The 262394-nt window shown below is 39.4% G+C and overlaps 2 protein-coding genes and 1 long non-coding RNA gene across 7 annotated transcripts; 2 read left to right on the top strand and 1 right to left on the bottom strand.

Moving 5' to 3' along the window:
- The first annotated feature begins 20915 nt into the window (after positions 1–20915).
- sfrp1a (secreted frizzled-related protein 1a) lies at positions 20916–35119 on the top strand. 2 transcript variants are annotated; one of them, XM_044195698.1, is made up of 3 exons: positions 20916–21743; positions 25256–25369; positions 33409–35119. In XM_044195698.1, exons 1-3 carry the CDS (start codon positions 21221–21223, stop codon positions 33732–33734), a joined length of 963 nt encoding a protein of 320 aa, XP_044051633.1. In that variant the 5' UTR covers positions 20916–21220; the 3' UTR covers positions 33735–35119. The 2 variants fall into 2 exon arrangements, with proteins under 2 accessions (XP_044051633.1, XP_044051634.1); XM_044195699.1 differs by having other exon boundaries at positions 20940–21743; positions 25289–25369.
- A 36320-nt stretch (positions 35120–71439) lies between these two features.
- Positions 71440–206311, top strand: zmat4a (zinc finger, matrin-type 4a). Of its 4 annotated transcripts, XM_044197087.1 has the most exons (8): positions 71527–71659; positions 94492–94559; positions 94665–94766; positions 124828–124917; positions 147634–147790; positions 164568–164789; positions 179782–179878; positions 203105–206311. In XM_044197087.1, the coding sequence occupies exons 3-8, from the start codon at positions 94665–94667 to the stop codon at positions 203130–203132; spliced, it is 696 nt and encodes a 231-aa protein (XP_044053022.1). In that variant the 5' UTR covers positions 71527–71659; positions 94492–94559; the 3' UTR covers positions 203133–206311. The 4 variants fall into 4 exon arrangements, with proteins under 4 accessions (XP_044053021.1, XP_044053023.1, XP_044053020.1 ...); XM_044197085.1 differs by lacking the exon at positions 94492–94559 and having other exon boundaries at positions 71448–71659; XM_044197086.1 differs by lacking the exons at positions 94492–94559; positions 179782–179878; positions 203105–206311 and adding an exon at positions 166421–166762 and having other exon boundaries at positions 71440–71659.
- Positions 116273–131957, bottom strand: LOC122876577. The gene is made up of 3 exons (XR_006378094.1): positions 131873–131957; positions 124372–124412; positions 116273–116370 (listed from the first exon to the last, which is right to left on the bottom strand). It is a non-coding gene; the product is annotated as an uncharacterized LOC122876577 (long non-coding RNA).
- Positions 206312–262394: the final 56083 nt, after the last annotated feature.

Below are 262394 nucleotides of genomic sequence, written 5' to 3' on the forward strand. Positions count from 1 at the left end.
TATTTCTTCAAAACTAAATATAAATTAAAGAATGGAGAAATCTGCAGTATTTCATGCACGAATGGCTCAGTCACACATGGTTTATGTGTACCACTCAGGAGTCCTTCATGCCACCCCAAATTACCAGTGTAATGACATGACGTTATTACCTCACCTCCATATGACTCACTTGCATCAGATGTGGTCGACAGCATGCATTCAACAGCCCGTGGAAATTCAAACAATCACTTTCCTCAAAATGCCTGGGAAGGATTTAAAGGGAAACATACATGCCTCTAAATGTTTATTAGCTGTTTAATATCCTGTTTAGGGTGTCTTTTATCAGTTTGGTGTTGTTAAGTCCCTTGGTTAAGTCACTGTTTCCTGTAGGTGCCAGTGTTCCCCTCCTCCTTAGCCACTCTGTTCCACTGGGCACTGAAGAAATACAAATGATCTAAGACAGAATCCACACAGTCACATGGCATATTATGTGCTGATACACAATCTTTGCACTTAAAATGAGTATTATACTCTTTGCTTCTGGTGTCAAAAAATGCAAATCTTATTTTGTGGTGCAAAATATGACACAAAAGCTCCCTATTCGTTGTAACAGGATGTGGGTTACCCTCATGTTGGGCATGTTTTGACTGGGATTGGGGAGTCATATTACCTCATATTTCATTCAACAGTCTGAGAGGCATTAATCATCCCGTTAAATCAAGACAGTTTTATAGTGTTGTGTGTGAGAGTGCTTATAACCCACATAACTCTACTGCTCACTTAAGACATATGTACCCAAATGTCCAACTTAACAAGCAGAAATCTATACAGCTGGGCATTCCTTCACAGTTCCAATGACCAAAACGTTCCTTCACAAAAGCAGCGGCCAAAAGTTTCACACTAAAGTCTTTTCAATTCTGGAGTTGTTGTTTTTTTTGCCTGCCTGACTGGTTTTATTGAATATAAAGACAAAACTGAGGTGAACCAAAAAATAAATATTCCAGCGCACACCAGGATACTAGGATAGACACTATTTTATTAACATTCACCTTCCTCAATTCAAGTGCACTTCAGAAAGTCAATGATAGACAACAACAACTATAGTTCCACCACATAACATCAGATATAAATACAACATATCAATCTCCATAAGATAATCAGATACAACAATTTCAATGTACAAAAACTGGCTACTCCACCTCCAACACCACAGAGGATGAGCAGATCCAGAATGCAAACATCTCCACAAGACACCATAAATATCATAGAGTCCAGAATACATGAATATCCTCACAATAAGATCAACTTTTGTAATGTATTATTATGTATTTGTATTTTGTATAGTACCTGCGTTTTTCTTATATATATTTTTCTACTAGTTTTTGATATGTATCTTAAATATGTATATTTAAAAAAAGAAGTATGCTTTCCTCAAGACAAATTTCATTTTTTTTTTGCATGCTCAGCTGACCTGCTGTGCACTGACTAAGTTATGCTGGTAATTAATTGGAATGAATTGACTGGCAATGTACCAATTAAAACTGTCTCTATTCTGCTTGCAATTAGTACCAAATTACAGTTATTTTGAGAAAACCTATTAGGAAACTATCAGGAAGGTTTCGGAAATTACGGAAATGTGAAAATAACGTTTTTCCGCAATAATGAATAAATAATTATTTGGGTTTAAATAAAGTAATTATTTCACTGATATTTGCATTTGCCCTATAATTACTGCTAAATTACATGGAAACTTCTGACGAAATTATTAGGAAATTATAAGGAAATTACACACCCATAAAATAGAGCTTTACCGGAATTCAGAAAAGACTGAATACTCACTTGGGTTCAAATGGAGCTTTTCTTTCAAGAACAATCCTATTTTCTTTGTAATTAGTTTCAAATGGCATAGTTATTTCTGGGAAACTTCCGAGGAAATTATAAGGAAATTACAGACCCGTAAAATAAAGCGTTACCAAAAAGTGAAAATTTAAAGTAAATTTATACTTTGATTTGATCTCGGAAGTGAGTTTGGAATATTTTTTATAGTTTGCATACATGTTACCCAATCGGACACAATAGAAAAACAATAAATAAACAAAAATAAGATTTAAAAATGAACTTTAAAATCATGTCAATGTGCCTGATGGAAATCCAAGTGAATTATTGACCTTGAAAAAAGTAATTTTGCCACTTAAGGTCCACTTACTAGCTTTTTTCAGATCCGCATCCCATGGTCCTCCCCAACAGATGGATTTTGCACAGTTGCAGTGGATGGAGAATTACTGAGTTTCTCAGTTATTAAGCAAATGCCATCTGCTGAGGAAGATCACTAGATGTGGTTGAAAGCTCCATTAAAAGCTAGTAAGTGGACCTTGAGTAAATATGTTTTTATTTATTAATTTGTCAAACAATATGCTTTATGTTAAGTGTTTCAGTAGCTTAAAATGCTTTTATTTTTCCACCTGCAGGCTTCTAGCTATGGAAGTTTCCAATTAATTGGAAATAAACTATACAGCCATATTGCTTAACTGACTTTTAATTTAAATACATTTGGAAAGAGACTTTTTGATCTGATCATATGCTTACAATTTCAAAATTGCATTTGAAGTTTACAGTGTACACAAATGTGCTGCAGGACAGAACTCATCTTATAGCTGGAGTACTGTTGCAATTAGTTTAAAAAAGAGGGCAGAAATGAGAAGCTTGGCAGTGTATCTCAAGGAAGAGACCAAACAATCATGTGGTGCTGATTGGTTAGATACACACAGATGTTGTACATAAATGTTGTAGCCTATGGCAACATGCTTACTCTCCCTTTAAACAAAGCAGACTTTGTGCTAAAACTGATTATACTATGAAAAACATATCCTTAATCAAAAGCTGTATTTTCCCATTAAATGTTTGATTAGCAACACAGATTTCTTGTTTGTACTGTCTCTTTCGCTTTCATTTACAATGTCCAGCCGTTCCCTGCAGCAGGTAACATGAGTGTAGATTTTGCAGACTGTCAGTAATAGAAGCGTGGGAGTTTCTTTGCATGTTTAGTAAACTAGAGGAATAGACAGCGCGGTCTAGAAATGAGCCTTAATTTGGCAGTAATTATACCCCTGTTTTGGCAACACAACCTTCCACATCTTTGCTTGTTTCAGTCCAGTATTACTATCCTCTCTTTTTTACCAGGCCATTTACCTCTACACACCTGCCACCACTGTCACAAGATGTGCACAAGGTTTACTGTCCTGTGTACAAAGACACATTGGAGTTGTGGGTATCACTACTTTTCTTAGAGTGGCAGCTCTGCTCGTTTTGTAGACTAGAAAAATGTAAGCATAGCAACCCAGATGTCCTCTCTGACATGCAATAAGAAACTTTGATTAAGATATAAATAAAAAAGTATGAATGCATAATTGTTTGAATGGAGAGTTGCTTAGACTGACTTATAAACTTGTATGGCTTGGTTGCATTTTTTCAATAATTGCACAAACATTAGACTTCATAAGCTTCCTCCTCGCTCTCCTGTTGGTTTTCACTAGGCCTCAGTCTAATGTTATTTATTCCGAAAAACTACTGATAAGAACTAAAGCTTGTTCACTTTCTGTGAGCAAACAAAAGATCAGCTTTTCTTATGGTTGCTTTATCTGTGCTCTAATAAGTAACTTATATACATACAGACCAAAATCTGCCCACACTTACATGTTTTTCACCTCTGAAAATGTCATCAAACGTCAGTGCTAGCAATAAGGTCTTGTTAGTTTTTTGTGACTTTCATCTAGTTAATTATGTTTCAGGGCCCCGACACAGCAAGCTGGCACTTGGGCCTTCGAACATAGTTGGACTGTCGTTGAGTGACTGTGGTGACTGTCGCTTGTAGTTTTTCCAGCATGTCCAGCATCGTCTGCTTTGAACAGCCTTTAACAAACATTCGAATTGGCATCAGAGGCAGTCAGTAAGTGAGAACCAGAGAACCTTGACTGTTCAGTCAAGTAAATCTGTGATTTTACCTCATTGGTGAAGTTTCTCCTTATATTTTGTCTCTACCTTTTCTTTTTCCACAAGAACAAGACTGCAGGTTAACAGCGCCAGCGAAAAACAAAGTCAAACTTTACAGTGCCGTTTATCATACATCTCAGTTTGTATTCGAGCATATGTTTAATTAGATTCACAGTGGCATGAAAACAGTTTTGTTTGTTTGCTTTTCCACAATATTTTTTGGGTCATGAATGACGAATTATTTTCTCTCATGCAGCCGCAGAATGTAGGCTACATGCACGTTGTCCACAAGCTGCCTGTCAATGTAGTCTTTGTGGTGTGTTCAAGTAAACACAGGATGTGAGGCAAGGGAAAGCGTTTGATCAGTCAGTCTTTGTCTGCACTAGTTCTTTATGGTCAAGTTGCTGTAACAGGGTCTTTACTGATCATGGAAATGTTTGACCGTGATGAAAGAGACAAGACTAAAGTTCTCAGCATGGTTCATGCGGAGACCCGTGTGGCATCTCCTCTGACGGGTGTGTGCTCACTGTCTGCAACGATTAACGTGCACACATTTGCGTAAGCCACGCTCTCGTCCCTTACCATTGCTCTCCGACACTGCAGTGGGCGCTGTGGACAGATCTACAGCAATACACAGGAAGGCTATTGTAGAAGAAGATTGCAGGCAAAACTGTATGAGGGGCCTTTTTGTTAAACTTCTGTTAAACATCGACTGTCACTATTGTATAGCATGTGTGTTGTTTTCTACTTTCCTCCTTATTCGTCTCATCATTATAAATACATTGTTTTTTTCTGATTATCTGTGTGTTTTCAAAGGAGACAGAAGAGGAAGTGATTGGGTTGGGCGTCCCATGGGCCAATGAACCAATCATCAACGAGCAGCAGTTGCGGTCCACCGCAATGTTTCACATTTTAAGAGGCACGCACCAGGTCCTCACACCAGCCGCAATTACGTAAATGCAGAGGTTTGTGGGTTCCCGCACGTGTATGTGGAGGCCGGCGCAAGAACCATGCAATGACCCCAAGAGTCTACAGCTAAGGTAACAGCTCTGTGAAGCTGTGAAGTTGTGCAAAATGCTGATATCAGCATGCTAACATGCAGATGTTTAGCAGGTATAACCAGTAGGTGATTTGAGGAGGGGCGAGGGGGGATGCCATCATAAGAGTCTGTCCATTCTCAATTAAAAGCTCTGTTTCCACTGTCTGCTTTTCTCTTTTTAGAGCACGCCATGTGAAATTATTTCTCCGACTCGTCTCTGCTCTCCCTGTGTGTGTGTGTCTCACTCACTGGCTCGACTCAGAATCAGAATCAGAATCAGAAATACTTTATTGATCCCCGAGGGGAAACTCTTTTCTTACAGCAGATCACGTCAGTGCACACAGGAACAGAAGTACTAAGCAGAAAAATATAATACACTATAATACAGGTCAGATAAATTAAGTACCAAGTGGGTATAAGTATAAAATTAAAATAAGTGTAAAGTACAAAGTGGGTTTACCGGTTGATGATGATAATACGGTATAAAGTAATAGTGCATGAACTGTCAAGTTAAGCGTAGCTTATTGAGACGGAGGATATTGCACAGCAGTAATAGAAGTATGAATAAAATGGGCAGTAAAGGCTAGAAAAGCTGCACCACTTAAAATAGAAACGCTCCCTCAAAATGTAATAATTTTCACCAATTTATCAATATTCTCTACTGCAGACGGGGGAAAGAGAAAGTGCGGCAGCAGCATGACAGAGGCCAGGTCAGAAATGAACAGAGCTTGGACCAAAAGTGCCCTTGAATGCTTTTTTTTTTTGCTGTTCTCACTTCAACAACAAATCCAACAAATCTTTGTGCCACAAATTGAGTGTTTATTTGACAATATAACATAATAATTATATTCCAGCCTGTAGTGCAGGACTGACTGACTCACATTGCCATACTTATACCACTAGTATGGCTAAAAATAAATTATTAGAGCACAGAAAAGCATTTACAGAGAATCTTGTTTTTGTCATGCTCACAGCAGAGCATGACAAAAACAAGAGGCTGAAGGCATGAAGAGGCTTTTGTGCCGCAATCCCCTAAAATACTTGTCACACCATTTTTTTCTATAGTTGTCTTTTTCTGCCATTGTGGTTTAAATCATTTTATGGGATTATTTCGGCCACCACAGCAGCTCTGTTTGTGGAAGTACAACTTCAATCTGCTCTAGTTTACCCTAAATACCCCAGTGCTTTAACCACTCATATTTTATTCCTGTCCCTCATCAGATGTGAAGGACTGAGAACATTCAGCCAGCACAGTAAATGTCTACCTGTTGCACAATTTGAAATACTGCTGGGAATTAATTGCATTGTGTCGTTAGGACTTCTCACTGCTGTGTTTCTACTCGTACCAACTGCAACCACTCACACAAATTCTCACCCCTCTCAGAGAGAGCTAATTAGACTGATCAAAGCAAACCGCAGTCTTTGTACAGATCTCCCTCCCAACACTGTCATAATTATGAGCTTCGTAAGAAACATGATAGACAATCAGAATGAGTGACTTGCGCAAACCAAGCTGTCTGAAAGACAGATCGTGTTTATCCCTCAAAAACCGCTTGACATCACACGGCCCAAGATTGAATCGTCTTCTCGCTCCTCTGGCTTTCATTACCTCGCCTTGGAACTCTGAGTCTTCTGTGGGGAAATGGTACGTTCCATGTAATTTCATGCAGTGATTGCCAAACAATAAGGTGCTGGAAAAGCCTGTTGTCAGAGTAGGCTCACATAGGAACTAATGTTATAAATGACCACCCTTCAAGAAGCTCCTCTGTATCTTGAAATAATTGGGGTTTTTTTCTTATTCATCAGTAATGTTAAGAGTTCTCTGAAGAGGTACACAAATAGAATCTTTTTCTCAAGTGCTCCATTGGATCTAATAAACTGTAACTGGTAATTTTGAGGTGCAGTCATATTTCCAATATATTTACTGCTCCAAGATGAAACCAAAAGTGCTAAAATTTTATGACAAAATCTTAAATAAAAACAAATGGTGCAGTAATAATTTCATCATGAGAAACTGTAGAAAACACACTGGAGGAATTGATTCAATTTATTTTTCCTAGAAGGGTTGAGTCAAAGGGTTTAAAGGTTTGTTTCAGATGTTTTGTTTTTTTCTGTCTTGAAACAATACTGACATGCACATATGTTGATTAAGAGTTATTGGTTGCTGTAATTATTCCTCCTGTCCATACTGGCCATGAAGGGATCCCATAGTGCGACTACACTGTAAGAAATGAGAGACAAAATCCATAGTCCTTGTTCCGAGCAAAAAGGCATCTCTGAGTTAACTAAATCAAGTGGGTCATTTCCAAAGTTCCAGTCTTTCATGTATGGAATTCCCTTTTTGTATTTCCCCAGACAATGTTTCCTTGCTGAGCTGCAGCAAAAGGATGGCAACACAAAGAGGGAATCTCATGCTAAAAGATTGTAACTTTGGAAGATATCCCCTTGATTTGGCTATCTCAGACTGTTGAAGCCTCATATTAACTTTGGCTAAATTTCATTTCATCATTTCTGCACGTAGTGAGGACTGTGGATTTTGTCACAGGCGCAAAGAAGCAGGCAGTTTCTTGTCTCTATGCTGCATTCACATAATGTTGGCAGAATAGGAAGAACAGGAAAGCTAGACAGGAAAGATAGACTCGAAAAGTTTATAATTCTTCAGATCAGCCTTTATATTAAAAGAGACAAATAAGTCCAAGAAAAGGGAAATGTCTTCAGTCTTCAGACATACTGGAGGCTGGAGGTCAAGGTCAGCTAAAGAACAGCTGCGTCTTGCTCAAAGGAACTGCAGCAGGGTGGGTGCCTGCACACCTGCAGATACAAGGGTTCAAACAATGAACCCCTCAGGTGATTGACGGTCTCTTTGTTCTCTACTCCAATTCAACTTTTAAAATAAAGCATTACGTATTCTTGAGCATGAAAGTGAATTACTGATCCTGGAAATAGTAGTGTGACAAAATAATCCCAGTTGAGGTCATCAGTTGTCAAGGAGATGGCTCAGTTGTCATCATTTGACATAAGTATGTCAAGTCCACAAGTCCACATCCATGACTAATGGGAAAAACTCCATCCGCTGATAAAGACTGTAAGATGCAGTTGAAAGACTGCAAAAGCTAGTAAGTACATCTTGAGTCAAGATTATTTTGACAAAATGCAGTATTCTCTTTAGATGACTCTGTAGTGAATTATACAAAGTGACTTGTGTGGGACCAAACACACTGACAGCACTTCTCTCCAGCTGATCAGAGCCAGAGCACAGAGAAGTAGGTCATACCTGAGTCCAAGCACCACACTGTGTCCATGAGACAAACATGCATTCTGTTGTCTGAGGTTTCTGCAAACAGATGTTTTGCATTAATTTATCATTTTAAACGTATTATGTAACAAAATCAGGAAATCAAAGATCTGATCCAGCACTTTGAAGAGTCTGGCCAACTTGCTGTTTGTTTGCAGGTAAAGTTGGAGACAAAGTTGAGCATACAGTAGGCAGTATGTACCTTATAGGGAGCAGTTAAAAAGCACCTCAGTGGTCCACAGGAAGGAGAAAAGTCTCATTGATTGGTCAATGGTTATGGAAATGCCATGTACAATGACCCTGAGATCAGCCACCCTCGAGCCCCCAAACAAATCCATGGGATCTGACTATGGGGAGCTGGATAGAATGCAGGGGCAGCAGAGGAGGAGGAGGGGGGGTTATATCCATGTGAAACCAGCCCAAACAAAGGCTCCCTGTTTCTGGGGCCAGACAACCCCCACCTCTCTAAGCAAGATAAATAAATAAATACAAATGGAAAAAGAAACTATATACGCCCACTGAAAAGGCCTGTAAGAGAGTGACAGACAATTGAAAAGACAAATTGTTACATTGTCTTTGGGTGGGGGTGGCAAAAGTAATTATGAGGAGACGTGAACCAGGGGGTCAGGGGTCGGAGTATGTGTCTGACCCCAAGTTTTAGGCCATCACTGGGGAAGAAAGAGGCTCTGAATTGGGCCAATGTCTCTCTTAACCCTTTCGCTAACTCCTGCATTGGTCACCCGGTGACACAAAATGTCTTAGCTCTCTTTTGGAGGGTTTTCTTTTTTACTTTTCACTCAATACTCTTTCTTTCAATACCCCTTCTCGAGAAAAAAAAAAACAGCAGCTTTTCTCTGGCTGAGCTGAAATACGCTGACGAGGCATTTGTCCCGCAGCTACTCACCCATGTTTGATTTAATTGCTTTTCCACCCCTCTGTGCCACAGCTCTCAGCAGCCCGGCTCTGACGGACAGTGCTGGAAGGTACTGTTATTTTGACAGTCAGGCGAGGAGACAAGGTTGACCTGACCCACGCTCACTTGGCTGGCTTTCCCATGGTGCTGAAGGGGCTGGAAACTGGATGGCTGGGAATAGCTCCAGTCATCCCCATGTCTCTGCCTCTGGTACTTGGATTTAAAGGACCTCCTCAGGTTAAAGGAAAGCTTGAGTTTAGTCAAGAGAACATCAACATTAAGCTGTCTTCATTTGCATCTTCTTCTCTCTGTTGCAGCACTCTGTCCTCACTAAGCCGACGTTTTTCTCAACCAAAAATTTTGTAGCAAACAGTTGCTTATTTACAAAATCAGCAACATTAGCATGTGACACAGAGCAGCATTAGCATTCATTTGGAGTCATGTTTGTAGTCAATTGGGCAATGTAAGTCAACATTCACTCTTCTTTTAGCTCTGTCTTGGTCTCCACTAACTTTTAAGGGAAATGCCTAGCTTATAAGCTCCACCAGCTAGTTGCTAACTTTGTCTGCTACTTGGTGCTGGGCAGGTAGTGTAGTGCATTTATCAGACCTTTTTCACTGAAAACAGCTGCCTGCTGCAGCTGAAAACAATGTTACTGAGAGTGGTGAGACTGAACCAAAACAATAAAGTTGTGGGTTGGACAACCAAAACAATGAGCTGAAAGACGCTTAAATGTTCCATAGAGCTGAGAGGAACTGCAGAGCTCTGTGGGTTCATCACTACGAGTGAAACCTTTCATATGATACATACACACATAATTTCATCTATTGTTAAAATAAAAATATTGATTAGAGCAGCTTTAATGCAGCTAATGCAAATAAACTAAATGGGCAGCGCATGATGAAAGGGGAAAAAGTTGTACTATTAATTGGCATGCACAAGCACTGCTAACTGATGTTTGATTGATCAATCACTGAAACACACTGCTAGCAGAGCCATGGACCTTGCAACTTCTTTAAACATTCTAAGTGAATTGTTACCCAGAAATGAAAAAACATATGCAGCCCAGTACAAATTCATGTTGTATGAAATGTTAATAAAATTAGAGGAGTTTGGAGTTGGGGGGTAAGGAGGGAAAGGGGGTGTTTAATTAAGTTATGAATTTGACACATTCCCAACAACAGTGTCATAAGGACAAAGGGTGCAGCAGTGCAGAGAATCTCCAGTTGTGGAGGATAGCTGAACTCAGGGCAACATGTTTTCCTGATTAACTGCAGTGAGTTCCTGTTGAACCCACACTGGGCTCGGTTTGGGGGGAAAACAAAAGGAAAACAACTGGAAGGATTCCCATTTGGTTGTTGTAAGACAAGAAAGATGCATTTGGCCTGCATCACCCCAGCTATGGGCAACAGCTCATGATAAAATGCAGTTAAACCCGCTGGCAAACAGGCACTTTCTCTGGACAAGTTTAATGCCCACCACTGCAGTGGTGTTCTTACCTCTGCTGACTCCTGTTTTGTAATGCTGCAACAACCGGACGGATCATTTAAGTTGAATTTAATCTAATCTAATGTGCAGCTCATAATTGCAATTTGTGGTTTTACTAACATATGATTGTTTTACATGAATCATCTGCTGCCAGCATGTGAGCTGGAGCTCCAGTAGTAATGATTTGAAAAGCTATTGGCTATTCTGAGTGACCACAGTATGGGCAGTTTCCATTTCTTCAGTAGGAGTGAGAAGAAGAAAAGGCCCCACACAGTCTCTATTTGGGTAGGAAGCAGGGCCATGGTAGCTGAGGACTGTGTGTGAGGGAGGAGGGGGAGTGCAGCTGGGTTTGTTTATCGTCGCGCATTGCAGTTGCAGCATTACCCTACATAATCGATCGCGTGAAAAATGGCCCTATATTTGTTATGGAGAGGGCAGGGTGGGAGGCATTTAGCTTGTGCTGTCACAAAGGCTCATTAATTGTAATGTTTATGCATGTTAATGTTAGCAAGAGCACCTTGTGAGCCCTGCTTCGTGTCAAACGGACAGCATGCATCATGGGAGAGCCTGGAGGGCCGGTGTGTGGGTGCATGGGAGCGCTGAGTGCCACAGAGCCCATCTCTGTGTCCACAGCACAGTGTGCCCAGTACATTCAAGAGGTCCTCGACTGCTTTCACTCAAGTGGTTTACCCACCCTGAGAGAGAGCTGCAAAGATGGAAAGTTGCTAAAAGGTCCCCGTAAAGCACCTCCAGACTGCTATCCATCTCACCTGTAAATACTTTTCTTGAGTCACAATATTTATACGTGAAGTCAAAGTGGAACACATTGTTACAGCATAAAATGGAAAACAGAGTGTTAAAGCTTTATTTAACATGTAAAAATAAACCCATTCTATAAGCCTACATCACAACCATAAAAATCATGTCACATATCACAACATTGAGCGATTGCAAGAACATTCCAATGTAAGTAATCGACTGTAGCGGTGCCAGCACGCTTCAAACAAAGTGCTTGTTTGGTTGTCGAACAGCGCCTGAAACCCCCTCCCCCAACACTTTTCCAATATTTGAATTGAGTAGGCTGCTTTCGACAATTTTTGTAACTTTCCAAAATCGAAAATCAGCCATATACACCCACTTCACATTGTGAACTTCTTTCCCAAGCTCTTTTTTTTCCATTCACAACTACTGTCATGTGTACCTCTAACTGTGTGTTTAGACAAAACGCTAAGCAAATTTTAGAGGCAGTGCATTTGCATACAAAGTCAATAAAAGCAGATGCAAATTCATGCCTGTGGTAGTTGAAAATGTTTCAACATGAGTGGAAAATATGCACGTATCCCAGGGCTTCATTAATCTGCTTCATAAACGTAAAGAGACAAGAGGAATACAGAGACAGACTGGAGAGAATGAACAAAAAAGAACTGGACTTTCTGGTGAGTTCTGAGTTCAGTCAGAGGCTGAGCTGAACAGAAATGGCCGGTACGTCCGTTGCTAACTAGCTTACAGCAACAGTTGGTACATTGGTACATTTAATTCTGTTGTTGGACTATTTCACTACCAACAGTAAGTGACTAATCCCAGCACAAATCTATCTAAATAAAGGATTGTTCTGGTTTAATATAATTTGGGTCTTATTTTTGTAGTTCTGGTCATCGTTTCTATCAGTTTTGATAACTTTTTACTCATCACAGTAATTACTGTGATCTTGGAACATGGCAACATGCAAGGCAACAGACAGGTTGTAAACAAGCTTACAGTTTAGCCAGATTATCTGAACCACTTTATTTAAAATTATTATAAATTGAAAACAAGTGCACATGAAATGTCAGTAATGAGGCCACGCATGAAAACTATGCGCGCACAACTACGGTAAATACAGTAGGTCAGAATTGAACCAGTCGGTCTGCAACGTGTCATGGATGAATAATTTTACTGTTCGCCTTTGTTTTCTCTACCAGATATATTTGACCAGGTTGACTGCTCGTGTTTCTTGCCCCATCAGACTTCTTTTAGTGATGAAGTCTGATCACCCACGCCACCAAAGTAGACAACACACAAGCTCAGAAAGGCTCGGGACCGGGAATCCAACCCTCACCTTCCAGCTATGAGAAGCTATACTCACTACGTTGAGCTATACTCATTGCTTTGCCGTGTGTTCACATCTCAGCAAAGTAATGAGTATAAAGTAGTTACTGTTAGAAATGATGGGCAAAACTACAAAAATAAGGGCTAGGGTTAGAATCATCCTTTAACATGTAAAAATATACCCATTCTATTAGACTAAATCATAAAAATAGAAATCTTATCATATATCACAACATGTGACTGCAAGAACCTTCCACCATGACTAATGAATAACCTTTAAATCCACCCTTTCTGGCAAAAGGAAATTTTGCCATCAGCATATTTGTCCACCAACAGGAGCACAAACCTTAAATGCATGACCGCACCAGAATATGGCACAACAAAATTCATTCATGCATCCTCGCGAAATACATGGTGCTGGAAGCTTGATGACGTACTTGTGTCATACAAAAGTTACAAGTTAGTTTGGGCTAGTTTCAATGGTGCGACGCAGTTAACACGATAACTTCCTCTATTTTCAAATATTCCCTCAAAGGCCAGCACCGTCACTCTGATTTGAAATTGATTAACAGTGAAAAACTGCAGGTCAGAGTTCCCTGACAGATTGGACTGGGATGTGAAAAGACATCTGATGTCACCTTGCCACATTTCTGGATACTGAAGATCACTTTTTCCAAGCAGTTTCCTCTCAGTGCCATTTGGATCCACCAAGTGCAGCTTTAAACTTTTGAATGATGATGGGCTGATTCGGACTCATGCTGAGTGAGTGGAAGATAATTACCCAATTTTAAATTAATACCATAAATTATGATGATGAATGGAGCGTTGCTGGAGCTGAAATCAAGTCCATGTAATTATGCACAGATGGATGACTTTTAGCTAAAGTCCTCCCCTAACCACATATACACAATCACAGCACTTCTTTCACTGTGATGTCTCAGTTTTTAGTACTCAATGTCTTTCAAGATGATTTTTCATGATGGTTTTCTCATGGACTTTTGGCTAGCAGGTTGGAGAGCAGACATTTAATCATGATGAAACCATCTTATCAATACAGCTACATCACTGATGTGGACATGGCCAGCATCTGAAGAGGAAGGTTGGCTCAAGATATCTGCAAACTGAAGAAGGGATGCACATATTTAAAGTGGGTTGGCCTGGTCTGCTTTCTGAGTAGTGTGGTTTTGCAGAATTGCAGATAAGCGATTCTTGCACAGCGCACCAGTACATGTATGGCTGGACTTGTGTGAGAGAAATGCAAAGATGTGCTTGTTTGGCTTTTTCATTCTTCTTCACGCAAATCAATCATTTCTGGCTTGCAGACAGAAAACATGTGGGTGAATATGTGATAAGCGCTAAAGAAGCAGCACATGCATTACCATGCAGCACACTGAGGTTTGGTCTGTGCTTTATCAAATCTGTGGTCGCGCTCATCCACTGTGAATCAGGGGCGTTGCCACAAAACAGATCCAATTTTCCATTCCAAATTTGCAGCGGTTACTTGCACTATTTATGTACAGACGGACTGAGTGAAAGTACATCCAGAATTAAGTATGAAAGAATTTGCTGCTTACTTTCAACAAACAAAAATATATCAGTGTGCGATGCAGCTTCATGACATTTTGAAACCTACAATGACCTGTCTCAGAGTAGGACTCTTGACTCTCTGTGGGCCAGATAAGCGTTCACTCTCCCCCCTGCTGAGCAGTAATGCTGCCGCCGCCCCAGCACGAGGTATGAGTTATGTGAGCGGTATTTTGGCCTCAGTCTTTAAGCACACAGAAGCATCATTAAGCTAAAGTAACAGCAGCGTGTTTTCTTCTCGCTTTTCTTCTCCTCCTCGTCTATATCCAAATGTCACAAATTGCCTGCATTAGTCATGGCGAGAGCAGTGCACCCAGGCAAGTCATCACAGGCAGCCAAGCACTGTGGCTCACCGTCCTGTGACACTCCCTTGCAGGGTACTGCTCACTTTGATTTTAGAGATCAGAACTGGTAGCTGTACAGAAATACATGGCGCACTGGTGATTGTGGCAGGACGCCTTCTTCTGTAACATAAACTGTTAACAGAACAGCAACAGATGAAGCAGTCTGGTACGGAGGTCATCGCTGCACAAACCTCTAAAATGGAATAACATGAGGGTTGATTTAACATGTATCAGTCTGCCTCTCAGGGCAATCCGTGAGACCAGCTTGGTTGATGCATCTACTCCTGAAAGTCATGTGTTTTCTCTGTTCTGAGGAGAGGAGAGTTCCACAAATCTCACATTATAGAGTTCATTTAACTCTGTTTGATTTCACTCTCTGTCAACAGATAGTTGCTGTTAAAAGACAGAGTCACAGTTGTTTCCTGTTCATTTTTATCAACTCCTAACACCAGGTCACCACGGTGACACCAGGTGTGCTGATTGGTTAACCCCGTCCCTCACCTGGCACAAAACTGCATTAGATTCAACCACAGGCAGTCCTCTTTGGACCTCTGTTTCTTTGGCTTTGATTCAGTAAGTAAAAAAGGTGCTTTCAGAGTATTCTTGTTACTATTTGATGCAGATATTCATTGTTACCTTGTTTAGTGTGCTTAACACCATTATTTTTGCTCGCCTACTGCTTAGAGCTTAATCTGCATTTATGTAATTTTCAGATTGTATTGTCAAGAAAAGCCAAATATTTTGTACTGTAGATTCAGTATGTTGACCTCTTTTAAATGAATTAGCATGAAGAACCAGGGCTTTCTTAACTCCATTGACCGTATACAGTAGACATAACAGAACTTGTATTTTAGGTTTCTTCAAAACTACAGCAGAAGCAAAAATGTTTTGTTTTTCACCGTGCAAATCCTGTGTTAAGTAATTTCTAATGAGAAATATATTGCCTCGTGTTTTAGTTTTAAGTTAATTATGCGGCTAACCATGTTACTCTAATGCACACAGGGTTGCTGGCTGAAGTTTGGAGGACAGCAGGAAGATGTTGAAGTTCACAGAGTGATTAATTCAACTGACAAATTCCAGGATTTTTTTTTTTTCATTTTAAATGTTAATGAACTGAACTCATGAACATGTACTAGACTTAAGACAAAAAGAATTTGAACATCTGCATGCCATGACAAATATTGCTAAAATATTGCAATATTTTGAAAATATGAATGTGGTGCATGTTTTAATAAAATGTGTTCAATTCTCTTTCTTTTAGCATAGTTTACTGTATGTTGACTGTATATTGTATTAGATAGGTATTTTTGAGATATTTGTACATAACCATATTTATGCTTTACAGTGTTAATATGGAGGCTACACCTGTGTAGTTAACAATGAGAAAGTTCATGTCTAACATGGGACACTAGTGTTGAGAACAGCTAACACTGGTTAGTGTTGCGTGTTGAATTTTAACTACACAGAGTCGATAATTACTCTATTACAGTATTAGAATTCCATCTATACTTCATATTATTAAGGTTAATTATACAGTATAGGACAATTATTAGTTTTCAGTGAGTACTCCAGCAATGCACTTCATGTCTGTGGGGTCCGGCCATTATTGGGCTGTCATATAGTGCGATCTCGCTATTAGTCACTAATATGGGTCAAACTCCAAAAACACTACATTTCCCATAATTCAACCAATAGCCTCTTTTCGTTAAACCTCCATACTTGGTGAATACCCATTTTTTTCAAACTCCACAACCCCAATTTGAAACTCTGATGACATCATCAGGGTTCTTTTTTCAGATGTAAGAAAGGTCCTCCAGAAGTCATTATATAACTGTTTTCACAGGCTGAGTACTATAATAATAATACATTACAAGTAAACTGATCTTGATGTGTAAAATTGGTGGAGAGGCCCTTTAATACAAAATAAACTCTAACAACTCAAGAAAATAACTTCAATAATGGATACAACTGCCCTCTAAGTGTTATCTTTTAGACATACCGTTGAGCTGTCTTTCAGATAAAAGTTGTAGAGATCTGGTAACTAAATCAAGAGAACAACAAAAAGCAAAACATCTAATTGGCTGACAGCCAGTCGCCAATGTTTTCAGTCAACAAGCTTGTTGACCACCCACACATCAGCCAAGCTTCCTCAAGTGCTCCATTGTGTAACAAAAGTAAAAAAAAACTTGCACATTTCAGTCATGTGGCATGTATTTGTATCTTTGTTTGCCACATGATATATATATTTCTGAATAAAGTTCCAGGTTACTAGGAGAAATCAGGATACACAAGAAATCGGACAACATGTCTACATGCACTAAACCCATGTTTACATGCAGCAGGTCAGTAATCTGATTTCTCCCCTGCATCTGACCTTACTGTATTTTGGAACCATGGCTTAGTTAATTTCAGTGTTTAGTGATACAAGAAATCAGCCTCCTACAGGAGAAATCTAGGTGGAAAATATTGTGTTTGCTTACCCCAACCCCATTACAGAAACAGGGTTTCTTGTTTAAATGGCTGCAGAGCACTGCAGAAAGCTGACTGTAACCGGGTTACTTAAAACTACTATAATGGATATTTTTATAATAACAATGTATCACATTTGAATGTGAAAACAATGTGACAATGTGAGAAGGGTCACTTGTTGTGCTGAACCTACAGAGAATTATCACCTGAATCTGCAGCTCCCCTCGGCTTTATGGAGCTTTATAGTGAGTTTCATTGTTTAGCTGCCCGGCCCACAACAAGTTTTGGTTTACTCTCACCGCTCTCATGGCATCGTTTTCAGACACAGCAGGCAGCTGTTTTCAACCCCTGCACACAGCACCTGCTCAGCACCAAACGGCAGACAGACATACTGTAGTTAGCTGGTGAACACAGTGGAGCATTTACCAGCTAAAGAGCTGGATATTTCCCTCAGGAGTTGGCAGAGACCAAAAACAGAGCCAAAGAAAATGTTCAACTTGTTTTGAGTGGGCACAAAGGCTGGGCACAAAGGCTGGTCAAAAAGCCTGGCGTCGTAGCCCCTCCTGGCTGTATCCCTCTTTTCCCCAATCCATCTCCAAGAAGTGTCTTTTGTGTGTCTTTGTAGTGTCAACACAATGAAACACACAAATGCATATGAGGGAACATGCTTTCTCCTCTCAAAGGTAGCTAAAATTTCTTAGCCAGGTAGCTAATGATTGTCTTTAAATGTCAAGAATCAGTATCACCCACGATGTGGCAATTATGTTTTCTCCATGACAACCCCTCTTACAACCTGCTCATGGAAAGCCAAGTCAGGTACACATCCTTCATCATGTCTCAAGTGAGTTCCGAGAAAACAAAATGAAACCAGTCCACAATATGTCACTAAATAAAATGATGCCAAACAGTACAAGAATAAAACTCACATAGTTCTCTGCGCTCTCCCGGTGTTAACTGACAAAAAGCAGGTGTGCTTGTTATTTCTATATTTTAACATATGGTTACAGCTTTTTCGCCCACAGCCTCGTCAGTCTATGGCTGACGTCGTGCTCTGGAGCAGATCCAGTGTTTAGCCAGCGCTCACTGATGATAAATGCTTAATGACATACATGTTCATTCAGCCGGGGCCAAAATGCCCTTTCATGGCAATACATGCGCATGTACGCGAGATTGTGACTTTAAACACCGGTGAATATAGATGGATGGCCCGTCTTTGGGAAACTCCATCCTCCCAGAGGCCTGAGAGTCCAAATATTTAATCTCTCTATTGTTAGTCACTCACTGTTAAAGCACAAAGTTTGGAAAGTGAACGTGGTAGTGATAACAGTGACATCCACGCCTGGTTTTGTCTGCAGAGGCTTTTTTTCTCCATTTCTCTGCTTTACACTCATATGGAAAGTAAATGCAAACCTCTCCACTCGCTGCATTTCTTTGTCTCGCTGAGGTTTTGGCTTCTTTCTATACCTCTGGTGGTTTTTAGAGGGCCTATCACTGCTGACAGGAGGCTTCCTCATGCATTTGAGCAAAGCCAGGTCTAGTCTGGAGAAAAAAAAAAACGTCCTGTCTCCGGAATTTGAAGTTTGCTTTAGCAACCATCTATGCACAAACTGTTGTTGGATGCCATCAGCCCATAAACCAGTCTGTGTAGCATCGCCACAAACACAGCCACCCTTATTAAACCATCACTGTTTATTTGAAAGGTTAACAGAAGTGTCATCTTTAAAGTACTTTGGAGAATCAGCTGGCCTTCTTTTCAACACACATCACCACTTTGGCATGCAGATTGCTTAGCAGAGGTCCGTGTTAATGGATAATTTAACTGATGAGCAATCTAAGGTTGTATTATTTTTTCACATTTCATGTTGCCTTGATTCTGATTTGATTATAGCTCCAAAATGATTTACGGCAATTTTTTGACACCTTCATTTTTCATTTCAACTTTTGCACCCAGCACACACTCAATTTTTGTTTATGGTGCCATCTGTCACCATCCATCTCTACTGCATAATGCATTTAACATTCTGCATGCTGTTGCAGAATGTTTTCTCCTGGCCTCAGTTCAAGAAGCGAAAGAGGAAGAAAATGTCTAGGTGAGTAGTGTCCTCTGCGGTGGAGACAGCTGATAAATAAGTTCAACAAAGCTATTGCTCTAAAAGGTCTGTGTTTGCTGCATCCACACTTAAAATCAAATTAAGTGCTTTGTTTTTTCTGTTGCTCTGCGAGAACTGTTACCAACACAATGGAATGCAAATTGGACTACATTTAAATAGAGGGATTTCACACCTTCAGTCTTATCACGGAACGGGGCAAAGCTGGGAGGAGATGGACACTCGAGGCTCAGCAAATTGACTTTAGCCTGTAGTGTGTAATTAGGTTGGATAAAAGGGCACTTCCCCAGCGTTTGCATGTCCAGCAAGCACAAACAGAGCTGTATTAGATCACCAATCCCTATCTGATAAGATAATGTCCACAAGAGCTCCTCGAGACAACTGTTGTTTTGTCAGATATGACTTGGCTCGGCACTTCAGAACTTAAGTTTCAACTTTGATCAAAGCAACTTGATCTTCTACATTCTCTTGCAGGGAGAGTTAATTAAATATTAGTGAAAATACTGTTTCCTCATTTTATTTGGGGGGCTTCTTTCAGTATCCTCTGGGACTCAGTGTGTCCCCTGCAACACATTCTGGGAACCACTGGAATGAAAGCAAGTCCTAGACCCAGTTTGTGCCTCTCATGTATTATCATAACATTTAAGTTACAGAGCTAAGCATCGGATTCTCTAAAATAAAGGCATGCAATCTTTAAAAAACTCAGAAGGTAGTTTAACAAAACTTACTGCAGTTCTGGAGGTATTTCCAGAATCCTCAAAGGCTCTTCAAACCATCTGGATGAAAAAACATTTGTCTTGCCAGTTAAAAAAGATTTTCCCAAGTTTCCCCTCTTGGAAATGACATATTTCCCTGCTCAATTTGTACAATGTGAACCGCTCTTTTAAAAGATTACTGTCATTTCTATTTGTCTATATTGATGTTATTTTACATTTTGTTCTATTTTCAAACAGAAATTATGCCCAAAAAGAGCAAGGCGATGTATTATTTCCAGCTATACAATCGCAACTTGAGAGAGGGTTTAAAAATCTTTTTTATGGTGCAGAAGATTTGCAAAAACGTTGTCTCATCCAGATGGTTAGAAAAGTCTTTGAGGATTCTGGAAATAGCTTCAGAACAGCAGTAAGTTGTTAAACAATCTTCTGGGTTTTTCAAACACTGCCGGGTATTTATTTTCAGTGAAATGGATGCTTCGCTCTGTGACTCGAATAGTAACACATGAGAGGCACAAACTGGGGCTATCCGTCTTATACATTCTTTTGTCGAGATATTTCTAGTTAATTTAATGTTAATTAAGGATTTCCTCACTTTACTGAGTGGGGGGGGCTTCCTTAATCATCCACACATCATCCACAGGGACTCATGTGTTTCCCTGCACCACACTTTGGGTACTGGAATGAAAGCAAGTCCAAGAAGAGCTCCATAATACAATTTTATTCCGCACAATTTGCATAAGAAGTCATGTATTAACCACAATCCCAAGGTTATAGTATATGCGTGCCTCAATTTGCCTTTTTTTATTATTATTCGGTATTTTGTTTGGACAAAGGAAGTGCAAGCAGGGGAGTAAAATGAGGGGCAGGGAGGCTCCTGGAGAGTTTTTACATTCTGGGTAATTAAGCTTTTTGACTGACAGCGGAGTGCCAAAAGGCGCAGACTCACTCCGATTGGCCGGAGCGCACTTTACAACCTCCTCTTGTTTCCGAGCTCCGCACAGCCAGAGCGCTTTACCTCCCCGAACTCTAGCAGGAGCCAGACGCACCAGAGGAGCGCGACGGATCTGCAGCCAGAGGAGACTGCTCCTGGACTTTACTCAAGCCAGAAACTCAACACGTTTTACGCACGTCGATCATCAGAGCTTTATTTCTATATTTGTTTCTTGTTATTACTCTTTTACTAATTTTATTGTTGCAAAAAGAAAACATGAGGTCTGCTTCTGAATCGTTCTGGGGGTCGATCCGGCTGGCTGTGACAGTGGCGCTCATGTCAGCGTGCAGAGCTACAGAATACGAGTACCTCAGCTGGAGGCCGGACACATACAGCGGCGGCCCCAACTACGGCAAGCCTCCCCAGTGCGTGGACATCCCGGAAGACCTGCGGCTCTGTCACAGCGTGGGCTACAGCCAGATGTTGCTGCCCAACCTGCTGGAACACGAGACCATAGCCGAGGTGAAGCAGCAGGCCAGCAGCTGGGTGCCCCTGGTGCACAAGAACTGCCACCCGGGCACGCAGGTCTTCCTCTGCTCGCTCTTTGCGCCCGTGTGCCTGGATCAGCGCATCTACCCGTGCCGCTGGCTGTGCGAGGCCGTGCGGGACGGCTGCTACCCCATCATGGAGGCGTTCGGCTTCCCCTGGCCGGAGATGCTCACCTGTGACAAGTTTCCCCAAGACGATGTGTGCATTGCCATGACGCCGCCCAATGCGACCGAGGCCACCAATCCGACAGGTAATTCACACTTGACGGGTGTGTTTCACTGATGGGTTCCTAAATTTAGAAGTGTTTATTGTTACTTTTTTGAAACTATCAAGAGAAGTCAACTCAGTCTGCATGCTATTTTACAGCAACGTATCATTTAAATGTAGTTGCGCAGTAAAAGCAGTGTTTTGGTGTCCACTGAGCAGCTCCACAGGGAAATGATCTGTGCGTTTAATGCCTGACTCAAGAGTATATTGATGGTGGCCAAGTTGATGAGGGGAGAGATCCTTTCTGGTCAGAAAGTGGTGGTAGCCTAACTAATGCAGGCAATATATTATTTTATTTTCAACAATGATTAATCTTTTGGTTTATAAAATGCCAGAAAATAGTGAGAAATAACCACCAAAGCAGCCAAAGGCCAAAGCAGTAGAATTTTAGAAATACTGAGGTCATGAGCCCAAGGCCCCTCTGAAACATCCCCCCTCCGCAGAACATTTTGACCAGACAATGGGATTTGTTTTCAGTTATATATTTAGTAAATTGTACTTCCATCGAGGTCTAAAGGTGGCTTCAAAGTGGCCTAAAAGTAGTCAGATTTGAATATATATCAAGTCTAAAAATACTGTATACTATTGAATAACCACCATGTGTAACTTTCATTTTGGAACATACCCCCCCCCCCAAAAAAAAACCCTACATTTCCAGAAAAATACAGAGGACATGAGTCAGTGTCCCCCTTTTGATGTCTTGAAATTGCTTGTTTTGTCTGACTAACGGACAAAACATTGAAGCTGCAAATATTTGGCATTTTTTGCTTGATAAATGAATCAAAATCTGTTTTTAAAATGAAATGGTTAGCAATTTATTTTCTGTCAGTCGGCTACAATGCAGCCATTTGGGATTTCTTAATAAAACCAAGCATTAACTACCTAACTCAGAGCAACTACCTGACTGAGAAAACAAACAGCCACCACTTTTGCCACTGTGTAGAAGTCGACACCCGTGTAGTTAAATGGGCTTGAGAATGTTGTTTCAGGGGTGAAGGTGTGTTTGCAGATGCAAATCCCAACACAAACAAACCAAATACAACCTTTTGGGCGGAATCAGCCGTGAAACCCTGGATTTGATCCCTTTTTAACAATGTCAACCCACCTCCTCCTCGCATGCTCCTTAAAGAAAGTCTTATGTGGTTACATTTTCTTTTTAGTCTATAATCTGCTGTATAAACTCTTCTGGCTTCGATGTGAACGTGAAGTTGCTCATTGTTGACTTGGAGTAATGTTGTAATATTGAAAAAGCTTTAACAGATGGTATTCATTTATTTCAAGGTGTTTGTTGAACTGGAGGACAATGCTGGGAGGAAGTCCAGCACTGAAAAGTGAATACCTGCATCTATTAATTCCCATTTTCTACCGTGCCGTCACTGACAAATGCATTAAATCGGACAAAAGATGGAAAAACGAAGACATAATTTGAAAAACACACTGTCCAAATAACGCATATTAAAATCCAGTCTGGAAGTGAGCGGGGCCAGCCGTTTCTAAACAAAGCTCCCAAGGACATGGCAACCCCCACCCCCCCTCCCTGCTCCCAGTTATCATCTATCACTAATGGCTCATTGGCTGCAGATTCCCCAAACCTGTTGGGACTGTGTGTGTGTGTGTGTGTGTGTGTTGGTATGAAGCAGAGTCAGACACCTCATGCAGCATCAGTGAAGGGGGGATGTAGTAACATAGTCCAGAATAAAGTTCTTCCAGCACTAACCTGATGGGCCAAGCTGACAAATACCAGAGAAACCCTGAAAAATGCACAAAAGCAACAAGTCTCGGAAGAGGTTTGGTTTGAAGCTTCGGTTCAGTGTCCCTGCTGGTCGCCTAGGTGAGGTGTATGCCAGGGAAGGGAAAGTACAACCACCTCATTTACTTTAACCATCAAATCGAGGGGAATTTCCATCATCACATCATCAACTTACTTATATTTCAATCTTAAGCTGTAAATGCACCACTTGAAGACATTTTTGCTGAACGTGTTGGCTATAAATGGAGGGACTGTGGATCTTCCAGCAATTACACAGTGCTCACTGTATCTGTAGAGTGAACATGTCCCGTGTGTGTGTGTGTGTGTGTGTGTGTGTGTGTGTAGAAGGAGTGTGTGTTACTGACTGACATGGTGGTATGAACGGAGGCCCGTTTTTCTGAAAAAGACACCCTTTCAGGGCTAGGGGGACCACACAGAGCTCCACGCTCTCCAGACGTCACCTGTTGTCATTTGTTGTCAGCGCTGCTGATGGTGGTTTAGTCGGCGTTCTCCCGCAGGACACAAAGTCAGGCCTGTTAGAGCCGAGCACGGCGTGCCACGGAATATCGTTTTTTGATATCAATACTCTACGGGAAAGTGGTAATATCTGATCTTGAGGTTGAAAAAGGCAAACAAAAGCAGCCTAATCTTCTCAGCCGCTCTCCTTAATGATTGTTAATAGAGGTCAGCTAACAGGACTTACCACGCCACTGCTGAACACAGGCTGGTGATAATTGATTTAAAGGAGAACCAGGCTCAAATAGGCAAAGGGACCCTGTGACTCTGTAAATAGTGTCTGTTTTCACAAGCTCTTTACACCTGGGTGTTACTTTCACAAGCTTTCGTTAAACACATGTAATGGACAACTGGCAACGGAGAGAAAACTTTTTGTTTTCCCTTTTCTTACCCCTGTGCTCAATCGATCCACAGCCACGCTGTGACATTGAAATGCAGTCGGTTTGAATTAAATGCTGCAGGACGCTGCGATCGCATTGCAGGTCCAAGTTTGTTTGGAAAGTAAACTCAGCTGTTTGGCATGAAGCGATCATTTGTGGTATTAGAAAAAATTGAAAAATCGTGTTGGTAAAATATTCGCAGATATGCCTCTAGACTGAATTACTTTTTGGCAAAAACACATTTTGGCTCTTTGTCTTCAGTCGGGTTTTTGTCTTCGAGTTGGCTATTACCTTTTTTTTTTTTTGAATGTCAGAGCATTTCTTTGAGCTTGGATTGAATATCATTACCATTTATTCCTTCCACATATCTAATAATTTGTTTTTGCATTTAAGGATGTATATATCACTGTTGAGAATTATGGAAAGATCCTTTTTGAAAAATGTCTAAGTGTAGCAGAGAGTGAGGAAGACTGTTTACTGCAGCTCTTAGTTACAGCTGGCTATAAAAGCTGAAGACATTCCTCACTGAGGTCAGGTCATCAGAGCGTACGAAGCCTTAGAGACCAGGCGATTGACACCAGACACTAGATAGGATTACTGCATGCAGAGAGAGGTTAGGTGTGTGTAGAGATTTGCAGGATAAATCATTTAAAATTGGAATTTAAGTGAATTGTTTATGAATTTAACTCTTCATTTTAAAAGAGAAATGACTTTTGTTTCCCTCTTAATTCTTTCTTAGTTCTTTTGACCACATCCCAAATGGGTAGCGATGTGAATAATTCCATAAAGCCATGTGACTGATTCATTGCTGGTATTATTGCAATATGATATTTTGCCTCTTTTCCACAGATTTCCAAACCATACCCCTTCTTTTATCCACAGGTTACTCCGACATCTGCCCTCCATGTGACAATGAAATGAAAACAGACGCCATGCTGGAGCACATGTGTGCCAGCGAGTTCGGTAAGTGTCTTCTCAAAATCCACTGCGCCAACACAACATGCGAAATACTGTCCACACACCCCACTCTGATACGCCTTGACATGTATCACAGCACGCCATGAAATCAGAAGAGCAGCATGAGATTGCATCAATTGTATCTTCCATCTTCAAGCTTTAAAACTGTCCATAAATTCTTAAAGTATGTAAAGTGCACCTTGACATCTGGCCGTACTTGGCCATTTCCACCCCAGTGAACTCCATAGACTTGTTTCATGCCAGCAGCTTTCTTGGTTAAATCAATGAGCATCTCTGTTTTACGTAAAAGTTACATGTGAGGTTTTGTCTCTTGGTCAGATGGACCAGGCCTGTCTGGTTTGGCAGAGGAAGATGTTCTGTCACTAATGAATTGGGGTCATTAAAGTCTTTATGTGGCAGGTCCTCGCAGTAGTAAAGTGGGATGTTTGTTCTGCTGTCTGGGTGGACTGTTGTTGCAGAATACCTTCTGCACATGGGGGTAATCCGCATTAAATGTCTTCCTAAATGAGGTAGTTAATGAGGAACCTTGTATTTGTTTTTCTTTAATAACACCTGTTTCAAATATATATAAATATATATTTTTAAATACTTTAGTTGTCCCTTAACCTGTGTTGGTTAATGATGCCAGTGGATGACAAACCCTACATATGTATACATACATATAAATAATATATATTTTTGTTCACAAAGTGTGTTTTATATCTGCACGTGTAAATAATCATCTGGAACAATGCGTAATATATTGGCCAATGTAGGCTAATAAAGACTAACCCGTAGTAGGGCTGTCACTTTTTATTAGATATTTAAATCACAGCTCAAAGGTGGAAAAAAATAAAAAATTGGATCTGTAATGATCTGTTCAAATTCAAAATTCACAATGTGTAAGCTCAACAGGCCATGTCTTGTACTCAAGGGATGGGTGTTCCTAAGAGCCGTCTGACCCACTGCATGCCCTGTTGCCCTCTCAATAGGTTGGGCTGCATTTGAATTGATTAAAACATATTGTGTGTTGTATAGTAAGTAGATGAATTCTCAGGCAGATACAGCCTTTCTTTTAACCCTGTCAAATGTTTTTAAAACGTTTTAAGGTTGTAAACAAAACTGTATTATTTTCTTCCGCATTAGTGGCAAAAACAGTTTGCCGAGTGAAATACATGTTTGCCCCAAATTGTGAAACTATCTTGTATCTTAAAGCAGTTACATCTTTCAATTAAAGATGTATCAAATTAGAATGTGTAACAGTGGGACAGTGGGAAAGAGGTCGCTCGTAGTGATGAACCTACAGACAATCATCGCCTGAATCTGCAGCTCCCCTCGGCTTTACGGAGCAGCGAATAGCAGACAGACACAGTTAGAAACTAGCTGGCGAACATAGTGGAGCATTTAGCGGCTAAAGAGCCAAATATTTCCCTCAGGAGTTGGTGGAGACCGAAGACAGAGCTAAAGGAGAGTGAATATTGGACTCCAAATGAATGATAATGTTGCTCCATAACTGCTGGATATGTAAATAAGCGACTGTTTGCTTGCAAGTTCATCATACCAACTTAAAAGGTGATGAGATGGCAAAGTTGTGTTCACAGTTTGTTTCTGCTGCCCTGTTATTGCAGGTTTAAAAAGTCTATATTTCAACAGCTCCATTTTCAAATCAGCAACCACACAGTCACAATTTGAAGGAGTTTCATGGGCTCTAGAGTCATGTTCTTAGGTTGCCAGTGGTTATGGAATTTTTTTATAATATGGGCAAATCTAGAGAGGCATATTGCCAAAAGAGAATGTTAGGGAATTAGGGAACATTTCTGTACATGTCAGGGAATATTTGGACATTTTAGAGATGGATCACCTTTCGTGAAAATAAGACAATGCACGTTACAGCTGGTTTCACACATTCATTTCATTAGAGCGTCTTCAGTCCAGTTGGATTGGAAACAAGACTGAAAACAACATTAACAAACCAGGAAAAAAGGAACATCTTTAGCTGATGGGGCACTTGATTGAAATTTGGAAATTTTGCACGAGGAGCCCAGTACGAGCCTTGCACTTTAAAAAGAAATTGGAAGCTTTCAGTTCAATTTAAAAAACAAACATCAACTGATTTGCAGTTATGAGGACTTCCAGGAATAATATGTGCATGATGCACACAAGATGCAAGATGTTACGCTTTCATGTTTTATTCGCTGGCTGGACCAAAACTTGTGGCAGCTTGAATTCCAGGTGCCATGCCGAGCAAACATAGACTGGATGCACATTGGAAACAGACTTTCTTCCAGTTCTCAGAAAAAGTTTAAAGTTACATTTGTTTAACGAATTGCCTTGTTGTTTATGCTGCGGTGATGGGACTCGCCTTTTTCAGTCTGCGTCCTGGTTTGCCAAGAGGAGAGTGGCACATTATTGGCTTGTTTCATCTCGGATGAAGACAGATGTTGTTTTGCTTGCTTGTCATAAGCCCCCTAACCAGCTGACATGTGAGGGTACACAGACAGATTTAGTATCAGGCTGAGGATGAGACACTGAGCTGCTTATGTTGCAGGTTCGAACCCACAAGGGGCCAACCTCCTCTGGAATGCAACAAACGTCGCTGTGAGTCAGTGTGGCATCTGGGTTGATTACAGCGGGTAAACAACTAATGCACAGCCTGACAAGAGATAGCATCAGTGGTTATATCACCAGCTAGGCTAAAGATTTGTTTGTTACTTTTTCCAGTAGGCCGATGGAATTCAGCTTTGGTCTGAGGAAAAAACTCCAACTATAAACATATCGGACAGCAGCTGAAGCCAAACATGAGTTAATGTCTTGTCTTGGGGAAGAAGAAAATATGCAGATGGATAAAAAATCCCACGCTTTAATCATGATGTGTTTTATTCTAGCAACAAAAGATAAGACCATCATCCTGATTGCAGGCTGCTGGTTTTGACTTGACTGGAAGTACATGGACATGATAGGTAGTAGGAGTTTTAGGAGCAGACAAACCCACAGATATGAATATATATATGATGCATTGATTTCTTACTCTTCTCAATGGAACACGGGGGATGGAAAACCACAGAGAGGCTTGAGGAATGAATCAGTGACTTGCACTGAAGTCTTTATTAATCTGTGCGGACCAATCATGTGTAAAATATCCCCACCCTGGCAATGAATTAGCATTTTTGTCCACTGAAAGCCTCACTTACTGGAAGTTTTGAAAGGTCTGTTCTCAGTTAAGGTAAAAGTTAAGTGTGAAGTTGTTTTTTGTAATAATAGTGTTTCTATCGTTTGACGCCCTGAATAATTGCTTCCCATCAGTTGCACAAGCGCATTTGACTTTCCCATGTGGTTCGATCCTGACAAAAGCAGAGAATACCGCGACAAGACAGCTTTTGACTTAAGGTGGTTGGATGTGAAGTTCTGGCAGAGGAGGAAAGAATTCTGAGTTAGATGTGTGTATTCAAGCTAATACATCAGAGTTATTATAACAAGCAACAGGTCCAGCACTTTTTTGTTTTAGTCTTAGTTTTAGTTTTTAGGACTGACATTCCCAGATTTCACCAAAATCCTGATGAATCTCCTTCTAACAAACACACACACACATGCGTACACACACACACACACACACACACACACAGACACACACATCTTATTTGCGGCCCTCAGCTGGTAACAGATTTACAGCCCATCCCACTCAACACTGTTCCCACCGCAATTTATCTCCGTGTTTAAGTTTTTACGGTACCTCATTGTCCCAAAAAAACTCCAGCACCCTTCAATTAAAACTGTCCTCTGCCTCGGACAGCTCACTTTGTTGTCATTGCCAAATTGCTCCTTCCCTTTGCTGATGCAGCAAACAACAGGGCAGCCCTGCGCTGGAGGACTGATCAGTTCAGCTTATCGGATCAGTTGTGTTTCCATTATTGCAAATGGGGAGCAGTACACACCCTCCTGCTGGGTTTATGACACCCTGGGAGCTGGAGGTCCTGTCTGTGACTCTGAACCGGCAGAGGAAATCAGGTCAGGGGTCATGGACCAGAATAGAATAGAGGAGTCACCAAAATGACAATTTCAACACTATTATTTGGGATTATTAAAAGAACAATCAATTTACAGTCAAGTTAACGTAACATAAATACCTAAATCTAGTTTTTAGAATTTGGGAATAGCAATTCTACCGCTGAAATTCTACTGGTTGCATATGTCTACTGGTTGTGATTAGTTTAATGAAAAAGTAATTTCCCCCTCCCACCCTTATTTTTTTTTTAGAGGCCTGAAGAGATTATTCAATAATTCACTAGAAATAAGCTAAAGATTAGAGGAAACTGTGACAAAATAAACACCATTTTGTGGAACAGAAATATGCTTTATTTGTGGTTCCAGTTTTACAAGTAAATACAAGTAAAAGTCCTGCATTCAAAATGTTACTGTAGTGCAGAAGTATTATCAGCAAAATGTACTTCAAGTTTCAAAACTAAAAGTTCTCATTATGCAGAATGGCTCTTTTCAGAATGTTATATACGTGTAAGCAGCATTTCAATGTTGTTAGTTGATCAATGTGGAGCTAATTTTAACAACTTTATACCGTTTATTACTACCTGAGGGGTGACAAGATGATTAAGCGGATAAGAAAGACAGAATTGTGAAAGAAATTTAGTGTAGTATCAGTATTTTTTCTAACTTCTCTCAAATGTGTTCTTTTTCTTCTTGTGAAATGTAATAAATTAAACAATCAGATTGTTGCGGAGTGGAATTAAAAGTAGCAAAAGGTGGAAATACTCAAGTAAACTGAAGTGTTTATATGTGATCTTGTATACCTTTGTTATATGAGGATATTTAAGGATACCAGAGAATTATTTTTATTTTTAATATCCTTAAAGTGATTTCAGAAGTATCGCGCAGCTCTTGCTAGAATGTTTGAGTTCTGGGCTGGTTCAATCAAATACCTTTATTCTCTCAGCACAGTAGCTTTGTTTTAATCACACCGCTTCAGACACGATGCCAGCCTACTGTGCGAGTGAGCGTTACAGTTGTCTGATACATCCTGTACAGGGAGAATAGGAGCATACAGATGTAGCAGCACCACCGGTGAAAACTGTCGTTTAAACATCTCCCTGCGCTATTGCACATTATAATTATATGTGGATACAGGGACAGTTTCACCAGCCATAAGCAAAGGACAGCATTGTTAACAACCAAACAATTCAATTATTTGATGTTAACTTCTTACTGTACGCTGTTGCTGAAGAGATTGAGCCCTCAAACAACACGAGGTGCAAAGAAAGTTCATAGCGTCAAGGGATTATCGAGGATTGAGGATTTCTCAAGATGAAGTCCTTTCGGGGGTGGGCCAGGACTTCTCTTTTATGACTCACTAATTATGAATGTTGCCCATTTTGATTTCACTGAACACTAAGCCTCCTCTTCGAGACTGTTTGAGAGACTAGAGGACAGAGGATAAAAGTCTTAATCCCTACCATGTGCACTCTTAATACTGGGAAAAACAGAGCGGCTCTTTTTCAACATCTTTAATTAGCAATGGGAGATACGGGCGCAAAGGAAGAGATGAAACGTTTGGAAGTTTCTTAAAGTGCCAATTCTGGTTTTTATGTCAAGCCCAATTCTGTGAAAAGTGAGTCAAGAGGGATTTGGAGTCTAAAACTGTGGAGAAAATTAGACAGAAGTTAGTTTTATCAATCCAGATCTTTGCTGGAGTGTGAAAATGATTCATGCTCAATCAGGCTGTTCCCTGCACTGTAGGTCACAAGACTTTATCTCCGACATGACTCAGTGATTTATCCCGACGCCAGCTCTGTCAGTTAGATTGGACATAGCATGCTGCGTTTTGTTTTTTATTCTCGCGCGTTGCCGTGTCACAAGGTCGTCTGTGCCGCACACACATCACTATATGTCAGTGGAAAATGAGAGGACGCACTGCGTGGAGGCATATGGAGATTTGGACCACCAAAGTCTGACTCGTGCTCTGATTCAGAAGGGGAACTTGAGGAAACAGAGAGATTAGAAGGTTAAGAGTTTAGTGAAAGATCAGGAGTATTATGGTCAATCTGAAAAACAGCCTTAGATTCAGAGGGAGGTAAAAGCCAAAAATGAAGGTGTGCACCAATTCACTGTAGCAAGATAATTCTGATCATTGTCAAGCAACTGCTAATCCTGACCACACAGATACATCACTTTCATTAAGTAAAACATGATTTAGAAAGTAAATTTAAGGTCATTGGACAAAATAACTGACACGTTATCTTCCTTCTTTAGACAGATCTAATGTTTTTTCTGTGTCTAGGAAAAACAAATTTAAGTGGCTTTATTTTCATTTGGTCTTTGATGCCAAGCATGGCTCTTGGTATCTGGATTTAGTATCAGACAATCTTTGAACCAAATATTTCATTATGTGCTGGTATTAGCCTAAAACCCAGAGTTACAAAGATCAAACAAAGTTTTTTCTGCATCAGCAAGATTTGCAACAAAAGTACTACATATACACCTATACAGAGCATAAGCAAAACTCAGTTAACAGTCTTTAACCAGATTGCATGGTGTTATTTTAAAATCATACTGACTAAACAAGAGAAAATTCCTCCACATAAGGTGCAATGTACGTAAAGCTAGACCAATAAATAGTCCAGGCCGGTATATCGGCTGATACTAGCTTATTGCTCATGTATCACAGTACATGTCGACCAATAAGTGACAAGAAATTGCAGTACAGAAATGCCAAAGATTCTGTACGTTTGAGGTTTATTTCTCAACTGTAAAATATCCCGCTCAGTGCATATCTTGGTGACAATTCTTTAAAAAACAAACTTATGTGATCCTTATCAAAAATGTTTATGTAAAAAAAAAAAAAATCAGCCGATTTCATCATCGGATTTTTAAACTCTCAATTATTGATATCTGTATTGGCCTCATCAGCATCAGTTAGACCATAGTGTGACATGTTACATTTTGAACAAAAACACACAAATACTGTATATTGTCCATTATTGTCCTTTAGTTCACAGTGGCCTCAGTGCCTAAAATAAATTAGGTGTATGGTATTTAATTTTCTAAATTTTGAAGTCTACAGGCCATATAATAAAAAAACTATTTTATATAACAGGTGATATACTGTATATTGTCAGATGATATTCATTTGTCTACTGTGAGAGATTTTGCTATCCCGTTTATACCCTTTAATTTCTCTGGGTTTATTAGGCCAATGTTGACAAATCAATGATCAGGACTGTCTTTTAATATTTTTTTCTGTATGATTTTTGCATCAGTGTGGTGAAATACTTTGATTTTTCAGGTATTTACTTTGCTGGATTTGCCAGAAACAGACATTCATTTCTGGTTATTTTATCCATCAACAATTTTCCACAAAATGTATTATATCACATCATATATGGGTATAAAATTACATATACTAGGATATAGAATTTGATCCATAGCTCACCCCTATAACAATGAAAGGGCTACTCTTGCTTTGAATAATGCTATTCACCTAAAACTATTCAACACAGTGAAGGAATATGCCAGAAAGTTAGTATAAAGCACTGGGGCAAGTAATCTACCACAATCTAGCTAATGCATGATTTTAGTATGTATTTGTTTATCTACCGTATTTATGTATTTTGTGTATGTTTGGTGGCCATCATCTGTTGTGGTGTGAATGTGTGCAACTCAATACCAGTGAGAATGAATGGTGCTCAATCAGAAAGAATTGGCTGTGAGTCTAGAAGAAGAGTGCAGACTCACACCATTTGATGTAAAGAGTGGGAAAAGTATGTGCGCATTGTTTTACCAAACCAGTATACCTTTACTGAATCACATTAGCATACTTTCTTGTCCCAGAAGAGATGGTGCTGACTTGCCACTGATACCCATTATCATGTTTCATTTTGTGGTGACACACTGTGCATGTCTGCCATTTTTGTATCCATAAAATATTAAATAGCAGTCTTGAGAGGCAACAGTGTGATTAGACCAAACATTTTGTACAAGAACTCATCTGCCTTTAAGCACGTGGTAACTGTTTTTTCTTCTTTTCTCCACCGCTCCAGCTTTCAAGACCAAGATCAAGGAGGTGAGGCGAGAAAACATGGACCGAAAGGTGATCCTGCAGAAGAGGAAGAAGATGTTGAAAGCGGGGAACCTGAAGAAGAAGGACTTGAAGACGTTGGTGTTGTACTTGAAGAACGGCGCCGACTGCCCATGCCAGCAGCTGGACAACCTGGGAAACCAGTATCTAATCATGGGCCGCAAGGTGGATAAGCAGTACCTCCTCACAGGCATCCACAAGTGGGATAAGTCCAGCAAAGAGTTCAAAAAGGCCATCAAGAAACTCAAGACCTACAAATGTCCCACCTTCGAGAACGTCTTCAAATAATATGACCTCCCCCCCCACACACACACACCTCCTTTGGTCGCATCTCATCCTACATATGAACTTGCACAAGCATTAAAATCCCAAACTTTGCTTTCTATTGTCCTGTTTATATATCTATATATCTTTGTATATTTACAGATATACTTTGAAATGTCCATTAAGTTTTAGTTGAATGTGGTGAGTGATGACACCACAAAAAAAGGGTTGAGTTTCCTTTTTTCCCCCTCTGCTTAAGAAAAGGACATTGTAGTAAAAGCCCTTCCTCACTGAAATCATTTGTGTATGTAGATACTTTGTTACACACTTTCATTCAACAGGTCAGTGGATTTTGATCAAAGGAATAGTTAGACATTTTGGGAAATACACTTTTGCTTTATTACTAAGAGCTGGATGAGATGATTGATACCAGTTTTATGTCTGTACATAATATGAAGCTAGAGCCAGCAGACAGTTAGCTTAGCCTAGCATAAAGGGGAAACAACTAGCCTGGCTCTGTCCAAAGTTAAAAACCCATAAATTGTTGTTTGTACATTTTGGTTTTGGTACAGATTAAATACATTAAATATAATCTGTTAATTAGTGAGCTTCAGAGGTGCTGGTAGGTGTATTTTTCTGGACAGCTAGTGGTTTCTTCCTGCTTCCCGTCTTTATGCTAATGTAGGTTAACCATCTGCTGGCCCCAGCTTATTTAGCGTAGGGACATGAGAGTGGTATTGATCTTCCCATCTAAGCAAGAAAAATGTTCAACTATTCTGTTAAATCTCTCATTCTGATCATATCATAATAAATCATATAATCAATGATTAGACTACAGAATTGGCAGTTGTAGGTAAAGTTATTTCGAGCTTTAAAAGCCACACTGTACAGAGCAGCTCCACACAGAGTTCCTGTTGAATAAGTTATTGACAGAAGTATGAGAGAGTGCTGCCGTCAGCTGATTGTTCTGTCAAACTAAAGACTGCACTACCAATATTTTGATAATTTCCTTTTATTTTCTTCATTTCACTCTTACATTTCTTTTTTGTTACTTGAAAATAATTTAGAGAATCATAACCACCAATCTACATCATGAGATAGCATGTAGGCCTGTGTGGCAGATTTCTTGTCGTGCATTGTCAGCTGACATTTGGCTAAATATTTGTAACACTTTTCTGTCTCTCTACATCCAGTCTAACTGCAGTAATCAGTATTCATTGGTAATGAAAAACACCTTGTAGTCATACATGTTTAAAAGTGCAGAAGTTTGCCAACACTGTGTTCTGGCTTGTTTTGCTTAAGTGTTGCTGGCCCATTTTAGCACTATTTTGTTTCAGATTTGATTGACAGCGGTGCATTGCTGCCTATTACATGTACATACAAGTTTTACATAAATATGGAAAACTGAATGTGTCTCTTATATTATTTAGTTTTCTTTCATGGATTTACATAGACATGGCAATGTTGGTTGGTTGGTCCACTTTGGCCCTGTGAAATATCTCACCAACTACAGGTTGGATTGCCATGAAATGTGGTACAGACATTTATGGCTCCTAGACAGTGTATCTTAATGACTTTTCCTCTAGCTAATTATCTTTAATCATCAAGGCCAAAATTTGTTCTATTTGGGTTTATGACAAAATAGGCCTACTAGAAAAACTAGTGGCATTCGCATCAGCCTCAGCTGTACTTTATCTTTCGTGCTACTTAGCAAGTACAACAAAGATTATGAACATGGTTGTAGGACTTTATAAACAACATGCAAATATGCAGGGGAATTCAAAAGACTCAAAGTGGAAAGGGCTTGTCATACCTGCCAACATCAGCATTAACATTGTCACTGGGAACATGTTAGCAAGCTGACGTTAGCCACTAGCGCAAGGCTGGATTACAAATCAGGCGGGAAACTGCCCCAGGACCTCAGGGTTCCAAAGGGTCATGGTTGTGGAGCAATTACTTTGCAGTGATTTGATTAATAACAAATGTGTTAGCTAAATTACCCCATTAAAGCACATTAAAGCCCAGTGTCAAGATCTAGTTTTAAAACATTTCCGTAGATATCAGGCTTACATACCACATGACATGTCCTGAAACAAATGTATATTTAATCAAATTATCACAAACTAACTGACATATAGCAAACCTAGTGTGGCATCATTCCCACTACAGCTGCTTCAGTCACCTAGACAACTTCCTGCATCGCAGAATACTTTTATATCACATCTAATCATAATATAATATCAATCATATCAATTAAGTGAAATGTATATGGAATATCACCAGGGTCTAAATGAATGAATGAATCATCCACTAGGATGAGAGAAAATACAGCCTACATCTAAAAGTTCATTAGTTGCATAAGGTAAATTGAGTTTTAGAATCCCTATTTTATGTGTGCATAAGAGCTATATCTAACTATGTTAGTTACTTGTAAACATATGGCATCTTAAAACTGTCTTACAAAGACTGTGGAACCTCTTTCTGTAAACTATCATTTAGGTCTCTGCACATGATGTGTGATGCTGTTAAAACAAAGTAGAGTATGAACTGCCAAAACAACCAATCATGTCAAACAGAGAGCACTTTTTGTTAGCTATGCCAAACTAACATTTTCACGCTTTTTGGAAAGATAAAGCATCACGTTGCCAGATCGCATGTTTTTATCCCCCCCCCCCATCTCTCTGATTCTTGTCTGGGTGTCTTCTGATTCAGGTTCATTGTGGTTTCACAAGCTGTTGGTGCCTTGGTATGTGGTGTGTAAATGCTAATCCTGAGATATACATCATTAACAGCTCATGCTGATAGTGAATTTAAATGCTTTCATAACCAAAAGGCAGCACTGTCTAATGAACTGTAAAACTTGTAAAAAGGGATTTGTTTTCACAAAGTCTGTGCTGATGGATATGGTTTCCACGCTGAACAGGCATGACTTTCCCGTGCTATTTCATTTGATTCATGAACAGTAACATGCAAATATGCACAGAATCTAAAACACTGACAGAGGCAGCTTGTATTTTCCCTGCACAAGGAACAAAGATTTGACTAACTCGATGATGAATGTTTTAATGTAAATACTTTTATGAGCTGAAATCTATCATGTCAGTACAACATGCGTAAACAACAAAACATGAAACCATTCTGTCAATAAAAAGGCTTGTTAAAAACCAGGAAGTATCAAACAGACCAATGTCTTAGCCATCTGGTTCTAGTAATGACTTTGGTATTGGAAAATATATCTCAGATGTGGACTTTGCTTTCTAATCATTACTTCAGTTGCCTTCAAAAGAGCCCCAGAAAACCTGGGGCCAAGATCCAGCTTTGTCCTATTAAGAGATGATCTGCAAAAAACATCCTGTTGGAATCGTCGTCTCACTGAAAACCTCAAATTGACAAAGCTGATGAAGTACTATTTTGATTGGTTCCACGTCAGAGGCTAGGAAAGTATTAAATTATCCCTCCAATATTAATACCACGCACTTGATTTCAGTCTGTGTGATAACATGCTACTAAGTTGACAACTGGAAAAGCTGATTTAATAGAGAGCTCTCAGTTAAATGTGAACCAGAACCTGTATAAATGTCCTTCTGTTTAAGCATATACCTTTGGCCTGATGAAGACCAACATTTCCTTGAGTGCATGTTGACTGCTCAACAGCTGGTAAATAATATAGTCAGAAATGTAGCTCACAATATTTAGTGATCAGTGCAAATGTGTGTAGTGTGAAAGGTGTCGCTTGTAGTAATGAACTCACACAGAATCATGACCCAACTCTGTAGTTCTACTCTGCTCTGTGAAGCAATTTCATTGTCTTTTATCTCATTATTTTGGTTTTACAGCCCGCAGCTTTGCTGTTTTGATTCACTCTCACTGCTCTTATCAGCTTTGTTTCCAGCCAAAAAGCTCTAAAAAGAAGAAATGATGCATGCATGTACCGGACCAGTGCAAAAGACAAAATCAGATGCATTAGCTCAATCAAGGTAAAGCAGAAGACAGTCTGCTTTATTGAAACAAACGTGATATGCTTTTTTTTTTTGCTGCACTGGAGCTATACAAGCTGATTGTCTTCTGTTGACTTCAGAGTAGGCATGTTTGCTGCCCCTAGTGGTCGATACACATGTTATTTCAAACTAAATTCTGGGACTTGTACCAGCAAAATGCACTTTCCATTACCACCGGTGTCCCCAGACATTAAATCTTAAAAACTGCAGATATTACAATATTTTTTTTATTCTCAACAACCCCATGAAATACCAAAACCAGCAATGAATAGAGCCTACTAACTAGTATTGTTTGTGTGTCCAAAGCCTGATATATCTTATTCCTCTGTGCCACAGAGCTCCATTGAGCCACACTGTTGCACTGGGTGACATGTTCCGTCATTACAATGAACACACACATACTGTATTTTGTATTTTGACTCAGTCCCACATTCACCGTCCTGCTGCCCGAAAATACTCAATAGACCACCAAAATAGTCCTGAACAAATGCACTATTTACTCCTGTTTGAGCAACATTCGCTAAAGCTACAGTGCCCAGCTATTTTGGAATTTACTGAGCCTCTTTTAAACTAGAACTACATTTGTGAACCTTTTTTAAAATATTACATCTTCAGTAGGAACCAATTGGCTTTGAGCTGAATGCCACAGACAGTGTAGGGAAGTTGGAAAGTACTGATAAAAGGACTAATGCATTTTTGGTCTTTTCATGTGATTTTTTGACAGTAAGAAAAAAATAGAATAATGCTGGTCTTATCATTTAAATGGTACAGATGTTGGTGTTATTTTGCCCACACTATTCTAGTACTATTTCCGTTTAAACTTTAGCACCCTAACATTTCAGAAAACTGTTTCACAAGGACGTCTGAGACGTCTGACACAGTGAATGTTGTCTCTGACTAATAACTCTATACCAGAGGAGTCTCTACTTTTCTCTTTCTCCGCTCTGCGTTTCAAAGACACATCTGGGGAACTTTTGGACACCACTGTCTATTTAAGATGCAACACCACATCCTCACATTAACAGGAGGAAACAATAAAGTGTTATTAAGACTTATAGTGCAAATATTTGGCAGCAAATATGCCATCGTAACATGACTTTCTTTTTTTTTTCTCTTCACCAGGTCCAAATGTTTCGTTTTATGGATCTCTGAACCATGGCTGAGCCTTAAGGTTTTAAAAAGTGAGGCACTTCTCTGTTCTTAATCCATGCATGTGCCTTCAAAGCTGCTGCCATTTTCCCAACTGCTATAAAACTACCCATGTATTTAATGGTATAGCTGTGTTCTCTGTTTTATGGTGCCCCATCAGTAGCCAGCAACTTAAAAGAGTCATTTTAGAAGATTTTGTGTAGGCAGCTCAGTTAGCCATAATATGAACCATCATAAAGCAGGGACATGTACATTTAGAATGTAACATTAAAATGATTTCCTGTAGTAACAAATATGAAATACATCCTCTTTAACACAGTTTGGACTGGATTTGGAAATTCTAAAATACAACATAAGCATAACTAGAGCTTCTCCAGAATGTGTGACTGCAAATTAATGCAAAGTAATTTAAATACAGAAGTGTTTTTGGCTCTTTTGCTGACCCTGAGCTACAGAGCAGACCATAATGTCTCTGGCTTGTCTGCAGGATTCAGGAAGAGGGATGAGTCGGCACACTGCGTTAGAGACCAGGTTCCTCTGGAATTCTGGATCACTGTCAAATTGGCAGATAAATCATATCAATCTTCTGGCTGTTAACCACCCAGAACCTCAGGCTGTTTGCCTCTTGCTAGTGCCGCTCGCAGCGTGCGATTACGACTATAACAGCCATTGAAATCCTGGGGGAGAAGGGTATAACCTGACAGGAAAATAAAACAGAGAAACAATTGTTTTCTTTTTCACACAAGTCCACAAAGGGGCAGGAGGAGGAGGGGGTGTGGGATGGACTACACATGTGGCCGGTGGCCATATGTTTTTGAATAATAGCCATTAGTTTTAAGAGGATGATGTCATTGTAGGTTTGCTGTTCCAGTAACTATATTACTGCAGTCCTGGACCGGATCCCTGAAAGGACTCCTGCAATGCATGATTCTTATTCTTCACTGAGGAAGGTGAGGAAATATTTGCAGTAAACATGGATTGATCTGTGAGTGTATTTCCTCAGCCTGATCACATAAAGTTGTAATCAAATAAGGCTTGTGTTGCACAAGGGATTAGTCTTAAGGAGGGGGAAAAAATCACGTCTCTTTCCAGCAGTGGCAGATTTTTGATTCACTCTGATTTTAATTCATAGCTTTCAGCAGGCAGTTAAACCTCTTCCTCTTTAGAAACCTCTCACTGAGTCTTATCCCCTTTGCCTGTGGACTTGGGCGAGGATGTGAGCAAATACGAGCCTCTTGTTTAGTGCCAGTGTCAACATGGCTGTGCTGTTTTGGGAGCACTTCACTGACTATCAATCACCAGTGACCAGCCACAAGTTGTAAAAACATTTGGTGAAAAAAATGAGGATTTATGATTGGTCATTAAAAACCATGAAGAGCTTTCAGAAATAACCACAGAGGGTGTTTCGAAGTTGTGCTGCAATGGAAGCAGCTGGGTCAACTTTGGGGACCCGTTTTTAAAAAATGCTTTGGGATGATTGATTCTTGAGGGGAATTAACTATTGGTAGATGCTTTCAACAGGAATCTGAAAAATTTAGAAAAAGTTATATTTATATATATTTATAGTTATATTTAAGTTATTCACTGGTTTCCACTGCATTCTTAGTTAGTTATGCAGCTCATCAAAAACAAAAGAAATCCATTCTACATTCCCACATAGCATTAATTTGTGTAATCTTTTTTCACAAACCAAATTTACATGACATCAATCAGTTTGCTACTTCTTACCATGAAGATTTGAAACATAGCAAACTATTCCGCATATAAAACTGCAGGCAAACTGAGTTGGGCGGGTTTCCCTGTTTGCAACACTTATAAGGCACATTTACAACAAATTCTTCGCAGTACAGCACTTTAGCTGATGCATGAAGAGAGAGCTTCATGGCTACGAATCAGCCAAATACATCACAACAGCCTGTTAAAAGTTCAGTTGTTGCTCAAAAAGCCTCTCCTGCTTCCAAAGCCAACAATTTAAAATGAATTTCATAAATTGCTCCCCCAATAAACCACAAGCAGCTGTTACTTAGCAAAGTTATGACCAGGATGTAGGGGCGGGTAAACCCACCTAAACTCACTTTCACTAGAATTTAACTTCACACACACTGGAGTTTACTCATTCCTCTGAAGTGCATCTTCATTACCTAAGCAATGTTTACAGTAATGCACACTTTCTTTAAACTGTCATGCGATTTCAAACATCTCACATGAAAATGAGCAGTTTTGTCCCAAATCCACCCTATATACTATAGAGTATACATAATGTTGGCAATGTACTATTTTTGCAGTGAACTAGTACTAAGGGGATGTAAAAAAAAAAAAAGAAATTAAAAGAAAAGGTAGGGAGAGGGAACAGAAAAGGGGGAGGGTTGTGTATTTGTGTATTTGTATTTGTGTATCACAAGTCCTCCACATTAAACGGCAAAATACGTTTGTCCATGCCCTCTAGAACGACACATTGAGTCATTTTCTGATCTGATACCCCTATCAGCTGGACAGCATCATTTGTCAGTGCCTTCCAAAACCATTATAAATTATCATTGGAAAAATAAGTAGGACAGTCTGGAAGGGAAGGTAGTCTGACTTTTTGTGAGAGAGGACCGATTTCAGCCTGCATGTACGAGTTTTATTGTAAAACTAGCCTGACTAGTGACCCTGTGAGGCTGCACTTGAACTAAATGCTCATTCAGCATGCTAACATGCTCACAATGATAATGCTAGCATGTTGATGTTTAAGAGGTATAATGTTTACCATGATCACCGTGCTGATTTAGCGTATTGCCTTGCAAACATTTGCTAATGAGCACTTAACACATAGTACGGCTGAGGCAGATGGGGATGTCATTACTTTTGAAGGTATTTGGTCAGAAACCAAAGTATGACATACTGTATTTGACAGGATAAGTTAAAACTTTGACCTGCTGATGGTGCTAGAGGAAAAGTCACACGATCACCAAAACTGTTAGAATGTATCCCCAGGCAGTGTTGTGCATGAACATGCTCAAAGAGCGCAGTTCATTGAACACACTCATGTTTTTGGTGAACGCTGTATTGAATGTATCCGTTTGCAACTAATGAACGTAAACATGAGCATCATGTTTTATGGCACCCAGCATGCCGGTGTTTTGGGTCACAAAATCTGATGCGTCACACTTTTTTGAAACGACACATCGATCTGAAGCATCCGACCAGTCTTGGGAAATATCTACGAGTTAAAGATGAGCACAAGAAATCATTAAAGGGTAAGACCACAAGCCAACAGCCGCAAAGTTCCTCCACCCAAGTCAAACTCACAGCATTTTGTAAAGGAAAAAAACAGAAGAAATGTACGTGAACTAGTTCATTTTAATCTGTGTGAGCTGAAATTGTGAGGTGTGAATTTGCACAACACTGCCTCTAGGGACCTTGAATATCTTATGTAAATTTCATGGTAATCCATCTGATCTCGACATAACACAGAATTGGTTCTACATTTAATGTAAGCTTTGCTGTTAACGTGTCAGATAGATCTTGTTGGTCGGAAACAGCCTCTGCTGCACAGGAAGTGATATATTTTGACCCCTCAAACCCCACTGACCTGCCACTGGGCCAGTCATTATAAACTCATGCTGTGCAGCCAAACTGTTCAAATCCACAGAACTTTATTTTTAATTCCAGTGGAGATCCACAGTTTCCAAAGATACCAAATATTCCAGGGTGAATTTCAGGGAAATGTGTGTAAAATGATGCACAACGCATCTACAATGTTTTCATCTGATAGAATGGTGCAGCTATAAAAACATGGAGTCATTGGTTTATATATTAATATTTCCCTCAGCTTCAATGAGGAGTTGGAACAAGCTGACGCCGAATGCATAATCCTGTCACAGTGGAATAAGATCATTTTAGCTACCTTAAAGCTTAACACTGCTGCCAATCGCAAATTAAGTACACAAGTTTCCTGTAACTTTTGTATTTTCTGATCGATTCTCCATTCCTGGAGACATCACACCACAGTCTACACCAACAGGGTTAGAGTTCTTTGGACAAAAAGGTATTGGACAAATTGAAATTTTGACCTGATGGCGGTGCTAGATGAAATGTCAGGGGATCACTAAAGTGATTACAGTTTAAGTGTGAAGCAAATTTCATGACAATCCATCCAACAATTGTTGAGGCATTTCACTCAAAACCACAAATTTCAGCCTCATGGTGGCACTAGAGGAAAGGTCAGAGGATCACCAAAGTCTTTAGGATTCCTGATCCCTTGACTACACGTCTTTGATTATTTCAAACAGTCTACTGGAAAATTAACAGTGGATCCATCAAGCCAGCAGTCATTGAAGGTTGGTTACTCATTTATAATAGCAGCTTTTACTGACTACTGTCATTCTCCCTGGTTTGTTCCATCATGCCCTTTGTAACTCCAGTACATTAGTGATTATTCTCTGGGTCGACATTTTAACTCACTCCAGGGGGCGGCTTTGAACTGTGGCCGCCTACTTATTATGTTATCATGATATATTTATGCAAAAAAGACAGCTTTATGGGGTTTTTCCGCCTGAAATGAACGCACTTTGGGTATTTTGTTTTCCTGGCACGGGTCCCTTTGGAAAATGTTGAAGGTACAGGTGGTCTTTGAAAATATTGCACATATTTAGGAGCTGTAATTATGAATTTACTCTTTCCTCAGGTGACTATTTACGGAAGAGTCACTCAGAAAAGGTGACATAACAAAATGCACAAAGTTAGCTATGTGTCATTTGCAACAACTAGTATATCTAATTAGCATTCAGATACTGTATGCCTTGTGTGTTTAACCAAAGAAGACATGTGAAAGGGCATAGATATCATGATTGTTAGATTATAGACGCTCAGATAATTTTGTAAATTATGGTTGATAATGGCTGCAGGTGGTGGTAGAAAGACAGTCTAGTGTCTGTTTGCTTAATGGCCTACAATTTAGATTTTTGAGGCCTATAATTCTGATTGTTGCAGCAAATTAAAGCTAACTTGAATATTCTGATTCTGTACGTGGGTTGGATCAGTCCCATGAGTCAGGATGTGGATTGTACTACTAAACTGGCACTCTAAATGTAACTCTCACAAAGCTATGGAAGCCCATTTCTGCCAGGAAAAGAAAAAAAGAATAGATTACTCATGATAAGTCACAAAGATTTGACTTGAAGAAAGGTCATAGTTGTGAAACAGTCAAAAGTAAAAAATTATCCAATAGTGAGTCAAAATTAAGAGATTGTAAGTCAAAATGTTCACTTACTAACTTACTTACTTACTCATATGTTTGACTTTGCAGCATTTAGGAGCAGTAGTTATGAATGTACTTAGTAAGTAAAAATTTTGATCTAGTATCTCATAAGTTTTACTAAGAAGAAGAAGAAGAAGTATCTCATAATTTGACTTACCATGAGTCTTTCTATTTCAGTCATTCCTATGTTTAATTAGTTTTTTTTTCCTCTAAAGGAAATGGGCTTCCATAACCTGTCCCAAGGTATAATATGACTTTTACCCTCACCAAAAAAACCACCTTCATCCTACAAAACCAGCTGGAACAAGGAGGCAAAAGATTACAGCCATAAACATAACGTAGCCTAATGGAGTGTTTACTGTCTGTGACAGGAAATGAAAATGGTTGCTTAACAGGCATGATGTAATTGGTTGTTTTAGCTGGCTGTACTGTACGAGCAGTTCAACCCCAAAACACTGCACATCTCTTTTAGAACAAGGAGGGGAAAAAATACTGTTCATTATTTAAATTCTAATATAGAGTCAAAGTCCTGACATCACAGCTAGCACGCTTTTGACTTGAAATGTGTCCCCAGGGTTTACTCTCCATATTCGAACATAATCTACTGCAGTTTTGCTATTAGAGTTTGAAACCACCATGGCCAGGGTTGCCAACTCTCACGCACTGACTGTGGGACTCACACAACTGACACTTTTCACACGCTCTCACGCCACACGTCCATTTTCTCATAGCTGATACAACACCAGCGTATGTAAGGATAGTAATGAAGTGGACCCACTCTGGCGTTGTGAGTCGCAGACAGTTTGTGACTAGAGTCGTAACGTTACTGGTAGAGTTTTACAATAGAAAATCTTTTAAATTAAGCGTCGCCAACAACAGCAAGTTTGATGAAGTGATCTCTGTCTGTCATTGATTAACTGATGTCTTTTGCCATCTTAAAATGTAAAAGTTAAGTATGGATACATGAAGGTAAGCAAGGTTAGCCAATTCTATACTAGCCGCGGCTACTCGGCTCGCTAATAGTCACGCCTCATTCTGTCAAGCTGGTGACTTTTAACAAACAATGGCTTATGGCTCGTAGAAATTGCGTTTATTAAAGTAGATATAAACCGAAAAATGTCACAAAACAATATTACAGCATTGTTATTAAAATTAGCATCCCTGTCTAAATCCCTGTCTAAACAAATAAAATAAACTGCACAGCATACTGTTGAGTAAGGATACATTCCAAGGCTGGATTTAGTCATTTGAATTATTACAAATGTCAATGTGATTTTGAAATAGGTTTTCTTACAACAGAGACCAAAGTGTCAAATTTATTGTGACTGATTTTAACAGCCATCATGTTAAGGGTCTTTGAACAATCGTGAACCTAAAATGACACTCTTTCTGAATTATTCTTATGAAAACATTATTTCACACAGGATAGGTGTCATCTTTTCCATTCACAAAATCATGTATTCTTTTCATTTTGTCAGTTTGCTCACCACCGCAGTTAACACTGCGAGTTGCTGCCAAGTCAAAGCTCGTGAAAAAGAACCTGAGGCTGGTTGGCACCTTGTGATGAGCATATCAAGTCTGGGCATGGCTTTTGACAGTGGTTTCTTCATGTCTGATGATTTGGGCCTTTGTGTTCACTCTGATTAAATAAACTTGAAATCACATGCTGCTAAGAAAACACTCATAAATTTGATGTCAGAACGATATTCCAGTGGGAGGATTTTTCCAGCTCTATCTGTTTATATAGTACACTTAAGGGGAAAAAAAGATTACCCGGGGGCCTGTGTTTCATCTGTGTGGGTGCGCACCCACCCCCACACACACAAACACTTAGTGAATCGGAAGCCATGCTTCATCGTGTTTTTCTACACTCACCTCTCAGTATACAGTGTGGTCTAACGGTCACCGTCCAGTCCAGGGTTTCTCAACTTTTTCAGACTCATCATCCCATTTTGAAGTCCACAAAGCGATCAAGAGCATAGATAAATATCGGTGATGGAAATTTGTGCATGTGCATATTCTGACACAATCAAGCAAAACCACATAAGGTTTTGACCCCAAGCTCGAGATACTCTAGTGTCCCATATCACGACTTTAGGGGTTCGTGTCCTGTCAACAGCCCTTTTCGACTAAAAAAGACCAACCTGGAAGTTTCCATATTTAAACCCTCTGAGTGTGGTTCTTGTTTCCATTTCAGTTGAAGTATTTTTCAAGAACTGTTAAGGTCAGGAAATGAGTCATAAGCTTGATGTGACATTTATGCTTTCACTCTTGAATATTGTATTCTCCTCAAAACTTGATTCGTTTGTCCAACTTGCTGTTTCTGTCACTTTCCTATAGCACTAGATACAAGTATTGTAGCCTGCTGATGGGAGTTGCTCCTATCAAAGATGTGATGACACGCTTTCTTGACGAGAAAGATCCACAGCAATATGTTCCTGGAACTCAAAATTAGTATAACTTCTTGGGCCAAAAGGTTTCGGGAAGTAATGGTGCCTTCAAGTTGGGTCGTGTTTACTGTGTCCTTGAGAGGAGTCCGTTTGAATGACCCACTGATGTGGTATTCAACACTTTGTTGTGGGAAGTGGGAATTTTCGAATAACTTTGAGTTTACAAGTTGTTACGTTTTCGTTTTAGTTGCTAAGGTTTTGAAATATTCATGTCTGAGATTTTTTCCTCTACCCACATAGAAGGGAGGTAAATCATCTCCTCCTCTTTCTTGAATCACTGTCACTGTTACTCTGAATAATCCACAGACTGTGAACAGTTTTCTTTGGGACTATTTCTTCGGTGAAAAGTAGTTCCAATGTGAACTGTTGAGAGCATCTTAAGGATGGATATCTAAAAACCTGCGCAAATAAAACCAAAGCTATGTGTGCAGCTAGAGGAAACTAAAAGTAAGTGAGAGAATATCAGAATAAGTCATTTCTCATTTTTGTTGTAATTTTAGTGAACTGAATTTTAAATATTTTTAAACTTTTAATATTTTACACTTTTTCATTGTCTGTTCATTTTTCATTCTTTAACATGGCATTGAAATTCCCCAAAAAACTGAAATTAAACTTTTTTTTTAAAGAAAAACAATGCACTATCAGTTAACTGGTCTAGCAACAATGTTCTCACTTGTTCTTAACTTGAACTTGAAACATTGTATATTCAACTTCAAAAATATGACTTCAAGTTCAGCTTGAAGTTAGCACAAATGCAATGCACCATGCTGTCACAAATGGAAACACGTGTTTTAGGCACATGATCACACGTAAAAAGCAGATTAGAAACCTGGTTACCTGCCACATGGCCAAGAAATTGACTTTCTCTAGGATAAATCTATTTGGGGAAATCAGGTTTCACTAATCCCCTGCTCTGAGTATGGAAACCAGGTTTCTTAAATATATGATGTTTAAAAAATCTGGTTACTACAGAAAGCCAACAGTAACCCAGTTCTTTAAGCGTATGTAAATACGCTGTTTGAGAACCCAGGAACTCATTTATGGGTAAATTATGGCAATGGAAATAGCCCAAAAGTGTAATTGAGCAAAACTCTAAACCCATACCTGCTTAATTATCATACATCAATGTTTCTGACACAATAGAGTAATGACAGGGTCTGAATGTCGTAGATCCACAAACCCTTAAAGAATTCAGGCTGTGGTCCATGCCTTAAAAACACATTCCCCTACCACCAAAGGAATAAATGAAAGAGATGTTGAGAAATAAGCAGTTTCGCATTGAAATGAAAGCAAAGTTGAGGAGGTTAGATGGATGGATGCATTTACTCTAAACTCTGATGATAAGCTTTTAATTCTAACCTTATGCCAGGATGTTTTCTTCTGTGAGTGAAGTTTACAATTTTGGTGGGGGATTTTTCAGTCATGACCAGAAGTTTACACAGCTGACTTTGAATAAATTAGAGCTGTCAAAACATAAACCATAATCCTAAACCTAATCCTAATGCTAATTTCAACTAAAGTTATTCCAATCAAGATCATTTTAGTTAGTTTTTAGCCACACTGTTGCTCTGTCAGTCAGCTCATCCAGACTGAAATATCTCAACAACTGTTGGATGGATTGCCATGAAGTTTTGTTTTCCAGAGGATGAATCCTGACTTTCCATCTATCGCCATCATCAAGTCAAAATTTGATGTTGCCCAATACTTTGGTTTATGACCTAATGCCTGTTAAACTAATGACATTCCCATTATATATACTTTGTGTTTAGTGCAAATTATCATTGTAAGCATGTTAGCATGCTGACATTAGCATTACTGAACTTACATTAAGTACAGACTCTTCTTGTTTCATATGACATACAAGAGAAAATGGTGTGTGTCCATCTCCTGCTATTGTCACAGGATTGCATAATGATGTGAACACCTCATTTGTATGAACGCTGCACTTCTTAGTTCATTCATTTTGCAAAATCTTATGAGAATGTGCCCTAGAGCAGGAATACCAGTGTGGGGCTGAAATTGAAATTCAAATAACAAAGATGAGGTCCTTCACTGAGGCCTAGACTTTCAATTTATTTTAATTGACTGAACTGCATCACAGACATAAGGATTGGAAACTCTACAGAAGATAATAAATGAATGAATAAATGACGCCATGTACATCTGCATTGGTTATGCTTTTTTCTTTGGGAAAAAGATACAACACAGAAAGCTTTTCAACATTCAACATCCCGTCCGCTCCTTAGAGAAATGAATAGCAACAGCTAAAAACTAGAGCTGGTTCTCTGCCTGGTAATATAATGCATACCTTGTGCTGCAATGGCCATTATTAGCTGGGTTACAGTAGAAATAGAGGAATGCCTGTGCTAACCGTGGGCAGCAGGATAATCTGAAGAATGAGTCTGGAGAAAAGGCCAGCTCGTATTTCACTGGCCCTGAATGGGCGATTGAACTGCTATTTGTCCAAGCCTGCAGGGCTCATAATGAATGACATGGTGTTTCTGTTAGGACAACAGTATCAGGTCATAGATCAGCAGTGTCAGCGAAAACATTACTGACTGGGCTTCAACTAAGATGGGATTTTGAAAGCTGAAACCCATAGCAGTATTTTTATACTGAAGCTGCTGATAGTAAATGTTAACATTTGGAAATGTACAAGAAAATGACAGACATGTCTGTGTGGAAAAACCCATGAAACTGCTTTTGAAAAGCACTGAAGGAAACATCCATCAAATTAACAGTTGATGGCACTAACTGGCTGATGTCTGGCATTTGCTAAAGGGTCAATATCAACATGCTGATATCAGGCTAAATCCAGAGAGAGGAAAAAAATAGCAGGAGGTGGGTCTGGACAGGGCTGCTGTGATACAGATGTATCCCTGGATGGATTTTGTGCCAACAGCAGCTGGTGACAGAGCTGAGCAGATTATGGAAGGGGAATACAATGTGGCTAAATAATCATAAAATATGGTTCACCTTCCTGGGTGTCCCTATAAGCATCACACCCTTCATATATCTCTCATTTAAATGTTTTTTAAATGTTTTGTCTTTCCTTTTTTCTTTCCTTTCCAAAGGTCATTTCACCAAAGTGAACATTTTCCATCGTTCTCTGATGTAGACTGACGTAGGAGAGGGAAACCCCGCTTAAAATCACTTTCCTACCTTAAAGGCTGACATAAATCTTAATTATGGGAAGGCATAGCACACATCACAGTAAGAAGAGTCAAAGGGATGTAAGCTATACAAGGACAGCGTTTTTTAATGTGGAAAAAAAAACATCAATCATGTTTTTCTAAGAAGACAACAGATTTTTGCCTTGTGATGATCAGGCATTTATTTATCAGAAGTTGTGCCACTGAGAATCAAAAGTTTAAAACCTTCTAACAGAAAACAAGTGGTGGAAAGTACATTTACTCAAGTACTGTAACTACAGTTTTGAGGTAATCTGAGGTATTGCTACTTTATACTTCTACTTCACTAAACACAGAGGGTAATGTTGTACTTTTTTATTCCATTTACGTGCGGCTATAGTCACTAGATAAACTATCTAGTTAAACTATCGACAGCATATAAAGTAGCTCAATGAATGGTTTGACATTTTGGGAAATACGTGGGGGAGGGGGGCACAGCTTGCCTGGCTCTATCTGAAGTTAACAAAATATGCCCACCAGCACCTCTGAAGCTGACTAATAAACAAGTTATATCTTACATGTTTAATCCCAAATGTAAAAACTTGGTTCTGTGCCGGACAAGTTAGCCAGAAGCGGGTGATCATAGCAGAACATTTAGCAGCTAAAGAGACAGACATTTCCCTCTGAAGTTGATTGAGACCAAAACAGAGCCTAAAAGAATAGTGAATATTGGACTTAACTATTATTTTATACTTTGGTATAACTACTTTTACTTAAGGTCTAAATACTTGCTGTCTGTAAACATATAATAATGCAATACAATAATGCAATTCCTTATCTATCTTTAATGTTTTCATGCTCATGTTCTCTAGGCCTTTCGTGTTCTTGTAAGCCAAAATTAATGTGTCGTACTCTGTGTTAGCCACATTATAATGGTAGGCTACTATAGCTGTCCTGGAAAGAGTTGTTCCCTGAAATGTCATTCACTGGTAATAAGTTAGTGTTTTATTGTGTCCATTAGTGACTACTCTGGTGGGATTTCATTCAAGGAAGCCTGTGCAGGCTGGTCTGAGGGGCTGGCATGGGGCTCCCTCTAGTGCTACATGAGAGCCAGTGTCACAGTAAAACACAGCGTGGATCATGAAGTTTAATACAATAGTGGGGTCCTGAGAAAAAGGGGCTTGATTAATTTTCCACTCACTTATAATACCAGTGTATACTCTTCTTTGTTATCCTTCCCAGTGATCATCTAAACAATTATGCAGTTTTCATGCTCAATTATGCAGTCGTTTTCATAGCTGTTGCCAAATAACCTCTCAGACAAGATTTTCTAAAAATGAATCCCATCATATGGGGGCTTAATACACATCTGTTTCATGTCCTCAGCATGAAAAAGTAATATAATTATCACCGTGATATGAATATGATTATTGAAGAAAGAAAGATTTAAATGCCTTTGTTTTAACACAGATCTGAAGAAGACGAAAATGGCATTCAAGGGTTTCAAAGTATATATTTGCATATATTTACATGTTTGTGTTATGCTCTCTTTTTTCTACATTGCTGTTATATCAATCAGTGCTTTTTTATGGAAATGACACAGATAATTTCCTTAAATTACTTGTATTTATCAGATTAAGGATTTTGCCAGAGGTAAAATACAGAAATTATAGAAAGTTGACACTATTTTAATTTAAGACACTTTTCTGGCTGACAACTGATCTCCAATGTGGTAAATCCCACCAAATGATAAAATGCTTCTCACATACTGCCTGACCTCAGGTCTGGGCTCTGGATACCAGCCTCCCCTTCAACCGGGCCAGGAGAGAATGAGGTGAGATGCTGGTGGACATCTACACTGATACTCAATCCTCCACTTGGCAGTACAGGAGGTTCCTAATTCTCAATTCTCTCCACGCCGGGTTGCCAAGACAAACATGTAGCTCCCTGGCAGCCCTCCATCTCTGCGGGCTGCGGACTGGCGTATGACCGGCAACCCCCCACCAACTCTCCCAGCCTTCCCTGAGAGGTGACGGCCATGTGTGTTCACTGTGTGCTTCATTTTCTTTCCCTACAAAGGTTAGGCTTTTTTTCTGCCTTTTTTCCCCCTCCTGGAATTTTAAATGGAAACAGTCCCGATTGCCTGCCTGTGGTCATTGGAAAGGGATGGCAGTGGTTTAGGTTGAAATGCTATCAAATGAGGTGTGGAGGGGTGAACCCTGATATATTTCCCCTCCTTTACTCTTTTCTTCCTCTACTTGTATCCGTTCATCTGAGGAGAAGTGAAATTAAATACATTGAAATACCTTCATATTAGGTAATATATAAAATAAAAGTCTAAATAATGAGATACATCCAAGTATGCTCTTTTAATAGCTATAAATAAAAAGATGATTTTTTTTTTTTACAAGTTTACTTTATTTTGGAATTAGTTTAGTTTTGGAAGTGCCTATATTTCCAGGTACAAACAAATTAACTTTTAGGTACTATCTGTGTTCCAAGTGTAAATTGAATAAGATTGCACAGATTTAGTCCACTTAAATAAAAGATGCAAGATCTGCATCACCTGCATGTCTTGTGGCCAAACTACCTTAAGATGGTGCTGTTCTCCAACATTACTAAGGACACTGTCAGCTCTTTATCAATCACCCAGCACTAAAGGCACAAACACTGTGTTACACACTCCTCATATTCATTACTGTACCTCATTGTCCATGCAAAAACTACATAAGAAAGAAGATAAGTAAAAAAGAGCACCACCATTAAAGACAGAATCCTTTGAGGTTTGGATGTAGAGTCATAGATTATTCATCATCATGGATGAGGGTTGTTGGAGGCACTAGGCCTCGGGTCCCATGTGTCTGATTGATTGATGGTATGTTTTGCTGTGGACTATTGATCTGTTGCTACACGTATATGTGGCGATTTCCCTTCCTCTGTAGACTGTATCCTCCCCAGAGAACCACCGATCCTCTACCAATAAGCAATTCTGCTGGGTGAACTGTTAATCAGCAGCTGCCGATCCATGCTCACCACAAGTGGAGAGAATCTAGGGATGGATGCTTCAGTAGATGATGGAAAAATCATGGACACAAAGCTAGATGATTTAGGTTACTGCATTTGTGGTTCAGTGAGTCCTGGAGAATTGTTATTGTTGGTTTGTAGGGGTTAATTACAGACCAATAAAAATTAGAGATACTGTTTCACTTATAACTAGTTAATATCTTCTTTAAAGCTGCAACAATTAATATCTTTATATTAATAAAGGATCGCATGACTATGCAACCCGTTCTCATTCCCAGGTCGTCAAATACCGACGTTTGGTCACATACAGGCGTCTCATACAGGCGCACATGGTACCCCTTATGGTCTGCACCACCGCTTTCAATTTTAACCGGGAGGAAAATACTTCCGGGGACGGGCCCTCGGTTCTCAAATGGGACTGATGCTCACAGCATCTTATAGCGGCGCGCTCAGGTTAATCTTGGAGTGAATGGACGGCCGGAGCAGTTCCTCTGAGCGTCTAATATTGCTGCGGATGGTTTTACATTGGAGTTCATTGAAAGCCCGGTGTGTCTCGTGCAGACGCTGAAGGGTACCTCATTGTTTTAGTTTAGTCAAGCTAGAAAAGAAGCTTCGAGGTGACACAGCTGAAGAAAAGCTTAAGATAAAAGAGCTAAAAGATAAAGATAAAAGCAGGAAAGAAAGAAAGAAAGAAAGAAAGAAAGAAAGAAAGAAAGAAAGAAAGAAAGAAAGAAAGAAAGAAAGAAAGAAAGAAAGAAAGAAAGAAAGAAAGGAAAAAACCCCACAGTGCATCACTTGCTCAGACAGACAAAGTTAACGACTAGCTGGTGAACAATTAGAAGCTAAAGAGACAGATATTTTTAGGATTTGGTGGAATATTCTGCTCAGTGTGGAAGTTTATTTTGGACCTTGGACACAGTAGCTTGAAAAAAAAACAACTCAACGTCCACTTACTAGCTTTCTATGGAGCTTTCAACCACATCTCATGAACATCACAGAGTTTTCTCATTAGTTTTAATTTCACTTTTATTTTTTTAAACTCTAATGAAGATCATGCGATGTGGCTGAAAGTAAGTAGTATGTAAGTTTTTTTGTGTGTCAAAATTAATATTAATTAATATTAATATAGTGTTTTCACCAAAATTTGCTACCTCCTCTTACTACTTCCATACTACTACCACTAATAATAATACAAATAGTGAAGCTTATTACATGTGTGGAATTGTCATTGATTGAATAACTCTAGGTGACCTGTTTCCTATTGACAACCAGTGAACTATTGATAAATTCTGCAATCGCTATATATATAGCTGCATCATATGCTGCATCATATTAATCATGTCAGAGCTGGACAACACTGACAGGCCGATATCAGCTCTTCACAAAAAATGCCAATATCAGCTTGGCATGTGGGTGTATAACCCTTGTAATGAACCCAGGTGATTCATTTTAGCCGGACTAGAAGCAGTGAGAATCTGCTGTCTGTTTTTGCTCATGGCAGCTTGTCCTCTGCTAAAACCTTAATCAAGAGAATTGAAGGTCCATGTTGCTGATAAGGAATGATCAGCCCTCTGTCACAGCTGAGAGCTGGGGGATTTTCCCTTTCTGTCTCAGTTATCTCCCTTTGAGGTTGTAATGAGGTTAGCGAAGGATTTGCTGAGTGGTTTTTGCCTGGCATTGTTTTCTTCCCTCTCCTGTCACCCTGGCAGGGGTACATAGCTTTAATCCTTTTCTGGTTTTTGTCTGTCTGGCAAGGTGAGGATAGGTAACAGCCCAGGGATGATTTCAAGTAAATGTGATCCACTATCTCCTCTAGCAGCAACAGCGACGCCGCCACCGCGAGAGCCAACAACAAGGAAACATGTTGTCACCTGCGCATGACAAAGTCCCCCTTTGGGCCAATCAGGTAGAAATGTTTCTCATTGTTTGACCTGAAACTCATAGGAACAGTTCTGAAAATTCTGAAAGGAAGCTATGAAATGCATCATTTCATCGAGTATCATCAAAATCACATTGGAAGTGTCTCATACGTTGCATGTGATAGACAACTGGAAAACTGAATAAATGAACATAAACGAACAGATGGATGGAGACCAGTCTTTACAATAAATCAAATAACACCACAGAATGGTGATAATTTGTCTCTTACACATTTATTTATTTGTTTATACTACTGAGATCTTCTTATTCATCCCAAGCAATGTAAGATTTTGTACGAATCACAAAAATAAATAGAATAAAATACAAATAAACAAACCACGCAAGCCATAAAAGGAGACAACCAGCCCAACCTGTATGGGATCTATCTTGCAAGTAAGTTTCTGCCTAGGAGGAGCTACTGTGTGCGCGCTTTTAAGCAGTTTCTCTGCTGTGAGCTCCTTTGTGGCGTTTGTGGATCCTGGTTGTAAGGACTGGCCTGGTGTATGGTTTATTTGCTCTTTTTTTTTTACCAGTTCAGGCTGGTTGTTGGTGTGACTTGTGAACAAACCTTACACAAAAATGGAAAAACAAAAAACAATGATAAAACTTGAGAACATGAGGAAGGTCAGTAATCAACCAAAGAATAACTTAGGATAGGCCCATGGCTGCTGGGCAGCTAGCATATGCTGCCTCTAGCTGAACTGCAACAATGAACTCAATTGAGGAGCTTCTATCCCTGGCTTTTATAAAGGAAGCTCCTACAGGACAAACCATAACTGGAGTTAATCATTTAAGCAATACAGCATTCTTCTAATTGTACTAACATCGAGGCATTTGCAATATCAATTGTTTAGGGTACTTTAAAAGACTATTCTCTCAAAATAACCCAAAAAACCTTTATACTCTACTCAACATGATACAGTCCAAGTCCCCCTGCTATAAAGCACCTTGGATGCTCTGGCTTCCTGTTTGAACATCAAATGTATGCAAGATAATGGAAAGGATGATAATAGAAAGGTTATCATACGAGCTTGATAAGAGAGAAATGCTGGCAAGTTATCAGAGTGGTTTTAGGAAAGGAAAGAATGTCATGGACTCAGTGATAAGGCTAAAAACTGAAATAAGAAAGGCCCAGGCAAATAAAGAGTCAGCAATTGTTTTTTGACATAGAAAAAGTCTATGACATGATTTGGAAGGAAGGATTGTTAGTTAAGCTGCACAAGATGGGTGTTGGTGGGAGAGTTTTTAACTGGATAAAGGATTTTCTGCTTGGAAGAAAAATACAGATAGGGTCAGACTTGTCAAAGCAGTACACGGTTGGAAATGGCTCACCTCAAGGCTGCTACTTTTCATCATTATGATCAATGACGTCTTTTCAAAGGTAGCACTAGATCACTGTTTGAGGATGATGGGACCTTGTGGAAAAGAGGAATGGAACATGGAGCATGCAATCAGGAAAGTGCAAGGAGCGACTGATGAGGTGGTGGAGTTGGGTTATGGTTGGGGGTGTAGGTTCACAGTCTTTTTCACCAGGAAAATAATTGAGGAAGGGATGAAGCTAAGGATGTATGGGAAAGAATTAGAAATTGGGAAATTTACATTTTTGGGAGTTCTTCTTTTTGATTCACGGTTAACATGAGCAGATCACATCAGGAGAATAGAAGGAAAAAAGTAATAAATGCGATGAGATGTTTGACTGGTAGGGAGTGCTTAATAAGCTCTGTGCTGGATTACAGCAGTGTAGCGTATGGATCAGCTGCCAGGTCTCTTTTAAGGAAATTGGATGTGATTCAGGCACAGGCATTGAGAGTGTGCAGTGGGGCTTTTAAAACATTGCCAGTACCTGCCCTGCAGGTAGAATTGGGAGAAATGTGATTGGAATTGAGATGCATGCAACTGATGGCAAACTGTTGGGCTAATTTGCAGGGACACAACGATTCTCACCCCACAAAAGAAGTGTTGCTGGAGTGCTGGGAGAATGGGAGGAATCAGAGGAATAACTTTGGTCGGGTAGGGAATGACATTGTGTTTGATCTGAGGATAAGCCCTTTAGTAGTGTATCTGGTGGTGGCTCCATGGATGCTTATTTGGCCTGAAATAGACTGGTGTTTGTTAGAGGTAAAAAGAAAAGAAAAGGATAAAGTGGTAGGTGCTTTCAACTACCATGTAATGAAAGAGTATAGTGATTTCACACAGATTTATACGAATGGTACTAAGAAACCTGAGACAGGAGTGACAGGATTTGGGGCAGCAATACCAGCAAAAGGAATTGGAATCAACAGAAGAACATCCAATATGTTAGGGGTTTACACAGTGGAGATGTTAGCAGTGTTGGTTGCACTACAGTGGGTGGGAAAAAAATAGACAAGGTGTTGATATTCTCAGATTCATCCTCGGCTTATTCAAACAGCCGTCCAGGGCAGGGAAAACAGACAGGGAACAGGACTCCTCAGTGGTGGCAGAGCAAACTTCCCTCATTGTTGAGTTTTGGAGATATCGGCCGTAGAGATGTCTGCATTTTTTTTTTATATAATTGGACTATATGGCACTCGGCTTGTGGTGCTCAAAGCGCCCAAAAAAATACATTTGACAAACTCAACAGCAATGTCTCTTTCCAGAAACCATGACCCAGTTCTAAAATAATCCACAGACCTTGTTGTGAGCAGTTTCATGTAGGAACTATCGGTAGAAAGAAAATAGTTCCTACGTAAAACTGCTCACAACAAATCTAGATGGATAAATAGCACTCCAGGTAAGAGGAAAAATATGTATTTTTGATTTTGGGGTGAACTGTCCCTTTAAAAGTTTGTTTTCATCTATCACTTTGCGATAAAACCAGTCCGCCTTGTGCGTTAAATGAGAGCTTAACAGTGGCGCAGCATGAGAGTGTGTGCCATACACAGTTCCCTCTCTACTGCACATCAGTAGGTAGTGACTTTAACCATGTACTGACAGCGATGGCGTGTGTTATGGCAAAGGGACACGATTTCTATATTAATATTGCCTCTTGAAATAACTGTGCCTTATTTAATGTTTCCAACATGCCTGGTTATGTGATTCAGGCATCATTGTCTTTCATTTATGACATTTAGACATCTGATTTCATACATATTTTATGAGGCTACACTGTCATCTGATCTAACTCATCTCCGGGTGGGGCAATAAAAATTGACTGTGCCTATTTCGCTGTTCACCGTGCATAAAAGCCAACTCAGTTGTGTGTAACAGAGCTTACTGGTCAATAGAGTAAGAGCGCATGCTGCACAATTTTCTACAGCAGCACTGAACTTTAATTTACCGACGGTAATTAATGTGCGTTTTGATATTTAACAGCCTATGGAGAAAACGTCTCCAACACGACAGGCCATTCGACTATGCAACATATTATTGATTTGATTATGACGGACAATCAGACATCTGATCTCATAACCATCAGGCTCCAACATAATCTGATCTAATTCATATTTATTTTAGGCCATTATTTGTAAAAGTGCTCAAGCCCTGCAGCATCCAAAGAGCAAATTTGGTGGCTGTAAAACCATTTATTTCACGATTAGAAAGTGGCTGTGTTTTCACTTCTTTATTATGTTTGAGATATTGGGAGGAGGAGATTGTAGTTTTTTGTCTAAGTCAAGGGGAGGGTCCAAAGAAAATATAGGGTCTTGCTTTTTTATAAAATGAAATACAAGATTCAGCCCTGCTCCCCACCCAAAGCATTTTCATAAAGTCCCTTACCACTTTCTTTCTCAGTCACTGAGGTCATAATCTAGGATGCATGCAAAAAACAGTGGGCCATTTGCTGATTTGACCTGTGACTGGCCAGTCCCATTAGTGATGTACAACATAGAGTACTATAACCCGGCAGGGTCCACAGTATATCCTCCCAGAGCTGACAGACTGGCTGATCAGCACTAGAGTCCCTGCTCCCAATTTCACAGGGCCTTGACCACTTGCACCAGCATACCCATTGATCACAGCACTTCTGCACTTCTGCATGGACTTTAACTCCCAAAAGTTCCATCCAAGCTAACTGCTCTCACTGCGATCGTTTTGGGACTTTTGAATCGTTTGAATCAAGAGGGAATGAACTGAAACGTGCAGCTCTGTCAGAAGGCTATAATTCAGTGCAGTGGACCGAGGTGACCTGTACAGCCTTTGCATGATAAGGCATTACAGAGCCATTAACAACCAATAGGAATCAGGCAAACTCATGTTGGCTCTTCTACACATCGCATGTTTCCAATAACGGGGCTGGCATGAAACATGTCTGTGAATGCTAAACTCTGTAGCGTAAAGCATAAAGCTGTGCCCCCACTGCACTAAATAACTAGCATGCAATGGATCTGTTAGCACCCAAGCACACATGTTACATGGTGAGGGTGTGGGTGAATTTGAGCATATGTGCATGTATGTTTCAGCAAAATTTTTAGACATTTAAAGTATGTTCCAGACCAATATGGGATTACAGTAGATATAGGTTCAATGCCTTGCTAAAGGGCATTCCACCAGACTCTTGATGAATATTGGCTGTCGATGCCATCAGGAAATGCTGCTACGGGATGAGTGTCAGAAGATTGCTTAGATTTTCACTCTTAGCTCATAATTTTGGGCCAATTTTAATTTCCCTCTCTCTGTTTGAGTGGGGGGGCATGATGAATGAGATTCGCAAACAGAGCCCACAGCCAGCTGTACAGGTCCATGTAGTGCGGCTGGGAGCTGATCTTGCATGTATTTCCTAATAAATCACCCTGTTGGCCCTCTGTGAGCTCCCACAGACACTGCACAGATGCCATCAATACAATACAAACCAGACACAATGCAGGGAATGGATACAAGAGGCCATAATTTGATTCCTAAATCAATCCATATCATTGATTAACCCATCAAGCAAAGAGAGGGGAAAATGTAATTTGAAATTCAAGTTACTGTAAGCTGGTTGTGGGCATTGTTATGTTTGAGGTATAAGTATTTAAAGGATGAACCATTTTCAAGCACTTAATTGTGTAGTTTTGGACAACACACAGATTTGTGTTACAGATGGTTGCTACATACTGAATGTTCTACTTAATGTATGCGCTGGTGAAAAGTTGCCCTTGTGCACTAATCAATATTTCAATATGAACAAATGACTATGTGTAATGTGAAAGGGGTTGCTCATAGTTTTAAAAACTTGCCGATAATTATCACACGCATCAGTTCCCCTCAGTTCTATGGAGCGTTTTAGTGTCTTTCAGCCCAATATTTTGGTTTCATGGCCCAAAGCTTTACAGTTTGGTTCACTCTCACAGATCTCATCAACACTGTTTCCAGCAGCAGGCAAAAAAAGCTCTGATAAAACCACTGTACACTACCTGCTTTGCACCGAATGGCAGACAGACCAAGTTAATGCCTTGCTAGTGAACATAAGCGAGAATATAGCAGCTAAAAAGCAAGCCAAACATTTTTCTGAAGAGTTTGTGGAGAACAGAGGTGAGCAAAAGGACAGTGTACTGGATGTAGGTTCGTCAGGAGACACAACTCCTAATGAATGTTAACCTTTCTCTGTGTCTGATAGATGTGTAAATAAGCAAATGTTTGCTAACACATTAGCCATTACACATTTGTGAGGCCATATGTCAAATGTGTGAGATGTTCAGCTTGTTGTGGTGTTCTCCCCCCAAGTGGCCAAAAAAGCTGATTAGTACTGCTTTTTAGCCACTATGTGCAAGTTTCAAAATTGTTGATTTTGACACCCTCAATGGTAGTACGAAGAAAGGCACTTTTTTTTATTCTGATCAATTCAAATACTATGCATTAGGTGTGTGCTTTCTAAATAGTTATGCTTACTGTTATTTGCAGTAGTAGCAGTAGAACTAGCAGTAGTCGTTTTAAAGCAGCAGCAGTAGTGATAATGGTGGAAGTGCTAAGGAAAAGTAGTTGCAATAGTAGTAGTAGAAATAATTCTGAAATAGTAGAACTGGTAGTAGTGATAGTAGTACCAATAGTAGTCGTAGTACTTACAATAGTATTAGTAGTATAAATTCTAGTAGATTATCTATAGTAATGGTGGTAGGAGCCTCAGAAATAGTAGTAGTACTAGTAATAAGTAGTAGTGGGGTAGAGTGATGGTAGTCTACTAGTAATACAAGCAATAGTGGTATCCACATGTGTAGTAGTAATTGTAGAGCAATAACATTCACAACAGTTGTAGTAGTAGGGGCAACAGTAGTAGTAGCAGCAGCAGTAGAAGAACTAGTAGCAGCACTGGTGGTATAACTGGAGGCAGTAGTTGTAGAGGAAGTAGTAGAGACACTGCAGTATCAGTAGTACCAGTAGTGGTAGTAGCAGTGTTCTGTGTAATGTTCTCTGTAGTAGAGCCCAGTACTGTAGTGAAGCACTGACCGTGCAGTCCTCATTTTTTGCACTTCACAGAATTTAATTCCCTAAGATGTTCCAGGTAGTGGACGTTCTGACACACACATTTATCACAGCAGCAAAAAATGTCTGTAATATTGATTTATGCAGCAAAATTAAAAGCAAGCAATCTCGTTCTTACTATCTGTCTTAGTATTAAAGACTATGTGAGTGTGTGTGTGTGTGTGTGTGTGTGTGTGTGTGTGTGTGTGTGTGTCTGTGCTTGTTCGTTTGTGCACCTAAGTGGAATGTGTTTGCGTGTATGTTGTCATGCAAACAGCTGCACCATGTTAAGCATACTAAAGCAGTGTAATGGCTGGAAACATGCCAGGTGTGTTTATACACATAGACACACGCCTGTGAACTTGTATGCAAATACTGTTTCTAGACTCACGCATTTAAATAAGGCACTGAGATTTTCTCTATAAGCAGAGACAGAAATTTACCCCAAAACTCCTTGAAGGAAGATGAATGTGCATAAAGTAAAAACATTTACAAACTCCATTACCTGATGCCAAGTCTGGGGATGATAAATCCCTCTGTGCAGCTCAGAAACTCATTCTTTTGTCTTTTAACATCCCTCATAAAACAAACTCTGGTGAATAAGAAAGAGAAATGAAATAGGACAAAAGATTGCAGTCATCCTGAACACAGGACAAGGCTGTTCACTGTCATACACCCTCATAGCAGGATGGAGTCATAGCTCCCTCAGTAGTGGCGCATAGAGTGATGCCTGTAATGACCCGGAGTCTCTCACCCTTAGGGGGCAAAGATGGGAAGACAGTGCACTGCCAAGGGATCCTTGAGTCAGAGCTGCGTGTTTGGGCTGGCAGTCTTATTTTGGGCTCAGAGTGCATGTCTTCCAGATAGCAAAGAGTTTGACTCAGAGTGTATAGTCTGTATGACAGCACAAGGATTACCAGATCCATCTATAGCCCTGCTCCATCCTTCTCTGTTATTGTTAAATATGTCTTAAAGGCTTTGATGTTGTGTCACTGATCTCTTGGCTAATAAGATAGTTACAAACATTGGTTAGTGTCCTGTCTTTATACTCTAATCCAAGAGTTACAGCTTAAAGCGCCACTAATCAATGTTTTGATATCAACAATGGATGTGTAATTTGAAAAGAGTCACTCATAGTGACAAACCCACAGTGAATTATCACCCCACTTTACAGTCCCCTCATCTCTACAGAGAGTTCTAGCATCTTTCAGCTCATTGTTTTGGGTTTTACAGCCTGCAACTTTACCAGAAGAAAAATCCAGAGTTCAAAGCTATTGTTACCCACATTGCCATAAAATGAGTGGTTAATTGTCAGTGACAAAAGCCACCACTCTATCAACAGCTGCAGTCCACTATGGTCACCTGAAAGCGCTTCATTCATCTGTGAACATGTACCTCTCAGCAAAGTGTGTTTTGTGCTTGTTTTCTACTCAACCCCCAGTGCTGTTGTCTACAAACCCATATTGTCTCATAATTGCAATGTGTGTGAGTAATTGCCTGGTGTGCTACTGTGATGCACCAAGCAATTTCAATCAAGCACTCAACAGTGGAGCACTAGAGTGTGTCCAGCCATCTATGTCCGCTTACCATATCTGCCCATTTACCACCAGGGTCTGTGCAGAATATAAATCAGAAGCCGTGCATTATTTAGAGAGTGAAAGAGGGGAGAGACAGAGAGAGAGAATATACAATCAAACTTACTAGTCAACTGTGACCCTGTGTGCTCAGCCAGGCAGTGGTCTGTGTTATATTCAGGGATCTTAAAGGAGGAGAAACTGCTATCCTGCTATGATGACACTATAGTTGACCTGTGTGGCCCTTGTACACTGAAAACATGAACTGCTAATAGCTAATTTGGCATAATTTTAATGGTGCCATTTTGCCATAATAGAAAAAAATATAGGTTAAAAAAACCAGGGCTCAAAAAAGAATATCAGTACCTACCTGTCACTGACAAGACAATGGCACATTTAATGATCTTTTATTGGCTCTCGCTCTCTTGATGGCTTACATTTTTTCTGTCGTCATATTAGTTTCCAAATAGGCCTATGTTGGTATTGATGTTTCCATCTGTCAGATTAGCAGAAACATTGTTGAATCGCACCATTTTCACACAAGTCAAATTTCACACGGAGCTGATAAAGAAACAAACCGTTGAAGGAAAAGCAGCTCTTTCGGAGGAAAAACAAAGGAGGACGTCGCTCCGGACAGGATTTAAATTTAAGGAGGACCTGTGAGATCACGGAAAAACAGTAGGTAATTGTAGCTATAATTATTACTGGGGTGGGGGTGAAAAATGACATATGCGCTCCAGATGGGATTAATGTCCCTGGCCAGTGCAGGTAATGTTAAAATCACCCCCACCTCCTCTAAAGAAATAAATCCAGTCCGAATGGGGCTTAAGGCACATTTGATAAATATAAAAGAATCCAAATGGCAAACATCCACTGAATCAACCTGGTCTGAGGTGGTGACTGATGGCACCACTGTATTTTCCTCCCGCACTTTTTTGACAGAAGGTGAGTGTAGGAAGAATGACTCAAATCTCTTCTTTGTGCACCTCAGATGCCTCACTTTCATATGTGAGTCTCTGCAGCGATGTATGAGAACTCTGAGTGAAAGACGAGGATGAATTTGTAGGGGAAAGGTACAATGAGCTATAAATGCATGTTTGTGTGCACCCTGCATCAGTGGAACTCATATTTCACCTGTCAGGATCTGTCATCTCCACCACTGTCATGCCAATTCCCAGAGCCCATTGTCTCTGTCTGGCCTCTCTTTGGCAGATGCATATGTGTGTGTGTGTGTGTGTGTGTGTGTGTGTGTGTGTGTGTGTGTGTGTGTGTGTGTGTGTGTGTGTGTGTGTGTTGTACCAATGTACCAGGCTGATTTTGGCTTTTTATTAAAAACAATAATATCACCCAGTCAAATACAATTCACATACAACGGAGTTACTCTCTGATCTAAGATCTATATTAAAATTACTTTTTTATTTAGATATTTGACTAGAAAGATCATTCTAGTGTATTCTGGGAAAACTCTGCGCAACAGGGTACACAACCTGCAGTGAAACCTCACCACCATGTCCCCACTGCACAACCTGTTTAATAATTACTTTTTCATTAAAGAAGGGTCATTGCTCTGTGTTAGAGGCCTGTCAGTTTACATGAGAAGTCACTGTTGTGTTGCCACACAGCTACAGCAGTGTGCTCACACCTACTGTGCAAACAGACACACCAGGTTTACCCCCACACTGTGTGAAGTGATCCAAATTCGTATAAAATTCGAGTATAAAATTATGGAGATGTTTAATTCTAAGCAGATCATTTTGAGCTGTTGAAGCCAGTGGGGAATTTGGCAACAATATCAGTAGTCAGAATTGTGACACAAGGCATGGTGTCATTTTTTCCAGCTACATGGATACAGTAGGTTGCAGTCCAGCAGAAACACATTTGAACAGCAGCATCTTTTGAAGCTGAGTCACATAACAGGCTCTCCCTCTTCTCACACACACTGACAGTATATAGAGGTATAAACAGATCAGTTTAAGTACTTATGAAAGTGGAAAGTTGAAAATGTTTTGCATATTAGATTTGTCTATTCATTACTTCACAGTGATGCAGGTCAAATGTAGGATAATTCAATTCAATTTGATTTATATAGCGCCAAGTCATAAGTTGAAGTTACCTTATTGCACTTTTCATGTAGAGCAGACCTGTACTCTTTATAATATTATTTACAGAGACCCAACAGTTCCCACCATGAACAAGCACTTGGCGACGGAGGCAAGGAAAAACTACCTTTTAACAGACAGAAACCTTGAGCAGAACCTAAGCTCTGGGTGGGGGGCCATCTGCCTCAATCGGGCGGAAAGTTCTGCAATGAAACTAACAGAGCTTGATACCTTGTTTTCTGTAGTGATCTTAACAATCAACACATCGTAACTTCGCAACAAAGATTTTCTACAGATGATTTGGCCCTGACCTTCCCCATTGTGAATATATTTTTTAATACTCCAGGTACACACAAAGTGGGCAAGTGTGTGAACAATACCGCTACATACATTTTGGTAAAAAGCAAGTATACTGTACCTAACACTAGTCTAGTACTGACTTGGTGACTTAGTGGTCCAAATTTCCTAAGCGCAACCTGTTGTATTTTATTTTGCCCAAAGTTAAAGATATGGATTCTAAAATTGCCACAATCAACCTTCAGAACCCATCATTTGTAATTTGTGTGTAAGTGCAGAATTTTCCTAAAATGACCATGACCATCATGTTACCAAGCTCGTCCAGACCTGTTTTCTTCAGCTAAAAAATATGTATCAGATGTATCTTGTCTTCTACGGATCTGGAACTATTCATTCACACTTTAATTTTCTCCCTTCTACATTATTGTAATTCCCTGTATGCGTGCCTCAGTCAAGCTGCTCTAAATCGTTTACAGTTGGTCTAAAAATGCAGCTGCCAGGCTGCTAACTAGAACTAGCCGTGGGTCCCATATTACCCTTCTTGCATCTCTACATTGGTTTCCTGTAAAATTCAGAATAAACTACAAGATTTTGTGGATTACATATAAGGCTCTGCATGGCCTTGCCCCCAGTTACATTTCTGATCTCCTCGTTCCTCATTCCACTTTTCGACCAAATCACGGCCTTTTATCCATCCCCGCACCAACCTCAAAACAAAAGGGGATCGTGCCTTCTGTGTTTTAGCCCCAACCCTCTGGAATCATCTTCCTCAAACAGATTTGCTGAATCTCTGGACTGCTTTAAGCAGCTCCTAAAAACCCATCTCTATAGGCAAGCCTTTTTATAGCTCTCCAGCCTTTTTATAGCTCTTATGTTTTGTTTTGTTTCAGTTTGGTTTTGTGATGTGTTTTTGTATTGTAATATATCTTTATTTATCTATTCATTTATATTTTCTGTGTGTGTGTATGTGTGAAGCACTTTGTAACTGTGTGTTTAAAAAAGTGCTATACAAATAAAGCTTTTCTTGCTTCTCCCACTAAAATAGCGCAGCTATCCAACGGAGGCTGGTAGCGAGTTGAGTAATTTTTGTGAATGAGCTTATACTAATATTTGCATGAGTGTTGAAACTTGTTCAGATTAATTTTGATCACCCTTAAGCCATTAATAGACTTCATTTTATCATTAAAATATAACAATAACAATTAATAAGACGGTGTAGTCCCTCATTCGTCCAGGAGTGTTCTATCGTAGAAAAGGTTTCAGTCGTAGTCATCTGGACACTGTTTTCAGAATCAAGACGTTTCGGCTCCCATCCGAAGTCATTCTCAATTGAGAATGACTTCCGGATGGGAGCCGAAACGTCTTGATTCTGAAAACAGTGTCCAGATGACTACGACTGAAACCTTTTCTACGAAATAACAATTAATATAACAAATTGTTCGCATTTTAAAAAATCAGTCAGACAGCATTTTGTGGAAAAGTCAAACATTCAGTGTACAGTTTAAATAAACTCAGTACTGTCAATACACTGACGCCTAATTGTTGATTGTGTCCTGTTTTGTCTTCATACAATGTAATTAACACTTATTGTTACTGCACCATTGGTTTTGGCCTTGGTGCCCTACATTTTGGCTTCGATGCCCCAATAAATTTGTATTTATCAAAGGCCAAAGTGGCCTTGCCCTAAAAATGACTTAATTCCAGGCCTGGAAGTGTGTTACATACATTCATGGTCCCCGAAGGATGAATTGTAAAAACTTTGACCCCCCGACTTTTCATTTAGTGCCATCATCAGGTCACATTTTCTGTTTGTCCAATACTTTGGTTTATGACCAAATACCTGCAAAACTAATGACATTCCCGTCAGCTCGTTAGTGCTAATTAGCTAATGTTAGCATGCTAATACGCTGAACTAAAATGGTAAACATGGTAAACATTGTACCTGCTAAACATCAAGAAACTAGTGTTGCCATTGTTGTTTGGTGTAGTTTGGCCACTACACCAAAATCCCCACAATCCCCAGTAGAGATGATGAAGCTCCACTTTTATTTTATTTTGGTTGATAAGCTGGTTGAAGTGTGAATTAGAAAATATTGTCTCAAGTTTAAAAATATTCTTTTCCATTCATGAGTGTTTTGGTATTTTCACTGAGCTTATTTTTGCATGTCAATACAGTAAAATAGTATCAGATTCAGTCAGTGCCATTTTCACCTTACACTCATACTGTGTAAGGTGTCCATTAACACAGTTGCTTCTTTTAAAGAGAAAATATGATGAGTAAGACTGGCTGGCTTTTGTTCTGCTTTCACGGTCGCAGTCTGTTTGATGCCCGTGGTGTTGGCTGGTTGCTACGGGCTACGAGACAGAGATTGACTGATGGTGGCATTCGCACTCTTTGTGTGGCAGCTCAAACTGGAAAAAAAAAAAGAGGAGAGCGAGAGCCAAAACAGCATGCCAGCCACAGACAGGGCTGACACAGAGGCTCCCCACAACAAACTGGGCCAAGCTTGAAATGTTTAATTGCAGCTGTCTGCTGTGTTTAGAATAATATAACCTCATTCAAGCGCACTTTTGGTAAGGATCCACTCTCTATGGAGAAATGATTCTTGCTGCTTTCCTCAGGGAGCCTGGTGAAACAGTATTCTATTACCAAAGGCAGGGATTTCACCCATAAATCCACAACCTTTAGGAATGGCCTATATTTTGCTGCTCATGCTTCATAAGATATCTAAGAGTTAGTGCTTATTTCAGTGGGAGTCTTTGTATTTATGTCCTTTGTTGTAACAGTGCAGCACTTTTTGACAATCCAATTTAATTGTACAGTAAATACATTTAACTTGCTGCAAATATGCAGCCTGTAAAGGAGGTGAGAATCCGTTTTTGGAAACAATGTAATAGAGGGACGAATTAATATTCAGTGCTCAGCCACAACCACTCCTCCATAATGTATATCATGAATATATTCCACTACTGAGTATTGAGTAATGAGATCTACAAATGAATAAAAATAGATCATCTGTCCCTGACACATTTTCTCTTCTCACAGCTCCATTCGGAGGCCAACATGCAGCTGTGATCTCAGAGCACTTCTTCAGAGGGAGCAGGGTGGCCTGGTGGCGAGGCCGACTCTGTTCGTAACTGGAAGGTCACAGGTTTGATTCCCACAGCAGCCGATGTGTCAGTTATCGGTCAGGTAACCCGCTCGCAAACTGCAAGACTCTCTGGATAAATGCAGAAAATAGAAATGTTGCGCACAGAAGTCCCTGAGGATGTGACATGTTTGCTGTTGCAAACATAGCTTGTCGTGACAGTCCAACCATCTGGACCATGGGCACTGTGCTCAAGGGCAGATGAAAGACATTTGCCTGCTCTTTTTGTTTTATCTCCTCCACCGAATGCAATTCTGTACTGACCTGATATTCTGACCCAGTTGAAATAATCAGCAGTGGAGATATTTTGCAAATTGCATCTCCGACCCTATTTGCACATAAATGTTGCCCTGCAGCTATGCACCGCCTTTAAAACTCAACCTACATTCTAAAGCAGACCTCGCAGGAGGAGGTGCTGGAGCCATCTCTAGGAGCTTATCTTATCAGTGTCTATTTCATACTCTTTTGACTTTTACTGTTTATGAAGCATGACAGCTGCTGCACTACCTGCACACCACAAACATCAGCAGTCTACTACGCTCCTATGAGCAACACGGTGCCTTACTTTTACCACTGGTAAAGATTGCAGCAGCAATAACCTTACATTTACCCAACCAAAAACATTGTTACTTTGGTCATCCCTCCATCTAAACATCAGACTGACTTTGGAATCAGGTCAGGAGGGCCAGGCCCCTCCAGTTTGCTTCCCTTCATGGACTGTAAAAAATATATATTTTGTATATGCATATTTTAATGCACATAATACCTGAACAAAATACAGATGAATACAACAAATCTTTGAGAAAAATATTACACAGTATGGCATTGCACTGCCATTTTGAAGATGTGATGATGCCATTTCTGTGCTATTGTGCTGTGAACCTCTTATAGCTAAAACTAAAGTCCCCCTCCACTCAGAAATGCGTTTTGCTTATGATTACTTGACGATGTTTGAGCTTCACTGTGCAGAATGATGCATGTGCACAGTTTGACACTAGAAGGCTGCTTTCATCTGCTGAAGTTTCTCTGTGCTCACCTAAAACCTCAGTTTAGCATGTGTACATATGAGCAAGCTTTTATGACATCACAACAAGCGTGGAAGCCTGAAACCTCCAAAACACTGTGAATGGACTTTTCAGTGAAGTAGGAGACATCTTGTGTCCAGTAGTTGTTATAGTTTCTAGATTTTTCAATGAGGGGAAAGGAATAGATGTAATTTTAAGAATTTTTAACATGGTAATTGAACTTTTTTGTGGAAAAAAACATATCAGACACAAATTATTATTCAAAGTGTATTTCTATATATGTGTCTGTAAGGGATCTTTAACAATTGCTTTGGTGGTTTCTTATTTTTGCAAAAAGTCCTCCAAATGAAATGACTAAATACAACATAAACAATTTTACAATCTAACGTTTTCCCATGCCCTTGAGAATGACACATAGACGTGTTTTCTGATCTGACGCCGCTAACAGCAGGTCAACATCACATGTCAGTGCGTTCCAAAAGTGTTGGGAAATAAAATCTGTTTTATGATTTGACAATGGTGTGGTTACGGTTTGATTAGGTTTAGGCACTTAAACTACTTGGTTAAGGTTAGGTTAACAATGCTGAAGATGTTTTATGAGTCTGTGGTGGCCAGTGCTATCATGTATGCTGTTGCATGCTGGGGCAGCAGGTTGAGGGTAGCAGATGCTAACAGACTCAACAAACTAATCCGTAAGGCCAGTGACATTGTGGGGGTGGAGCTGGACTCTCTGGCGGTGGTGTCAGAGAGGAGGAGAGGTGTTAATACTCCTGTGCAACATACTCTTTTCAGTTTAAAATTCCCTATTTATTGATATTGATATTTATTCATACCTCTATTACTGCTGTGCAATATTCTCCGTCTCATTATAAATAAGCTACACTTAACTTGGCAGTTCATGCACTATTACTTTATACCATATTATTATCATCAACCGGTAAACCCACTTTGTACTTCACACTTATTTTATTTTGTACTTATACCCACTTGGTACTTAATTTATTTTCTGACCTGTATTATATATAGATTTTTTTTGCTTAGTACTTCTATTCCTGTGTGCACTGACGTGATAGTGAGCTGCTGTAGCAAAAAAGTTTCCCCTCGGGGATCAATAAAGTATTTCTGATTCTGATTCTGATAACCCCATAATTTATCATCAGGCTATTTATCTCTTCTCACCTTTTTGGTAATACTGTAGTACATTTAGTATTTGTACATGATTTTTTTTTTTACATCTTTTGGATACAGCATACATGTTTCTTTTTCTTTTAGAGCAAAAATATCTATATCAACAGAATGCTAAAGTATGCAGTGCAAGTAACTGAAATGTAATTTGTGAACTGAATAAACATTTATTATACTGTGGCTTTAATTTGGGAGCCACCTGGAGTGAGTTTACATTCTACAATTTAAAAAAATAGATTTTATTGTTATTTATTTTATTTGATTGACTCATTCCAGTGTTGTCATTTAAACCATTTGAATTTAATATGTTTCTTGGCCACTGGGTGGCAGCACAACAAGCTGTAAACACAACATTGACATATTATCCCCCCTGTAGTTTTTCTGCTGAGCATGTCAGTAAACAGGCCTATTTACACCTCCAGCAGACATGGAACAACATTCTCAATCATTTGGAGTTGTGTTTCTGACCACCTGGTGAATGTAACTCCTTTTGGTTCTGTTTTGGTCTCTACCAACGCCTATGGGAAATGTCGGCTGCTTGTTAAAACACAATGTCTCTTTTCTGCCCGTGTTAAATACTAAAGATGTGCGTGGGGAGGAGGTGGAGTTGTTTTAAAGGCATCTTCGACAGAGCTGGGCTGAGTAATGGAAGAAAAGTAACTACTGCTGAGTATTTAGTAAAGTAATGTAATTACTTTTTCAATTAGTAATTGATTACAGTGTTCAAGTAACAAGCCCCACACTGGTGAAAACAAATGATGAGCAGCTAAACCTGGGTACTTTTAAAGGCAACAAAATAAAAAAAGAGAAGGCTCTATAAAAAGCATTTGTTGTACAAAAAGTAACTGGATGAATAAATGAAATATATAAAAAACAACACAAAACTACAATTAATCTATTTGCTTTTACTAATATTACCACTACTAGCCTACTACTAATAATAAGAATAATAATAGGGCGAGGGGCCAGTAATGGTAGGCAGCTAATAATCTCATCAGTCTCTGGATATGAATGGTTTGGGTGCAGACCAGATGCTGTTTGCTGATGTGAGCTGCCACTTCCTGCCCTGCCTCAAGTGAATTGACGCGGCTGATGAGCGCCGTGCGGCCAATGGGAGCGCAGCAGGGCGGAGAGCCGCGGCACATTGTACTACAGTGTAGTTCTGCCGCCAACAGTAGACGCGTCTCCCGCTCGGTCTGTCGCTATTCAGCATCTAATGGTTAATGGATTATACAGTTTCCATCCAAGTGCAACATCAGCTGGCGGTGTTCCCGACACACTTCTATCAGGGCTACAGTGTGGAGTTACAGGTACATTTATTTTGCATTCCACTTGTCTTCTCTTCTCCTGTACTATCCACGATAAGAGGCGTGCAGATGAGTGAGTGTGACTTTATGGAGATGCTTTACTGCGGGGGAAAGGCACGGTTGTCGTGTTGCATGCTGATGTTTTTTTTTTTTTTTTTTTTTTTTCTCCCCCTCACCGAGATTGTTGTTGCGTGCCGGCGGAGCGGAGCGGTGGCTGCTTGCGGTTCACATGGAGGTTTAAAAGTAAGCGGAGCAGCCTGGTGGAGGCTGACCTCACGACTCATAAACAGGTCCTGCATGCTGGAGCGGGGGGGGGGGGGGACACCCAAGGGGTCCCTATGGGAGTCCCCCCGTCCCCCACCACCACCACCACCAGTAGCCTGTGACTTAGACAGAAATTTACCATCACTATTTAACTTTCAGAAATACAGCATAGCATTACTCCTCCTGCATCCCAGAGGCTAAATCATCTACACGGATGCCATGACAATCTGTGTTAGAGTTCCAAAATAAGGTTGATTCTGCAGTCTTTATTTCTGCTGTGGACAAACAGTGATGCATATTGAGCAACCCCCCCCCAATGCCATCCCAGGTTGCTCTGCATGCAGGAGAACGGCTTGTCGATTCTCTCAAGGTGACATTTTACGGTGGGTTAGAAGCAGAGGTGTAGAGGAGGGAGCTGAACAAGCCTTCCTCACCTCTGTGGAAGAGATGTGACTCCTCATCACATGAACTGACATAGCGGGTCATACTTTCAAGCTGAGGAGGACAGGAGATTTAAAAAATAATAACTGTCCTTAATTGATTTTTCCCTTTTATTTGTGGCTGATGGAGCAGATTGGAGGTCAAAGCTTACCACCTTTTTGTGTGTCAGTACATGTGTGGAATTAATGGTCTATCTGTAGCACACAGATAGATAGACACAGATAGATAAGTTGCTATGCTCTGGAAATGTATTGGCAAACATATTAGAGCTGCAGCTAAGGATTATTTTTATTATTGGATAATCTGTCTTTTACTTTTCTTTAATTTCAATTGAGGAATGACTTTGTCGATAAAATGTTCAAAAGTAGTGACAGTATAATTTCCCAGAGACCAAGATGACTTTTTCTGCCCAACAGTCAAAAACCCAAAGATGTTCAGTCATCTATCATATATGGAAAAAGAAAGCTTCACATGCACATTCTTGTAATTTTTGCTTTAAAAAATGACTGAAACGATTAATTGATTATCAAAACAGTTGCTGATTGACTCATCGATTAATCAACTAATCGTTTCAGCTTTAAAACATATTAGTAAGTCATAAAATAGATCGAAATCAGTTATTTCTTATTTCCATTGTTTCTTTCTACTTTCTGTTTGGTTTATTTGCCCTCCAGGATGTCGGTGCCCATTTCCCTCTTGCACAGAAACGCAAACAAAACAGAAAATATGGAACGCGTTTGTTACGGTCTTTGCTTTGATGTCTCTCAGGTGGGTTTTTTTTTTATTAGATGCAGCATTAAAATAGTTGCTTTGTTCAGTTTTTCTCATGTACAGCCCCATTATATTTGTTTCAGCTAATTGTTTGGTCTATAAAATGTCAGAAAATGGTGAAGAATGTCAGGACATTTTCCCGGTGCCCCAGGTGCCGTCTTCAAATGTCTTGATTTGTCCGACCAACAGTCCAAAACCCAAAGATATTCAGTTTACTATCATAAAAGGCAAAGAAAACCTGTAAATACTCACATGTGAGGGGCTGGAGCCAGTGAATTTATTAAACATTTTTGCTTAAAAAATGATTAATTGAATATCAAAATTGTTGCTGATTAATTTTCTGTTGATTGACTTATGACGAAGTTTGTTGTATTTCATTGTTTCCTAAGGATACCAGGAGATGAGATTTCCTTTAGGAACGGATCACCACATTAACTAGAAAACAAACCCCAAAATATGTGTAATCTTAAGCAGATACATAGAATAGTATCCTTTGTAAAGCAACATTTGTTTCTACTTGACAATTTGCTTTATGAGGACAGCAGGTGTCACTTTGTTCAAACAGTAGATATTTCATTTTGAAAGAGGAACCTTCCTTTTCTCCTGCAGCACCAGTTCAGCACATACTTAAGATCCAGATATGGTTGATGTGTTTTATCCTGCAGCCTCCAGCAGGATGAGAAAAAGAATAATGCAGCATTTCACCACCGAGGCGCTCCAAGCTCCATCTCAATCTGCCTCATTTAAAGTTGACTCTTTCCTCCGAGAAGCAGCATGATATCTTTACCATCTCCTCCTGTAAACCACAAGATGGCTCCATCTTGGCACCACGGAAGCTTTCTTGAAAATGTTGTCATGATACAAACCTGTCTCCATCACTTCTGCTCTCTTCTTAGACACCACATGAAAGCTGTGCACTAAACAGCAACACGTTACAGACAGCCCCAGATAGTAAAGCTCTTTCCACAACCCCTTCTTTAATATCCCAGTGATTTTCCTGCGTCTCTTCAGGCCCTCTAGACATCCTTTCTATTTTAGAAAAACTTCAAGTAAGGAAAAAAAATTCCATTACTCCCCCGTCTGCTGTCTGTAATTTGTGATGCCTATAAATAAGACTTTGAAGCTCAGTGCTTCGATGTCATCAATAATTGTTTGCTTTTGTGAAGTTAAAATTGCCCTGCTTCTTTCTTGCTTTCCATTGTCTTCTTGCAGCAGCATTTTGCAGTGCTATCTCCATTATTTCTTTCATACAAGGTCAACTGAGATGGGTCTCAGGATTTTTATAAATAGCACACTAAGTAACAGAAAGCTCCAATAAACTGAGCTGAACACTTTTATTTTCACAGAGTGTAGAAATTGTTTTGACGCAAAACTAAGCAAAGTCAGCCGCATCATGTATGGAAATGTGTGCCTTATCAAAGGTGATGAATCTTTTCCTCCAGTTTCCTCCAGTAGAATGGCAAACAAACCTAAAAGGGTCCAAACTGGATCTGCAGAACAACTTGTATCTTTTTTAAAACCAATATGAAAATACTTGTAATTTCTAAAAGAGATATCCAAAAGACGCCTCCAAAAAGTGACACCTGTTATTACAAAGTGATTGACAGCACAAGAATGAAGCAAATTATCTTCAAAGCTAGTAGTGAAGTGAAGCGATTGCTTGACAAGACAATAACAATTATCGCAGCTGATTTATCTATATTTAATAGATAATAGACAAAGATGAGCTTCAAGGCACATTTTTATCACCAAATGACAAAGAAAACCTCATGCTTAAGTCAATAAGGCAAATGACCAGGTCATTTAAGATTTCCAGTGACTTAGTATTGCACTTCCATAACTTTGGGGGACTTGAGAGAGATAGATAAAAAAAACAGTGGTCAAATATGATGCAGCAGATGCAGAGGTATCAGCTGAATCCATATGTCCACCCTCTGGACTGTGATCAAACATACTCTAATGTGCCTGAAGTGCTCACCGGGACACGTCAAGTCTTTGAGGCCGCCAGGACTGGATAAAATGCAGTACATGAGAAGAGACTTGTTTCCATGGATATGAAAGCAAGTTCTTAACCCATTTTCTTAGCTGGATATAAACCAACCTTGCTGGTCCAACTTTGTAGATTCTAACAAAACAATCAGATGTCTTCAGGAATAAATATGGTGAATGTAAACTATAGCCTGCAGTTTGGTTGTTCAGCAATTATTGGTATTATTGTTACTTTCTTTTACATCGTCACAATTATATTGGACATCCATGGTCTGCACCCGAACTGAAAACAAGTCCACAGAAAGTCTGCTTGACACCCCCTGCAAACTTGATGAGTTGTGGATTTGAACAGCCGCAGACACTCAAGGACTTGCTGGGAATGTGCCTGTTAAGTCTGTGAGTCTGCAAGTGTGGGGAAGTCCAGATATTTGGATTCAGCCACTGGAATCAGACTTTTAGCTCCTATAGGAATGTACTGTTCTGACACACGGGTTTGGTATCTGTGCCGATACTGACCTTATTAAGTGGATCAGGGATTGGCCAGATGTCACGATCCATGTTAAATACAGTTTCTTTGTAAATGTCATTATAACATTCAGTCCTTCCGCTATTGGTCACATGCATCCAGTTGTGGCAGACTGCCGACTCATGTTACCTCACATAAAAATGATCCCAATGATTTTGAAATAAAAAGATTTTAAATTTGGGATAAAGAGAGCACTGGCGTTGGATTGGTACTTCAAGGTACACTTCAAGGTAATTCAAGGTACATTTTACCAAAAAGGATAAAAAAAATTCATCCTTAAGTCACTTGCAGGAGACAGATTACATTAAATGAAGAAGCAGAGGTTCAGCTATCTTGACTTTTAGTCCTTTTTTTCCACTTCCCAAAATGTAGGTATGCGCTGATCCGATCCGCCAAATCGGTACTGGTCCCCGATCCTGACCTTAATGTGGATCGGCCCAACATGACTCTGCATTAAATACAGTTTCTTTGTCAGTGTCATTATAAAATTCAGTGTTTCTGCTATCAGTCACATTCATCCAGTCCCAGCACTCCCTGGCCTCATGTTACATTAAATGATTCCAGTGAGTTCCAAGCACTGAGTTATACATACAAGTTGAGGAATCTGAGTTGGTATTGTGAGAGGAAAAAAGTCAATTTAGTGCATCCCTAAGTTCAAGATATATTTTGCCACAAAGGTAAAAAAAAAAAACCCTTCCCTAAGTCAATAAGGCAAATAACCAGGCTGTTTCAATCGAGTACTCCAGGGTTTTAGTTTTGCACTTTCATTAAGTTGGGGGACTAAAGAAGATTAAAGAAAAATTGCCCAAGTCATAGTCACAGAGACTGAGATAGCCTGACTTTTAGTCCCTGGAATGGGTCAAGCTCAGAAAACGCAGGATCTTACACTTCTTAGGGTCAGTTATGCTCGGTAAGAAGTAGTTTTCATAGCTGTCATAGGGGGACATGCAATTTTGTTTAAACATGGGGATAACGGTGCACATTTTCAGACAGTCTCTCCTGGAAGACATTCATAGTGTTGCACTCGGATGTTCACGTGTTACTGTTGCTGCGATAACGACTCAGCCTTAGTGCATGGTGCGGCTTGTCTCTTTTCTGACTCTTTTTTTCCCCATTGCGTCACTCCATGGCAGTAACAAAGCTTTTCAAAGCTGGCATACCTGTAAACCCAACTCCAGCCCAAATCCTTTTCAAAGCTTTGGCCTAAACTGACAAAACAGATTTGACTTGAAAGAATCAGATTTTGGTACAGTCCTATATACTTCCCATAATGCAACTCGATAGTGTCTTTCATTAGACCCTCCTGGTAAATGTACCATTGTCTTTCAAACTCCATGCCACTAATTTGCAATGCAGGTTTTCTGTTAAATATTTGTAATGTCCACGGTCAAGCTGCAATAAACCTGATGACATCATCAGGGGTTCTTTTTTCAGACTTGACAAAGCTCCTCAGGACCCACACATTTTACAGCAACTGTTTTAACAGGCTTAGTACTAACCATGACATGGAAACTGCCTTACATCGTACTAGTGTGAGATCGTTGCTTAAGTTAATTACAGCCCATCATACTGTAGTTTAAGGGGAAAAGAGGGTTGATGTGTGTGTGAGAGAGTTGTTTCAGAAGGAAAAAGGTTGCCTGTTGCTGTGTTTACTGGTCACTGATAGTGGTCGATAAAAGTCACAGATCACCTAATGACCTTTAAATAATGATTCCACACATTGAGCTAATGCTACGCAGAATGAACTAGACTAGAGTTTAGTGGTTGTATTTTAAGCTACAGGAGAAAATATATTATTTTGTATTCCCTGATTGGCTGTTGCTGAGTCTTTTACATCTTTGACGGACTCAATAAATGGATCTACACACTTCACCTTACAGTTAAGTGCTTTGTGAATAAGATCTACTGGGCTTTGTATCACAGAAAGAATTTAACATTAGCCATCTCTACTGGGTATAATCTAAGAGCTACTGAATCTATGGTCTCTTGCAACAGGTGTGTGCTGTAATATTCAGCCTGTAATATTTCCTTGACAGCAGATGATTCGAGTTTGAAGTTGTGCCCGCACTGGAAAGAATTCATCTTATTAGGCTGACCAGTGTCACATTTTTATTGTTGCACCGACTCAACATTTGCTCTAAATGTCTGCTCTGGCTGAACACCAAGCTGATTATATTGCTGAAGTGCAGGCAGTCTGCCCAGTGCGCGTGCTAATGTTTTCACTCAGCAGATCTGTGGACAGCGCTTAGGTCACACTGCATGGGAATAGGCCACTTAGCAACAAACACAAAGTAACTGCTCATTGTTTTGACCTTGAGGCGTGGCATTACACTTTGGCTAGCCAGTGCCTCCCCAAAGCAGCAGAATGTTAGAGACAGAATGGAAGGCAGATCGGTGCACAGGACTCTGGGATAGGAAGTACAGTCTCTCTGCAGCCTCACTCACCCCTCACCCTGCTAATTTGAACTACTTTATATACTGTTGGGTAGTTCAATCTACAGCAATGCATCATATTCTACAAGATCATCATATGTTTGCAGCGTCGCTGTCCCAAGAGAACCACATATCTAAGTAAATAAGTCAACTTTTCATGAGCTCAGAAAAAATTGTTTTCAGCTTTGTGACGATGCATTTTCCCGTGACCCTTTGCTGCATGTCTCTCTCTCTCTCTCCCCCTTGTCCTGTCTATCTTCAGCTGCAATATCTAATAAAGGCAAAAACAGTGTGCAGTATGGGTAAATCAGTTGAGAAACTGTTTACGGATTAACTACTCAGACAGGAATGTCTGTTTTTGGCAAATCCAGTGAATGAAATACCGTGGACATAGCTAGGTACTTCATCACACCATCCTGTAAATCCAATATTGTCATGAAGCAGTCCTGCTCATTGAATTGCACTCTGCCCACAATGATCTTTACAACCAAAGATATCAAAGGAAGAACTGCCAAAATATGACTATGAGAATCTGTGAAAATAGAAAAATGTATATCATCTCATGTCATATTGCCCAACCCTACTGTACCACTAGTACTGCTTCTACTGCATCTACTAGAGTAAATATCATAGCAATTTAGCCTGACGATAAGGAATTTATGAGGCAGATACCAATATTTGGGAGTTTAAAAAATCAGATAAAGTTATATCATTAGTATATATTTTGTAAACATAAACACATAATGTAAACAACAATCTTAATACAGATACCTTAGATTTGTTTTTTATTCATTTAAAAAAAATGGACCTAGAGACATTGACAAGAAAAGAACATACGATCAGAAAAACAAAAAACAACAAAAGCAAACACTATTCTTACATTTTTATATAGGTTTTCATATTAAAATAATCAACATTGGCATAACACATGTGCTAGTGGCTGCTTCAATATAAATAGTAATATCAAGTCAAGTCAAGTCAATTTGTATTTATATAGCCCAATATCACAAATCACAATTGTGCCTCAAGGGGCTTTACAATCTGTACAGCATACGACACCCTCTGTCCTTAGACCCTCGATTTGGATGAGGAAAAACTCCCCAAAAAACCCTTTTTTAGGAGGGATCCCTCTCCCAGGACAAACAGACAGGAAACAGATGTGTGTGCAGAATACACCAACATAAAATCAGCTTACAAACAGCTACAATCACCCAACATTAATCGCCCACTCAACACTACAGGGATAGAGATGAAATATTGTGCTGAGCTGTGTATTATAGGTGCACAGGTGAATCTGACACATACTACAGTAAGCCAAATTAGTCATCATATTCTGGTGACACTGTGATTAAACAGGCATGATACTGTAATTGCTTCCCCTCATCTGTGTACCATTAGCTCTATTACTGATGAAATAACAGTGTAGATCTGATAAATAATTCCAAAGACTACCAGTTGCTTCTATAAACCACTTTTTTCTGTTGTGGCATCAGTCCAAGAGTTTTAGGCACAATCTCATTGTCTTCCACTCAGGATTGAAGAGTGTTTGTCTCTCAGCACTACAGTTTGTGACTTTTAGATGGCATCTTTTTCAGCCCGAGCATTCTTGCCTACGCTGGGTTTTACACTCATATCTGGCCCCAGAGAGCTGCATTGGAGGCCCTTCAAAATTTATGACCGACAAGCTCCCTTTATTCCTTATCATCATTCACTGTCAGCAACAGGTCAGCAAAGATAACTACCATTCATTTCAAAAGTACAATTCTGGCCATTGTGCCATATCAGTGATTGATTCGTTCTGCTGTGCTGGACATTTAAAACTCATCTGTTTCACTTGCAAAGTCAGGCAAAATGAGAAAAGATGTAGGTGGTGTGGAGAGGATGGAGAATATGAATAAATGGTGGACTATGAGGACCCTAACCTCTGACAACTTAATCATCACTGACTGTATAGATTGCAGATTTTGTTTGGATGCTTTAATTTGCTACACATCAGCACTCTGACAAAGTGTGGATGATGTATTGATTTTAGAAATATACATCTACATCTAAGGAGCTGCTCCAAAGAGGTTTCATTTAACAACATTTTCTCTTCCAGCACCAGGTTTTCAGAGATTGGCTAAGCTGGAAAATCTTTTCTAACAACATTCAGACCATCATGGCACTGTAAAGCTCTGCAGAGAATTCCAGAACAAATCAGCTTTAGCAGAGTTAGCAGCTCTTTTGGGTGATTTACAGACTGCTTTAATGGAGTTGTGGTCAGAGAGGTACTATTGTCTGACCACACTGACCCATACTGGATATTTAATAAAAAGCCCAGATCATCAAAATGTTATATTACTAAAGTATTGGTCATCTAACCCTAACCATAAACGCAACTAAAACTATAATTATGGCTGGCTTTTTAAATTACGTCCCTACATTTTTCATTTTCCTTCATAGTTTTTCTCAGTTAAAAGGCTAGCTGATGTCATGTGATGAGTGGTAAGACTGCTGTGTTCTGTCTGTGCTTTAAACATCTGCCATTCTGACCATTTTCCAAAAGCAAAGGTTTCCAAAGGTTTTTGCTTTACTGGCGGGTCCTGAGGCTGGCAATGGCGGTTGGATGGTCAATTGCTTAGTCAGTCTGTTGGAAGGACAGTTCGTCTGTCCTTGTTAAAATTTTCCAACTTTGGAGCTTTGTTGCATTGCTCTCTCACTTATTTCTTGTCATTTATCTACCGGTGCTATCTAATAAAGGCATACCATTATGCCATAACAAATTTGGTTCAGAGCAAGATATATTGACAACTGCTGGCCAGATTGCCATGGATTTTGACATGGATGTCAATGGTCTCCAGAGGAGACCAACACCAACACTTTGGTCCATGACAAGATATCTCGAAAAAGGCATTTTAGGATTGTTTGTTATCTTTTTGGTGAGACCTTGACCTTTTCTGGTGAAGAAATTTTTAGCCCCACTACTGGTAAGACACTGAGGCTGTTTTTCCTCGGGCATGGCATAGCCTGCTTTAACTGTGCTGTGCCGTGCACAGCCATGAACGCGTTTCCACTGCAGCCTCGACTAGAGAGAAAGCACCGTTCTTAAAATCTCTCCATGTTCAGCTCTCCGTACTTTCAGATATCAGCTGTATTGCTATTTGCTGATAATTTTCCTGCAGCCATACCCGAGCTCTGTTTGATCTGTGTTACGGTGTATCTACACACACTTCTTAGGCTTCCTAGAGTGATTGTGTGTTGGGAGCGCTGCCAAAACGCGGGTGATCTACAGTACACTCAATTCTGTGCCTGAACGCATCCTGCGTAGACACAGACGGATCACTGAAGCTGCTGCTAACGTCCTACACGCTACGCCTCCTGCGTAGACACGGTGTTAAATTACTGTTGATACAAACCTAAAATTTCCTGGTGCTGCGGCCTTGCATTAAACGCTTTCCACCGGCGACCCAGCTGGAGGCTTTTATTGTGAAGCAGCTGTAAGAAAAGCAATGTATTTGTTAGCAGAGCTGTGTTGGCAGTGCTATTGTTCAGTAAACACTGGTCTATACAATGGGATATCAACATATTGTACGCTATTTGGTCGGCAGATCAGTTTAAATATTGCAAGGAGGAATATAGTAAAAGAAGAAATGGCCAGGGTTAGACGGAGGGCTGCAGACGCCAGGCTCTTCTTGTGAGAACCAGAGCATCTCCAACACATCATCAGGGTAAACAACACCTTTTACTTACTTCCCCCAGAAAAAAGGTTCAGAGACTTTGTTTCCTGCATTCTGGTGACTTTTAAAGAATGAAAATAACAAAATAATAAGTAGGCTACACTGCAACAGCATTTTGTTATGTGATAATATTATTAACATAATATAATTATTAGCTAATATGTTAAATACTTTTAATTTTACTTCTCAGGAATGAATACAGAATAATTCACCCCTCTGGCATAAACTAATGTTCATCAGTTTTCATTCATTCATTAATTTTTTTGCCCCAGCCGTGCTCGAAGGAAAAATGGATGCGGCAGATTTTATAAAATGCATGCACCTTTCCTTTCAAACTTTCCGTAAGAAACTGGAATTCTTCTTTCCAGGATGTCTGAAATTTGCTTGAGTATTTCTTTCTCTTAGTACTCTCCATTTCTCTCTCCGTCACTGAGGAGGACGAGGCGCGAGCAGCACTCTTCCGCGTCATGTGCATGCGGGGAAACTACATTTGGTGTAGTTGTATTGTTGTGTGGGTGGAAACAGTAGATCCGGGAGGAAACCGGGAGAGGGCAATGAAAAACGGGAGTCTCCCAGGAAAATCAGGATGGCCGGCATGGCTTAAATGGTCACAGTTGCTCACGGCTCAACTCAGCATGAGTAGTATGATCTCCATGTTACTGAACAGTAGGGATGCCCACGGTTGTTTTGCCGCCGATACCGATGGCAGATCGTCTGTCGCTGAGCAGCGGCTCTCACTCGTTCTTCGGAGGCAAAGCATTAAATAAGCAACAATAACTGTTTTCAACACGGAAAAATGGATAAAGACATCACATTTATTTTTCACTTGCCCGATGGGACGACTGCATGAGGTTTTCCACTTGCCCGAACACAGAGTTTACTTGCCCCATGCAAGTGGGCAAGTGTTAATGTCGAGCCCTGGACTAGATAAACGAGACTTGGATTATATTGCACGACTTGTGTGAGAGTTTTTAAACGGATTTTTGGTACAGTTTTTCGATTTTAAGAACGGGAGCACCATCAACTTCAAGAAGTCTGGATGGCGTGTTATGGATTCATTCTACGTTCACATGGAGGCATTGGCATGCTAGGAATTCAAGGCAACCTGGGGTTAGAAATTGATATACAAATCATTACAAATTTTTATAAATGGTGAAGTGCTACTTTAGGTTAGTTGGCATACGACAATGACACCAACTCAGCTGAGAATTGGCTTAAGTTTTTTGCGCCATTGATTGTTTTTTGCGATCGGCGACTAGAAAGCACTAATCCCGACCTGAATATTGGTCAAGCGATCTGGGCATCCCTACTGAACAGTCTTTTATTTGTACTTATTAAGTTACGTTAGGCAGCAGCTGAATGGACCATGGTCATGGTCAAAAAGTGCACGTGGAGAAATGCTTTGTAATTAGATCCCCTGTGATTACAAATAGCCCATTGTAAAATCTGAAGTCAGGTCTAACAGCCACCAATAACTCACACTGACTCACACTTATGGAACCTGTCATTCTCAAAGTTTTTCAAGTGTTGTAAGAAATATGCAGACTATGAGCTTTTTTCTAACAGGACCTCATTATCGCTTTTACTGCGTTGAGCGCTTCAGCAGTTCTTTGTGACAGTAGCTCAAAGCCACAGCTTCCCAGCACTTCTCTCTCAAGCTGATACTCTTAATGTGTGGAGCAGCTATGATTAATTGTCACTTTTACTACTTGTAATCCTGCATAGGAATGAATGACCAACTTCTAATTTATGAGTTACCATGGTCGCCCCATGTGTAGTCATCATTCCCCGTTAAACAGGTCTACACTTGTGATGGTTACTTTATTCTGGGAATTGAGGGACATCCACTGCAGCAGACAGGTTCATTATTTTTCAGATGGATTATTATTTTTCTCTAAAGGCATTTTAGAAATTGTTTTAATTACTTTAGTGTGACGAAATCCAAACTAAATAGCCACATAGAGCACTAAATGAGTGCAGTTAATATTGAATTTAATCCTATTGTATATGTGGCTCTACATTTGATCCATGCATGTCTTTGCTGATATTTTGAATTCTCCAGGGGAGTTGTTACTGCAGGTTTACAGTCACTGTATATGATAATTCCTGCTATTACACTGTAAAATGCCACCCTGTTTTCTTTGGCATGAATAAGGAATACTAGTATAGCAGCCACAGTTAGGAGATATTAAGAATAAAGTCAGAAAAAAAGTCACAATGTTTTGAGAAAAAACATCGATTTTCGTAAATTGTGTTAGATTACAAGTTATAAAACATAGATTATCACTATTTAATGAACAAATTGAAGTTTTGCCAACAAACGGCAACAAAGTTGAGTCACTCCTGATGAACTGATAACTAATATCTAATCTTTCGCTGCAGTACATTACACAATTTATTCTGAAACTTGCAGGACTGTAGCTTAGGAAGACTTTTAACCGAGGTCCACCAAGTTGTGGGGAGTCCTGCAGTCCATAGCAGAAGCTTCCAGCTATTCTTAAATCTACATTTAATCTGTCTGATTCTCTGCCGTCTGCATGATCATTTTCTATCTCTGCAGCGTCTTTCCCTTGTCTCTGTTTAGGATAACTGTGACACTGAAGGTCTTCGGGCAGAGAAGGTGATTTTTGTTGGTTGTACTCCCTCAGATGCATAAACAAATCCAAGTCCAAATACTAGCTAAATATATCAGTAAATTGTGATAAATGTTTGCACTCACAGCATCCAGAAAGGTGGGCATCTTTACTGGGATATCGAGATAGATTTTGATTCACTCACTTTTTTTTGCCTGTTTAACACCGATACTGGCCTAAATGTGGCTTATGGAAATACAAGCAAAAATATAAGCAAAAGCACAAAAAAGCAGACACACACACAAAAAAAAGCTAAACAGAAACACAATTGGAAATCAAGCCCAATTAGAAACAGAAAATTCCATGTTTGTACAATGTACAGATTGCTGCCTAGAATTTTATTTTATTTTTTTCTGTATATGCATATTTTTTCTGTTCTCGCCACACATGATGTCCTGTCACTGAATGGCTTCCCAGTGCCCAGTGAACACTATTTCATCCAGCTGGCATGAAAGACACTCTATGGAAAGTGTACTCAAGAACAGTTTTTTCCAAACTCTGATAGGGAACAATTTCCTGTTCCACAGTCCATCATTGCTAATCTGTGTGTGTGTGTGTCAAAAACGTTGCACTATAATATCTTTTTTATTTCATGTGCCAGTTCATTTCAAATAATTATGTTAAATAATGTAAAACTGATTGGAGTGTCATTGGCTCTCGGGGCTTGCAAGTCAAAAGCAAAAGCTCTATCTAAGGTGCTGTGTAATTTTTAGACCTGTTTAATACTGCTTAAATTAAAGTCTCTTTGTCATGAATTATATAAGATCCTCTATCTTCTAAATTCAGTAGTGACCAAGTGAAAATGGTGCTGTAGGAGTGCTTTAGGATTATCCCACCGTGCATGGGTTTTCTCAGTTATTGCTCAGTTATGTTCATGTTTTTAAGAATGACATGGAGTTTTCCAGTGATGATGTTTATGTGATGTGAATAAAATATTCACAGTGCTCCTGTGTAATTTCACTCATCGTTCCGTACGGCATTTTAACAAACCGTGAAATTACAGGATATGGTCTGTAATTGACATGGACATTCCACAGGACAAAGCCAAAATCCTCCACAGGGTGGCTTTTGGAGTTGGAGTTGAAGGAGAGACACAGCGGAGAGACGAGAGGCAAAGATACTGCGTGATGTATTTGAGTCAAAAATCATACTCCTTCTCAGAGTGCATCGTCCAACGTCCACAAATCTGCTTTGGAATCATAGAAAAAAAGATAATCATCATGTTTTTAAGTTTTCTTCATTATAAAAGTAATCCAATATCCACTGATGGTTGTCTGTACATCCACGGGTACATTGCAGGAACAGGAACCGCTAATAGTGAATTCAGCATGTTTTTACTGTTGCCAATTTGCCAAAATGTAAACAAATATAAGCAAAAAAGAAAAAGGGGCTCAAAGAGAATATCAGTACCTGTAGGTGACGATACAACAGCACATTTGACAAGCTTTTAGGGGGTCTTGCTCTCCCGATGGCTTTAATTTTTTTCTTCCTTCATATTAGTTCCCAAATAGGCCTATATGTTGGGGATTGCATGTTCAGATTATCAGAAACATTATTGACTACTTCTATTTTTACACAAAAGTCAAATTTCACACTGAGCTGGTTGTTAAAAAAGGAAAAAAGTAGGACAAGCAGCTCTTCCTGTGGAAAAACTTAGAAATCCACTTGAAAATACAAAATAGATGTCGCTCCAGATGGGATTAGGTGGGGACCAGCGGGTTAGCTGAAAAACAGTAGGTAATTGTGGCTGTACTGATTACTGGGATCGGGGTGAAAAATTACATACATACGCGCTCCGGATGGGATTAAAATCTTTGACCAGCACAAGCCATTTTCAACCTGACTTTGTTTTACTCTCTGATTTACAAAGGTACAGTCTTATCAATCAACTCTATAAGCACCCAAAGCAAAAGCCTTTCTTTTGACACATACCTGACTGGTTGCTGCTGCCTATCTAGTGTGAAGTAAACAGTGAAAATGATGAATGAACTGTATACTTGTCTCATTACAGACTTTGCTCTGTTTTTGTGAATCGGCGGTGCACTTGGTGTGGTAGCAGTGTGGCCAGACATGCACAGTGCAGCTACGGTAGAGTTGGAAACAGATTGGGATGAAGTGTTCAGGGCTGGTGTCACTCATGACCTTTAAAATGCCTCTCCTTTTAAAGCACTGTGCTGTGTGCTACAGCTCTCTGACAGTTTAATGATAGAGAGAACAGTCTGGGGCTGATCTGCCACAACAGCTTCTCCCAAGAGAAATCTGAAGTCTCTGAGTGGGAGGTGCTGAATCACCCCAAGTGAATACAGTAGCACTTTAAATTAAATTAACTAAAGAGGAGACAACACATTTGGTTTTCATATTGCTCTGGCTGTAGGAGATTATTGCTCAATGTAGAACATGTTCAGTGGTATTAGACAGAGCCAACTGCAAAGACTGTGCTGTTAAAAGTGTCCATAGGTCCATAGTACTTTTATTAAAAGGAATTTTGGTCAGAATCTGTTAATGTGATATCTGTGGATAATGAGGGGAAAATAGGATACGAATTGAAAATGTGTCTTGCTTTAAACTTGCCTGTCAAAGTCAGTCTTCTTGTGTCATGACCACACACTGTATATAAAAATGGATGACGCGTCTCCACTTCCTCCCACTGTGCAAAAATGAAGCCAAAATATCCCAGATACGGGAGCTGCCATCTTGCGCTGGTGACGTCATTTGGAGCCAGAGTCTGCGCAGTAGTGATCGGGGTTGGAGCCGTGGTATCGAGGTCTCGCCCATACACCCGGCAGACTCAATCATGAGCCGGCCTCAGCTGTCAATCATGATGTGAAACCCCCTTTTTATAGCATCAAATAACTAATTAAAATCAAACTTATCAGAAAAATTAACACCTGAACATATGAGAACTACCTAAAATGAAAGAAGCCATCTTTGGGAAAAATTTATTTGACGTTTCCTTTTTTTAGTTTGGCTCATGTCCCATCCGCTAACATGTTGGGGGCGGGGTTTTTGACCTATACTGCAGCCAGCCATCAGGGGGCGATCAAAATGTTTTGGCTTCACTTTTGGGGAGCTGTCATGTCGTCCATCTTTATATACAGTCTATGGTCATGACAGTCTGTGCCTTGTGGAATTGGTGCTCAGAATTCGGTATCTGAGCTGGGCTAAAGGGACACCTGCTAGAAAGGCCAGTATGAGTCTAGTTTGTCTGTGTGGGCGTTGGTCCAGCTTCCCAGTTTAACACCCTCTCTAATGAATTACAACTGACCTTTTATAGCTGCAACATCTGCTGGGCACTCACTGCTGTGACCTCCCTTTCATCTCTGCACTCCTTCCCTCCCACTGTCTCCCCCAGCCTCGGGCTTCCAGCTCCGCCCAGCTTGCCTCTGCTGATTTGCTGGCGGCTCGTCATAGTCAAAGACAGATGGTAAACAGTGCTGACTAGGTGTGAGAAACAAGCTGGCTTCCTGCTAATTTGATTGTCTACGCGAGGCACGCTGTATTGTTCCCTCCATGACTTCTCTGTCCCGTGTTTCTCCTTCACCAAAGTGGCAAATACGACTTCTGTAATGAGCTCACAGTGCTGTGCTGAGAGAGCCTGGCTGTAACGATGTTGACAACAGCTGCTATGATCAGATATTGATAATTCAATTGTGTAGAGAACCCTCAGTTGGTTTATGATTGTGATGCCTTCCCCTATCCAATTATACTGGGTGAAAATTAATATTTTTCTCGACTTAGAAGAGAGTCAACCTCTTGCAATTACAGTGGTGTGTCAGACAGTAAAATCCATTAGCTTAATGAACTGATCGCCAAGGAGAGGGACATGTCAATTCAGTGAGGAGCGGTTGCTCTTCGGAGAGCTGTATTCCACACTCAGCAGGACTTTTCTTGCTTTCCTTCACGTGCTGCTGAGTTATAGACACACTCAGGGACAAGGAGAAAGTGCTGCTGTCAAGTAAAGGGTTAAAAGATCATTCTGGTTTATTAGAACTTCAGTCATCATTCCTGTTCCCAACAAGTTAATCGCTAAGATCTGATAATGCAGCGACATTGCTAAAAAGAAGTCTGACACAGCAAGAAACACAAGCCGATCAGACAATTTTTAAACACCCCCTCAGGTTAGCTAAACTTATTTAGAAGAGAAAACTAAGGTGATCAGTAAAACCACTACCTAAACTATCTACTGTAAACATCCATTACACATATGTAATCTGTTTGAATTAAAAATTTACAGTGCAACAGGCCGTAAAACAAACTGTCTGTCTGACCCACTGCACGCCATGTTGCCCTATCTGTAAGCTAGGCTATTGTTCTCTTTGCTAACGCAAAATGGAGAAAACTAATGAGCCGCGCTTAATGGAGAACCATGACACCAAGCCATCTGAGAAGTAATGTGCGGAAGCGTTTTGGATTCGACACCATAGATGGAAAAGTCTTGCATAAATGTAAGGCTGTTTGCTGACTTCGTAAAACAAAACTATCTTACAGTAATGGTAGCTTGTCACTCAAGTGAAGCAGTTCGAATTTGTTCAAACTTGATTTTAATTTTGAAAACAAGCTAAGTAATTAAAAAATCTTATAGGCTTTTCTGCTGTAATTACCTTGAACTTGGCGAGGTCTGTCTGTGCTGCATGTTTTCTCATTATTCCCTTTCACACCCACAACAGGATACTGATTAATGCACATCATCAGTACAAGGTCATCAGTCAGTCAGCCTCCACTTTGCTACTCGATCTCCGTATGCTGTTATCAAAGTACTGCTACTTTAAAGAAATTAAACTAAAGTAGAACTAAAAGTACTTGTGTAAAAATGTACTTAGATAAAAGTAAAATGTAGGTCAGTTAAAATGAGTAAATGTTACTGTGTTATATTTTTCTGTTTATGTTTTTATGTATGTTATATTATGTTTTTGGGTTGTCCAACTGTCCATCTGTCTGTCCCATTCTCGTTAATGCGATATCTCAGGAACGCCTTGAGGGAATTTCTTCAAATTTGGCCAAAAGGATGGTCAAAGGTCAAAGGTCATTGTGACCTCACAAAACACATTTTTGGCCATAAATCAAGAATTGATGACCGTATTTCACAGTTGGTCGGACAGTGAATTGGTGACACTTTTGACTCAAAGGTCAAGGTCACAGTGACCTTGACAAACATTTTTTTGGCCATTACTCAAGAGTTGATGCAGTAATTATGACAAAATTTCACACAGATGTTTAATGGGATACAACAATGAAGTGATGACATTTTCTTCACTGTGACATCATAATGTCCTGGAAAAATACTTTTCTGGCCATTATTCAACACCATGACTCAGGAACAGAAGGGTAGATTGTGACCATATTTCACAGTTGGTCGGACACCGAATAGATTTGCGCAATGAGATAACTTCTGTTATGAATTGGCTCTATATAAATAAAATTGAATTGATTTGAATAGATGACACTTTCCTCCATGTCGTCCACTCTGCCTCTTTCACTTCCTGCCTCATTCAGAATTTTAGCATCATCAGAATCACGTGACTACAAAGAACGTATTGGAGCGCGCCTAGCTAATCGTGATCCTGTGAGTGAGTGAGTGAGTGAGTGAGTGAGTGAGTTTCACCTACAGCTCATAGAGAGGCTTCGCATCAAAAAATGCGAGGAGAAGCCACATTTTGTGTTGCTATACTCTAGAAGAATCTATCTTAACATAGTAATCAAGTACATGTGTAGCTGTTTAGCCAATACATCTATGATAATCCTTCATTAATCAGTTTAACAATGTACATTCACTGGAATTATACATATGTTTATGTGCATCAATATAGTGATAACAAAAAATACACTTTACACCTTTTTATTCAATTCCTCCTAATTTGAGTTAAAGGGTAAATTAAAGAACACCTTTACTCTACAAAATAAATTGCATTAAACATCAACGTATACACTAGTTACTGTACTGAGCCCTGATGTCCAAACCAACAATAAGTTCAATTTCTATAGATGGCACTTCGCAGCCTGTGCATCCGGCTGATTTTCAGTTATAAATATACTACTAGAATTAACCAGAAAAGAGGAAAAAACTCACACAATTACACAAAATTGACCAACAATAAAATAAAATAAAATAAAATAACCTGCCACTTCTTATAGAATCAACAGTAGAATAAAACACGAGCACACACATTAAAGCAAAGGAGAGACTGGGCAGTTTCTGCACGCAGCGGAGTACACACACACACACACAATGCTACACTTCTAGGCAATGCACAGTGGTGGAGGAAGTATTCAGAGCCTTTACTTAAGTAAAAGTAGCAGTACTACACTGTGAAAATACTCCGCTACAAGTAAAACTCCTGCATTCAAAACCTTAATAATTAACAGTATATAAGGATTATCAGCTAAATTTACATAAAGTATCAAAAGTAAAAGTGCTAATTATGCAGAAAATGGTCCCTGCCAGTGTTTTACTATTATACATTATGTTTTTCGATTAATATTACTGCTGCATTAATGTGTGTGTTGCATTTTACTGCTGTAGATGTTTATGGTTATGCTAATTTTAACTACTTAGAAGTAGGAGAATTTTCTCAACCCATAAAGGAACACTTCATCCTTCAGTTTAACATAAAAATTCTAAATCACCAAATACAGATACAGAGATACATGGTTTTCACTGGACAGGAAAGGTATGAAAATTTGTAATCTAAAAAGTGATTAGTAACTAAAGCTGTCAGACAAATGTAGTGGAGTTGAAAGTACAACATTTGCCTCTGAGATGTAGTGGAGTGGAAGTATAAAGTTGCATAAAATGGAAATACTCAAGTGAAGTACAAGTACCTGGAATTTGTACTTAAGTACAGTGCAAGAGTAAATGTACTTAGTTACACTCCACCACTGGCAATGCAGTGGTTGTTGACGTCCTCTGTGCAGTGAGTTACAACAATCAGTGAGTTTGTTGTTGTACTCCCATGTCTGAACATCATTCTGCAAGTCTTGTGCACCACAAAGTCCTCCACAGTCTGCTCTAGGTCGACCTGCTCGTTCACTCTTAATGCATAAATATAACCAGTCCGCTCAGCCTCTCTGTCCCTGAAAGAGCGCTCTGCAGCCACATCAGGGATTATTGTCAAAAACAGCAGAACACAGCTCACTGAAGGTAAAAATTCCTCAGTGAACGCAGAAGTCATCACTGGAGGATCCACCGTGAGCATTTTAGCATTAGGCATGTTAGCCAGACCCAGCATGCACCTGTTGGTCATGCAACATCATGGGTGTGTTTGATTTGGGTCACTTAGAAACTAACGCCACTTTAGAGTTTGTTTGGAGGAGGTCGGGGGGATAAAAGATCTAACGCATGTGTTATAATATCCAAATGTTTGACATTCCTAGAGCCTAACCTTTATTTTGGTCACCTGTCGGAACTGTTTAACTGCACGGTGGGGACTGCTTGCTGAGTATCTGGATAAACTGTTTGTCTGGTTAGACTGCTCATGTTTCTTGCCCCGTCAAACTTCATTGTAGCAGTTAGTTTGGTAAATACAGTGTTATCGGTACTGATGGAAATGATGGTCAAACCATAAAAATAGTTAATTAGCCTTGGTAATTCCTCCAGAGCTGTGCACTCTGTGGTAACAGTAAAATGAACTCCCATCACTGACTTTACATGCAGAAAAAAGTTAGGGTCAGTGGTCACATTCTGACAATGCTTCTTGGTCTCCAGCATGATGACATGATCATGAGACATTGCCTACTAGAGAAATAAACACAAACTGTTCATTTATTTTCTTTATCTGTTTATTCCACGTTACAGGGTCAGGACAATTCAGTCTCAAACTGAGGTGACAATGCAAACTTAACAACGAAACAACTAGGAATGAACCCTTCATGTAACTGTGGAAAATAAAACCTAAAATAAGAGTTGTTTTCTTTCCCAAGCTGCTGCTGCATCCCCTCGTGCTGCTGCTGATGTTGCTTCTGTTTCTTAACAGAATTTAGGGTGATTAATCATTCATTTCCAGCATCTGTGCACCCTTGTGGAAACAGGCAGTGGGCCCAACACTGGCACAAGCTGATAGAGCTCTCAAAGCCTCTCATTTATGTTGTTTGTCCTGTAGCATCTGAACAGGAAACAGCGCTGCTCTCGACTGATTACAAGACTGAGGACAAGAGTGCCGTCACTGATTTATTTATATTTCTCTTCTTCCCTAGCCTTTTGTCTGCAGACACATTGGCCCCTGACATGTTTAATCCTTGTCCTGCATGGCCTCTGGGCTGCTGGGTACCGGAGAGCAGAGGGGCAGCAGCTCAGAGGCAGAGCACATCCCGCTATAACTCACTGTCGTCATGTCATGTCTTAGACAGGTGATGCTAAATGCTAAAGATGAAAAGAACAATTATACAATGATTCAGTTCAGTGAATTACACAAAGCCAGCATGCTACTGAGGTTATCCTGCAGTGTGTCTATTTTATTACAACAGAATGAAAGTATGTACAAAATAACATTTAGAGTAGAGCCTGACCAATACACTGGCTGGGCTAATTTTAGCTTATCCACAGATATATCAGTATCAGCGTAACAAATAATAGCAGTACAGAGAGGCCAAAGATATGTCTTAGGTGATTTAGGAACAGTGTTGCAATTACATATGTGACATATCACAAGATATACAAACTAATTTAAAGCAGTAGTAATTGATTTTTGCTGTAAACACAACATTGATGTATTAGTCATGTGGGAGTGGGAATATTTGGCTCTTCACCTGCTAAATGCTCCGCTATATTCACCAGCTAGATGCTACTACAATTGATACTTTTTTTCCTGGCGACTGGTCTGGACTGAGACTGAGGCTGTAGCTGTGATTATGACTAGCCATGGCTCTGCTTTAGTTGTTATGATTATGGCTTTGACACATTAGTTTATAATGGGTGTAACACTAACTGCATGCAGGGGTTGTATGTGTGCAGTGAACTGAAATGGTTGCGCTGGCTGAGCCTTGTATTGAACTGTATTCATGAACTCTTGTGATGTATTGATAACACATCTGTCACATCTGATTAGAAGCACTGCAGGTTAATGAATAAACCAGAAATGAATTCTGTAGTGGGCCAGAATCTGAAATGAGTCAGACGTTTCTGCAGACAGGTTGGTATTTAGAAAGCATTATTGAAGGTGTGTTGCAGCTTCTGTGCAGTTCCTCAACTACCAACTATGTGTTTGTGAAGATTTAATCATCTTATTTTGTCTGGAAAACATTTGAAAGCATCATTTGTATGTGAAACAGAGCAAACCACAACAAAATTTAGCATTAGCTCTAAAAGTTCATTTCTGCTGGTCATTTTGTCTCCATTCTCAGTGAAGAAGATTCAGACAAGTTGGAGAGAGTCTGCTTTAATGCCCACATGACCTCATTTCTCATCTGTCCTGCTGCTCCTAATGAAGACGTGCCAATGTAAATGAGGATGAGTTGAGGCTGACTGCTTCCAAATATGAAATGTGAGCCCCTAATGGAAGCCGGGCTGAATTAGTAATAGAAAGCAGAGATGGCTCAGCTGTGTCTGTGGAAAAGGAAATAAAAGCTTTTCACAGCCGTTTCTCTCTGAATTCTCCAACACACAAGTTCAGTCATATATTTTAATGAATTTCCAGGAAAAACTGTTAGCGTTTTCTGTCATTGTTATTTATTTATCATCATCAAATATCATTTTGGCTTCATGGCTGACGTTTTAGTGGGAGGTTTGATATTAAATGGTTCTTCTGACTCAGCTTGCAAAAGCTGCTCAGCCTCTGTCACTAACTCAAATGCTTGAGGTAATGAAATATTGAGTAACAGTGATGAGTATGAAATGAGATTATTGTTTACTTGCTCTATTACATCTTGGTTGGTTTGTCTTAGCTCCCCGCAGACATACAAAGCAAGGCTGTGTGATAGTGACAACAAAAATCAGATGGCATTCTGTATAAATAGTAAATCTTGTGGACATAACTTTTATACTAATTTCATGTTCAGCACTTTTTCAGTTAGTGAATGAGGTCCATGTAGTTTTAATAAAATAACTAATCATTTTTCCTCACTTTATAGGCCAAGAATTCAACGCAGTACGAGGCCATCTCACATCTCAGGCTGTCTGAAGATTTGTTAATAAAAAGGTTATTTTTCTATTTTGAACTCAGTGGCCAGTATTGCGTGTTCAGTTCATTGCCAGAAAGTGTGTCCAGGTCAGTAACCATGTCTGCGTTTGTCTCTTTCTCCAGATGAAGTCAACAGAGGTGGACCAAGGGCTTTTCACAGACAGCTACTGCAAAGTGTGCAGCGCTCAGCTCATCTCCGAGTCCCAGAGGGTCGCCCATTATGAGGTAAAGACGCCCCCCATTACCCCCCATGACTCTGATACACGACACTCTTTTAATGAAAGGCTTAGGGTCACGCTGTTTTGGCTCTGCCCCCAGAGACAATTGGCTGATCCATACACCTGAGCCCTGCAGCTGCCATACTGTCAATAAACACACCTGAGTTTACCTAGTTATTTTTTTATTAAACCTCAGTAGAGAACTACAATGGAAATGAGGGAGTAATAGCAGTAGAAATTGAACTTTGCTGTAATTTAAGGGATTACAATTTTAAATTCAGCAATTACGGGGTGGCAGATCGATCCCCAGCTCCTTCTGTCCACATGTCAAAGTGTCCTTGAGCAAGACACTGAACCCCAAATTGCTTCCGATAGTTCAGCCAGAACCTTGCATGGTGGCTCGGTGGCATTGGTGTGTGAATGTGTGTGTGAATGAGAATTGTAAAGCGCTTTGGTAAAAATGACAAAAGCACTATATAAACATAGCCCATCGATGACATTACAGTTACTCATCCCAGTAACGCTCTGTTACTTTGACATTTTGTCTTACCAGGAGTTAGATGGAAGGTTGATATCAATTTTGTCTCTGAGCGTTAAGTGGACAGACTGGTCTGGGATTTGTTAGCCTGGCACAAGGGCTACAGTAGAGATGTGGTGAGGGGGGTAGCCTCTACCAAAAGAGAAGAAATGCACCACTTCAAAGTTGTCTTATTTACATGTTGTGTCTTCTTAGCTGCTAGCTAGCAACGTGCAAGCCTCCATTTTGGAATCACCGGGTTTTGTTTAGAGTTGGAGGGTGTGCAAACTCTGCAAATTCATTGTGAGGACAGGACTTCTGGAGTGTTGTTTGCAGTCATCGGGGCAAATCTTGGTATTGATGGTCAGCAAATAGCTCCAACCAGTGTGCTGGCTGCTTGTTAAAGCATTGTTTTCTGTTTCTACACGTGTTAAATACAGAAGATGCGATCTGTGAGCGTGGAGGTGGTTTAAAGTAAGTTCTGTGTCATTGTTGTGAGACTGTTTTTTTTCTTTTTGACTAAGTTTAATAACGTTCTTTGGTTGCTCACTTCATATTTATAGCTGTGTCCATTTTATATCCCTCCGTGAAGCTTGCAGGATGAAATAACAACAAGGGAAGGGACCGAGTTTATTCTTAAAACAGTGATTCTCTCCAGATTATGTTGCCTGGGTGCAGTCACTGCCTTAAAGGCTAAAGTCAGGGAACAAAAGTCTGTGTGTGCAGTAAACACCATACTTGTTACATAAAAGATTGTAACATGAATGGTTGAAGCCTTGCTCTCGTATGATTGACACTAATAAAGTTTGCGCTTGCATTAGCTGATTTGCATCAGCTGCTTCGTTCGTGCATCACAACCAGTGGCTCACTCATGAGCTGTTTGGCTACCAGCTGACTCTTAGTGTCCAATCATATGCAGGTGCAGAATGCAGCCATTATAACCTGACCTCACTATTACTCACTACTACTCTGCTGACTGCCGTTTGCTGCTGCAGCTCCCTCCACCACCCCAGCCTCCTCCTTATGTGCTTAGTTTTTGGTATTTTAGATTTAGATTGAATGTATATATATGTGTTTGTGTGTGTCCTCATTGCTGATTGGATTTTAACAAATCACACTGTATAATCATTTGATATAGTCAATTCCTTGACATGTCTCTGACTGAATTAGGTAAGTACACAATAAATATACTGTATACTGTGAGTTTTCCATCACATTAAGTACGATACCTGTCTACAATCTTGTTCTCATTATGAATATACATACAACATTACTGCACAAGCTGTTGACATTACTGTTAATACATTTACTATTACTCACCAGGCAACTGCAGTTATATTATATTTGTATTATATATATTTTATTCCTATATTTTAGCTGCTGCACTATTTTATGTTCTAATTAGATTTTGTTCCACTTACGTGATTTTCTTTATACATATTTTTTTTATATATATCTGTAAGAGCACAGTTGGAGGGAGTCTGAGATCTAAGAATTTCATTGCCACTGACTGCTATACTGTAATTGTTGTGTACATGACAATAAAAGAACTTGAACTTGAAATACTTCTTCTAGAAGGTGAGCATGAGCCATATACCTGCGTATACCACCATCTGATTTAGCTTGAAAAACACTGAAAAACCACACTAGTGACCCTGATCAGCCCCCTCAAGGACGATGAGTAAAGCAGCCAGGTGGTTTCCTTCCTCCTGCCTGAGTGTTGTCAGGTGGTGGACCTTTCTCTCTCTGCAGATGCTGCCTCTCACTCACTGTCACTTTGAGTTAGAAGGCCGGTGAGTCTGACTGCAGGCTTGCTGCTGTTGGACGTCTGCAGTAACAGAAGTTGAAGGGACTCATATGAACACTGTGGTCCACTCTTAAGTATTAGCAAAGGGCGGCTGGTTGTTGTTCCCTTTGAGACTGGAAGAAAATGAGACCTTGAGTCAGTTTAGCGTTTTTATTGATTTTCTATTGTTGTTCCTAATAGAGACCATGTTGCTGCTGAGGTGAAATCTCATCAAGGAGAAATAAAGTTTCAATTTTATTTGACAGTATCACTTTGTTCAAAGTTTGCATTACTTTGTCTTTGAGTCAACTTTTCTTCTGCAACTCTTAACAAGTCAAACGCTCCAGCAGGGCTTTGTGCTCACTGTGGTGCTGTGGAGTGCTATTTAAACAGGAGAACTGCTTTGTTCTTCAGGGCGTTGCAGGAGACAGGAAGTGGCTGTACCAATCCAAATCAAATATTCATTTTGTTATTGTGTGGTGAATGCTGAATCCAGCACTTGGCCCGTTGCCTCCTGGAGATGGTGCATATCTGGATTCTCTTTTAGCACAGTTAGGGTATAATGCATCGTGACATGTTTGGGTCACGGTGACGACAGCAAGAACAAAAAAACAGGAGGAAATAAAGGATGTGCAAAATTTACTTTCCTTCACATAGAAGAGGTCGTTTTGCACTTAAGAAGATGAATTGTTTCAGTTTTGTTTGCATGGATTTGTCTATAATTATTCCTTTTGTACTGTGTTTGAAGATTCACTCTTTAAAGCGGTAACAACAAAATCAGACTGCTGTGCTGAATATTGAGACTGCGATATAAACTATGTCCTTGAACCAAATATATTTTTTAGTGATTACTAGATTCCTGAGATGAATGATATTCAGTGGTTAGAATTTGAATACTCATAATAGAAGTACAGACTATCATCTTAATTTGGAGTCCAGGGATTCAGCACAGCACCAGAACATCGTTCATCAAAAACATATTTGTTTGGAATAAATCAGAATAATAATCATGAGTAGTGATAGCTACCGTGGGCGAACAGACAAAAACATTCGAAAGAGACTATACAGACAGTAAAGTCGGCTTCAAATGAAGTGCTTGCCGGATAGTCTAACAGTGTCTGAAACCAGCTTTGGCAGCAACAGTATGAGCAGAGCACTGACGGATTGAGTACTCCGCCATGATAGAAAGGGTTTGTTTTATATATGTAGCAGTGAGAAGAGTATGCAGTCTCGGGTTGACCACCTGAAGTAGCTTGCAAGCTTTGTTTCATTTGTACAATTCATCGCATCAAGACTACAAAAGTGACAGAAATCAGAGAGGGAATGGGATGCAGACAGGAGAAGGCTTTTAGGGCAGCTTTTGGGCCCCTCCTTCAAGCGTGCCATTCTGAGCAGGTATGAACACTTTTGCCTTAAGGAGCGGCATACAAACAAGTTTGTTTGAAGCATACTGAGGCCTTTAGGATGACATTAAAGACAGTGCTTCCCTCACTGGGTGATTGACGTGTGATCAGAAGCACTACATCACCTAGTGAATGTGAAAAGGTCCACACAGCAATTATTGTTTTGTTTCTAAACTACAAAAAACTAAATCTTGATTTGGTTTCAGTGGCTTAAAGTAGAAAGACTGCAGTTGTACTGAGCAGCCTCCATATGAATCTCCTTATCTGGATGAGTGTAAAATGGGGCATTACTGGAGAAAAAAAATGTATAGTAAAATCTTTCTTGAGTAAAATAAGGAATAAAATTGTTTAGTTATTCCTTAAATCAAATGGATCATTTTTTTAAGCCTTAGGATTCATTCCATGTCCTCCCATCAGTTGAAACATTTGACAGACTGGTCATCTAACTCACACTAATACGGTGATCTCTGATCTATTCAACGTCCCTTTGAATATTCGTACATTGCTTTTAATCAAATTTTAAACTGCAAAGTTAAAGCAGTCCTTGGGTGACTGGATATGTAATTGATCTTTAAACCTCCTTTTCAAACACATCAAAGTGAGTGCTCCTCTGCAGAGGGGATCAGGGCCGTCTCTGGTTCACAGTTGAAAGACTCTTGTGGCTCATGTTAATTTATGCATCCGTCTCTTTGCATGTGTACTGGATTGGGTGCGCTGCTCCAAGCTCTGCAAGAGAGCCTCTTTTAAATCACTGCCTGTACTTCAGTAGCATGGGGAGTGACCTGGGAGTAGTCATTAAGCAGGGTGTGGGAGTAGTAATGTATGTGCGCTGATAGAACTCTACCAAATATATTGCAGTTCTATATATATTGTATATTCAGTTCAAAGGAACTGAATACGATTCCTGTTTCTCTTATTTAAGTATAGGTATGTTTCTATTTATGTGTTTTTATAAGCAGGGTGTGGGAGTAGTAATGTATGTGCGCTGGTAGAATACTAATGTCGAGGAACCATTTTCAAACAAATATATTGCAGTTCTATAAAGCCACTGAATGTACAATACCTGTTTCTCTTATTTAAGTCAAAGTCATCTAAGAATGTATGAACACTGAGAGAACCCATTACTGCCAGCAGATGACTTATTCAGTTTGCTGCTGTATGTATCTTGGATGTTGGGTGTTGTGTTAGGGGCTGCATCTTTCAAAGTCCTTATTCCAAAACGAATACATCAAAACATTTGATAAGGATGTCCCATGTCCCCACATTTTTTTTCAAATTAGATCAAGATATAAAACATTCCTATGCCCCATTTGGCCGACACCACTGGTTCGTCCTTTACTTTCAGTATCCCAAAATCCATTGCATCCTTGTCACGTTTTTCTTCTTTTTGTTTTATGGTGGGCCCTGTCAACCCAAATTGGAATCACATAATCACTTTGAATTTACCTGCTGTCTGCTGTTTTAGGTGCTCATTGGGTTCATTTCTATCTACATGTTTTTATGTTCATTTTAAATATGCGCACAAAAAAAAAACAAGAAATGTTTAACAAAAGCCAAAGAAGAATTGCAAAGAAAGTTTTTTGATGGGCTGAGGTGGAAAAGTTAACTGATGAAGGCTGACGGAAAAAGATTTTTAGAATACACCTTGACCATGTCACATTTATTTTGCTGAAATTTATATATATACATGTAGTTCATGGAATGCACTGTTTAAATTGTGCAGCATCTTAATGGATGCTTAACTTTACTATAAGGAGTCTCTAACGTTAGGGTTTGGCTGAATTGTGCTGTTCTGACTGCTGTGCTCTTTGTCCACTTCATGTCTTCACTAATTGGTTTTCATTATCTGGGATGCATTGCGAACCGAGTTTGTCTACCAACATTTTATATGCTATTTTGTTAGTGCTGCTGACTGTACAGCAATTGTCTCGGTTGGTTTGCAAGAGGATTAGAGGGGTTTAGGAATTCAACAGATATACAGCGTAACCTTAGAGGACATCATCAAATATAATGATTCTCAGTACATTGTTTGCACTATTACCCTGCTGGGGTTTTTAGGTTTGGTGGCAAAATGCTCAGTTGGGTTTACCACAGGATTGCAGTAATACAGACTCTAGATCATTTAGCTAATAGAAAGAAATGTTGAAAATTCACACTAACCTTGTAGATAAATAGATGCTTTGTTGGCCTGCAGCAATGTTGAAAAGCTATGTGAGTATGGTACCATAAAAGTTGAGATGATGTCTGTAGTTGCCTTTGCTGATATATTGTTCTATGTTATCAGGACATTGTGAATCCCTTTCGGACCTTAAAGGAAAACCTATTTTCTTCATCAGCTTCTTACTGTGAGTGATGGGGTTCAAACACAATTTCAAACATTGTTAGTTATTACACTGTGGCTTTCTCTGTGTTCTCCTTATTGGTGTGAAGTAGGCAGGGCTCAGTTGGAAATTGGTGACTTCCGTGCACCAATCAGGATTTAGCAACATTTGAACTAAAATGTGGTAACCGTTTTGGGGTTGTTTGCATTTGTTGCCAGGCCACTGTCAATTAAATCTGATCAAACCACACCCACACAGTCCTGATTAGCTAAGTTTTTGATTGCTAAACATAATAACTAGGGATGTTTTCCCAATCTTTAGTAATGAATATCAAATGTTATAGAGAAATATAGAGAATCCAGGTTTTCAGGGGCTTTAATTTACTCATATTGGAATCCCATGCAAAGTCAGGAAAAAAATCTAGTCATTGGAGACTTTGATTTATTAACACAAACAAATTAGAAATGACCCAATAAATATAATTTATTTTTATTATATTTATTATAAATTTTATTTTTCCATTTATTGTTGTAATGTTTAGTGCGATATGTATATATTGTACAGTAGGTCAATACAGAGAGTTTGCTTCATTTGTGAAGACTGTTGTGGAATCTGAGAGTGATCCAGAAAGCATTTGCAGGAATAGCTCAACATTTTGGGAAATGTTATTCAACGCATACATGGCTCTTAAAGAGAGTGAAAACGGGTTTTTACCAATAATCAATAATGTCCATTTGATACTGCATTTGAGAGAGCTGGAAAGTACCTCTGCCAAAGCTTCACAATTGTCTTATTTTATTCTCTGATTTAATAATATAAAATGTTTGAACTCAAATGAAAATACATTGTATAGTGATAGACAATCACTGGATTAGTTTGCCTGGTTTGTAACATGTAAGTAGTTCATGAGAAAATAACAGAAATGTTCAAAATGGCCTTTCCTGTTAAAGAATAATTCCAGGCTAAAAATGAAACCCAAGTTGTAATAAACCAGAGTAATAAAAAAAACTACTGGATTTGCATATGAGCCAGTCCACACCAAAAGTACAATTTGAGATATCCTGTCAATAAAGGAAAAACAAATAAATGGGACCAAAGGTGTCACGTTATTGAAATATCCTCACATTTTGAATGCATGTACACATAAAGTAAGTGGTTATCTGCCTGTTGAGTCAAATCGTAACATTTTATCAGTCTTTATTTATTCCAAGGTGACCTTAGAAGGCCTTCAAGTTAACATTTTACTAACCCTGAGCTGTTACACCTCCCACCACTCACATGGTTTCATCAGCTCATCATCAGCTCGTAGCAAGTGGGTGTAGGAGAGTGTGTCCGCTATTGACGAACTAATCTGCATTTCCAAACCCGCTCTGTTTGACCTTTACAAATATTGATTTTGGAAGGAGAGGATTAGTGAAGCACAGGAGCTCAGTACGAGGACTAGTAGTTGCCCTCTGGTTCACATATTATCCCTCTAAACAGACACAAAGAGGTATTTTTCAGGAGGGAAGAAAATAAATCTCTTTCTCTTCCTGAAGGGCAAAGTTGCAGCGCTAGCGGTTTCTTTGCAGCCCCGCTTGGTTCCTGCTGCAGTCCGTCATCAGTTTAACATGTTTGTCAGATAAAGAAAGAAGCTAATTTCCATGATCCCTTCTTAATTACTTCTCATGCATCATTAGCCCAGTGAGGTCTCCTAATAGTTTCAGCAGGTTGATCAGAGAGTTTATAGATGCTCTTGTCTGCGTCTGCAAGAGTGATGTCCACACTGCACCCATCGATCATCACCTGTCATTTTCATAGGCTTTGGAGTTAATGGGATGGAAATATTAGCCATTTCTAGTGCTCACAGAAAATAAGCTACAGTAGTGAAATGAGACTGAATCATCATGGTGCCGGCTGATAATTGAAGAGGCTGAAACGTGCTGTCCCAGTGAGCCTTTAATAAAGAGTAAAGCTACTTTGCCTCTATATAACAGTCCTTCTCATTAAATAAAAATGGAAAAAGACAAACATGACCTCCTCAGGAATCTGTCTCCATGCCATGTGCTAATAATGCAACAAGAAGAAGGTAATTAAAATGCTTCCAAACATGTTGGCAAAAATAAAAGTGGCCCACAGCTTCTTGTGTAAGCAAAAACTGCACCGCTGAGATGCTTAGCCCTTTTTATTTAGTTCACTCTAATGCAGCAGCGTTTACACAGTTTAATTATGAGCCTGTCTCACTGGGAAACAGTGGAACGAAGGAGGGGTTATTAATGGAAATAGTCCTGAGAGATCAGTTGTTAGTCCGCCCTTTAAAAAGTGGCACTGGCAAGCGGAGAGAGAGATAGGTGCAACAGTCCTTTTGGCTCTGGAAAGATGATTAAACGAGTTCGAAACAGCTCCGAATCTTTCTGACAGGGAGGCGATTAGCCGATGAGGCGTGTCAAATTAAACGAGCGTGAGATGCAGATTCCACTCGCACTTTTGATTGAATTCTTTAACAGCTTCGGCATGACTCAGCTCATGATCCCAGGCTGGATTTTAATTTCAATATAACACCCCCCTCTTCCTCACCACATGTGCCTCCAGCCCTACGAGGCACAAATTCAAAACAACAAGCTGCATTTTCATCATTGTGAATCAAATCTTCGGTGGCATCGTAAAATTGTTTTGTTGCACGCTGTGATCATTTTGTGCGTTACGGCTGCTGTGCATAAATACAGAGGATGTAGTGCACCATAAACATTTAGTGAGAAAATTGTAGTCATTAACATATTTTACAGGCTTTGATCGAGCTGTTATGGAGGTTTGCGAGATTGTTGTTTTTTTTGCGACAATTTTTTTAATTTTGTTTATCGACACTTAATAAAGAACACAATTGCATTTGCACATATGTAAGTGGTGGTGGTGGTGGGGGGTAGAAAATTATAGAGAATCACAATAAAGAAAATAAAAGTTTCTTTAAGCTGCCCATCCTCATAGGTCCATGTCTCCTTCCCCTCCTCAGTGTGTACATTAGGGTGCATAAAGTTATTTTCGAAAATGTGTTTATGCATTATTACTGTGTTCACTTTATGTTTTTTAATTACTTAATTTAAAATGCTGCATAAGTCATATGAGAGTATACATGTGCACAGCAACTATGGTACCACACATTCTGAGAACTCCCTGTAATAATCCTGCTGACATGACAGCTTTTGATGATCCAGGGGAAACAGGGTTTGGAGATTTGCTTAAAGTAAAAACAGTCGCTGGTTTACACATAATCTCACGGTATAAACTTGTGGGAAACAGCACATTACTGTGTAGGAAAAGCACAGGGGGTCAATTACCTTTATAACCTCTTTATTTAAAGATTTAAATAATGAAGGAACCCGCTGTATGATCTGTACATAAGATTATTAAATTAGTAAATATATTTGCTTTCTTACCAGTTGTTTGATGCAGGGTTGATATCAGTTTTGTGTCTGTTTGTTCAGTGATCAGCCTGGTCCAGGATGTGCTAGCTTTGTGGGGGGCTGGAGGGCTGGGGAAGTGGGTAGCCTCTGCAAAAGAGGAGAAATGTGCTTCCCAGTAACTTCAACGTTGTCTTATTTACATGTTCTCTGGTAGGTTTACATTCAGAACTCACATGGTTTTGTTGGAGTGTGTGTGAACCCCACGGCTTCACTGCTGCGTGCAGTCACAGACTGTAGGCCGACTGCTTGTTAAACTTCACTGTTTTTTAAATTTTTTTTATTTCTACACGTGATGTGATGTGTGGGTGTGGATGTTTAACTCATTACTTTGGCTGTTGAGTAATTAGTAAAGTAATGTAATTACTTTTTCATAAACTGAGCCATGATGGGATGTGACAGATCTAGGTCAAAAGGTCAGATCGAATGAATAAATGTAACACAATGATTTATGTGAACGTAACAGAGTAAATGAACTGACTGACGCCCAAAATGCACTCAAGTGAAAATGTACTCAAAAAGTTACTGAAGTACAAGTAACTACCCACCTCTCAAAAAGGATTAAGTGAAAAAGTCGTAATTATTATTATATTTTATGGGCTTTAATCCAGTTATTTTGGAGATTTGCAAAGGACAGCTTTTTGTCATCTAGTGCATAAGAAGAAAGCAGTCTCTACTTTGTATTGCAGTGCTAACACACTGTTTTCATTAGTCCAACTTTCATGAGAAATCATCTTCAAGTCCACTGATGGAAAGAAGAACAAAAGCCCCGCTAAGCTCTGGGGAATAGGAATGAGATATAATGTTAGGAGCTGTCAAAAAGAAAATCAGTGGAGTGAAAAGTCCTCAGGCTTAGTGGGGAGACATTGTGCTCGAATCGCCCACAGAATCATAATATATTTACTCTTTACATCTGAATCTGACAGTGCATTATTTCCTTGAAATATCTAAACCAGTTTTAAACTGCAGCTTTCATGGTGTGGTCATTGATAGACAGGTACAAGCAGACCTGTAAGTGTTTCTGTAGCTCTGCAGGTGACATCGTCAGTCATGTAAAAGTACAACTGAGGCGACATAAACATCCACATGATGTCATTTCTCTGGAAGCCAGTGAAATAGCTGCATATTTGCTTTCTAATATGGGATGTTGCATAAAGCGGGCAGGCCTGTTCTCTTTGATCTCAGAGGGTTTTGTTCGCGGTCGATACGTGTTTTTAGTGGGAGTTTGAGAATTGACTGCACGGCCTACTTTCGTGACAGCGTTCTGCCAGCTGTCTCAGGGTTTGCTCCCTGCATTGTCTTCAGATCTCTGCTCAACAATCCCTCTGCCTGCTGCCAAGAAGGTTTGCCTCATGTACTAAAAGCCCAATCAGCTTCCAGTGTGCTGTCTTAGTCTGGAAAGGGTTAAGCTTTAGAAAAAAAGGCAAAAAACAAAAAAGTCATGAATCCATCTAGCAATCATCTGAGGTTTCAAATTTGTCGTAAAAGCAATGAGGTGTCGAGGCTGCTGTTTATTCACATCAGACTGTCATCAGTGAAGAATTAAGTTGGTTCCTGTCCCGAGAAACAAATTGAACTCCTGCTTTGATATATGCTCTGATTGCAATTTCTTGTGTTGTTATGAGCCAGCTAAGCTCTGTAAATAATATTACAAAGAGTACAGTCTAGACCTGCTCTATAGGAAAATTGTCCTGAGATAACTTCTGTTATGACTTGGCGCTATATAAATAAAACTGAATAGAAATTGAATTTAATTAAAGTTAGGTTTATTTCCGGTAGCGGATAGGTTGGCAGGTATTAGTGTGAAAAATGCAAGATGACAGGGGAAATGATTTGAAATGAGCGGTGTTGGGCCAGTATATATTATTTCTCGTTTCCAATGGGGTCCTCAGACACAAAAACCTGTAAATTAACAGACATTTAAACCAAAATAAATACCTAAATAGTAGTAATGATAATAAAAGGAAATAACCCAAGCGATACAAAACAATCAACATAATAACATCCAGAACACACACAGATAGAGGCTTTTCACAATGCATATTCTTAGCCCAGGGCTATCCTCAACCAGCCTGGGATAACTTAGCCCCTTTCAACACACACATGCAGCATTGTTTGTTTTTGAAGTTTGCTCATTTATAATATTGTAAAAGACTAAGGCCAAATGTAAAAATGAATACGTTTTTATGTCGCTTCTTTACTCAACTTTTCGTCCTGCTTAAAAAAACCCACATTTTCCCGTCTGGTCTTTTTCTCTCGGGTCGAAAATCAAGCTGTTCCACTTAGTGCTTCCCCTAGAGGCCTGGAGAACGTCCTTTGTTTTGACTGTTGCAGCGTTTTTCTGTTGCATTTGTTTTCGGGGGTTTGTGTGTTTTGGATTTTGCATCGTTTCTGTATTTGCAGCGTGTTTGCTGTTAATGTATTTGTTTTGGCTTGCAGCACGTTTTTTCATTTGCAGCACGTTTCTGTTGTATACGTTTTGGATTTTTGTATGTGTTTTGAATTGAGATTGTTTCTGAAGCTGCGGCACATTCTCCTAATGGAAATGTTTTGGGCCTTAGCATGTTTGCCCTTGTCGGCCAATGTAAATAACCCCGCAAACTCAGGGCTAACCCTGACCCTGGGCCAGTAAGCCCTGATCCACAGCAGGGTTAGCCCACTTGGAATGTGCCAGTGTGAAAGCTTTCTTAGCCTGGAGCTAACAGTTATCTTAGCCTGGGGCTTATTGCATTGTGAAAACCCTTATAAGGGCTCTACCACAATCCCAAACCACATACACTACATCTCTGTTAGTGATGTGTTAATGTGTCATCTGAACAAAACTAACAAGAAATTAAACAAATTAACACAGTCAGACAAATAACTTAACATATGTCGAAGTCTACCTATAAACCAAATAATTATTTTTTTGAAATATGGTAAATACAATCAAAAACAAGAACAAGTACGTTTGATGTAACCAAGCAAATCATTTTTGAAGTAATGTAAAGAAGGAATAGATCTGAGTGTACGGCATCTCCCAATGCTGCTGGTAGGAAGAGTGCAGGTTGTGCTGATGGATAGGTCTATTCCAACTAGAGGTCAGCAGGAGCATGGATGCTACTACACCCAGCCAGTTCCATTAGTCCTCCACCATTTCTCATTTCATGCATACAGACTGCTAATATATTCATGCTTCAGCAGAACAAGTAATCTAGTTTAGTGTCTTTTCTACAAATTGTATGTTTTTTAAAGCTGGCTGTAAATCCATTTTTAAACTTAAATATAGCACAAATCCTGTAAGGTGTTTCCTTCTGTTTATTCCACTCTGTGAGGCTCTTTCCCATCCAAAGGGATGAAAGGAGAAAAAAGATCTAAAGCTGCTGAGTCCAGCTTTCTCTGGATAGACCTCTTCCTCCCTGATGTTTAGGAAACAAGTTGTATTTCACCAGTGTTTACCACAAGAACATGTGACTCTCGAGACTCAGCTGCGACCAGCGTGCCATTCAGGAGTAATTTCTCCAGTTTATATGATTTCACATGAATGCACCATTCGCAACTCAACATTAACATATTATCACCCATATAAATTTGACATGTTAGCAAACAGATGCCTATTAAAGGTTTTATAGATAAAATTTTTATGTAGACAAATGTTTTAAAAAAACACAAAAAATAAACATCCACAGAGCTTTTAGAAAGGTGCGAAATAAAAGTATCACTTTTCCTAAAAAAATAAATATTCTGATTGTGAATTAATAATTTTAAAAATGTTGACAGGCACACCTGGCTTTTAAAGGGAATGGGAGATGACACTGATTGGTTTGATTCGTGTTACGCCCAAAACACACCTATGATTAATTAGGAGACTAAATACAACCCCTTTGCGCCTTGCGCCTTACTTTGAGCCCAGATTATGCTGCGTTTACCTAGCAAAAGTGGAGTTGGACACATGCCATGCACTTTAGACCATGGGCTATAGATAATTTAAATAGGGCCCATAGTCATTTGATCATTTTTTTATATGAAAATATTGATTGGTGCAGCTTTAACTGTGAAAAATATTATTATATTCAGTAGTTAATCCAACACGACGGGAACAACTTGAGTTCAGTATTCAGGGTTACTGGCACTTGAGCTACAGTCACTTAAAGATTATTATTTTGGCAGTTTGTCTTAGAGAGATAGATGGAAAAAGAATGGGGAGAGAGCAAGGGGGAAGACATGTGACTAAGCCAGAATCTGGTCCAGCCAGAATCAAACTGGGATGTTGTGATTATATGTATATCTATATATACTACAGTACATCTATATATACTACATCTACTGTATATATACTAGTGGTGTTTTATATTAGTAATAAGTTGTATCAGTACTCAGTGTTGGCATGGCTTTACTAATGCATGCTGACAGGTTCAGTGGTCATCCATTAAAGTGACAGTGGAGCTGCATGGTGTCAGATTAATACCTCTCTGAGACCATCTGAGGGGGTCTTACTGATAATCACATTGGGACAACTTTGAAAAAGTACACTGAGTGTACAAAACAGTAGGAAGGCTTTCTTGCTGTGCTGCAGCTCCAGTTCCTGAGCCCATCTTGTTTTTTCCAAGGCTTAAAAATAAGTTTTCCTTATCTGCACCTGCCATTCATGTCACAAGTGAAATCAGATGTCTGTGGTTCTATTTTTTAACTACATTAATGTATGTATTTATATGCAATTTATAATGAATTAATTCTTAGCATTTTGTCATCTTGTGCAGTTTGTAAATACAACAGAATGTCATTAAACAGGGAAAGTAAGAGACAAATTGATGGCACAGAACACACATAACAGTAATACCAAGATGACTTTCAAAGGTGCTTATGAAGGCTAGATGACAAACAGAAATAGCAACAAAGCTGCATTATGAGCAGATTGATGTGTAAAGAAATGCAACAGTACATGCTCTGAATTGACACTATGACAGAAATAATGTTACAGTGCACATTGACATTGATTCAGACACAGACAATGATGCTATGACAAAGTTTGATTTGGATTGAAATATTACTCAGATCAGACTGATCTCAAAATAATTACATTTTTGATTAAATTTACATTCTCTCATCGTCATCATCATTACCATTATAACGTCATGTGATCAAAAGCTAAATATGTCCTGCATATGCATAGCCCAAAGTGTTACACGTACAGCTCACCTTTCCATGCTACAGAACAGAAAAACAATAAAAGAAAATCTGCCTAGAATCTCCAGAAAAGAGTTTTTAGGTTAGGGTATGCACTATACAAGACCATCAAAACTGCATTTGGTGTCTTCACACTGTGGCAGTGAAAAATAACAAGCTGAATTTCCATATGGTTAAGATACCATTCCTCCTTAGAATATTTAAAACTGACCCACTAACAAAAACATGCTGAAAAACGTGCAAACCGTGATGTGAATTGATTTGTATTGAACTGGAAATTAGCATGGGGTCACTAACGTCAGGATTTCCTGTGACTGCTTCACAATAACTGTGGTTTGCTGTTTTATAGCTTTAAATAAAAAGCAGCAATAAGAAGTGTTCACTTTCAGTTTGCTGTAATAGTAACCTACCACAATTACAGCTCCAATAGCAGAGCAAGCAAACTGATCAGCAAACAGTGAGGCTGCTGTCTGTTAGATAAAAGTGACAATAATGTACAGTAGTAGTAAAACGTAACCCCAAACCAACATGACTCCTGTGCTACAAATGAGCTAGGCTACTTCTAAGCACTGAAAATAATATGTCTTAAAAATGATGCTTCCTGTTTGGCCCACTGCCTGACCACAAATGTTGAGACACAGTTTCATACTCCCAAATAGGTCTGTAATATCACAGGTCAATGTAGTTAGCACCTGCTGTGAGGGTGCTGCAAATGAATGATATCACAATGATATCACAGCACAGCACTCTACGGCATAGCTAAAGCGTGCGATACTGATATTGTGGAGAAGTGGAGTGGATTTTTGATTGTCTAAGGGGCTTCAGGACCCAGATACCATGAAATATAGCATATAGTTGGTTAGTCCAGCTTTCTGTGGACAGAGTGCTCTCTTGCTCCTGTTGCAGTGATGGTTCATTTTTTACTTGATACTGTGGAGGAGATGCTGTTCTCTGATGCAGCCACACTTTATTAATTATGCTGATTTTAAGAATTTAAATTGTTTATTTGAATCAGTTAGGTGCACTGGCTTTTTGTGACCATCCCCACGTGTTTTTACTTCATAAACTCAGCTTCTTCTGACTTACAAGACTTTAAATGGATTGGCTCCTTCCTTACATCTCCAGTCTTATCACTCCGTATACTCGTCACATCCTTTATGGTCTCTTGATAATAGTCATTTAACTATATATTTTTTAATCATATGGTGGTAGAGCCTTTGCTCATTGAGCTCCACTTCTTAAGAATAAACTCCCACTGCAAATTCAGGAGACAGGCTCTGTTGAGATTTTCCAATCTAGGCTTCAGACCCATCTTTTTTTTCTATACTATGGCCCCTCTTAGTTTCACTGACTGGGTGAACATTCAACTGATTTCTACTTTATTTAATTCTGTTATTGTTGCTGTATGAAGTTTTTAAATTCCTAAACCCAATCATTTTGTTATATTGACATTCTTACCTGTATGTTTGCGATTCTGACTGTGTGCATCTCATAGTTGTGTGTCTGATGTTATATTTGAACCTGTAAAGTGTGCAGTGACTCTTTGGGTGATGCGCACTTTAAATAAACAGAAGTTGAAGTTAAAAATGAAGCTATGTATTGACCACTGCTCTGCAAAAGTTGGGTAAATGTTGTCAAACTGTAATTGGGGGCACCCTGGTCGCCAACCATGAGCCAAGCAACTGGCTGGGCACCTTTGTTGCATTTCAGTCCCCATCTCTCTCTTCCCTCATTCCCTGTCATCTTTCTACTGTGCTATCTAATAAAAATGATAAGATGATAAATGATAATAAACAAGACTAAGAGTCTACAGCCATGTTAGCAACTCGGTGAAGTTGTACTCCAGCTAAATGCTCACATCAGCATACAAATGTGCTTACAGTGATAATGCTAGCATGTTGATGTTTAGCAGGTGTAATGTTTACCATGTTCACTGTGATGGCTAAGCATGTTAGCATGGAAACATATGCTAATCAGTACTAAACACAAAGTACAGTTGAGGCTGATGGGGGATGGCATTAGTTGTGCAGGTATTTGGTCATAAACCAAAGTATAGGACATAATTGAATTTTGACCAGATGGTGCTGGATGAAAAGTCAGCTTGGAGATCAAAGTTGTTATAATTCATCCTCGGGACAATGAATATGTGAACCAGATTTCACAGCAAACCATCCACTAATTGTCAAGATATTTCAATAAAAAACCTAAAAAGTAATGTGCCAGTCCATTTAGTAGATGTTGAGATATTTGATATGATAAGTGAAAACTCTGACCTGCTGGTGGCGCTAGAGGAAAAGTCAGAGGATCACCAAAGTCATTAGAATGTATCCTTTAGGGACATTGAACATCTGTTGTTAATTTCATAGCAATTTGTCTCACAGTTGTTGAGACGTTTCATGCTGAACCACAAATGCCAATCTGCTGGTAATGTCTGTACAACATTTTATAGCAATCATCTAGTACATGTTGAGATATTTCAGTCTGGACCAAAGTGGTGGACCGACTGACCAACAGATCAACACTGCCATCCAGAGAGCCATGTCACTAGCATGGCTCCAAAAAACCCTGTAAATTACTTCTGTGGTCGCAAATGAAACGGTGGGTAAACATCAAGCTAATAATCAGGCAAACTACCACCAATATGAAATATAGAATGTACATCTAGAAAAAGAAAGGTTGAAGTATTTATTTCATTATTTCATATTCCTAAAAAATATGGCTTAATGAATACAGTGCATGTAGTAGGTTCAGCTTGTATGTATTAACCCTTATTTTATTTTAGTGCTCACTTGAGACCTGGTCTGTAAAGACTGGTTTCTCCCCCGCCGGTATTTGGAAGCTGCCAATTAATGGAAATCAATCCTGGGCTACTGATGCCTTTTACCAGGTAAATATGCTGCGGGCTGGTGGTGTTAGGTAACCGTTGAACCATCCTCTCTACTTGGCTGCTTTGTTTTGAAAAGCTTTAGCAGAACTTTGCTTCGTTCTGTGCTGGAAGCGTTAAATCCTTGGAGGTCTTTCTGAGTAAACACACTGTAATCCCCCCACAAAACCCCACATGAGCCTGCTGTTTTGATGTAAACGAGTGATGATTCATAAGATAATAAGTGTGGACTGCAGTGCTTTTCCCATGGTTCCATGCAGTGGAGAGCTTTGACTGAAGGGGGTACAATAACAGTAGTAGTAGTGGTAACAACACAGAGCCCTGGGCTCTGACTAAATCATCCAGGGACAGCTAAGTAAGACAGCTCAGTCCGGGTCCTGAGTGTCTCAGAGCTTACCTGACCTCTGTCACAACTGTTTTTGTCTGACTTTTTCTAATTAGAGGGCTCACTGAGGCTTCCAGCACACAGACACTGGTCTATTCCAAGTCACAAAACACTCAGGGCTGTGTTCGAGTAAAAGGCTCCAAAAATGACCAGGGAGGTAGCGAGGTGCATCCAAGTTGTATAACAGGCGTCAACATGGGGCACTTAGAGTGCTGTGACTGGAGATGGTACTAATAATGGTGTTGGTTTCGTCCTTCAAGACACAAGACAGTCAAGCTTTTGGAGTTGGATTGAAATAGAAGTACCCAACTTGTTGACAAAACAGGCAAGGCAACAGGCATGTTTCCGTATATCAGAAAAGCAAAAACATTTTCAGCTTCCTCCATTTTCACACAAAAGTTAAACACTGTGGTCAAATACAATTATGAAACCCACACAAGCAGAATCTTTCTTTTTTCCTATTAAAGAAGTCTCAAAGGTCCAGTATGTAGGATTTAGTGGCATCTAGCAGTGAAATTGCAGTTTGCAACCATTTGAATACCGCTCGCATCACCCTCCCCTTCCAAGAGTGTATGAGAAACTACGGTGGCCGCGAAACTCATGAAAAATGCAAACGGCCCTATCTAGAGCCAGTGTTTGGTTTGTAGAAACATGCCGGTGCAACATGGCGACCTCCGTGGAAGGGGACCCCCTCCTTCTTCAGATAAAAATGGCTGATTCTAAGGTAATGAAAACACAATGCTTCTTATTTTCAGGTGATGATACACGAATGAAAACATACTTATAAATATTACATTCCATTTCTGACAATAGCTCCTCCTAAATGTTACACACTGGACCTTTTAAAAACTGAATATGAGCAATTTTATTTTAAATTTCAACTAGCTTTATTGTTTGTTTTTGTTTGTTTGTTTTGTACAAATTGGCATTTGCATCATTGCACCAACTTCTTTGTGGTCTTTGTTACAATGGCAAATTACCTTATTTGAATGCAGCCTGTCAGCATTTTAGTTTCAGATTGACATGTCACTCAAAGACTCTGATTGACATTTCTGCAGTGTTGGCATATGCATAGAGACAACAATTATGAAAGGACAGTGCAGCCAAACTGCAGTGGTTTAGCTTTACATGGTAGACTGGCACAACAGTGTGCTGTAGTACCACAAAAATGTTTTAAATTGTGGGATATAATAAATGTAATAGATGTTGTTTTGGCAGTTAATGCTCAGTAAACACCCAGGGAAGCGGATGCTGCCAACATATTCATTATAGTGAATAATCATGAGAATAAATGTATCCTTAATGGACAGTTTCTCAACTAACTGACTGTATTGCTGGCTGGGCCCTCTGATGGGGACCATCAGTTGCTGCACAAGGGCTCTATGATCTGATAAGAAATGCTGTAAGCTGGGCTGATAACACCACCCGTTCACTGGGGATGTGGCCCAGTACAGCTACAGCCTGCTGCTGGCAGCTACTCAACAACTACAATGGAGTAGTGTGGGGTTAAGTTCTTTACTCAAGAGCACCTGGCTAGCAGCTGTTTAGATGGAATGAGTGTGCTCTTATCAACTTTCTACTACACTACTGCCTCCCCCGCATATTATTTATATCACTGAAGATCAGTTTTTATATATGGGAAGGGTCCATTTTTTTATATCCAACTAGAAACAAGGCTAGTTCCTAGTTGGCCGTGGTGTTACAGTCTAGTTTGGGATATCTGGGAGTATCTGTACTCTACAATACTCACTCTGGCCCTGGGGAGGGGAACGTCTGAGCCCACACAAGCGCTGATCGGCTCACTGATGTGGTGGTAATACAGTATGGATTTTTAGTCAGTCCTGATTATGTCAAGTGTGCACTTAGCTTCCCTGTCATACAAACACATCCCACAGTGGGTCTGTTCCAATATTGTTTTGTTACATTCTCAGTCAGTGGTAAAATTTCTAATCAGAGTCCTCAGAGAAACTGATCAACTGAAACACGCCTGTACAGCTGTAAATATACACAGATTTATACTAATGACCTTCAGGCTCCCATCAGTTGAATGTGTTGATTAGTCAGCGTCTCATGAGGGCATGTGTCTTCTCACTGGTATACCAGTCACTTGGGTTCCTGGCTTCTTTGTAATGCTTTGCTTCTTTTTACTCCAAATCACATATACATTACAAACCTCCAGGCCACTTTCCAAGCACACCATCCTGTCTCGAAATGAATTGTTCCTTTCCTCCAGTCCATTAGGTTCCATTCATTTTACTATGGCATGAAAATCAACTTGCAGAGACTTGAAACTTCTTGAAGTGGTCGGACAAAACATTTTTTCACAATTTTCTTACATTTTATGGACAAAACAATGAATTGAGAAATCATCTGCATATTTATCGATAATGAAAATAATCATTAGTTGCAGCCCTCCATTGAATGGGAACATCCAATTTGGTTTTATTTTTGTCAAACATTTCTTATCATTGCGCAGTAATGCAGCTGGAAAGATGAATCAGTTTCAACAAGACTAAAAGTCTACAGCCATGCTAGTGGCTCTGTGAGGCTGTATAGGCACAGCGGTGCTTTGAGCTAAATGCAAAAACCAGCATGGGGTGATGAGCAGGCATAATGTTAACCAAGTTCACCATCTTAGTGCAGGGGTTCTCAAACTAGGGAGCGCTCCCCCTGGGGGGGGTGTAGAGCCACTGCAGGTTATCTTGCAAACCTGAATCTTTTGTTTACTTCAAACGCCCGTATTGTTAATGATTGATAAAAAATTAAATCCACTTTTGCTGGGGTGGGGGGCCATGAACTTTTTTTGGCTTCTGAAGGGGGCTGACAGAAAAAGTTTGAGAACCACTGGTTTAGTGTGTTAACTTGCTAACATTGGTTAATTAGCACTAAACATATATGCAGTAAGTACAGCTGAAGCTGATGTCACTATAGTTTTGCAGGGATCTGGTTATAAATCTATGGAGTTGTCAAGATATTTCGCTAAAAACCACAAATGTTAACCTGCTAGTGGCACTCCAAGAAAGGTCAAGGCATCAACAAAGTCAGTAAGCTTCATCTTTTGTCTGTACCAAATGTAATGACACTCCATCCAACAATTGAATCAGAATCAGCTTCATTACCAAGTAGGTTTACACATACAAGGAATTTGCTTTGGTATTTTGGTGCAAAACAATAAATATAGTAGGAATATAAGAAATATAAAGCAAGTACTACAGGTCAAGAATCATAAATATAAAATTGACAATAAGATATTAAAGAATATAAAAATATTAAAAGAAAATAATACAAAAATAAAGAATATGTACACTATGACTGTTATTTAGATTATAGGTTGTGCAGGGATGTGCAATGTGCAAAATATTTACATGGGAATGTGCAAATGCTTACAGTATGAGTATACTGTACTAAAAGGGGGGGTTGGTTGGTTATGAGAGTCAGTGTCACTGGGGGTACAGGGCCTTGTTGATGAGGCCGGCTGCAGACGGAAAGTTTTTGTGGCGTGAGGTTTTGGTCCTGATGGACTGCAGATGGATGGAGGTGAGGATGGACTCGATAATGGCGGTGTAGAAGTGCACCATCACTGTCTTTGGCAGGTTGAATTTCTTCAGCTCCTCTCCTCTGCTGCGCTTTCTTGGTGAGGGAGCTGATGTTCAGCTCCCACTTGAGGTCCTGGGTGATGATGGTGTCCAGGAAGCAGAAGGACTCCTAAGGCCTTGAGATAGATATAAACATTATTGAGCTATTTCAGTCTGGACCAAAGTGGTGGACTGAACAACATTGCTATCCCTAGAGTCACCTTGTCAGCGTGGCTAAAAATATGCAGTGTGAACTTGACTTCTTGCCAAGCAGTACTATTTCAATACAAAAAGCTACTGTATGTCCTTTTTATGATATCCATTTTTGCTGTCTGCATATTCACCATATTTAAAACAACAGTAGAAGGCTGATTTTCATCACATCCAACTCAAGCTTATCTCACACATGCAAGCTACTTTGTACACAGAGCTCAAATTCTCTGCTTGTTTTGCAATTTTGAAAGATGCATGCAATAGTACAGGTTTAACATTTGGTAGTACAGTGGGTGGAGGCAACAGGGGACCTGCTGGCAGAAACTAGAGCTAAGATACAAACTCCCACATGAATGACATCAGCTGTAAATGCACACTTTCATCCAATTTTCAAATGAACCAGTTATGGAACAAACTAGTCAGAAACTTGTTTTCCATAATTTTCTACAAGAATAGAGACCACACCAGTGACACATTGTCAGCTGTAAACGATAACTCCATACAGTTGTTTCTTGTCCCTATGTTATAGAGTAGTAATAGTGCTGTTTTGTAGTTGCCATTGGCTACAGTTGAACAAACTTCACAAACACACTGAGACATGGTATGCAGACAGAAGCAGGCTGAGTGACCAAAACAGGTTGCAATTTTGAATTTTTTGCCAGTTATGACGTAAGACAAGTTGTCATATTGTAGACTGTAACACAGTACAATTTGAAATATTATCGCCTACATATTCAGAGGAAGGTGGCATCAATGATGTCGAACAATAACGCAAGGGAGCACGTTATGCATAAATTACTGATGTGGGCGTCTATGCACTCGTTACAGGAGCCACATTAAGGCATCAATTTTAGTTGTGTTAATGTGTAGAAATATTTTGTGTAAATGCTACAAAACTGTACATTTTAACACGCATTTTAATGTAGTCTAAACAAGAAACAGAGGGAGAGACAGCACCTGGATGCGGGTGAGAGATATGACCCGCGACCAATTCATCATAGTTTATAATAATGCAGCGCAGTGACGATACAGGCGTATACAATGCTAATCTACTGTACATGTCTATTTGTCACTGTTAACATAGACTCCAGTCTGTAGTGTAGTTCATACACTTCACTGATAAACCACAGAATTGAGTACCATTAGGTTTCATGATCAAAGGAAGTTTTTATATAACGTCCACACTTCTGTCCATATTCACACGCTCCCGCTCTCGCTTGTCCACATGAGCACTCTCTCTCTCTAAAGAGAATTAAAAGACTAAATACAGCCCATTTGCGCCTTGTGGCTTAGTTTGCGCCCAGATCATGTACCGTTACTAGTAAAAGTGGAGTTAGACATACCCTAAATGCACTTGCGCCATGCACTTTAGACCATGCGCTATAGATCGTTTAAAGTACCAGACTCTGTGTTCCAGATTGCCTTGACTCTGGACAGAGTGCAAAACCAACTGTAATTGCATTTGCAGCTGGCCCCACTTGGTAATTAGTAAGTCATGCAAAGAAATGAATAAAAAAAATATATAAATGATTACAATAGTTAGTAAATTAGAAGAATTTCAAATGTGCAAATATAAAGGCCAATGTGTACAATAGCCCAATTGCTGCAATGTCCTCTGTAAGCGTAAGTGGAACATTTCTATCCAGTTTGGAGCTGGAAGTGTTTTCACTGCAGAAACCCAAGTAGTTCTCTGCTGCAAAGAGAGATTTTACTGTGTAAAAAGGCACTTTAGGGTGACATAACAACTAATGTGTCTGGGAACCAGAAGTGCAATTGATTGCAGGTTAAAAAAAAAGCACTGATATGATTTCAGGGTGTGAATAAAAGCCCAGCCTGCTGCAAATGGTGCCTCTGTGGTAGCTACTGGCAATGACCTCACAGGAAATTAATGTTAACTGGTTGATTGTCTTGTTGCTGTGCTCCATGAATGGCAGATGTGGTATATCATTTTCTCCATATCAAAGGAGATCTAACAATCTTATTTTTAGCACAGGACCAAACAGTTTGAACAGTACAAAGCTGATTCTGCCTTTGTTTGAAGTCCATTACTTATTTTATTCTGGCTATTAAGTGATAAGTTGGGGACAAAATTTGAATTTCAAATGTTCCAATTTTCCTTCTTTCTCTGTTCATACTGAGTTTGAAACATCTCTGCTCCTGCAGTGAGCATTTTATATTCAGAGGGTAATACAATATGAATAGAACCTCTTCACATTCCCAAAATACATATGTAACAAGACTGGTGTTTTAAATAAAGGCAGAATATGCTTTGATCTTGCTCATTTGAGCTAAAAGTGTCATAATTGTTTTTCATATTTTCTGCAAATACTTGCAGAAGTATTTTTTAAAAGGGAATTGATCAAACCAGAACCAGTTTTAATGTAAAGTGTACTGAGTTATCTGCCATTTTTCATTTTTCAAGCTGGATCATTTTTTTCCTTAAAGAAGCGGGAGAGCTCAGGTTGCAATATCTCTGCCAGGAAAAGCAGACAGACAAAACAAATAGATTCCTGCAGCCTTGCTCTCACCCCCTGACCAGGCGGGATGAGTTCGTCTGTCATGCCCTTGTTAAGAGAAGCCGGTGGCTGTCCTTCTGCCTGACAGAGTAATGCACCGGGCACCTGTCCACGCTGCTACATGCCTCACTAGACAGTATCTCTCCCTCATCCGTGGCTTCTCCTGACGATACAATGACAATATCACAGAAGTTTCCCCCTCCTCTTTCTGTATCACTTCTCCTGACATCCGAAGCTTCTCCCCGCAAAGCAGAATCATTTTCAGATAAACTAATCTGTCCTTCCAAATCCCATCTTTCCCCCGTCGTGGCTGTGCTATCGGATCCTGGGGGATCGATGGGTTGCTGGTAAGAAGACTCCTGCTTCACCCTCAGTGAACCGAACATTAATTATCAATTCAATCCAGTGTCAGGGAGCGGCAGTGTGAACTTCATTTGACAACCTTCTCTTATTTTTAATGGGACCTCTACCTGGCACAAACGTAAGCCAGATCTTGGATCTTTTTCCAAATAAGCTCCATCACAGATTGATATGACACAAACCATTAATTCTACCTGGTTCAATATCTCTTGGCCTTTTGCTCTAAAAGCATAATTTAACAGGGAGTTAACTGAATTGTGAAAGCGAGGCACTTAACATGGCAGTTTTTCATCACAATATCATTAGTACATGACGGTGATTACCCAGAGTGTTTCACTGCTGTTTTGGCACTTAAATAGTGATATTAGTGAAATAGTGATGTTAAGTTGTTTGGGATATTTTAGATGATGGGATAGCAGTGGTTCAGGCATCAATAGAACGTCTCCAGGATACCTCCCAGTGAGGTTACTATGGGTACATCCTATGTGCCAAAAATAGCTGGAGCTCATGGGATTAAATATCCCAGCAGGCCTTGGAATGATTAAGGTTCTCCAGTATGGATGAATGAGACTGTCCTTTCAAGAAAAATTACAGAATCAGTCGTTTCAGCAAATGACGTTCAAGTATTATAAATCTTGTCCGTTGGGAGTAAAGGAGGAAGTAGTGTGACATTATTATAGGGCCACTAAGTCTATAAAGGGAAGAGGTTGGAGTGGTTAGGTGGGTCAACAAAATGTTGGACTGTGACACAAGAGACAGTTGTTGTTTCCTGTTTCCTACCAACATAATGTTGGTTTCTTTTAACCATAACCACAATTGTTCCCTAAATTAAACCAAGTAGTTATTATTTTAATCATGGTGATGATAGTCCCTAACATTAATGATGTAGTCATTTTAGCCCAAACATGGATCAAACCCAACCAAACCTTAACCACAACGTTGTCAGATCAGAAAATGCTTTTATTTTTCAGTCATTTGTAACAATTTTAGAGGGCACTTTATATTGGTATTATGGATGTTCAACAGATTTGTTTTCTTCATGGTTAATATTTTAAAGTAATCCTTTGCATCACTTTACACTGTCGATGCTAGTTTTTCCACTGTCATTTGCTGACAAATGTAGTAGAATGTCATAATTAAACTAGGGATGCTCTAATCCAAAACCAGTTTTGATACTGATACCAGCGCTCATTTGTCTTTGAGCCTGTACAGTAATATCACTTATTCTTATTAGCTTTGTGCAAATTTAATCATATTTTTCTTATGCTTATAAAATCAATCATTCAATTTTATGACAGTGACTAACAACCAGTATTTAACAGAGGTGGGGGACTCGAGTTACAAATTTGAAGACTTGAGACTTGCTTGACTAACTGATAAAAGACTCGACTTGGTATTAATGATTTAAGACTTGACTTAGACTTGAGACAGATGACTCGAAAGGACTTGACTTTTTTTTTTTTATTAAATATTTACATTTTTCTAGATATTGAGAGAAGTTACATTTTGATTTTGAAACATGATTGGGTGATTTCTAGTGCAATGCGCGCAAACCTGGCAACCTACTTGGACACGGCAGACCAGCAGAGGCCAACGCACGAGGCAGCTATCATGGAAGGGGCTAGTCCAAAAATAATAAAATTGCAATTCAAGGATACTGTTGTCGATGACTGTAGTAAGAAGAGAACTCCGGTATGCAAAGGCTGCAGCTCAAAAATCAGTGACACGACCACCACAACCTCCAACTTCATCCGTCACTACAAAATCCACAAAGAAAGATAATCGGGGGACTGATTTGGGGCCCTATAACCAGTATATATCCAGGCACGTTACTAGCTAACAGAGCTGCGTACACATGACTAAATGGTTAGAGACTTGGAGTCTTTGTTAGTGACAAACAGACAGATAGATCTGTTGTCAATTGTTGTTAATAACTATTAGATATGTTATCCTGGCCCTTACGATTAATCACCATTTACCATTTACTATGACATCATTATGTAGACTGGCCTTCTCTCAGCACCCCCAACTGTGACTGACTTCCAGCGTCCCTGTATAGGGGACTGTTCTCATTTGTTCTCATGTGTATACCGCCACCTAGAGGCTTTAATTTATTCTATTAATAGGTTGTAGATCTCAATATCATAATTCTTTAAGTATAACCTATAGCCTGTTTAAATAGGCCCATTGGAACTCTAATTACATAGAATCATTTTATTTAGTGTGTTTATTTATGTTTAAGTGAGATGTAGACTAGATCCCCAAAATGAATGTAAGTGAATGAGAAGCCTGATACCTGGGAGGAATGGTGGTGTTGACAGTGGACGACGTGAACAGCAGTGGTTGCTAGCTTACTTGTGGATAAACTTAGATGGAGATGCTTGTAAGACTGTTTAAACTTGCCAATTTCTACTAAAGTGGAATATCCATTGAGATGCATATGGTGAGCACTCCATATCTACACAATACAACCAAAGTGTTGGCACTGCTACCGCACCATTTGTGGCAAATTCAGAAAACTCCGCCTGTTTTCTACCCAGAAGACAACACTGCTTCTTCCTCATTTGAGATTCAGTGGTGGTTGGAACACTGAATTTTCTGCATTTCTAGCGTATTTTGTAGATACACTTAGACGGAGGTAAGACTACTTAAACTTGGCAAGTTCTACTAAAGTGAAATATCCCTTTAACTTTGTGGCAAAGATGCTTGCTAGCGTGGATATGGACAGGAAAAATAAGATGAATAGCATCCCATAAAATTCAGGCATGCTTGAAGAATGACATTCAGTGGCATACTAAAACCATTATACCTGAATAGTTTAAATACATTTTCATGGTTTGATGTAATAGTAATGTGATGTCAGTAATGTTTACATTTTAGGCCATATATGTTTCTTAATTTTTATATACTTGTTTTTATTTTCTACACTATTCAGTTGTATTTGTATTGCTATACTGTTTGCTATACTATTTGATGCTATACTTTTTTGTGCACAGAAACAGTTAATTGTGAAAACAATGACACAGTGTCATTTGAGAAGCACCTTAGACAGATGTATTAATAGGCCATGGAGAAATGGTGTGACCCTTCTGAAGGGGAGCCAGGGCAGGAGGCTTAACATTGTGATGTAAATCTTTTGTGTTGTACTTCTGTTTTAACTTTCGAGCCCTTTAGATCTATAAGGTTATATTATAATTTCAGAGCCCCACTCTCTATTGTTGTTTATTTAGGAGGTATGTTATTGATTGCCACAAAATGTCAAATATCAGTAAGATTTATAAGGTGTAAACAGGCTGCAACAGTTTCCGTAAATGTTGAAAATAAGACTCAACTTTTCATAACCGCTGTCTTTTAACTGATTTAAATGAAGAAAGTGGGGTAAATCATCAGAATTTCGTTTAACTTGACTTGGGACTTGCTTGATCTGAGCAATGACTTGACTTGTCTTGCTTGACTTGCTTGATTCTCACCACAGTAACTTGGGACTTGCTTGAGACTTGAAGGTTAAGACTTGAGATTTGCTTGTGACTTGCACATGTGTGACTTACTACCACCGATCGGTGCATAGATTCAACCTATAGTGTATTCATGAAAGCTTTTACATGTGTCAGATAGGACTTTTGTGGGGGAAAAAGTCTGGTGTAAACAGAAAGTGATGCAACTCCTGTTTACAGTTTGACTGGAATAATTGAAAGAAGAGCTAGGTAGTTGTCAGTAGAAGTAGTATGAAAAATTATGGTGACCTTGGCTTTACCTAGAAAGCAAACGGTGGCAGGTACAGAAACTATTGCCGTGTCTGAAATCACTTTGCTACTGCACTGTATTATTTTTGGGGCATTGTATGTCTTTATTAGATAGCGCCAGTAGAGAGATGACAGGAAACGAGGGAGAGACATGCAACAAGGGTCCCCACCTGGACTCGAACTGGGGACGTTGTGGTTCATGGTTGGCATCTTGACCCCTACGCCACAGGGGGCACACCACTTCTTGCCATTCTGCATGTCCGTATTATGAAGGTGCGTTTTAATAGTGGTTTAACGAGCCCTCTTTCATTTCCCCTCGGGGGAATCCTTGTCGTCATTTTAATTAACTTTCCGATACTTTGCATACTCAAGTGGACTACTATGAGATCGACCCTCCAAGACTCACGGTGTGCTTGTGCACACTACCCAGCATGCATTGGTTGCGAGAACCAACAGCAGGTGATATTAATTTTTGGCCACTTGGGGGAAGCAGAAACAAGTTTTGAAGCTGCTAAATGCTCCACTATGTTCACCAGCTAGTTGCTTACTGTGTCTGTCTGCTGTTTCGTGCTGAGCAGGTAGTATAGTGTACAGTGGGTTTTTAGAGCTTTTTCTCTGAAAACAGCTGCCTGCTGCGATCAAAAACAATACTATGAGAGCGGTGAGAGTGAACCAAACAGTAAAGTTGCGGGCCGGACAGCTAAACGATCATCAAACTACAAGCGACCCTTTTCACATTGTCTCATTGTTTTTGACATTGTCATTTGATACAAAAATATCCATTATAGCCGCTTTAACAAACCTAATTTTACATTATCGTAGAAAAGGTTTCAGTCGTAGTCATCTGGAATCTACCTGAGTATCTGTTAATGGCCCAGTAATCAGTAATCAGACCTATTGTTTTCAAAACAATAGGCCGATTACTGATTACTGGGCCATCTTGGAAACTATTAGGTCAGTTTCAGGTGAAACTAGCTATTAACAGATACCCAGGTAGACTCCTTCCTGAGGGCAGGGCTTATGTAACACAGAGTAGCTTAAATTTCTAGTTCCCGTCTCCCATTTTTTTCACAATTGAGAATGACTTTCGGATGGGAGCCAAAACGTCTTGATTCTGAAAACAGTGTCCAGATGACTACGACTGAAACCTTTTCTACGATAGAACACTCCTGGACGAATGAGGGACTACACCGTCTAATTTTACATTGTGTTTTTTTCTTTGTTTTAACATACTCTTACTTTGTTCAGAAAAGTGTGTTTATAAATACATGTTATATTGATCATTATTGAAGACTGATGATCTTACCTGATGATCCCATAAGATCCCACCTGATGATCAATCATTCACTGAAAACACATTAAGACATTAATTGAGGAATGAGACAAAGCAACTGTAATGCACAGACAGTTCATCACTGAATAGTATTTGTGGAGCCTGCAGACATGGGCAAGTGTCTTTAACATTAAATCTACTCCCCTTGGACCCTGCCCCCTCTTGTATGTGTGGTTCCATGTAATATCAAGTGCTGTGGGGAAGTGAGGGAGGGCATGGCAAATGATTGTTGAAACACACTGTAAGTGTGGCATTTATGCTCTGTATAGCACCATCTAATAAATTAAAGCAAAAAGACGTCACAGAACTGTCTTCCCTGTGTGACTGACAGCTGAGACGCTGCAGCACCAGTGGAGGCAACATCAAAACAAAAATCTACCACTTTAATTCTGCTTTACTTATAACTATATTTCCTTTTCTTTCTCTCAGAGTCGGAAACACGCCAACAAAGTGCGGCTGTATTACATGCTACATCCTGTGGATGGAGGCTGCCCTGCCAAGAAGCTCAGAACAGACAATGTGAGTCCTGTTTGAATTATACATCTTCCTGTCCATCCTGCTGTATGTTTCCCCAAGGTCTCAGTGACCACTGAGAAACATGCGCACATCAATCCACAGCTTGCCAGTGTCATATGGAAACCTGTATTGTTAATGGATTTTCCTGCTTTTCCCAACAACCGTGTGACCCCCCATGTCAGAATGGCTGACAGATAAGCAGCAGTGCCATATTTCTATACCAATGAACAATGAGACAGTGTCAGCGCTGCAGTTGGATGCAATGAGATGCCAACCTTTCATCAAACACAAAGACACATTGTGAGGTATCCCACCCTCACAGCCCTCCCTGTCTTGTAACTTGGAAGTGCATGATGCGTTTGACAGACGCAATTCTGTGTCCTGTCATTCCCTGTTTGATAAGTATTTGGTTGGTGATGTGTCGTTTGGTTAGTGTAGCCTTTACCACTCGAAGCAACTTCTGTTCTTCACCACATGGTTTTTACATCCACTTTGCATCTCTGCCCACACTCAGATAAGCATCATGATGTTGAGATTTCATGGTGCATGTTGAGATTTTATGTTTTATGTCACAGTGAAAGGGGCGTTTCCATTCCAAGTTCCTTTCAAGTGGAGTTTATGGTTGGCGTAGTGTGATGGAGGAGGTGAGGAAAGGCTGTGGAGAGATTGGAGTGGAGGGACTCTGGTCTCTGCTGTGATTACTGGGAGTTTGCCACCTATCAGTCTGGAAATCTGGGCTTCTGAACCAGATAAGGACACGTCAAGAGACACTATTGCTTTCTGTCGCTGCCTCAGCTCATCATCCAGTCTTGCTATTCTGTTTCTGTTTCACTGTACATTTCCCGTCTAACCCATTGCTCTCTGCCTCTCTGTCTTTTTTTGTTCTCATCTCCTCATCTGCCCTCTGTTTCCCCTGTCATACGCCTCAGCTCATCTGTTTTTCCACCATTCCCTTTCCTCTTGCCGTATTTTCCTTTTCTTTCCTTTCCTTTATGTTCCTTTCTTTTCCTCTATTTTTCTATCCTTTGCTTTTCTTTCCTTTCCTCTGCTTTCCTCCTGTCCTTTCCAATTTTATATCCTTTCCATTCCTCTACTATCCTTTCCTTCCTTCTCTTCTTTTGTCTTTTCTCATCCTCCCTGCTTGCAGCCCACATTACCTTTTATTTTTATTCATCACTTTTTCCCAACCTTTCTACTCCTATCTTTCTGTTATCTTTCTCTTCCTTCCCTCAGTTCTCCTCTCACATGTTTCTCTTTTTCCCTTTTTCCTTCCTTTCACGGTTTTGCTTCCCTGCTTGTGTTCTCCTTCCCTCTCCTCCTTTTCCTTCCTTTCCTTTTCTACAAAAGGTCTTCATTTGATTAGATTCTTTGTGATCTCTGAGACACAGGAGCTTTCTACTCTATCTCATGTCAGCATTCTGCTGATGCTTTTATCACTTGGACTAAAACCATGTGGGATCAGACTGATGAGTGATAAGACTCGGAGGAACATGGACGTCACAGCTCAACATTCTTTCACTCTTTTTGTGCATCCTATTACCTTCCTGTCAGGCAACACAGGTTCAACATACTGTCTGACCGTTTGATACACAGTGTCATAATGTACTATCTGTATTATTTCACCATCAAGGTTTTATATGAATTAATAATACTGAATAGGCAACAATATTAATTGCTGAAGAAAGAATAAGAATCCTTTGGCACATGAACTACAGGGATGTAATCGTCAGGGATGTTTGTTGCATAGAGGTACTGTAAATTCTCAAATACTGGCCAAGGCATTTATTTGGAGCAGGCTTATATTAGAAACAGGCCATTATGCCTTAACTGACATGTTCCCCGGTTAATACAAACTTTACTCCATGATTACCTGTTGTGCTGAAGACAACAGAGTTGAACAGAGTCATGCCAAACTCTACACTCTGAGTTTCTCTTCTCTAACAGAAATGTTGTTTTCACTCACTAAATATTTCCATTCACTCCCAATTTCCATTTTAGGATCGCTGTTAAGCTATTCTCAATGAAACTCAACACTCCCTGCACACGTTTCACATGAAAAGTCTTCGAGCGTCTCCCTCTCTTTCCTGTCAGGCTTTTAATTTGAAAATGAATGAATGAATGAAAATATGCAGGAAGTTGTGATTGTTATTGACATTCACTTGACAGTAGCGATTGGAAAAAAAAAACTAAGACCCGTAAAGACCTTTTAAGTAAAATTAATAATATCACATTGTAAAAATACTCAACAAAAGCATTCAAATGTTTATTTAAAGGGGTTTTCCCAGTGATTTCTGTATTATACTTCCATGAAGTTAAAGGACTCACAAGAAACAGATTTAAAAAAGAATGGTCAAAAGTCGAGGCATTGGTCAAAATATCCATATTTTCAAGCATACGTTTAGTATCTAGTATGAGTCAAGCATCAAAAACACTGGATCCTACAACTCCCATAATGCCTTTCATGACATCATCAGGGTTATTTTTTCAAATATTGGAGGGCTCTCTCCAGAGCCACAGAAGACATTATACAATTGTTTTCACAGGCTGAGTATAAATCATTATGATGAGTAAAATAAAAAATCTTGTGTGAAATCAGTGGGGTGCTCCTTAAAAGTACAGGAGTACTATCAGCAAAATATGCATAAAGTATCTAGAGTGTTACATTCCTATATACCACATCATTGGATTATTAGTATTGATGCATAAATGCAAAAAAGCAGCATTTTAATGTTGTTTCTGCTGTGATAAAATGGCAAAATGCCTGAGGCTGAAGCAGTTGTATTGTTTTTTCCTCTGTGGCCTATACTATTATTCCAACTGCTCTCAATATCAAAGCTATTTTTATTTTGTGTATAGCTGTCAGGTAGAATCGGTGTCTGCTTTGTACTGGCTGTGTTAACAGGGACGGCAGCGAAATTGGTCTCTACATGGATAGAGATGTTTTTCCCAGAATCACTGTCCATACTGTGGCATCACTGAGCAGGGGACTTAACAGGAAAAGGGCTCTAGTCGAGTGTTCCATGCTAGTTCATGTGAGGGGACCTTGATGGGTGTGGGGGAGGGTTGAGCTAGAGATTATAGGTAGGTATGTGGGAGCATCCTAATGTACTCTAAATTTAAAATTCAGTTTTTCTGTCTGAATGTTAAATCTATGGAAAAGACATTTAAAGATTAAGGCTGGAGATATTCTATATTTTTGTTATTGAAATTTTTGCCCTGTCTGTGGCACTCAACCCCAATCCCATTAGTTCCTTGGGGTTGGTCCCCACTGAAGATGAATATCTTTAAAATGGGTCATGAATATCTACTTTGACTTTTTATAAAGGCTCAGTAATTTCCTAAAACAGCTGTGCACTGTTGTTTTTAGCAAGCGTGGCTCAAACAGGAGGACATTTTTGGGGGACTTCTTTCAGCCACAGATTTGGTTCTCTAGTGAGTATATCCTGTATGTGGGATTGAGTAAAAAAAAAACACTACAGTGTGTTTTTTTCATTCTTATGAAGGAACATGTCACCCAGTGTAACAGTGTGGCTCAGTGATGTGTTTATAATAATAGTTTTTGGACAACAAATATGGCGCAGAAGAATAAGATATATCAGTCTTTGGATACACACACAATACTTGTTTGTAGGATACATTCATTATTGGTTTGGGTCTTTTATGATGGATTTGTATCTTAGCCGCAATGATGCCTGACATGAGCTTCCATGTTGTGGAGAGGCAGGTTATTGGCCGATAGTTGGATGGGACTGTACCCTTTGCGGGATCCTTCAGGATCAGGATTGTGCGCCCTTCGGTAAGCCATTCAGGGTGCGTCCCATCTCTTAGCAGCTGGTTCATTTGTGCTGCTAGGCGCTCGTGGAGTGCAGTGAGCTTCTTTAGCCAGTAGGTGTGGATCCTGTCAGGGCCCGGTGCTGTCCAGTTCTTCATACCTAGACATGAGCGTACACTTTCGCAGAGGTTGAGTTGCGAACAGCCGGTTTATTCTTCTGGCTTCATTGTCTCTGTGTATCTCTTTAGGCGGCTGGCCAAGGCTTGGAAATATATATATATATATATATATATATATATATATATATATATATATATATATATATATATATATATATATATATAGAATGCCACCAAATATATTGTTTAATACATTTAAACATCATATTGCTAACTTGATTACCTACTGTGGTACTTCACTGCTTCCTGCGAATACTTGTGAAGCTTATAACCAAACTTGGTTGGTGTGGTTTTGTAAATTATCAGAACAACTGATTAAGAGAACAGTAGGGCAAGAAACACATGTTGAGACAAAGCTCAAAATTAAACAATCCAACTTGTTCAAATGTGACTTCACTCCATACTCTTCACACGCTTTTCATTAGGCTTCTCAGTGTAAGTCTTTCAGTTGCTCATTGTAATGATGAGTTGTAGTAACACATTGGAACTCTGGAATATATGGACCTACTGTAATCTGCTCTGAGCTTCCTCTTTGTCTAATTGAGGACTTCCCATGCATGATTATATGGCTGCACAATTAATGCAGAAATGATCATCTCAAACCTCAAATAATAAATAATAATCACTTCATTTCTTTGTGGTTCAGCTATAAACTAAAAATAAAATGACAATGATGTAAACAACCTTTTACCCGTCTTAGAAGAATTTTCATCCTTAGCATTAGGTTGGTCCATTCCTTTCCACTTCAATAAACACTTCAATATAAAGAAAATACATGGTTATGAATTATAATATAAAGTGTGATTAATTACAATGAATTGTGCAGCCATTGATGATTCCCATGAATGTAATCTAATTAAGGGTCAGGAGACATGTTTCATGACCTCTGCTTGGTTGTGCATTTAACCTGAGCTTCCAGACTTACTGTTGAGGATGTGGACTTGCAGCAGTGTGGAAATGTTTCACAAATTGTTCTTGACAGATAAATTAAAGTGTAACGGAAAACTCAACTAACAGGATTAAGTCAATGGCCATAAAGTCTGTAAGCCTATTCAATAAATCAGCCCGTATTGCATTTGCCTCAGGATGTATTTTGTTTGAGGTTTGGTTACAAACTCAGATGATTTGTCAGTCATATCTAAAGCTTAGATATCACAGGATAAGGTTTGCCATAGCTAGAGACAACATTTTTATAATGCCATGAACTGAGGGACTGGTTTATGTATCCAGGGAGCCACACCTATAAAAACTACAATAAAATGAAGCTCATTAAATGTAAAAGCCTTGTGCCTAACTTACATTCAGCAAACGCTGCAATTTCAGGATCTTTCTCCATCCAGGCTATTTTGCTCAGTTCTATTCTAAAACGAACTATCACGTTTACTTCTGTGACTGCAGTGGTATACAGTACACATTTCTTTATTAGGCATCCATCAAACCAAAATTCAGCTGCTGTACATTCCATTTGACACCCATTGTTGACAGTGACTGTATTGCTTCTAACAAGATGCAACCATCAAATCTGCCCATAGAGACATGCTCCCTCCCCGTCTGCTTTTCACAAATCAACTGCTCACTAGTAGGCACATGGACCTTTGTAGGATGGGGACAAAAACGTCTCTGCATTTTCAAACATCCAATTACAGAGCTAGATTTCTGTTGCATGTGCCACCAAAACCCAAAAAGAAGTATGACATTGGATCTTTAATATGTTTAATGACAACATTTTTAGCTATGCTAGCAGCATGGCTCCAGGGATGTCGGTCTGTGTGTCGGTTGGTCCACCATTTTGGTCCAGACTGAAATATCTTAACATCTACTGGATGGATTGGAATTACTTTTTTTTTTTTTTTACAGACATTCATCGTCCCCAGAGGATGAATCATATTGACTTTGGTGATCCCCTGACTTTTCATTTTGACATTTATGGTTTTGAGTGAAATATCAGAACAACTATTGGATGGATTGCTGTGAAATTTGGTGCACAATTTCATGTTCCCCTCAGGATGAATTGTAATTCAAGGGGTCACCTCACTTTTCATCTAGAGCAATCATCAACTTCACCCGCAAAACTGATGACATTGGAAAACTGATGAGCAAATGTTAGCATGCTAACACACAAGACTATGATTTTGAACATTGTAAACTTTATACCTGCTCAACATCAGACGTTAGCATTTAGCTTGAAGCATCGCTATGCCAAAGTACAGGCTCACAGAAGTAAATAGTAGTATAGTAAATAAACTATTGTTAAGGTATGTCAAGGTTAGACAACTAAAACACTTGGTTAAGGTTAGGGAAAGATTGTAGTTAAGGTTTTAAAACAAGCCAACCTTAACTATTAGATTGTGACAGTAACAGGATGTGAACTATGGTCTCCTGCATGACAGCTGAACTTGCCACACGCTCATCCACCAGCCTGACTTCCTCTAACTGGTTACATAAGGGCACAGTACTTTTATTGGCACAGAAAGTTGGCACTGGATGTAAAACACGAGCTGCACATTCGTTCAGTATGAATTTAACAGTATCGTATTCTATTATCCAGGTTTCTGAGTTGAGAAACAATGTCCAGCTGCTCTATAAATCACTTGTCCTGTGTTCTCCTTTGAGAAAAAATCAGAAACCAAAAGGGGGAAATGAATATTTTTTGGTTTCATGATGGCGGCCCCTAGTTATTGCATTATTTCACTGGAATGCCCTTTCAGTATCAGTCTATGTAGATGGAGACCTTATTTCGATACAGCCAATCAAATCTTACATAAAGCAGTAAAGTCAGCATTCTGTCATTGGCAGAGTAGACGGTCACACTGAGCCAGACAGCAGCCTGCACAAGAGCCACAGACTCTGAACAACAACCCACATGGTTGTCTCCTTCTTATCTAACTTACAAACACACGTCTTGTCCTGCACTTTTGTACCAAACAAACATTCACAGGAGAAAAGTACACTGCTAACTTGAGTTAAGATGCTCAGCTGCAGCAAATTAAACAGCATGTAAACGTACCTGCAAATATCACTTGCGTCCAGTTAAATGTTGGTGTGGTCCCTACTCTTCAATACCAACAACAACAACAACACGCTGTCTGCCCATGACATACAGCGCAGATTTGTTTACTTTGTCTCTTGTTCCCTAACAGCGGCACTTTGGCAGCCTGCCAGCTGCTGTCAATCAAACACACACACCGATACGCCCCTCCAGCCGGCTGAGACCAAAAGGAGCATTTTTGATATTTCCCCAAAGACCTTTTTTTTTCCTTTTAAAAACAAAACCTATTAACAATACAGTTAAAAAAAAACATGTTGACATTATTTTTTACTGCAGAAAGGGATGATTAAATGTGATTTCAGTCGGACTTTAAACTGCTAAACCACCCTCCTGTACATTGACTGTGGTGTGCCTTTTTGAAGCAGGATGACAAAATTTGTGATCCAACCAGGACCAGCCTTACACATTGTTTCATCTTCATTTTTTCAAGTGTCACAATAAATCTATGTTGGGTCTGCAGTATGACCTTAGGCTCTTGGTTAGGGCTCCACTTAAACTACAAAGATGTGATGCGACCAGGCTGTGCTTATGAGGTGGCACTGTCTAAAAATACACTTGGCAGCACTGCCTCCAGAGACAGGGGGCGTGCGTATGGCCTGGCATGGCCCGGCGTCTGGACCTGGTTGAGCTGATGGCATCTGACAACTGTACATGCTGCTGGTTATGCTAGTCGCTGTGATAACCTGCTCTCATGCGGGGAGGGAATGTCAGTCAAGTAGTATGTTCTCAGGGTTTTGTAGTTTTGAGGACTAAGATGGTAAAATGGCATGTATTGTATTATGGTTTTGGCTGAAAAAAAAAGTCTGACAGAAAAATGATCTGACAAATTTTATACTGTAAGTCATTCCAGACATTGGCTGATTACAGCTTCTTGCTTCTTCATGTAATATCCTAGTAAATTGGGATTTTTTGGACTGCTGATCAGACAAAATAAGAATTTCTAAGTCATTTCGTTGGGTTTTGGGAACTTGCAATGATCATTTGTGATTATTTTTCACAAATTGTTGACAACCAGAGTAATCATTGTAGCAAATAAAGAACGATCAGTTGACTGAGGATTTATACATACTGTTTTTCAAAAGTGTTGTTAACGCGCATTAATTGTCTGAATAGAATATTTTTTCATATGCATGTTTTTGTTCCTTTCCATGGACAACATGAAAGGCATTTGTATTATATTCTTCATTATTGGCTCAAACATAGTCTTTTAAATACAAATCTAACATTTGATTGTTCAGAATGTAAACACAGCCTCAAAGTCACTTGAAAATGTTGGCAGACTGTAATCTTGGAGCTTGTTTTTAGAATGTCATTGCTTTTTCTAAAACTTGTTAGCATTGTTAAACTTTTTTTAATTCCTGTTCAACAAACAGTAAGACTATCTTAAATTGACTTTAAGTTTTTAACAACAGCCCTGATCTGGTATGGGCTTTTGTGTGTGTGTGCAGCAGCCTAATTGGTAATGTTCATACTATATGGGTAATTTCTGCAATCTATAACATACACACACACCAGCACTATGGTTAGACACCCAACTGTACCACAGTGGTTACTTTCCCTGCACAGAAGGTTTATGTGTTGAACCCCCGTCAAGGTCAGTTCTGTGTATTTTTATTTGTTTCCATTCATAGTTGCAAAATTAGTTTTTTTGTGGGAAATACTGTGCAAAGGCTGTCACACCATCATATAATATTATCACTAAATACGAATGAATAACCAAACCACCACTAACTAGGTAAAATACCCCCCCAAAAAATCAAGATTGAGTGGGTTTTATGAAACATACATACAGCTGGGCATCTTCTCAGTACATTTAAAGCTATTTAAATGAGGGAGAAAGTAATGCAATCGACCATAAAGCACACAAAGACACTCTAATACAGCTACCATTCTGGACGATTCCATTTAATGGACAGGATGTGTTACTGTTTAACTCACTTTGCAACAGCCTTGGTTTGAAAGTTGTGATTGACATGCATTCTTGTTCACAAGGTGCAAATTGATGCGCTTTGTTACACTGTATGGAACCACTATGTTCAAACCCTATAGGTGGATATGGGAATAGACACAGGTTTAGCTCACAGTTAAAACTCTTTTCTTCAGTGGACAAATATGCTTCTAATATCGTCGCCTCACTGTATTATTTCCATGTGGGTGTTCGCATTTGCCTGGGGAGTTGCCTAATATAGCGCAGATTCCGAGCTCCCAAGCATTCACCAAATCTGTGCCTATGTTAGCATTGAAAATTACATTCAAGAAACAAATTTGAAATTAAATAGACAGTTGAATGTAAACCAGGAGAGATTGATGTTTTATGAAATCCCCCTTGCAGATATGCAGCATGAGGCATTCCACATCTACACATTCACTCCGAGGAACCATCACAGCTCTGTTTCTGAACACAGGGAACATGTTTTTAATTGTCTCAGTATTTATTTATTTATTTATTATTATTATTTAGTTTTAGTTTTATGAAAGCTTTGCTGTAGACGCCCAATAAAACTGCAGACAGTGTACTTGCTTTGTACTGCCTTATCCCTGGGGTTCTGCCCACATCCATATGGAGATGGTAGTCATCACACAGCAACAGCAATGGAGGAGACTTCATTCTGCCCACACTGCTACATAAGTAAGTGCCAGTGATGGCTACAAAACATGGTATTGATTGGTTTGGCATGTCTCGAGGCAGGTTAGACTTTTTATACAAGTCTGTTCATGCATAGTACATGAAATTAAATGTTTGCTAAAGGAATACATGAGCTTCGGTCTTGGCTAATCCAAAAATGGGCAAAGACTTCCGCGTTTGCTTAATTTTTCAGCCCAGGATGTTGGTGCTTGGCTGGTGGTAGACAAGATTTCTGAGAAGCTTGCTTTTGAGAGAAATGTTGCTGATTCAAAACCTCACAGCAGTTTAAAGACGAAAAAGTGAAAAAGTAACTGTCCTCAACCTCTAGAATAGCTGTCAAGGTGCCCTTGAACTGCTCCCATGTAGCTACTCTGTTGCCTATAGTAGAATACTTTTGTTTTACTCTGGTAGCATTATATCCCTTTTGGTCTTTTTAACAAGACTAAGAGTCGACAACCATTCTAGCAGCTCTGTTAGGTTGCACTTAGGCACAGCTGTGCTGTGAGCTAAATGCTAACATCAGCATGCTAACATTGTCAAAATGACAGTATGTGACAGGAACCCTGAATGTCTGTACCACATTTAATAGCAATCCATTGAGTAGATGTTGAGATATTTGACAGGATAAGTGAAAACTTTTATCTGCTGGTAGCGCTACAGGAAAAGTCAGGTGGACCGACTTTGCCATCCACAGAGCCATTCATTGGCAGATCGATCCTGGCTAAACATGGTTAAACCTTTTTTAGCTATATGCCTAAAGTGAACACCTCAAGGATTATACCTAAACATAACCTAAACATAACTTTTTAATCTTATGCCTAAACCTTCCCGTATGGCAAGACAATTGCAGCACTTCTGCTCCATAACCCATGAGGGATCCATGATAACCATTTTCTAGACACATGATTTCCTTTTAATTTTTTGCATTACATGTTGCACTTGCTAATCAATGCACAATTTAGTACTTTGTTAAGCAAAAATAATATCCATTAAAAATGTCTGCAGACTTGGTCTGCAGTTGGTTGGCTGGTTCTGGTGTTTGCCTGTCAGTTTATTCAACTGCCAGTTTCCATTAAATCAGATCTGCAGCATTGCCACAGGATCCTGGTGGAGAGAAGCGCACTGGAGATGGCACAGGTATCCCCCACTGCCTTGTCTGAACAAGAAGTGACTGCAGTCTTATGCTTCGTTGCCTCGACCTCTCCTTGAGCAATATTGTACAGATTGCACACTTGGCACACACACACTTATAGCAAGTACACACATTTCTTATAGCATCTATGCACACTAAATCAGTAGTATGGCCTGAGAGCACCAGGGACAGAAAAAAACCTCTGGAGGTTTAAGTTCGCTGTGGGATCACCTGCAGGAAGCTAGAACTCTGTTCTACTATACTATAGGAGTTGCGGCTTAAATACAGATAGACATACAGTAACTTTAAGATAAGGTAACATATGATGGAGTTAAATTTATCATTTTGATCGTAGAAAAGGTTTCAGTCGTAGTCATCTGGACACTGTTTTCAGAATCAAGATGTTTCGGCTCCCATCCGGAAGTCATTCTCAAATGTGAAAAAATTGGACGGGAACTGGAAATTTAAGCTACTCTGAGTTACATAAGCCCTGCCCTCAGGGGTTTCACCTGAAACTGACCTAATAGTTTCAAGAAGGCCCAGTAATCAGTAATCAGGCCTATTGTTCTCTGGCTGCATCTACTTCATCACTGTTAAGTGCCTGATTAGCATGTGATAGGCGTGACCAAGGTGACACTCTGATAGACTTTGGGCAGATTAAATCTCAGACCTATTAGGTCGGTTTCAGGTGAAACTAGCTATTAACAGATACTCAGGCAGATTCCCTCCTGAGGGCAGGGCTTATGTAACTCAGAGTAGCTTTAATTTCCAGTTCCCGTCCAATTTTTTCACAATTGAGAATGACTTCCGGATGGGAGCCGAAACGTCTTGATTCTGAAAACAGTGTCCAGATGACTACGACTGAAACCTTTTCTACGATAGAACACTCCTGGACGAATGAGGGACTACACCGTCTTATCATTTTGAGGTAATATATGGTGGTGTCACTGCAAAAACTACAAAAAAATGGCAAATGTTTTTACCTTCCAAATGCAGTAATACCCACATTTTGAGAATGAAAAGTTGCAATATTTGAGTAGTGATACAGTAGAGTCAAGGGCATGAATTGGTACATGCATGTTGCATACTGGAACAAAAAAGTGAATGACTAAAAAAAGAGAAAAAACAAATTTAGATAAATAGAATGTATAACATGACAAAAACATACAAATAGTAAATTAGTCTGGTCTACAGATGGCTGTACTGTGCAATTGTCCGGCCATGCATTGTGAAATCTATTACTCACACATGCCCATAATGTATGTGCAGAATCACTCTCATTACAATTACAAAAAAAGAAAGTATATTTATGAGTGGAATTGGGACCATTGACATCAGTGTGCAAGCAGTAGAGTGCTAGTATTAGTATTAGTACTAGTGCTCTACCATACTCTATTAGTACTAACAAGAATCTTGAATCTTGTCTCAAAAATAAACAAAGGTCGAACACAGACAACAGGACAAAGGTCTTTACTAAACTCTGTACAGTTTTAAGTCATAATTCTACTGTTCTGCACGATATCGGCCTTTTGAGTGCTCATAAAGTGAAAAGTTTACTCTAAGCTCTTACTTATATTTTTTATATTTTTGCTTACTGTTACTTTGATGCAGCATTTTTAGCCTGGAAACAGTACTCTAAATCTCATCTGTATTGCGTGACATTTCAAAAAAGAGCAGTTAAATATCACTTTAAGGCTCAGCACTAACAGATAAATGCACACAGACTCTATTGTACACAACGCTGAATAAACATAAAGGCACCTCAGAGTGTTAGATATTATATCAAATGTTTCCCGAGAACTGAAGTGTCAATCTTCTGCTGTTTGAAAAATGAACTGAGGAAAGGATGATGCCTCTTCGCATCCCTAACCTATTTTGTAGCTCCCTCCAGTGTGGAATCTGGACTCAACGCTTCCATTTCTCTTCCAAAAGTGCAAATGTCCTCTGAGCTTCTTTGTAAAGGGGATGAATGTGAATTGTTGCTCTGTGAGAGAGGTGGGCCATTATTCCCAGTGAAGGGCTGTGATTTAGCAAAAACCTCACCTTGCAGAAAGCAGAGCCCAGAGGTACAGTACAGATCTGAGGGTAATGAGCCAATTGAAAAAGGATCCTCCAAAAAGGAGTTAAACAATGGCTTTAGAAAGCCATTTCCAGCCACGGGAAGGTGTGATAGAGCTGACAATGTTCCTCCTCGGTTAGACTGGAACTACATACGATCCATGTGGGACTGTAGTTCTCATTTCCCCTGTGTAAAGTTTGAATAATCAGAGTCAATTTAATATTCCACATTCACTGACTTTCACAGTGGACCTTTTCAAGAGAGTAGGAGGGGATGCGGGTTTGGGTCGAGGAGTTCAGCGAGTTCAAATCTCAAATCCGCTCAGAAATGGGTCAGAAAAAGCAATTTAACAGCAAATTCTCCTAAAACTTGTATTCCAAATTCCACCAGTTTTTGCACATTAGCCACACTAAACATGTTGCTCAATTTTTTCTCCCCACTCACAGCAAGAAGAAACCGTTTGAGAAGTGTTTGGAATCCACTGAGCACGTCTTGCAGGCTGGGTGGTCTGTGATGTTTTCCACCAAAGGATTCCAAAAGAACGCGAGAGGAAACTGATCTAACATTAGTGAGTTCAGCTTTCCCTGTTGCTCAATACAAAGGTTTGGGCTTGAATTTATGGGGTTTACATTTATGTGATTTAGAGGATAGTGCACCTCTTGCAGCCCCAATGTATCTGATAAGATGGCTCGAATTTAATGTAAAAATCAGCAGTGTGTTGCTTTAAATAATAGCTCATCAGTCCAAGTCATTTTAAACTGTCTGGACCTCATCATCAAGGTGAGGAGTGACTCCAACAATGGAAGACTGATTTGGGTGAATATGTCAGCTTCATATGGTTCATTAAAAGCGCTGAGCGTGCAGTCATCACAGCAGTACATTTTGCTGAGTTGGTATAACTGATCAGAATATTCTGCGACTTCCTTAGCTGGGTCATCCACAGTGTGGACCTGCTGTTCACAATTATGTTACACTGTGAAAAGCTTAGATAAGGATGAGCAGGGAATAGTTTAACCTTGTGAAAAGACAAAGAGAAGATGCTGGATTAATGTGTCAAGCAATGTGCCTCATGCAAGAGCATTTTTATATTCTTATCTGAAATCTCTCTGTTTTTCTGTGAGGTGTGTCTGAGTGTTCAGTCAGATTCAGAACCCTCTGAACTGCACAAATGTGTTGGAAATTGCTTGTCTTAAAATGGCAAAATTTAGCTGTAAAATCAATTAATTTTGATTAATTGATTTCACATGGGCGGAATAAATCCGTGCAAACCTTTTGTATCGAATTCAATTTTAGCGAAACTCTGACACCTGAATTTGCGCCGCGGACCAATAGAAAACCGTCTTGACCGTGCTGACCTTTGAGGGAACTTTTATATAACCCTCCTCTGTCAGATTATAAACTTCTCCACAAATGAGAAATGGTTTCCAGATGGTTATGAGACTTGAGCTGTTGGTTCAAATATGTCTTGTGAGTAAACTATGTGAACTTATTGTTCAGTTAGGGACTGCTAACTGTCAGTGAAAGCTATTGTGGCTGGCATTTTCTCAGCTGGCTAGTGTGTTAGTCATTAGCTCGTCAGCTACAGTAGTTCATCAACTAGTCCTGCAAGTAGTCATTACATCAAGTTTCCGACACCAGCCCTTTTGCGACGATGTGTGGATGAAGTTTTCTTCTTAGTTAAATTATTTATTGCATTTTGTCATGTTTTAAGGTCCAGAAATCAGAAATAGTTATTTATTTTATTATCTTTCTCAAATAAATAATCATGTCCTAAAATAAAAACATTATATATATGTGGATAAGTCCAGGGCTGGATTTCTTTCCTAGTACACCCCTGATACTCCCTATGAAATGCACATTCATAGTTTAATAAATTGAAATTTATTAATGATCATCAATTAACTTCATCATCATCAGTAGTAGAGTTGCACAATGGTAATTTCCGCATCTATAAAATGCAGAGCATTGCAGGATTGTTAGCTGAATGTAGTGTACACATGAATATATATTAAGGAGAACTGGATACAGTGTTCAAAGATGTCACCGCATTATTTCCATTGAAAGTTGCTCACTGGACATATGCCGTAAGAGCCTCTGCAAGCTTCCTCACACTTTGGTGTTTTTGGGCCCATAGAGCATGCTCAGTAGAGTCCTTCTCCAGCCAAGCCGGTTGAGAGCATGCGCGTCCGAGCCAGCTGATTTCCTGTTGACTCCAAGCACACCACTGGACGTTTTTTTAGTGATGTCACCGCATTTCAAGATCTCAGCAATTACTTATGTGGGTACATTCTTATCATAACCAATTGAATGAAATCTAATTTATAATAATAGCTTTCCTTGGATTTCATTCATTTAGACATGAAGTTAGATGCAAAAAAATGTGGTGCATGAATAAAATGGGAGGTGACAGTCATAGAGATGGACAAGAGAAGACATTCCATCATAGGTGATTTTACACAGGTCTATGACAAAATTGATCAAATTCTCTTAAATCACTCATATGTCATTCAAGTACTAATCTGTTTGTGCGAGCAGTTCTTGCATGAGGCCCAATGTCTTGTGAGGAAAAAACATTCAGAGTAGAATGTGTAAAGCCACTTTTACTATCTGTTGCCTTGTGACACACTTTCCAGGCAGGGTTTATTCTCTGTCCCTGTACTGCCTGCCATTTAAAGTGAAGGTCACTTTATTGTGTGTGTGGCTGCAGCAGCAGCAGCAGCAGCAGCAGTGGTCACTGTGTCAGCCCTGCTTAGCGCTCCTCTGTATGCTCCGCTTGGCAGCAATAGACTGCATTGTCCACAGCTATGTCGGGAGCAAGTCCTTTTTCGCAGGGATACCCTTGCACTTGGCTGTCCTATTTCTTCTGCGTGTGCCTTAGGGGAGATGCACATGAGTAGTGAGTGTTCCCTGACCTCCAGATTTAGCCCAGGCATTATACGGTGCTAAGCCAGGCCAGGATCAGGCCAAACCAGTCTAGGCTAGCTGCAGCCCAAAGCTATTACCTCACGGAGCAGTGCAGCTTGTTGACTTCAGCACTAGAAAGAAAATGTTGCATCCTAGATGGAGTCTCTGCAAACCCCAGCATGTTGACGCCGTGGCATTTCTGATGAAGTGCCAAAAGAAAACAACAGTCCAGTGCCGTAAGACATCACACAGTCCATCTATATTATGCCACAAATACAGGCAGGCAAGGACACGCTGCTTCACCTAAACCAAGATGAAAATGTGCAGCACAGTGCTGACAGCGAGGAGAATTAACTGCTTGCAAATCAAAAAGATTATTTTATTATGCCTTACATGAATGGGAATGTGGCAGACACCCCCACCCCCCCCCCTCAAAATGCAATGTCTCTCTTTCTGTCTCCCTGCCTCCATCAGTTACATATTCATAGAATTGCAGCGCAGCAGTATGTTATGCCAATGCAGAACTCCAATTATTTGGTAGAGATTGCACACAAAAAATGAACCCCACCATACATGACTGCTGAAATATGGCAGAGATTGGAAGTGTTGTGTTTCAGATGACTCATGGGTTTTCTGGATCCAAAAAGGAAGAAAAAAAAAAGATATTTAAAACTATATTGCTGAGCTTATCAGAAATCCCTCCACATTCCTAAACTTAGATAATCATATCACATTAGAATTATTACTCTGCTGCACATGCTGTAACCATCCTGTATCCAAAATACAGTACACTGATAACGCTTATTTCTGGCAGGCAGGTCTGTAAAATAAACTGTGATTGTCAATCAGGCAACATACACCTAACTGCCGCTTCATTAATTACATTTCCCTGCAATTAGCTCCTTGTTTATCCAGTTTTAATTGACCATGAAATTATGGATCCTTCCTATTTGAAGGTGGCGTCGCATCTCCTGGTGTATTTTGGTCTCATTATGACTATGAAATCGTGCAATCCAGTGGCTCTGCTGCTGCTTCCTTGGTAGGTGAAGGAAGGGTGTGTGTATACATGTGTGTGCTAAGAGTTAGTGAAGGACAAGGCCAAGGGCAGAAGGAGGGGCTGTGTGTGTGTGTGTGTGTGTGTGTGTGTCAGAATGACTCAGAGTGCAGCAGTGTTCCTCACTGTTATCACACACTGTGGGTGGAAGAGTTGTGTTTTTGTCTTCTTCTCATCCACACACACACACACACACAAAGAGAGACAGTTGTGATCTGCACTAGATTACAGTTTACTACAAATACAGCAGCATATCAGTAAAGGGTCCAAGTTGAAATTGCAGCATGGGAAACCCCACTGGTGAAACACATCCGCACCCACACCAGCTTTGTTTAGGATGTGATTTTCTCAACTCAAATTATATAGATATATAGATATTGTATTCTTTATTTACACACATTTCAAAGATGTGGATATTATCAACAAAATCAGACAGATATGTATTTTAGTTTTTTGTGTTAACGTCCAGGGCCTGTATTTAGCAAGCATCCAAAGGTGTCCTACCTGTTAGAACATGTCTGAGAGGAGAAATATTTTTGGGAGCGCTTGATGACAGTAAGTTTATAAAAAAATCGCTTTGACAAAAAACCCATAATTTTTGACACTAACCTCATGATGCCGAGGTGAACACGCGCTGTCTTTGCAGAAACCGATGCCAAAGGCTAGCAGATTTATTTCCCCTTCATCATCTTATCTTACAGCTTCTACGATGTGCTTTAATACTATTCCACACACAACTGTAAAACTGGAAAGAGGAATGATGATATTGGTGCTGTCAGGTGGCACCTTTTGCCCAATCACCTACGTACGCAAGTCGTGACAAATGGCAAGCTATGATTGGTTGGCCTCTTAACTGTATAATTGCCTAATCTGACACAGTGGCCATCTCGAAAGGCAAAAAATTGTGTAGTCTGATCCCGGCACAGTGACAGGTATGTTTGTAATTTTCATGTCAAAGGTCTCCTCAGACCAGGTATAAAGCACTTGGTATATGGCACAGAGTGTTCTGCGCTGTCGTATCCTTTTCAAAAGCTCACCAACTCTTTTTGTGGATGATACATTGGCTAATTTGACTTTGACACAACCACAGTAACACATCTAATTGTACATATAATCCCCTCCTAAACTGTTTTTTACATCCTCTGCTCTCAGCTTATATAGAGTTGGATGTTAGCTGCGATTCAGAACCTCCCACACAATGACATTAGTTTCCTCTTGGGAGAAGCTTTTGTGTTCAGTTCTCTTCCATCATGAAAAACCACAACATCTTGACATAGAGTTCAACATGTTTGCAGTTTTCATCATTAAACCATTAGCTCAATTACTAGCCTCATTAATGTAAGTGTTACATAAAATATATATTGTTGTTATGGACACGGCCATGTTGGCTTATCAAGCTGAATGTTTGCATGGGGTCTTGGTGAGAAGTCACATGACCCCCCCACTGGTATTGCTAGGTACCTAATGATGTGGAAAACAGTGGTTGTTTGTCTGATGAAGAATGGTGAGTTACAAATGTCACCTCTGCTAATGTTGTTGCAGACTTTTACAGATGAGAACTGTTTGCATTCTATGTGATTGTATGCAAATGCTTCCAAAGTAAACAAACATTTTCCACCACTGGAATATAATTATGAGTCATGTCACATACAGTCAGGGCTTGTAGCTCAGTCAATCAATGTTGCTTTGATCCTATGTATCAAAACATAAACAACACTGTTGGGTTTTTCCAATTTCATAGTACCAGCAGACCATTAAGAATGTTACATTTCAGTAATTTCATGCTTTCTCCCCACGGTTACATTGTTGGAACGAGGTCGGTCAGCGGCTTGGCCATCTCTGTGTACAGTATTTATAACAGAGCAGTGAGCTTGTCATGTTGTTTCATGATGTAATGTAGAAAGTAGTAGGATTAGGTGGATAGTTTTGCTAATAAATGGTATCAATTTTGAAAAGTTTACTGGCCAGTAGGGCTGCATGATATGGTAAAAAAGTCATATTGCGATTATTTTGACAGATATTACGATTGCGATATGATTCACGATTAGTGGGAATGATCTGATTTGCATCACAATTTTCATTTTCACTGAAAAAACTATTAAAATCATGATGTGACATTTGTTGGGGTCTGCACCAAACAAACATGTTTTCTTACATCTGGAGAACAAGACTTGGCCGGGGCATTTTACCTTTTATCAAAAAATTGCAGCTTCTGTGATTTGGATATTGCACTTGGCCATATTGTGATTTCGATAATATTTCACGTAATTGTGCAGTCCTTACTGGCCAGTAAAGGATTAATTCAACAATTTGGAAATTAATTATTTGCTTTCATGCTGAGAGTTATATGAGAAGATTGATGCCACTCACATGTCTGTTCGCTAAATATTAAGCTATAGACCTACCCAGCAATCGATTAGCTTAGCTTAGCATAAAGACTGGAAACAGTTAGCCTGTCTCTGTCCAAAGGTAAAAAAAATCTGCCAACCTGCATCTCTAAAGCACACTATTTAACACTTTATATCTCCTGGTGTCTTGTCATCATTGTGAGGCCAGGCAACCAGCTCCAGGAAAACCACAATTTGCTGTTTTTGCTGTTCATTTTTAAGTTTTTGTACAGATTAAACAAACAAGATATAATGTGTTAATTAGTGAGCTTTAGAGGTGCTGGTAGGTGGATTTTGTTAACTTTGGACAGCACCAGGGTAGCCTTTTCTCCCTGTTTCCAGCCTTTATGCTAAGCTAAACTAAGTGTCCCCTGGCTCCAGCTTCATATTTAGTTTACAGACATGATAGTTGCATGGATATTCTCATCTAACTCTTCGCAAGAAATCAAATAAGCATTTTTTCTTATCGAGTAACTCGATACCAGGCTCAAAAGCAGTGTTTAACAGCACTTGCTGGTTTCAAGTCTGTCACACCTATAACCACACCCAACAGTGAGGTCACAGTGTACTGACACACCCTTCACACACACTTAAAGCTAAACAGCTAAACCACTGGATGTCAGCAAAAACGAGGTTTTTAGCTGGTGTTAAGTTGCTCTTTACTTACAAGATACTGCATTCATGGTTATATTTCTGATGAAAACAAGTGAAAACATGGCACTTAATTTAAGCATTCAATTAAAAAGACTTCCAGCACAAATAACGTTTGAAAAGCATAAACAGTTGCTGCTAGTTCAGGTTAGTCTGTTACCGTCTTCTTCTTCTTTTCCTTTCGGCTGTTCCCTTTCAGGGCTCGCCACAGCGAATCATGTGCCTCCATCTAACCCTGTCCTCTGCATCCTCTTCACTCACACCAATTAACTTCATGTCCTCTCTCACTACATCCATAAATCTCCTCTTTGGTCTTCCTCTAGACCTCCTGCCTGGCAGCTCCAACCTCAGCATCCTTCTACCAATATCTTCACAGTCTCTCCTCTGAACATGTCCAAACCACCTCAATCTGGCCTCTCTGACTTTATCTCCAAAACATCTAACATGAGGTGTCCCTCTGATGTACTCATTCCTGATCCTGTCCTTCCTCGTCACTCCCAAAGAGAACCTCAACATCTTAAGCTCTGCTACCTCCAGTTCTGCTTCTTGTCTTTTCTTCAGTGCCACTGTCTCTAAGCTATACAACATCGCTGGTCTCACCACCGTCTTGAATATCTTTCCTTTCATTTCCTTTCATTCTTGCTGATACTCTTTTATCACAAGTCTGTTACTGTATCGTTTCATATAAAATAAATAGATATTACATTCCTTCATATGTAAAATACTAAGAAATGGTCAGGTGAGAGGTGCAATTATTGATAAATGTGAAGAACTCCTGTAATTTTTCTGCCTACCTTAGGTGAATGATGAAATGTTCATTCAATTTGTCCATTTGTGTCTTCCTCTAGACAGAAAAGAAAATGTTCTCTGTTTATAGACCACATACTAATGCAGTGAATAAGAGTCCTTCTGCTGACTAATTTAAAGTGATTGAGTGGTTCTGAGAGTAATTGAGTAGTGCTGAAATTACCTATAGTTTTGTTTGATCACAGGAAAAAGGTAATAATGTTTAAAAAGCTCTAAAATAAAGTCAGTGTAAACTGGCAGCTGTTGTGTGCCGGCCTGCATTCAGCATTCTTAATGAGTACAAGCAGTGTAAAGATGGCTTACAACAGAAGTTTGCATTTGTAATTAGTTTGGCTACTGTCCAAATGATTTTTAACAGCAATGATAGATACATGTGTTAACACTGAATTAGACCCCTGTTAGTCAACAAATTAGGTAAATCAACCTTGATTACATTAAAATGCAATGTAACCAACATGAATTCAAGCTAAGTACATCTGCTGTTGTCTATGAAGGATATAACTACCAACTTTTAAAAGCCACGTGTTAAGTCAGGGGTACAGTCACCGAAATGTTGCTTCTGCAAGCCTATGCAGACGAGGGTGCAAAAGGTAACCATAGATCGCACAGGCTTGCAGTACACACGTCCCAAACCCATTATGTGGATATGCATGTCAAGCAAGCTGATTGGTTGATCCAGTTCCTGTCGGGAGGTGGGTTCGAAACAGATAAGAAATAACATGTACTCAAATACTCCAAATCTGTATAAAAGAAACAGCCACACGGCCTCCTAAACTGGAGATCGTCACACAGTCTCGAAATGTTGATACAACAGAGCATGAAGTTAGCTGTCTACCATTAGCAATCACCCCTAACAACATTCAACATTTGGGAGATCCATCATGCAGTTTGCATGCTGCTTGGAAAGTGTAAGCTAGTTAGCTAAGCCTGCTAATATTTGACACTGTGCATGTTATTTCAACACCTATTATTGGCAGTGTTGTTTAGTGTTGCATAGCTAGCTATGCCTTTCTTCCATGGGTCCAACCCTATACAGTAGTGTGAGGTAGTTTTAAACCCACTGTAAAGGGTGAAATTTAATGAAGTGATATAGAAAACTATTTTGGGCCGGTCCACACAGACATTTCACCAATTAAATTACAGACACTGTCAGTTGGTACCAAAAATTAACATTGGAGAACACTAATATAGTGGCTGTCACTGCAAAATAAAAATAGATACAATTTCAACTGACCAGATATGTACACAAGTCAAAACAAACACCAAACACATATATATTGATTTCTTAGCAAACATTATATTTAAATCCAGTCTTTAATAATATTTAAAAGAAAAACATGGGCTGTCAGCTTAAATCTGAACACATCAGTCAGTAGCCTACAAAAACGCTACATTAGCAGAAACATAATACAAAGTCACATCTGTTAGTGGTAGAAGTATGTATATCATGAAGGTCTGTCTCAAGCGGGGACAATTCAACTGAAAAGACACGTAAGTTTCTCCTTGCTCAGACCTGCTGTTTGCTTACTATATCTGGTAGAGTACACCAGGCGGAGGAACAGACATCTGAATGAGGTCATGTAGTTCACTTGCCTCTCCTCTTCTTCCACTCTGAATATCAGCCCTTGCTTGACCCAGCCTGCATGGCGGGGCACTGTTTTTCTCCCCTCCCTCTCACTTCTCAGTAAAAACAGTTGCATCCATCTCTCAGTGTATGGCGGGTTGCTCTGTGTCCTCCATATTCTCTGATAATGGGTTTTGGTGCAGCTTGCACAGATGGAGGCTCAGGGAGCGGTCCATCCTCAGCTGTACTGGCCCCACTATCACCCCTTAAAACACAAGGAGTCGACTCCATTTGCATCCCGCCAGGATCTAAACACTTTGGTGGAGTGTTGCACCCCTCCCCTCATAATGAGAAACGATAGAAATCAGTGATGTGTTCAATGTGCAGCTGTCTTGCTAGAACAGTATACTGTGCTTTCTTCGTAATACATTTGACATGTTTGATTGAATCCTGTTTTAAAAACTCCCAAAGATAAATAAATGTCCTGTTGGATTCTTTAATGAAGCACTGATAAGATGTTACTGTGTTTTTTTAGGGCAGCGACGAGGGCGATGTGGACAAGAATAAGTGCTGCACGCTGTGTAACATGTCCTTCACCTCAGCAGTGGTGGCACAGTCACACTACCAGGGTAAAATCCACGCCAAGAGGCTAAAACTGCTACTGGGGGAGCAGCCTGCCATCACAACCAAAGGTATAGCTGCTGTTCAAAATGCATTGTGGGTATAAATTATAGAGGAGCTACTTGTGTCCAAAGGGGATTTATTATTGAGAAGAAGAATAACTAAGGAATGGACACAGGATGCCATATGTGTTGACAGTGTTTGGTGGTGTTGTTATGTACGTGTGAAGTGAAATAGAACCCCGTAGCTGATTTTAAATAATCATGTAGCACTCTGTTCAGACTAAGTGTGTGTTCTCCCACATCTCTCTCATTTTTGTTTCTGAGTTCGAGTGCTAACAAATAGCATTGCCACTATCTGATATATTATTGTCAAGTGTATATATTAGTGTGCAGGTGCACTGACTTTATTCAGTGCTCTAAAACATCACATACACACAGAGGTGCTGTAAGGGTCAGAATATACTGCAGGAGCACAAAGGCCAAATCCATACAGCAGCATGGCCGCAGGAGGAACAAATTTAATCTAGTTGTTGTTCCTGTACCTGAGCATCTTCATGTAATTGTTGGTTTTGAGTCATTTCTTTGGTATCAGCACATACTATGTTTTGACATGAGTAGTGCACTTTTAAACTCACGCCCATATTTTGTCTCTCCACATCATTCAGATATATATCAGTCCTAGACTTTATCAAAGCTATGCCAGCACGTGGAAGCAATTTTATGTTAAAGGAATAGTTTCCATTTTGGGAAATATGCTTATTGGCTGTCTTACCGAGGGTTACAGTAAATGAGAAGATCGATGCCACTCTCATGTCTGGACGGTAAATATGAAGCTTGAGCAGGTTATCTTAGCTTAACATAAAGACTGTAAAGCAGGGGGAAAGAGCTAGCCTGGCTCAGTCCAAAGGCAAGGCAAGCCAGCTGTAGTCAAAATCTGCCTACCAGCACCTTTAAAGCTCACTAATTAACAATTTATATCTGTTTTGTTACTTTCAGACAGAGCAATGCTAGCTGTTTCTCCCTGTTTCCAGTCTTTATGCTAATCTAAGCTAATGTTTTGATGCAGAATATACTGTATGTAATGTTATCTTGTGGGCATAAACAGTGAGTGTTAAGAAACAGACTTACTGCTTTCTGTCACCTCATTGTTGGCACTGTGCTCCGATAGACTGACCTCAGACCAGTGTTCACAACCGGAGCTCGCTGTTGTCTGAGCTGTGGTCTGTTAGCATGAGCTGCTAGCCATTAAAAAGCCATACTTTATTCATAGGAATGCCTTCTTTCTGTCTATGGGAAGTTTGCTTGTTGACTGTTGATGCATCTCTTATTCTGTCTGTATGTTTTGCTTTGTTGAGAAACTTATTGAGAAATGTTTTGACGCAGACTCCACAGCCTTTGTGTTCAAAGGCTGGAATGCATGCTCAAGCACCTGTTCAGGCCCAATTCAGGGATGGCCTCATACTCATACTTGCTGTGAGTTCTGTCAGGGTGCTTGGACCCAAGTATTTTAAGCAAAAAAATGAATAACTACACGGGAATGTGCAATTCCAAAGTGCCTGTTTCAAATTTAAAGGAACAGTTTTTCAAAAATAACACTATAGCCAACTTTTAGTGACTAGAACAATTCTTTGAATGTTTTTGGAGGTTTTCCTATTGCTGTTTTTTAGTTGTCGATGGGGGATCAGAATGTCAGAGTGAAAGTTGACCACATTTGTAGAGCATAACTGAAGACATTTATGGCTAAGTCAAAAATGTTTACCTTGGGAAAATCAGTGTTTCTGTCTAGAATAACAGTAGTATTACCAGAGCAGGTCTGGTCATGTATTGTTTATTAGTTTTACAGGGATGGCTCAGTGATTTCAATCACATCCGCAGCTATTTTTCACACTGTTGTCCAGTGGGAATAATCTCTCCCTCTGTTCTACAATCTCGGCATATGTGTGCAACTCATCAACTAAAGATACTTTGCTTGTTAGATCTGATAGGAATGTTTATGACATGCCTGAGTAATTTATGGAAGTAATAAAGTAATGCATATACTCTAGGAAGCTTATTTATTCAATTACACTGCAAGCATTGTCCTGCAGTACTGATCCCATCTGAGCACGATCCAGTGGCCCTGACATTAAAATCATAAATCACCAGACCTCTTTTGGTAAAACTAAAAGAGGTCTTTGAGCTCAAATTTTGTTGTCAGCGCTGTACTTTCTTTTCTGCTCTCTCCAGCAAACAGAACAGGAGTGGAATGGTACAATGTGAATGCAAGTACAGGTCCATAAATGCTGGATTGTAATTTTTAGTGGGAATCCACAACAATTTTTACACACTTTGGCATATGTTGTGGTACTGATGATTTCCGAATTTCTTTGATCTATTCAGTCATGATGGCTAACACTGCTCATTCCCAAGAACCCCCCAAGATAAATCGGAGGCATCACAAGATGTTTAACAACATAGAAAAAAAAACATATCTGCTATACAAATTATGTGTATTTGTTTGTTTTTCTCTTATCTATGCTTTTTATTGTAAATTACAGCATAGTTTTCCATCTTTAGGCCTCTAGAAACTATTTAAATGAAACAATCTGAGAAGGGAGCATCAATCCTTGGTTGAGCTGCTTGCAACTCAGATCTGTAACAATGGGTTGCAAGTAGACATTGTATCACTTCAAAGTGTCACAACCACTCTTCCAGGTATTCCAAACAATTACTTCTGCCTGAAATGGACATATCATTTCCTTTTTCTGGGACAGACCTACTTAGCGCCCGTTGGTGACAATATCCAGTGGAAAAGATTTCATGAACTGGCTGTACTGCAGGTTGAATTGGTGGTTTTAAGGGCAGCAGTTGGTTGGGCTGTCCACCACTTTGGTCCAGACTGAAACATCTCAACAAGTATTGAGTGGATTGCTTTGACATTCTGTACAAACATTCATGGTCCCCAGAGGATGACGTCTACTGACTTTGGTGATCCCCTGACCTTTCTTGTAGTGCCACCATGCGGTTGAGAATTTGGTGTTTTAATGAAATTCTATGGTATGGATTGACATGAAATTTGGTACAGACCTTCATGGTGCCCAGAGGATCAATTCCAAGGACCTCTGTGTTTGCCTGATTTTTCCTCTATCACCACCACCAGGTCAGGTTTTCATTTATCCTCTTTTCAACATCTGCTGGATGGATTGGCACAAATGTTTGTACAAACATTCGTGGTTCCCAGATTTTGAGTGAAATATCTCTACAACTATTTGATCAATTGCCATGAAATTTGGTACAGACATACATGTCCCCCTCAGGATAAATAGAAATAAATTGACTTTTCATCTAGCGCCATCATCAGGCAAAATTAATTTGTCCAATACTTTGGTTTGTGACCAAATACTTGCAAAACTACTGTCACTCCTATTGGCCTCAGCTGTGCTTTCATTTTCGTGCTAATAAGCAAATGTTACCATGCTAACACTCTAAACTAAGATTGTGAACATGATGCAACATATTCCTTCCATGCTAGCAATGCCATTGTGTCACCACTGTCTTACTCATGTTTATGAAAATGTTGCATGTCATGATTTTTAGGGCCGACTTACTAACAGCAGCCCAAAAAGCTGGTGTGGTTGGCTGTTGTTTCCCGAGTCTGTGTGTGCCTATGTGTGTGTTATTTAGATTTAATCACCAACTGCTCTTTACCTTGGGGTGATTGAAGTCTGCTGCTGTTGTAATCAGCTGACAGCTGCTTACCTTGGATCTACTTACAAATTGGCAGTTGTGTCAGAATAATGAGTGAAGATCATGGGGGGAACAGTGAAGGAGAAACATAGCAAACATTATATTTTCAGATTGTTTTGGAACCCAACACCTGAGTCAACAGTGAGCAGTGTGGATGTGAATAGATCAGCCTTGAGCATTGTTTACCGTGGCTTGTTGGCGCTGCAGTTGACCGAGTCATTTATATGCACTGCACAGCTTTGTGTTTTACTTGGTGCTCCCAGATATCCCTCACTACTACTTTTCTTTTAATTTGTTGGAAGTTTTCTGTTGACTGATAAGGCGGTGCATTTTTATAGTGGTATTATCTGAAGTCTTCCATTGTTAAGCCATCCTGAATGTATCCTGCATTAGTACTGCCTCAGCCACTGCAGCCTTTTTTCCCTCTAAAGTGGAAGGATTGAATCAGTAGATTGGTGCTCAAAGTTCTTGTGTTTGAGTTAATGTTTGTTGGACAGATCCTTGCAATCTCTGGCTGAAAGAAAAAAAATACAATAATTCCTTTCACTGCAGCAGCACAGAATAGCATTTAAGCACAGAAAGTAGGACAGAAGACGTAAAGTCTGCAGAGCTAGTTTGGAATAAATACATAGGCTGAACAACAGTATTTTGCACTGTTGTGGGAAAATTTGTTTTCTTTCTGTTGTACACCTGAAATGAAAGAAATAACAAGAAGGCTTAAAGTTTCCTCTAAATCGGCCAGAAATCTTGAGCAGCTCTGTACTCTGGGTCAAATCTGTCGGCTGCACAATTGTCATGATGCAAATGCTCACCAAGTGCTGCTGTGCCATTCTGCTGCTGCTGCTTCCTGTGCTGCATTTACAGCCCAGCATCCACCTGTGGGCTCTGTTCTTTATTATTCCCGGGGTTTGCATTGATCTCTGGATGAGATCTGGCTGGTTTGGCTGGTTGAAATATTTATGTTCTTAGGGAAACATAGCCCGACGCCAACTGAAGTTTTTTATTTATTCTCACTACAGTGTTCCTATTCAGTTCATGGCTAAACTACTGAAGGGGAAACACATTTTCACATTATACCAAAAAGGACTCATCTGCACTTAATTTTGCTTCTTTGTGTGGAAAGTTCAGGGCTCTGTATTAGTGAATTTCGGTTTGTTATTTTGGGCATTGCTCAGCTTCTAGAACATCTCTAGCCAGATCCAGCAGACAGTGTTTTTCCTCCAAACTGATAGTTTGGTGACCAATAGTATATCTAATAATTTGTCAATAGACCAAATAGTGAAAGATACTTTGGCTTTAGGTTTAAAGAACATCAACACTATTTGACAGCGTTTGTACTTTGCTTTCGAACAACTCTAATTGCAGTCTGATGAGACAGCACCCTTTGCTATTTGCTCTCTTTGCCACATGTCAGTGACAGACACAGCCATTAAGCATGCCATCTGTGGCCAATGGTTCAGAACAGAGGCAGCTCCATCCCGGCCAAAAGAGGGGGTGACACAGCCATCAATCGCATTGACACCCAGCAAACTACTGGGACACTGAGGAGCCTCCTCCCAACCTGACAGACACATTAGTAAAAACATTCCTAGTTTTTTGGATTGCAGCTGCTGATGTCCATTTTTTTATGTGCCGAGATCCATTAACTTTGACCATTTACGTCACTAAAAATTTGAAAACGTACAATTATTCAGTGCTTCTCAGGATCCTTTTTAGAGTGGAAAAGCCTGGAACTGTATTGAAAACATCATGTGACACTAAACCTCTCCATTAATATTCATAGATATGACGAAATACAAACCCATATATAACCCTCAAGCACACATACTTTTTATTTTGCTCTGTCTCACTGTCACTGCATACAAATAGTTGCACATATACCATCAGAGGACTCATAAAGGAAAAAGATTGAGTCTGTCAATAAAAGGTTGAGTCTGTTGCTCTTGTCCAAACGACCCATATTCCAGCTGAAATAAAGGAACTGCTAGCTTTGAACTGAGCTTGTTTTCTCCTCTGAAACAGTAATTTAAAGCACCTCTATTGTACAGGCACCCAGATCTGTCACAAATAGAAAATGTCAGGAAGATAAATCCAGGGCACCGGAGGCCCGGGCTATTGATTTCTACATAAGTAACGTCAGCGGACTGGCCGAGTTCCTCTGTTGATCCGCCTGCCTCTGGGGACCTGCTGTTGTTCCAGCCACTGTCAGCTGGTATACAGCTGCAAGAACTCTAGCTTGCCAAGCATTTTTTTACCCATTCACCCCAAACACCAAAGATCCATGCAGGTGCTGCTGTTAAGAAAAGCCTCAATAAACACTGAAGAGAATATACATCATCTGTGTTGTCATGGGAGAGCCTCATAAACTTTACTGGATGCTTTTTTCCCCCTTTGAACGGGCGGTGTTCATCGTCCTTTTGGGTCCACCCAACCCCCATTCAAAACCCATGATAAACATTTCAAAAATGCACCGTTATCAATCTGAAATCATAGTGTTGAAAAGCCCTGCATAAGCTGTTGTTCTGAATTTCAAATTCAAAACTTTTTGAACATGTAAGAATTTCATCTGACAGTTGAAATTAATGTTTAATGTTGTTCCCACAGGCTGTATCCCCTGCTACTGAGAACACATAGTCTCTATAAGCTAACAAATGCCCTATAATTCAGGCACAGTTGTGTTAATGTGACTATTTTCACTGACCCATATAGCACATGCTCATCTGCATGCATTTTTAGTTTAATATCAACTGTTAGTGCTGCAATGTCTTGCAATTCCTATTCACTTTCTATTTTAGAGCTCAGACAGGCTGAATGAATGTTAATTTCTTATTAGTATTTTTATATAATCACAGCCACATGTATTTTCATATTCCTCCACATGGTTTCTCTAAGCACTATTTCCACATTCTGGCCTGTTTCCAGTTGTCTGGGCCGTAAGCACAATAGCTGCCATGAATGTCACTTCCTTTAACATCTGCAGCTTAATGTGGGGACATGTTTTCCCTGCCCTGATTTACTAGGAAGAGATTTGGAGAAATCTAAAGCTAAATGTTCATATGGTAACATGACCATGGCTCTCCTTCTTCACATTTAACTGAGACTATTATCTGATTACTCTAAATGTATCAATCTGTTAAGAGTCAAACAACAGTTAAAGTGTATAAATCATAGCAATAACATTTAAAAGGGCCCCAGTGTTTTTCAATCCCCCCTTCTGGTTCCCTTCTCTTCAAACTATCTAATGGGCTGCCTCAACATTTTTGTACATTTACATTGCAGGGATTTTTCTGGAATTCTGATGCAGTGCAGCAGATCAGTTTTGAGATCCTCGTAAGGTGTAATGGTTCTGGAACAGCAATAGACTAAAAGTTTCGATAGACTAATGAAGGTTAGACTGACATAAGAATGAGCAAATAATGAGGTAGGTGTTAGTAATGTATTACATCAGAATATGAAAGTACCATTTTAGCCATGCTAGCTGCGTGGCGTTTGAGATGGCAGTCAGTCAGTCCACTGGTCAAGACAAATGTCTCGACAAATGTTTGGTACAGAAATTCATGTTTCCCTCAGGATAAAATGTGATAACTTTGATGATCCCCTGACTTTTCATCTAGCGCCATCATCAGGTCAAAATGTAAATGTGTCATTTATGACTACATACCTGCAAACATTATATGCTATAATATATTCTTTATGCTAATTTGCAAATGTTAGCATGCCAAAATGCTAAACTAAGATGGTAAGCATTGTACCTGCTAAACATCAGCATGTTAGCATTGTCATCGTGACCATGTGAGCATGTAGCTCATAGCATTGCTGTGCCTAAGTACAACCTCACAGAGTTTTTAGTTACTAAGAATTTTAGCTCTTTTTTTTTTAGATGCTAAACAGTCAAATTGTATTTGTCCTTATTTAGTAAAGGACCACACTGAGACAAAAGAGCAGCAATGCAACAACCTGTTATTTTTCACAAGACTTTACCTTTCTACCCTTCAGTGGCCTCCTGCTTACTTTTCCTGACCTGTTCCAGTCCAGTGCGATATAACAGAAGCAGCCATGTTTTTAAAAAAAATCTGTTTACAGAAATAATCTCATCAAAAGAGTTTGAAAGTTTTACCAAAAATCTCCCACACTGATTTTTCATATTGCATTCAAACAGTGACGTTTTGCTGACAACATAAGACTGTTTAACTAATATTTCCTCACACATAGCCTTCTTCTCGTGGGAGGAATGCACATTTGAAAAGTGTCTTTTCTTCAACAAATATTGCTCTCTGTTACTGTACTTTCCAGACATGTGCAACACGTGTCAAAACAGCCTGGCATCAAATCTTATTTAACGGCACTTCATGCAAATCAGATGAGCTGCAGCTGTGCTCATTTACAGCAGCAGTCTTAATAAATACTGTGCTAATTTGAGAAATTGTGGTGAAGCAACATTTTGCACCCCTGACAGTAATTTACAACAGGCTAAGTAAATGTCCCCCTTGTTTTTCAAATTTCCAACTTTACAGAGTCTGAAGGACAAATAGTCTGCAGTTCAGGTTCAGCTTTGTAGGACTTAAGCAGTACAGATAGTAACAAATCTCAGGGATGGAGATGTTTTCTTTTTCTTTCTTTGTTTGTTTGCTTTTCATGGCCCGCACAGCTTGCAGAGATTCCTCCTCAGAGGCAAAGTGAAAATATGAGAAAACATTTCGTTTCCTGAGTTGTACAAGCAGAGGAGAGGGTGGTGAGTAGAAAACCCAAAAGGGAGCGGCATTGTAGGAAGAGATAACTGCATGGATACAGAGCACTTTGATCCCCTCCCCTCACAGAGGCTGAATCTCCTCAGATTTATAACTCTGTTCACGCTAAATTGGTCTACTTTGTACTGCTTCTCTGTCTGCATACAAATGTCATGCAAGGAGGGGATTTGGCAGTTAAACTCAGTGCTCTAAACTAATGCAAGCGAAATGACATGTTCTACTTAAGCTCAGAAAGAAAATGTTGCACATGGAAACAATGTAGTGTATATCTTTCAGCCTTTGAGGGGATAAAAGGAATGTGTTTGCTTTGCCCTACTGTAGATTTGATTTTTAATGGATTTTTCGTTTTCTGTTATTAATTAGGCTGATCGGTGATGAGCAAAATCTTCACACTAACAGCCTCCTCAAGCACAAAACAGAGCAAATAAAAGAGCTGAATAAATAAATTAGAATGAGCTTTGAATTGACAGCTGACAAAGCCTGCACAATATAAACACAGAACAGCACAAAGTCCAAGCAGCAGAGCAATCTCAGAGTGTTTGCTGCAGTGCTGCTTTCACATCAAAACCTCACAACTCCTATTTGTTTTGACTCCTCATCAATAAAGCCCAAACAAGTGCTGCTCTATAGTTTATAAAATGCATTTGCATTAATGTGAAAATAAGGCTGTTTATGTAAAGCTGCCTTTTGAAATGTAAGCTTTTCATCTAACAAGAGTGGTATGCATCTCCCTGGAGACAAACACTAAGTGATATGAAAATGACTAATTACTGCCATAGAAAATGTCTCTACTGAAGGACAGGGGTGCCACTATCTGAATCAATATGACTTTAAATTCCAAGTGCTATGAAGGCATGAGAATTTCTGTGCAGAGACATACTAGCAAACTTACTGGCACATACTGTATTACAGTACAATACAGCCTTTGGACTTAAACACATCAGCAGCTACAGTGGTGCCAGTCTTCAGAAACATTTGTGAAACCTGTGTCATTCTGTCCTGCACTGGGTCTGGCACCCACAGATAACCCACACATAGTTCTTGTAGCTCTTGTGCTTTATAGCCCCACCAAAACTTACAATTGCCCCACTGTAGCGCACCAGTTGTTTGACATACAGAATCCTGTCTGATTTCCCTCATTCAGCTGCTGTTTTCCCCCCATTCTCTAGTTGATCCAGTCCATCACAATTGTTTGTAGTATATGATACTTGAAATTGACGTTCAAATGCCATTGACTTTCAGACGTCCTCCTGCCTCATATAGTGATGTATTTTCTAAAAATTCTATATCCCCATAAATAATTAAGCTCCCAACTAGCCCAAGCAAGAAAAAATCTCTGGCGCTGCCTACGATTTACAGGTAGGGGTACTTTGATGTGGGTGGGCCACAGGTCGAATAAGAGAAAAGAAGAAAAAAACAAAGAGAAAATGTAGCCTATAATTAAATAGAAATATTAAATCATTTCCAAAATGTGACTTTGAGATCTGCTTAAAGTAAAAAAGTCAGCCACTTCTTGTAAAGGATCTCACTGTGTAAACATCTTTTATCCAGTAAAATATCTCCACATCTGCACTGTTTATCATTGAAATTACTGTGACTTAATGGATACTTTCCCTCTAGCGCCACAATGAATTTGACATTTTTGGTTTTGAGTCCTAATGACTTTGGTGATTCCCTGACTTTCCAGTCATCCATCTAAAACTGGACCCCTGCAGGACACATCCTGCCTTATGGTCGACACACGGCAGACGACAGTATATCATGTCTACCTTTCACTTTCACCCAAGTGAGTGTGACAAGGTGATATCCAAGTATTGTCTATCTGTAAAGTGACATGATGTTCAGAATCATCCAATTTTGAGCATATTTACATGAATGCACAGGCAAGTGCAGAGTAGAAAGAAGCTTTAATCCAAAATTAGCTGTAAAATACCCACTTTGATCAAACCCTTTATATAAAATGTTAAACCGCTGCAGTGTATGTGTGTGTGTGTGTGTGTGTGTGTGTGTGTGTGTGTGTGTGTGTGTGTGTGTGTGTGTGTGTGTGTGTGTGTGTCCTCTGACTAACCAGCTACATGGCTACCATTATGAAATGTGGCATGTGTACTGTCTCCTTGACTTGATGATGACAAACCAAGACCATCAGGCACGGATGATTCATACTCTGGTGTACTGATGATTCCCCCAAAAATGTTCTTCTCAGACATCAATGTCAAAAAAAATTGTAAGGCTTCAGGAAAAAGCTGCAATTCTCTCAGAGTGGTTTGTAGTGTGTTCTCTGTGCTTAGCACTGTGTGTCCAAAGCTCATGAATTCATCTCTGTGCAGCAAAATAAGGCACATGTTTATCTTGCTGACACTTAAACCTATAATATAAGGAGAAGCGAGGGCCTTTTCACAGAGTTTAAAGTGTCCTTTACGCAGCAGGTGCCACACCGAGTCGACACCATCTGCCTCTTGGCGATGGCTATGAGCCCCACCTTCTGAACTGAGCTGAACCCTCAATCAAAGCAGAGGGGTGTTAAACAGCATGGCTCTAATGATGCACTAAATGGGAGGAAAGGGTTTCATTCCTTTATGTGCCTGCTGGATTATCTATGAGACTGGAAAGCCAGCCGGCAATAACAGCCTGTTATGAGTGAGGAGTCTGCCATCTCATATTGAACGTAAATACTTTAGGTAAAACTGGTGGGCTGCTAGACGAATGGCCGGGACACTCTGACGTAAAAGCAGTAAGAATATTAAATCACAGTGATTACACTTCGCTAGAAGAGGATACAGTACAGAGAGGTCGCGCTGAATATGATAAATGATCTTTGCTTAGGTCTTGTAATCATACCCCTTTAATTCCTGAGTATTTGCAGAAAATTATTTGCCAGCGTTTCTCTTCTTTGCTTCTCATTTCCTCTTCACTCTCAACTTTTAGGCATCTCTAACCCAAGAGATTTGACCAATGAATCCTCTAATAGTCTACATTTTCATTATTCCAGTCCACAAAGTGCTATGTTCTTGTACCAATCTATGGTCTATGGTGGGTGTACAAAGCATGTGGGATACATGCTGTGTGGTTAGGTTTAGGTTACATTTAGGTCAAAGCTGTGTATGTCAAAAGTGTAATGTGAAAGGGGTCACGTGTAGTGACAAACCTACAGATAATTATCACCAAACTCTGCAGTTCCCCTCAGCGCTACAGAGCATTTAACCTCTTTCAGCTCAGTGTTTTGGTTTTCCGGCCCACGACTGTTTTGGTTCACTTTCACCCCTTTCATCAGCCTCGTCTCCAGCAGCGGGGGGCAAAACAACTCTAATAAACCCGCTGTACACTGCACAGCCCCAAACAGCAGATAGACAAAGGCACTAGCTAATAAACATAGTGGAGCATTTAGCAGCTAAAAAGCCAGATATTTCCCACAGCAGTTGATGGATACAAGAAAAAATAGAGTACATATTGGACCATGTTGCCATCCGTCACAGTGAAGAATTCCAGAAGAAAGAGAGACAGAACAAAGCATCACTGACCTTATTGACCTAGTGACATCCCTGTCAGACTGGCCAATGGTGCGTTCAATGACTCTCAGGACTGTTGGGCCAAAAGAGAATGCAGTCTCCTAACAAAAGTTCAGTTAACAATCACCCAAATGAATTAATTCATCTATAGAGTCCCAGCAACCGAAAACATGACACCAAATGAATGCTCATGTTCCTCCGTGTCTGCTGAATAGCTAAATAGGTAGCTTCTTGCTAACACATTCACCATAACAACTATATATGTAAGTTTGGTATTTTCAGCTTTTTCCACTGCCCCCCAAGTGGCCAAAAATCAATTAATGCTACTTTAAGGTTAAGGAAAGTTCGGGATTTCGTTCAAATATCGGAAATGTAGACGTCATGTTTCGTCTCACTGTTGATTTTTTCAATATTTAACGAAGACGGCAATTTTTTCGACTCAAGTCCTTTGAGTAGCCAAAACATAATCACAAAAAAAGTCATGCTTAAACCTGCAATGCAATGTGCAATGGCCACTTGGAGAACAGCGGAAACAAGTTGTGAACACAACACCGACATGTCATCACCTTTTAAGTTGATAGCAAACAGTTCCTAATTTACACATCCAGCAGTTACAGAGTCATGTTTCTGGCTACCTGATGAATGGAAGTACAACATTCACTCTCTTTTAGTAATATCTTCGGTCTCTAGCAACTCCTGAGGGAAATATCTGGCTCTTTAGGTACTAAATGCTCCACTGTGTTCACCAGCTAGTCAGTCGGCTGTTTGGTGCTGAGCAGGTAGTGTCCAGTGGGTTTATAGAGCTTTTTCGATGAAAACAGCTGCTTCCAGTGGGTCAAAAACTACACTGTGAGTATGAACCAAAAGTTGTGGGCCGGATAAAACCATAAATGTTCCTATTAAAATGTATTGCCCCCTGCAAATTACTAGTTCTGTACATTAACAGAATTTCTTGAAGATAGGGTTGCACAACCACATAGCCAGTTCTGCATTAGCTTTCCGTTACATAATATTTATCCATGTAAGGTACAAGTACATGTTACGATGCCTTGCTAAATCCAAGAATATGTGAGTACATGATATTGTGAGCCAAATTTTGAATGAGGTTTTCTTACTGAAGTCCTGGAGGTTCTTGAAGATATCTCTGGTTCTACTGCATTGATTTTCATTCTTTTTTTCTTTTATTTAACTGACCATGAGTCCCACAATGTTATATAAGTGCAATGCTCTTTTGAGATGATCACCTACCTGCACCCTTGGGTGAAATCAGACCTAAATGTCATTCATTATTTCAGATTATTTGTCGAAGCTTTTAAGTGAATTCTTATTGTTGCATAGTTTTATGTAAAAACTCTAAGCTTGTTTGGGCGAACTCAGGGGATTTTTTCCTTGGCCACCTGCACTTTAAAGCATGTAATGCTGGCTTGAATGTCATGGACCCCTGTGTATATGCTAGGACACTTTTATTATGGCTGTTTTTTGAGGGAAAATGGCATTTGGACAAAGTGAAATAGAGCAGGACCAAATAGCCCTTTTCTCTTTTATCTCTGTTCAGAGATTGCTAATGTCTCTACATGTTTTTGAGAAGCAAAACCTGGGTAAGCTGTGTATTTTGGATCAGCACTGCAAATGGCACAGATGCAGTTACCGGTGTCATGAAGGTGCTCCATTTAAATAATTGCTGGGTAAGGTCAGTACAGCAAACTCAGATCATTTCAGAAGACGCTGTGAATACTTGAACAACCCACAAGAACTCAGTGAGGTCATATTATGATTTAGCTGTTGTTCTAAGAGTGATGCTGATTACATCTTCTCATGTGATACTGAAGCAGTCTGGAAATTGAAGTATTACAGAACTGTGCACTCTATGCAGATATGTTCATAGGTAACTACAAAGACAATAACACTAGATGCCAATATTGTCAAGACATTTGTAATGAGTTATATATTTCATCATCTGAATGAGACAAGGGTTAAATGTGTAGATTGATACCCCTCTCAAGTCTGTACATTAACTATGAAGCTAGATCTGGGATCTAGTCGTTTAGCCTAGCTTAGCATAAGGACTGGAAGTAGGGGTAAACAGCTAGCCTGCCTCTCTCCAAAGTTGTTTGTCCAAATACGCCTATCAGCACGTCTATAGCTCACCTCTTCTACTAAAGCTAGGACGTATTAACAACAACAACAACAACAACGACAATAATAATAATAATAACAGTAATGAATACTTTGAATGGAGTTTGCAGTAAACAAAAAGTATGAAGTCAAGTTGTTGTTCTGGAATTATTGCCTCCCTTTTGTTCTTTGTCATCTTCACAAACAGTAAATATTTCACCTTCTTTGAGTCTTCCAAAGCCTTTAAATTCTCATTTTCTGTCATTCTGCCCTCTCTCTGCTCTGGTAGGTAATTGCCCAAAGTGTTATTGTTGAAACCAAGAACTGTGCTTTCAGGTTTTGTCTCATGTGCCAGAGGTGTCTAAACAGCTTTGATGGAGAATTGCACTTTAGTTCTCTATATTTGTCAAGCTACCAACTGTAGTTTTCTTACTGACTAGCAAAAGAGCAGGTGGGTCTCCTACTGTATGTCGGGCTCCTTTAATCTTGGTAGGCTGGCTATAGAATGGCTAGGTTTAGTCCTTGGATTCAGTTGCTGAAGTGTATGGTGGATACACACCCCTCTCTCTAAAAGCTACTTTCCATTGAACAAGACATTGAATCCAAAACAGCTCCTGGGCTTCTGCTCTGTATCTGACCTCTGACCTCCTTGCAAAGGGGACTACAGGGATTAAATTGAGTCTGACAGTTTACATTGGCCTATTAGTTAGAGAGGTCACCCTATAACCACAAAGTCACAGATTCAAATCCTTTCAAATCCTTTATACATAGCCAGTTGCTATGTATGAGAGCATCAGACAAGGGCTGAATGTAAAATATAATACATATGTAAATTCTGCTCTACCTATGGCTCAGCTCTGACTCACTGAAGACAGAACTCACAGAATAAACAGAGAGCAAAATGCTGACAGTTAAGGTTCCGTACATCCTCTCTCCCCTATGTGTTTCACTGGAGTTGCCACTTTGAAATGTTGTTTGGTGTAATGGAACGTAATGGGACAACACTAAATGTTAAAATAGGGTGGGCCGAGCACTCGAGTGTTAAAACTGATTAAGCTGATAGTGCCGTTTTGTGTCGGGGAGCGCTCAGTGCAACGCGGCGCTCGTTCGGGGTTAATGCTGTCATCCAAGCATGAAGGCACAAGTGGGCAGCCACGAGGAGAGCAGGCTCTTTATTCCGTTTGCCAAGTAGAATTTAGGTTTTCCTCTTCAGGCGTTTAATGGAGATAACAGCTTGTTATTCAGAGAGCTGCACTAGCAGGACCGCAGTCATTGCGACATTGCTGCTGATCAGCGCTCATTACAGTCTTTACATTGTGCTCATTCTGCTGGCTACAAATCTCCACTTTAAAAAGCCAACTTGTGTTAGGCTGCGTTGACATGCTGTTGGTAGTCTGCACTCTTGTTAAAAAACACACATTTAAAGCAGTACGTGGTAAAGATATTTTATTCTTAAAGTTATGGTAGGTAACGTTGGAGAAACTAGCAAGAGACAGCTACATTTTGAAACTATCCAACCAAAAAAGTCCCACCCCTCCCTTCAGGCCTCCCTCCAGAGCCACTCCCCCAAAACACATTTTCATGCATTGAGTGCACGGGCAGAGTGCAGGCGGGTACTGTAGACAGGCAGGTAGGCCAGACAATCATTTCATTCGGCTTATTACAGGCCTGCGACAGCCACAGACACTGGATTTTTTTCAGATATTTTTTTCAGAGCATTTGATATATTGATTTACTGTCGGGATGTAAAGAGAATTTGAACAAATATAACAAACAATGCTTCTGAAATACATTACCTACCCTAGCTTTAAGCAGTGTTTTTCCTAGATAGAGATTTAGAGCTGGTCACCTTGCTCAGTTGCCATTCGACTTTGCCAAAACGTGACCATTTTGGCCAAAATAACACTCTCTATCATATTCACATACAGGTATACATTTCAGAAGTTTTACATTGTGTTAAATGTATAACATCCAACTGCAATTCTAAGAGGGAAATAACTCCAATATGGTGCAAGGTGAAAAGACAGCATACTGTTGCAGGATGAAATGCTAGCTGATTACCACTGGTCTTTAAAAGTATAATTCACATGACTAACAAGATACATTTGTAGGCATGTCCCGAGCCAATCCTAAGGATCAGTATCGGGGCCGATCCTGGCATTTTTAATGGATCGGAACATTCAGCCGATCAAAACCTGATCCTTAAACTTTACTGTGTTTGTTTATCTCAGCCTGCTGCTCTCCTTAATGACATCTGGGTTCTACAATGCAGCATTTCACTGCATATGGGAGTGTCACGTGTCACATTTAGTATCTACAGCTGTTATTTCAATGTATCAGTTACACATTTAAACAACATTTACACAATGTAAGTATCGGATCGGACTACCTAAAAAAGGAAAAATCAACTTATGACCACTTGCAACAGAGCATTTTGTAGCATTGTAGTGCTTTACCACTTGTTTTTCTAATATTGTTTAAGGACACACATTTGTTGTGTGTACTTAGAGAAAATATGTTGTGTTATATGACTTTACAGAACATAACATTTTTTAGTAAAATTTAAAACAGTTGTAAGTCAAAGTAAGTGCTTCTTATAGGCATCGCACATCTGCGTTTGACCTGACACATGTTTAAATTTATTTGCCATTAAAAAAATAATAATAAGTCTCCGAGGCATATGTCTCCTTTTGAGCCAGTAAAAACCCTGCAGGACTTCAAATTTGTTTTTTGTTGTTGTTATTCCTCCAGAGGCTTCCCCCAGTCCTGTAAAGAGCTCCCCAGAAACATCTCCGATGACCTCCCCGCGACAGCGCCGCGACTCGGACCGCTACTGCCAGCTATGCAACGCCTGGTTCAACAACCCTGGCATGGCTCAGCAACATTATGATGGCAAAAAGCACAAGAAGAATGCTGCCAGAGCAGACCTGCTGGAGCAGCTGGGCAAGACCCTGGACATGGGAGAGATGAAAGGTACGGAGCAGTGCTGACATACTTTTTTTATTTTATAATCACTACATGATGTGAAGCACATCATAGAATTTGGTTGAAACTCTACTCTGTTGCATGCAGTGTTGGACTGCACTTTGGAAACTTAAACAGGTTTAAACGTAGGATTTAAGGGGGAGCAGTAAGGCTCCAAAAAGGTGGATGCATTGTCAGTAAGCCCCTTGAAAAAATTACAGTCTAATGTTGATTCTTTACCAACCTCTTTGGGCCCCATGGCCGCAGTGTCCAGGACAGCTTTCTCTGTTGCGTCCTGTTGCCGATGGCCCTGTGTCAGACTCAGACTTATGTAGAGTGACCGAGGGAACAGCCATGGCAAGGTGTTAGAGGAGGGTGACCTAGTGGTAAGAGAAACCATCCATTAATAGAGTGATCTTCATGGTTCAAGTCCCTTGTCAGCAGGCACACTGAAGCAATCTGATGTGTCCTTGAACAGGACCCTGACACCCTACTGGCTCTGTGGGTGCTGTTCATTGACTGACACTGACCTCTGGGTATTTCATTATTATAATAATGACAATCTCATTATTATTTGTTATTAAACACTGTAAAAGTTTGGCGTGGGACAGTTTCTTTATGAAATGTGTCGGCTTTTAAGGGTCAAGAAATTCAACAGTCATGTCCCTATACTTTCTTTATATATAAAGCGATGGCAAGAGTGGAGACATCCAAAATTCTTTTCGGGTGCTGGACAGAAGACACATAACAAACAGAAACTAAAGAATGCATGTAACACAGGAGCGCCCGACAAATAATTATGATTTCAGGACTCACATGAACAAAGTCAAATTCAAATAAGCTTTATTGGCATGAATGTTACATTACTGCTAAAGCTAAAATACACAGTATAATTGGATAATTACATTTTACACAAGAAGACAAAATAAATAATCACAAGATAGAAAATACGCTTTGACCAGTACAATCCATTATGAACAAACACAAAATGATTTAACACAGTTAAAGTCTTGATCACTTAGGCTGCTGAACGTGAGGAAGATCAATGAAATGCAGTTAATGAGAGCATTTAGACTGAACCAGAACAGTAAAGTTGGGGGCATTAAAACACTCTGAGGGGAACGGCCGAGTCAGTGATAATTCTCTGTGGGTTCTTCACGATGAAAGACTCCTTCTACATTGTACATTCATTGTACATTTGACCTATTGTTGAAATATTAGTGCAGCTTTAAGAATCATTCATTGATGATTTCTGTTATTTGTATTGAGCGCAACCTGTACTATTTGCGATTCTACCGCTTAGTCGCCGTCAGAGAACAGGTAGAATTTTATGTAAACGATGTTTGAGTGGTAAGTCTTGTGATCACTTGTCAGATACTGTAGCCAATAATGTGACATGTGTAATATTGATCAGTGATAGAGAGCAGCAAATTACTTTTGAAAAGAATTCTGATCATTTGTAAGTCCTCCACTGTTGAACTGATAGGCAGCCCTCTTGGCCGGAGCTGTCAGCTTGGCTCCCTCTGGAGTCCACCAGCGTGTCACAAGCTGTTAATTTTACAGAGGAGGAGGAGAGAATGTTCTTGCTTATCCTCTCCCAGTCACAATATGTCAATAACAATTACACAATATTATTCCAGCTGGTGGAGGGCCGGCTGCCAGAAGAGCAGAGGGAGCCCTGAGGTGTTGTAAAGGGCATTGACGCGTGACCGCACCAAATGGGAGAAACAAGTCCTCACAGCTGATTGGACACGGACCCTTAACTTCAGGCCTGAATGGTTCTTTATTCTTATAGGTGCGCTGTGGTTGGTTGAGGGTAAACTGAGTGGTTGCAGTCAGTTCAGCTTTGTCATGTTGGCTATTTGCTATTTGGTTTTGAGTACATGATGTTTATTTAAAGGTACAAACATTTAGCCCATGTTTGCGCAACAACATTTCTCAGCATTTTAGTTTAATATGATATGGTTTCTTTTTTTTTTTAAATTATAGGGAAAAAAAAGTAGTCAGTGTACAGCTTGTATAACAGTGTAAATTTGCAGTCCCCTCAAAATAACTCAACACACAGCCATTAATGTCTAAACCGCTGGCCACAAAAGTGAGTACACCCCTAAGTGAGAATGTCCAAATTGGGCCCAAAGTGTCAATATTTCGTGTGGCCACCATAATTTTCCAGCACTGCCTTTACCCTCTTGGGCATGGAGTTCACCAGAGCTTCACAGGTTGCCACTGGAGTCCTCTTCCACTCCTCCATGATGACATCACAGAGCTGGTGGATGTTAGAGACCTTACGCTCCTCCAACTTCCATTTGAGGACGTCCCACAGATGCTCAGTAGGGTTTATGTCTGGAGACATGCTTGGCCAGTTCATCACCTTTACCCTCAGCTTCTTTAGCAAGGCAGTGGTCGTCTTGGAGGTGTGTTTGGGGTTGTTATCATGTTGGAATACTGCCCTGCGGTCCAGTCTCCAAAGGGAGGGGATCATGCTCTGCTTCAGTATGTCACAGTACATGTTGGCATTCACGGTTCCCTCAATGAACTGTAGCTCCCCAGTGCCGGCAGCACTCATGCAGCCCCAGACCATGACACTCCCACCACCATGCTTGACTGTAGGCAAGACACACTTGTCTTTGTACTCCTCACCTGGTTGCTGCCACACACGCTTGACAACATCTGAACCAAATAAGTTTATCTTGGTCTCATCAGACCACAGGACATGGTTCCAGTAATCCATGTCCTTAGTCTACTTGTCATTCATCATCTTTAGAAGAGGCTTCCTTCTGGGACGACAGTCATGCAGACCAATTTGATGCAGTGTGCGGCGTATGGTCTGAGCACTGACAGGCTGACCCCCCAAACCTTTAATCTCTGCAGCAATGCTGGCAGCACTCATACGTCTATTTCCCAAACACAACCTCTGGATATGACGCTGAGCACGTGCACTCAGCTTCTTTGGTCGACCATGGCAAGGCCTGTTCTGAGTGGAACCTGTCCTGTTGAACCGCTGTATGGTCTTGGCCACCGTGCTGCAGCTCAGTTTCAGGGTCTTGGCAATTTTCTTATAGCTTACGCCATCTTTATGTAGAGCAACAATTCTTTTTTTCAGATCCTCAGAGAGTTCTTTGCCATGAGGTGCCATGTTCAACTTCCAGTGACCAGTATGAGAGCGTGAGAGCGATAACACCAAATTTAACACACCTGCTCCCCATTCACACCTGAGACCTTGTAACACTAACGAGTCACATGACACCAGGGAGAGAAAATGGCTAATTGGGCCGAATTTGGACATTTTCACTTAGGGGTGTACTCACTTTTGTGGCCAGCGTTATACAAGCTGTATACTCACTACTTTACATTGTAGCAAAACAAAAAATGTGAGGGGTGTACTCACTTCTGTAAGATACTGTACATATACTAGGGGTGTACCCGAATGCGAATACATTACATTCAGATGCACACATAATGAGCCCCCTTAATTCACCATAAATTTAACACTGCTTCTTCCCTGAGTAATAACTCTGTCAAATTTGAACACACACCATTTAAAAATCTGATTATAAAGGCGCAGGTTCTGACTCTGCACCAAAGGCTCCTCTCCACCTCTCCAATGTAGCTTAAAGCCATCCCCATCTGGCTTCATCTCTTTTGCACTATGCCTGTTTTGCACTGTGTTAGGAGGAGACGGATTCGCCAACATCAACATAGTCATTATGGAGAGGCTGAAAATGTCAGCGTGCTAGCTGCACTATTCAGCACTTGGGCTAATGAGTATTTCTCTCCGGTGATTATCAATTAGTAATGAAGTGGCAAATCATCCTATCAGGCAAAACCAGCACTGTGAGCCTGTGGAGAGGAGAATGGGACCACAGCAGGCGTAGCAGGCGGCCAGTCAGTCGGGACAGAGAGGGGAGGCAGGAGATGGTGCTGGAGAACACATCCTTCACAGCTTCTACTTGGAGCACTTTACTATATTTCCTCTTTTCATCTTTCTCTTCATCTCCTTTTTGCTGATTTCGCCTCTTGCCTTTGCCCATCTTCTGCTTGCCATACCCTCTCCCTGACCTCCAGCTCCGTCCTTGTGCACTTCTCAACTTGCTGAGAAAATGTGCAGTCTGACTCTGAAGATGTGATGAAAAATTCAACAGCTCCCTTAAAGGAGGAGGTGCTGTTATCCAGGGGTCTGCATATTGTTGTTGTGTATACAGAGCAGCTATGAAAAGTTGATGGCAAAGACATGAGAGGGGGAAAATATAGAGAAAGAGACTAAAGGCATGGGCAGACCATTAGCACTCCACTGTTCCTGTGTTTGATTTGTTGAGAAGAAAACTCTTTAGGGGTCAAATATATCTGCTGCCCATCCAGCTCTTAGCTCTGACCACCACATGATAAAAATCAAACTTTTGTTCTTTAAAAGGAAGTCTTTAAAAGTTTTATAGCTTCTCTATATACAGAACGGATGCAGAGGTACTGTGTATGTATATATGTGTAGTCACCAAACTATAGGACAAAACAAAGCCTTACTTTGCCACATACTGTAAAATTGATGTAATTGCTCACCTGTGATCTTTCAAATGGCTTTAAGTAATTTTGGTCTAACTTTCACATTTTATTGCAAATAACTGTAGAGTTTGCAAAGTTTCCAATACTCAGTTAGATCCAGAGTCTGATTTCTGGTTATGTCTGATGCTCATTCTGTTCTAAGTTTATAGTGAATAGTGTGGAGATGAGATGTTTCATTTACTGTAACAGTGAGGACTGTAATGTTTGCAAGATTGTAAATGGGATGGAAAATTTATTTGTTGTAGATAGTCCATTAAGACACTAATGTGGACATATTGTGTAAGCACATTTCCCTGGTTATCACTGCAGTGGAATTAAAAGAGGTGATGGTGTCTTTTCCTCAAAGATCATTTTTGTAAATTATTAAATGAAACATCTTATTATTTCTGAGCTTCTGAGTCAGCTGTGTTTCTTACTAGGGGTGCATCAATCCGACTTTTTGGATGGCTGTGGTCCCGAGGGCCAAAAAATTGCTGACCCACCCCACACATTCACCACCCTCTGTGCACTGGCCTGTGGCCTCCAAGTTCCCATCAAAAGAAAACTACACAGCAGCCTACACAGGGCAGCCTCATTATGTACCCAGAGACTAGTCCTCCTATGTTGGAATAACACCAGCATTGTAACATGTCTGTCATACAGTCCACAGGTAAACACAACCACGATGTAGTCTGGCGACCCATCATCATTAGTGGATGGCTACATATAGGGAAAAGTTAATTCAACAATAGGCAAACTGAAAATGCCGAAGGATGAGCAAATGACCTTCAAATACAAATAGCAGCACCGACTGCTGCAGGAGCTTATCGGTACTACAGATCTGACCAATCAGGAACTGGTACTAATTTAAGACCAGTCCTTGTTACCCATCCATATACTCTTTAGTGGTGTAAATTTGTCACATTTGTAGCAATTACCCAAATTACCAAAAAACAATTGACACTCACTGAATCTGGGGCCCCTGCAGATCTGGGGCCCCATGGCAGTTGCCCGCTTCCTCCAATTGATAATCCGGCCTTGCAAAAGAGTCACCAAAAGTCCATCGAGATGTTTTAGCTTCACTTTTGAGGAGCTGTCATGTTGTCCATCTTTATATACAGTCTATGATTCAATCCAAGTTGACACACAAAAACCACAATTATGTGTGTGAATAAACAGTGTAAAGTCAAGACAGATTTATTTATATAGCCCAATCTTAATTAATCTATTAAGCCTAGTACTTGTAGTCCATGTATATCCTGCAGACGGGAATACTGTAAACTTTCTGAAAACCTCTGCATCTCTGATAGATTTGGGATGGAGTGTCATTTTAAACCAGAGTCTTATTCTGGCACAGACCTGAGGTCACATGGTGCCATAGATGACTGCAGTTATCTAAAACTAGAGGAATACAAAGAGATGATTGCTACTTACTTCTCTTTATTGCACAGGGATATAATGGAACTTGTATACGAGGCTGAAACATCAGATATAGACTCCTTTATCTTCCTACACTCTGTCTCCATGCAGCAGCTAAATGAAACAGGAGCTGCAGCCTCTGCATCTGTTCTGCTTCAATGGTGGGAGAGTCTGAGTGAAAAACCATCCCAGGTTTACCCTGACAGTGACAGACAACCAGACAATATAAAGCCAGACAGCATGTAGCTGGGTTCAGCTGACTGCCAACTGCTTTTTATATCAAGGGTTAGGGTGTGGTGTTGCCTTGGTGATTTATTGGACGTCAGAATCATTATCGTTAGTCTTAAGCTCAGCATTAACTCTGCATAAGTGTGACATTAAACACACGCAAGGTTTATCTCATTTAGAGCAATTTTAGCTCTGCCATTTGCTGTTTAGTCTCTAGCAGTGATCACTGAATCATAAAATATGCCTACATGCTGTCATTTCCTTTGGTTTATTAATCATTCTTACCTGGGCGGTGTACTTTACCTAATGTGACTTCCAACACCAGCAGATACATACACTAGTCATCTAATTTATTGCCAGACAGGATAATATTATATATTCGATAAAAAGCAAAGTAGACAAACTAATTCAAGTGGTTACTGTTTATTCCCATTGGGATCAGCCATTCTAAATACTATTTTCTGGGCTGTGTTATAGCATACGTCTATTTTAATCTAAAGGAAAATGTTCCATGTGACTTTTTGACTTCTTTACTATTCTGACAAGTGCAGCAACGTGAGATTGAAAAGGAGATGACAGGGAAGAGCGCTGATTGGAGCAAAATGATACTGAAAAGATTTGACAGAATAACTCAGCCTTTTCAAGGTTGTTGCAGTCTGTTACAGCTACAAGTCAGTTTATTTGACAGAGCTTGAGTCTGTATGTTCTATACAGTGCAATGAGAAAGCACATTGACACTAACAGATGGTACCTGTTTTTGATGTGCAGGAATGGTTAGCTTCTCTTTATTTTTACTGCCTCATTCGTCTGTGACTCCCGTTTCCGTTTGATGACAACTGACTTGAGTGATCGTTAAATGTATGTTGTACTTCGAAGAAAATGATATTAAAACAATACTAAAGCACTGCTGTATCTCCGCATGCTGCTGCCTGCACAGTGGTCAGACATTTATTAAGATATACATTACTGGTATACATAACATTACCCAATATTCAAATACATTCAAGCCATTCAAAGGTGATACTTAATAATGACAATCTGATATGTAAGTGTGGGCCTTGTTTCCCAAAACCATCTTAAGGCTAAGATGATTGTAAAATCCATTAAGAGGTGTTTTCCCAAAAGCATCATAACTGAAGACACTCTTAGAAATGACTGTATCAACGAGTGCCTCCTACCCACCTGCCGAACCTGCAGGACGAAGTCTATACTTTTATCATGAACACAGATGTTCTTTGTTAAGTGACGTTTGATGTAGTGTGATTAGTGATAATGTTGAGAAAATAACACAAATCAATTCAACAACTGATATGCGCAATTTCTGTCATCATCGTTCTCCTCTTCCTCTTCTAGCCTAAAATATTAATCTCTTCTGGCTGAAATGCCATTTTCCTGATGGGATATTTTCAGGTTCCATATCTTTCAATTTCTTTTTTTATTTATTTATGATGCACATGTTGTTTGAGTTATGTACAGCAGGTCTGATACAGACATTATGACAGAATGACATTCACAACAGATGATGTGAATTTTCCTGAAACATAGGAACCAGCATGAGTTTAAGAGCAGCAGCTAAATCAATCAAAGTATCTTTCTGAAACTTACTTCCACCCAGGAACATGAATAATAAAGGGCAGCAAGCTGAAAGCTATACATTAAATTTAATTTTCATACTAAACAATTCCAAGTATAAAACATTTCTTTGTTTTGTTTACACCACTTACACTTTGTGTTGTATGCATCTTTAATATATAGCATGGCTTACAGACAGTTACATATGCAGTTACATTAAAGTGTATTCAGCATCATCTCCACGGACAGCCGACGTTAAGAAGCTCTTAACACAGTTGTTATTCTTATGGACTGACGATTCAACCAGGAGAGTTTCATGCTGATCCAAGCTGTACAAGAACTCCAGCTGTGAGTTAGGTAACAGTGTCTAAGGGAAAAATTAATGGGACTTCCAGGTTCAGCGGCACCTGAAATAGCTCCTCTCATTTCTCAACTCTATTTACATTAATTAACTACAACTGAATAAATTGTCAATTGTCATTATAGTGGGTGAAATCAACAGTTGCCAGCATAAACTTTCACCTGCTACAGCTTGTTAAGAAGCCGTTATTTGTCATAGGACTAATAAAACCATCTTAAATTTTGAATATTTCAAATTTCAAATTGTAATTTTGATATAAAAATGGTTAATTGCTCAGCCTTTACCTTTGGATGAATTACAACTATTATTATCAATTATTATTATCATAGCTAACAATATGTGAAAATGAATCAAAAAACAAGATGGAAAACATAAACTCACTTAAACTCCATGCTGTGCTACAGCTGGTGTTTTCACTCCCAACTATCGCCATGGCTGTCAAAAGAACAGTCCATCATGCTTCATGTCTGCTCTGCATCTGCTGCATCTCTTCTTTGAACAGGCCCTGAAGATGATTTCAGACTGGGCAACACATATTCACAAAGTGCTTCTCCTGGTGAGGTAGCTTCTCTTTTTTTCTCTCTACAACAAAATGATAGGAACACAAACCAAAAATTATGTAGCCATCTACAGTAAAATACTGTCATTGTTCCTGCATATACAAAAGGTAAAGTCTCATATCTTTGCAGTGTTTCTGCCATGTGTTGGCAAGAACTACCCTTCTGATCTTTCAGGTGTTAAATGCTTTAATAGAGAGTGGTGTCATCTCATACCAATCGCATTGGGTGTGAAATTAAGCTGCTGTGAAGTCTGCTTGGAAGGAGGGGGTCAAATACAGAACAGAGAAGCAAAGAGAGCTGAGAAACAACACTGAGGTTTGAGCCGTCAGCTGGTCCAAGTCATCATCCTAATGTTAAATATTATTATGTAGCACTAATGAGGACATATAGGAGATGCTTATGGAGCTTAGCAGGATTCATTCTATGCTAAGAGAGCATGAGTAGTCTAAAGAAGAGCCACGGTGTACTCTGGGCAATAACGTATTGTTCTTTCTCAGTGCAGTACAAGAGAAGGTTTGTGGGAGTTGTGTGAAAATTAGCAGCCATGGTGTGAAAAATTCATAGTTAATGTTGAATTTAGGCAATAATATATCATTTAACTCCTTTTATTAACTAGGTACTGCTCAATAAAGCACAGATATGTTCTGCACAAGCTGATTTTCTGATGTTGTCCTCACACAACCTTGTCAAACTATAAGTCTCACGCTCCCAGCAGTGCAAACCATTATATGATCCCAGTATCACCACTGCAAAAGTTTTACTTGAAACTACCTGTGCTTCATTGTCTACATTCACATTGGCCATGTTCTAACAAATAAACAGTTTTGTGGGAAGTTTATGTGGTTTTGTTGATTTTTATGGAAATATTGGCATTCTACAGTTCTGATACCCACTAATATCGTTTGCCAAATGGCCCTTATGGGTGTCCACCTAGACAAAACCCTCCTCAATTTCAGTGTTACCATCACCACATATGAAACAGGTTGTGTCCAATAGTGGATATATTTATGTGATTCTAAGCTCTCCAGGCTCAGCTACAGGCATATAGTTCCATTCAAAAATGAAAAAAGCAACAACAAAAAAACTAATAAAAAAACAAATATGTCAAAAAACTTTTACCATGTGTGTGATACTAAATTTGGTCTAGTATCACTTACACTTTTTGATAGTAAACTCCAAACTTACCATTCAGAAGAGACCAGGATCATGTGTGTATCAAGCTGCAACCTCCTGGGCTGAAAAATTAAGCCAACCCGGAAGTGCCAAAAACTGCAGTTCCTCGAATGGCTAGCTGCAAAAGAGCGTCAATCTCCATAGAGCCCCATGTTAAAACGCTCAACTTTACAGCAGAAATAAACATGTTTACAGCTTGGTACAAAAAACTGTCTCTTCAGAAACCTATGGGTGACGTCACGGAGACTACATCCATGTTTTATACAGTCTATGGTGTGTATTCAGCAGGGATCAAGTGACCAAGGTTTGTCATTTTCATGTTTGTGCACTAAAAAGAAAGTGCTTGTTAATGGGTTTTAACCATAATGCAGTTTGATAGCGGAGATATCCGGAGAGTGATGTAGTTACACGCTGTCTGAACTCTGTCTGTCATGTTGTCATAGATCAAGCAGCAGTCAGCTCCCTCTTTCTCATTATATTGGTCACTCAGTTTCTTTTGATTCCTCATGTAGCTGCCAAAAGAAAACAGAGTGCAGTTTTGTCAGTGCTCGCAGCAAAACATTAAATTTAGACCGTAGTCTGGCCTGTCAAACACCCCGACAGACAAATTGTGTTTTTCCAGACTCCATCATAGCCGTTAATCGGAGATGCATTTCTGGCAGATGTGATTTAGCACGTTGTCTCCCTTTTTCTCACTTCCTCCGTTTTCCAGTGCTTCCTTCTATAGAGCACTGCAATTGCAGTTCTCAAGCTGTTGCTCTTGGCTGAGTGTTATATTTGCCACTCCCCCTGACCCTAAAATAGATCTATGAAAGCCTTAATAGCAGGCCCAGAGACTGGCAAATTACAACAAGCTGATCAAGGTCCTCTTCAACAAGAAACAAAGGGCAAAGCCTGTCCCCGTGTACAATAAGTGGGTCAATTTAAACACTAGATTGGACCAGCAGAAGGCGAGCCATTTGTTTCTAGCTAATGCCTGTTCTCCTCAATATTACATCTTTACTTACTGCCCATTTCCTAACTGCGTCCAATTTCAGAGACCAATCTTATCTGTGATTTGGTAAGCATGCCTGTTTTATCGCTTCAAGGGGTTGAAAACACTTTTGAGTGATGATTTCATTCTGAAAGTCCATTTCACAAAGCACTCCATTATAATATATCCTGCAGTTGCAACCCCCCAAGCAATTTGTTTCATATGGATTCAGATTTAGCATATGCTCTTTCAGCCTGGGCACCCTGCTACAATCAGAGAGGGAATGAGCTAAACTTGTACCATCAGAGTGGGGCAGATGGCTGCTGGTTAATTTAGCATGAACCCTGGACCTGCACCACCTTTTCCCTGCTCATAAACAGTCCACACAGAGGACTACACTGCTGATCAGTCATACTGCCACCATGTTCCCTCCCAAGCAATAGTCCTCAATTAGCTGAGAGACAACTAGAGATTTACTACTGGCAAATGAAATAACTCAACTCAGCACCCTAATCTGTGGCTTATCGGTGAGTCAGTGTACAGGCCAATGTGCCAGAATAGACTAGCTAGCGGTTACCATGTTCTATGAGCTTTCTATGAGATTGCATTGTGGTGTGTTATTAACTTCCCATCTGTGCTTGTAAGCAGTGGATGGTTTGCATTCAAAAGTGAAAGGGACTTTTTGTTCCATTTAGGGGTGTTATACAGTCCATGATCATATACAAAAACAATACAGATACATTTGCAACTCACTGCAACTCAAAGCCGATTCCATACAATATTTTTACTTTTTTAATAATGTGAAAGTGTGACTACAATTTGTCAGTTTCCTCAATTTTAGTTTCAAATACGAATTTAGAAATGTAAACACAGGCAGGGAAACACTGGATAACTTTTTAGCCAGTCCCTGGCTAAAGAGGATGATTTTTTCACTAAAATCTTGCAGAGTGCAATGAGTGTTGTTTACCTCAGCTCCTGGGACTGTGTCATCATTCTAAATTTGGTATTTTCAATAACACACTATGGACACATGTCCCTGTAAATAAAACAGCATGACTTCAGTAACCAGGAGGAGTTGGGGCCAGTTAGAAGTAGCATTAGCTATTAACGCTAGCATTACTCACCTTGTGTTGAGTAATGCCAAAAATGGTTTTGTAGAATTCAGGTCGGATCTGTGGTTTTGTATTGATGCAGCCTAATCATTCGCTTGCATTGGTTCTCCGATAGAAATCAGTCAACCTTTAAACTCATGGATTCAATGAAAAAGTTTATCGTGCTCGCATCAACATTCTTGGTGGCAGTCACTTAACTACGTCACAGTAAACTGTAAATTATTTTAGGGCTGTATACACAAAGGATCTTGTCTTTCTACTAGGAGTCCCCTTAAATGGTGCTACAAGTACCTAGCTAAGAGTTTCCTCTTAAGACCTATTCAGAAAGCTGCTGAGAGGAACTTTTACTGAGGAAGTGGGAGTCTACAGTCTACGTCTTCAGTGATTGGTAGTCAGGTTACTCTGACTCTTCTATTCATCAATACAGAGCAGTGCAATGAGTAAACTACTTAGATTAGACACATTAGTCTGCTCTTAAATTAGACAGATAGATCTGTCTAATTTGAATTTATTTTTTCATTTACTTATTGCATACAGTGATTATTTAATGTACATTTAATGAAATGTAATTTAAATATTCAGTATATTTTTACAAAACTGATGCAAAAAGGCTCATTACTGACAGCAGCTGACTGATTGTGAGAAGGTCCTCTGGACAGCCTCTACCTTCTCTCAGACTTAAGAGCTGGTTTTAGTGCTAAAAGGCTTTGTGAATTACTCCTAGATCAAGAACTTAGGAGTCCTAAAGTTAGAACGAATGTCACGCCCTTTCTAACTAAGCCATTTGAGCTACTTTTAGCCTTAGGATGTGTATTTACCCATTGGCCACTTTCTTTCAAAAGTTACCTCTGTGATTCTGAGATCAAATGAAGATATAAGACATCAGATAGCATTTCGCTCCGCATGCATCAGCTCCACTACCTGTTACTGTGGTTTTACACAATTCCAACTTAACCCAAATAAATGAAACTGCAGAGCACATTTTTCTTCTTCTGCATCCTCTCCTGAGTTGCCTCTCTTTTCTCGGCTAAGGGACAAGTTAACCAAAACAAACGAGTCTCCAATGACTCGCAAGGTGAAGCCTCAGAAAGTGGGAAGTAAAGGTGATCGAGGGGAAGCACTATAGAGGCCTGGAGGCTCCCGGTGCTTCATCGCTCATGCAGGGCAGCACCATGAGGGAAGAGCCGCAGGTGGCTGGCAGTGATGGATACCAGGGGCGCTGTATAATCTTTCACCCTTTCAAAAATAGTTTGAGAAGCAAGCTGTCAAAGGGCTACTGCAGAGTAGACCCTCACTGCCTGCTGCAGAACTTTAATGTCATGACTGCGTCTGGGGACGACCGTGCAAAACTGAAATCTCAAACTGAAATCTCAATCCTGGTGGTGGCCGACTGGCAGAGTGGTTATTGTACAGCTTATCAGGAAGAAAGTGAAAGGGAGAGATTTGCCTCTCTCTCTCTCTCTGGGGAATATTGCCCTCCATCAAAATGTTAGAAGAAAACAGCTGACATAAACATCTGAAAAGTAAGTTGTTAGCAAATGGCAAATTTCCAACATCACCTGAAAATAACTACCCTTTCTTCAGTCCTTGGTGTGACGATTTAGAGTAGGGGAAATTTGATTGAAGAGGATATGGAAATGTGATTCAATGAGTGCAGGGTGACATTTATTTTCTCTTGGCCTTTTGCTCTGAGGCACATTTATGAAGGAGTTAACTCAATTGTGAGAGCAAGCAATGAAGACAGCCATTTTTCATACCACAGTAAGATTAGGACAACATGACAGCGATTACACAGGGTGCTCATAATTTGCAGCAACAGGGCGCTGACTTAATACAACCATTATCAGAGACACTGAGGACACTGTTGATATACAATTTTTAAGAAATTAGACAACTTATTAAATTCTGTTGATCCCAAATAAATCAGACACCTCAAGGTCTCAGGTAGTGTATACAGCCTGAGTTGCATTGGTGGCCATCTGGGCAAACTTGAGGATCTTTAAAAGGTCTTGAAGAGGTAATTTTTTGGAGGGGGGTCATAAGGGATGTTTTTTTGTTTTTGTTCAATGAAAGTTCAATACAATGAACCCAATATAACACCTATATTTCCATTTTATTCTCGTTATTTCCCATTAATTCCGATAAATTCCCGTTAATTCTAACTTCATTTTCACGTGAAGTTAAAAAATGTATAGAAGACACTAGTCTTGCTTCAATTCAATTCAATTTTATTTATATAGCACCAATTCATAACAGAAGTTATATCATTGCACTTTTCCTATAGAGCAGGTCTAGACCGTACTCTTTACAATATTATTTACAGAGACCACTGGCAACAGTGGCAAGGAAAAACTTCTTTGAAACTTCACAATCCAAGAACTCTGGCACTACTTGGGCACAGCTGAAGACTGATCAACTTGAGCTGGGTCTGAAAAGAGGGATCACTGGACATTCAGACTGAAAACAACATTTCTTAAAAACACATGGAACTGTGTCCAACTGTGTCCACACAGGCTTGAGGGCAAGCTTGAGGTTGGATTGGAGGACCACCAGTCATCCTTGGCAAATTGCTAAAAATGTGTTCAAGTACATTACAATGTGTGTATATATCACATATCATATATAACATTTCTCTATCTGGAAAAAATTTGAAGCATAAGTGTCTCAAATACTAGCTTTCAGATTCAGCTGTGAAATTTATTTCCCTGGGATTTGAAATGCATGACATTTCATTGTCGGGCTAGTTCTAATTGATTTATTCTACTCCATCACCAGTAGCCCCTGTCAGCTATGGCAATCTTGAAAACACACAAGAATGCCCACCTACAGTAAGACTGATTTGATCTGCATGGAGGAAAAGTTTTTGCAGGTGGGCTGTCTAGGTTTGAGGGATTCTGTATTGACTGTGTGCAGGAGAGTGAAATTCATATTGTATAATGATGTGAAAATGTCAGATTATTATTTACATTCCTCACATACTATAATGCGGATGAAAATCAGACAGTTTTTTTAGGTTTATTCCTGTCCCATATTTGTTCATTTAATATGTGTTTTTGTTTGATTCCAGGTCTGAAACGGAGCTATACCTGTGAAGTCTGCAGCGTCACACTGAACTCGGTGGCACAGTACCATGCACATCTGCAGGGCTCAAAGCACCAAAACAAGTGAGTGGATCATGCTACCGTTTCCACTTTTAACTATTAATGCTGCAGTGTTAAATGCTACACCTCATCTTTGGCACAAAATATGTAGTATATGTTTTCTTTGCTTTCATCTGCATCCTTGAAATCTCCTGCTTCTCAAGGAGGCCTTTGCACGTCAGATACAGTGCATTACTCACTGCATGCATAAATGATGAGAGTATTGTAGAGAGCTGGGCTCATTTTGCTGAGGGCATCCTGTTTTTTTTCCCCAGTTAATTTCAGTCTACAATTTTAAGTAAAATTCTCTAATTGAGCCTTTTCCTGCTTTAACACTGTAGCTAACTAGTGGCTGTGGTGCCTGCAGGAGCCAATCTCAAGATGAGAATCAACAAGCTCTTACAGTATAGTCACAACAAAGAGGCAGCCTGCTGGAACGTCTGTCTAAACATGAGCTATAAAACAAAAGCTCATTTAAAAAAAACCTGCACACAGCTAATTCCCTGCTAGTCACAACAGGTACCTTAAATGAATTAAGCTTTTGAAAATTCATGCACCATTAAGCAAATCTACAAGTTTTCCCAAACAAATGGGACTGGTACTGAAGTGAACGCTGGCTGTTACATTGTATCTGGGTACCTTCTTTTCAGTCCTTATCTGTTTTAAAATCACAAAATACAAAATAAAACAAAAAAAATAACAAGCTTGTTGTCTTATTTTCATTTCAAAATCAACAGCCTGATATTTTATTCTAAATGTTGTTGAAGCAGTTCATGCTAAATATATACCTGTGCTGACTCCCTACCAGGGGTACTCGTACCTCATGGGCTATTTCTGCAGTTACCAGGTGGTTCGCGGAAAGATTGTGGCATAGTGGAGTTAATTCAATAAAATAGAAGTCATGATTTGATCAGATATATCCACATATTTGTATTCAGGAGGAAAATGGATTACATGAATAGTATTACATTTGGTGTGATGCTGATCTTTAGTATATTTACTGTCACAATAATCAGTAAACTACCAGCTACAATAGGCCGTCTGCACAGGACATGCCTCCCACCAAAATTAGTCAGTTGTAACAGTCTGTCAATCTGTCAGCTAGAACTAACAGATAAATGGCAGATAAAATTGTATAGGAATGACCAAACCTGCTGAAAAAATGGAAGAAAAGAAAAAACCAGTATCGACAATTCTAGCATCAATATATCTTGTATGGATTCACATGTGCAGTTGCAGATCCACCACAGCTAGAGTGTTCTGCAGTAAAATACTATCAAACTGCGCAGCCGTCAAGCTAAACTGCTGTTAAAATTATGTTTCATGTCTATTTGTGTAATGATGGTACAGGCACTGTAGGGAGCAAAAGGGCCCAAATGTTGATACTGAGACTTGTACTGAATACTTTCCTTATTTTTTATAAAAGAAATTAATGCTGGATAATTCTAATTAAATTCTGGTTTTGGTTGTAGTCACTAGACAGGAAGAGTCAAATGAAAACAGCTACCAGCAACTGACATGATGTTAGGTAATTTCAGCACGAATTATGTCCTTCAAACTTGGAACATGTGTGTTTTGCCTTGACTTTGTTTTCCTTCTCAACTCAAACTATAGTCCCATGCATTCTTAATTATTCATATGTTTTCTTGGAGTCTCCTTTAGGATCGATTACTCGACCTAAAGTACTTTCAGTAGGAAACAAGTAAGTAAGAGGATTGCAAATTGTGTGGGGGTTTGAGAGGGCCCTGGGCAGTTGGTGTGAATTGATGGGGCTTACATGGTGCATGTCCTGGAATTAATTTCCCCCCGTTGGCCAGTTTCTGGCTGCACACATCCACAGGGATGCTGGCATCAGGAGACGTGACATGCCGTTTAACGGCCCCGTGCTTTAGTCATGGATGCCCGCACTGCCTTGTCGGAGCCACTGGGTTTCCATGCAGATCTCATCATACTGTAGCACACACACACCCACCCTGAGCGGGGCAGCGCTTTCGCCGGGTATTCAGACCACACGCGACCCCCAAGTCCCCACCTCCACCCCAACCAGCCTGATTTCATCCACATAGCCCACAACGGTGCCTGGGGTCTATTTAGGTCATTTGCTTAATGCCAGTTTACACAGAGAGAATAAAGGCTTATCTGCTTTACAAAACTCCAGGGAGGGTCTGAGGATAATATTATATGTGTCTGGTGTCCTGGGAAAAATAATTATATAAAAGCATTTACAGTCTATCTAAGCCGAAAAGGAATGTGTGGAAATTGGAAAACATGCCCTTGTGTGGCTGATTGATTATGTGCTTTAAAGCTAAATCACAGTTCGAAAGAGTGTAGTTTTTAAACTGCAAATGGCACGATTTTTATCAGGCAACAACTCACATGACTAACAATTTCTTAGCAAGCTAATGGAAATGGAAGAAATATTCGCCGACCGTCGATTTCGTAGGCAATAATGACAACCATCGTTGGCAGATTTTGTCAACTAACATTTGTTCTATGATTTGACCAAGCTAAAAAAAAAAAAATTCCCCTTAGCTTGCCTGGCACTTGGCTGATCTCCATGCTGGTGTGCTATTTACCCTTGGTCTATGGTTTTATAGAAAAAAAACACCACTCTATATAATTTAAACATTTTTTTAAATTTTGTGTTTTGAGTGTTGGCTTTTTGCTGATCAAAAAGAGCAACAGAGTGGTGAATCTTTCTCTAGATAAATAATCTAAATTGGTCAATTTTTCTAACTATCCATGTTTTCTTATAAGTTAAAGCTGCACAAATAAAAATGTTTTACATTAACAATGGATTAAATGAGTAAGTGTAATGTGACAGGGGTCGCTCGTAGTGATGAACCCACAGATAATTATCACCGACTCTCTAGTTCCCCTCAACTCTTTAGCATCTTTCAGCTCATTGTTTTGGTTTTACAGCACGCAACTTTACTGTTTTGGTGCAGTCTCACTGTTCTCATCATGGTTGTTTCCGGATGCAGCAGGCAGCTGCTTTCAGTGTAAAAGCTTGAAAAACCCACCTACCCCGCTACCTGCCCAGCACAGCACCAAATGACAGACAAAGTTAGCGACTAGCTGGTGAACATATTGGCGCATTTAGCAGTTAACAAGCCAGATGTTTCCCTCAGGATTTGGTAGCAGCTGTGGCTTAGCAAGGAAATAATTTCTGGTTTCAGTTACACTCCTCAGTCTGTCCTTGTCTTCTTTCACTTGTCTTCTCTTATCACAGTCAGTCTTTCAGTGATATGCCATCAGCTTGCCGTTATGGTCAGCTTTGTGATATCTTTTCTTAGCATGATTTCTAAATGCTTCTAAAGCATGCTTATAGTAGTCTATTATATCCACCCTGGGACCCACTTCAGCTGTAGCATTAGCAAACTTTAGCAGGTTTACAGGTAGCATTAGCAGCCAGCAGTGACCCTCCATCCTCAGTCACAGCACCTGTTGTGCTGTTTTGTTCGCTTTGTTCGTTATCTAAAGTTCCAGTTGTTGATGTTATCCAGCTGTTTTAGTTTTTTTCAGAGGGCCTAAAAAGCCGCTGATTTTGTGTGTTTAATGAATCTATCCACAGTCAACACTTTAGAGCTATTAGCAAAAGTTGAATGAGCCTGAGCAAATCCCCCCGGTGACCCCTAACCCAGCTTTTACAGCAATGCTACATTCTAATAGTTGGTAGGGCAAATTAAAACATGTTTACACAAAGTTAGTAATGTGATGGGTTTAAAGTTGGTCTGTCCAACAAAGGGGATGGTTAAAATGTTCTATTCAGACTGTTCAGACTGCAAAATAACACTAATGTGCTTTGACCGTATTTGCACTGCAGTAAATTAATGCAAAGGAATTTGATGTGAGAAATATTTCAGAGCTAAAAAGAGAGTAAATATTGGACCTGAATTTGTTAGGTTGTCAGACACACAACAATGAATGCTAATGTTGCTGCTTGTCTGTTGGATGTGTAATTAGGCAATTGTTTGCCAACACATTTGCCACAGTGGCTTTATGCAGTGATAATATGTCAATGTTGTGTTTACAACTTGTTGCAATGACCCCAAGTGGCCACAATAAGTAAGTGGTTTTGCTTTAAACAAAGCTATAACATATGTAATACTATGTAGACCACCAATACAAACCTTGAATTTATAGAAAATCATCATAATTTGAATCACAATTGCAGTAATGGTCAGAACAATCGCAATAATCCTGAACTCTTTTAGTCCCAGTAAATTAATATCTGCAGTTAGTGATATCTTTTTCCATTAGTGGTTACTATTTGCATGGATCACCAGGTCAGCTAAAGTTTGGGCGTGTGTGTGTGTGTGTGTGTGTGTGTGTGTGTGTGTTTGTGTATGTCTGATTATGTCACATCGATATGAAGAGGAACACATTGATGTACTACAAAACAGGAAACAAAGCCCACAAGCTGCATGGCTTTATGGCTGTTCTTTGATAAGATGAACTAAGGGCAGGAAAGCGATGAGGAAATTCAATTTTGACTCAGGAGGGGAACAAATTACCCGTTCATGACAGGTGTACTAATGAGAAGTGTGATCGATACTCCTCCTCCTAATGAGCCAGCTACATGTGTACAACAACCTTAATGCTTTAACCCTCTGAGTTGCATAAAAAGCAAGAAACTCTAATGGACTTTGTCTTAACATTTACTAGTTTGATTTGGCGTTATGGCATATTTCTCTCCTTTCTTTTTCCCCCCTCTCCCAGTTGTGTTCTGTCATGCTCTCGCCTCCTCAGTTTCCAAACCTGAAGTAGAGAAAACCTAAAGTAGCTTCTCTCTTTTTTGACTCTGTCGGAGTGTCACAGTAAGCCTGTCTTGCTAAGACAAAAATAGCCATGCGGCTTAGTGTGGTCCCTAGCCGAGGAGGAGAGGAGAAGCTGAGTGCAACGAGAAGCCAAGAGATCCTAGGCTGGTGTGACTGGTCAATGTTAACTAAGGGGAAAGAGAAGGAACCCATTTGACCTCAGGATGAGGACAATTGCTGGAGTTGTCTCCATTGGCCTCTGTCTTCCTCTGTTGATAGACAAAGTAAACATTGAATGGAAACCACTTACCAATCAATCTGGGGATCTAGTGTTAGCAGGATTAGTCTTCAGTCATTTTACTAACAAGTTTGGCATGGAAAGGTAAATAGGTAATAAGAAGGAAAAACATATACTCAAGATTGAATGTTCACACATATTCTGTAAGTGAAGCAATCTAACAGAGAATCAAACTGGCATTGTCTTCCGTGGTAGTTTGTTTCAAGACTCAGCAACTAACAACCATGCACATATAATGCAACAGATACAGATAAGTCAACAGGTGTAAACAAAAGTCTCTGAGATTACTGCCAACCTGACACTGGCAGTAAACCATACTACCTTCAATAGCTGCGGAAAGCCCCAGTATTTTTCAGTGGATGATGGCACCATTCATACTTGTATTGTGCTATGTTGTTTGATGCAGTAGTTTCAAATTCTTAGTTTTCGACTTATCTGATACTAGTTAAAGAGCAACCGAACACCCTGTTTAACATTGAACACGCCTCCTTCATAATTTAAAAAATTCCTTCAAAACCCAGACACACACCCGCAGTCCCCACTGCTGACACTCCCATCCCCCTCACAGCTCTGTCAGATCTCCAGTGTTCCTCTATCTCTCCCCTTATCTAAACCAAGGCATTTCAGCCATTTTCAGACATTTTAATGCCAAGATATAATATCTGACAGCCACACAGATTTCGTAGAACCGTAGATACATATGTAACTCTTTTAAGAACTAATGAGACCTGGCTCATCTTTTTTACTGGCCAAAATTGAAAGTAATGACAGTGACTTCAGTGAAGGTGGAGGTTCAGAGCTGTTTAAACTTCTAGATTAGTTTAGCGAGGCTGCAGCAGAGGCAGTGGTGAGTGATAAAATTGGAGATATGAATGGAATGGAATGGTGTAAATTTGCCACAAACTGATCAACACTGTAAACCACTAGCTTACAAGTAGTGGAGGTAATATTTCTACTACTGCTCTCAGTTGCATGCTCGCAATTTTTCATACTCCATACTTTGCACTGCTGACAGTTGATAGCTGTATTTATATGTATGGGGTGGGGGGGTTAACATGATATCACCTCGTAGTTTGGGGGCAGTGTAGATATTTGTGTACAGAGTTTAATAGTGTAATATTTGTCAAACTTCCTCAGACTCAAGAAAAGCTGCTTATATAGCTCCAATGTGAATGTTTAGTGAGCCACACAACCAGGAAGACAATTTTTGTTTGAGCAACTTTCACTGGAATGAAAGGGAACACAACCTATTTCTGATAGTACATCTTCCAGGAGCTAATAGAGTTGCTACATTTGCTAAGAGAGCTGTGAACAACTTATATTCTGAGTGTTGCCATTTTATAACTTTCCATTTTTCACATTTCTTTTCCCTAAAAGAGTACTCCACTGATTTAACATTGCACTATAACATTCTCTGCCTCACGATGGACACAAAAAATGGATCAAAATCGATGCAGCAGAAAGATATCTTCTTTTTTATTCCATGCATTCTTCTTCCTTGTCAAAACCTGGAGCTTACATTACCCACAATGCAACTTAACCACGACTGTTTGCTCAGAGATTGGCCTTAAGCAGAGATGAGGAATGTGCTACAGACGTCTGGTAAACTCACTTCTTTCTAACTCCACACCCGCAGATTTTTTTCGTTTTCAGACTTTTTCAAAGGGCAATTTTCTTTCCCATTTGCATTTCCATTTCCCCGCTGCTTTTCCTTTTCTATTAGCTATTCGATTTGCTTTGTCATTTAACTTCTCCTTTTAGCCTCTCTCATTGGGAAAGAGCATACTAGCTAACTTCTAGTGATAGCTAGCTAGTACTGCTAGGACTTCCAAGAAATATTTTCACAAGCTAACATAACCCCATAACTAAAAACTCTAGCCAAATACATCTAAGCATTGTATGTTGCTCCTAAATGAGCGGGGTTACATCGAGTGATGCAAATGTTGCCGTGCAATTTACCGTCAACAGGGTGTCTTGCGAGAGTGGGTGCCGAAGTTGGGTGCCACCGGTGCATCACTCTCTGAGGATCGACACTCTATTTCACTAATAATGTCCCTTACAATTCTTGAAATATAATTGTTGGACATTTTAAGAGAGTGAAAGCCAAGGCACATATACTTATGTTTCTAAAAGGGTCTTCTTGGCGCCTAAACAATGTTGGAAAAGATAGCTAGGGTATGAGGCTGGTGCGGCTCTCTCACCAATCAGAGAGCTTGTTACATCTTATGGCTACTTTGTATTGTTTTGCCAAATCAGATAGCTAGGAAAAGGAAAAGGAAAAGCAGTCGGGGAAAAGAAATGCAAATGGGAAAGGAAATTGCTCTTTTAAATACTTGATTAAAATCTGTGTTCTTAATTCAATTTAAATTTTTTGCATTTTCAAATTCATTAATGTATTTTTAAATGATGTACTTATTTACTGTTTTATGTTGTTTTTGTAAATCCTTTATGAATGAAAATGTATATTTCATTTCAACTTCTTTTTATAAATCCTCTTTTTATTGCCCATTAAAATATCAAATAATGAAGTACTTTGTAATTTAGAGATTAATACATTAATATATAAACAAATGTATTAGTGCCTATTTTCATTGTACAATTAGTTATTAATTAATGAAATGCTACTAATATTACTATTTCCATGACACTTTTGGTCCTTCATAAAGCATGGATTGAAAATGTCTCTTCATTTCATGAGAACACCGGAATTAATTTTGAGTCACTGTCCAAATCAAAGCATTATTACAAGGGAAGAGGAGATACTAAAGAAAGTGAATTGAAGTTAAGAGTTTTTATTTTGCAAACATAGGGTCTCCCAGAGAATTAATGATTGTTTCAGTGGTTTGTGGTACTGCTCCAAAAACATAAACATCCAAAAAGCAACAAAGACATCTCCTGTCTGATTCATATTTATTCTCTGATTAATGGCCTGTTCCAGTGGCCTCATCTCCTATTTCAAATGTAAAAGCTTCTCTAAGAAAGGTCCATCAGATAAAGGGATTCATGATTTTCTCCACCAATCACAATGTCAGACGGTGAAAGTACCGCTCTGTCTTTTTCATAAGGTGTGTTAATGTGTCTTTTTTAATAATGTGTTTTTAATAACATGCATGATCTTATGACTAGATGGATTAACTAGTAGAGCCACAGGTTCTCCCATATCATGTATCAAATGCCTACAGTAAATTAATAGGGTATCAGATATCAGTTTGAACATCAACACCTCTCTTCAGAATAATGAGTGATACTCGAATAATTGATTGTCACTGTGTCACTGACATCCGTTGCACAATAAAACTCAAATTAGTAACATCAATTATATTTCATGGGTATAAAGAAAAATATTTCCATTGCATAAAGGAGTAAGAGTTCAACTAGCAGCCACTTTGTTTTAACTGAAAAATAGTTATCTGCTTTTTAATAGTGTTTGGATTTTTGTAAATTGTTTGCTAATGCAACACTAAAGTGATGCGTTTTCCCTAAGCATTCATATTAATTGTCTCCCTGCTTCATTAAAATGTATTTCAAGATTTCACCTCAATTTGAACCAGTTTCAAATATTTTTTTTCTTGTGTAAGGTATCACTTCAAAAATGAATACAAGACAAATTGCTTATTAATATGAGCAATCCTGCATTCTATTCAGACACTGCTGCTATCGATAGGTTAACTCAAGCTGACAGTGTAATTATTGTGCCATCACCTATTCCCAGGATAGCCATCCATCAAGGGCCACTACATTTGTGTGTATTCATCCTACATGCATGTGCATACAGATAGGCTTTAGATCCAACCATGCCAGTGGGCTGCAGAGACTGATTAGCCACATGTGCCCTCACTACTGAAGAATGTGAATCTGTTGCAGATCATTTGACGCAGCAGTTTAAGGGTTTATTTACATTGGCCAACAAGGGCAAACGCACTGCAACTTAAGAAAACACATGCAAATAGACAAAACACAAGATAATTAAGAAAACATCTTCAGAGAGGGGAAACTCTTTCGTAACAGCTGCTCACTATCACATCAATGCACACTTGAGAATAGAAGGAATAGAAGTACTAAGCAAATCAAATATAATACACTATAATACAGGTAAGATAAATTAAGTACAAAGTGGATATAAAGTATAAAAGCTAAAATAGTGTAAGTACCAAAGTGGATTTAGAGGTTGATAAGTATGTACGGTATAATACAATGTAATAATATAAGTAATAAGTAATAGTGCAATAATGAGTACTGTCAAGTTAAGTATAGCTATTAAGATGATTGTGAGACGGTGGATATTGCACAGCAGTAATAGAAGTATGAATAAATATCAATAAATTTAACTGAAAACTTTTACCGTTGAGTTGCTGTCATGACCTTTGGGCACTTGAAAGCTGTTAAAAACTCAACTGCATATTGTCAGATACACAACAGTGAAGATGAATCCCTCATTTGTGAAAAACACACTTTTTACTCTAAGTTGAATGCATCAACCCTGCCAGAAGAAAGCCTAATGAATCACTTATGTGAAGGATTTCTTGCCATCCAGATTTGAGATTTTTAGTTGCTCTGGCATATTGTGACAGTGAACCACTCATTTGGAAAAAATATTCAGGAAATGGTAAATCATAGATAATTAATCTCCAGACATTTTACTCCTGTCTGATAACAATTAGTCTCTCTGACTGATGTGCACACTGTAAGTTCATGCTGTAGCTTCTCAATTCATACAAATCCTTTGCTTTAAATTGAGGTGGAAATATCACAAATACTTAATCCTGTTGTGATCTCCCAGCACTTGCAATATCACATGGAAAAGAAAGTCTACAACCATGCTAGTGGCTCTGGGCTGTACTTCATGTGCTTTCCCTGCAGACCAAACAATCAGACCAAGACCCCCTTTCTCAAGTGGTCTCAGGGTGGTTCGTCTGTGGTGTGAAACGGGTTCGTTTGTGGTGTAAAAGCAAACGGACTTACCACAGGATATTGTGATAGCAGATATGTGATTTTAGCATGATTGGAAAAGCTATAGTACTATTAAATCCATCCGATGGTTGTGACCTGTTCAGGAACCGATCATATAATCAATCTGTATAAGCTATGTATATGTTTATGTGAATCATTTGGTTATTATTCCAAGAGGTCGTGAAATAATTTTCAAAATAAAGCTAAGCTGTCCTCTTTGGTATCATTTGGCGTTTTTAAAGAGTTAGTGACTGAGCTACTAGAAGAAAATACTTGCAACTATTTTTAAGTGTGAACATACAGGTAGGAGTATGGGCTTACATTTGTATGCATATGTGTATCTATATAAATGTATGTAAATGTATATAACTGTGTTTATATGTGTATATTTTATTCTCTTTTTTGTGTCGCAGGGCCCCCCTGGAAAATTGGCCTGGGTCTCAGTGGGTCCTCCCTGCTAAAATAAAGGATAAATAAAAGTTTTAAAAACCATGGTAACACATATGCGTGTCAGCATGTGAGTGCAGGAATGTTCCCTGATCAATTGGACTGTCAAAAGCAGTTAAAACTGCAGTGTGTTGTGCTTGGATAGTCCATTAAAAGTGTGTGACATAGCGATCCCACAGTAATTCCCCCCGTAATATTGCTGTACAAAATGCCTCTTTTTCATTCTGTCTCTACCTGTCATTGTTTATAACGTGCTCAATTTGCAGTCTAAAAGGAATGCTCATAATAAGTTATTTCTTGGTGAGCTCTTTGTGACACAAGAGAACATAAATATACACATTAGAAGCATGGGTGGGTCCTGATGATGCACTGATGACAATTGCCATAACTGTCCAATTAATGAGTTATCTGCCAGTGTGTATAACTTCATGTTTACTCCTCTTGGTTCGTTTGTAAAAAGTCAGTGTGCACACGAACCGGACCACAACTACTGTAAAAGGCAACAATGTATTTTTTTTCCTTGGTGCAGACCAAATGAACCGAACTACAGGTGTGAAAGCACCCTTAGACACGCTGGTGCTTTGAGCTGAATGCTAATGTCAGCATGCTGACATGTTCACAGTGACAATGCTAACATGCAGATATAATGTTTACCATGCTCACCATCTTAGCTTAGCATGTCAACGGGCTAACATTTGCTAATTAGCACTAAACGCAAAGTACTGCTGAAGCTCATGGGAATGTCATTAGTTTTACAGGTATTTGGTCATAAACCAAAGTATTGGACAAACTACTTGAGATTGCCAATAGGCTATGGGTTGGTAGGAGTAGGAGGGGGGTGGGGGAGGAAAAAAAGCAATCAAAAGTTCAAACAAAACCAACTTTTGGAGAAACGCAACCCGACATCAGGCTGCAGTGGCCACTCCGGCGATCAGACCGGTCAAACTGCTCCACAGGCAGCCTGAAATATCACTGAAACCAGGCGCTATCCAGGCGGAGTTCATGGACCATGATACTCTCCCAGTTGTGTCTTTGCTTATTTTCTGATTGTTTCACAGCGGTTACATTCTAAAGCACAAATAAACACCCCCACCAGAAACATCTCAAATGCACAATAGGGCGCAGATTCTAGAGATTATTTTTTATATCATCTTAGTTCTGATAGTAGCCTAAGTTAGTTAAAATCAGCATAATATTGGCGTAAGAAAAACCAATTGTCGATCATCCCTTCAAATAGGATCCAATCGCCAATTGGCACAAGCCTAGGACAAACAAAATTTTTTACCCAATGATGGTGCTAAATGAAAATGAGGATCACCAAAGTTTTTACAATTCATCTTGAGGGGAACATGAATGTATGTACCAAATATCATGGCAATCCATCCAAAGGTTTTTTCATAGGCTATATTTCACTTTTTATTTTGCAAAACCAAAAAGTGTCAACCTCATAATGGCACTAGAAGAAAAGTCAAGAATCACCAAAGACATAAGGATACATCCACTGGGAACCATGAATGTCTGTACATAATGTTGTGCCACTCCATTTAGTAGATGTGATATTCCACTGGAACAGTGACATTTTTTACCTCCTTGTGGCAATAAATGAAAAGTCAGGATTGGATTTGTGTACCAGATTTCATGGCATTCCATCAAATAGTTGTTGAGACATTTCAGTAAAAAACAAAAATCTGCCTCCATCAACCTGATGCTGCTAGAGAAAAAGTCACCAAAATCAGTAGGATTCATCCTATGGGAACCATGAATGTCAAAATTTCATGCCAATCCATCCAATAGTTGTTGAGATATTTCATTCTGGACCAAAGTGGTGGACCGACTGACCGACCAACATTTCCATCCAAAGAGCCACAGTGCTAGCTTAGTTAAAAATATGTTTAATGTTTAATTTTCATTGCATGGTGTCACATTAACTCAATATGGTGGTGTGACTGGGGAGATGTAGGGTGTTGTACTCTGACTCATGCTGTGTCCTTTGCTACGCCAGGAGAACATACGTATGTATTGTATTCAGCTAGGTTAAATTCAGCTGGTTGTAGCATATAGTCTACAAGAATGCTGAATCTTTGTCATCTTTGTTATCCAATGACGCATACAGTATATGGCCAGCCTCTTAAGGATGCTGAACCTTCAAAATAAAAGTAAACAACAAAATGTAAAATAAACCCTCGGATGTAAACTTCCGATTATAAATCCAGAAAGCTGCTTTCATTTTCCTAAGGAAGTTAATGATGCCCCCTCTTAGTCCCAGACTTTTTTTTAACAATCTCCTTAAAAACCCTCCTGTTCACTCCCTGGGCACATTGAGCACATCTGCCCATGAATTCTGCCCTTTATCATCATTAGATTGGTTTTCAACAAATGGCCTTATGTTTTTTAATGAATAGAATCATAAATACCAAACATTAAGCAGCACGAGTATTCTAAGCACTTTATCCCCTTTAGATGCAAAGCACCCCATGGAACTGGCTTGTGACTTGCGGTACAAAAAAGATTTACTCAAATGCTAACAGCTAAAGTTGGTGCTTCACATCTAAAAATAAACAGTAATTCTTTGCATGGAACAGGTTTTTCAAACAAAGTTGTTTATTTTTATTTTTATATCTCCAGTCAAACAATAAGATCCTCTCTTCTGTCTGTCACACTGTAGCTCGAGGCAATTTGTCATCTGGCTGTTACTGAAATGTCAAACTTTCATTGTCATTGATAAACAACAACACCCTGCTATCACAGTCTAATATTTACTTTTCTCAGTTTTCGAAATATTAATGTCAACCAGTGCTGTGAATGTTATAAAAGTCTAAAGACTGCATGTTATTTTTTAGTGATTTCCCACCCACTGACTATAATTGTAGCAACACTGCAACAACCCGAAAATGGAGAATTCCTTTGGGTGTCATTGAAAGGTCTATCCACAGTCTTCCTTCAGTGTTCTCTCAGGCATGGTAGTCGATGCGAGAGAGCCTGGGGAGCAATCAGCCCCTTGAGGCTCTCTCCTGCCTGCCACAAATCACCATCACTACCAGAATGATTCTTTCCTTCCATTCAGCCTATTTCAGACATGTAAAACATGCGCATACAAATGATCACATCTTCAAAGCATGAAAGAACACTCTCTAATAAGCCTTGTCAGTTTCTCTCATTACAATTCAAACAACATATTTACTCTATCTGTTCAAAAGGAAGTGAAATTCAGCTGGTAGCATTTGTTATCTGTACAGTATCCAAAGACTGGTACAGCTGTAGTGGAGCTGCTGGGAAATTGACTGGTGCATATTTAGACATGGAAACAAAATGGCCATTGGGGCATTCTCAACCAATATACCGTGACCCATTTGAAAGTCCAGCTTCCATCAAAATTTGCATTTCAAAATCGAATACATCATCTAGATGTTGAATGTGTTAAAATATCAAATTCTTGTTGTCAGTGATAAACACCAACCCCCTGCTTTCACAATTTAATATTTCCAATGTTATATTTACATATCTGCCTTATGAATTGATGAGGATAGCCAAGTGCATTATTAGTTTTTGTCTCTGTGAGGCTTGTGCTAGGAGCTGTTTAGTATGCTTATGGGATAATTCTCTTGGAAAGATCTGATTATTTAATTTACCACACTGACACTAATACTTCGGAGGGCGTTAAGATAATAAGCATACCCTTTTCCCTAGATACAGTAAAATAACATATGTTATTTTAACTGAAAATTTGACTGCTTTCATTTTAAATCATTTTGCCTATTTTGTTATCTTATAGAGTTCTCTAACCCTCTGTTTTTCTCGATGGCATCACATGGTTCAAAATTAAGTGTAAAATGTTCATTGAGTAAAGTTATGGTTATGAATACAAGATTTGCTGAGAAGCTAATGTTATATGAACAAAGGGTTAAATTGAGTTACAGTTACAGAAAAACCAGTGTAGCTAGCATCCAATCACAAGGACGCGTCAAATTAACAAGCTAGCCAATCACAGCACAGTAGGGCGGGACATGCCGCAAAACTGGTGGAGAAAAATAACGCAAAACCACCTAATGCAGACAATTGAAAATACTTGGCTAGAAAAATGACACTATCCTGTTCTTGTGAGTTACAGAATGATGATCTTCAGCTAACAACTTCATCCAACAGAGAAAATGGAAAGAGAATAAAAGAAGCTTGGAGAGACTGTGTTTTTGAAATGATCTGATCAGTGAGAAGCTGTGGGAAATGACTCAGAGCACCTGTGGTTATGAGAGCCCTGGAAGGCTAAATATTGAGCATGTACAGTACATTGTGTGCTGAAGCAGAAAACAGCTGGGGCTGAGACAGGAGGAATTTTCGGTGCCCATATTTTCCCAGCACTCATCTCCTGTGTAATGGACCTGTGATTTACAACAATACACAACGGGAGCTCTGCGAAGGGCCAGGCCATTTTTACACCCTGCACCCATTAGCTGCTCAGCGGAGGGATTTTTACAAACCACTTTATGTGTGCGAGGTAGGTGGGTATCGATGAGAAGAGCAGCTCCCAGGCATGACAATCATCACAGGTTGGGAAGGACGAAGGAAGCAACACCAGAGAGAGAGAGATCGTAATGCTTTTAATTATTCAGCCTCATTTCCCCAATCATCAAACCCCTGATTAATTGCCCGGTGCACAGAGAGATAACTCAGGGACCCAGCTGGCTACAGAAAAGGCAATTGTCAACCTCCAAGCGGGGCAAGTGCCTGTCAGTTCACCTGCTTTCTTCTTCTCTTTCTTCTCCCTGGGGCCTGCTGATACTGATGTAGATGAGATGCTAACCCTCGTTCATTCAATTCCCTGTCATTAACCGGAGGGTAATCACTTATTCGCTTTGTTCTGTGTTTTATAATATTGGAAATCATCTCTGGCTGTTATATGTCATACTGTCCGTATATATAATGTAGATGAACAGGGTTTGAGCCAGAGCATGCCATAGTGACAAAGACCACCTTAAAACATAAAATGTCCTGTCACTACAACCTCCTTGCACCCAATTGTCCCCCATAAACTCATGGGCAAGATCAATGCTGTTAGCAAGCTTCTCAATTTTAGCTAAGCTAGCGCTATTGAGTGTAAGGTGGCAATGTCGTTTGGTCTCTCAATCCACCACTTTGGTCCAGACTGAAATATCTCACTAACTATTGGATGGATTGCCATGAAGTTTTCTACTGACATTCTTGATTTCCAGAGGATGAATCCTACTGACTTCTGTGATCCCCTGACTTTTCATCTAGTGCCACCAGCAGGTCACAGATTTTACTTATCCAGTGAAATATCTCATTGTCTCCTGGATGAATTGGCACATCATTTGGTTCAGAATCTAATTTTAATGGTTTTGGTGATGCCTTGACTTTTCCTCTAATGCCGCCAAGAGGTTGACATTTGTGGATTTGAGTGAAACGCATCTACAAATATCTCGATAGTTATTAGATGGATTGCCATGAAATTCGGTACAAACATTCATGATCCTCGTGAAATGTAATAACTTTGGTTATCTCTTAACTTTTCTTCTAGCGCCAGCATTCTGGTATTACCCCAAATCCTGCCTTTTTAGATGTGAATCACCTGCTCAGGGATTCTTTGAACAACGTTTCTGCTGTTACTCTGCTTGAACTCACAGAAATGATGTCTCTTATGAGAGTATCCTCCAGCCCTCTTGATATAATTCCAACTAGGTTTTTATTCGAAGTTATGGATTTTATTGCGCCCCATTTGCTATTTATCTTGAACAGCTCGCTGTCTACTGGCTGCGTCTCAGATCACTTGATCCTACCCTCCTGGGTAATTATCGTCCGATCTCTAAACTGCCTTTTATAAAATTGTTTCTAAGCAGCTTCTTGCTGCTTTGGAAAACAATAGTACCTTTGAAAAGTTTCAATCTGGTTTTTGTCAGTACCACAACACTGAGACAGCCCTTCTCAAAATCACTAATAACCTTTTATTGAATGCCGACGCAGGCATGTGTTCAATTCTTGTGCTGCTGGACTTAAGTACTGCCTTTGACACAATTGATCATGGCATTTTTTTTAGATAGACTGAGGCACTGGGTGGGCATATCTGGCACTAAACTGGTCCTCATCTTATTTGACCATTAGGAAGTTCTGTGTCACCATTAATAACTTCATGTCATCCTTTTCCCATATCATCTACCAATACTGTTCCCTATATATGCTCCCTTTGGGTGATGTCATCCTATTTAAGGCCCTTCATGACCTGGCTCCAGATTCCATTTTAGACCTTTTAATCTCTTATGAACCTTTACATAGTTCGAGATCTTCCAGCAGAGGTCGTCTGTCTGTTCCTGAGTCCAAGATGAAAACTAAGGGGGACAGAGCTTTTGCCTGAAGAAATGAGGTATTCTGAGTCAGTGTCTTCTTTTAAGTCTCTTCTCAAAACGCACTTTTATCGGAAAGCATATCCTGATCTTATCTGAGCTGTCTGTTCATTTTATTGTTTTTTTGTTTTATTGTTATTATGTCTTATTTTGTTTTTGCCCTTCATGTATTTTATCATTCACTGTGGTATTTTATATTCTCTCTCTGTGTTTATTATCATTATTATTATTATTATTATTATTATTATTATCATCATCATCATCAGGTAAAAATTTTAAGCACCCATTCATAACAGAAGTTATCTCATTGCACTTTTCCTATAGAGCAGGTCTAGACCGTAATATTATTTACAGAGACCCAGCAATTCACGGTGAATAGAATTGGTCCAAGCACAGAACCTTGCGGAACTCCATGACTAACTTTGGCATGCTTGGAGGATTCGTCGTTAATGTACAAACAGAGCTCATAGATAGGATTTAAGCATGACTTTACATGATTATTGGATAATCAGACGTGACTTACCAGAAGTTTGTCATTGTTACCATGAGTAGACAACTTCATAGCATTCAACACTAAATATAGTTCTACTTTTAAATGTAACAATTAGAATAATGAAAAAGTAAATTGAAGTACCACAGTAATGTGCTGCAGTTAATTAAATATTTGTCAGTGGCACCACCCTGATGATCACCCTATTTTTCATCCATGTAATTTTATAATTAACTAACAAAACTCATTTGTTTAGTTTAATCAAAAACAAAATTAGTTATATGTCTTATTTAATATGTGCACTCTCACACCGCTTTTGCAGTATTGTTTGTTGTCTCCCTGGGACTGAGCAGTAACCCTCAAGAAAAGTACTACTGGGCCCATTTGACCCTCTCTCAGACAATCCTGATTCAAACATTGGATTCAGAATAAGTAATTGTGCATCCTCAAGGCAGTGAGATATGAAAAGGTTTTTCTTTTTTTCCCTTTGCTAGCAGTTCAAGTCACTTTTTGTGCTGCAGAAAGAAGCTTCAGCATCCTGTGAGATGTCCCCCAGTAATTCATTATCAGGAATAAAAAGAGAGAGCGTGTGTAGTGTAAAACTGTTAAACTAACCTTGAATTTCCCTTGAATGTACAAATACTAAAGTACTCAGGAAGCTTTTTTTTCGCATGGTGGATTATTAGATGTAAATCTCTCCAGCACTCCAGTATTGTAGAGTAAAATTGTTTCGGACAGGTGACTTCCTCCAACACATACGACACAGACAATCATAAGCTGCAACACAGCCGAAACGAGCGAGGCTGTTTATCACGAAGAGGGAATTAACTTCAAAGGGATTTGAAAATGTCCATGTGGAATGTAGGCTCAAGGATGAATTATGCATGAAAAATGCTTCACTAGAGTAATGTGCTGACACAATTTGTCACACGCTACAGGAATACATAAGTTGCAGTACCCAGTTTAAGGAGTTGATGCACTTACGTGGTGTGGTTTCTCCAGGCCGTTGGAGGTCGTGCAGCTGTGTAACCTACACTGACTGCACGGTGAATTACTTATGAGACCCTTCTTCGCCTTGAGAGGAAAGCTGGTAGCCTTGATATACAGTAGCTTTGAACATTTTTACTCTTGACTTTAAATCTGTGAATGTATGCCTGTGTGTGTGTGTGTGTGTGTGTGTGGAGAAGTGGGATTTGAAGGCTGGGCTTGAGGCCATGTATCATCCTCAAGCGTCTTTTAAAGTCTGTCCTGCTGTCAGTTTGGGGAGGATGTACATTTGAGCGCTGACATTTTGATGGAGAGGAAGGCAAATAGCAGCAAGGATTTCAGATACTCAATGGACAAAAATCTGTTTTCTGAGTTCAGGAACTGAATCTACACTTTTCCACTTGCACCAAGAAGGCCATAAGATGTTTTCATCAATGCACTCACTGATTAATCTATTCAAAGTGCTCATTAGTAAAGTGTGAGACACCATGCTGTGCTGGAGAGGAATTTATTAAATAACCAATACTTCCTCTGTCATCCAGAGGTGGTTAATGGGAAGAGTCTTAGCACTTGCATATGCAACAGTATTAAAGGAGCAGTGTGTAGGATTTAGTGGCATCTAGCAGTGAAATTGCAGTTTGCAACCAACTGAATACCACTCGCCTCACCCTCCCTTTCCAAGAATGTAGGAGAAACTACGGTGGCGGCGAAACTTGCGAAAAGCGCGAAAGGCCCTATGTAGAGCCAGAGATTGGTTTGTCCATTCTGGGCTACTGTAGAAACATTTAATTTGCTGTGACAGAGTGTTCCTGTTGCATGCATGGGATTAAACCACATAAGGCCACGTAAGAACTGATGTAATATAATGCCTTGACGGGGAAAATACACTCTTTGAGATAATTTTGCTGTATATTTCATCTGAGGAATTATGAAAAGAGGACATTCTACCTAATCCCGATTGCACTATAATTAAGGCAGGTTTTACTGTAAGACTGAGTATACGTTCATACATATGAATGACACCAGGAATGTAGAGCACCTCAAATTAAAGGGGAATGCAAAATGGAAGCAATCCATTACTGGTATTTTCAGAATGTGCATTTCTTCCCCATTTAAGGCATTTCCCGAGGTTGTAAGGTTGTTCCTGCTATTTTTGCTTCTAATACCTGTCCATTTTGATATCAAACCATCTCACTCCCCATTTCCATTATAATGAAAGTGGAGAGAGAAAGATGTCTGTGCATGTATGTGTGACTGAGAGAATTTAGACTTGTATTGTTATACCTATGAAATGGTGTCATAAGGATACTTATTAAATCTTCTATTATTGTGTCCGTTAAAATTGAGGTTTATACTTGAAATCTTAATTTTCTTAAGCGCAAACCTGTAGGTATATGCCTGTAAATTCTGTTTTTTAAGTTTAATTTTCAAAGACATTTGACAGGTTTACTTTGTGGAAACATTGTGTATATAGTGGTTTGTAAAGGACTGTCTAGAAGAGCGAGTGAGAGATAAAATCCAAGGAGATATGAGTGAGACATGGGATTAAAATTAGATTTATATTTTGATTATCATGGTAGATGTAGCTATGCTAGTATTTCTTGTTTGTTTGCTATATGGCTATAAACACAATATTGACATATTATCACCTTATAAAGTTGATTTGGCAAATGGTTTAGAAAACACTCATATTTACACATCCAGCAGACACAGAGCAACATTAGCATTCATTTGGAGTCGTGTGTCTACCTGTCCACCTGACAAATGTAAATCCAATATTCACTCTCCTTTTAGCTCTGTTTGGGTCTCCTGAGGGATATAAAGCAGCTATAATAAAGATTGGGGTAAGGCTGATGTAAACTCTGTAGAAAGCTGTGTAACCTGACAGCTTTGTCAGGAGCCCAGCATTGTGCTCCTCAGTGCATCAGCCTCTTATCACTGAACTGAGATTACAACACATAGCATCTGCTTTTTGTTTCCTTTGATAGTTTGACAATCTGTGAGAATTTCATTTAACAGAAGTGGGAAGCCAAAAAATTTGATTTGCTCTGTGACTAAACTGCCGCCATAGCTTTAGTTTTCAGAAACTCACACACATGTCAGTGGTGCAAAAGCCAATAAATTATCTTTTAAAAAACATAAAGATCAAAAGAGGATTGCTTTATTCTAACTTAATTCCTCTGGGCTATATCTGCATTTAAAGCAGGAAGTTGTGCAGAACAAAGTCAATAAAATCGGACTGAAAGCCATATTTATTCCGTCTTTTATGCCCCTGTGCTGGATGATACTGGAGCCATATGAAAGATTTGTACGTCTTTGGTTCTTAACACCTACATTTTTGTGACAATTGCCCAAATGCTTGTTGTCTTTCTTAAAGGTTAGAGGTCGAAAATCTAGTAGCTAAAGAAGGTTCAGCCAAGTAAATCAAAGCATTTTGTGTGTATAGGTGTATGTGTGATTGTATATTCTGCTGCACTGGTGCGTTCTGTCACATTAAGCTCTCCAGTAAAATAAGCGTGACAGTTTGTTGTAGCTGTTTTGTCCTCGCGGGACAGACACAGCGGGATGTTCCTTTTACAGAGCAGAGTGTGATTACTCTGCTTAGTTCACCCGAAGACAACATGCAATTCCCACTTCACTGACAGAGAAACTGCATTGATTATGTGCAGTAAAAATAAAGCAACAAAAACAATGCTAGCTCTCAATCTGTCGTGTTTCCGTCCCCAATTACGCTGTCACCGTGTATCCCCACTGGGGCACACTGCAGGTTTCCTCTCGATTTATTTCCATCTGTGCTATTAAACCATGAACGCACTGGTCATACTGTTTATACTATCTATGAGATTGACAGCCATTGATTGGCTTGTCTTGCCACAGTCCTCAGTGGGTTGAGCGATTGAGTCTGTGAGTATAACAGGAGAGGAGAGAGGAGAACAGCGATTGTTCCATGATAAACTGATAAGATGAGGCCATCTGTTGGTCCAGGCTGCTGGACTCACATACTCAGTCACACATCAACGGGGATTAGATGGCAACCTTTTGACACCGGGTGTCAGAAGAGAAAAAGAGGGCTGTAGTGAAGTGGAACAAAACCCTCATAAAGCACGCAGGAAAAAGGGAGTTTTGAATCTTGTGACTAGCAGATAAAACCTACTGCTGTACATTGCTGCCTTGTTGATTATACAATCAGAATATGTGTAATTGTAATTATTATTATGATTTTTCAATCCATCGTAACAGCTCTAGATATTTTCTTTTGAGAATTATGGATCACTGCTCTGAATAACACTGCCAAAACTAATCACCTCTAAGAATCACTTTAACTTTTCACTCAAATATAATTGAGTCTTGAAACTAGCAGGAAAACATTTTTCAACATTTTTTCCTTTGGGGTTATTTCATTTTATGTTCCGTGAGAAATGGAACAATACAGTTTGCTGATGTAAGCACCCACTCACCTGCAGCAGTTTGTTCATCTTGCAGAATAGCTCTCTGCTTTCTAAAGGTCAGCCAAAATGTTCTCCAAGTGTTGTGTGAGTGTTACCATAGGGGGTGACACCAGAGAGGGACTAACCCTCTCTGCAGACACTTGTGCCTAAAATGAATTGCAGGCCGAATGTGAAAACATCACTCATTCATATCAGTTTGGCATTTTTTTACTATGCCAAGCTTGATCCTTGTCCTTTTTGGTTCTGTTTTACATTGCAGCGGTGCGCCTAGCCAAGTACTGATCACCCTGAAACAAAACAACAATATATCATTTGTAACTGCCCTCCAGAAAAACACATATACACGTTTTCTAATCTGAGACCCCTATCGCAAGACAACATCACTTGTCAGTGCCTTCCAAAAACGTTTCAAATCACAGTTACAAAAATAAGGGGAAGATCATGGTTTGGGTTAAAATAACTTCTGGGGTAAGGTTATTCGAGTTCGATATTTTCTTGACCCACCCATCCACCCTGACCTCCCCGATTTTATGGCACTGTAACAACGTCACACCACTTCCTCTTTTGCTCTGTACGGACAAGAGGCATAATTCCTAGGGCCTGTAGAGGGCTTTGTCACTTAAACGTACACATATGTCTTTTTTGAGCATTTGCTAAAACAACTGATAGTGTCGTTTTACTTGGGAGGAAAGTCTCTGAAATTGATTTACGGTTGAATGCTTTAAACTGCAGTTTGTGGGGCATTGCCCTGACCATGTTTGCAAAAGAGGAGCTGCTTTTTGATTGTCTCCCCTGTCCCTTAAAGAATCTATACACCATTACTAGTTCTAGCATTAGTAATAGTAAAGTAGAAAAACCGAATGCTTTGAGGAATAATTTGCCAGAACAATTGCCATTTAAATGATAATTCTGGTTGGTTAGAATTGGGCTCAGTGATTGGTTTGTCCATTCTGTGGACAACAGTTTATCATAACAGTTTATCATAACAGTTTACGATTGACAACAGTTTAGCCAGTTTATCTAAACCAATTTATTTGGAGGTAAAACCGAAAGTGAGTGTACGCGAAATGTTGGAAATAATGCATGTTCAACTACAGCATGTAAGTTAGGACAAGGTTAAACCAGATGGATGTGGTGGATCATCTGACTGCTCGTGTTAAGTGATGTCACCACATTCCCAGATCGCAGCAATTTCCGTAGTGAGTATAATATTATCATCGAGAGGAATGATAACCATGAAAAAAAGCCCCAATTTGTAATAAACTGGAATTATTCTAAATTTTCATCATCATCATCTTTTTTTGTAAATGAAAGGTGACCACAACCAACACTACAGTTAATTTTGTGGGAAAAAGTGCAAATCTATGACATATTATGTGTGAATATGGCTGATAAGATGTGACATTTTTACAGAAATGATTTGCTTATTGCAGTTGTAACTGAATAAATATGAAACTTTCAGTGTATAACTGATAAACGTGACCCTTCCCTCTCTCTTTCTGTCTTTCTCCAACAGTCTGAAGAATCAGATATGTGTCCAGTGAGCGTGGGACGAAGATAAAAACCAGCTATTGGATTGATGTCAGACAAGCTGTGGTCAGCTTGCCCTGCTTTTTCTGCCTCTGCCCTGCTTCTGCTCTCCTCCACTTCATTTTGATTCTCTCTCTCTCTCTCTTCTGTCTTTCAGTCTATTTTGGCCACCCTGAGGGAGGAAAATAAAGAGGGTTTTTTTGTAACACTCTAGCACTGCATCAACTCTCTCACCTGTCGGTATACAGTACAGTTTAAACAGTTTCTCCGCATCACTGGCCACTCTTAAATCATTGACCTTTGACATTCCACTGCAGCTGCGTACTGTGTTTTTTATCCACTGACAGTCTGAGAGCATCAAAGTGGATCTGATACACTGCAGATTTTCTAAAAATGCATGGACTAAATTATACTTTATTTTCCACAGGATGCTAAGTACTGTAAGTGGAATTTTGACTTGGGAATGTGAGGGGTTTTAATTTTTTTTGTTTGCTTTTACTTGAATGAAACAGAGCATATTTATTTGAAATCAAAAGCTATACATTATTTAGCATTGTGGGCTTTAACTATGAGTAAATCATTCTCTTTGCCCTCAGATTCTGTACGGTACACACAGTGCAACTCAACTATAATGCTGTTATTGCATACATGCTTGCAGTGGAGCTAAATCCCCTTGCAGCTTAAAGGGGTTGATGGCAATAATGACACTGGTTGGTTGGTTGTTATATGCTGTAAAGGTATTATCTTGTATGGGCTGTACTGAACAGTAAATGGCTTCTGTCTGTGGCAGTGCTTTAAGGAGACCAATAGTATTAATGCTAATACACAGGAACAGAAGATCATTTTTAAAGCTTTTAAAGGATCATTACGATTTAACTTAGGTCTTATTTTTGTAGTTTTAGCCCACATTCTTATCAGTAATAATAACAACAACTCAACCAAATTATTGTTGAGATCTGGGAACGCTGCTAAAAAAAAAAAGGTCTGGCAAGGCAAGAAACACGAGCAGTCAAATGATCAGACAGGTTTTAAACAAACCCCAACTTAGCCCAACTTATATGGAAGAGAAAATTAAGGCGAATTGTGATATACTACCCAAACTCCATCCATACACCCATTCATTTTCTTATATGGGTTGCAGTTGCTGTGGCAGCAGGCTATGCAAGGTACCCCAAATATGCTTCTCCCCAGCCCCCTGTTCTCCTGGTCCTCCTGGGGGCTATGTATTCCCTTCAGCGTTTTCTGGGTCTGCCCCAGGTTCTCCACCCAGTTGGACACCTTTCAACGTGAGGGGCAGAGGTTCCACTCCCAGCTCCTTCCAAATGTCTGAGCTCCTCACCCCATGTCTAAAGTGGGAATTGAGCTTCTGCAAAGATACATGGAAACGTAACCCTAACCCCTACAAAAAGAAGGGTGTCATGGGTAAAAATGAGATAAAGAAGGGAGGCGCCAACCCGTGCATCGCCCAATCTCAACAACCTCGCGAGCTGATTGGTTGATCCAACTCCTGTCGGGACGGGAGTCTGGAAAAAAAGCGTAAACACTATAGTAGTTGTAAGTATAAATATAAAAGAAACAGCCACATGAACGTCTCCAGACCCCTGTTCACGTTCACCTGCATGCAGCCCAACTACTTCACTTGTGGCAGTGACTTACCTCAACCCCGAAGGGAGCAGACCACCGTCAGAATACCATAGTTTTAATCCACCATAACCCGTCCATAAGGCCACCCTAACAGACACTGTTTCCACCCAGACTGTCCATTGTAAATATCCATCATGGTTTACAGACTGGCAAACAGTGTTTTCTGTGCAATGAGGGATTATTACCGACATTCTGGGTGTGCTCACCTTCGGTTTTACCTCCAAGTTAAGTGGTTTAGAAAAACTGATTGTCTGACCGATCATGTTTCTTACCCCAATTTGTTGTGTTGAGCAATGGCTTTGTGCCCCCAGATCTCAGCAATTGCTTTGGTGAGGACATTGTTATCATAACCAACAGAAACGATGCCCAATGCTACAAAAATTAGACTCCAGTTGAAATAATTAGATTCTTCCCAGTTTAAACAGATATTAGAAGACATGATCCCTTCCACAAATAAAAAATAGGATTTTTCTTTTGCTGTGTAATGCAGCATATACAGTTTACTGTATGTGGTCAGTGTTATAAGCGTAGAAATACTTCCTCTGGTTAAGATGCTTTCATTTCGGTATGGTCTTCATCTCAGGGAGGTGTAACTGGTTGCTTTAGTGAAATTTAACACGGCTGTTGAGAGTCGAACATTCACATGTACTGAATCCATTCCACTATAGAGCCTTGTAGAATGTGTTGGTAGATAAGGTAAAATGGACTGGACCATGTAATGGTTTCACAAAAAGAATATTGATATTGTGGAGTGTTTTAAAGGATAATTCAGCTTTTATATATATATATATATATATATATATATATAGATATATGTACATATGTACACATATATATCTTACTCGAAGCTAATGTAGCATTCTTCTTTCTTACATGTCATGTTAAGAAATTAAAGATGTTGACTTTAAAGACAGTGTTGTATAAATGAGAAGTAGAGAAGAAATTATAATTGAATAATATATTACTGTTGTGGATCAGGTTAATTTGTAATTGCTATCTGTTTACAGTATAAGTGAGTTCTTCTACTGTCATTTTCAGTGCTGTGTCAACTGCAGAACTGTGTTTGATCAAATTGTAGCTTTGACTCTCGTTGTTAAAGCATTTTATTTTGCAGAGACCTAAGTTTATTGACAGCTGAAATCACTTGAACATGGAGCTGGAGATTTGTACTGTAGAGAAAGAGGGAAAAAAATCATCACAAAACATCACGGACTGAAAACGAACTGTTGCTGGCTGATGTCAGAGCCGCCAGCTGATGTGTGAGACGCCACCGCCGACGACATTAACAATAATTTATAGAAATGTGTTTTTTAATAATGGAAATAAGAAGTGCACGTATGATTTGTTATTGCAAGTCAACAAAAAAAAAAATTCCACTGAATTGCTTTGCTCAGCCTGAGTGATAACATTTCTGTCCAAACTTTGCTTTGGATCATTTCTCCTTCATCACAGGAAGTCCACCTCTCATACACCCTCTAGTCCCCTTGTGCTCTGGGTTATGTGCTTTTGTGTCTGAGAAATGAATAAAAGGCACTTGCAACTACACAAACTCTGCTTTGTATTGTGTTGCTTTTATTATGTTGTTTTTTTTTATCTTGTTGTTTACAATAATTATAGTAATGTCCGTCTGTCTGTACAGTATTGTACAGTAAGTTATTATAATCACTGTAATTAATGTTCCTCACCAACCTTAAGATGGCAGAAGGCAATTTAGAATCACTACACATACCACCACCAAGGCAGCACAGTTCTCTTAATTAGTTGTTTTAATATCATAATGTATTTACTTAGTTAATTAGTTATGTTGTTAATTAGTTATCTCACTTCTCTTCTTTTTTATTACGTTGCAAACAAAAAACTTGTCTCTACAAAGGAAATCTGCCACAGTAAAGGTTCCTTCCTAAAACACAGCTCAAGTTTTTTATAATCATTCATCCAGAAGAACTCATCATTACAGAAGGACATTTCACTAAAGAGAGTAGCCCTGAAATCATCATTCACTGAACAATAACATGAAATAGACTTTGTTTTCAACCTCACCAGAATCACATAACAAGATAAGCCTTTTCTCTAAACCTGCCTGTTTTTATAGCTAATCGTAGTGTATATAGTATATGTAATTTTATATTGTGAAAAATCCAGGTTCATCTCATTGATGCAATCCAACAGTCCTTCTCATTGATTGGCAACAGTTTCAGCATGGGCCAAATACCATGCTGAAACTGCACCAGAGATATTAAAAGAATAGCTAGCGCCATAGAAATCATTTAGTTTTGGTTTTATAGTATATATTATCATAACACCCAAGTATCAGAGTAGTATCTTTGGAACTAATAACATTAATGACGCTCTGGTCCAGCAATTATTGCAGTGCAGCAATTTGACATGTCAAAATGACTGCTGTAAAAAGGGTCTATTCAGCTTCAGTTTCACTCCATATTTTTCTCACAGATGCTAACAAATGGCAACCCTTTGACAACAAATAAACCACAACACACCAAACACAGATGTCTTATTTTGATTGGTTGTCATGCACTACTGATTACCATACTGTATAACTGACCTATGGTTGATCATAGTCAGAGGTAGATGTGTCTCACTATGTATCCTCTGCATGATGTCCCATTCACTCCTATGGAGCTCTTTACATTACATTTTCCAGTGAAATGTTCCAGCACTGCTGGGCTCCGTGTGTCCTGACCCATGAAGAAAGATTATTCTAATTAAGCTATGCAGACAACAGCGGCCCATCAGGAAGCAAGACTCATTAATTCACTCTTTTAAATTCTGAATAATAGAATGTAAAAGGGAAAGGGTCCCAAATTGGTTTGTGCATGAGGGGGCGTGTAGGGAAAGAAGCCAGAGCGTTACTGAGGTATCTGTACTGACCTCCAAGGGGTCTTTAAAATTCTCTTAACACACTGAGGGATCAGACTGCATTCATCAATTTATCAATGACACAATTTTAAGCAGAGCCATCAATCAAAATGTGAACGGATCTTAAGACTGCAAGGGTAAGTCTGGGACAGTATATTTTTGCTGATTAATTTCAGGACACTTTTTCTTTTTATCTTTTTGGAATAAACCCCTTTAAGTTGGGATAGTTGAGGACCAAGCTTTGTTGTTTGGATACACTTTAATCCTATTTCACGTTGTAGCCTCCTGACTGCCTAAATTATACCTGATGTGTAGGTATCCTTTTGATCTAGGGAAGTGTGGTTTCCAGAGATGGAATCAGATCATCTCTAATGTTCTACCTGAGTGTGATAAGAGTGAAGAAGAGGAGTTGGAGCCCGCAGGCTGGAAAACATATGAGCCAGGGAAATTTATGGGGGTTGGTGCAGTTCTGTCCCTGCCTTTGAAAGAAGAGGAGGAGGGTTATTTCAAGGCCTGGGGCTAAAGTAGGTTTGGGATCTTTGTTCCTTTTCCTATGCCCTCACATGCGTGAACACTCCCAGTCAGTTTGAGCCATGAGAGAAGAAACGTATTAAAAGAGGTGAGAAAAGAATGCCTGGATCAGGGACAAAACCCAAACAATCCAGTGCGAGCCCCCTATGTATTCCTACTATGCATAGGAAATATGTGTAATTGCTCTTCTCCAGGACTGAGAGAATTAAGGAGTGATTTAAGGAGCTTTGCTCAAGCACTCTGTGCCAGTGGCAGAGTTTACAAATTACAAATTTATATTCAATGCTATACAATCTTCAGTATGGTGCAAAGTATATTATTATAGTAAATTATCATTATTATTTAGATTATCTTAGGTTGGGTTTTGTATGGAAGATTTAGAATGTCAGAATAAAAATGAATCAATACAATACACATACTGTATGTCTTTCCCTTTTTATGTATGCATTTAGTGTGTCATAATTAAATGAAAAACATGTTAAAAGGACATTATTTTGCTTTTATTCTTTAATAATAGAATGAATTGTTTTTCATTATGACATGAGTTTTCCATGGCACATTCAAATCAAATCACAACACAGAAAACAAAGAGGTATATAGACGGGTTTCTGAGCGATGTCATTTATGAGACGCATTTGCACGCGTTCTCATTCCCAGGTTGTCAAATAATGTTTTGTCACGCCCCTTGGCGTCTCATACAGACGCACAAGGTACACTTTATCGTCTGTACAAGACGCACCAGGCTTTCAATGAACTCCAATGTAAAACTATCCGCAGCAATATTAGACACTCAGAGGAATGAACAGCCGTCAATTCACTCCAATGTTAACCTGACCGCGGCGCTATAAGATGCTGTGAGCATCAGTCCCATTGGAGAACCAATTCCGAACTATTCTGAGATTCTGAGAATAGTTATTTGTCCTATTCTTTTCTATTGGCCTGCGTCCACGTCACGTGACTGCCAAGTTTCTTTTGTGAAAACCAAAATGGCGGACATTTCTTTTATCCTCAGTGGAAAATACAGTATTTTAAGATAGTTTCTGCAATAAAACATATATGATAAAATACGTTTTGATAACAAAATGCACATTTCTTAGTAACTGTTAAGTGAATGTATATGATCCTTAGTTTTGTTAGTTATTGAGAAGATTCTGTCGAGTCTCAGATCGTTACTATGGTGGTTTCTATGGACACTGCTATGTGTACGTAATGTTGTGGGCAGACTCAGTGCGTTCAACTCCTGTTTTGGGCTGTCTGCCATTAGTGGGCTTCATTCCATTTCAAATTTCTGCTGGCCGGCCCTAACCTGAATCGAATACTTATGAAATCACCTTTCTTAAGAAGGGGTCATCAAACTAGACTTTACCTTTCATATCCCTCATTTAATCCCTACACTTCAACATCAAACTGGACTTTATATTGTGCATTGCATTCAATCTCCACTGTTACATCATTTAATTATTAATGCACATGTCATATTTAATTTTTGCTCTTGTCACCTTCATATATTTCATACATTTCATTTCTTTGTTCATAGCACAGTCCATATTTCCTTTGTACAGTCAATATTTCATTTCAAGTTTTATATCCCATTTCAAAACTATGACTATTCCAATCTGTAAATACATTTTAAAATATCAATTTAATTCTTGCATTGGTTAATAAAGCTGATTCTGATTGAATGGGCTATGTCATGCTGACATATACAAAAAGTCTCCAGGGTTGTGTAAATAGTGGCCTATGCATGCCTCAGTATTTGATGACCAGTGAATGAGAACGAGTTGGTCTTTTCAGCCATAACCCAAGCATGCCAAAAACGCCTGTGTAAAAACCTCTGTGGCACACTATGTCTGACTGATTATGACTGTAAATTCATTGTACAATAAGTACTTTATTAAGTTAATTTAAAGATTTTCCACCAGACTTCAGGTTAACGGTGAGCTGGATTCCTCTTGCAGCAGTGGATCATGGGTAATGTAGCCTAGTCTTCCGCTATCCAAAACTGACAAAAAAACTTTATTTCTCAGAATTGAAGGAGAAATAATAACTGACAGCCATAACATTAACCTATATTATTGTTGAATTATTGTTGAAAGCCCAATGCATCTCATACAAACCATAAAGGGTACCTTGTGTGTCTGTATGAGACGCCAAGGGGCGAGACAAAACGTTGATATTTGACGAGCTGGGAACGAGAACAGGGTGACACGGGGGGGGTTGAAAACATGTGCCTTAAACTGCACAAATCATAAAAGTAATGGGTTTAAAATTCTCATTATCCTAACAAGGAAACCCTCCCTAGCTATTAGCTCCAGCAATCTGGTCAGAGCCCTGGATTTAAATAAGGTGGTAGATGATTTTGCACTAAAACTGCAGTAAGATACATCTGTTTTAAGGGAAGACAGCTCACATTGTTACTGTGTGTTTAAGGCTGTTTAATGAAGAGTGTGAAGGTTTGTCAGACTCTGTGATCAGTGCTGTAGTGATCAGTTTGACGTATATGGAGAGTTTCAGTGTGCAGATCACTGACAGTTGATTGAAGAGTGATGCAGATTGTTTCAAACTGGTGTACGTGAGTCTCTTTCATGATCCTGTGTGTCTGATAAATAATACTTATCAAATCCTGCATTGACAGGAGTTTGACATGAGTGAAGCTTTGCCTGTTTACACTGCATTCATCTCTACAGTAATATGACTATAAATCCAGTGCCTGGTATATTTTGAGGAAACAGCAGGATTTTCATACATGCAAATGTCATGCATATAATAACCGGATGAGTGTGTCTGTGCTCTTAATTTGTGCAGTATTCACAGAGCAGGAATTCCATGCTTACATCACTTTTTTTATGCTAACATTAGCATACTTGTGTAGGCCCATTGATGGTTTGCAACACACACATTTCTCACATCCTGTAGAGCTAATTTTGTGTAGTCTTTTAGTGTTATAAATGCTACTAGCTGCCGTTTCTCACTGGAATATCTGTCATGTTAGCCAGCTAGAGCTGACAGATGTAAATGGTAAATGGATTGCATATATATTATATAGCGCTTTTCTAGTCTACCGACCACTCAAAGCACATTACAACACATGGCAGTTAAGGGTTAAGTGTCTTGCTTAAGGACACTTCGACATTCTCTATGGACATTCCGATTACTAGACGACGGCTCTACCTCCTGAGCCATGCCACACCATGTCTATGTCTATCAAAGGTGGGGCAAAAAAAGTTGTCAGTGTCACATACAAATTTACCTCTAAACAGTAGTTTAGAGGTAAATTTGGTAAAACTGGTTTCCAGCAAGTTGCTTTATTTCTAAATACTGAAAATGTCTACATATAAGCTTTCATGACACTGTAGTTTTCTATTCCCCTTCTGCACGCACTTCCTTGATTGTTTGTAAATGGGAAATCTGTCTATTGGATATCAGTGTTGTCCAGCAAAGGGCAGCATAGACATGCCAACAGACATGGTGCAAGGCAGCTTTTTCTTTTTTGAGATGGAAACTCATTGTCCATGCCAAAGTGAAAAACAATCAATTGTCCAGTCACAGCTGACCATGGAACTTTATGTCGCTGATGTCAGCCATGATAGACAGCCTTTCACATTAAAACAGTTTGCTGTATGTTAGCCAGCTGGAGGGACACTACATTGACTGAGTTGCTGTATGTGTTTTTATGCACACATGCATCAGTACTTCTCTAACTGTCTCAAAACAATTCATGCCAAGACATTTTTCAATCGCCTCACTATTGAGTCTTTTATACCTCCATGCCCTGATTGTCAGATTCCCTACTCTGGCCCTAAATCAGCCATCTCTGAATAAAGAATATTTAGCGCTTATTACACCAAACCACTAATGCCTCTTCTTGGAGGAAATTAAATTCTCCCTCTGCATACAAAGAGGATGAAAGTTATCAGCAAAAGTAATGAACATGAATCAATTTTTAATGGCACATTAATAAAATATTTTTTGCCTCATAATTTCCTGAGGCTGAAACACAGCATCCTTAAACTTCCCTGAAGCCAACTGCAAGCTCTGCTCTCATTACCACAGCGAATTTTACATATGATGTTTAGGGAAAGCGGGAATATGCTGAATGGCTCTCCACACCTCACCCACAGTACATACGTACACGCAAGTATGAAGATGTGTTCAGACATGTACACTGACACATACAGTAAATGCATAGATACACACAAAAAAAGCCTCAGTCAGGAAAAGTAAATCACTTCCTCAGCTTATCAAAAATAACACATGAGAAAAAGCATGTAGAGTAAAATAAATATGATCTTGGTTTCTCATGTTAAATCACCAACTGCTTGCAGCATCATTACCTGCACCTCTACAGGTTAAGTAATTGGCCTCAAATGGTGCTCATGGCAAGTTGTGCTGCTGCTGCCTTTTAAAGTAAATTATTTATTATTATTATTGTTCTGTGACTCTGAAAGTACTTGGAAGAGATCAGTAGCTGTGTGTGTTTTTTTTTAATATAAATTATTTTATTTACTTTTTTTGGCTAGGATTTTAAAGGGGCACTTCCATCAATTTTACACATGAGGTTGGTTCAATTTCATACATGAAGTTCCATACAGTGTTATTGTTTTATTTGCACACACAAAAAAGGTCAAACAGAGAAAAAGCCAATAGAAGTAAAATACATGTGCAGGTGAGATAGAAACCCACTACGGGCTTATTTAAAAAAATATATCAATTAACATGCATATCTTTTACATGCCTAATCACATTGCAAATTTGATTAGCGGCTAATGGAAAAACAGCACTATAGTCAAATCAAAACAAAATCTAATTATTAATTTCTAGATTCTGGATGTAGATATGGACATGGATAATTACATGTACTTGTATTTTTATAAGTTAGGCTGCTTTAAATAACAGCAAAAATATTAAAGATAAAATCAAGATTATTCAATACAAATTTTTTTTTACATCAAAGCACTTTTGAGAATCTTTTGAGAAGGCAGAGAATCAGTCACTACACGTTCGTATTCCATAATTGTACGATACATTGGTAGGTAAAGGTTATTGATTTGTCTAGATGTATGTAAATGAACTTGAGAATTACAAATAAAACCCTTTTAAAAACTTTCTGGCAAGTCTGTACTCATGTACTTCACTTTAAAAATAAAGATGCATATTTGAAGAATATTAATATCAAACATAGCCAATACATTACATTTCAAGAAAAGTGAAGAGGACCTAAAATGGAACCTTGTGGCACCCCACACTGTATTATAGTTCTCTTAGACTCTGTGCCATTGATGTTAACATGACATAACTGTTATAAACATAATTACTAAGCCATTTTGATCCATATCCATCCAAATCCATATTTATACAATTTTGCAGTCATGATCAACAGCATCAAACGCTTTAGAGAGATCCAGGAAAATACCACATGCAAACTTGTTCTTTTCTAAAGTAGTATGAATCTTGTCCACTAGTAAAAGAGCTATGGGCCGAGTGATTTTTGTGGAATCCATACTGGTGTTTATACAGTATTTTGTACATGTTTAAGAATGCCTTTACATACTAGTTTTTCCCAAATTTTAGAAAAGCATGGAAGAACTGAAAAAGGACGATAATTTGTAAAAGATTCTGGATCACCTCATTTAAAAAGTGAAATGATCTTTGCAAGTTTGAGATCAAAAGGAACAATACCAGTTTCTATGGATACCACAAAAATATATGTTAATGGTTTCATAATTGCGCTTGTTACCTAATTCCATCATGTCCCAGAGCAGATTTTTTTTGCTTCATTATAATATCATTTATCTCTTTGTTGTCAGGAGGATCAAAATAGCAAATGGATGGAAAGCAACCTCTTATTACCAATCGTTTTAGAAATGGAAACTCCCACATTCACAAAGAACTCATTGAACTTGCAAGCAATATCAAAGGGATCTGTGATGGATGTTTTCCCATCCGAAAAACTAGGAGGACATTTTGTGGATGCTTTTTTCTTTTGTAGTAATTTACTTATAGTTCTTGAACTGATCACTGAAAAACATTTTTTTTGGCTGTTCTAAATAGATGATAATATTTTTTATACATCTTTTAATATGCAAGATTTAAGGGTGTAGGACATAAAATATATTTTTTATAAAATGTGTTTTTTATTTTCGGTGAAGTTTGCCAGCCAGCAGTAAACAAAGCATTATTATTATCTTATTGTTATTACAAATGCACTGCAAAAAAAAAAAAAACACACACAACCAAATCACAAACGCGCTGCAAATACAGCTGCTGAACACGGCTTGGACACGCTTGTTGTCAAGTTTGTTGCTGCAGTTTGTGACTCATGTTATTGAAGTCGGGTCTGCGCTGAAAGTGACCGCTGCATGTAGCCTACCTCGCAAGACCTTGCAGAGCGAAAAAGTGGAATTCTATCAGTAATTTTAAAGATTTGTGAGGAGATTTAGTTTATGACAGATTTTATTGATTTACTATCCTACCACCAGTGATGACAGACGGCATGTAGCCTGCATGATAATCATATAGGCATTATTAGACCAGAAATATCCCGGGGTTTAGGCTACAGAAGGCCAAGCATTGTAATGATGAGATAACCTCAGTTTCGATGTGTAAAAAGTTACACATCACACAGTATTTTAATGCAGGAAACCTTGCGGACTGTAGGAAACTCTATTTATGTGCACTTGGTCACTCCAACGTTAGCTACAGTCTGTCTGTCATCACTGATGAACCTGGTTATTATTTCTGATTAACAGTAGTTTTCCAAAAAATATTTCTTAAAATTTACTGTATTTTTCAGTTTCAAAAATGCTTTACAAACTTCTTTGAATCTGTGTGCTCCCGCGAGGTAAGTGCATGCTGCAGATCAGACTGCACATGCGCAAAGTGGTCAGACGCTTCTCTGAACTTCCTTACCAAACTTTCTCTATTAAAGACCCTCACTGGAATGCAACGGTGGATTTTCTTTGTTACCGGTGCAAGGTGTCCCATTCTGTCTCTGCATTGCCAAACCAACTTCAACCCTCAACCCCGGCGGCTGCAACGCCGACCTCTCCTGACGTCACCACAGCGACTCCGCAGCTGCCAGCACGGACACGCAAGTAACTTCTCTGCTAACCGGGTGAACTCCTAATTACAGTTGACCTCTCTATCACAACTTGATTCTAAATTTACCCCCGCTTTTACACCAGCTGCTTCCAGTGACGATGCCTACTCTCATTTGGTTTATTCATACGTAGCATCCCTGCCAAACTCTGCATTCATATTCCTTCACTGTATATGTAGTTAGCGTTGTATTGAGTCATTGTTGTCGTTCTTTGTATGTAAGTTCTAGAAAACCAAGGCAACGATGTAACATTTATTACTAACACTACTAACACTTTACGCATCATTCCTTGTTTATTTTGCTACCTGAATTCAGGTTAATTCCCAAAGCTAATTTATGCATTATACTCTTGGCTGATCACCAAGAGAAACTGTTATCAGTGCCTGTTGTGTGGAAATTATATTGCTGGATGATTAGTTAAAGTGGTTACGCTTAATAATTCTGATTAATGCTGTAACTGAGCTAAACTTCAATTACATATTATGGTGGAGAATTCTTGAAACTACTGCCGTTTCCCAAACACGTAGATTTCCTACAAAGCTGTATTTTGTGCTGACACTCAATATCTTTGAATCAGACCATTTTCTTGTTAATAAATTACACAAGATTAAAGTGATCAGTGTTTCCTAAGAAACAGCAGGCCGGTGCACATTAAAGCCCTGGATGATAATCACATAAATACAGACATTTTGATGAATCCAATCATAATGTTGTAGTTGGATGAATTCATAATGGCTTCCCACAGACAACAAGTGCAATTAACTGTCAGTCAAACAATCTGCAAAGCATGCATCATACTGAAGATGAACTAAACACTGATTGGCTGACTCAAAGGCAAGTCAGCCCCATGCATTAGTCTGAAAATCTAAATTGTGCAATTTCAATTATAGACAGAAATAGAAATAGAAAAAATACTCCCGCACACTTTCGTTTTTACTCCTACATGCATCCTCCAGATGCTGTTGTCCTGGAGGATCTGGACCTGTCACAGCGGCTTAGTGTTGCAGGTGGGATGTGTGTATGTTTGTGTGCATGTGTGTGTTTGTGTGTGAGGCACGGCTGTCAGTCAAACAGGCCCGTAGAGCAGCATTCCTGTGGCTGCATAGCATGCCACAACAACTCCCACACAAGTGAGGGCCAGTGGCACCATGCATGGCACCTTGACCTCCTGAGGCCCTCTGGGAAACACACACACACATACACACATACTGTACCTTTTCTGGAAAAGCATCAAGTAAATCATTTTCAAATCTACCAGAAAGGTAGTAGCTACAATATGTAACACATTCAGTCCTTGCAGATCCTTTTTCTCCTTTGTCTCTTATAAGAAGCTAGAATGGGTCGTCTTGATAGATGATTTAAATGAGTTGTCCAGATCCTTATGCAATTAGCCATAATGGCCATTCCAGGGGGCTACTCTCTGTGTTTACTTTCAGCTGGACTCACAAACAAGCATTTGAAATGATTCATAGAAAAATCATGTTTATTTGGAAAGCTGTAGGAGTCTTGCCCGATATGTTGTTTTGCATGAGTCCTTGTTTCCCTGAAACTCTAAAATGGAGGTGGCAAGTGCAAAGTAAGCATGACCTATAGAGTCACAATGACCAGATGTATGTGGAATACACCCGATTGAAATATACTGGAATTTTCTTTTAAGAGTCTACAGCCATGCTAGCACCTCTGAAAGGCTGTACAGCATGTTTTGAGCTAAATGCTAACATCAGCATGCTAACATGCTCACAATTGTGACGCTGACATGCATGTTTGACAGATTTAATGTTGACCATGTTCACCATATTTAGCTTTAGCAGTTTAGCTTGTTAGCATGCTAACATTATAATTAGCAATTAATGTAACATTATTATTATTACAATTTTGATCTGATGATGGCGCTAAATAAAAGGTTAATGGATCACCAAAGTGATTACAATTCATCCTGAGGGGGGCATGGATGTCTGTACCAAATTTCATGACAATCCATCTAGTAGTTCATTTAAAACGGCAAATGTCAAGCTCATGATAGAGCTAGAGGAAAAGTCAGGGGGTATCCAACGTCATTATGATTCATTGTCTGGGAACCATGAATGAATCTTGTGCCAATCCATCTAGTAGATGTTAAGATATTTCACTGGATGAGTTAAAACATTCACCTGCTGGTGGTGCTAGAGGAAAAGTAAGGGAATCGCCAAAGTCATTAGGATTCATCCTCTGGGGAATTTCATGGCAATCTGTTCAATAGTTGTTGAGATATTTCAGTCTGGACTAAAGTGGGGGACTGACCAACAGACCAACAGACCACTGCCGCTAGCATGGACTCTTACATGATAATCATGCAGCATATAGAGCAGTTTCTGTCTAACAGAGGATTCCCATCTGTCTTTATACTGAGTGATAAACAATTTACATAGCTCGTGGGGGCAGCTTGACCTTCACATAATTTGTACACAATCTCACCCTAATAACTGGTTCTAACTGGTAACTGCATACACACAAGCTTTGCCAGTCTATAGTTCAAGGTAAAGTTATCAGTCATGCATATTTGTTCCCCGTTTTCTCACAGCAGAGAAACGCACTTTCTTTCACAGGACAGTACTTTTCCACTTGCTTGCAGGAACTCATTCATAACTGATGGGCCTAAAGGGCAGCTGAATGGCCTCCCTCCCAATCACATTCAATCTCAAATCCCCGGAGAGCGTGAAAACTGGAAAGCATCATTGAATCCCTCAAGATTATTGTAATAGCAGAGCAATGCCAAAAGGAGGAATGTGACCTTTAGCTGAGATGATTTATTTCTGCAGCATCTCATCTTGAAAGCTGTTCTTCAAGTGGTTGTTGGTGAGATTACAGTCACATTTTCTCATTACTGGCGTGTAGATCACAATCGATTTGTCAGAGTCAACTCCAGTGAGTTGACACTGCTTCTGGTTAAATATAATCTTTTGCAGTGGGTACATGTTCAACAAGTTTAATTACATTGTGCCGGGCTGTACGTTGCATGTACAGTAGTACACTATTGCCAACAGCACCTTTGGGTTATAGAGTAATGTATGCAGATTTGCAGGCACTCCCATAAGCCAAGCCATGCATTTTTAATTACCATTTCGCTCTTCATTTACTTTTTGCTTGAAGGCTTGTATATATGTGTGTGTGTGTTAGGTAGGCTGTGTTGTGATTTCATGCCGCTCATCTGCGTGCAAGTGCACATCAGGGAGACTCCTAGCCACAGGGGCAGACTCCTGATTTACTGACTTTATCAAAGATTCATTGACTACACTCATTAAGCACAAATCAATCCCATCTTGGCACGTGTCACTAATTCTTTTACTCCCTCAGTCCCCATGGGCAAGACAGAGGCCTGTCCAGCTAAACCATACCTTTGATGAGATATATATATAGTCTAACTTGGAAGGCTATGCACTCTGTGTGCAAGCCAAAAGGGCTTACAAGACCATGCACTATGTTGCGTCTTCTGCAATAACAACCTGTAGGAATACTCAAGTTTCAGAAGATATTTAAAGCTTTGTAGATAAAGTAGCCTATACCAAATAGAAATCCCCTTTTCTCACAAAAAAACACAAAACTAAAATTGAAAAAATAACTGATCTTTCTTCAAGAACTCACTGGGCATGTTAGTAGTTTCTTTCTCTAAATCCCATTCCTCTTGTTGAACTTCATCTTAATTACACACAGAGAGATCCTTGGCTTCTCAATAATTCTTAGTTATATTAGTTAATAAAAAATAATTACTGCATTCTAATATGCCATCATGTTTATCAATAAGGAGTGTTTGAAAGTTACTAAGTAAATTTACTCAAGTACTGTACTTGAAGTACAGTTTTGAGGTGCTTGCACTTAAATGAGTAATTTTGTTTTATGCTACTTTATACTTCTACTCCACTACATTTCAGAGGCAAATATTGTACTTTTTACTCCACTACATTTAGTTGACAGCTATAGTTACAAGTTACTTTTTTATTAAAACAAAATCTACCCAACAAATAAATGATGATGCATTATTATAGATAAAGCTACCCAGCAACATATAAAGTATAAAATTAGCCCCAAGTTTGCAACATTAAAGTAATCCTTACACACATATATTGTTCTGAAATGGGCCATTCTGCATAATGAGTACTTTTACTTTTAGTACTTTAAGTATATTTTGACGCTAATACTTATGTACTTTTACTTAAGTAATTTTGAATGCATGACTTTTACTTGTAACAGAGTGTTTCTACACTATTGCTACTTTTACCCAAGTATGAGTTCTGAGTACTTCTTCCACCACAATCGATAAGCAGGAATTTACTTACTTAAATAAACTTATTTAAATGAGATTGTCTCTTTTGTCACCCACGATTCTAACCTCTTCATAACAAGACTGTGGATGACTGCACTGAATCCAGTACTACGGTCAAGAGGTACTAGATAGTTGTGTACCATAACACTTTATTCTGATTTTATTTACAGCTTTGATCAATGGCATCTCGCTGCAATGTCTGGCGTGTATAATGTAAAACAGAATATAGAATGCAAATAGGTTTTTAGAGCTGAACTACTGCTGCTGGTGACCTGGCAAAATCAGGATGTGTAGGCTTTTGACTACAAGCTTCATCTATTTAAATCAGCACACTGGCTGGTAAAACCTGGCAAAAAACTATCATCCACCCTTCTTCAGCAACACTGCTCAAGGTGTACTTAAGCAAGGCACTATCTGTATCTACTTTACTGGGGCTTCTCAGTAAACAAATAGAAATCAGCCAGGCATTGTCTGGTTAAATATTACACTGAGCTTGTAATCACTGTTCTTCTGCCAGCATTGACTGCAGCCTCGGCTGATGACACTATTATGTGCTGTGGGCCAGAGGCAGCCAGCTTATTGATCTGCCAGCTAGGTGGTCAGTACTGCTGGATCCTCTAATGGCAGTTATGGGACTGGTGCAATGGAGGGTGTGTGTGTGTGTGTGTGTGTGTGTTTGTGTGTGGAGTGATGGAGTGCAGATAGATACTGTATAGAGCATCTCCACATTCCTGAGTCTGAGTGTTTTATGTTTTTCTCAGAGAGATACTGGGTCACATTTTAGCTGCATGTCATCTTCGTCCCATTTGGCTCTCTGTACGATGTGGGTGTGTGCTGCAGGAATTTCAATTTGCATCTAAAAGCTGGCGATTGATGGCCTGATGAAATAATTAACATTAAGGGAATATCTGAGGAGGTGTTCCCACGCGCGATAGCCACTAAACATGTGACACCTACTCTGATTAAAGTCCTGCTGGCATGAAAGATAAGCTTTTATGGAACAAAATTTCAAATAAAGGACATTTTGAAGAAAAAATAGGCTGAAAATGTAATCATTTATTATATTTTAGGAATGAGTTTCAGAACAGCCACATACGATTTGATTTGCCTTCGCTGCATCAGCGTTACATGGTGCTGTATAAATCTGAACAAATCTGTTTTACACTCTTTTAGGTAGTTTATTTGGCATTAAATGTATGAGGTGTTTCTACTAATTCAATTAAGAATCATTTAAAATAAAGCTTATTTCTAAGCAAATTCCCATGGGGACACATCACTTGATTCTGCTTTTCAAAACAGATGAAAGCCAGTCCAACTCCAGCTCTTGACACTCTGCATGGGGTAAATGGAACTGTCACTTCTAAATCCCAAGGATAAAATGACGGGGTGACGTGTTTGTGTGTCGGGGTGTGTGTGTGTGTGTGTGTGTGTGTGTGTGTATAGGATTCAGAGAGGGTGAAAGAGAGAGAGCAACCAAAGAAGTCAATCGAAAATATCTAAAGCTTGGCTTTATTTTCACATCTGATTCAAAGGCACCATCTTTCCACAGATAGATATTCACTGTGAGAATATTGGCCATTTAGTCTTCTCTTTTCAGAAATGGTCCCTGAAAACCCAGACTTCTCATCAAGAATTCATGGCACTGTTGTCAGCTAAAAATGAAACTGCAAAAATAATATGTGAATGAAAAAGAAGGCCCATTTTCTCACTGGCACCTACCTGCTTTTCATCTGCATCTGTATTCTAACAAGTTTCAAGGACCGAACAGTCTAGAATCATTCAGAACATTGTGAGTGTTCAAAAACAAAGGCCTGGATAATTGCATGACATCAATAAGTGTGTTTCAATTCAAAATGCTCATAAAAACAGATGGATGGAAAAACATGAGTATAAAAAGCAAAAATTTAAAATAAACTAGAAATATTGCAGTTTTTATGCCTGTTGGCATATCGATAAAAGCTAATAGATCATGACACACAAGAAGCAGGGACTGAGATCAGAATTCACCAGGAACTTCTTTCTGTTGTTTTCCTTCAGTTTCTCTCCTTCTTCCTCTTCTTCTTGTCTTTTTCTGTACATTTCGGCTCTAGTTGAAACATTTTCAACTCACGCAGACTTCCCCTCAGTTTGTGCAACTTAGAGAGAATTTGTGTCTGTTTATGTCCGCTTGCAGCTTTGCTTTGATTTTATTGCATCAGAAAAGACCGTCATGTGACAGGAGTATCAAAGTGATTTAACTGCAGGCAAAATAACCTTTTAACTGTGTTCTGCAGTTTATTCAGTTGTGGGTTGCAGAAGCAGCCCAGATGTCCTTCGGCCAGCCATGTCCCCCAGCTCCTCCTGGGGATCCTGAGGCGTTTACCTTCACAGGGAAGCCTCCAGGAGTCATCCTGACCAACTGACATCCTGACCACCTCAGCTGTTTGTGCAGTTAAAGTATACTTCAACTCTAGTCTGCTAATGCCTTAGTCAAACGTCCCTTCACTTGCCTTCAACTTGATCAGAATGCAGCATTAGTGAGTCTTAGAGGAACCGAAAGATTCAATTGTATCAAACCATTTTAAGACCTACAGGCAGGGATTGACTTCCCATTCTGTATCCTGCATTCCTTTCCCTACACTGATTTATGCTTTTAGACCTTTGTAAATTGGTTTATGACTAATCTTAGTAATGGACTCTACAAATTAAGAATATTAAAAATGGAAAGGCAAATCAAAAGGAAAAGTGTCCTTCTGCCTTTTCAAAGCCTCTTTCATTATTTCTACACATACTTCATTTGCAAGGTTTTGGTGATCATATTTCATGGGAAACATGACACATGAAAAATGTACATGCACATTAGCAACAAAAATACTAAGCGGCAATTCCGGGGTTGAAGCTAACACAGACTGTTAGAAGTTTAAAACTTTTGATCTTTTTGATCTGGATCAAATGATGCCTAGACTTGACAAAAGCAGTGAAATCTCCCTTTCTTGCATTTTCACAAATAGAATGAAGAAAACAAACAATTTCTGATTCATAGTCTGATTCCTGTTATGCCACGCACATTTTTTGTCCTTGTAGCGTCCCCTAGCTGTCGATTTGAAGGAAACTTTCAGGGCAAGTTTCAGGTTCTTATGTGGACATATCCTGGAAGTTTTGTGATGATTGGCCCAACGGTTGTTGACTTTGGTCTATTTATGTGTTGAGTCACGCCCCTTTTGAAGTTCATTGATCAATATCTTGAAAACTAAATAAGATATCAACAAGCTTTATACAACTTTTGATAAGCTTCGTCCAATGATGATCCACCAAATATTTGGTAGTAATCAGATCTACGGTTTAGGAGGATTTTTTTGATTTTCAAAAAATTCAAAAGGGAGGAAAATCTAGTTAGGCGGACTTTAGTGGTCCAAAAGAGGCTTTGTTGTAGAGCACATTGAGCTGGACTTGTGAGAGAAATTTGGTGTTTCTAGCTCACGGCAATTTGAGCATTTGCGGCAGACAACAAATAATAATAATAATGATGATAATAAACCGGCACAAACATAAAAGGGTTTCAGCATCTTTGGGGCTTGAACCCCTAACAAGCTTAATGCAGGGAGTCATTGCATCACTGGTGCTGTCTACATTAGACAAGGTTAATGGTTACAACTCGAGAACTATTGTAGCAAAACAAATACATTCATGTTCTGCTGTGCCTTTGCTTTCAGGTTCTTTAACGTCCCTTACAGTTTTGTTTGTACTGAACCAGTCCCTCACTAACACCTCAGTGTCCGTCCACTGAACAGCTCCCTCACAACTCCTCTAGCTTTCCTTACTGACATGCATGTACCTGATTTCATGTATTCTACAGTACCAGGAAGGTGGATGTTGGGTGGAAGTGATGTAGAAGTAGCACAATTTCCAGTATTTCCACAAATCATCAGATTTATTTAGCACATATGAAAATGGCAAAGCGAATTTAAACACCAAGAATGAACTGAAAATCACCAAATCAGTGCTTACAGACAAACACATCTCATTTTCATAAAAGTAGCCCAAATTTTAAATTTCCATTGAGGAGAGGGTTTTTGTATGTCCAGCATTAATACATACTGCAATATTTGTTTGTTTTTTAAAGTCTTTAGTCGGGTGTGTGTGATGATGTGTGGTCGCAAATACAACAATAAACATTTTCCCTCAATAACATTATTAGATGTGTCCTGTGGTGCTGGGAAGGAATTTGGTCAGATCATCCTTGTCAAGAGTGCAAGACGTAAAATGAAGTGTTGGGTCTTTGACGCACCTTCGACCTTCTGTTTGACTAGTTTAATTATGCAAATCCAAAACCATGGTCACAGTAATTAAAAGTTATGTCCACCAAGTCTTTTGGATGGATTATACTGAAAAAGTAATCAGTTATAAGAACAGATTTCTCCAAGGCTTTTATCACAGAGCTATGATTTTGTAACCTATTAATAATTTGAGTAGGAAAAAAGTTTCACTGCAGTTGTAGGCTAATGAACTGTCAGCTATCAGTTATAAGTCACTGTGCGTACTGCCCTGTTGGTCTCAATCATAATAACTGGAGAAGAGAAGTGACTGGTTCTCTGCTGTATTTCTAACTTTTCGTCGGTGGAAATCCACAGAAAACTAATCAATAATCGCCCAATCAAATAAAAAGAAGCCCATTTGGGCACAAAACCACCCAAACTGGCAACACTGATGCCTGGTTAATGTTAGGCTATTGTTGTCCTCTTTCTGCTAATGCAAGAACAGAAAGAAATGTCTGTATTCATAATGCTAGGAATTTATTTCATACATCTCATCCTACACAATATCATTACTTTACCAAACAAATGGCTTGATGCTCACTCCACTTCTCTCTCTTTCTCTGTAGATACATTAAATCAACTATAATTGATATTTTAATAATAACATCAAATGGCTCGTAGTGATGAACCTACAAGGGATCATCACCTGAATCTACAGCTCCACTTGGCTTTGAGGAACTTTGTAGCGAGTTTCAGCTCATTGTTTAGCTGTCCGGCCTGCAACTTTACTGTTTTGGTTCGGTCTCACTGGTCTCATTCTGTCATTTTCTGCTGCAGCAGGCAGCTGTTTTCTGCCTCCTGAGCACCAAACAGCAGACAGACAAAGTGAACGACTAGCTGGTGAACATAGTGGAGCATTTAGCAGCTAAAGAGCCAGATATTTCCCTCAGGAGTTCGTAGAGACCAAAAACAGAGCTAAAACAGAGTCAATATTGTACTTACATTCATCAGGTGGCCAGAAGCATGACTCCAAATGTATGCTAATGTTGCTCTGTCTCTGCTGGATGTGTAAATAAGCAGCTGTTTGCTAACAAGTTTGCTAGATCAACTTAAAAGGTGATGATATGCAAAGAGTGCATCACCACCTGTAGCTCTCGTTAGAAGACACACTCATCAATTTGTGTCCAAAATAATGTAGTTTTTCCGATCTCCTGTATGCTTATGCAACCATGGTTAGATAAGAGGAGTGGATGAATGCGAATTTTGATGGACGGTATGAGGAAGGAAATTTTCTGTGTACATCTGACATAACTGATGGAATGTTATTCTACATGTATACAAAACGCAGCTATAACAATCTTCAGACATGCTGCATTTGACTTGAAATGTTTGGCATATGCTAATACTCTGTCCTCCGCTTCCTTCTCCTTTTAAGTGTTAAAGAAAAGAGACAGAAGATCAGTCTACCAGCCTCTCACTAGATTTTGAATATTGCTAGGCAAATGAAATGTCATCTACATTCATGAGGATTGTGATTGGTTTGCCAGGTATAATAAGACACAGTGCTGGCTTTACAATTGTGATGCAGAGATGATTAGAGACTGTCTCTCTCCTATTGTGTTTGTGAATCTGCCGGTTTATCATCTTGTTATTCCATTTTCTGCTCATTTTATGGCTGTGTTACTGCATGAAACATGCTCTTAAAAATCAGAGGAGCTTGAAATATAATGAACCTGGCTAATTTTGCCGACAACATTACATTTGGGACTCTAAGGTCAAAGAAATAATTACCAGCCTGCCACACTGCTTTAACACTAAATTGGCTGTAACTGCCAGTATTAAATGGCAAATGTCACTCTTTCATCTTTCATTTATGAGGATTCAATTGCAGAGGATTAGTGAAAGTTTATATAATAGTATGTCTGAATCTTCATCATGTGAACATTTGGAAAAATAAACTGTATGATTTGAGCCTTTACTGTTGTTGTACAAACTACAGCACATACCAAATGAGTGGTTAAAGATCACTTTACAAACTGTGTGATAATTGGGACAGATTTGAGACAAATTGAGTCTTGGAGACCACCTGAGGGTTTTCTTTTCGCTTAAGCTCATAATTGTTCAATTAGTCTGATGGCTGGTGAAAAGACTGCTCCTCACAAACACTGTCCCAGGTGTAAAGAGCTCTACACCTTGGGAGGGCTGCAATCTTAAACTAACCACATCCTAAATGCAAGAAAGGCAGAGACATGCAAACTTGAATCAGAGAGTTTAGCACATTGTCCACAGTACTGGAACATAAAATATGATTAAAAGACATAATAGCCCACTTTATTCTTTATCTGTATGTTCTAACACTTTCTTAACGCTACAGTATACATATTTATGCTTGGTAAAAGTTTCAGTCCAAGACTTCGCTGTATCATTCCATTAAATGGAAATATTCTAGGTGTCTTTCTAGATGGCATCAGACTGTTGGGTATGGAGGATATCCATGTGAGGTCGCTGTACACAGAAGATGCTGTACTCTCCACCCTGAAAGGCAAACATGCAGCAGTCAGCAGCTGCCATTGTGCATTCACAATGAATTCAATAAAAACATGGGAAACACTGCTAAAATGGTAAAGAGCTGTTGTGCCATCAACTGCACCAAAAGATTCAGGAAGAATTCAGAAGCGTGAGGTCTGTCCATCCGCACCAGAAGATGGAGCTGAGGAAAGACACTGGCAATGATTCCTGATGTGAAATCCCTAATGCGCTTTCTATGTAAGTGATGGGGAACAAACAATTGTATCTGAAACTAATATGAGGCTTCAGCAGTCTGAGTTAGCAACATCAAGTGGATATCTTCCAAAGTAAGAGAGAGAGGACTGTGGATTTTTCTCTTAACGGCCAGTATGAACAGAAGGAATGATTCCAGCAAGCAAAAACTGTTTCATTGTTCATATGGGCACCTGACTATTGACAGACTTGACAAATTGTGAACCTATCCTTTACAGAATCTGAGAAGTTCAGCAACAATACAGAAACTGGAAAGTAACTTATACTTCTCCCGACCTTCAGCAAATGATCTGTTTCCCAATCCAATACATCACCCAAATGTTAGGGGTGATCATTGCACACAATTTGTTTCATTTACTACTCAACTCTCAACATTTGGTGAGACAGTTTCTTTGCACCTTTCTACCTGGATACTGTGAAAAATAGCACATCTACTACTAAGCCTATCCATTTCTGAGCCCCAGAAATATTCACACACACGTGTGGGTGTGTGTGTTTGTTATGTGTGAAGAAAGCCTGTGAATGAAAGCCTCTTGTCGACAGGATCTCAGCTCGCTTGCTGTCGGCTGAGCGGCTGGCTAGCTGATATCAGGCAGCACCCCCTCAAAGTGTTTTCTGAACCCTATCAGGTTGTGTTCATCAGCTGAAGTGAGATGGGACAGGCCAGGAGAGAGTTTCTGTCCCGCTGTCAATCCTCTCTGAGGACGCTGCAGCAGCGTCAGCCCAGGCCCGTACAAAAGCTGGTCTGTCCTGTATCCAGTGTCACTTCAATATACAGGCAGCCTGTGCTGCTGGCCAACTGTGACCGCTCCGGTTACGACTGCTCTCACTGAATCATATCGACCTCATTTGATCTTCTTTATTAAACTGTCCACCACCATCTCCTCCCAGGAGTGCCATTCTCCAAATTGACAGACACAAGATGAAATATTTTAAATTTCTTTATCTCAGCAAGGATGTAATGATGATGCAAGATAGGAAAATATGAAATATTCACGGTGAAAATTGTACCAAGCATTTAATCAAAAAACATAACAAATCAAACAATATAAAAGAGGCCAGGAACAAATCCCATTAAAACTAATCCATAAAAGTGCATTTTTATAGACTTGTAAGTCAACCTCTCTGTCTCTTGTCAGTCTCAGTTTTTCTTAAAATGACATATTCCTTACAACTATTCTAGTGCTTTGTTGCACAAAATATCCATTATTTGTCAGTGGAGTTTCAAAGCGTTTTGTTCAGTACTTGTAGATTATTTATTCCTGCTCTTCAAATACAAAAACAGTTCTAAAATATGTTGCAGGATCACAGTGAAAGAGAACAGTTGACTGAAAGGCACATGTTCCTCCTAATCAACAGAGATCACAGTGTTTGTGATATTATCTCAAAATACAAGCGTCCACTGATTCTACAAGCAATACAGGCTGTAGATCAGTGAACTTTAAAAAGTATACTTTTGTGGTGTCAATTTTAAATTAAGGTAGAGAGGCGGCCGATGAGTTGCTGGACTGATACCTGACACTGGCACCAAACCCTTTCTCTTAGGCTGTGGTGTGGCTGACCCTTGACCACTGACCCCTCTCTTCACAAGGTTCATTCATGTGTATTTATATTTACTATATATTCATATTCAGTTCATATGTAGGGACCAAGCAGTCGTCATTATGGCTGAAAGCTGAAGCAATACAGAAGTGCTTCAAATGATAGGTTCATAATTTGTCAAGCTTGCTGTTATTCTTCCTCCTTTCCATACTGGCCATTAAGAGGCTCTTCTGATTGAAGTGATGAGGAACAAAATCCACAGCCCTTGTTCTTTGTAAAAACAGATTTGGAAATGTATCAGAAGTCAATATGAGGCATCTGCAGACAAATCAAGTAGGTGTCATCCAAAGTTAGTCTTTTTTTTGTATGAAATTCCCTCTTTGTGTCAATATCCCTCCATCGCAACTCAGCACGGACACTGTCAGTGGAAACAAAAAGGCTGTACTTTGGAAGATACCCACTTAATTTGATTAACTCAATTCAGATAAACTTTGGAATATATTTTTGCATAGAATGAGGACTGTGGATTTTGTCCCCCATCTCTTCCTTTGGAAGCATGTTAGGATAAGCTCTTTTAATGGCCAGTATGAACAGGAGGAATGATTACAGCAAGCAACCCCTGTTTCAATGTACATATGGGCATGGGAGTATTGTTTTAAAGCAGACTTGAAAAGATGTGAACCTATCCTTTAAGATGCTGTACCAGAAGGATAGGATTATTTTGGCAGTCCCAAAGACTCTCTTGAAATACTTCATACATTAATATTGTATTTCCAGAATATATTAAAGTTGCACTAATCAATATTTTAATATTAATTACAGATAAAATGACTATGTATAATGTAAAAAGGGTCCTTGGTTATGTCCATATTTAGCTAAATTCAATTAGAATATTTGCACTTCATCTTTAACCTGTTTGGAAAATAAGAGCACTTCCACCAACCAACTGTTTTTTTAGCATTGGAAAGTTGATGGCAATCTGCTGAATCATTTGTTCTTCCTCAACAGTTGAAATGTGACTTGTTTATGAAACAATGTCTGAAGTGGGAAATCAGTGGCTATGTGTTTGAGTGAAAACAATATCTGGATGTACTTTTATGGTCCAGCCACATAGGAACAGCTGCCCTGTAAAGTGGTTGAGTTGAAGTTTGCATTAATGCAGCTCACCTGAATGATATTGATTGTCTGTGCAAAAGTATTTGGTGCAATTTAAAAGTTTTGTCAAAAGTGTGAAGCCTGGGGCAGTAGATTTGTTTGGGTAAATTAAATTCCATCAGTAATGTCAAATGCAATTTAGATACGTGTGTGTTTTTGAAGGATTTTTCTCAGCCTGCTGAATCAACACTGGGGTGCACATGCACACACACAAACAAATGCATGTGCACACAGCAGGCATCATATTTAGAGTAGAATGTCATTTTATCCAGGCTTAGTTTAATGCAGTGTTATCTGAAATGTCCCCTGCTGTAGCTGACAAATTGCTCTCAAGGAAAAGAAAAAAACTAAAGGAAAAATCACTCAAAATATTTCTCCTCTAGCAATACCTGCCCATCAATCTCCCCTCGAGTACATGGTGCAGAGATTTAGGAAATGTCCTCTTCAATAATGCAGCAGAAATTCTGCTTAATCTAGCCAGGAACTTTGGAAATTTGTCACACTCGCAAAAACCAAACCATCAAATGGTCTCACTGCTGGGTTCAGCAGCTGGATCATAGCACACTTGAAGACCAATGTGGGGATAATTTACTGTTGTTAAAAAATAGATCTAATGCATTAAAATGTATCAGACTGAGTAAACATTTTTGCAGAGCATTGACTGAGCAGCATCAGAAATGGAAGGAGATTGCTTTACCTGCTGGGTGACAGAATGCTGACATACTTGGCTAAAAGACAGAACTCCCAGTGGAAAGGAAAAGTGCCAGGCAGACCTTGGGCAGTATGACATAAACTGAACTGTCCAGGCACTGTGGTAGGGAAGCTACAGTAGCAGTTACTTTACTTCAGAGGAAGTGAAATTGCAGCAAAAATAACTTTGACAGGAACATAGTTTTAACATGAATAAATCATTACCACATTAAGTTTGAGACAAAGGCAAAGACATACTTAACTGAGGAGAGTGGGCCAGTGACCTACAGGACTGCCTTATGGCACAAAACAGCAATGGGGCGCTGTTTCTCCAGTGCAACAAAGGGTTTTTCGCATAAGAAAGATAAACTGGAGATTTATTTCAAACCTGTGGTAGGAGTCTGTTCTCTTTTTTCATCTCTATTTAGTTTTGTCAAAGCAGCACCTTTTCACTATGATTCACTGTAGTCAATGAACTAAACTTTTAAAATGTCAAAACAATTACTATGACAACCTCCCTCCAAAATCCTTCGATATAAGTTGCATTCCATTTGAAGTATTTCAGTTTTATTATGACAGAAATTTCCTCAGATTCGAGACTTTCACCAGCTCTGTTCAGAATGTGGCTGAAAAATATCAGATAATGAAGAGGGCACAGATCAGTGCTACTGTAGTAGAAAGACAACAAATGCAATTTTCAATGGTCTGAAATGTATCCATTGTATCCAAAACTCATAAAACAACATTGTCAAACCCACAGCCAGTGTGGTCTGTAAGGTAACACTGTAACAATAGCTCACACAGCCAATAGCGGGTGGCTGGCAGTAAACCTGCTAACCGATTAGCTTTCTAGCAGTGTGACATTTATTAAATTTCCCACCAATTTTATTTAATTTGAATGGATCAATAGCAAACCATTTTAACAGTACTGACCACCACAGAGTCAACTGCAGAATCCAAAATGAAATGAGAATCTGATCCAAAAGAGAGTTTTTCTGAAGGCTGTCTTTGGTTTGCAAAACACGTTTCTCTCACAAAATTGTCAACTTTTATCTCAGACAGCCCAAAATCACACAGGGTAAAGGTTTAAAAGCCTTGGAATCACTCATGTTTGAATTTTACACTAGAGTCTAATACCACTACATGAACAAGCAGCCAATCAGATGTTTACTAAGTCTCCTGTTTATAAGCCAATTTAAAAATACTTATCTGGAAGTGAAACTAAAGGTGACCTTGGGTGTCTGTCAGTTGTCCATTGCAATGTACTGTACATGTGTTTACACCAGACTACTGGTCGAGGCAGATGGCCGCCCACCCAGAGCCTAGGTTCTGCTTGAGGTTTTCTTCTATTAAAAGGGAGTTTTTCCTTTCCTCCGTTGCCAAGTGCTTGCTCATGGTGTGAATTGTTGGGTCTCTGTTAATAATATTATAAAGAGTTTGGTCTGGACCTGCTCTACATGAAAAATGTAGTAACTTCTGTTATGAACTGGTGCTGTATAAATAAAACTGAATTGAAATGGAATCGAACTACAGAGCAGTTTCTTTCCTCAGGCTGTGAAACTCCTTAACTCCACCTCATCCTCCGCACTCCACCATTAAATTATGACATGGAACTTTTCTGTTATGCTGGTTTTGTACATTACCATACCAGTACCTTGTATAATATATGCATGTTTTTCTTTTTATTCTATTCTAATTTGAAATATTTGTATATACAGCATGTTCTGTGTAGCGCGAAGGGGGCTACAACTTTCACTACTAATTTCATTGTGTAGCCCTGTGTTGTGCCAAACACGGTTTGGGTCATAACTTTAATATTTGCTTTCTTTAAATGGTTTTGTTTACATGGTTTAAATCCTATAGGTAAACTGTGGGTTTATTTAAACCCTGTCTAATCATTTTTGTGGTTGACCCGTTGACTTGGTAATGGTAAAGCCATGTCTTGCAGAGTCCCCATATCTCAACAAACCAATAAGATAACTAACACAAAGATAACACAAAATGATGGTCAAAACTGCAAAAATGACACCCAGGTTGTCAAGAATAAGATTTGTCCTTTCAGTTTGTCATCAGTCACATACCCAGTAGCAAAATCTCTTTCTGGCAAATAGAGCGAATCTTCCATCTGGGAATAGGACGTTTTTCCTTGTCCTGGCCCTAATTCATGATTTAGAAAACTAGCGTGCATTTAAATCTTGCCTGTGCAGCCCCCCAATACTGCTATGTATTGTATTTATATATATAAATTCAACACCCAATTTTCCCTCTTTCCCACTGCCAGGCTCTAGGCAGAAGTCCTTAATAATGATTCCCTATTTAGCCAAAGGCAATTCTAACCCCAAGGTTACAAATAGCCGGTGGCGAATGTAACCTCATTTTACTTTGCATCATTTTGCTCTGCTCTCTCTAGAAGAAAAGTTGGAGCTCAACATACTCTTGTGTGAGGGTAGACAGACCTTAGCCAAAGAATATCACTTTGAGATTGGCTAGTCTATTAGCTGCTGAGTTAACCCTGGGTTAATGATCCATTTCTCCAAGTTTAGAAATATGCAGTGCAAAAAACTGAAACTATCATATGTGTCACATTAGGTAGAAGCTGACTTGTATTCAGAACAGCTCATTGGATCATATGGCACAATGTTTTTTCTTTTATAAACTGGAGGGTTTAAAGGGGGGAGACCCGCATGAAAATAAAGGTGGTCTGAAGTGTCTATTATAAACAAGAATAAGAGTTTACAGCAATGCGAGCGGCTCTGTGCACCTGTACCTAGGCACAGTGGTGCTTTGAGCTAAATGCTAAATGCTATGTTAGCATGCTAAAAATGAGAAAGCTATTGAAAGAAAGTGTACCATAATAGTTCATTGGGCTATGAATAAAAAATGGAGGATGTTTATGCAATGGGAGGATGTCCAGATGTAAATAAGTCCCAAAAAATGAAAAAGTCATTCAACAAAATCTGAAAAGCTCTCTTTGCCATTTTGCATTCACTTTTAATGTGGCCACTAACTTCAGCTCCTCATTTCCCCCTCTGCTAGCTACTGCACAACAACTCTGGTGAAAACTCATGAAAAGTTATTGACGATGAATCTCGCCAAAGTCTAAATATCAATCTGAAGTTATAAGGAGCACCTTATTTATATGACTTGCAGAAGGAAATCCTATCCTAATATCCTTGATCCTTATATCCCAAGAAAGAGTTCTGATTCTAGCAGTGTGTGTATGTTGTCTGAGTGTTTGACTGAGTTAGGAGTGTGATGTTTGCAAATTGTGTCAATTGAGTGACAGGGGCAGTGGGGGGAAAATGAATCTTGCTGAAAGAACTTGGATTTTCAGAACACATTATCTGTTCATATTAAAATAAGGTATTCATATTCAGTTACATCTCTAGGAGTTAACAGGAAATCCTACAAAATGTTTTGAAAATATATAATATACAATATATATATGACCTGCAGGCAAAACCTTTATCTGCACTTTCATTTGATTTAGCATTTGAGGTAAAGCTTGTGCAGAATCGGTTCATGTCAGGTGTTGTTTATCAGCAAAACAGATGTTTGTTCACACTAAATATTACACCTAAAAATCTTTCACTATCTATTATTATTTCTTTGTGAGAGCTCTGTCTTTGAAGCCAGCTACGAAGACCCAGATTTTGCTAAAGAGCCCTCCATTAGAGCAACGTGCGTGCATTCATGAGTGTGTTTGTGTGGACTGTCCCTGCCAGCTCCATCGCCCCCTCAGACTGCAGTTGCACCGGCTCACTTTTTCAGCAGAGATTTAGCACACGTTCTCATAAATATTACAACTGTCTCTTTGGCTATACTTAGCTAGTTGAATCATGCATCTTGTACAACAGATGTTTTATTCCAGCTTGGTTAAATGGATTACAATTTATCCTGCGTCTTGTCTGAAGGAGTGTGGGCACTGAGGTAGCCAGTCCAGATATTGTGTCTGTTTAATGTTGATGATGATACAGTTTGAGAAATATCTGTGACAAATCTAGGTTACAAGTCTCACTCCACAGACTTTGTTTAAGGTTTCTATACTGATTACATTTACATTCCAGGTGTTCAGCTGATGATTAGCAACACTATTTGGACTAATGTTGACTGTACTAAATATTGTGTTTTTCATCAGCCATAAGCTCCACAGAGTAGTTTCAAGAGGCCAACTGCTGATGGCTGCATAAACCAGATGGTGCTTCTTAGTTTGGCTATAGTAATGTTTATTCTGTAATTGGTTGAATTTCATCATCAACTGAGGCTTTTACACCTGTCTGGCTCATTTTGCCATTTGTAAGTTAGATACATTAGCAGGCATCTACTCTTTTGTGAAAGCCCTTTTCCAAACGAGCCCTTTTCTCTCTCGAAAGCCCATATACCCACAGCAGGGGCACACTGAAACTTGAGTGGCCACGAGGGGCTAGTTTTGGCCTGTAATCATATCATTTCTCAGGCGGTGCAGTAAACACAGTGTGATTCACAAGTCTTAACCGCAGAGACAACGGCACACACCAGAGTACAAACACTAATGAATGGACTCGAGCGGCTTTATTTACAGGGAGACTATTCCATTTTTCCTTGCTGGGATCAATCAGTGCACCAGGCTCAGTCCCATATCACACAGTAACTGAATCATTTAGAATTAGAGCAGGATAAGTATAATCACACAGGCAAACAAATTACATGCTGCTGCTTATCTGCAGAAACATCAGCAGCACTGCTGGTTTGACATTAGCAATTCATATCAGGTGAAGGTGCCTCCTTCTGATAATGAGATTAACGGTGCATTTACAGTTGTTAATCAGTTCATTCCTGCCATTCATCCATTCTGTATATATTTACAGCATATTTTTAACTAGCAAGGGTTTCTGTTTGTTTTGTTTGATTTGTATCTCTCAAACAAGAAATTGTATTTCCATTGTTCTGGCCATTGTCTCATTGGAATGTTTCCTAATGTTTGCTAGGGATGTAATTCATGTAATTATTAAAGTACTTCATGTAGTTTTTCAGCTTCAAATGCATGAACTTGCATTGCATTACACCTGGGAGCTGCACAGCCAGTGGCGAATCTAGAAAATTTACGTGGGGTGGCAACAGGTTTTGGCAGAATTTATAAGAACAGAGAGAAAACATACCACAAGGTCCAGATGGAGCTGGCAGGAATGGGGCATTTGCCTCTCAGTCTTTGCCTCTCTCTCTGTTTTAGGATCTGTAAAACTTCCAAAACACTCCCTGGCCCCCTGTAGAGCCGCCCCTGTGCACAGACTAACTACAGTTTTTTGTTGGTGGCCATTGAACATGTCTACTGCAGCAGTTACCGGTTAACTGCTCTGCTCAAGGGCTCCTTAACTGTTTCACTTATTCCGTCTCTTACACAGCTGCGATTAAAATTTCTCACTGATTTATTCACTGGCTTGATTTAAATTGTGTATGTGGTAATTTCATTTTATAGAGGGGCTTACTAATTGAGTGTAGACATTATGTACATTGACTCTTAAACTGTGAGAATGAAGTGACCATGCAGACTGGAGGTTTTTGACATCACATCTGACCTAAAGAATAGAGACTCAAAGGTCAAAACTGTCTGCAGGAAAACCTCACAGTGAAGAAATCAAGCACAAATAGATTCCAAAAAGGCAACATTTTAGTGGAATAAAACTGATTTTTAACCATTGTATTATTATCTGTTTCACAAGGACTCGTAACACTGTAGAACACTCCCTTTTTAAAATATTTTTCTTAATTACATTTAGGAAAAGTACAATGTTTTGAGCTCAAATGGGCTGGTACAGAGGCATATGGTACCAATTTGATCTCGAAACATTGTACTCTTTCTAAATGCAATAAAGAAAAATATGTTTAAAAGTCAGTCACTGCTGAGAGTCTTTGTGCTGTAACCTTGCCCTCATACATCACACATTCTGCATGATCTCATTTGACATTTCAACCTGAATCCATTCCCCAGTTATATTCTGCTCTCTTGTCAGAGGGTAATTACATCAAGCATTCATGAAGACCAACGGTAAGAGATATTTCTGAGATGATTTCTCAGCGGTGTGACAGAGGTGATGCACAGAGGACACAAAACCCCCACATCTTCCTCTGTCAGAATCAGGACAGGTCTTTCAAATAGCAGGTGGGACAAAAGTTTCCAACAACACCAGCCATGAAGGACATTCCCTGCCTTCGGTGTTGAAGCTGGAACTAATCTTTGAGTGGTATCGGACAGCTTCCAGGCGTTTATCAAGGTGAAGTGAAGGGCTTTAGATAGTGCCTGTTACATCTTAGTCAAATGCCTTCGATTTCACATGCTGTATGTGATTACTCACGAAAGGCAAGCAAGTTACATTATCTGCAATCCCTACACTCAGGAGACAATAAATGACTGTCAGCAATCATTCTCATCTGTTGCTACACCTTAAATAATAGTGCAGCCCACTGGAATGCTCTTATAAGTTGAATGAATGCTGCAGTAAATGCATGTAAACATCCCAGACGCTGTCACTTACACTACAATTATGGCTAGAGTGACCTTACCAAGGAAACATTTGCACACTGAATAGTTGTTGGTGGTGGTTAAATGAAAATAAAGACAATATCTGTAATCATCCATAGCTGCTGCCTGAATCGCTGCATTTAGGTTTGCAATTTCCAGCTGCATGTCAACATCTGTCAAATCTTTATTCTGGGTAATTTCACGCATGGGCTGTTCAGTTTTATGGTTTATTCACATGGTTCGGGACAGATGGTCATTGTACTATAAATCGAGCAATATTGTCAAATGTTTATATAAGAATTAAAATCACAATCTTAGTGACATTGGTCACGGGCATACTGTATCAAGGCAGTACAGCACCATATATGAGTCAAGAGTATCAGTATACAGTGCAGATACATTTTTGTCCCACAAGACAGTGTACTATACCACTACATTCAGAATTCAGAGGGCTGCACAAATATCCTGTAGCAAATATCCTAGCTTCCACCCTAAAGGCCCATGTGAGAACTGGCTGTACTCAGTATGATTGAAAACAATAAAGATTAAAGCTGTGGTAATCAATATTTATATCTCAATGATGAACCAAATGATCAAGTAAAATGTGAAAGGGGTCGCTTGTAATGAAAACCCCACAGAGAATTATCATCCAACTCTGCAGTTCCCCTTAGTCCTAAGGAGCGTTTTAACATCTTTTAGCTCGTTGTTTTGGTTTTCCGACCCACACAAAAAAAGCTCTGATAAACCCACTATGCGATACTTGCCCAGCACAAAATGACAGACAGACAGTTAGCGACAAATTAGCGACCAACCAATCGAAAGCTTGTTTGACTTCTGATATCAGGCTCACTGATTTCTAATACAAAATCTTTAATATACAGGGTCAAATGGCATCAAGACACTAATATATCAACATTGCATTTTAAACCTGCATTCATTGATTTTTAGAAATAAAAAGTTATTACTACTTCCTGTTAATATTTATGTTAAGGCTGTTAATTCAGGGATACAAGAAAGAAGGACTTTTTTATTACATCTATGCACACAAATGAAGCTTTTCACCGTAATATATGTGAAGCATTTGTTCTAAAACATACATTTTGAAAAACAACCAAGACTGGGGTTAAAAATACACACATATCTCAAATCATCAGAGTACTAGAAAATCTTGTACAGGGAAGTGGGCAAAACCTCCAACCATGGAGGACGTGTGGTGTAAGTAATGGCACCATTCGGATTACTGTTCTGTTTATGATGCTGATAATGGCAGGTTATTAGCCAATCAAGTCCTTCTTGCTCCCCATGGGTGTGGAAGAATAACATAACAGCAGCTTGATCAGTTTTCAGCCAAACCCTGTGCTGTTCATGTTTATCAGTTTATTCAAATGAGATGGCCACTTCCTTCATTTTGAAATCCATTCTGCTGAGGCCAGTAGATCACATGAAAGCACATTTTTTTGCAAAAGCTATTCCAGTACTGATCTTTTAACTGATAGAGCAACTTCTTTCAGCAAAATAACCACATAACAATATTGATGCAACCACATAACAATATTGATGCAGTAGGTTCGTATCAGACAAACATGAAATAGGAAAAAACTACACTGAAAGTCAGCTGACATTTGATAAATAGTTGCATGTGACATTTGTGCCTCCGAGCCTGACGCAACGCCTCAAATGAGGACCTGTCATGATCTGGATCTTGTTAATGATGGCTTAAGCTGAAGAGACAGAGTTGGAGAAAAGGAGAAGTAGATCAGCTCATCATGATCTGACGAAAGAGGATCTCCTTTGTCTGGCAGGAGACGGAGCGTAAAGAAAAAAAAAACACTGTCTATCTAATCTCCAGGCCAAAATGTGTTGTTAACACAAGCTGTGGCTGAATCAGTGCAGCTAATACAGGCAGGAGAGAAGTAATTGCCACCACTAACTGACCTATGGAGTCATATTGATTTGGAAGCCAGTGTTGTTGTTTTTTTCACCTCTACTGATACAGAGACCCTCATTTGTTAGAAAGTAATTGAATTCTTACTTGTTGGTGAAATTACTGCGATGCATTCAAATAACAGTCTGTGTCAAACTATTACTGCAGACACTGTGATTAAGTCAAGATTCAAAGTTGTCTATATGTTAGGGCAATGATATTTTAATGAGAAAATGATTTTTATTTTAGGATTAGTGAGGATCATTGACTCAATATGGCTGATTCAGGTTTATTTTTGGACATTTTTCAGGCAGTTCAAGTTTTCCATTCTCTGTATGTATGTATTTAAAGTGTTAGTATGGAGCCTACTTTTACACAACAGATATAGTACTTTGGTCTTTGCTTACTTGTTAGGCCATATAAGGAGTGATGTAATGTGCTCATAGTTCAATTTATTTGTAAACTCTGTTTGCTGCTAACCTTTCAAAGGGCGTACAGTCAAATTACAGATGATGAAAATGTTTAAACAGCGAGACAGCAATCATGTCAGCAATCAGAGCTCCCAGGTTTGGTTTTCTGTTCTGGGGACATCAAAGCTCTGACTCTGCTTGAGATAATTACATTGTTGACTGTGCTATAACTGACAGAATACTCATACTTTCATAACTATGTCATATTAATTAACATATCTTAAGTTTTGATTAAAAGTGTGCATTAGTTGGGTCGGTTCATCTAAAGTACAAATAAAAAATGTTCTCACTTACCAGTAGTGGTCAGTGTTGGGGGGGTAGCAACGCAACTAGTCTTAACTACATTTCCCAGCAGCTTTAAGTGGCAAAGCCATTTTCAAAATCGTGTAATATTTCCACTAACAAGCAGTATTTCTTCCACAAAGTACTTGGTACCAACCAAACACTACATCACTATGTTCTATTTTCTCTTGAAGAAAAAAAAGCTCATGACAGTCTGGTGCTCCAGTAGTATCCAGCCATGCAAGTAATTTCACTTTTATTTGACCAGGTTTAGAAATATTCATCTCCCAGATTTTTGCTGTCACCTCACCTACAATGGAGGACAACCGAATTTGCTCTGGATAATCCGCAGACGGTTTTCATTGTTATATCTTTCTACCTTGGAACCACTTTCTATCTAATCCAGAGCAACCGTGACACCATTTCTGTAAAGAAATGTTGCTCTTTAATCTTTTTTAAATAAAAGTTTTCAACTCTGTTAGCACCACAAACTCAATTGGGGTAATGGAAGAAATCTCAAAGATATCTCTAAATCTGGGCAAATAAAAGTGAAATTACCTGCATGACTAGATACCACTAGCAGTGATGGGGAAGCTACATTGAAACTGTAGCCAGTGAAGCTACAAGACCTAAAAACCCCAAACAGTCTGTGTTGCTGGATACCACTAGATATCATTAAGAGTAATTGAGAAAATATGGGGGTTTTTTTGTAATTCGGGTGAAGTGACCTTATTAGTTCCACTGTGTATGAGGATGTAGGATGTAGGTTTTGAGGTGAACTTTCTCATTTGTCTCATTGTCTCATTTGCTCAGCCCAGCAGTGAGTGCAGCTACCGCTTATTATGTGAAAGCATTCTAAGCTCAACATACAGTAGCATATGTAAAGTGATAACACAGACTGCTATGCAGCATAAGCCAAAGTGTTAGCATTGAGCCTAATATATGCTCAAGTGCATGAGGCCATTTATAACTCTAAGCTAAAGTGTTAGCATTCCGGAGCCAGTGATCTATGAAAAACACATGGATGGTCTGAACCTTTTCTTTCCTGAGATAGAGGTAATAATTCATCATCTTTTAACTAAAGATCTCAACCTTAGCAATCCATCATGCCATCAATAGTAAATCTCTTCTTACTGGAGGCAGAGAAAGAGATGTGAGAATCCAATACTCTGATACTTCCCTTTTCCTCAGTGCAGAGTCTGAGCAGGAGAGGCTTGCGAAAAACGTGCTTTCGGGTTTATCTAGAAAACAAATGATAGATAAGATTGTCGGTTTTCTCCCAATCTACTGTAAGCTCTTGAGAGAGAAATCAGACCTTCCAAAATGAGTCCACCCATCTGCCAGGACAAACGAGGAGAGATGATACTGCCTTCCTCACTCGCACTGTGTTGACAGCCTCTCTGGCCCTCACACACATGACTAATAGACAGGTGAAAAGAGGATCCTGCAGTGTAATGGAGTGCAAAAGGGCTAGACTAATATCCTTTGGCAGATATTGGCTTTTATTAAAAATCTGAATATGGGCAGTAAGGGTTGCCCGTTCTTGTACTATGTAGTTTGTTAAATTACATATTTAGATTATTAATCCTTTTAATAGTGTCATTAGTGTAGTGGTAATGTTATTTTCACATATTCCAGTGTCCAATAATGATCGCTTATTGTTTCAGGGCCTTTTCACTCTGACAAGATCAAAATTCTGGAAGACACTGTACCTACATTATTTTTTCTTTTAACACGAACGCAATCCAGTTCCATCCACGCTCTTTTTGTTATATCCTCTTTTTCTCGACCAAAGACTGTAAACAGTGGGAAACTGCTAGCCTGGCTCTAGCTTATGGTAACAATTCATTTGAATTTTTCTTTCTGAGGTACTGACACCAAAACCTGCCATTTTAAGTAGTGAGAAAGTTGTTCCTCTATCAACCTCCACTGCACAAGTGGAAGTTACATTGCTCTTTAACAGCATTAACGAGGTTTACTGTGTTTTTCACTTATAAATATTGAATACAGGCAATAAAAAAACAGCTATCATTGAGAAGATTACAAAAATATCATTATGCTTCATGATCCCATAGCTGAACCCTAGTTGACTGCATATTAGATCATATTCAGTCCTTGGATGGTGTGAATTTGTAAAAGAGAAGAAACAACATGAAAAATATAGATTTCCTCTCAGTGATTCTAAAGAGAGTCCACAGCTCATCTCTTGATCTGTAATCTGTGGCATTTTGTTGTTGATTGGAAGAATCTTGCTGACAGATGATTATGCATTAATGCAATTTCTCCGGCTGGGAACATTTAAAGATATTTTGAATAGAATTTCTGGAGCTGTAATGAAAAAGAGAAATGGCAGCTCATTATAAGCAGGAGATAGCTGCCTTGCATTGTATGGATATTCTTCAACAAACCCTCCCAGAGTTGTTATTCAAAAAGAGATGACCCTGAGAAAAGCACAGACATATTACTTATCTGCAGAGTGATAAACACAATTCCTGGGACAGGATTGGAAGACTGTGCTGTTTTAGATATTGCTTCATTACCTTCAAAAGCTTCTTTAACGTCCACAGCTTCTTTGAACTGTTTGTATCTCTAAGTGTAATGAAAGTGCAGCAGTTCAAACAATATAGGAAGAAAATACCAGTTTTTCGCTGTTGATAATATCATATTCTGTGCCACTATTCAATATGTGTAAATTTGACTGGGAAGTAATCTATTAAATGTTGCCACTGAATTATACTCACTGCCAGTGAAAAGCCTCTGAGACTGTTAAGACCTAGGGACACATGAAAAATGAAAATACATCCATACATACATCTGTGGAATCTGATGAAACTGTTATAATAGTGTGCTGCATACAAAATGTATGGTCACATTTTATGTAATAGTAATGTCATGGTGTCCTGACACCCCCGTACATGTCTACATCACTGCAGCAAGGTGAGGTGATTTTCTGGCAGTGTTAAGCAGTGTTGTGCATTGAATGTGCTCACGTTTTTGGTGAACGGTGAACTGAACAACTTTTTGCAACTACTGAACGTGTACTTGAGCGTCTCTCACTCCCGCGAGTGAAAACGACGCCCGGCATGCCGGTGTTTTGGGTCACAGAATCTGATGCGTCACACTTTATTTAAACGACACAGCGAGCTGAAGCATCCGACCAGTCTTCTGTGAGTGAATGATGATCACAAGAAATCCACGAGCCAACAGCCACAAAGTTCCTCCACCCAAGTCAAACTCACAGCATTTTGTAAAGGAAAAAAATGGAAGAAATGATTGTGAACTATTTCATTTTTTGGTACTGTGAATTTGGTTCATTTTAATCTGTGGGAACTGAACTCTGTGCTTATGAAGTGTGAGCTTGCACAACACTGGTGTTCAGTTACTCTTTAAGCAAGCCCAAAGGTACTTCATAAAGTAACTAACTACATTGAAGCTACAGCATGGCTCGAGACTTCTGAATCAACATCCACAGCTCAGATTTGTTCAGTGATTCAAGTAGGTGTGGTGTTGTGCCCACTGACAGCTGTTTCCCTGACTGTTGGCTGTTGGTTGGCTGACTACTGTTGGTACACTTTGCTACACTTGTGAAAACACGGTGAAATGGTGAAAGTCAGGACAACAGGTTGTTGTAAGTCAACCTATAGAAATATATAACTCTAATATTAGCTTCTTTTTTTTTTTTTTTTGATCATTGTGAAAAACGTTACTTTAACTGCAACTAGCAACCACTACCACAGCTTCTGTTTAAACTGAAAATGACGTTGGCAGGACGGATACAAAAGAAAACAAAATAACCTGATGGTGGAGACTGACCTTCACTATAGTGATGAAGGAGGATCTAATCTAGTTAAAGCTCCATTAGTAGATAGGCTCTTGTTTTTCTGATAGGATACCATGTCCGTGCCATCCTCACTTTTTTAGAGGGACGAAAGTAAAAGCTCTGCAGACACACTAGTTCAATACTTTGGTTTGACTTTTAAAAAGAACCTGGTGTTGTTTCCCAGAAAGCATCCTGACAAATCTTCAGAGGAATGTGGAGAGCTTGTTTTTCTACTAACAGGATTGAAAGGAAGAATAAACAGAGCAAAAACTGTTTCAAATACTACATGTTGCTTTACTCCAGAGACTGTAATCAAGCTGACCTTGCTTGCTGTTTGAACCTTGTATCACTGAGCTATACAGGGCAGTTTTCCACCTCAGAGGAAATGAGAAAGCTCCTGTAGCGACGGATAAAGGCTTGATGGAAGACATGCCTGAACCTAGAGTCTTTTCAAAGAAGAAAAAGACTATTGTGGTTACATCAAGAATAAAGCAGTCTGTTTTCCCAAAGGCTCCAGGACATGACAGATGACTGAAAACCAACAAGATACGCTTTTTGAAAAGAGATCTGATTGAATAGACACATAGACGCAAACACACATTCTCACAAATACACATGCATGGATTTATGCACACACAGGTGCACACGCACACAACACACATTCAGTCTTCCTCCTTTTTGCTTTCATATACGAAATTACATTATTAAACTCACCCTTATACAGATATTCGGCCCCATTTTGTTGTTTATTCAAATCAGATGGTTAAGAATAATCTTTTTTTAGTCCCTTTGACTCTTTCAAGGTGAGGTTGTTTATGCTGGTCGTTGGTTGTTTATTATTTTAATTTACGTCCAATGCATACATTTACTGCCACTGTAGGAAGTAGTGTTTCCTTTTATGTAGTGAGGTGGAAAGTAAGGTTGTGGAGGTCAGGCTGGTGGATGGGTGTGTAGTGTGTCTGACTTTCATGAGTTTGCATGCTGAGTTAGCATTTAGCTCCACTAAGTACAGCATCACAGAGCCCCTAAGATGGCTGTAGACTCAGTGTTTTTTAAGCTTACCAATATCTTTCCCTAACCTTAACTAAGTCTTTTGCCTGATCTTAACATGCCTTAAAGCTGCTCAAATTAATATTTTTATATTAAAAAAGTACTCCACAGATTATGTTGGACTCACAATGGACAGTTTTGATTACAAAAAAGGATCAAAATCGATGCAGCAAAGATAGCGTGTTTTTTTTTTTAAATCCATGCACTCTTCTTCTTTGTCAAAACCTGGCACCTACATTACCCAGAATGCATCTCGACCACCAACAGTTTTATCGGAGAGTCAGGGTGTCATGCTTTGGGTTGCCAACCGTCCTGTAAAATACGGAATCGTCCCGTAATTGGAAACTAAAAGACATGTTCCGTATTGAACTTATACGGGATGCGCTTTGTTCCGTATTTTTGAGAATCAGTTCAGTGCAAGTCTATGGGAGAGAAATATTACAGGTTAGACTATTAAAACAGATTTGTATGAGACAAAAGGAAATTCTCCTGCTCTCTTATCCCTCAACCTGTCTGTCATGTTATATTCCACTGCCCAAGCAGAGAAGCAGGGGGAGGCGCGTAGAAACATCTGTTTGCGGCTCTTCCCTTCTTCATTTCCCTTCTGTCTGTACCTTTTATAATAATTGCCTTTTCGTCGACGTTAAGCATTAATTTGTTGCCAATCATCCATATCGAATTTACCTTAAGACCCTCTTGATTTATATAACATCTAAATCAGGCAGTTCACTATGTCAGTGCCTTTGTACAACAGGAAACTAAACTGTAGGATTTATGAATATGACTATGTGTAATGTGAAATGCGTCCTTTGTAATGACGAACCCAAGGAGATTATCACCCAATTCTGCAGTTCCCCCCAGTTGTACGGATCTTTATAGCGTCTTTCAGCTCATTGTTTCACCATACCAACTTTATAAGTGATGATATGTCAGTGTTCTGTTTACTACTTGTTACAGTGCCCCCATGTGGCCAAAAAAACAAACCAAATGTTTTTGTTAAAAACTGCAGATTTGTCCAATTTCAACATTCTTGACTGGGGGAAAGGGTTGGTACAATATGTTGCTGGGCTATTTGCTTCATAATAAGGTCAACACAGCTTCTGTTTGTATACACTAACATGTTGCATCTGGGTGTGAAAACAACGCAAACACATTAAAATATGTTAGAGCACAGTTTGATTTGATTGATTACAGCTCGTGCCTCATCCAAGATTTAAATGAGAATGTTAAATAGATCGTTGAGCAGGGTATCTCTTTCATCCTGAATGGTGAATTTACAGGATCAGCACAGAGTGTAAGGGCAGCATGTTGAAAGCTTCAGAGGTTTATTCCAACACACTCTTCTCCTGTGTACCAGGGCTCTCATCTGTGACTTTGCAGCAGGAGTCAAGCTTGTATGTATGGTGAGGCTTGTAAAAAGAACAGTGAATTGAATTATTAAAAACTAGGCAGAGATTGTGGAGCATGGAAACAGGAGGGCTGTCATGTGTGGATTAATCAACCTTTGCGGGCTCTGCAGAATCTTTGCGCAGGTGGCAAACGAGATAGGAAGCCAATAGAGAATGAAAGTGTTGACATTTTGCTCACTATTACACTTTACAAAAAGGAAACATGTCAGTAAAAGTAGAGGCACCCACAACAACACGTTTTACTGCAGTTTAAAATGCAGAATAGTTTATTTAATTGACGTGGTTTACTTTCCTTAAAGCAAACAAAAATTTAATTCCCCACTTACTATGACCATCGGTGGTAGGGTGGTAATCGGGAGGTTTGGAGACATCTAATATAATATACGGTTAATATAGGTGATCATTATAGACTGTATATAAAGATGGATGACGTGTCTCCACTTCCTCCCACTGTACAAAAATGAAGCCAAAATATCCCAGATACGGGAGCTGCCATCTTGCGCTGGTGACGTCATTTGGAGCCAGAGTCTGCGCAGTAGTGATCGGGGTTGGAGCCGCGGTATCAAGGTCCCGCCCATACACCCAGCGGACTCAACCGCGAGCCGGGCTCAGCTGTCAATCATGATGTGAAACTCCCTTTTTATAGCATCAAATAACTAATTAAAACCAAACTTATCAGAACAATGAACACACATCAGCATGATAAGAACTACCTAAAATGACAGAAGCCATCTTTGGGAAAAATGTATTTGTCGTTTAATTTTTTTAGTTTGGCCCATGTCCCATCCGCTAACATGGACCTATACTGCAGCCAGCCACCTGGGGGTGATCGACATGTTTCGACCACATCTTGGATGGACATGAAACTCTCCCGGTTGTTGAATCATGAGTACAAAATATCAAGACCTGGGTTAGAAAATATCTGTTTCTTTGATAAAAAGTAAATGGTACAAGCCTGTGTACATAAAAACTTCATGGTAGAAGTTAACTATGACTCCCAAGTTTCATTTCAGAAAGAAACATCCAATCATAGTTTAAAACTTGTGCGTCGCTAACGCCGGCCTAAACTCAGGATTATGCTGCTGAGAAAACTACAAACACAATTTGCAGCTTAAATCAATTCACTTTTAATTCATTGCTTTCTGGGTCAATTTTAGATGAATTCAGTAACTATGACGCCGTGTTTAGTTCTCAACGACAACTACAAAGCGTTTTAAATTGGCTACCACTCTGATTCGCGCCTCTGACTGACTTCTCTGAGGCTCATGGGTATTGTAGTATTTTGAGCAGTTGGGGAGTAAATGAGTGGCCTCTTCCAAAATGGTACAGTCTTACCTTGACCTGAAATCTGGAAAGTGGGTGTCCTGGTCAAGTTTGGCAATGGAGAAGATGGAGAGAAAGAAATGGAAGCAAAACAATGGTGCAGATAAAAAACAGATTAAAAATTCATAATTTATTTTCTGTGGAGGTGATCAGTGTGAGTGCAAACTATTCAGTGTTAAGTAGTGTTGCCAAATGCTACCTTAACTGTCAAGATTATGTCACACTTCAAATAAAGACTTTCTCCAATTTTCATTTTATAGCTGACTGTTAAACCACTGGACTGTATCAAATAAAGGAGAGCAAACATTACAACCTTTAAAGTTACAGAGCTGTCAACAAGCTTGTGGACAGCATGTGACTTACTGCAGTGACTCGTGTTTTAAAATGTTCTAAATAGCAGCTAGTCTCTCTTTGACGGACTTGTCTTAAGGTTATAGTGTAACTGGACTTCAGAATACAGTACATCAAGTCAAGTTAGTTTATAGCCCAATATCACAAATCACAAATTTGCCTCAAGGGGCTTTACAATCTGTACAGCATACGACACCCTCTGTCCTTAGACCCTCGAGTCAGATGAGGAATAACTACCCCAAAAACCCTTTTAACAGGGAAATAACAGAAGGAACCTCAGGGAGAGCAACAGAAGAAGGATCCCTCTCCCAGGACGGACAGACAGGAAATAGATGTCATGTGTACAGACTAGACCAGCATAATAAAATTACAGTATGGACAATCATGATGACACAGTTATGAATAGACTGTAACATATACAAATTTAAGTTATTTTTCAAAAACTTTTAGCTGATTTTCAGTCAATTGAATGTGTTTTTGTTTGTTTAGAGTGGTGTCAAATGCAGGGTTTTGTTGTTTATTATTTCTTGCGGTTGCATTTCTTCACTTCAACCAAATCACTGATATCACTATAAATATATGCAGTGTTTGAAAATAAAAACCTTACAAACATTAAAAAGGGTTTCACACTGGGTGCCCCAAAGGCACTGATGTTGGCTCATACCACCATAACCACAAGTTATACATTATGATAAAACCTTGAAACTACTAGATCATGGTGATTTCATTTTGTTACTTTAAATCATTTAATTCATTTAAATTACTTGTATATGCAGTAATTGATAAAGTAATTAAACTACTTTTGAGAGAAGTAACTAGGAACTGTAACTAATTACTGGCAATCCTTTTTGTCATCCTATTGTATAATGACAATAAAGCTGAACCTTGAACCTTAAACCTTGAAGGTATGTTGTCTTTTGTCTTAGTTGATTGTAGTATCAGGTAGCTCTAGTAGTACCCAACTGAAAGTGGCATGTGAAATAATATCAGCATTTCAGTGCAAAAGATTAAGTTCTCAGTCAGCTGAAAATGCAAGCACCATTGACACTTTGTATAAAATGTACATTGATTTCAGTTGAAATGGCTTAAATATACAGTATATCACCACAGTAATCCTTCTTTTATGTAACCATTTTGGGTGTGATATAAGCAGTGGTCAAATAAGCTAATGACAAATAACCAGTGTGTCATTGAATCAATAAACAACTCCCTTCTCTGACTTTAATTTTTATGGATCTATCATATATTCAATAGTTACTTCAAACTTTGCAAACTCTAAAATGGCAAAGTCATCTGACACTAGAGGGCAGTGGAATTCTTTACCATTTGGCTCCTCTTTCCAGCACTGGGATCATTGATTTGTTGCTATAAAAAGTGAATAATGAATGGACTCAGTCAATACTGGGAGGGATTTCCTGTTGATTTATGAGTTGAAGTCAAACACAGGCTCCTGTAGAAAGATAACGCTTTGATGAGTCTGATGAACAGGCAGTTTAGACATTGACTTTGGCAGCACTGAGAACAGTGGTAAAAACTGAGGACTTACTATATGCTAAATCTTCCTGATTGATGGAGGCGCTTCCTTTTAAAGAAGCTGAATTTATGGAGCTCCTTCAGGTGCTTCATCATCTCTACTTTAGCATACTCATATTCCTTGGAAGGAAGGTGGCAGCCTTGATAAGTGGAGCAGACTCGTCTGAATAGCAGTCAACCTATCCCAGGCTTGAATGAATGTAAAACTGAGCCATAAAACTGATCAGAGCTGGAATGGAGCTTCAAACAGGTCAGGGTAAGGTTGTTTGTTTGGTTTCCCTGCCACAACGGGGCGACTGTCGCTGAAACAACAAAAGTGAGCATGCACAGGCTGATTTATGGGTTTAAGCTCCTGGTTACTGATATTTCCCACCAACAGTATCGTATTTATATACTGTATATAAAAACGTAATATATTAAGAAAAAATAAAAAATAAAATAAAAAGTGTTGTCTGACAGGAACATAAAGTGTAAAGGAAACACACTCAAGCAGACCACTGTCGTAATTTTAACTCTGGCCACCACTTACTGTACATTTGAAACGATCAGTGTTAAGAACCTTCTACATCAACTTATCAGTGAGGAGGAGGATTGAGAGGAGGGGGTGCAGAATGTCTGAGGAGCAGCCCGGGCCAATAAGTACAAAGAGTGGATTTTGACCATCCCAAGATGAGTTATGACCAGAATGGACTCCAGAGGCATCCTGATGGGACTCTCTTCTGAGACTGGACTGTTGGAACATCAAGCCAGAGTCTTCACTTCACAAAGTGTCTGCACTTACCGCAAACCCAGAGACTGAATGAACACCGGAAACAGACAACATCAGCTGTCTGTGAAAACCGGTCACAGCATTAACTGAGAAGGGGTCATGGTTCATAGACCAGGAGAAAGATCTAGGAGGACATTCACATCCAACGCCAGAGACATCTTTGAACAAAGACAGAGGTTAAGATCTCCCCACCTGTTATCATGTGACCAAAGTTCCACACTTAGGTTACTTGATGACAACTGATCCAACGACACCATTTGCTGATGAAGACTGTGACATCCGGTTGAAAGTCAAATCAAAAGCCTATCACAAATCACAAATTTGCCTCAAGGGGCACTCTGTACAGCATGTGACACCCTCTGTCCTTAGACCCTCGACTCGGGACGTAGTACGATGTATACGCAGGTATATGGCGTACACCCACCTATGAGCTTATTTACCAAATACCTACCTAAGAATAGCCACATATATGCATCAGTGTCTTGATGAGTAAGGCTGCAGCCAGTCATGTGAGTCTTTCATGTAATCTGTGGTGTTTACTGGGCAAAAAGAACTTTTGTTCCCTGACTTTAGCCCCTAAGGCAGTGCCTCCTCCCAGGCAACAAGTACTGCCCTAAAACATCATTCAGTCTGGGGAGAAGCGCTGTCTTAAAGACAAACTCTGGGATCATAGCTAACTAATCAGACCCACAGTAGAAACAAACTGTGAACACAACACTGACATCATCATCTTTTAAGTAGCAGTTACGGAGCAGCATTAGCATTAATTTGGAGTTGTGTTTCCAAAGTCCAATATTCACTCTCTTTTAGCTCTGTTTTGGTCTCCTGAGGGAAATATCTGGCTCTTTAGCTCCTAAATGCTCCACTATGTTCACCAGGTAATTGCTAAATTTGTCTCTCTGACAACAGTTACGAGGGAGAACTATCTCCAGAATGACGCAATGAGATGGACATAACAATAGTTAATGACGTTACACACCTAAGTGAACCCAAGTTAAGATTTATGAAACATATTGAGCAAGGACGTCCACAAGTGTGGGCGAAAGTTGCCTGAGCAACAGCCCGTTTGCTTTCTTTGGCTGAGCTGCCCCTCTGGAGGAAAATAAAAGTTTTATTTATGTTGTGGTGGCTGCATAAATACGAGTAGCCCATAATTGCTAACGTTAGACCAAATTAAATCGCCATATCATCCTAACAAGCTGGGGTGGCCCTATGCCTCCTGTGATGTGACACTGTAGCATCCAAACCAAGCTCAGTATTGGTGAAGCTGTGTGACAAGTTTGAATCTCTGCAGACCGGAGACTTTGAGAGGGCGTGGTAACTTTCAATCATTTTTTAATTTGGCCAATCAGTGACTTACAATCCACTGTCAGTCAAAAACTGATTTTACCAATATGCTGCCTGAACCAGTTGTCAATCACTTTTTAATTCAGCTAGCTAGCTAGCTGTGCTAGCTAATGCTGTATGCTTATGGCTTATCAACTCCTTCATCATAACAGAATATAGTAACTTTCAGCACTGCTTATTTTTTAGAATGTTTAGATTATCAAACAAACAATGGATCATAGATATTTGTTTCTGGCTTCCGGCATTAGCCAGGGTTCCGTTGAATGAAGTAGGCTACGCAAACTTTCACTTATTTCACCCAGTGTTGCCAACTCGGAGACTTTGTCACTAGATTTAGTGACTTTTCAGACCCTCTTAGCGACCTTATTTCTAAAAAGCGAATAGCGACAAATTTAGCGACTTAGTCAGACCATCAGGGAAAAGGCGAGAAATATATTCAAATATATTATATTGTAATTCATTCTCATGCATGCTGTGGCTCTTCTGCCAGCAGTATCTCTCTCCCTCTCCTCTTGTGCTCAGGCAGTCAGTGTGGGGCAGCTTTGCTCTTTCTCTCCAGATCTCTGGATCAGGATGCTATAGCTTCTAAATATGTAAATAGTTTGTTTGTGCTTCTCTCTCACACTTTCTCTCTGGATTAAGATGTTACTACAGGTTGTAAATATGTAAATAGTTCATTTGATCTTGTAAATATTTAAATTGTTTGTTTGATCTTCTCCCTCCTCCCTTTGTAGATTTTTTTATATTTTTTTAACTTCAAATACACAATGTCCCTGTAGTGGGTTTGTGGTTATTTGACCAACGTTTTCTCTATCTACGTTTTTTATGTCTTAAATTAAGGTGATCTCTCCCTCACTGCACTAATCTGTATGCAAATGAATGCGTGATCATGCCATCACATGCAAATGAGCATATGGCGTCATCTGGCGACATTTAACGACTTTTGGAGCCAGTGCTAGCTACTTTCATTGGAAAAGAGTTGGCAACACTGATTGCACCTTAGCAGTCCATGAAAATTCAACTGGCTACACTAAAGTGTTCAGTTGTCTTAATGCATTTTTTTGCAGTGAGAGATGAAAGTTGACGATTCAGTCAGACGTTCAGAACTGAAATGATTAGAATTGCTGAATCTTAATTCTGATTCTAATAATTCAATTTAAGATAAGCCGCAACCACAAGGCTCCAGGTCAGAGGATGCAGAGCATGCTGAGCATCAGGAGACACATCACACAGTACATATGAGGGTGGTAATTGCTGAGTGTGAGAGAGTTACTATAAAGGGCCATGCCAGTAAGAGTGGGATAAAGAGAAAGATATGCTGTGGACAATGGTATTCTTTACTATTCTAAATTGTATGTATGTCTATAAAGTGTCTTTGTGACAAACGCTTTGTTAAAGCGCTATAGAGATAAAATGGAATTGGACTGAAAAGAATGATAGCATTTTGCCTTTGACTTTTTATTACTGTCACTGGAAATTTCATAGACAGAAATGTTTATTATGTAAATCCAGACATTCTGTGATATTCAGTTATGAGATATGAGTACAATCAAAACTTTTGATTGTACTCATGATACAGAGAATATTACATTTCCGATGACTCGAATTTGAAAAATCTACTTTTACATTTTTACTTTACATGATGTACACCATATCAACTCATCATCATCTGAGTTCAGTTTACGTTTGAAGTTTTAATATTTTGGTTTTCACTTTTTAGGTTTCAAAAATGTTTCCTCAAAGTTTGAATGCTTTACATAGCTTCTGCTGTCTTAAATGTAATTAAATGAAGGGCCACTGTGCCATGTTGAAACGATGTGATCACCATACAGGTACACGTCTTTTACAGTCAAATTGATAGATGGCAGTGTGAAGCTTAAAATGAGCTTGAGAAAAGGGGTTTGCAATTTTTTTCAGGTTAGAGCAACAGGCCTGTGCATGTCCCTGATATTAAGTGTTGTTCACAGAAATACACTCTAAATGATGATATTATGTGCTATTTCAGATAAAAACCTCAGGTGATAGTGATGGTCACTGATTGCTGCTGAAGCCTCACTGAAAAGATTGATTCATTTTCACAAACAAATCTCACCTGGTGCTGCTTTAAATCATTTTATATACACACTAGGTATTTTCATACTTTTTATGCAAACCAAGTATATGTTGTTTACTGTATAGTGATGCTCACCATATCAAGCATTCTCTATCACAAATCACATTTTTACCTGGGCACCTTTGAGCTCCATATACCTCTTGCATAGTCTCACTGTAAATTTTACCAGGATTGTTTCTCCAATATTCTGTTTCACTCTATGGCTTTCTAGTGTTTCAGTAAAGAAGTGATACTAAGGGAGCGTGTCTGCCCACACTTTTAGAAAGGCTGAAGACTGAACAGCCTGTGCCACAACTTCCATTGTTGTTTTTAATTCAGTTCCAACAATGGAAGACTTCCGTATTTCTCAGACAATGAAATGGAAAATATCTGGATTAGGACAAATCCCTTATGATCACCTTAAAAAAACATTTGGCATCAGTCTGGGGAGAGCCTGCATTGTTTCACTAAACCTGAGTGGCAGGTGTGTTATTTGAAACACTATCTCCCCTTTGTAATCAGATCCTGGAGAAATACTCCATCTAGTGTTACTTTCCCTTGGTGGTGCAGGTCATTCGAGAGCTTTTCTCTGGATCTTTTGTATGAAGTCTTGCAAGGTAATTGCTGCCATATCAATATTGAAAGGCATCAGTATTTCCATAAATGCTGGTGGTTAATACTGCATGGGAGAATGTGGAGGCAGAGGGCAGATGTGTGCCAGGGGATACACGGTGAATATTTAGGGGCTTTTTCACAGCGACCCCTGACATTAGAAAATGTCAGTCCTTCTGCTCTCACATTTCAAATGCATGATGGGACTTGGGCATTGACTGGAGCCACGCAGCAGATTTTCATAGGAAGTCATTTTTTAAAAAATACTGAAAGGTTTCAAACCAAATTTATACAGATGTAAATGTTATTGATATTGTAAATGTAATTTTACTTAAGAGAAGGTGTGAAATGTCTTACAGGCTGGTCACACCAGAAAGTGGCACAGTGAAATGAATCTGCGTCATTGGGAAATAACTGTTGAGTGCGCCCGTAATATGACGAGCAGGTTGACAGGGAGGGTTAGCGACTTTATTCTGTCTGTTTTTTCTATGAATGTATGAAAGTTGTACCTGAAGAACATACAGTACAATACAATTTATGAAATTGCGTCAGGCTTGTCGAAGTTAGCACAAGAACATGTGACTACACCTGGTTTTAAAACTGAGGTATCAATACAGGGTATGTACAGAATTCACATGTGGAAATAAGATTAATTGGATTATATTCACAGGGAGTATAATACATGTTACCTGTGTCCCTAATAAATTGAAAAATTCTACTAAATTGTGAAAAAAATGTCTTTATTCTTTGAATTTGGGTTGCTGGAAAGAAACAAATGAAAAGGTCCATCATTCTTGACAATGACTGATACAGTGCATTTAAGCTGAGGACAACTCTGACTTAATGCAGACTCAAAGCACTTTTACTGCATCAATTTGGAAAAGTCCATTTGTACTTTGCAGTAGCTTGATTTCTGACACTAACCTCTAAACTAGTGTGTTTTACAGAAAATACATACCGGTATGTGCAGTGTGAAGGTGTACCTTAATCTTACCTGGTCCTTCTCTTATCGAAAGCATACAAAAAGGACAAATACAGTGCTAGAGATAACTCAGAAATACAAAGGTAGTCTGTCACTCTGTAATCAAATTAAATGGCAAAGGTCAGCTGCAGATTCCAAACAAGCAGACCAGTCACAGGAGTGGGTGTGGTTGAAAGGTGTGCCAGAGGAATGAACACATGAAACACTCAGGGGCGTGGGTGAAGCTGAGGGTGGATCTGATGCATGCACCGGTCATGGAAGTGACCCTGTGTTTGAGAAGATAGCAGCGAACAGACAGCAGAGAGGGTGTGAAACAAAAAAACATATACATAAACATGACATGGAACAACCTAGTGTAAAGTACTGACAAGAATTTCTCCAATATGACACAGAAAAATGCTTAATTATGCGTGTGCATACTGCGCCCTACTAAATATGAATGTATTACTTTGATTAGAAGACTATATTCCCTGTTGTGTTTTCAGAGCTCCTCAATATTCACCAACAAAGCTATGATAGTTTCCAAACAGCGAGACTTCTACTTTGGAATTTCTAAAAATTGGCACAGCAAAAACCCTTGAATTTGTCCAGGCATGTAGTCAGAGTACAGCAGTTCTCAATTGGCATACATCATTCACTGCAAGAATTTGTGGACCAATGTGTTTCTGCAGCACCTTGATATTCAGAAACTAAGCAATTTCAAGGTACAAATGTGGGAATTTTTCTTTAGATTTTTTTCAAATTGACAAGGTAAACCCCTGATTGTATGCATGCCTGTAGTCAGAGTAATCCTCAATTAAAATGTATCAGTCATTGTCAGGAATTATGGACCAATAAGTTTATAAAAGACTTCCAGTTTCAGAAACAAAGCCATTTAAAGATAGAAACATGGGACATTTACTTTGAAATGTCCACAAATTAACGCATTAAAAATGATTTTGAGTCTGTATGTAGCAGTTTAACAACTGAAACTGAGCATTACGGTAAATTTGAAGCTATTTGAAAAATACATGTTGGAAAACTGTTCATCAGAGATAATACCCAGGTTCATCAGTGATGACAGACATCAGACTGTCTAATGTGTGTATTTCTGGTCTAATAATGCCTATATGATTATCATGCAGGCTACATGCTGTCTGTCATCACTGGTGGTAGGATAGTAAAGGTTAATATCTGTCATAAACACTAAATCTTTAAAATTCCACTTTTTCGCTCTGCAAGGTCTTGAGAGGTAGGCTACATACAGAGCTCACTTTCAGCGCAGAGTAGAGCAGCAGCAGAAGTCAGAAACCCACAACATGAACATAAACGGATGATACACGGACCCGACTTCAATAACTTCATGAGTCTCAAACTGTGGTAACAACAATCGTGTTGAGCACTTTTTAATATCCTCTGGAAACACGTCCGTTGTCGTTTTGTGGATTTGCAGCGCATTTGAGTATTTGGTTGTGTTGTGTGTATTTGCAGTGCGTTTTCTAAATGCTGCACATGTGTTGTCAAGTTGCAGTGCGTTTGCCCTTGTCGGCCACCATATTTACGGCACTGGTTTAGAGGCCAAGGAAACTCACAGAACAATTGCATTGTAAATTATCTCACGTGATGCTACTCAGCCAATCAAATCTGTGCATTCTGATAAGCATTGCGTCTCGAGTCAGTGAGTGAATTTCACATGGCGTGCTCTAAAAAGATAAAAGTAGACAGCGAAAACAGAGCTTTTAATCAAGAATGGACATATGTTCCGTGAATGTGGCAATTATTAAAAGCAGCAATGCAAAGCGCCACTACGAGACAAAGCACAGAGCATCTTTTGAGCAGGTTAACAAGGGGGGTGGCACCATCCCTAAGTGAATCCACTAACATTTGAATGAACTGATTACGCTGCAAAATTCCACTGTTTATAATGCTGATGTGATGTTAAGTAAAAAAGTGTGTAGCTCAAGTTTTCTGTCCTTTCTGCAACAATTTATCACTATATATCAAATGGTTAATATAGCTTTTAAACATATGTAAACTGCAAACAAAAGGCCTCATTTTACCTTCATAAGAAACTACACTTCTACTACAGCTATCATTTTGGGGCTTGTGAAATGTTAACTGATGTTGGTTACATAATGTGGTATGATCATTAAAGATGATCCCATTGCTGTTTGCATATGAAACACTATCCCTCTTCAATATAAATGATCCCTCCTGTGATTCAGAGTTTAATTAGCGCATTACTGCACCAGTGATTTTCATTATTCGGGCCTTTTATCAGTGTGCTCTGAAGGAAATTCTATACTCATATTGATCAACTGACAGCAGCTTTTCCTCCTCACTTGGCTACAGAAAAGAGACAGTTTCTCTGCATTTGTGTTTTCTATTGCTCTCAAAAGGTTTCAAATGGCTTAGTAGTGCATTTTGACAAAGCTTAACCTTTAAGTGCTAAAAAGGAAATAGCATTAACTTAACACAACAGGTGTATTTTCAGAGCTGTTTTAGGTGAAAAAACATGTTTCATCTGCTACAATTTTTGATATTTAGCTGTACAAAATTATCTACCTCTAATTCTTGTGTAAAACACTTCATTAGAGGTCCAATGTGTTCAACATACTGAAGTAAAAGTATAAAACTGTGCCAAAATGTCAAAAGGCTCTTAGTAAAGTACTTCTGAAGAATGGTCCATTTTAGATCATTATATGCTAATAGATACATTTACATTATGTGTATTTGGCAGATGGTTATATCCAAAGCAACTTAAGCAACAGGAACAAGAACTAGATGTCATCAAAAGTTGGAAGTGCATACCTGATACTTGGGTTGTTTTTCTCTTCTTTTAAAAAAAAGAAATTCCATGTAAGGGTGGGGTCTTAAGGTATAGTCTGAAAAGGTGGGTTTTCAGCCTGTAGCGGGAGATGGGTGTTGACTCTGCTGTCCTGACTTCAGTGGGCAGTTCATTCCACTACTGTGGGACCAAGATGAGCGACCACAGGCCAGGCCCCTCGAGGTGATGGTGCAGTCAATAGTAATTTATTGATTTGGAGCGATCAAGGTTTTCAACCATCACAGACACTGCATGGCAGTACAATTGGCCCCAGATGGGACAATAAAACTGAGCAAACTGTATTTTGTAAATGCAAATAAATTTGTATAAATATTGGATTACAAAGTCAGCCAGATTTTCCACATATTTCTACAGTAGTTTGACCAGTGTGCTTGTTCTGAAATTGCGTTTATTTACTTGTCACAACCTCTTCCTCGTTGTCCCTCCGTTCAGCCATTCCCACATCCCCAGGCCCTTGCATTTCTATGACGCCTTCCAGTCATTGCCATTCTCCACCAGATGCCCTCAGACTTTTCCACCTCTCCTGCTCACCAAACTCCTACATCCACCTGCTCAGCTGTGTCTCATTTCCCCAATCACCCTGTCAGTACTTATGACAGCCCCTGTCAGCCCCCCCAGTCAGTGCCAGATTGTCAATGTTGCTTATGCCTTTGCGTTCTGAACACGAACCCGAACCTGTACAGCACCTGATCTGTTACTGCTTTTTTGTTGCCTGTTCCTGACCCGCTCACCTGTTGTGCCCCTGTTGGATTTGTTTGTCTGCATTTGGGTCGTGGAATTGTGTTTTTGGGGAAACGTAATCAGTGTCTGGATTATGCTCCATGGCAAGGTTTTTCTAGTGTGGAAGAAATGCACTAAAGTCGTAGAGAGGTGTTTGGGGTGGATGGTGGGCCAAGGACTTTGAAAAGCGCAGGAGTTGGGGACACCAGAGACCGGGATTCGCACTTGTGGTTAGGTTTAGGCAACAAGCAGCATTTTGGTTAAGGTTAGGGAAAGATCAGGGTTTCAATCAAATGTTAATAAACATGTCGTGTCTCGAGCTTCAAGTTAATTTTGAGTTTTTCAATATTTAATCAAGACCACCATCTTTCCCTAACCTTAGTGCTGTGAGTGCCTAAACATAACTATAAAATGGTTAAATCACGCTTTACGCTGTGGTTGAAACAAACAGATACTGAATCGCAAGCGCAGATATTGTCAGGAAAACTATTAAAATATGTTGTCAGTGAACATTTTACTGATATGTTCAGTATGAACATTTTGCAACTTAACAGACATGTTAATTAACAATGTTTCCTCATTATGTTGATAGAAAATGTAATCTAGGCAGCATCATGTTTCTTACTAAATATATTTTCTGCTGGAAATTAGTATATTAATGTATTTCAAAGAGACAGGGTTGTAAACTCTAGCACTGCATCATATTTTATGAGTATTGTACTGTATAGTTTGTGTGGAAAGCATAAAAAAGTATGAAAAGTTTAATAGTTACTGTAACCGGTTGCTTTCCACCTCAGGTCATTCATGTATTTAATGGAAATCTGACCAGTCTCCTATATACACCTGTTAGTCTTGCATAGAGTAACTTAGGTGTGTGGCTGCTTATTTGGTATACTTCACATGCTAAATAGGCAGACAATTAAATAATTTGATGTGATGTGACCCCTGTATAGGTGTCATATTAAATTGGTCCATAAATTGGATTGTTATATATCAGGTTAACTGCTGTTTTTTTGATGAGTTTTAGGAGCCATATTATCTCTGGCAGATTAGCAGTGACTACTGGAGAGGTGCAAATTAGAAGTTACTTATCTTTACTTGGATCTGACCAGGAGATGTAAAAATAATACAGTCATACTTTCCAGTTAATAGTTTCATAGCATGCTCACTATATATATATAAAACTTCATCCTTCACCCTCCGCGGGTGGTCTCATCCTTCGAGCTCGGGTCCTCTACCAGAGACCTGGGAGCTTGAGGGTTCTGCGCAGTATCTTTGCTTATATATCTTTCATATATATATATATAATCCATCCATTGGAATAATGAGTAATATACTGTATCTCTAGTAAAGTAGAAGCTATAAAGTGATGATAGTCTCAAGAATGTAAGTACTTCACTCTTAGCCTGTGTGCAAATGTTACGAAACGGCTGTTTTATACAGTGACTACGAGAAAACTGAGTTTTCGTCCTTGCATAATTAACACTGTAAACACTGGGGGCTACCAGCACTGTTAATAATCCATATTAGATGAGGCGTCTTGGCAGTTTCCAGTGTATCATCTCACAGTACAATATGATACACGGACAGGAGAGTGAGTGAAAATCGACCTTGAACACCAATCAGGCTGAGTTGTCACAGGCAAGGACTCACGCGCCAATGCAGTGCTTCTCCATTAATTTTCCATAGACGGTATCAAGTATATATGACATCCTCTGTCTCCTCCCTCATTTAATTGAGTCACACGCTGCCAAATGTGTGTCTTCTCTTTGTAAAACAGGCCATTAAACATTCATGCTCTCCTCTGTTGCTGCATCAAACTTGGCTGCATGACTTCTCAGTGCCCCCTGGTTATTGTCGTTCCGTGAGGCCCGATGGGAATTAACCACGCTCTGCCATGCACTTCCTCTCCCATCTGACTCTTTCTCTCCGACTTGAGCCCATCAAAGGACTGAGCGACAAAAAGGAGGAAAGCGTGCAGCCTCCAGGCACCTCACAGGCAGGAGATTTTCTCACCCTATCTACAGATCTAGATCTGCTTCCATATTTTAAGTTGCATGCTGCTGCAAACAACATGGACGCCTGTGTAATTACCATACTCGATGTGGAGTGATTTGACCGTGTGTGTATAACCCCTGATGTGCACAGAGCAAATACCGTTTCACCACATACATGTCATATGTATCACGCATGCCAGTGTGAGTGCATTTATTAATATGCACTCTGACATTATTGAGTTGTATGAGCAACTTTATAAGTAAATTAAAGAAGTTATCTAGTGTAGACTAGATGGTAAAGTACATTAACCTTCAAACCCATTAAATTAATAGAAATTAAGTTAGAAGGTGAACATTTTCTGTAGGCCTAGTGCCCTCACAGGATGGCCTGGTTCTGTACAGGCATCTGTGTATATTTATACTTCCTGCGACTGAGGGCTACATCCTCAGCTTAATGGGGTTAGACAGAAGCACAGGGTAGGAGGTCAGAGAGGTCAATTTCCTTTGAATCAATCCAGAGGACAAATGACTGTTTGGATATTAGCTCAGGTTACAGCCAAGGACGTGCACAAGTGTGGGCTACAGTTGCCCGAGCAACAGCCCATTTGCCCTTTTTGGCTGAGCTGCCCCTCTGGAGGAAAAAAAAAAGTTTTATTTATGCTGTTGTAGCTGCATAAATATGAGTAGCCAAGCCAAATAAAGTTCGACGAATGGTATAACCAAAGGGATGCCCTGTGAATTTAAATCTCCACATATGCTTCCCAACAATGTGCAGCTTGTCACATTTGCATCACATTGCGCATTATTTCCTTATTATACATTATGCTATCGTATGAACCAATCTTAGCTAGCTAGCTGGCTAACATACACGCAGTCTGCTGAGGGAGGCAGCTAAGGAGCTAACTCTGTAGAGCTGGATTCAAACTACCAGCAGTCCAGCAAGTGAAGCATTATGATAGAAATGTCAAGCAACCATTTCCTACATAATTTATTTAATGTGAGGTAACGTTATGTCTATTTTCTTACAGCATTTTTTTTTTAAAGTTGGAAGTAGGCTAATAAGTAAAAACGAATATTTCAACCAATGATCAAGTACACAGTATATTATATCTGTGCATAGTATTGTGAATGAGTTTCATCTTTAACATAATGTTAAAGAGAGTGCTTTGCTGTAGGGGTATAACCCCAAAAGCTCCAGTTCAGAGAGCATTGGAGAGCCTGATGATCAAGTAAAACCAACACACAACCACATTGTTTACATCCTGGTGGAATTCCATGAGGGGCAGGTTTGAATAAACTCTGCTCAGACCTCTGTATCTGCAACTGACGTCTTCCCCTCTCAAACAATAAAAGGTGTCAATTTGGATACTTGCCAGACAAGACCAGAGCTTTCCACCCCAGAGGAAAGACATGTCTTGTCATGCTAATGGTGCAACACCAAAATTTAAAGACAATAAATCGACTCTCTGGATTAGCTGAACTAAAGGAGGAGAGACTAAAAACAATATCTTCTTCTCCCTTATCTGTCTCTCATACACACACACAAACCAACACACTCTCTCTTCTCTCACCCATGATGTGATCTGAGATATGGTTTGCCAGACACCATCACCACATCATAAAAGTTGAAAGTGCATTCCTAAGTGAAAGAACTGTGATATCCTTGCTTTTTAACCAAAGTCTAAATTAATGTGAATTAGCTATATAACCAGTAATCCAGCTAACATTAATCAACACTTGTCCTTGATGTGTAACCCAACTTTTTTGTAGGACATGAAATGAGCATGTTATTAATTCTGGGAGTTAACCTCTTGTTTGGTGACCGCATTGCCACCTGCTGACCAACAGACAGATGTCTCTGCAACCATCGCCATTATGAATCTGTAGAATATTGTAGCTATTATACTGTATTATATATACTTATGCCACTATTAGTAGTGTTAAAAATTAGTAAATTAGTAGTGTGTGTAAAACTTAATGAAAAGTCTCAGATTGGTTGAAATAGTTGTTGGTTGAGTCATTTTTCTCTGAATGTTTCACAACCACTATGCTTCAATATTTTAATGTCTCAAATCATGATTGTATGGCGATAGTGATGTTTGAGTATGTGAAATGTGCATGTAAAACTTAAATTGCATTCACTAGTCAGAGTCAGAAAACATGGATAAACTTCGAATCCTGCATCTCCCAGAGAACTGTGCCAGCAGCCACTTGGCCCGGACCTTCGCCATCGGCCCTGAAACGAAACCGCCAGACTGGCTAGGAGACCTCACCAGCTCGGTGACCAACTGCTTCACGGCGTGACCTGGCAGGAGCCTGCTGGGCTCCTAAATCATGGAGTCTGAACCACTGGCAGACACACTGGCACCTAACTCTGCACAGCTAATTTAGCCCTGCAAACACATACAGGAAAGC

Source organism: Siniperca chuatsi, linkage group LG5 (genome assembly GCF_020085105.1).
Source record: "Siniperca chuatsi isolate FFG_IHB_CAS linkage group LG5, ASM2008510v1, whole genome shotgun sequence".
NCBI classification, from domain to species: Eukaryota; Metazoa; Chordata; class Actinopteri; order Centrarchiformes; family Sinipercidae; genus Siniperca; species Siniperca chuatsi.

What these genes read in the sequence shown, in the direction of transcription:
- sfrp1a (XM_044195698.1), top strand. Translation starts at nt 21,221, where the DNA reads ATGAGGTCTGCTTCTGAATCGTTCTGGGGGTCGATCCGGCTGGCTGTG. An exon ending in CGAGGCCACCAATCCGACAG is followed by an intron (nt 21,744 to 25,255) that starts GTAATTCACACT and finishes TCTTTTCCACAG; the next exon opens with ATTTCCAAACCATACCCCTT. An exon ending in CATGTGTGCCAGCGAGTTCG is followed by an intron (nt 25,370 to 33,408) that starts GTAAGTGTCTTC and finishes CCACCGCTCCAG; the next exon opens with CTTTCAAGACCAAGATCAAG.
- zmat4a (XM_044197085.1), top strand. Translation starts at nt 71,573, where the DNA reads ATGGATTATACAGTTTCCATCCAAGTGCAACATCAGCTGGCGGTGTTC. An exon ending in AGAGGGTCGCCCATTATGAG is followed by an intron (nt 94,767 to 124,827) that starts GTAAAGACGCCC and finishes TCTTTCTCTCAG; the next exon opens with AGTCGGAAACACGCCAACAA. An exon ending in GGACATGGGAGAGATGAAAG is followed by an intron (nt 164,790 to 179,781) that starts GTACGGAGCAGT and finishes GTTTGATTCCAG; the next exon opens with GTCTGAAACGGAGCTATACC.